At 38.0% G+C, this 285,811-nt stretch overlaps 4 protein-coding genes across 7 annotated transcripts; all 4 read left to right on the forward strand.

The window, feature by feature from the left end:
- Positions 1-51,874: 51,874 nt before the first annotated feature.
- Positions 51,875-204,518, forward strand: LOC124157402 (E3 ubiquitin-protein ligase TRIM9; the record flags this gene model as incomplete). Its single annotated transcript, XM_046532086.1, has 9 exons — positions 51,875-51,979; positions 147,811-148,044; positions 179,873-180,029; positions 183,686-183,718; positions 195,690-195,829; positions 199,643-199,781; positions 201,490-201,717; positions 202,550-202,722; positions 203,667-204,518. Coding segments are annotated over 9 exons (1,329 nt in total), but the record flags the coding sequence as incomplete, so codon positions are not given.
- A 2,743-nt stretch (positions 204,519-207,261) lies between these two features.
- On the forward strand, positions 207,262-213,138 carry LOC124157403 (ubiquitin thioesterase otubain-like). 3 transcript variants are annotated; one of them, XM_046532090.1, is made up of 7 exons: positions 207,262-207,347; positions 207,850-207,956; positions 208,044-208,096; positions 208,185-208,399; positions 208,471-208,555; positions 209,424-209,639; positions 212,256-213,138. In XM_046532090.1, the coding sequence occupies exons 2-7, from the start codon at positions 207,917-207,919 to the stop codon at positions 212,454-212,456; spliced, it is 810 nt and encodes a 269-aa protein (XP_046388046.1). In that variant the 5' UTR covers positions 207,262-207,347; positions 207,850-207,916; the 3' UTR covers positions 212,457-213,138. The 3 variants fall into 3 exon arrangements, with proteins under 3 accessions (XP_046388046.1, XP_046388044.1, XP_046388045.1); XM_046532088.1 differs by lacking the exon at positions 207,262-207,347 and adding an exon at positions 207,354-207,727; XM_046532089.1 differs by lacking the exon at positions 207,262-207,347 and adding an exon at positions 207,354-207,586.
- Positions 213,139-232,964: 19,826 nt separating this feature from the next.
- On the forward strand, positions 232,965-254,596 carry LOC124157404 (neuralized-like protein 4). Its single transcript, XM_046532091.1, has 6 exons — positions 232,965-233,151; positions 239,698-239,950; positions 242,724-242,841; positions 244,130-244,297; positions 252,333-252,420; positions 253,785-254,596. Exons 1-6 carry the CDS (start codon positions 233,050-233,052, stop codon positions 253,947-253,949), a joined length of 894 nt encoding a protein of 297 aa, XP_046388047.1. The 5' UTR covers positions 232,965-233,049; the 3' UTR covers positions 253,950-254,596.
- A 9,591-nt stretch (positions 254,597-264,187) lies between these two features.
- On the forward strand, positions 264,188-282,597 carry LOC124156858 (keratin, type I cytoskeletal 9-like). 2 transcript variants are annotated; one of them, XM_046531348.1, is made up of 4 exons: positions 264,188-264,275; positions 272,187-272,259; positions 274,119-274,298; positions 281,395-282,597. In XM_046531348.1, exons 2-4 carry the CDS (start codon positions 272,193-272,195, stop codon positions 282,255-282,257), a joined length of 1,110 nt encoding a protein of 369 aa, XP_046387304.1. In that variant the 5' UTR covers positions 264,188-264,275; positions 272,187-272,192; the 3' UTR covers positions 282,258-282,597. The 2 variants fall into 2 exon arrangements, with proteins under 2 accessions (XP_046387304.1, XP_046387305.1); XM_046531349.1 differs by having other exon boundaries at positions 264,254-264,335.
- Positions 282,598-285,811: the final 3,214 nt, after the last annotated feature.

The raw sequence follows: 285,811 nt of genomic DNA on the forward strand, positions 1-285,811 counted from the left end.
AATGTCCTATATTTTGTTGAGTGTGTGCAAAATTTTACAAAATTTTAAAATCTTTGTTGCTATATTCCCCGCGCTTTTGACGAAGTCGCGTTTTCCACCATTCCTTATCGTTCTTATATTATCTTCACTCTTCTACTTTCCTTTCACATGCTGCAGTTTCCCCGAACCAGGAAACCGGTCTACTTCCTCCACCTTTTCTTTCTTTCTCGAACCAATCCTTTCTCTCCTCCTACACCAGCAACCCTCGGTTCTTCACCCCCCCCCCCCTCCAAGCATCCTCACCCCCTCTTCCCCTTTTAACCTTCCCCAATGCAGGCTCTGGGCATGGAAATTGCCTTTTATCCCCACGGCGACGTGTCAGGGTTGCTCAAAATCCTCCCAACCCTCTCTCTTTCTCTCTCTCCGCGGTCCGCACTGCGAAAAAATGTATTCATTGCATAAGTGAGCCGGGCCTTCGGCGTTTAATGCGTCGGCGGCGGAGGCAGAGAAAAATGAGTGGGTGGGTTTTTTTTTGGCGGGAATTTTTTCTTTTTTTTTCGCGGGAAGATGGGAAAATTGGGATGGCGTCGAAGTGGGCGGTTTCACCGTTAGGCAATGTGAATGTCATTTTCTCCCTACTTTGTTATGCCTATTAGAATACGTGGCACATGCTCGTTCAATTGTCATGTTAAATAAAAAAAATTGTCGCCGCGTCAATTTAAAAAAATATATCAACTGCATATTAAAATCAATCATGATGCCGTGTTTGAATTCAGAAAATGTGACACCACAATCCACCATCCATCAACTCACCTCAAGTTCTCCTATTGTGGGCAATGAGAAATTCCTTAGGAAAATCCAGCAATATTTTTAAGCATTTGATTCCTGGTGAGTTCTCAGATTCCCTTGAGAAAGGCACCAGCATCGGTCGGGAAACGTTGGGGACACCCAAAAATTGACGCGGCGACATAGCCAAGAAGTTTGTATTTAACATGACGAGTACCCGCGAAAGTTTTAACGAAGTTTTTTCTTGTTACAGGGAGAAACGAATACATATACAAATCCGTTCCGCAAAGTATCGTCGTCTAATTTTTTGTTGTTTCCATAAAACCTGGAAATATTGATTTTGCGGGTCAATGGTGATGTCTCCATGTCGCTCTGAAAGATATCTATTCCTAATTGTTGCATTAATCCAAGTCTAGCATTGAGTATTACCAGCGGCTCCTAAACTAATCCGTGTAAAAAAATGGTGAAATGTTTTGTAACGCACGCAATTCACTCGCATACTTGCACTTGATGTTCAGTTTCTCTCTAATTTTTGGTCTACTTGATCAGTCAATTCTATCATAAATGAAGGTTATAGTGAACGAATTGTCAATTCAGTTTTTATTTTCTTGATGGGGAAAATTATTTCGTGAAATTCGTGGATACTTGTGGGGAAAATAGTTTTGTTTTTCCTTTGTAAGTTCCAGAGGTGACACTTGGCAACTCTACTTGCCTACCCTTGATAATGTGTTTTACTTTAGTTGCTGGTCTATTTAACCCGCTAATTCTCTCATTAATCAAGATCATTATAAACTAATAGTGATTTCACTTTTTATTTCCTTAGTGGGGAAAATTATTTTTGGCTTTTGCCATAATCTTGTGCTAAATCCACTGCAGCGAAAGGCATTGGCAAAAAACAACGAAGGATGAGATAAGACGACTTTAAGAGAAGAGAGGAAAGGAGCCGTTGCAGGAGAGTTTTTATGTGTGCGGGAATCGTTGTTGCTTTGTTTTATTTTTTCTTTTCGTAACTCGGCCTTCCTCCTGAATTTTCGGGTCTCGTGTTTATATTTTTTTTATATCACGACGGAGGATGTTGCTTTTATTTATTTTTTTCATCTCTCTTCCCCTCTTCCATCCTTCCTCCTGAACGCGAATGGAAGGTCTCCCTACGCGACAAGCATCCGGGAGCAGTGGAGGTGGTTCCTAAGTGGTCCTTCTTCCTCGCCCAATTTTTTCTCGATAAATGCCCGGATGGGAGGAAAATTTTTGGGAAGAATTTTCCGCGGGACCTATTAGCGACAGGAAGATTCTTTAGCCACTTAACTGGGGCTTTATTTGATGATTCTAAGAGATCTGTTTTCTTTTTTCTCCTTCCTTTTTTTTCTATCTCCCTCCACTTTGTGTTCCTCTTCTTCTTCTTCTCCGTGTAGGGAAGACGCCGGAAATAATTGGGTTCGTAAGATTAAGAGAGATTCTTGCCGCTTTTTCCTCTCTCGCTGTGTTTTTTTTTGTTATTTCAGCAGGGTGTCTTAAATAGGGTATATTTGCGAATTACCCGGATGGCGGTGTGATTTATAAGTGATTGCCTCGCTCTCGTAGCCAACGTTGCTATACTGATAGTTAGTGTTAATTAAAGGTTTGTGTATATGGATGATATAGTTTGTGTTTGGACACATGGTGGATATTATGCTGATATGTAAGTTGGTCATATATGTTTGCGGATAGTCTCGTCTATTCTTGAAATTATCCTACTGATGTGTGCACTAATGATCGAACTCAATCGCAAAATATTCCTTAAATCATGAGTTCAGTGCCAATTAGTAATATCTAGCGATTTGATCGTTAGATTATTCTTCCTCATTGAATAATCCTCTAAAATCGCTGGCACAGTAATGGTTTTCCAGGTTTTGCTAGTGGTAGGACACGCCCGCCTCTGTGACGGTGCGGGATTCCTCGTCCCTTCCCTTCCTTCCCTATCCTGTCCCAGGAGGCGTCGTCGGGCTCCTATCGCGGCGGCGCCTCCTTCCTTTTTCCTTCCTGTCCTCCCCCTTCTGTGGTGCAGAGGTGATGAGCTTTATTGCTTCAGACTTCGGCCCAGGAGAGTAACCCCGCGAGCCCGCCCTAGGGTTTCGAATCCACTGCTAATTAGTAATCATTGGAAAATTCACGGACACAATTTAGTTTATATTTAAACAATGATCGGTATTTTAAAATTAAAAAAATTTGTACTCCCATTGCGGTGATACTTTATCTCATTATCAATTATTTCTTCTTAGTTTCTATAATATTTCGCGTGTATTTCGGCAAGCAAAAATATCTTTTGCACTCGTCCTAGTTATTGGGTATGCCTTTTGCCAATTATATTCCTACTCTGATATCTTTTTTTCTTATCCGCTCCATTTCTAGTCTACAGCAAAAATTATGAGCAACCAAACTTTAATTTCGTAAGCAATTCAATGTAAAAAAGTTTATTTGCTGCAGTAAGGTGAAATAGGTTAATATTTTGTAAACCTAGAAATTCATATATTTCAGGAATAAATCGTCATATATGCTTTTTGGATGTGCCTTGAAAGACGTCCATTCCCGGCTAAAGTGGGTTTAAATTTTGCCGTAATTATCGCTTATTAATTGTGGCCACTTTTTTTTTAACCCTTACTATCCCTAAGTGAAGCTTCTAAGAGAAATTCAATTTGAAGATTCATTGTTTTAAAATTTTCTGCGTTTTCATCTCAAATTTAGATACGATGTCAGCTATACATATTTTGCTATTAAATTCTATAACACTAAATAAATTGTAGTTCAGATCCATCTTTGTCAAATCTGATCATGCATACTTTTTTATTTGACAATCTTCGATGCTGTTTTAAAATATATAGATGAAGAAACACTGTCTTATAAAGGGTTGAGTTCTTCCTCCCACCAAACAAGCTTCCATGTTCCTGCCAGTTTTTAAAATTCGATTTAGCTGTTACGGAAACGACCAATTCTCAAGACCCCTCTAAAAGATTGCATTATCTCCAAAAATAAATCGTAAGAATCATTCATCGAGTGCCGAAGTGGGAGTTTGTCGTTCGTCCCCGTTAGCACCCTTGGAAAACGTGACGATTTTTATCGCAAGGGAAAAGATAGGCGGGTAGACTTCGAAGGTGGTTGCCAGGTTACACGTGCAGTCCGTCTCCCAACTTCCCCTGAAAGCGTCTATTATTTTTTAAATGTATGAATCTCGTCCCGCATCAAACCCTTCAATTGTTTTTTTTCCATTTCCCGACCCCTCACGTGCTTTCCCATCGCTCTGTCGTGTGTCCATTAGGGCGGATCGGAAAAATCGATTTTTTTCAAATCCATCTGGCCCAATGAAAAAAAGTTGTGGGACCGATCAAAAATAAGGCCTGAAAATTTTGAGACCTCTAGGTGAACCCCTGACCCTCGCTCAAATGCGATTTAGGGGGGGAAGGTCGAAATTCAAAAAATGTAATATTTTATGGTCATTCTCTATAGATTTTGCCGAGTTACTGCCCTTCTAGGGCAAAAATTTCGTGCATTTTGACGTATCTACCACCGTTTAGCCACAAAATGCCTATTTTGAGTCCGCGTCCGCGAAGAAAATATTCCAACGCCCACGCAGCGTCGCGGAAACAAGAGCGGCTGGCCGATCCCTTCCCCTCCCCGCTCGCTTCTCCCCCTCCCACGCCTCGAGTGCAGCAAAATTCATCCCGCGTGTGCTTCTAGCAGGGCGTTCATCTTGGATAATGTAAATCGGAAGATGGTAGAAAGTAAAAAAGGATGCGTCGTGAGACGACTTGTTCCTTATTTGGCGCCTCGTCGGCGTTAAACAAATCGATATTACCAACACTTAGAGAAGTGATGAAATATTTTTAGATCCGAGAACGCAGGAAAGGAGCCTACGGTCTATGAAGAGGCCTCTCGAGTGGCTGTGAAGGTGTGCGAACTTCGGATATATGCTTCTATTCCGGTATTGTCCGACAGCTGTGGCTAAATGGATTTTGGGTGCAGGCCACTCGCGTCCTCTCCCCGCTCGCCTCTACCGCGCCCCAAATGCACCAAAATTCACACCAAGTGCTTCGTTAGTCTAACTAATATTTGATGTTTCGGCTTCGTCTTTGAGGGAACAATCACGATAGAATTACTCAATTATCTGCTTTCCAGTCTATATTTCTTATGTCAGTGTCATTCCTCGACTTTCGCTTTTGTCAACAAAGTTTTGGTGAATTCTTTCACGAATATCTCGTCCGCATGTATAATAAAAAGAATGTTTAACTTCAAATTTGAACATTCATCAATAGACTTTTAAATTTCCACAGCGCTAACGTCACATGTAACCGGAGGTACCGTGAACTATCTCCAATATATCATCAGTGGGTAGTCCTTTACGTCTATATTAAAATCCAGCAATTAACAAAATCTCGGATTGGTCGTCAAACGCATCCTTGCAACAACGAAAATTGGGTCCCTAAATTGCCCTCCCAATGTTAATGTCGCAAATCTAAGTCAACTTAGTGCAAATAGCAAGACCACTGTAAGGAATGAAATATGATTTGATGCTTTCCCGGCGAATAATGTGGGTACACTCTTCTCGGGATTCAACATAATTTATCCCTGAGATTGATTCCCGAGTCGGAGCTTGAAACGTTGCCCATTATGGAAGAATTAACCCGGTGAAAATCCCGAGAAGAGTTTACCCACACTACAAGGGATGTTGGAATTATGCTTGCAGCAGAGGGATGATGCCTCCTTTTTCGGCGGTACTCACTTGGTTCCATCACATTCAAATCATTTTTAATTTTGTTCATCTAGTTTTTACTCGGAAAAGAATCGAGAACCGCAGATTTTATAACTTTTGAATTAGCAATCCTCCTACGGGGGAGGCAGACCCCCAAAAGTGGGTCCCTGTTTCTTCAACTAACACCACACATTTCCCTCTACACTTGCATTGATAATTCTTCTTGCCTTTTTTCATCAGACAAAAGTATAGTCTTTCACCCCATTAAAATGTAGCCCTTTGATGACACCCTTTGATACCTCTCTTTTCGTATTCACAATAATTAGCATCTTTTTCTGTATACGTAAGTAATTCTTGCAAACCACCTTGGATGTATCTTACGAAGTTACTATTTTTGCGTCAGCTAAAGTTGCGAGGACGATCACTGCTGTTGCTTGGTTCTAGCATATACCTCTATCACAGTTGCCCGATGCATTTTCCTCGCAGAAGTTCCAGTTTACGTTTAGTCCTTAATGCTTATGTCATGAGGAACGTAGAGAAACAAATCGGCAGATACCTCGTAAGTTTAATTTTCTTCGGATGAATTGATGAAGATAATTTTTGATACTATTTACCCATACAAGACTTGACAATGTTGACTCAACGCTCTCCGACGATTCCATTTTTTTCCTCAGTTGCCGAGTATCATTAGGATTCAATCCAGCAGCCATAATCTTTCGTTTCGTCCGCTTATCTCTCAAAATACTTCTTCATTAGGGAGGAACCTTTTGCTCCTTCTTGCACTTAAACGCAAAAATATCGCATAATTTCAAATGTTCCTTTAAAAGCGTTTGAGTTTTGTACTTCAATAAAACTCAAATTTTGGCCTATTTGCATTTTCCGTACGTCCGTTCCGTTTTAGTCTTCCTGTGGTACTGCTAAATCCATTTAGTCACACACATAATGGAAGAAAAGCACAGTTCGCACACCTTTATAGCCACTCGAGAGGCCTCTTCATAGACCGTAGGCTCCTTTCCTGCGTTCTCGGATCTAAAAATATTTCATCACTTCTCTAAGTGTTGGTAATATCGATTTGTTTAACGCCGACGAGGCGCCAAATAAGGAACAAGTCGTCTCACGACGCATCCTTTTTTACTTTCTACCATCTTCCGATTTACATTATCCAAGATGAACGCCCTGCTAGAAGCACACGCGGGATGAATTTTGCTGCACTCGAGGCGTGGGAGGGGGAGAAGCGAGCGGGGAGGGGAAGGGATCGGCCAGCCGCTCTTGTTTCCGCGACGCTGCGTGGGCGTTGGAATATTTTCTTCGCGGACGCGGACTCAAAATAGGCATTTTGTGGCTAAACGGTGGTAGATACGTCAAAATGCACGAAATTTTTGCCCTAGAAGGGCAGTAACTCGGCAAAATCTATAGAGAATGACCATAAAATATTACATTTTTTGAATTTCGACCTTCCCCCCCTAAATCGCATTTGAGCGAGGGTCAGGGGTTCACCTAGAGGTCTCAAAATTTTCAGGCCTTATTTTTGATCGGTCCCACAACTTTTTTTCATTGGGCCAGATGGATTTGAAAAAAATCGATTTTTCCGATCCGCCCTAGTGTCCATTCCGTATGCCTCAGACGTATTCTGGTCTCCCCAAAGTGTTGACGAGCGGGCGGCGCTGTTCTTTTATTCCCTCATACTACGCCCTCTCTTCGGCATCCACAAGCTGCACATCACATCCGAATTGTTATTCCATTACGTACGTCGATTCCGTGCCGCACGTCTTTTCCTTTCTACGCTTAAGGGTAGCCCCTCTGATTTACCCCTGTGTTTTCCTCTCCAGACAGAAGGTTGTATGTGTAGTCGGGGCTTAATTCTTCCCTGAAATCACGAATTTGATGATGGCTTACTTATTCAACGGTGCAATGCATGGTTTCCATCATTGGAAAAAACATCGATGTTCCCAATCACAGTGGTGATTTCCAAAACGTTACTCGTCCACTTGGCTGGATTCAAGAGTGAATTTAATTATGTAGAATTCTTCAGCCGTCACATTGTGATCGTCTATGGTACACGGAGATGATGAAACCGTTTGGAGAATAAAACATTTTGGAAAAGTGCAAAGTTTATCTTTTTCAAGTGAACCGTAATCGTATTTGTAGTTTTGGGGCCACTAGACGAATCTAAACCATGACTATTTGCAATATTTTGTAAAAAAATCTATTCATTGAAATAAGTCGAAGTCATAGTATCGTTAGTCATTAATAGACACTGTTAAAGAAATCCTCCTCAAAATTTTGCTGATATATTTACTGGTGCTAATTTGGAATTGATGGCTTCGGTCTCCGATTGATATTCTCGACTTTATCTAAAACGGTTTTATTGTTTATGTGGTCGTTTTCCTCGCCTCGGATTTCTTCGTCTTCGAAAGAGGACAGACGAAGACGCCGATAAAATATATTCTTGCCCTCATTCATAAACTTCGAATTTAAACAATTTCGATCTTTCGCCGTAATTAAATCCAACTGCAGGTAATGTTTGAAAAATTCCCGTGTTTTTTTTATTGATCAGGTTTCGTATAAAAAAACTGCAATGAAGTCCGTTATCTCAAGGAATTGATTCATCATACTATCAGCTATCCTAATTGGACACTTGGCTCCTTATTTTGTGTTTATGTACGACGCACCTTACATACGCATATAAGTGCGACTTAAGCAGTGCATTCTCACTCTTGAGACTATGTGAAAACTTCTGGTCATCAGTGGACAAGTAGTTTTAGACTTCCTTCGAGGCTGCTACCAACAGACTACGAGAAGAGTAGAATACCTTAGCTCTTGTGAAGGGAAAAATGAACCTCACGTAAATAATAGAGATCACCTTCACTCATTTGCGGCCATTAATTTTAGTCCATACCATGCTATTTATAAGGTTTTACTTTATAAAAAAATTCTGGCTTCCATCTAATTCCGACTTTTTCTGCTACTGTAATTCCATAGCTCTCACCAAGTGTGATGGAAAAGGAGAGGCTCGGCATCTCTCATTTTGTGCCAGTAATTTTTGTCAACAGTATACTATTTATATGGTTTCATTTACTGCCCGCTCTAAAATTAAAAACATTATATCATGAAATAAATGTTAAGACTTGCCAAAGACTGGCTTTTCTCAATAGAAATAACTGAACATTTACTCTGATCTTATTTCTTTAAAACACTCATATATTTATCATTTCATTTTCTTTTATTGGCATACATTTTTTTTGTTTGATGGTGGATGACCTTGGAGACCACCTAAAGCTCCTTCTCTATATTGTTTGTTATGACAAGTTATGGTTTTCATCTAATTCCGACTCTCTAATCAAGGGAGATAGACTACAGCTGTTACCCTCTCTGAAAGAAAATTTTAACACCATATCAATTATAAAGTTCGGCTTTTCTCATTTACTGCCAGTTCTTTTAGTCAACACCACGCCATTTGTATGGTTTTATTTTATGACAAATTAAGCTTTCCATCTAATTCGGACTCTCCTTTCGGCAACTCTAATCAATGGTGTCGATTTCTATTCGGATTGTGGTAAAATGACTCGTAAAATGCGTTGCTGAAATCGGATAAACCATGATCCACGGGAATCGGTCGGCAAAAAAAACATCACGCGAATCACGATGAAACAATTCAAACCCTATCGCAACAATCAACTATTTTCGTCTCGCAATACGATTGCGTTACATCCAGGCTCAGTGGCGTGTTGAATATTTTTTTTCGGACGATTTGCATCGTGCCAGCGAGTGTTCGTTTCCGACACCGAAAAAATAATCCTATCCTATTACAGCTTTGTTCTCTCGTTGAAAATTAGCCACTAAAAATATATTCGGCGGACAGAGTTTAAACCGGAATCAACCGTTATCCGCGGCGCCACAATCGCGACCGTAATGGACCGATATGGTGATTCTGTATTTTTTTGGGAAATAGTTGGTTATCTGCGGAATATCTATTTTTCCTTTCGACTATTTTCTTCTTTTGTGCATATATATTTTATCCCGGGTTTTGAGTTTTTCATGTAGTTTTATTTTTTGGCGCAAATTTTGTGGACTATCAACCTCTGATCACCGCTTGGTAGCGGTCGTAGTACAACAATGGCGGTGATTTTTTTTCACCACCCTCTGAAGCGGTAAATTTTACACCGTTTTTGCTGTGATCTGTATTCTTTTTTTACTCTCTATCTGATAGCCTTTCTCGTCCCGGGATTTGAGTGCGTATGAATGCGACAAATTTACTCTTTAAACTACCATCGGATTCCCCGCATGACGTAATTTTTTTGCTATTCATTTTTATCGCTTGACCTTGGGGGTGCGGTGTGACCCACGTAAAAAAATGTTACGGAGAGTTTTTTTTTCAATGAATCAAAGACTCTAAGCGTGTGTAGTTGTGTGACATGGAAATATGATCGTTGCTCTTACGAAAGAAATAACAGCCAATATTTTGGTGGAATAAAATTTTAATATTTTGATGAAATAAAAAATAACGCTTAAATTAAAGCTTTAAGCGTGTCAGTCTAATCCTTCTGTAATAAAAATTATCTGCTCCTCCCTTCTCTCTCTCCGTTGACCGTAATTCCTCCCTTAATATCCGACGCCGAATGTTAATATCATGACACGGTGTCCAGCACGTGTAGGGTGTCGAAAAGGCTTTTGCGATCTTTTTTTCGAATCATCAGGGAAGGGTGACGAAGGAGGGTAAAGAGGGAATTAGTGTAATGAAGTCATTCACGCAGGACCAAAATGCAGTTCATTTTTTAAATTCGCGCAAAGCATTGCATTTGGAATCGGATAACGAGAAAATTTTCCACCGCGTCCGGGATTCGAACCCGGGCCTACAGGAATGGAAACCAAGATTAGAGTTACACCTACCTGCCTATCTACTGAATAATTTTACGAAAGTGTCGACAATCCATCGGTAAACAAATCTTATCCGAATAGGTGAAAACCTTGAAAAAAGTGAACTTGAAATGCTGTCAAAAATTGGATCAAAAGTGTGAAAAATATTGTAGTAAAAAATAAAAATTGTCGATTGTGATACAGGATCATAAATTTTAACCTTTATTTATCCTTTTTATCTGACACATAATACGCCCTTTTTTAATTTTTAGCAAATTTGATGTATATTAAAGCAAATAACAGGCATTTCGAAACTGTACTCAGAAGTCTTTTGAAACTATGTATCGATATCTTTCAAGGCGACACGGAAAATATCATCTTAGAATATCAGTATATTTTTATGTTCGACAGAAACGGTAAAATAATAGATAACCCGAAAGAGTAGGATTAGGAATTCTTTTTTCCTCCGAACAATGAAGGAAGGATGCTGGAATGGACTCAATAGTTAATTTTTTTAAATTTTTTTTAAAGGAAGAGAACCACGTACAGAATATACTAGCCCTTTTATAGTGGCCAGGTAACAATACGTAACAATTTATGCATTGTTACCTGGCCACTATAAAATGGCAAGTATATGCTGTAGTATGTGGTTCTCTTTCTTTAAAATAAAATAAAAAATAAACATCTTCAAATCGCACTTTTTACGTGTAAATTTTATTGCATTCCTGTTTTGATCAACGTCTGATGCCTGTTTATCGGGCCTGCGGGGTAGTACGTATTTAGATTTAGTTGAATGCTGTTCATTCAAAGTTTACTAGAATTTAACCTTGTCGCTCATTTTTATTCCTGTCCCTTCTGTTCCTATCTCTCGAAGGGTACGTTTTGATCTTCCTCTTTCGTGAAATCGTTTCCGTGAGACCCTTTCTGTCGCTATCCAAAAACAAGCTGCCGAATAGTTCACAGTTCATCCCCCATCTTTTCGGCTAGCTATCCTTTCTCATCACGATCGCGGCAGACGCTATCGAGTTAAGAAAAATGGCAGCATCTTATGTCTTCATTCTTGTCTCATCGCTGGGGATGGGGTAGACGGAGGGAGATATTCACCTCGTCTCCCTTCGGAAGCCTTTCTTTATCTTGAAAAGACAGCACCAAATTTTACAAAAAGTTTGCACTTTTGAAATGAAGTTTTATATAAATGAGCAGCTAACGGAATAAATTAAACTTTTCAAAAGAGTTTTGAAATGTCTGAAATTTGTTTTAATATTTATTAAATTTTCTGAAAATTGAATTGAATGTCAGATAAATAAAGGATAAATATTGGTCTTCTTATTTTTTACGCTCTATCGCGATGGACAGTTTTAATTTTTTACCTACAATATTTAAGACACAGGAATAATTATTATTGTAGAATATATATGCTGACGGGATATATTCCTTGAATCAAATTTAGGTGCCATAGGGAAGGATTGTTTCGAGAAACAATTTTTGGGTTTCTCTTTACCCAATTGATGAAAAATAAGAATGACATTGAATCACGCGCTGATGTTTTCCAGATCCTTTTTTTTTAACTTACAGACTTTCCAGATAATTGGATGAAATTTATATGAAAGCCTAGAAAAACTGATTCTGTATTTATTTTGTGGATAAAATTTGGAACACGCTTCGTTCTTTCCAGGTAATAGGAATAATATATTTAAAATATGCAATTGAAATAAAAATGAAATGAAAACAAATAGTATCGTCCAGCCAATCAGATGTAATACGTGGTTTTGGAATTTACCATTACAACGTTGGGCGTTTGCACAAAAGCAGAAAATCGCTATTATTTTTTACATTTTTTTTCCGGAAAACACCCGGACGCACTTTAAGATGAAGGCCCATTGACAGTACCACGGATGCCTTCTTCGCCGCTGCAGTATGCGCGGGAGCACGTGGGCAGAGGTGGATCTGAAAAATTCATCGTCACTTCCTATGGTGCGAGCTTTATCTCACCCGCGTCCCCGGCCAATCGCTGCATTCCGCGCGGGAGAAAAAATGCATTGGGGAACCGCGGCGAGGAGAGAGAGAGAGAAAGAGCGACTCACGCGGGCGGAATACGGATTTGTAGGCTGGGAAACACCGCGTTTTTGGAGGGCGTGGAAGGGCTTCTCTAAGAGGACGCACTGTGTGCCGGATTATTTCCTCGTTCCATCTCTTACATTTCGAATTCCTATTTACGAAAATTGGAGACGTAATTGAATTGAGAATCGTTTTTTTTCTTCTCATAGCCTTTGGTGTTTATCCTAAACTTAGTCATCATGTTTTAAATTGATTTAGGACGGATCTCTCCCTCTATATTGATCTTTTAACGCGATCAAAACTCGTTTAAGAACACACTTTCATCGTAAAGATTTCTCACTGATGATTGCTCACTTAACATGGTTAGATGTGCAAAAAAAAATGAAGTACTCTCCCGAAAAAAAAACTATGACGTTGCGCAGTTGATGATTTGGGGCCTGGATAAGTCTTCATTTCCTAAAATCCAGATGTGAAAGGGTTGCAAGGGTGGGCTAAACATCACAGTCTTCATTTTCCAACTTATACGTCTTCCAGACGTCTCAAATTGATTAAAATTACGCCACCTATTGGGATACTTTTAATAGCACCAGTAGTATAAGGCCCAAGTTTATGCCTGTTTTTTTCTATCATCCATAGAAGACCCTTTTTAACGTTGACCTGTATCTTAAATTTGCAAATTTTACTCCTGTATTTTCTCAGTGCTAAAATTTTCATATTTGAGACTTTTATGAAAATTCATAAAAACATATCCTATAATTCTGATGAAAATTTCATCACAATAAATACCAACTTAGGAAATATATGGCTTGGTGGTGTAACTCTTTAGCATACCTGACCGTCAATTGAGAGGTCCAGGTTCGAATTCCAGCTATGCCAAATACTTTTATAATTTAAAAGTGAGTAATCAGTCAATCTGGACACGTTGTTTAATAGAGGAGATTTCATGTGAGCGTTCTTTTCTCGCTCACTTCTTCTTTCACATTGCTCACTCGGTCGGCTCCATTGATTTTTGTCATTCTTCTGTTGCATCGCGAAATATTTATTCATCTTAAGGAGACGAATGGCATGCTTTGACCGGTTAAAGTGAAGGGTGAGGGATTCAACAAATTATGGTATCGCCCAAATTAGATGTAAACTGCATTCACTCACTATTTCTTTATCGAACGGTAGAGGTAATGGCAGGAACAAAGCGCGAGAAATTCCGAGCACGTCTATCAAATGGTTGTGATCGGATACATTGTAGTCGCAGGAGCCAATTTCATGTAAAGCACGAACGACGACATGTCTAGACAAACGTATGGCGTCTGCAGTGAGAGAAAGTGGATTTGCGAGTCGATCAGAAAGAATGGGAGCATCACTGGGGTAAGATCAGGCTGTTTGGCGCGAGATTCATGGGTTCGATGGAAAGCTATGGGGAGGAGATTTTGTGAAGGAGCTCTGGAGCTAGGCTTCGGACGAGGGCGAATTCAACTGCTGTCATCAATGATTCCTCACTTTAGAAGCTTGTATTAGCAAAAAATGAAGTGCACCTATGGAAAAACACAATAACGTTGCGCAATCGATAATTTGGGGTCTGGAAAAACCTTAAAACGCTGAAATTCCCTAATAAACCTCTTGTCGCGTTTGGAAAGGTAGCACGGGTGGGCTTATTATCACAGATTTTTTTATATTTATGTCGAAAGTAGCCACGGTGATAAATTTTACGGGAGTCACCCTCAATGCGAAAATTGGGCGAGAAATCCACAGAGAAAAAATCATTCGCCGTGACCAGGATACTGGTCAAGATGAACGATGTTTTCTCTGTGAATTTTTCGCACAGTAATTATCACAGCTTTAATAATTGGCAAGGCCTATGCCTTCAATGAATATAAATAAGACTCCCTATCGGGAGGGAGTTTAGTGGCACTAATGGTAAAAGGGTCAAGTTTAATTCAAGTCTTTTTTGTATTTAATTTTTACTGTACCTATCGGAAAGAAAATGAGGATGCTTGAAATTACCAGTACAAGAATTACCTCCGTTACTTAATATTTCTGGAGAAGTTATCGACGTTATGTGGTTTCATATTTATTTTCGCCATATTATTTAAATTGGTAGGGTATTAAACTCAAATTTCTCTTCAACTGTGATGTTATACGAGAAAATACCGCTTTCTTACGGTAGATATCAGGAATCTCTGTGGACGCGCGTATTGATTCACGCCTTTAGTCCATTTAGAAATGAGGACGTATTTACGACTACATGAGTTATTAGTAGAATTGTTAAAAGTATTTTCGGTAGACTGACTTTCAAAAGGACGCGTTTTCCGATTTTTTTACATTAGCAATGTTGTTCAAGTTCCTCTTTGAAAACTCCAAGGCCCCAAGTTTACTAAGTTAAAGTGCTGAGCCTCTGAAACATTCAAGGTATTATTTGTGTTATTTCATTGGGAGGTTATGATTCTCTCGTAAAATTCAAACATATCCGCGGTCGTATGAATTTTTGTGTTTTACGTTTAGTTATAATTGCGAGGACATTTTTCTAACCTGTATATCTCACGTTACAAGTTCGCCGTTATCACTAATAGTAGAGGACAAGGGCGGATCCAGAATTTTTTCTGGGGATGACAGAAAAACGGTATTTTCATACTTGAGATTAAAAACACCATACCACAAATTCTGTACGAAATTGTCTCTTTATTTTAATATGAAAGTTGTAAATAAGATATTAAAAGGTTGAGGCTCTAATACACTAAACATACCGATCGCAAAGGTGCGTCTACAGTGTGTAACATGTTATAGATATAAACAAGTTACATATAACATGTTTTACGAAAAAGTTACAAATCCGTGTAACAAGTTACATGTAACATTGTGTTACAAAACCAAAATTCGTGTTTTATAACAAGTCTTTGGCTTCCCTTACGAAGTGGGAAAATGTGTAACATGTGACAGAAAAGAGGTGAAGCACATGGTGGGGATAGCCAGTTGATGGGTGGGCTAGGACTGAATCTGTAACATGTCACTTGTGCATTTTAGGTTAGACAAACGTACCTTGTGTGAGTTCATGATTATCCGCCATCAATTATAAATTCATTAAGTAATATCAACTCGTGACCTGCTAATAACTTTCAGAATCCAAGCAGCTCCATTTGTAGTCAATTATCCGTAGTCTCCTTCGTGGAGCCACGGGGAAGTAATATTCCAAAATTTCTCCGAATCTGCATGCCCGGAATATCTTTCGAGATGCGGCTAATTTTGTCGATGAGGGAGGTTTGTTTGTGTATGCGCGTGCCTTGGGACTCGATAGCACCTTTTGGAAATTGATTCGAGAATTCCAATATAGTGCGGTATATCCCTTCCCCGCGGTAGCGAACGAATTTGGGATCACATTTTCTCTGAGGTTTGCCGACGCGAATTTAATTCTGAGCATTTATTGCTCAGTGCTCACGCCGAAAAGTCTCTCTACCTAAGTCTCGATCAACTCACAACAATAAAGAGAAGCAGCAGCTTTTGATCATTAATTAGTGTGTATTGGTTATGATGACATTTAAGGATATACTTTAATTACTGTATATATTTTTACGAAAATCTTTGCTTTTGTATCGTCACAGAAAAGTAATTAAACTTCCACCAAAATTCCACTCAGTACATTAATGATTTATCATAGTGAATATGTTTTACTTTTTTGCAGCATAAACAGGACTGACTACAATTACTTAATATATATTTATTCCTGCCGTGTGTTTTCAATATGTCCTGATTATGGCTATGCAGTGACACATGTTGACTAGAATATATTAATAATATATTGAGTGTAATGTTGAAAATCATATTATTTTTCGGTGATAATCGTGTTCCTAAAGTATCAGCCGCTACAATCAGTTTTTTCACTTGCTTCCTATTCCGTTGAATTCGATTTTTGACTTCCGAAACTACCCTCGGATTTGAAGTCGAACTCAAATGAAAATGGAACAAAAATCTGTTGCCATATGTTTTCAATATTAACATTTTTCGCGTGCAATCGCCATCAAAGCAGAAAAAGGATTCAAGGGGAATTAAATTGAATTTGTATCATGCATCTCAAAGCAAGAAATCAAGTGCATTTTGCTCAAGCATCGTAGAGGGCAAGCATAATTCTTCCTCAGGCGGCGAGGAAATACCAAAAAAGCATATTAATTTAGGCTTATGTTTTTTCTTGAAACGTTAACATTGGTACCACATGTTGTGACTACATGTACACAAAACATATTTCACACGAGTGTGGCGCGCTAATTGATATCGACATTCGTTTCGGAAAATGGTAACGTTTTTAATATATTGGATCCTGATCTATCGCCTTAATTCTCGTTCGTGTAATTTGCACAACTTTGATGCCGGTAGGCAATTCCCTGAGTTTTCTTCTGGTGCACTATCTCCTTTTTTCCTATCAGAGCTCGGTATAATCCGCAGGCGGCGCCGGCTAATAATAACTTAATTGGATCTTATCTATTGATAAACTCCTACCCTGGGAAAGAGCGAGGCAAGCATCAATTATTAGCTCAGGACGTCTTTTTTTTTCTTCCTCTTCCTTAGCTCCAGACCGACTACTCATTTTATGCTCCCCATTCTTATTTTTTTTATATATATCGCTCCACGCGAGCAAATTAAGGAGCCCGAAATCCCCCTCCCGATCTTTGGCTCGTAAATTCTCTTCCGTTTTCTGTTATTGCTTCGTTCAGGCCTTTCCGTGCGTTTCGTTTCGCGGCCTTCCTTCGGAGCTTCTTGGATTGGAAGACCCGCGTCTACGGTTCTTGCAAAAGCATACACAGACGCACCGTTAGGGACGATTTTATGGTGCAGAATAAAAATGAACATATGCGATTTACGGCTACTGTGTTTGCGACAAAGATTGAAATTGCCGTTTGGAAATGGCAAGAAGTCTGAGATCACGTGATGGGCCTGATTTACTCATTAGGATGCGTCGTCGTGATTATAAAATTTTTTTCAATGTGTTTCTTCTAACCCCGATAGTTTTATCATCGCCGGGATTTGAACGCGGACCCACTGGAAGAGAAGCCAACCCTTAAGCGACCACACTAACCTAATAACCCAGGTTCTCCAAGTTACACGATATTAGCACGCATAAGTTAATGTGTTAGTTCATAAGTTTTGCGTGTATGGCGTAACTTAAACAACCTGGGTGATCGGGTTAGTTATTAAGTAAGTTTATGTGTTAGTTCATTCACTTATGAACTTATTAGTTCATTCTTTTATGAACTAACACTCTAAGCTATGTGCATTAATATCGCGTAACTTAAAGAACCTGGGTGATCGGATTAGTGCTGGCCTCTCTTCTAGTGAGTCCGCTTTTAATGCCGAGGATGGTATGAATTTATCCGATCCTTGCTTTAGACATTTGTGGTCGCCACTTTAAGTAAAGAACTCCGTCTGTCTGATTGGACGTAAAGCCATGGTCCCCTTGCCGCCTTTCTTTAAAAAGCAGGCTAATGCCGACAACAGGTTTCTCTCCACCCTTCCTTCCTTACCCTTAGTAATGCAAATGACCTCGGGTGTCGGTCCTCCAAATAAAATACAATACAAAACCTAAGGATCTTTGGAAATTCCAACTTGACGTCCATCCCTCATTTTATTCTGTCATTTCAACTTCGGATACGTATATACCTACAGAGTGTTTCAGGAGGGATCTGCAATACTTCGGGTGGTGGTAGAGGAGACAATTTTAAGAATTTTTTTGTCCATAAACATGACGTCACAACTCCTTAGTTACTGAACTATGGCAACGCGAAAATGTTTTTGGATGCACTTTGCAGTTACCATGAAAACGCTTTTTCTTGGGGATAGCGCCTTTTCGACATTTTCTTTAAAACATTGAAATTTTAAGGACATTAAATAATCAAAGTTGGACAAAATTGGGCTATAATAATTTTCGAAAACAATATACCTTTGAGCACAATTAAACGAGAGCAATCGCTCCTTACGGGAATGCGTTCTGATTGGCTGATAAGGGGTTTTAGTGATGGTATCAGCGACGGTAAAAGCGACCAGACGAGTGATGAAAAAAGGGATGGGAATCCTCATCATTGGAATGATCGCGAAAAACAATTGCCGGCGACGATCATTTGCGAGTGATCATGAAGGAAATTAATTTTGTTTTTTATATTTCGGGGGGGGGGAGGGGTCGGGACCCCCCGGACCCTCCCCCTGGCTATGCCACTGCTCCAGGATCACCCTGAGTTATACATCGAATGGTACCCCTTAATATTTGGGATAGACTGAACTCAAGTAGGGATTGGAATCTAAGGGTATGGCAAGAGATTCTCCAACATTTGATTCCGCCCGAGCCTATTTTAATGAAGCGACCGGGGTTTTCGGACGTAACTAGGACAACGCGACCATTTGATACGAGGAAAATCCCCTCGAGTTGGCCGGATCGCTGGAGTCCCTTATTTAATCCTGTGCCGAATCTTTTTACAGGTCCCAATCGGAGTATACAGCTCCTTGCTACGGGACCCGTTGGTCTAAAGGGCAACTCCCCAATCGCCTTTTGAAATCGGTTTCTCGAACTCCCTTTCACCACTCACTCCTTTCTTTCGCTCATACAGGGAGTCTACTACCTCCCAGAAACTCGAAAATGGTCAGGATTTGGAGTCGGGTGATCATCTAGCTTTAACAAGAGCTTATGGTACTCCTTTTTTGTCGGATTTCCGTTTGGATATATTGAGGGATACGCAAAGTGAACAGTCCTCATTCAAATGGTTAAAGATTTTCCGTACATAGTCATCTGAGCGTTTCTTGTGCAGCATCGTATGTCATTTTTCTATTTAAAAGATATCAATTTTTCGTCACCAATATCACTTTCGACCCCTTTGGCTATATAGACGTGATATTGTTTGGATATTAAAATTTGACAATATTGTAAATGACAAAAAAGTTATGTCGGAAAAAAAATCTGTGTATTAAAACTGGAATTCACCGCTATTGATGAAATAGCTGTGCCAGCATAAAATCATCAGGTAATGTAATAGTAATCGGCCAGTCAGCTTATATTTTTAATAGCAGTGTACCGAAGAAGTTTTCATATATTGAAGACGAAATTGTTTCTTTATTATTTATTTATTTATTGAATTATTCAAAAACAGCCAAAATGGCCTTTATATTGAATAGGCAACATAAAATCTGCAGCTTTAACAAATATAAACTATTAAAAAAACTATAAAAAGGTTATAAAAAAGAAAAAAAGGGATTCAGAAGATGGCTTTTCGAAGCTGCCTCTTGAATGATCTGATCGGCATTGAAATATCCAGGGAAGGGTGAGTACTCGAAATGGTATTGAAAGAGGTAGGGAGTCTGTAAAAAAGTGATCTCTGAGAGAGAGAAAGACGGAATTTAGGTTGGTGTAGTTGGTGGTTATTACGGATTATGCTATTTAAGTGATATCTATCTACATAAAAAAGGTACTACCCATGGATACCTAGTTGGTGAATATTACTTCGGTGAAAAAAATGGTGCTAAGAAGATGTCACCTGCGATATATTTTTGACGTAAATTATATCAAAATGATATCACTTTGCTGCTTGGGATTAAGCTAGAAGGCGGAGTACCTATCGTCTTCAAGTGTCTTGTCAGTCACTGTGCTCTGCGTCGAAATGGAATGAATCACTTGCAATGAAATGATTCCCGTCCCTTTGTTCAGTGAGTCCCCTTTAAATGTGAAGAGGATCATTGAAAAGTCTTAATTAGAATTCCTCAGACGTCTTGCGGCGGTATCTCATAATCTAGTGCTTCGTGTTCTCCTCGGGTGGTCTTTAAGTCACCACCGCATTCAGAGATGGTGCTAATCTTTGCGGAGATTAATCATCGTGGGTACAGCTTGAAAAAGCTGTCCTTTGTTTCTCAGGAATTTCACGCCTGGGAATGTATTCTTTTTGGATCTTTGTCATTTAAATCAACGACCTCATTTGGGAATTTCATCAGTCATCTCCATGATAAAAACTACAAATGGTGATTTCCAGGCTTAAATACAAAACTCAACTACAGACCGTGCTTTCGACATTCCAGGTCATTAAATAAATTACATTCCAGGCAATTTTTTTTCTAAATAATGGCCTGGAATGTCGAAACCATGGTCGGCAGATGAGTTTTATATTAAAGTCTGGAAATTAGCATTTGTAGTTTTTAACATGTATGTATCAAATTTCTACCAAGTTAAGCCTGAAACGATTTTACACGTTCCATGGTCATCATCTCTATTATTTTTATGGCCGGTTAATTTGTATATTTAATAATAAACTACCATTCTTCTACCTTCTCTATCGTAATAGCCTTATTTTTTCTTCTGTTATTGATTTAATCACTTAAATCCTGCATTTTTGCGCAAGAAGCTCTTGTATCCGAAGAGGGTACATTGTAGTCATATCTCAGAGCGATAGTGTTTTCGACCTCATCGTCTTCAATAATAGTTTAATGTTTTCGAAAGGGAGGTAAGCCGCGGTTTTTTTTCACCGTAATTATTCAGCTTCTGCTGAAAATTTTGAGGCATCTTAGGTACTTAATTCTTGGCTGAAGTTTTCACAGTATTCTGTGACCTTAATTACCATTCGATCCATTGCCATAACTTAGACTCGTTTTTTTTGATAAGCTAATGAAAGTTGGTGTATTTTTTTCAATTCCACAGATAACACTCCTAAAGAACCGCGCGGCGAGTCTTTTAGACCGACTTGAGCGCCGCCTATCGGAAAAACATTCGCTTCGCCGAGTTTGAAAGCCTGGGGAGCGACCTCTTCAGAATAGAAAAATAACTTTGAAAGCATTTTCCACGTTCTATCACGGGACTTCTTTCTCGAAAGCGGTGTAAAAATATAAAGAACAGCTTTTTTATTATTTTGTCTGTGGGAAAAATGCATAGTCATTTTTTTCGGTTGTGTACAGAGGATATTTCTTATATGTTTTGACCCAGGGGTATGAATCAAAACAGTATTGCTGTTCGAACCAAAGTTTTTTTCGATTGCGATATACGTATACGGTTGCTGTTGATCGTAATATCAGGGTGTAGTTTAGAATTTTTTTTTCGGCTCGTAAAGCGGGTCGTAAAGCACTCATCTTATATGCCAATGGGCATCACTGCTAGGGTTTATATCACACGTGAGCAATGGAGTATATTCGATGAGGGTTATAGAACGTTGTACGGAAAGTGTCTGTCCTAGATGGCCTGGTAAGATCTGCCCTCATTTCGTCCTATGAAAGTATTTGAAACAAATCTATATGCAATGAAACCCACTTCCGACCTCTGACTGATACAAATTCTTGGGGTGAATGGGACAATATACAACGAAAATTTCATGGAATAGACCCCCTCTAAAGTCCTCTGAAATCCTAGGTTAAATTGGCGAAACACTAAATTGTCTTTCTATTACATTGTTGCCGATTGCCTCAATGCCTCTGCTTTTTGGGGGAATTTGGGGGTCAAAAAATCTGGTTAGGAAAAATAACATCTAGAAGCTAGACTAGTCTTGAGAATGATAAAGTGTATCTAAACTAGTTGACGACAGTATAAGTATGTTTGTTGAAAAGTAAAGTTGTTATTTTTCCCAATTTTATAATAGATTTCAACAAAGTTACGGCCTCAACCATTCAGTGGGTCAAAAAATCGATGGTTTTGAGGAATTTAAGCATAGATGAGAGGCTTGTGGCACCAGTCATTATGGAAGCTGTTAAACACACTTCCAACCATTGACTGACTGACCGACTTATCCTCACAAATCTTTGTGCTGAACGAGACGAGATATGGCAAAATATCACTGGATCGACCCCCTATAATATCGTCTGAAATACTTCGAAAAATTGTCGGAACAATAAATTATCCATCTATTACTGCGTTTCCAACTGCCTATATGCCTCTCATTCTGGATAAATTGGGGTTTGGGGACAAAGTTTTTATTTTTCTTAACCTTATAATAGATTTCTACAAAGTTAGGGCTTCAACAATTCAGTGGGTCAAAAAATCGATGGTGATGAGGAATTTGAGCATAGCAAAGAGGCTTGTTAGTGGCACCAAGCCATTGTGGCAGCCATCAGTTAACAAAAGTCAGAAAGCCTGGAAGCTAAGAACTTTTCCTAGGATTCAATTTAAGTAGGTTAACGCCGAATCACCGAAAGAAACGATCCTTAAGGGAAAAATGGCAAAAAGAAATTGTGAGAGTGATCAGAAAATGCCGCAGGCCTTTTGCGGGAGGGTCTGGGGGGACAGAGCCCCCTCCCCCTGCGAGCGATAGCGATTCAATACCTAAAATGTTCTGTTAAAAAAAATTAATTCGGCACTCACTGCTTTTACAATTTGTCCTTACCGTCAAGCGCTCGTTAACACTGCTATCCATCGGGTATTAACAGGATTTTATGAGGTCTGTATAATATTTACTACTGCCTTAATTACTGAAGACAAGCTTTTGGTCAGGGCGTTATTGGTGAATAAATAGCTTGCAGGCTTTCTACCGAATGAGAACCCTAGTATAATATGGAATCTTGAGAAAAAAAACTTATATTAATCTAGCAAAAGAAATTTTTTTTAACGGCTGGAATGTTTTGCCTTCTTTTCATGTTGTCCGCGCAGAAAGCAAAATTTGTGGCTGTAAAAAGCAATCTTCAATGTTTTAGTTTAGCAAAGATTTTCTTTGATCGCTATTAAGACGTAAATGTTTATGCTCTTAAAAGTAGTAATTATATGGTCCAAGGTTTAGTCGCAATAAATAAGTGCTAATAATCAAACATTAAGACGTAAGAATTTTTTAGGTAACTCTTTTATTCGATCTCGAACCTAGAATAAGTCAGTAACATATTCAGCATTCATTTTTTCGCGTTGTGATCGATGAAATCTCGTTATCGAATACGTAATGAAGAAATATTCTAGTTCTTTGCGCCTTTGTTGAATTATCCGCCTCGATAGATATCGTCTTTAATAGGCAAACAATTTTAATGCATGGGCGACAAGTATTTCCTTGAATGTTTATAATACACCTTAATTGAACTTTTGAAGTGTTCAGTCTTCACTTCACATTTCTATATTGCAGTTAAGGTTTTGGAAAATCGCACTCATCCATATCAAATTTATAACTTTTGAATGCTCTTCCTCGCAATAATAAGCAATGTAATGCAAAATATTGGAAAAAATATTGGATCGCATTGCACTCATCACCGCGCCGTGGACATTTTTGAAAACTGATTATAATGAGATCGAAGTGGATAGTGAAATCAGCCCCTGGGTAGTATAAAACTCACCCAGGCGGGAATCAAACCCGCGACCTTTAGCGTTGACGTTAACACCGCTGGAACCGAGGCTGGCATCGATAGCGCATATAGCGCAGTCGCGAAATATCCCACCTTTCAGTGCCTACGTTTCATTGTTCAATAGGGCGAACTCCGTGTAAAATAAAAGGGAGACGGGCCATAATTGGGAACGCAGACATGCTGAACCGTGAATTCAACCCTCGAGATTTATGTGCTATGTGGCGCTGCTCTCAAACGTCCGATGTTCCAATGGAATGGATGTTTCGGGAGACTTCGCTCTCTCGCCATTAATTGCCCCTTGATTCGCGCCCTTTAGGATAATCCGTGCGCATTCGTGGTCTGGGGACTGGAACGGGCCTATCTCGATTGGCTTGGCGTGGCGTGTCAGTTCGTCCCCGACATTTTCGTGGTCTGCAATTATTTCTCAGTGAGTACCTATTTGAAATACTGAAACCAGAAGCCTGAGTGTAGCCGGGCCTATCTACCGATTCGATCGATAGATTTTTCTTCCTCATAGGAAAATCTACTAGAATTGGTAGAAGAATAATTGCGTATGCTTGGTTTCGCTAGGTAGGGCCCCCTTCGCTTCTATAGCGCTGGGGTGTTTTATCCCTATTCCCCTCCCTTCCATTCCTATCCTTTTCCTTAAGAGGGTTCGCCTTGAACCCTCAGAATTCTTCTTGTAGCCGGGCCGTAGGTTTTAATATTAATGTCTCAATATGCGAGCACCAAATCAAATTTCATTATTGGTGAACAGTCATTGGATTGAGAAAGATCAAAATTAATCAAAAATTGAATCATTCATTGTATTGAATTGAAAGTTCCAAAAAATAAATATAAAAATTGAGAAGTAGTGATTAAACCTAATCCTTGGATTGAAACTAAGCAGGGAATGCAAACCGTGAAGTGAAAAAATAGCAGGAAGAAGGAGATAGCAATGTCCCCGTATCAAACGGATATAAAGGCCTGTCTAAGCACAGGAAGCAGAAGGCCTGCGATTCGTTACTGCTCTGAAGACGATGGAAGAGTGAATTCGATTGAAACATTCCATTGAAACTTTAGGCACAAATTTTCTTCCTCGGCTAGTAACCCGATAATTATTTATTAATATAAATCGTCGAGGAAAAACGAATTCTTTTTTAATCCTCGTAAAGGCTTAACTCAGATCTCCTCTTATCAATCCTTTTCGCTCTTACTTGGTTCTTCACATACATCCCCTCGTCCTTCCATTTCATTCGTGGATTTCCTTTGCTTACTGATAAAAACGCAATGAAAAACACTTTGGCAAAAATGGCATACTATATCATGAGAAATATCATTGCTTTTTTATAGAAGTTTTACTTTTCGAGTAATAAAAATCACTAGCCCCTCATCTCCTAGCGGTATTATTGTACATACTAAGTTGTTTATGTAATACAAGGCATATCCATAAAGTAAAGGCCGTTTGGTCACAGGAAAAAAATGTACTCATATGAAACACATTCTATTGGCACTTTAAGTTGGCTACAAACCTACTTCACTTCTGATTCAGGCGATGTGTGGAAAAGTGCTACCATCTTTTATTTAAATACTTCATTTCTCTACATAATAGCCATTTACTTCTTAGCATTTTTCTTATCGCTGCACCTGCTTCTTAAACCCCTCTGCATAGCAACTCGACGCCTGACAGTTGTACCAATTAACCTTGACGCTCCTGAGTTCCTCCTCGGTTTCGAAACGTTGTCCAACGAGCTACTGTTTAAAATTGATTTCACGGCACTATTGTCTAACCTTTCCTTCACTCGTAAGTGTAGGTCCATAAACTAGGCATAAATCCGGATGAATTTCAGCAGCCGACAATCCTTTTCCATACAAGAATCGTTTGACAGAACGCACTTCACAGCTGGCGGGATCAAGGATTGTCGCGGACATTGTTGTTTGCATGGACGGCTGCAGGAGCAAAACTGTGTTCAGAAGCGCCAATATTTAAATATAAGCAAACGGCTCTTGCTTTGTGAAAATGCCTCGTACATTTGAATGAAATCATACGCTACGTAGTTGAGCATTTATTGAAGCCTAATCCAGCCGCTACATTTCTGGTCGCAATAAATAAGTGCTAATAATATAATAGCCCATTTAAAAAATTAAGTTTGCTCGGGTGTTCGATTTCGAACCTCGAATAAATGCCTTACGATATCGTGTTATCTTCTGCCCAAATTTTTTCGTCCCCGCCGCACTCATTCATTGTTCTTTTTTGTGTGCGATGCTTTATCATTTTTTCAAAATCGCCACATTCTTTCCAAAAAAATAATAAAAAATAATGCATTCCAGTCACTTCCCATCCGTCGTTGGTCAGGTTCGCCGACGCGAAATGACAAAAACGAAGTATCAGGCGTCGCTTCGGCGGCTCTGGAGAATTCTGCCCATCGCGTAAAAGCGGAAGCACGCCTACCGAAGCGCTAGGCGGCGGCGGCGCTGAAATCGCGATAATATCCTCTCCTCCTCGATTTGTTTCCCGCGTTTCTGCGACCAGCCAGCGCGCCCTTTTATTCCCGTTCGTGTTCCCGCCGATAGTGATTTCGCGTTTTGGCGGGAATTGCCATCGCAACTGATCCTTGACTCGTCGCGGCTGTTCGCTGTGTCCGGCTCGACCGCGCGAGGGAAATCAAGCAAAGGAAATTTTATTTTTGGTTTCGTTTTGAAGCTCTTTCGTTCACTTTTTTGTAGTTATAAGCCGTGAAAATTACTCTATAAGTGCACTTCTTTGTACGTTAACTTTGAGCAATGCAGATTGTGATTTAATGTGTGATGTGCAGATGTGATTTAATCAAATAAATTTGTTTTTTATATTATTCGCAATCAAAATTTACCTTCACTCAATCCATCGGAGAGAATATTGATGAGCTTCCCCTTTGAAATGATTAATTCTCATTCGCGACATGGTCTTGCATGAATTATTCGTGGAAGATGCGAATTTAGATTAGCTGTGAATGTAAATAGTTGGCATCGGAGATGGAACGGCTCTATCAGGTATGAGGACTAATTATTATTGGTTGTAGGTCGGTGAATACTCGGTGATTACCAAGTTTTTAATAATTTTATCCGCCGCGAACCGAATGCAAGGGTTCACTTCTGTTAATCACTTTTTGCTTCAATTTCTTCGAACTGGTTATGCCATGATGATTTGGGCATAGTCTATTCAGACTCATCATCCACATTAAGGTTGATCATCGAACTTTCTCTCTTTGTTCAGAGATGAGATTTTTTTCTTCAGTTTCGGTATCATGGGGTGAGTTATTTGCTCAGTGGTGCATGAGGCCGCTGAGGCAGCACACAGCTTGCTCTATAGAACGAACGACAAATTGCTGTGAGCTTGTGTATCTCTTCATTTCCTCGCTCTGCTATTATTCCCTTTTTTACCATCCGTTATTTTGAGGTTTCAGGGGTTGAAAGGAAGGAGGAGAGCTCTCTTCCGGACGAAATCGACAAATAAAAAAAATATTTGAAAAGGAAAAAAAAGAACTAGCCCATTACGTTTTGCTTTTCTCCTTTTTTTTAAAACCCGGACTTGCCCACCCGCTAGGGGTAGCGACACTGTGCCGGCAAGCGCATTCGAACGTGTGGCACTCCTGTAAATGTGGATAATTTCCGCCCTAAAGGAAAAGAATGCACGGTGGAAACTCGGACGAGTGGACGTTAGGCTCGGGAATTTATGCCCACACCGCTGCGAAATTTAACCAAACGTGACTGCTGGGCGGTGAACAACTTCCCTTCTTCGGTGAATTTCGATCGCTCTCAAATCGTCATTGAGCACAGTGTCGTAACTAGGAATATGCTTTGGGGGGAGGGAGGGGTTGAGAGGGGATGGCGAAGGGGCCCTCCCACTTACCCCCCCCCCCCCTTTTAGGAAAATTTTGGAAAAATTACATGCCTGCAAATACATTTTACATAATTTTAGCGCTTAAAATTAGGTTTTCGTTAAAAGCTTACGTAAAATTTACTATAAGTCAAAACTAGGCAATAGTTTTGAATATTATTTTTATTTCTCTTAGTCTTTGGGGGGGGGGGATGGGATCTATCCCTCTCATCCCCCCCCCCCCCCCGATAGTTACGCCACTGACTGAGCATTATTCGCGTTTTGCATGTGTTCTCATGGTTTTATTTTTGTCTGGTGCTTTAGAGGATTGCCAACAATACATGTATTATTGGCTTTTGATCAGTTTGAAGGATTTTTATGGGCGCATTGTTTATATTATTGCGCCTCTAAAAGCCTTGTATCAAAAGCATGCGGTTTAGGGAAATAAATCTGTACCCTGCGGGCTCCTGGAGGCTAATCCTGGATGCTGCAGATCAACAGTCGCATTTATGAGGGTACTTCAGTCATTTCTGTGTTATGAAGCCGTCTTTACAAAGCCCATGTATTAAGCAGACGATCCATCTCCATAGTAACCATCTCTGAAGGATACAATTCCATCTCTATTACGGTTTTTCTGTGATGGGAATGGCTACCTTATCTTTGCGAAAAATCACGCTTGAAGTAGGCTTCGAATTATAATCCACAATATATAGCAACTATTATATTAATTCAGTGTCATAGGAAAAGTTCTTTTCATGTCAAATTTCCGTATTTCTAATCCGTCTGCTTCATTCCTCCTCCCAATGCAGTGATATTTATTATGAAATACTTTTAATTTTCCTAGTTCAGTAATTGATGATACCATGCAATATGCTTTTAATATGGTAGGTGAGTTTTTGTGAAATACCACTCTACATATGAATGTCAATATTTTGAAAAAATGGCATTTATGTTAAGGTTTGAATTATTGGTGAGGCATGTTGCTCATTATAGGCTTTCAGAGCTTGTTTTTATTTAGTGTGTGACGATGCAGACTCTGTTATGAAAATCTATCAATTTGCATGAATATTGTCAACTTTTTGACGGCAAATTATCCAATCGCATAAATATAAGCGTTAGAAATGTGTATCAGGGTGGATTTATTGAATTTTAATTGAATTAAATACATAAACTTTTGGAATGATATATTGTTTCATTGTGTCCAGCCAACACCGAAATTCGGAAAAGTCTTATTCGTGAAATTATCTCTAAAAATTAATAAATCACCTCCAGTTCCCCACCATCCGCATCTTATCTTCTCGTCAGGGTTTCTATAATTACTTCTCATCTTTGCCGCTTCACGTTTAAATTAGCTTTGGTGTCTCATTTCAATCCGACACTCAGGGCTGCGCCTCTTATTGCCTAGGAGATCGAAGCTTCGCGGGGTGATGAGCTGCCTCTCTCTTCAAAGTTTGCGAATGCTTATGAAGGGAGAGGGCGTTTTATGCCATGGCGTTGCTTTGTGCCTCCCTCTGTGATTCACCGCTCGCCCGAGTGTGATGTTTGCCGCGGGAATTAACTCCGTGGGCTAATCTGCAAGGAACTTTGCGGAGACGGTGTTCGCTCTCAAGGATATGACGTGATGAAGAGGACGTTTACTCGCTCAAAATACGAATTTCTCAAGACTCTTGCGAATTTGGAGGAATTTACTACCCGAAATCTAGGTAGTTCCAATGCAATAAGTTTGAAATATTTGTCTTTAGCTGTTGAGAGGATCATTTTTCAAACCTATTGCCTTCTATACTTTTTCCATTGGTATGAACGCTTTGAGATTCTACCTTGCCAATAGCCCACTCTAATGTCACTTGTCTTCGCCGTATCATTCTTTGCCTGGCTATATTGTTTCGCTTTATTTCTCGTACGACTTCTTCGTCAAGCTTGCTGTTTCCTTTTTCCCCCAGAAGAACTGAATATCTTTTATTTCTTTTCCTTCCTGTCGAGCATACCCGTCTAAGTATTAATTGTGTGTCTAAATATTTTTACCGTTTATTCTTGTGGTGAGTTTTTTCTTATTTCCTTAATTTGTTAATGTGTACTGTGTCGCTAAATAGAAGGCAGCAACGATAGCAAATAATAAAATAAATAATTATGACGCAGGGTATCATTTTACATCCCCACCATCCAGGTAGTGGGTTGAAAATCAATTACAAGATTCCGTCTATGAAATAGACTAGAAGACGAAGCAAGTTAAGAAAAAGAGCATTTATATCCCAAAAAAGAGGTTTAAATGGTACCGTTGAGTATCGAGTTTTTGAGAGATACCTGATTGTGGACAACTGTAATCAATAGACAACGCGGAACTGAAAATAGTTTTAAATAACATTTTTTATAAAAACTACGTTTAGTTAAATAGAAGAAAATATTTACCTACCCCTTAAATTATTGAAAATTTCAAATATCATTGATGAGAAAGTAAATTAGGTTTTAGAATAATATTTCAGATATCAAAAACGAAAAACGTGGTGCGCATGTGAGATTATAAAATTAATAATTGCAGGTCAATATACATCAGATATATCTCCCAGCGAAAGCAAATGTGATATTATCAGACATGCGCCCCATGTTTTTTCTTTTTTGATACCTGAAATACTCTTCTAAAACTTATTTTACTTTTTCATCAATCATATTTAAAATTATCAATAATATAATGGGCAGTAGGAAGTTATTTTCTTCTCTTTAACAAAACGCGGTTTTTATAAAAACGTTATTTTTATTCTTTAATATTATTTTGAATCATAAAGGTGGTTTTATAAAATATTTCAATGATCATGTTACTTTTATTCTCTCTCCATCCAGCCATGTTTTTTTATTTCTAATAATTCTGGAGACGTATGATTATTTCCCTACATACTATGCCGAAGATTAAGGCGGAGCTACGAAATAAAATCATTTCTCGCCCCAAAACAGATGGAGAGGAAGACAAAAAAATGAAAACATTCACGGTCATGCGATTTTTCATCTCGCGAAAAGAGAAAGCATACGGGGGTGGTCTGAAAGCATTAAGTCGTGAAATTTCAATCCGTCTTCCTTCCCCGCGATCGCAATGAATAAACCGTCACCTCCAAGTGCCACCGTTTTAAACGCCGACCGTTTTGTCACGCCCGTTTGAAGTACCCATTCCCGTGAATTCTTGGCAGAGAGGAAGGAGGTCTCTTTTTAAATTTAAGTGTTGGAAGGAATATGGAGGGGGAGATATGGGCTGGTCTATACGTCTGGTGTAGGTAGGTACCTGCAGCCCTCTCGTTTCGCATCAAGAGATCACCCGCCGAGTTTTCGCCCGCCGTGTCATAAATCCCGAGGCCGATAGCGGCGCTTGTCGTCTCCATCCGCGGCCGCCGCTCCGTCTGCGAGTAGTCGAGGTGCTCAGTGCATGCAAAACGCCCTATCCCTCTCAGCACGCATTAAATATTCCGACCGCCCTGCTATGCCCCGTTTTGAAATATGTCTTTCGCTCCTTTCGACCGGAAACGTTATACTAAGGTTCCTTCATCGTACTTCTTCTTTTTCTCCTCGACCTTAAGGTTGGTGGGTTTCCAAACTTCTTCTGACCATACTTTGCAAAACGTTTTTTGGGAAATATTATGTTACTTTTATGATTTATTGGCACTATAGTTGCATGTGATTTTTTTTTTTGGATTAATACAATATTTAGTTAACATAAAATAGCAGCTGTAAAACATTATTATCACTGACCTCATTGAAAAATTAGCAGTGCCGGAACGCACTTTCCTTAACTTTATTTGCAGGTGAAATATTACTCCTTAAGTTTTTTTATTACAAGTTATTGTTTAAATTTTACAATTTTTTTTTGTTTTGGTTACGAATCTGCATTTTGGAAATTTGGAGGCAACGAAATTGATAGAAGTGTTTTTTTGACTATTGTGTCTTTTGCTAACCAATGCCGGAACGGCGTTCTGGCGCGTCACGGAACAATGACACCACTGATTATTATTGGAAAAATGATATTTAAATCATCGAAAATTATAGTGAAAATGATTTTATGTTTGTTCAAACCTTTTCTTACAGTGCACATTACTCTACGGCCAGTCTCTTTACCATATTATACCTTCAAACTGCTTATTAAGTTACAGAGTTAGATTTTAAAGGAACAGAGCAGAGGAAAATTAAACACAATGCAGCTCAATGATCCACAATTTATGGCAAATATTATAATAATTCAGTTTCATGGAAAAGGTACTTTACATTTCGAATTTCTGCAGTTCTAATCCGTCTGCCTGATTCGTCCTCTCAATGTAGTGATATTTATTTGGAAATACTTTTAATTTTCCTAGCTTAGTAATTGATGATGAAGTGTACTTAGAAAATGGTACTCTGCATAAGGAAACTCTGGTCGGAAAGAATAGAGCATCATGTGGAAACGGAAGTTTAATTCCTTCAACACCTACAATAAATAAATTTCACCAAGTCGCGCCTGCTAATATTACTAATTTATTTATTTATTTCCATTACCACATAAACAGCACATTTATTGTTAATTCCCCCTTTACAATGCCTTTGCCAATTCTGCAATGCCAATTCCTTTAAAATTTGGAATTAAGAATTAACAATGAAGGAGGTTCACACACGCCCATGCCCTGGATACGAGTGACTTACCCAGGCGGGACTCGAACCCGCGACCTTCGGTTTGGCAGGCGAGGACTTTACCCCGCCGCCACCGAGGCCGGCAGTGTTTTTATAGTAATTTATAAATGGTAAATGGCGTTTGCCGATTAATACTCAACCCCTGCCAAACACCTTGAGGTAGCTCGACGGGTAATGCTTAGAGAAAGGTACCTCGTTAGCTTGATCACGAATTGTCCGGAACGCTAGCACGTGGGGCAATGGGGCGTGCTTGAGATAGCACGGGCGGAGGGACCTCTCCTATCCTGTGGCTAGGCTTCAGTCGTAGCGGAATTGGTGTTCCGGAGGGCGGTGCATCCCAGACTAGAAGGGACCGCAAAGGCTCATTAATATCCGCGTGAAAGGAGAGGGGGGTGGTTTCAGGGTTGGTTTCGTAAATCCCTCGAGCATGCGTCATTGGAGAGGGGGGGGGGTGAATCACGCATCCGGGCCTTCCTTGCACGCTGCACCCTATCCATCCTCAACATCTGAGCGCAACTCCCTCTTAATGATTCGGAATCGGTCGCTTAGGGCCATATGCACGCCCAAGCGGATGTACCCTCGAAATGGACCCTGTGTCAGTGCTATCTGCATCTGAAAGAGTACCCAGCTTCCCTATGGTGTGAGTTTCGGGTTACCGTCTATGGAAATACACGAAAATATAATGGAGACAACTTGAATGGAGGGAAACATATGAATTTTAGTGTAGCGGGACTAGCCACTGTGATTACTTACACGGAATCACCCTCGACGGACAAATTTTGGGAAAATTACACAGAAAAAAAATCATTTGCCTAGACCAGACAGCCAGCCAGTTACTGGGCTTTAGCCAGTTAAGCTACCGAGGCATCATCTCCTTCCGTGGAAATATATGTTATAATAAAGTAATAAATATATTATTAGGAAAAATATGTTATCATTCATACAAGGTGAATTTATCAGTTGCATTTTTTAATTAAACGGACTAGTAATGTATCCGTCGGTTCACCTGTTATTCCATTTCTTGTTTAGTTTTCTAGTCGGTTACTACCCTGTTAGTATGCGTAACGTTTTTTGGACCGTGTGGTGTGCATGTGGGAATCCAACTGCTACTGCAAAACACCCTGGAGGTGGCTCGTAGGGTATTATGTGGATGTAGATCTACCCTCTTTGTGCGCTTTGAGCAAAAATACAGTCAACCAAACACCCCCAAAGGTAGATTCCAAGGTATCCTGTAGATTTGCTTTAGCTTGATTATTGATTTCCTTAGAATTTTGTACCGTGGATCTATTAACATGGCATCACCTGAAACCTTGTGTTACACTGCAGAAAATACTAACCTCTTGCCAGGCATCGTAGCGGTGGCCTGCGGGATACCGTTCAGACGTGATTCAATTAGTTTTCCGAGAGTCTTGCTACGGAACGCTTTAGAAACCTCTGTATCATTATTCGAGACCCTTAAATGTTTGTTCCATGTTCCATTTAAAGCTTACGGGTGAGGGTGTAAGGGACTCTCGTGCGGCTACGGGGAGATAAAAAGATTCGTTTGAAAGGGTCTTCTTCCCACCAAGGGTAAGCGGTTGGTGGGGACGCCACCACGGTGGGTGTGTCCCCTTGATATTCTTCTGTAAGGGGCGTTGACGCAACCTTCCGGAAGGCGTTGATTGGCCGCAAGGATATACTTGAATGGAAAAGATATTTCCCCATCGTGATGTCGGATGACAAATGATAAACGACTTGGGCCAAGCGTGTGCCTTGTCGTACCATTCACACATCGGTTTGATGAAGGATGAGGCAGTACGAGAATTGTTCGGTAGCACTTGTACCCCAGAACATACTATCGTTTGGGAGGGATGAGGGAAGAAATAGATTGTGTATTTCGCTATATTCCTCTAGGAAATTCCGGAAATAGAACTTGTTATCGTCTCGTGGTGGTTATGTAACCTAAGGCAAAAAAGGATAGAGATATTAATACGGTGTGCTGCTATATCAACTCCGATTTCTCGAAAATTCCCCGTTAGAATCAAGAGTGATAAATTATAAATCAGAAAGGCGGATGTTTAACGCCATTGATGTTCGTGTCCATATGCTGTACCCCCTGCGGTGAAGTTCTTACTTAGAGTCTGCGATACTAGATGAAGTCCTAGCAGCATAATCCTCCCGAAAGTTCAAAATATGAATTTTTTCTCAATCTTTTAAGTGGAATATTATCCTCGGACTGGTTTCAATTGGATGCCCTCCATTGCAGTCGGTCTTGAATACCTATACTATTATTTGTATAATTTTTTTCCAGTAATTTGACATTTTTCTTGACTTGTTTCTGAATTATGTATCTGCCTTTTTAATAATTTTCCTAGGGGGCAGTTTCGGCGTGATATACGCCTCAACCAAGCTATCTTCCGCTTATTAATTTCTCCCAGCCTTTACCGTTCTTCTGTTATTGTCATGAACACGGCCACTTTCATGTTATTCGTCTAATTTATCGTGAACATTTTTCTCCTCGGCCACATTCCCAAAGTACCGTTTTCCTTTTGTAATTACGTTTAGTCTCACTGCTTTAAGTCTCTGATTTTCATGCAAAACATTCAGCCAATCCCTTACCTCCGTTCTTTTGAAATGCTACATGCTATCACGAATCATCTCATCTTCTCAAGTGCTCTTTCACCAAAAGCTAATACCTTGTCTTACTTTCCGGGTACAGTTTCCATTTTCAATCACTGCAAATCCTAAGCACTGAAATTATTTCACTAGTCCGGTGATATTTCCCTCTAAGAGTATATTTTTGAGTGGTTCATTCCTGAAGATGGTGGTTAACAGTTTTGTCTTTTCAGCATGAATGGTGATGCCAGTTTTTTTGTTTCCTGTTGATGAAAAAGATGTGATTTTATGGCTACTTTTCTTAGACTAATGGGAGAAATTGACTTCTCCCTCCAGCTGATGCCTTGGTGCCAATGACTGTTCTCAATCTTTGCAAGTAATCCTACTGCCTGTAATTAATAGAGCAATGACATGCGAATTAACGTACAAAAATATTAACACCGTTTTCATTTACTCTGTAATTTAGATTTTTTGAGAAATTTTCCCCACGTGGTGACTACCCGCGACACATATGCTAAGGAGACTACTTGCCAAGGGGCACCTGTAGTCTGGCACTCCAATTTGGATGTAGTTACATTTCATTATTTCTGCGAGTAATGAACGATGAATTGAATTTAACTTCTGTCACTATACATACGAAACATACGGCTGATATAATGAAATTTATGGTTTTACTTTGCGTGCAAATTGCCAACAAATATAATTATGTGCAACATTAAAGCTCCCAAGCATCCTCCGAAGCAAAAGTTTTGGCTGTATACCTTATTATGTTGTGATAAAATTTACTTGAATAGAATATTTACAATAAAAAGTAGCCTTTACATTACCTGCGTAGTGCAGAAAAATGAAACCACCCTGTGGGAATGGCCGTATGTCACCAGGGAAATGTTTCATCTTAACACATTTCCCGCCGACTTGAGTAATTGCCCATCTCCTATTCATTTCTTTCGCAGCCAGTAGAAGCGGGAAATGATTCGTCCCTTTCCATTAGTCCCGCGTCCGTCCGCTCCGGCGCCACCCTCGCGCCTTATTGCCGCCAGTCGTCATGGCGTCGGGGGATTATTCTCCCTCGCGGACGCGGAAAATTGCAAGTCCCGGCTACCGCAATGCGTCTCCCATGACGGGTGCATAATGAGGGAAGAATTGCGTAAGAGAACGTGTGAATAATAAAGAAAAAATTAAGGCTAGACACACGTAGACGGAGCAGACGCAGGTAGCGAGTGGAAAGACCGTGTGTTGCAGACTCCACGGGACGAGTTGGGTTTTTAATTTAAAGCGTTCGGATTGCGCGGAATGGGATACAAGTTCTGTTGACAGCAACTCCAGTGCATCTTGTCACGATTAAAGCCCTTCTCATCCATCTACTTGTACTTGCGCACAAATTAAACATTCCTTTTATTATTTATTTTGCTGCTAAATACGCTATTGCACCGACGCACACAATGTCTCCGGAAACAGATGGATTAGTATGAGGAAAAATACGGCTCTAGTTAGCATTACGTTGCCAGGAATTATTTTTTTGTTTTCATCTGCCTTTAGACCTTTGCTTTCTTGGAAACTTGTCGTTGAAGAGGGAAGGAAAAGGAATTTTTGAGTCAAAGAATCGCTTGAGGCAAGAAACGGTTCCTGATGAAAAAATAACATTGTTTTGGTTACAATGAATAAAAATCCATTAAGAGATTGTAATTTTTGTGCGCTGTGCCGTAATTGATGAAAGGTTAGTGACATTAGTGGGGCAGAAAAACTGTTTGTGGCTGTAGTTTTGAACGCTCAAGCAGTTGGAGAAGTTCCGAAGGAGGAAGTGATAGAAGCTGTGGAGTCAACGAAAGACATCGTGGGATGAAACAAGGTTCAGAGTGATCTAATGTTTACAGAAGTGTAAGTTCACACTTACTCAGTCATCCAGTCCGAAAATTTGTGTTCTAGATATTTTCTAACTCTTTTTATATTCTCTCTTTTGCACTACTAGATATAACTGTTTTAACTGGTATTTCGAGGAGGCGATCGACAGCTGAGGTCATTCGCGCCATAAGGGAAGGGTATGAAAGGAAGGGTGGAGAGAATCCTTGCATCAGCATTAGCCTGATCTTAACGAAAGACGCCATGGGGATCATTGTTTTACGTCCCATTCGACGGACGGAGTTTTGCGATTAAAATGCCCTCCACACAACATTCAAGCAGGGGTACGGCAGTCTCTGAAAATATTCTGCTGCCACCGGGATTTGAACCTGAGTCCACCGGGTGGGAAGCGAATACTCTAGCCACCACACCAACCCGATTCCCATTCTTTTTATAGTTAGATATTCTATTCCGTTGACATAATAAAAGGAATGGTCAATGAATACATCGGGAAGAAAGTAAGAGGACATATTTTTTCAAATGCCAATGTTGTTGACTGGTAGTGTAACTTGCATTGCATAGCAATATTTTCAAAAGGTTCCTATTGTTCGAAATAATTATAGTAACTATCCCATCATTATTAACCGGTCATTGGACTGATTTTTTCACGTGAACGTTAAAAGAAAGCTTGAAATATTTGAAGTTCAAATTACGTTTCCTACTTGACTTTTACCTCAAAGTAAAGTCACGTGTGAAAACATTATTATAGGAAACAATGTTGAAGAAAGTTGTAAACAAGCATTTGCTTTGTATTGCTATATAATGTTGAAAACTGCTCTAAGTATTTGGGGTGGAATCGCTCTAGTCCTGAATGGATATTTTCAACTTGGAGAAAGGTAAAAATGGAAAATGTTTTGATTTCGCAATTAGAAGAATTCAAGTAATAAAGTGCCCTGCTCGGGGGTTGAGAAAGGTTATATGTGATAAGTAGAAATAAGTGGTTTTTGTTATCGTAATTTCGCGTAGTCAAAAATTTTACCAACCTTGTCTTAACGCTTAGGATATCAGTTCGACTCAAAAATGTTCTTTCTTGGAAATAATGATCTTTTTTATGATGTATACTTTATTTTATAAGTCTCTTTGAGGTCATTTCAGTTTACTCTAATGGTCTTGGAGTGTTCTGGCCCCTTAAGCATTTTTTATTACATCTGCCGATATCTATACATGCAGCCACTTATTTTTTCATGCATTGCAGAGAGACGCACTCACCGTAAAGTCCAAAATTACGAGAGTTTGCAATCGATAATCATGCAAAATGCTAATTTATATTTATTATGGGTCTTGATTTTCCTTTAATGTTGAAGTTTGCTTACGCTAGGCAATCTTTATTTATTCAATGAAGCAAACTAATTTTTCAGTGTAAGCGGAAACTTTCGTGACCTTCTGATAGGAATTCTAACTGTGAAGGAAGAATAAAAATTCTCTCAGCTCTGTCCATGAAAAATAATCCTGCGAGACGTTATCCTATCAATTAATAATCAGCTTGGCGTGCAGAAGAGATAGTAATTGGGAAAAGGCTTCAATATAGCCCGTGCAATTCAGTGTGATGACGTGTAAATTCCAGTCTCATATGATTCACGCGATAAATTTTTATTTCGTGAGCGCTTTTTTCGTAACAAAATTGCTTGAAAGCCCACATCATAGCAAAGTATTTCTGGGAACTCGACGAAAATGATAATGTCTTTATCCCTTCTGGTCGGTGAAATTGAGCTGCCTGTACCCAAAATGGCCACGTTATCGTTTGCCTCTTGGACTGAATCCTTTGGTAAAATTCCTCCTCGCCTTGAACTGACCCTTGATACCTCTGTCGTGGCCTTCAGGGGATTTTCAATGGAGTAGGAGCAATGGAAACCTCTTTATCTTTCTGACCTTTGCACCCTTTCCTTTTTGAGAACTATTTTTCTTTTCCCTTATCGCGTCACTCCCTTCATCGTGCCCTGTAATGGAGGTATGATCTTTTTACGTTAGGTATTTATTTATTTAGCGGTATAAGCACTGCATGAGGTTCTCATGAGGTTTAAAGGAATTGTTTTTCTGCACGAACGATTGCCAACAGCTGATCATGTTGCTTTCCATGAACCAGGACTTAAAAATTTTTATTTCGCCGAAACGCCGAGAAATGTGCTGGTTTTATAATGCTACCCATGGTAGAGTTAAACTACTAACCACTTTAGCTACCACATGTAGCATTTTTGAGTTTCATACCGTACAAAGATATATTTGAAAAAAAAGAATCATTTTACGCAGATGTACTTTGAGTAATTGTATGAGTAATAATGACCTTTGGTAATGTATTGGGGAATGAAGTAAGATGTTAAAAAATAATGCTACCAGCAACAATACAAACCACTTTTGTGGTATTTTCTCTTTTTCTTGCGTAAGAGCCCAAACAAATCAGTAGGTTGGTGTTAGTGGTCGTTGTACTGTAATCTGATTTCTGGAATGAAATGTTGATGCCACTGTGTAGAGTTAAATCGTAATACCCTGGATTTAAGTTGGTATCATTTATTGGTTGTCGTCGTTGGCTCTATATTTAGAAACTGCTGATTCCTGTTCTTCATTCTGAATAGAAGATGCATTTTTCTAGAGTAAGTTTTTTGTTATTTTCACATACTGAGGGTTTTCAGAATTAGAATTTTCGGAGTAGCCAGGAATTTCGTTCCGGGGGGGATCCAAAACAAGGGGGGGGAAATTTTTGAAAAAAAAGGGTACTACGTAGGGCGTTTTAAACTAATTTTAACTCTTTTAATAATCGAAAAGACTTCATTCGTCAAAGAAATATTTTGCAAAATCATGATTTTTTCAATATTTTGTTTCATTTATTAAGAAAGTAATTGTGCTTTTTGTCCCCGCTAAGTACTCGCTCCAGCCATCCCTTCTGTCTCCTCCGTATCTCATCTAAAAGCTGCCTCTCCTCAGCCACCGTGTCCAGCACTTCGTCGTTCCTCCTCCTCTCTGTCCATTTCACCTTCTCCATTCTTCTCCATGCCCACATCTCGAATGCCTGCAATCTTCTCTCGTACTCCTTTAGTGTCCATTCTTCCGCACCGTAAAGCGCTACACTCCGGATCAAACTCTTCACTAACCTTATTATTAAACTAATGCTTAATGATCCTCTCATAAGCCCCTTCCTGTTCATGAACGCCTCCTTTCCTAATGCAATTCTCTTTCAGATGTCCTTACTGCTATGTACGTTTTACTCTAACGTGCTGCCTAAATAGTTGAATTGCTCTACCTGCTCAAGTTTTTCTCCACCCACCTTTATCTCCAGTCTCATTCCTCGCTCGGGATGCTTTACAAAACCTCATAGACAGCTTCTGATTTATTTTTGTAACCATGTAAAAAGGCCTTTCACGTATAATAACCAATACCGATTAAAAATATCAAAATGAAAACATTACGTAAATATTTAAAGCACTGCACTTCATTGATGTGCGTAGTGTATTCATTGTTGTATGATTTACAATGAGGCGTTGCTGTGGCGTTTTAATCGATTTGGGAACCCTGGGAAAAATTTCCTTAGAGCACCGTCAATTTTCTCCGAATTAAAAACTTCCCCTCCCATCTCCCCGCCGCCAATCCCTTTTCCTGTGAGGAGGAAACAATTCGGAAGAAAGCGGAGAGGCGAATAACTAAGTTTCGACTTTCCTTATATAGCCTGTTTTCCTTTCCCATCCCCCGCCAAACCAACCCCCCCTTCCCTCCGAAAATTTTCTTCCCTTGCCTCCCGATTTGCATTTTTTTTTAATTCCCCTCTTCTTTCTAATGCAATTCCAGGAGAAGATGAGTGGGAAGAGGGGAAGGAAATGTAATTTTTTCTTTTTCCACCACCAAGCCCCATAAAGACTCTCCCTCTTCCAATTCCCATCCCTCCTTGACACCCCCCTCTTTTCTTTTAAATCCCAGTTAACTTCGCCACCTATTTACGGATAATTTTATTTATATACATTTTTTTAAGCCTCTTCCTCCTCATCTTTGTGGTCGTATCTGTTATTTCTGGCTTTTTTTATTTCCACGAGGAAATATTTTCCTTGCCTCAGCCACCTTTTTTTATTGGAATCGAAGAAGCCCAATTACAAATTAATATATACGTACAAGGAAATATGTTAAAATAAATAAACTGAAATTTTAATGGTGTTGATAAAATAATATTATTTGTATAGAATAACGATATGAAAAGCCCAGAAGTAGCAAAACTGAAGGTCTGTGTAAAGAATTCTCGGAATGTAAGTGCTAGGACAGTAATGCAGTTTCTAACTCGGTGGTGATCCCGATAACTCTATAGGTGGTAAATTCGCCAAGGAAACGATAACTCTTTCTTCAAGCTGGAGGTCTGATATCACTGCAAGGAAATATTGCTATAATGTAGATATACTTAATCTTTTTTCTTACTCATATTCATCTCTGTTGCATCTCAACAGAGATGAAAATGTGTAAGTAAAATGAAAAAAGTAACTTTAAGTAAAATGGAGGTGTTCCCATTATGAGGTGATCTCTCCCTCTTTGTTGCCAAATAATTACGCTGCATGATTCGAAGATAAATGGTGTCAGTTAAAAAGTGAACTGAAATGCTGAATTATTTTTATTTACTCTGGAAATACCAAATAGATTGAAACACAGCCTTCCAGTATCAAAAGGTATGCGTTTATATGTGTGTACTTAACCGTTTTGTGTACGTACATACATCGAATTTGTCCGTGGCTTACGATCATTAATTTAATGAATAATACTAGAAAACTCAAAGGAGACCGGAATCGGCTGCGAAGTGAGAAAAAAAATTATGCCGTTCTGTTAAGATAGATATTTTTATTTATTAATTTAGGACTTGAAGATATCACTATTTAGTTTTAACTCTTCCTTTAAACGTTTAGTTTCCAAAAATTAGTTTTAGCTCTTCCTTGAATCGAATTCATGAAACGGATTCCATTTCTATGCATTTTTTCTATCCTTTATTCAAATTTTACTCCCTACTAATAAACTTTCTTCTTTTTAATTTGATTTCAAAATTGTATTCTGCCTCTATCATAATATTGTTTTAAATTTCGCACCCAAATGTTTCCTTTGTGCATTTCTATAACGAATAATTAAATGCGTATCGTAATTTTCAGAAACATTTTCAATATTGCAACGCTTTAACCTGGTGACCTCGTCAAGGTTTTCCACATGCTAGTACGCGATTATTTACCAAGAAAAATATGACCTCATTGCTTGGTCCTCTTAGTGTTCCAGTGTCAGGTGCATGGCGTCTCAGCTCTCTAAGTATTGAATTTTTCTTTTGATAATTGAACCAATTTGCGTAGTCACCGGTTGCATAAATGTAAAAAAATGTGGAATGTTGCAAAGTATATTTATTAAATAATATATCTAGCACCTCTTAACAAGAATAGCTGATTTATAAACTGTGATATTTTTTTCCGTTCTCTCTCGACCTCGCCCTTGCTTTAAGACTCCAATTTTCTCGGAAGTTCTTTAGTTAAAGTACCATTGTTTCTCTCCGTGGAGATTTCGTTTGGGTTACAAGAGGGAACTCATCCCATCTCTGTGTTCAATGACTCCTCTTGCGTTGCGCTCCGGAATACCTCAGCCCGCACTAATGGTAAGACCGTCCTTCTCCCAGAGGGCATTAGGCTCTTGAGAATACTGTGTTCTCCCTTCTGTGCGAAACTGTGTTCACGACCGCTCGACTTTCCACGAATCGGATATCCATTAGGAGACCTCTTGAATTACAGGGAGTCTCTCTGTGCCTTCTTATCCCGCAGAACTCAGTTCATCGCTTTCCTTCGTGCTACTATTGAGAGGAGGCAGTAATCGAAGTGAATGTACCTTCAATCAAGATCTCTTATCAACTCAGATAATATATGAGCTCTATATTTCTGGGGAAAAAAGGTGTTTCCAGATACTAACGGGAATTTTAGTTTCTTGAAAAATGTTAATTTATTCGTATACATAAATGTTGTCATTTTCTAAATAGTCCCCATTTCACTACCAGTTCATAACCAATTATTTCACTTTTTCCATTTTTTCGTCGGTTGATGATGTGCTGGGGCGTTCGCCATCTTCAACGCGTCTTCACGGCCATCTTTGAAAGGATTATAGAACACGTAAACTCTGGTTTTACTCATAGCAGACTCACCATAGGCCTTTGTTAACATTTTACTCACTTCTTTATCTTTTATTTGATAGTCGTACTTTGCTTTGTGATCATTCTTGCATCAATTTCTTTGAACAAACGAAAATCGCCGAGCTCATAAAAACATGTATACCCTTAGCGGCTGCCACGGACAAAGTAAAAAACAAATACAGCTGAAAAATTTATCGTACTTCAGTGTTACGTAGGTACACCAACAAAATTTTAAAAAATGACAGACTCTCCATACCTGAAAATTTGAAAATTCCCATTGTTTTCTGAACACGCTCCGTGTTCAATTGGCATTGATTTATTGAATTCGATTTCAAAATTGTATGGGTGAAAGATATTTTAAATAATATAAGTGTGGTTCTTTATGGAGCGTTGAGATGGCAAACTATACTTTTTGAGTATGTTATGAGTAATTAACGGCTGAATATTGATTGGATTCGCAGTTTGCCGTTCGGGTTCGACCATTCTTGAATCGTCATCCACTTTCCTTCGTAAACTCAATTAATCATCCTGGACATCAAATCTCCAGTGAGTGACCGTGTTCTAGGTCGCTCCTTGACGATAAATTCCGCTCTGGAATCGACTCTCATATCGGATTTTACGAGTCAGCGTCAAGGCCGAGGAGAGTAGCCATAATGGAGACAAGAAAAGATTGTTGGTGACGAAGTGACGAATAGGTTGGTAATTATCAGACCTTGACAATAAGTCTTAATTGTGTTTACCCATTCTAGTTTTTCGGAAGGATATGAAACGAAATGGATTATTTATGTTATTTTAACTAAATCATCTCTTAAATGTAAAATAACCATTCAAATATAAAATGTATTGGATTTAACAGTGATCGGTGCGCATTATTGTCGAATTGCGCTCTACGTGAAGGACTAACTGAGAAACATACTGTTGTTGAAATGGATATATTTTCTGCATCTATATTCAGCGTTTGTCCGTAGCCATATGCCTCCTCTTTAACATCTATTCGATCAGTTATTGGTCTCATCGCACAGCTCCCATATTTAACTTATGTGCGTGCTCACTGTTGCTTTTGAGTTTAGTTTGTAGGCAAGATACATTTGAAATAAATATAAAATATTTAAAAAAAATGGCATCTTTCACACCTTAGGAAGTGCTATAGGAGTTAATTGATTGTTAAAAAAAGTGACAAAAAGTAAAGAAGCTGGGAGTTCATTTAAAGTATTAGCTGACCTATTTTGCCATCTCCGGCTAACTAACAAGTAGACCACCGAGTTGGAATCTGTTTCACTCAGTTCTCGAGAGCTCGGTAAATACGCCATGATTGACCATCGGGAATTTTCAAATACGAGACCCTCGGGCTGAGATAGGAACAGAAACCGTCCGATCGAATCGAGTTCCTCCGGTCCTAACGACTACCTCATCTACTCACTCAGGTGCTTACTTTGTGCTGCAACACAGATCGTCTGAAATACCAAGTAATTCTGTTCTCTCCATCACTTCTGTTAACTTTTCTTGTTAGTGTGGAGAAGCTAATTTTTGTGTCCCGGAGTAGTTGCAAGGATTCAGTCCATCTATTAGTGTCTTATTAGTTTTTGGTGCCATTATTTGAGAAACCTATTGTTTGCATAACTTTACAAAGTAATATTTTTAACGTCTTCAATAGAATCGTTCATTACAGAAACACCAAAACCAACAATTTGTAAATTTTCGGGAAAACAATCACAAATTTACTTACTCCTGTGTTTTAAGGGTTTCTGTACTGAACGAATAATGTGTTGCTCAGTCTGAAGGCTTTAGTTTAGACGTAGTCGTCTAGTTTCTGTACCAAACCATGCATTTAAATTGTGGATTTATAATGCACCAAAAAGTCAAAATCGAAAAATATGTCGGTTATGGGGTTTCTGTAATAAGAGATTCAACTACATATAGAATCAAGCTTTCATGGCTAGATACTCATGAACTCGAGCGTCTACAAATTAAGTTTTTGATAAATTGGAAACACACGTTATCCCACCGGCATGGAGTCCCGCTCCAATTCTTTACCCTAACCCGGAATGTATGGGAAACGAAGGTTAATTTGCTTTCCCAGACACTTGTAAAAGTCGACATAATTTGTTTTCAAGACCCATGTAAGTGCATTGTGGATTGAATTCTGATAATTTTACGCTTTTACAGATTATTTTTTTCATGATAAAATAATAAGAATAAAATTTTCGTGATAAAAACTTTTCATAATAAAATGATTCTTGGAGAATAGGTCATAGGTTATGACCTATACTCCAGGAAGTATTTTATCATTAATTAAATGAGGTAAAATAAGAGGAAAAAGGAAATCCAATTATTTTTTTCTTTTATTAGTCGCTAGAAATTTATAGAAATGCGTCCACGAATGATTTGTAAAATATCCTGCGATTAAACAAGCATCAAACAGGCTTAAAAATTATGCCTCCGAAATGACCAACGATTTTCTTGGCTTCTCGGCAAAGCTCTGGGTTTAAGGCCTGCTAACGTATTTATCCCTCGGCCACCTCGTACTCGAAGGATTTTGGTTGGGGATGTCCAAGGGAATGTCCATTCAGAATTTGATCATCAATCAGCAGTCAAGCGCTCTATCCACTAGGCTACCACGCAACCATGTAAACAGCCCTCATGGTAGATCCCTCGCAGGGGCGGATCCAGGATTTTTTCTGGGGGGTACACGAGGGTCTGGCAGGTCCTCTCATATTAGAGATTAAAAACAAAATACAGCAATTACTGTAGAAAATATTCTTATCTAGCGATTTGATCGTTGGATTATTCTTCCTCCTAGAATAATCCTCTAAAATCGCTGGCACAGAAATGGTTTTCCAGGTTTCGATGATGGTAGGACCCGCCCGCCTTTGTGAAGGTGCGGGATTCCTCGTCCCATCCCTTCCTTCCCTATCCCGTCCCAGGAGGCGTCGCACAGTGGTCCGGATCGCGAAAAAGTTGGACAAAAATCAGATTTTCGTTGGATGTCTTTAAAAATTGCTCCCTACATGTTTTTTGGCGAGCTATTTTCATTTCTGCAGTTATTTTTACGAAAAAACTATTATTTCATGCGATATCGTGGATTTTTAACTTATTAACTGGCTAATTGTAACGCTGACTGCATAGATAAACGGTAATCATGATAAAATATGAAAATAAATGATAATTAGTTGTATAGAATGAGTTAATGATCTTTCAAATTAGTCAATAAACAAAAAATCGGCTAAAAGTAGGGTTTTTGGGTGCATTGACTTACGTTAAAGAGGTGCGATTTCCAGATTTTGTGAGATTCTTCTGTATGGACTAAAAAGTAATTACTAAATAAGTGTCAAAATAGTATTTAAGTGACTCTTTTATTCTCATAAAAGCATGATTAATTCCTCATAAATTTACAATTATGTATTATAATTGTTCAGCATCAGATTCTTCTGAATCCTACCCATCCTCCTCTTCTTATTCACTCGAGGAATTTTGAGACTCTTGCAAGACCAAGATATCACGAACCTCCTGCGGAAGATCTTTAAGGCCCCGGTATTTGCTTAGTTCAGTTCCTAATGTGCTAATAAAAGGATCCGATATTAGGATCAGTCTCCGGAAAATATCCTCATTAGTGTGAAGTCGAGATATTTTTCTCGCGTTATGCTCGCGATATATTCTAATGTCTTTATTGCGAGATTCCTGGGCCTCCTCCGACAGTTCTCCAATAGGAAGAAGAGCCGACTCGATGACATCTGCACCATGTATTAACACTTTGTGCACTGTGGGTGGCATGTAAAACCAACCATAATGTCTCACAAAATTTTCCGCTGTATCCATACAGAACTTTTTAAATTTTACTGAATCAATCAAAAATCCGCAAGACAAAGACCTTAAAATTGTTGAGAAATGAAAGAATAACTCTTCCTCTACTCCTGAAAATTAATTAACTATGTTATTTCATGTGAAAAGTACTGCATAAAGCAATAATAAAAAGATGTTATATTGCAACAATGAATAGAAAGCATTCAAAAATATCGACCCTCGCCAGTAATTTCAGCCGATAGGCGAGAAATTTTGAAGAAGCGCCTAGCTGAGTTTCCATCACTGGATGTGCCATATTTTGGCTTCGGCACATCAACTAAAAGGCCCATTCTCTTTTTAAATTCGTAGGTACCTATTAAAAAATAAGACTACTAGAACAATATCCAAGGGGACCCCATATCACCATTAGAATACAAGGAAAATACGAACCTGAGGTGCTTTGAAGGTTGCGAAATACAACATCAGGGAAATCAACAATTTTGTCCAACCAAGTGCAATTCCTCTTCAAAAAAGAAGAGTTTGATCGCGAACTAGCTCGCCATCTTCTCTCGTTGGAATAAAAAAAATTCATCTTTAAAAAATTATTAAGCTCTAGTTTTGCCTCCTCGTCTTCGTGTAATCTGAAACAACTCTCTAGATATGCATTCAAATTCCTTTTTCGAGCATCCATGGTTTTCTCTTTTTTCTCCATCATTTTTTCGTGCAGTTTACGCCGTGTAAATGCCCATGACATTGCTGACAGTCAACAATAAAAAACACAGGTTTGCAAAAAGCTACACAACAGTATTCTTTCTAAAAAGTTTAAATATCAAATAGAAGGGAAAATATAGACAGAGCGCTGGCTCGTCTCAGACCAATTAAAAAAAACGGAAACAAGAAATGGAAATAAATGAAACATAGTACACCTGCTCCATAATCCTTATTTATGTGGTTATCAGGAACTAATAAATCACTTAATCACAATTTTTTTAGCTATCACAACACTATAACTTCTTTGCGAGATCACTGTAAATCACAAAAACTGTAGCCAAAATAGGACTTCGCAATTAGTGATGGATATGTGTTCACATCGACAGAAAAGTTGAAACTGAAGGGTACCAAAATGTTTCGACCGAAATTTGGATGGGGTTAAAAAGAGGAGTAATCTTTACCAATGGAAATGTGGGTATTCCCCCGGATAACTTGTTGGGGTAGGGTTGGACCCCGTAAAGAAAATGTGATATGTTTGGATTTTGAGCGAAAATACATACTAGCGGCGGACCTGCAATAAAATCCGTCCAAAAGGAAGCGGGTGGAGGGTAAAGACCTCATCTATTAACACGTGCAGCTTCACTTGCAAGCCAGACAACCCCTAGAAAAGCAATAAACTCAAGTTGGGTGGTGCGCCAAGTGGCAAAATAGCAAAATGACAAAAGATGGCAAAATGTCCCGGCTAAAGACCCCTTCCCACTTCCCTGAGGTCCGACACGTGTTCGGATAACGGGTATCTTGCCCGTTCGGATTGAAAGAAAGGGAAGGCGGTTGTTGGTTTTCCCGGTAGCAGTGCATGTAGCCTGTCGTATTTACTTCAATCTATTACCAAATCGCGATTGAAGTCGTTCTGAGAAGCGATCGAAGAAAATATTTTATCTCCTCTCCCAGCGTCCCAACTGCGCTTAACCTAATTCAAATTGTTCCGAAATTATTCTATTGGTCCACACACAGATAAAGTTTGGATGATTACAAAGTATAAAATAGGTTTTAAAATGCAAAAAATTCTTATTTTTGTGATTCTGGCCCATGAAACATTGGGAGACACATTTTACCATGTGCCTACACTGCGCTGATGCTAGCGTGTCGACGCTCACGTCTATCGCGGCTAGGAATATAAATCGTTGTTGTTCGCTAACTCGCACAGATTTGCAGCTGATTTCTTTACTAATATCTTTATAATACTGTACTTTATTGTCACCAATAGCCGAATTTGCGCAAATCGACGTCACTTTTTTTATAACTCAACATTTATGCGAATTTTTCCTAAAAAAATTACTCCCCTTCAAATAATTCTACAGCAATCATCAACATCTCTATAAGGTTGAAATATATATTTTATGACAGTAAAATGTCTATATTACTATAGTGCAAAGTTAGTTTACGAATATAATCGGCGGCGTAAAGCCAAAAATAAATCTAAAATGCGTAATTTTCGAAAAACGGAACAATCAAGTTTCCATTAGAAATAGTGCTACTTTGACGCAATATATCTTAGCAAGCAACTTTTTTTATAAAAAAGTAAGCATGAAAGGTGTTACCCCAGACATATTACTACATAACTTCTATAGTCTAAGTGAGTTTCAAGAAAGTCGAAAAAATGATTTTTGTCCACCTTTTTCCGGATCCGGACCACTGTGCGTCGTCGGGCTCCTATCGCGGCGGCGCCTCCTTCCTTTCTCCTTCCATGTCCTCCCCCTTCTGCGGTGCAGAGGTGAAAAGCTAGCGCTTACAGACCCTGCCCCAGGAGTGTATCCTTGCGAGCCCGCCTTGTAGCCTCGTTCCCACTGTAGAAACTATTCTCTTTATTTAGACATGAAAGTTATCAATATTAAATTAAATGATTGAGGGACATAATACACAAAATAAAACGAATGTAATGATAACGGTATTAAAAACTTGTCTATTTTTTAAGCTTCTGGGGGGGTGGGGGGTCACGTGCCCCTCCCAAAATCCGCCGGGGATCGGGTTGGTGTGGTTGCTAGAGTGTTGGCTTCCCATCCCATGGGCTCGGGTTCAAAACCCGGCAGTGGCAGAGAATTTTCAGAGACTGCCCGATCCCTGCTTGAATGTCGTGTGGAGGACATTTCAAGCGCAACACTCCGTCCGTCGGATGGGACGTTAAGCCGTGGTCCCCTTGGCGCTTTTCGTTAAGAGCAGGCTAATGCCGACACCGGGTTTCTCTCCAGTCTCCACCCTTCCTTACCCATCCTTCCCCAATGGCGCAAATGACCTCAGCTGTCGGTCGCCTCCTCCAAATACCATACCATACCTAAATCCGCCTGTGATCCCCCGCATAATTCGAATATCTCTGCCCGTCTGTGACGCTAGTGGTGATTTTAGTGAACCATTTAATGGCGAGGAGGTTGTCAGCATAATTTTCGGTCTACTTGAGAATCCTCCACTTTAATATTCGTTTTCGAAGAGGATGATTGTTCTCTGCGGGCGGTGCATGTCATCTGTCTCACCTGGAACTAGGTGACACAACTTTACGCACAACCCTTCGTCCTGTCTTCGATAACCTCAACCACCTCCATTATTAGGGGAGCCACGGACGTTCGCTGTCCCCGGAGGGAACGCCCCATCCTTGTAACAGCTCTTATGGGTGACTTGACGCGTGAATGGCTCGTACAGGAGACGAACTTTTTCATTGTGCTTTCCCACATCAGGGATGAGTAAAACTGCCGATCAATATCAAGGATAGATTGACTGAAGGGCAGTTCAGCTCTTACTAATGTCTTAAAGGACCCACCTACCTTCTCTCCTCCCTCAAATCAAAACATTCTCTTTTTAACATCAATTTAAAATCAATCCTTTATTCTATCTATGAATAAAGGATATTTTTGTGTTTGAAAAATGAAGGATGTTTTTTCACTATAGCATAGTTTATTAAAGGCGAGCAAATTTGTTGAAGATAGAATTTCTCCGTAGAAAGAGAAATTCGGAGAGCTAATGATATTTTTTTCCGTCGATGTTGATGCTTTAGAATTGTAATTATTCATGATTCTGGTAGCCTTTTAATTTAAAGAGACATGCACTAACCACTCTAAGGTAGGTTGATGAAGAAGTTGCTTGAAATCTGTCCTAGTATTTACGTATTTTCCGGTGAAACTCCAAACAAATCTTTTGGCATTAAAGGCTACTGTGGTGAATTGTGATAATTGCTCGAGGAAGAACGAAACTTAATAGCTCGTGTTTTGAAAAATATTGTTATGTGATACTTAATTGATACCGTCAAATAATTAAGTCGTATTGTTGGGGTCGACCTGCTTTTGAACAACATTCACGAATTTCGTGCTTTAGGATTTTCACCGAAGCAAAAAAAACGCCATACCATTAACTGTTCGCTTGCACGATGGATGAGTTTTTTCTGTGGATATCTATTCCAATATGTCGTCTGAAATTCCATTTTTTCTTCCCTCGCCTCCCAATTCATATCTTGACCAATGGGGTGAGAAGATATTCTCACAACAGGTGTGTTCGATTAATCACTGATGACGTCTGACGGGCTTAATCGTTTTCTTTTATCGGCCCGAGTACGAATTTTGAGAATTTTCCAAGAAAGTGAGAAGGTTTTCTGTGTTTAATGGGTTTGAAGTGGAGGATGCATGGTGGTTGTTCTTCGTTACTTTTTTTTACGAGCTTAGCCATTTGACGTATGAGCTATTAAAGAATTATATACTTGTTTTCGCTTGTTACCTCTTGCTGTTTTTACTCAACTCTTGCGTATTAGAGAAAGATGGAAATGAATCCCTACAATTTTCGTCATTGATGCAATTTCAAATAAATCGAATACATAGGAGGATGGTTGCAGCCCTTTGCAACCAATCTAAGGATCAAGATTTTAGATCTAGTTAAGGTTTTTGTGAACACCCAACAAAAGTTCAATCGATGTGCAGTGGCCCAGAGAAAATAAAATCACTATTCCCTGGATGTGTGAAAATTACTAGTCTGCGGCTCAGTGTGGTGTGTTGTCTACCCTGGGTTCTCTAAACCAAACTTCGGCTTGAGTGAATTAGTGATTTAATAAGTGGTAATTGACTTATTAAAGTCATTTTAGTCAGTAATCAAAAGCACGGATGCATTACCAGCTGTTTTAAACGGACCCTTGGCTTTTCTCAGATCTCCTCTTTTTCATTAATTAATTAACCTTTTATACAGCTTAAGTGTGCCTTTTTAATTCGCCATAATTTTCTCCATGAATCTTTGCTTGCACCTAAAACTCATCATCATGATGCAGGCATTGTTTCAATGATGCTTGATGTCTTCAAATTAAAGAAAAATTATTCAACTGCAAGATGTTTAATTAAATATTTTTTTGTATTCGAAATGATATAAGCATTAAAAAGTGACTGTTTCTTTTTATTGAAAAAAATTGTTTTTGAATTAATTACCTTTAGACTTCTAGACAAACGAGTTCAAACACTGAATTTAAGGAGCGTTGAAATCTCTTCCGTAATTGCCTTTCAGAAAATGTTACATAATGGTCGGCTATGTCTTAAACTATATATAAGCTATAACTTAAATTATTTTTCACCAACATACAATATTTTCTAATTCATTTTGTTTTATTTTTCAGACGGAATTATCGCAGAATCTACAGCAGCTATCAGAGAAGGCTAAATCGACGACAGAATTCATCCAGAGACTTAAAGGAATGGCAGAAAAAGTGAATGTAAGTTGAAACGTTTTAATTTTTCCCCACTTTCAACCCAACCTGAGTTCAAATAGAATAAAATTAGTCGCGCCAAGTTTTTGTGGATTTCCGGTATATGTTTGAGGAAATAGGGACGTCATTTCCCGTGATAGTCAATTGAAACATTTTCTTGATATATCTTCGACCCCGATTAATATCACCTAGTATCACCAGAAGGAAATCTTTGACAAGAAAATTGTTATATTAGATTTGAACCTTGGACTGTTTTTTATTGAAATTGAAATGCAAGTTTTGTCGGATTTTTGGTTTATTTATCGCTTTATGAAACCATCATCAGGACTTGAAATGAGAATGAAGGTGTTATTTTGGTACATAAACATAACAAAGGGTTACAACATCTTTTTTACAATAATATTATCATAAAAAAGAAACATTCAGTTGTAAATTTAAATATGTAAGATACTAAAATTTTGACATGCCTTTTTTGCTATGTTGATTGTTCGTAACTCGACTGATACAATAGATTTTGTTAAAATTATCTATATCTGATCTTTTATTCCAGCTATTTTTGGATTTGGATATTTTTTATTTATATACAATCTATTTTAATTATATTTTTGTTAAATTATTATCGGTAACTTTTTTTAGTAAACTATATCCATTTTCTCATACTCTTGTTGGTAGCCGGAACCATTGGACAAAAAATTATTGGATGCAAATCGTTATTAAAGAAATATTAAAAGGAGGACGTACCTATCATGATAGGAAGAGATTAAAATTGGAATGGATTGTAATTATGCGAAATGGAATAATCTTGCTATTTTTATAATAAACTCAATCGTCGTGAAAGCTTATGTTTCAATTTTAAGACTTCTCCCCTTGATTCAAATCTAAATTATAAGGTTGAGGTCAGAAGAAGAATGAAGAACTCACTTTAAGAAATGTATTTCTGCGAAAAATCCACAGGGATCCCGGTCAAGGCGAATGATTTTTCCTCTGTGGATTTTTCGTACAATTTGTGCATTGCGGGTGACTCCGTAAAAGTTATCACGGTGACTAGTCTCGGGTTACTTAAATAAATGTATTTCGTAATAAATTGTGAGGAAATTCCTTCCCCGCTTCCCCTTTTTAGGATATTAGATGTAATGGAGATCTCGGGAGTTATCTGAGGTTCTTCCTGAGAGCCATTCCCGCTTTCAGCAAGGCTGAGAATTCCTTCCTCTTTTTTTTTTTGCCAATATGCGCACGCACTCGTGTATATATTTTCCAAGTAAACTCGGATACATTCTGGTCTATCACGATTGGTGTGTTGAGTCGCTTGGACTCCTGGGAGAGGGTGAATATTTCCGATTTGGGAGAGAGATGGTTGTTGATTCGCTCAATCGGTTCAAATCTGGAGAAGCTTTTACTCCAACGGCCGTCAACCTTCCTCGTCCTCCCGCTTCGGGGGAACTCCCAAATGCGCACGGAATCCGGAAGATATTCGGTAATGGCTCCATTCTCCCCGCTTTATCGGATTTTGCTGCGGCGTAAAACCATTTCGCCCTCCAGTCAACGATTTTGCAGTCGAGTCCGCCGCGGCGAGAGGTATTTAAAGGGCTCTCCTCGCTCCCGCTGCTGCGCGCTGCGTGGTCGTCCGTTGTTTTCTTTCCTTCCTTTTGGGGATCGGCCGAGTTTAGGAATGTATGGTTTTCCTCCTGTTTTTGTTTTTCGTATCGGACTTGTTTCTGCTTTCTACTCTTGACTGAGAGGGTGGGAAATGGGATTGAGTGATGCAATGGTTGGCGTAGGATGTGGGATGCAAAATTAGCTTCCCTTGAAATTCCAACAGCGAGGAATGGTGACCGGAAGAAACTGATTTGTCCCTTGTTTTTTGACCTGCATTTACTGCCGAAATATAATAAAATTACTCTCTTTTTCGCAAGTGAAATTTAAATTTGCATGAAATGACCAGTTGAGCGAAACAGCATGGTCTTAAAAAATGTTATTTTGGAAGAATGAACTTGTTTAATCGTCTAAACTTCAACTAGGAGAAATAATGATTTTTCCATTTTTTACAATGATGAACTAGATAGACTCGGATATTTATTTCTTTAAAGAATGGTTTATTGAAGTTGAGAAAATATGGTGAAGACACGATTTTTCTATGAAAAAAGCAATTCGCAAAGGTAATAATAATAATTTTAATAATTAATTTTAAAAAATTAATAATATTTTCGTCGGTGCTGACGCTTTAGAATATTGGTATTGCATTAATCTAATAGCATTTTAGTTCAAAGAGACATGGAATAACCAGTTTAAGCGGACAATATTCCACAAAAACCCTGCAACACATAGCCAAAAATTACTCCGCTGTTAGCAAGGGCGATGTGAGAAAAGGGAATCAATTCTCATACTAGTAAAAAGCGATCAAGTCACCTTAGGAGGTTGTCACCGTCAAAATCAATCGTAGATAATGAGAAAGAAGCGTTTTTTATTTCAAAATTAATCAAGCGTTTTAGGGTTTGTGCCGTGCAGCTGTCGATAGCTGTTGCGGTCTCCTCTCGATTGCAACCCCTTACACACCAATTTATTTTTATTTTTCCTCGCGGAGAGGGCAGACAGGTGGAAAAAGCACCACTTTATGGTTTGCGAGGGAGAGGTGGTAGAGAGGAGGGATATTCACGCATGCATCTTTTTTTCCTCCACTCAAAGAGGCTTTCAGCTCGATACTCTGGGGGACCTCGCCCCTCTCGCGTGCACTCACAATTTCGCACGCACCGCCTTCGTCGTTCGGAACTCCCTCCTTAGCACGCTCGCCGCTTCTCTTTCCATATCCACGCACCCGATGGATTTTTATTAAGGGGGCTACTACTGGAGGATGCCCAATTCCATCCGAAAGGAAGATTGATTCCTATTGCCGCATTGGTCGCTTATAAATCGGTTTTAATGAATGTCTGCAGCGCGACGAAGATTTCGCAGAGCGAGTTCCTTTTGGTCTCAGTATTTACTGTCATTATGCCGTAAGAAATAGAATTGAGAAGTTATGAATTTGATAGATCACATATAGGCATAATATAAATTTCAGTTAGCAGGCGGAAAACACGCTTTACTCGTCAGCGACGCCAATGTCGAATTTTATGTACCTACCAATTGAAATACGCGGAGGGTGACATCTATTGACCGACTGGTCGTGTGCATATCGTCAATTGCTTAATCACCTCATACAGTGACGAAAAGTAATGTGATATTTTTGCGGTTTTTTAAAGCAAGTAAACAAGTAAAATAAATTGTAATGTAAGCTCTGATAATAATTAGTTTTTATTAAAATCGTGATATTCCTCCTTTCGATTGAGCGTTGAATTTGATAAAAGTTACATTTCCAATCGAAACAGAAATGTAAATTATCGCTATCGTTTGATACAGCCAATCGGCGATCTTTCTAGACAACAGTACGTCGGTGATGGAGGATCACATGAACGTGGTAGCCTTAGCAACGTGTGCACAAGGCAAAAATCGTTCCAGTTTCCATAAAGGGCCATATTTCAGAATGTGATTCAACTTGTGATCCCGACTCAAACTCGTCTCACTTGCCACGTTGGTATTACGAGACTTTAATTGAGTCCCAACGCAGATTTAGTCGCCAAGTTCAAAGATAACCACCTCACGTTTTCGAAATAAAAATTCTCTCGTAAAAATACTTCCATGACTGATATTGTGCTCCAGTAATGCTAGATTTTGATGAACATGAGACCGTTAATATAAATAGTTTGTATAAATGAATTGAATTAAAATTTTACCACGGTTAATGTTTTGTAATTATGGTTTATAATTATATTTATGATTGGTAACGATTATTAAAATAAGATATTGTAATATTTCCACTGAGTTTTATTATTACACAACGCGTTTCGTCGTTACAAACAACATTATCACACTTGACAAGTCTTGTTATAAAGAACTTCCACTATATCGTGCCCAACATCATACAATGAGGTACTGTACATTATGTAAGTTTCTAAAATACGTGCTCCAACTCAAACGCAACTTGAGTCTGAGATCTTAGCCACTGAAGTAAAGTGAGGACTCGAAATTGTCAGGTTCTGCAATTCTGCCCTATCTCTTGAGTACGCCACAGCCTTCATTACTCTGCTTTATCTCTTCCTCCCTTATTTTCTCTTTCCCTTCGCTCCGTTTCCCACTTTGACGCCGTCTTTCGAGTGATTCCGGCGGTGGAGGGCGCGCCCCCAGCGGGCATTCATATACACGGGCGGCGGGAGCCTCGCGTGGCCACTAATGGAGTTCACGACACGAGTGATTTTTAGGAGGGTGGAAACCTTCATACCTCTTTCCTCCCTTCCGACCCGAACATAACAAGATGGAGAAAAAGGGGAAAATTTTCGTATATTTCGGGGCCGGTTCTTTGGAAAGAGATTGTATGCGCTGAATCCGACCACAAGCATTTTTCATTTTCGGTTACCACTGCGTCGGTTGTTATGGCAAAGACAGCAGTTTCACTGTAGTAACCCATACGGTTGTGCGTAACCGAAAATGAAAATTTTTATTGCACACTGTTGGAATCTCCGAAGTCACACTATAATCTTTATTATTATTTTTTTCCTCTTCTATTCTTGACCTTGTTTAATACATTTTATAATATTTCTTGGAGTTTAGGTCAATGTAAAACAAGTTATAGCCAACGTTTCGATTTATTGTAAATCATCCTCAGGGCTATGAAGGAAAAAACATGACAAATATAAAATACAAAGATGACAACGATATACAATATTTTTACATAAAAATGTTACGATCGCGTTTTTTATACAGTAATATAATTTAAAGTACACACATATATATATAAGAACAGAATAGAATACACAAAAAATTTTGACATGTATGTCAAAAGCCTCGGTATACCTCTTAACTTTGTACATATTTATTGATGTTATGTTACTAAGGTATTGCCACACCTAGTTACCATTTATCTTTACTCATGGGCAATTCCATTCAAATTCATACAAAAGGCGCGGGGTCCATCTTGGCTATTTAAAAAAATACGTATGTTAGGTCCATATGAATGGTTTAAAAATTGGTCACTTTTTAGTTTTTAGTGTAAACTGTAAGGCATCATAAAATTTACAACCATTAAATGAGCACCAAAAATTATCATTCGGGCGAACAAGGAGAAAATATCCATATTCAAATGTCTATAATTTAGACAATAATGTTAATAGGGTTTTGAAATATCCTTAATCTTGGAGTGACTTCGTGTTTTATCGCTTATTTGTAAGAAAAATATTGTAAGCTGAACGGGTTGCGTAATATCATAGTTGTTGAGAAAAATCAAACTTTTGTTAGCATTGATAATTTTTCATACAGTCATGGAAAGTTCTATAAGAAGAAAATAATTGTATCAGTATATTTTACTGACGTATTTTGCTAAATAATGGCAGAGTATTTGTAACCTATTGACAACAATGAGCTATTGAGCAACAACACATACTTAATGAATCCCACAGAACCAGTATATTTGAGCGGTGATACGAGAACTCAGCCCTGGTTACGAGGATGCATACCTCCTGCTCGAAGGGTATTATGATTTCACTGATTTTAATCACTAAGTAGATGTTTTTTTACTGTGCATTACTTAACTTATTTGGTCGTTGAAAGGGATGGAATATAATTTAAAACACTTTTTTTTATAGCTTATGAGTTAATTGTATAGTTTCCAATAATCATAAATGTTTAGCCTTATGAGGTCGCATGGTGAAAATTTCACGATAATTACTTAGTGTGCTACAGAATGATATTTCAATTTTTTCCTCTTAAATTTAAAAATTTAGCGGCTATATACTCCGTATACGCTGATAGATACACTGTAGAATTTCAGACTTGAAAGTTTCCCATAGTACTGAGACGTGGTTATTAAACTATTTTTTAAAGTGGACTTTGCAAAATATAATTTTTTACGTGATTTAACAGTTCCACCATATCGACCCTGGTAACTTAAGTTATGTGATAGCTATGGTATTAAGTAAATTTAAGCATAAATTAGAATGTCACGCAATAAGGCAAAAAACAATCTAGGAGAGGGAATGATAGGGGCCCTCATAACTTCATTATAGCCTATTTGCGGATTCAATAGACGTGATCAAGAAATCCGAATATGAATTTTCTGTTCGATTGGCTTCGCGTGGAGAATATTGGCTCTTTCGCATGTATTGCTACCTGAATTGCCTTTTCGCTCGGGGTGATGTGACCAGTAAGGTGAAGGATTAGCATATTCATTCGGAGCCTTCGCAATACCAAATGATCCGTCATCCCCGTGCCCACTTTCTTTTTTTATTTCGAGTGGTGGACAGAGGATAAACCACCTTCCTATCGCTCCCTCTGTCATTTCATTGGTGTTACCTCAGTGTTCATTTATTTCCGTATCCGCTCCCTTCAATGTAATTTGCATACTATTGTTTCTCTGCGAAAAAATAACCGACCATCTCGCAGATCAGGTCAGTGAATCAGCGGAGGGAAAGACAGATTCTCTGTTTTGGCCCATTGATTTATTCTCATCTTGTCCCACGAATCTCAATATTGTGTACGAATAATTTACCTTTCGCAGTGGAAGAATTGACGGACCCAACCGCAGTGGGGAAGGGTGTTTCGTCCACCATGAATGAAATATTTTGTAAATGCGAAACAAAGATTACCATTGGCAGAAATCTTCCGCAACCTTCTCCAGATTAACTAGCAGGGCGACAAGAGGTATAAATATGAGATATAAGTGCATATTCATCTAGTCACAAATGAATTCGTACTCAAAAGCGCTTCCTTTCTAAACCTTCTGACCACTACCACATGTTTATACGCCAAGTGATTTAATGATCAGAGGGTATGTGCCAACTTCATCAGCCTGAGCGCTACGTTATTTAGTTAGTAAAGTAAAAGTCTTTTATATAGTGCTCCATGTAAAGATACAATTTGAATAAATTCTCTTCATTCGTAAAAAAATATATTTTCGTTCCTTAAGTTGGCTCGTGGAACAAAATAACTTTCCTAAAATTAAAGAAATTGCGCTCCGGAATTGAGATAACTGTTCCTGTATAATTTCATTTAGTTTTAGGACAGGATTTTTATGGAATTCAATAGAGAGTATTTTTTCGTATTGCGTAATAAAAGTCGATTATTTGAGCCGAGTCTTGAACATCCTTCCTGCGTCCCATTCTTCGAGGCATCTGTCCTCTTTTTTTATGATTCTCTGCAGCCATTTCCCCATGTCCCGTCTTTAAATGGCCCACTTTTCTCCAACGAACCCTCCCTGCATATTTTAATATACGAGACTTTATTTTGGGAATCCGGACTGTATCATTTCATGTCCCATATTGTTTTCTAGTCTTCATACTCCTTCACTTTCTCTCCAAGTCTGCCAGAGGGTTGATAGTCAGTTCTAGAAATGTGATCGGTTGGGTCTGTGGAAGGTCAAAGGTAGATTGAGAAAATGTTCGGAAAAGGAGATTACCTATTTCCAGGGTAAATACCCTAAATTAGGTTGTTTTTATGACATTTTGAATCATGCAAGAGTTTTTTATTAAACGGCACAAAACTTATAAGGTCTTATAAAGCTCATGGGGTGTCTTTTAAAATACTTTCTTTTAATACTTTATTGAATTAAAAATTCCATTCGTGAAATATATCCGCCCTTCTGAAAATCTCTACTGTTTCTACTAGCATTGCTTTATCTTCGCCGGTACGTAAAAATGTATAATCATTCATGAATGAAGAAATGTTCATTATTCTCTAGAATAACTAATAAGAGCAATGAAAAGAAATCATATATCACGTTTTTCTCTGAAAGTGAATATCACTTTTTATAAAATTTTCCATATCAGCGATACAACTACGTAAATTTATTAGCTTTTCAAGAAATTATAGCGAGGCTTCACAAGAAAAAAATGCATTGACTACAACACAACTAAATATTCGTTATCGATATTACATAAATATAAGTTTTAATAAATCGTAACTGACGTTAAGAAGGTTTTGATGACCGCAAAAAAAGGAAAATTTAAAGCTTATATTTCGCATTTTAGTCATTAACAACGGGTATTTATGCATTTTGGTATAATTTAATGCTGGTGGACATGACTTTTATCCTGCTTTATAAATCTGGGGTCTCTTCAGATCACTTTCGCTGCTAAGCTTCTATTCTAATTGGACATCATCAATTTAATGCCGCAATGCTGAAATTTAATATTACGTTATTATGTAATAGATCGATCCCGTTGTTGAAACGCATCCAAATAATGAACAAACAGAAGGCTTAACAATACGCCACTCGGTCGCTATGTGCGAAAGGTTAAATCTCTCTCCTCGTGCGCCGAAATCTATGGCGGAATCGGCGTCTGTTTGCGTACGTGATTCAAATTCAAACATAAATCGTGGGGAGGTGCGGATACAAGGAAGGTGGAGGTATCACAACCGTATCCATTTAATCACACGAAACTGCAATGCATCTGTTTGCTTTGGAACGCGTCGCTGCGTTGCCTTGTTTCCATTTCAATGTCGCTTTCCTCCGCCCTCTGCCATGCGGATACGGATTCAATAGGTAACAGTTTGCAGCAATATGGAGCGACAATGTGTTCTATCACAGCCGTTAAAGGGGCAAAACAATTTTTCTGCTCCAATGAATTAATTGCAAAATTGCACACAGCTGCCGTGCATTCAGTTTAGTGTGGTCAATTCTATTCAAACTACTATATATTCGGTGGAAGTTGTGACGTTGCAGTCAAAGCGGGGAAAATTATTGGATAGTAATAGTAAAATAGTTAATGAAGCCAAATTAAGCCAATTATCTGATAGATTTTTTTGTTATGTTAATTCGTGAGTAATATAGTCTTTCCAAAAAAATTGTATTAATGACAGTAAAAAATCTCTTGATTGATCGTAAAAAGTCTTGCAAAGTAGTGTGCTGTTGTATTGCGCTGAAATACGTTAATTATCGTAAAGTATATACGCTGACACGGTTCTAAAATGTATAAATTCAGTATTTACCATGTAAGGTCGTAGCATTCTGTGGGATAACGCGCCGGATTATGAATTCCAGAGACTTGACTTTTCACCAGCAGCTCTGCTAAATCACTTCGCGCGATGTTTGGATGATCCCTTTCGGCATTTGTGTGTCCCGCCATCGTGGCCGTGGTTTTATACTCCTCTTATCTACCCGCACCATGACTTTTCCGCGGAAGAGTAGACAATTCATTCCATTAATTGTGATTGACTAATGGCTGAAATTCGTTTGTCATATTGCCAAAACGTGAAAAAAGTTCAAGTCACCGTCGCCTTAACAAGAAAGTATTGCATAGGGGACTTCGGCTGTCGAGCATCGTTATCTTTTATATGAGCGCTGCGGTACCCATTTTAGGTCTTAGGGTTTAGGTATGTGGCAATTGGAAAGCTGAAATCTGTTGTATTGTCCGAAATCTCAGGGAAGCGTAGAGTCGCTGTCCGGTGGCAGTGCCTTAACGGTGATAACCGACATGATTCCGATCGAATACGAGTTGCTCAATTTTTTATCCACGGATATCAGTTAGTTTATTTTCATATATTTTCTGTCTTAAAGAATCTTCTGTATGACAGAATCTTCTGAGTCTTACAGAATCATCTGTCTTACTGTGAATTTTCCTGATTTAGCTCTAGGAAATATTTTCAAATTTTATTATAGGATTGAGTGGAAATTTAAGCCCAAACAAATCGTAATTATTAAATAATTTAACTCTCAATGCTGTAAAACAGAAGGAAAATACTTCGTTTTTTGTAAATTCTGAAACTCGTAAATGCACTGCGCAGACAGGTCATTACTCCGCGTGTAAACGCCAGAAAGGTTCATTTTAATCTAGCATGAACTAAGTTCAGTTTCAATTTTTATATCCACCTATTCATATGAACAATTTGTCTAAGCAAATATATGAAGACAAAGTTTACGCTGTTAGTTTTCTCAAGTCTTGTGGGACTTATTCCACCATGAAGGATGGACAAATATTATTCTCTGCTCTTGGGGCACAATTTCACCCTCATGAAGCGACCCCTAAATCCTAAAATAGTAATAATTATAAAATAAATTCGTGTCCGCTTTGCCTCAATTACAATTATTTTCTACTTTAAGCATTTTATTTCATTCCATCGCATACCCGTTCCCATTCCTTTCCCCTGTCTTTTTTATCATTGCCTACTGGGTTTACGATGTCCAATATTCTTTGTCGTGGGGAAAAGGGGTTGCGGTTGTTCGTTCCAAAGGGTTGCTATCGAGCGCGTGGCAGATTAATCTTTTGTCGCGAGGCCGGCTGTTTGGTGAGGGGCATTGGCTTCGCGATTGCACTGCGGTCGTGATCTGCTAGTTGACGCGTGAGGGGGTGAAAAAATATCACTCGACGGAACGCAAGGTACCTACGTAATTTCCATTGTGCGTGGTGTTAGGATCGTCCGTTCTCGCTTTAAAACTGGCTACGAGCACCAAAGGTTCTGCGTAAATTGAACGATTTCTTTTTAAATCGTCTCGTACAAATTTTTTTATTATTATTTTCTATTGCGATAGGGTTTGTCAAATTTAGGAGACCCATATTTTTCCGTTTTTCGATTCTTTGCCTACTTTTCAAGCTATTGAGCTTTGAGGAAGGTATTTGAATTGACTCGATTTGTAAAATAGTAACCTTTCGAATTCACGACATTAAATTGAAAATTTTTATCTTAATTCCAGCTGCAGAATTCGGACTTTTGAAATTTTGACTTTGTGTGTAATAGTTAAATTTAGATTTCAAAGCGCTTTGCTCCTATTTTGGCTAGAGAAATTGATGTAGTGTGCCGTATTCAGGAACAACACAAATACTTTAGTCAAAGAAAAACCGTAGCCCTGAGGCGTTTTATGTTTTGATTTATGTGGAGGTAATCCGATATTTGAAAGGTAATGAATATGGACCCCTTTGGACTCACCTCCAATGCAACAGAAACTTGCCAGATTCAGGGCGCAACATGTAAGGCTACGGAAAGTGAGCGCGTGGGTGGTCCTATGTGCGAATTGAATTTAAATATCTGGTCATCCTGAGATAAACCCTTCCCGGATTTCTAAGTACTAGAACTCCGTAGGGAACTTCTGGTAACCAAAAGACAGGTACGTAAAAAAATTGTCCTCTTTCTCCCCTGCTATAAGTGAGTGGAATTCCCTGGTCGATTGCCTCTATTGTCGGCTAAGTAAACTTTCATGGACTGGCGCAATACTTGGGTGTACTGATAAGTTGGTTATGATCCCCCGGGAAATGCCAGCGCGAAAGGTATTTTTAAATAAGTCATTTTTTTTATTTAAAAACAATTAGAATACTATTAATACTTCCGTTAGCAATTTTCATAATCGCATTCAAAAGGTAAGCCATGAATGAGATAAAATCTTTAAATAAAAATATTATACGGTGTGGAAATTTTGAGTGATTGGTTGTTGAGTCCAATATTGAGGATGGAACAAACGTACTCAAGGCCTTTCAATAGTAGTAGTTTTGCGGAGACTTTCCGATGATAGAATGAATGAGAATGTAAATTTCAGTGGAACTGATGTTCTGTGCATCCTCAATTGCTCTTCAGCATATCAGTCATGGAGTGCATGCATAGCGTGACCAATTTTGAGTTTGCCGAGTTGTTGAGGGTGTATTCTTGGTCGCCAAACTTGTCGTTGTTGGATTTCAGCATTACGTGGTTGTAGTGATAGGTTTAGTGATATCTCCCCCTTAGTATTCTGCAATCCGCTTAAATCTTCTCCGAGGAAGCTATCGATGGCTAAGTTATAACAACACGTATCTCAAAAATAGCAACTTTTCATGAGAGCAAAAAAAAAAACGATTTATTTTTTTATTGTACATAATTATTAATTGAAATTAAAAACCAAAAATACATAGCTCTGAGAAAGAAGCATAAATTTGCAAACAATGAGTTGTTTTTGCTTGAGTTTTATTTTTTATTAACAGTATTAACTCGAACCGGCCAAATTCTGAGGTACGTGTTGTTAGAACTTGGCCATCGATATGTTTAATTACCCACAATGGTGAAATGAATGGTGTGATCATAATGAATAATAACTTTTTTCGATGGTAGAAATAATACGGGCAACCATGTAATAGTCCATCAGTGTGAAGCACATCTAACTATACACTTAAATCTACAAGCTAAAAACTGCATGTTTCAAAAAGCTACAAAATGAACAGACAAAAGAAACTACAAAAGATATTTTTTTCCATTTTGGAAAATAATAGCTGTCGGGCCCACAATTCAGGTTAACCACACACGTAAAGTCACTATATCACTATGCCCCAAAGGCATTCTCTATGAGTAACTGTGCAGAGATATTCATTTGGCAAAAATACGGCGATTAATATGAATGCCAGTGGCGGTTTTATATATTCTCCTCAACGATTCTCCGTGATGTAGGAATTAGAGCTGAAGCGATGCGCGACCAAGTCAGGGTTTTTGCCGGGCGGGCGGGGATAGCCGGGAAGGGTTGGAGACAAAACGAGAAACGAATCCCGCCGATTTCGCCGGAAATCCGTCCGAGAGGCGGTCGACGCCGATAGCGCCGCCGGCCGCGGAATTAGCGCTCCCCGCAAGGGAAACTCTCCGAGTCGGAAATAATTGAAAAAGGCTGGAAAAACCAAGTGGGAATGGGGAGTGGTGGGATCTGCATTTTTGTTCGGAATTAACGCGCCTGGGGTATGCGATTGCGTCGCGGCTTTAATGGTGCGTGCTGTCTCGATTCTTTTTTTGTTTTAAATCTTCTTTTTCCGTCGTTAAAAGTTAATAGATTTCGACCCTCTGGTCGCTCGACGACGTTTATGGCCTCGGGCTCGAATCCTTCGGTCGAAATGGTTTGTGGAGATGTTCAACTTTTTTGAGCTCATCAAAGTCAAACAAATAGTTATGCAAACCAAATAGTTATAAATTCCGTGTAAATTATGGTTTCTGCCTTGAGTTTTATTACTCAACCAAGCAGTTACCTGCTAATGATAAATTACTTGCTAGTTTTATACACAAAGAGCAAGAAATTTTTCGGAATCTTTCGGTATGAGGTATAAAATTAAATTTGATGCAAATTATAGGCACGCCTTAACGCAGTTCGTTATTTTTCATTGTAATCACTACCATCTCTGGCCAAGATTCTTAAGATTGATATGAGGAAAGTATCGACTCAATGAATGTATCGACAACGATCAGCTTATATTATATTTACTCCAATGCCAATTTTACCTGCCGTGCAAATGTTATGCATCGTTTTCAGCTGGTTTTCGCTTCAATTTCCGCATATATGTGGTGTTCCTCTAAGTGGTTGTGAATCTTAAAAAGGCCTATTACTCTTGATATTAAAGACTTGAAACGTTAAAGTGTAATTTTCCCGTATAATATCTATTATGACCAATCGGTATGTTTTCATAAACGGAGAATATTCATCGAATCACCTGCATTTTTCTTCAAAAACTCTGATTAATGCTGATTGAAATTATCTGAAGAGTCAAGGTGCAATTTTCCGTATAATTTCATTAATGATAAATCGGTATGTTTTCATATGCGTGGAATATTTATCGAATTTCGTAAATGTTTCGTCAAAAATTCTGATAGTTGCCACATTGAATGCAGTAGTTTCTTTATTCGATTGTATAAGGCTCAAATATTTGGAAGTTAATGTATGATATTAGGTTTTCCCGGCGTATGAGTTGCAGAAGTTTCTCTGTCGTCCATGTCTCCCGACGTTTCGATCAGCAAGTCGCTGAACGAAACGTAGGGAGACATGGACGACATCAACCGGGGGAAAACCCGAGAAACTTTTCTGCATGTGGAAGTTAATATTCGAAAATGAAAAGTAGACTTCCACTGATTTATTCGTGGTATTTATTAAAATAAATCAGCGGAAATCAACGAAGTCTCCTTTTATTTTCCAGTAGTTTCTTATTAATCAGTGCATTTTATTTTTTGCGTAACAGCGGCCACTCTTGATTACTATGACGACTTGATTCTTGTGGAACGACGTAGCTGAGGTCCCGACGGAGCGATTTCGTCCTCGCATTTGGGGTTGATTGCTGGATGCTGTGTTGCGTTTGGGGGTGAAAGTGAATCGGTCCCTGGGTTGGTTTGATCACCACGCCACAGAGGGAGCGGTGGTGTGAGATGGAAGTTTTGCGTTTCGCCTCGTGGCGCACGTGGGTCGGAATCTTCCAACGGAGTGCGCCTACTCCACCGAACATCTCATCCTGATCGCATACCTTTGCCCTCCCCGAGAAAACCTCATTCTGCAGCGGCGGCGTAGGGTGCGGGGAGTCCGCCCTTAGGAAACGGAATTTTCATTACCCCAAGATTACGCATGGGGACCCGGAGATTGCGGAATGGGCCCGACCACCCACCGATCCCCTCTTTGCTCCCAACTACCAACGTCCATGCTAACCAACCCCCCCGAATTCTCATTCCGATGTGAAGTTCCCATAGCATCGTACCCCATCTGTGTACTTGTTTTCCTAAAAATTTGCCGCTTACCAGCCCTTCGATGGTGGCTAGGTCTCCTTAGAAACCGGTACGGTTCTTAGGTCGCAGTTATGCAATACGAATTGCTGACCTGACAGTAGACAGCTACTGGACCTGGGTATTCGCATGACAGTAGCTCAACTCGCCTCTCTCAGTCACACTAGTGCGAGCTGGTGGCGTGAAAGTAGACAGTTACTACACGTGTGCACACGTATCATTTCAGTGTCGTTTCAAACCCAATTCCATGCGAATGTGTTCAATCGAGGCTTTACGCAAATCTCTTTCTTATAATTGGGATTCAAACTATTCAGTAAGTTGGCTTGGTCCTTGTGTAACTCCACTAAACTTTATTTGTTTAGAAACCCATTTGTCTTCCATGTCTCGTTTTTAACCACTTATTTAAACACAGAAATGCGAAGGAGGCACCTGGCGTGGTCCCGGACTAACGAGCTACCGTCATTTCGCATTACCTTACAAGTTGACGTCCGAGTGATATGCAACCTGCTGCTTGTGGCGTGGTGGGGGAAGGCGAGTAAAAACAAAAAATGTTGTAGTAACTCGAATGCGAGTTACTGACCGACTCGCACGTCACAGTAACTCGTATGATGCGGTCACACGGTGGGAGTAGCTGCGCAGTAGTAACTGACTAGGACAGCTCGGACTAGCTCGCACTGTGTAAACTAGGCCTTTTGTATGGCGCAAACAGCATTTCTTACTAACTTTAACCTAAATGAGGCTCAGATTAGCGGTAACAAATTTCCAAAAATGGGAAAGACGCCTCGGTAGCTTAACTGGCTAAAGTAATCGATCGGAAATCCGGAGATTAGGTTCGAATCTCGTTCAAGGCGAATGATTTTTTTCTCGATGTAATTTTCGCGTGAAAAATTTGCCTGAAAATTCTCTAATCCTAGTTTCTGGCTCTTGTATGTACGTTTGAGTGTGGTCGTCAGGAAAAAATGAATTTAGTATCGTGCCCTACTCTTTGTTTACTTTCGTGCGAACAGATATCCTTTTGCCTTTTTTGCCTATGCTGCCTTTTTCTTCTGCTACTTTTTTATTACTATTTCCAGAATCGTCAACTGAGAAACACTCATGTTCATATCGGTGTAAGAATATTGTTAATTTAAATTAAAAATTGATTCAGCTTGTATATTAGTGAATTGATAATGAGCGTTTACTTTTGATGGCTTTTAGTGTTCATTAATTTTGTGGGAATTATTGTTGTTTATTAAAAGTTGCATGTATTTTAATTCCTGAAGCACATATGTCAGCCATTTAGAAGTAATTTCCCCTGTACTTGTTATAATTTCCCTGTTTCACTGCTTGGGGATGGGTAGTTTGGGTGTTTGCTACCTTCTTACTGCTTTCTCGCTGAAAAAAGTAGAATTTTTAACATATCATGAATTTAAGAACACTTTTAGTCCATGTGGGATTAAAAACTACAATGCAAGATAAATTTCAGGAGTATTATTTTAGCCGTAATGTTCAAAGTAAATGATCGGGAAATGAATTAGTTCCTTTCCGTGGAAATACGATGCATTAAAGAAGATATATTTTGAAACCAGGGTTTTAAGGAATTTCGTCTTTAAATGAAGTGGCAAGCGACTTAGTTTTCTTCGATACAGTCTTCATTTTGTAGCGGTAGTTTTTCGCAGCCTGTTAATTATTTCTCTTCGCTCAGTGAAGGGGGCTTTTATTACTGGTTTCAATTGCACTTGCCTTAAGTAGTCATGCTAATGTTCGTGTTTTCCATCGCTTTTAACGAGCCCTTTCCAGAGTGAAGCTCTGTAATGTCTCTGTGTTGGAATGCCCAAAATTTCCTCCAGCATTTTCCTATAAACCTGGAATCCCATCCATCGAATTTAATAGGCATATTCCACGTACTCGCTGTTTTCCTTCTTAGATATTGCTAGTGGATTCCTTTCATTTTTTCCATATTTATTGCTAATGTTTCATGCTTTATCTCATCTTCAATTTCATCTCCCACTAGAGGGCTATAAATTGCCTGCATTTTTTTTAATGCTTTGCATTTTCATTTAATATTGGATATGGCATTTCAAAGCTTTAGAGTTGAAAATTTCGGTCAAATTCTCCATCTTTTACACCTAATTTTAACTTCCAGTTTACCTGAATTCTGCTGGTTTTTCCGGGTATTCTTCCGCGTTTATCCATTTGTAGGACGATATTTCGCCAACGTTCCAGTTGGCTTCCTCAGGTCCACTGAAGTGTTGATGCAGAATTTGTTCATCTTATATACACCCCGTTTGCCGCCTTTTTTCTCGAGGTGTGCCCTGATTGGTCGACTGAATGTGGTGTTTGACCTCGACAAAGGCAGGGGTGGTTTTGGAGTCTCTGCATCGCTCAAGAAAAGCCAAAGAAGATAAGAGCTTCCCCTTCTTCTTACGAAGTTTCTCGAACCTCCTGCTGTCCCTGGAAATTTCTTCCCCGAAGAATTTCCTAAAGTTTCCAAGTAGGCTTCCGCGGAGATTATGATGAATTCTGCTGGTTTTTCCGGGTATTCTTCCGCGTTTATCCATTTGTAGGACGATATTTCGCCAACGTTCCAGTTGGCTTCCTCAGGTCCACTGAAGTGTTGATGCAGAAATTCATGATGCAGATGCAGATGCAGTGTTCTGCATCAACACTTCAGTGGACCTGAGGAAGCCAACTGGAACGTTGGCGAAATATCGTCCTACAAATGGATAAACGCGGAAGAATACCCGGAAAAACCAGCAGAATTCATCATAATCTCCGCGGAAGCCTACTTGGAAACTTCCAGTTTACCGATTGCGTTTGCCAATTTTTTCCCAACCAAAATGTGCCTTCTTTTCAGTGATCGAGGTTGTAAAGAACTTATTTTTACTCTGTTTAACTTGTTTATGAAGTAGTAAATTCATATTGTAAAGTACATCTCTCTTACAATTTTCCTCAAATACCTAAACGTTCCCTAAATGATTGGATTCTATACTAATTTAAGTATACCGGGACCAGCCACGGTGATAACTTTACGGAGTTACCCGCAATGCACAAATTGTGCGAAAAATCCACGCAAAAAAAAACTTATATCGAGGGATCCGGGTACGAATCCCGGTCAAAGCGAATGATTTTTTTTCTCCGTGGATTCAATGCGTTTTGCATAATTCTACCATAATATGCGACATTTTTGGTGATATCCTACGACAGTACAAAACGTATTGAAATTGGTTGTAACGATAATTAAAGTTTTTTTTGGAAAATCGCCTGCAAGTTTTAATATGAAATATGTTAGAATACCACAAGATTAACTCTGAATCAACACTCTTTTAATCCTTTGGCGTATTTCATGTCAAACATTCTGTTAGAATCGGTGGCCATGATAGCTGTAAATATTTGTAAAGCGCCTCGAATTTTTAAAGTTGTTTAATGTAATTTGTGGAATAGTTAAAACTATTGTTACCTCCAATTAGTCGTAGGTTTACCATTGCACATCTTTATACATCAGCAATCGGTATTTCCATTCCTACTTGGGTTGTTTATTGTAAATTCACCCCTTGTGATAATTGTTTGATAGCAAAGAATGGATAAAAAGTAAGTCGTTCGGCCCTCTGTATCAATCCCTTAGCGTATTTCATGTCAAACATTCAGTGAAAATTGGCTGCCGTGATAGGTGCAAATATTTGTATAGTGCTGTAAATGTTAAAAGTTTTTAAATATAGTTTGTTGAATAGTGCGGATTATTGTTACCTCCAAAAAGTCGCATTTTTTAATGGTAAAAAAAACATATTGTGCTGCCCACTAATTTTATTTTAACAGCTTACAACACGTCTTTCGATTGTTACAAAATTATCATCAGGTACTTCATTACAAATTCGTCATCATCGTGTAGCAAGCTGCTAGATAAAATTAGTGGGATGTATCTTTTGTTATCATTCGATATGTTGCTCCACTATATCTCTCCGCAAAAAGGTGACTTTAGTCGCGTTTTTACACATTAAACATCGTTGCACTTCACCAATCTGTATTTCCATTCCGCTTTGAGTTGTTTTTTTCATCCCTTGAGATTTTTTAGCAAAGATTGAGTTACAAGAATGGCATTCGGCAAGTCTTTGAATAAATAAAAGTAAAGACAGACTAAAGAGCCTCAGGCAAGACTGGTGTGGGTGAGTTTGCAAAGTTCTTGAATGTAATTTGTGGAATACTTCCTTCTATTGTTACCTCCAAATGGTCACAAGTTTACTCATTACTCATCTTTGCACCTTGTCAATCGGTATTTCCAATGTTCCTTGAGTTCTTTATTTAGCTCTCGGGTTTTTTTTGTTAACAAAGAATGAATAAAAAGGAAGGCATTCGACAAAGCTTTGGATAAATAAGTGCAGAAATACGCGAAAGAGCATCTGGCAAGGCGGGTGCGTGGGAGTTATCAAAGTTCTTGTGTGTAAATTATGGAATAGCTCCCAACTACCACCAACCATGGTAACCAACCCCCCCGAATTCTCACTCTGATGTGAACTCTTCATATCATCGGTTTTGGACCCCCCCCCTGAACAAAATTCCTGGCTACGCCGCTGCATTGCGTTCAGCATAATATTGTTCCTTTGTGGCAATTTTGAAGAAATGACAATGATTTTAAATTTTTAGCTGCCTCTTTAAGATATCATAACTTTTAGAAGTATCTTGAGACTTATGATCCTAGATAAATGTTACTGAAGGTCATCTATTGTAGTCATTTGATGAAAATTTGATATATTTTGTCTTTTCTCCTCCCTAAGGTACCCAAGGACTTACTTATCGTACCCCATCTTCTGAAACAATTACCACTTACCAGTCCTTCCATGGGGACTTGATCTCCTTAGAAACCGGTACACTTCTTATGTATAGCGCAAACAGCATTTCTTACAAAATTTGAACGCCTACTAAAGTTACTTAAATCACCTATAGTAGCCTGCTCTACTTACCCAGATAGCCGCATGATTATTCATTACACATCTTTCACCTTAGCAATAAGTATTGCCATTCCTACTTAAGTTTTTTTCAGCTGTTATTTTTTTGTTAGCGAAGAATGAATAAAAACAAAGGTATTCGGCAAGGCTTTGAATAAATAAATATGAAGAGAGACACGAAAGAGCCTCTGGCAAGACTGGTGTGGACATGCTTGGGTGGAATGGGGTGGTGGTACGGCGAAGCGGGGGTTGGTGGAGCGATCGGAAGTTTCGCTCGTGGTTGGAAAGCGAAACTCAAGTTGGCTCTCGGCAGAGACCCTCCCTCGACCCCGGTCCGCATACCCTTGTTTCGAAACCCCTAGACCCCTGCGCGAGGGAAAAATTTCCCATTCCATCCCACGCAAAAAAACTCTCCGGGAACCCACTCCCCGATTCCTCCCTTCTTCCTTGGCCTGCCTATTTTCGAATTTAGGGGGTGTCATGGTCAGCATAAAGAAAGCTTGTTGCCGTCTAAGGTTTTTTGTGTTTTTTCTTCCCCTCTCTCCTCTTTTTCTGGAGCTGGGAGGTGGGTGATTGAGAGTGTGCTGGAGATTCCCCTTGTGGCCTCCGGGGGCGGTCGGGGGGATTTTGTGTGGGGGTGTGTGTGTGTCGGAAACGGATCGGTGGAGGCAGGGGGTGAGTTAGTGAAGGAGAATGCAGCTGGCAAAGGGTTTGGGAAAGGAAGAGAAGCGGAATCAGATGTTGAATGGAGTAGAAAAGATTGTGAAAAGGAGGTGATTGATAAATAAATTTATGTGAAAGGTTAAAAAGAGAGGATGTGATTTTAATGAATTGGTTAAAGGAAAACTGTAATAGATGTCGCGAGTAAAAAGTTAATAAATGCATGCGAATGGCTAAAAGAAAGGATGTCATTTGAATGAATTGGTCATGCTGTGCGGAGAAACATTGTGTCACGAAATTTAGCGAAAATAGCTGATTTCATTGGGAACCAAAATTACTGATCTACATGTACATCTATGCATAATACCCCGCAAGCCGCCTAAAAGGCGTGTGGCAGAAGGTTTTAGGACACCAGCCGTTTACAAATAAAAAGGAAGTGCTCTAAGGAAATTGCGACTAGCATTTATTAAAATCCTTTAAGGTTCGGGTGAAAAGCGAATTCATGCGACATTAACGAATGATGATGTTTATATCGCAAACGCACCATTTTCAAACTACGGAAACATTGAGCCAAGCGCTCCGATTGGCCGCGAGTTTGCTCTGTTCCCGGATACTCTAAGAAACTCATGACTTCGAATTTTTGGCCTGCCGGAAATCGCGACGCATCAAAGGTATACAACAAAGGGCAAATTCATGTCCAATCGAAGCGCTTGGATCAAAGTTTCTTTAATTTAAAAATGGTGCGTTTTCGAAGTGAAAATCATCAGCAATTTTAATTCTTTTTGGCTTCAGCTGTCTAAGGTTAGAATTTCGTGACAAAATTTTTCTTCATGCTGTATAACTTGGATAGATGTCGTATGGGGGAGTAACAATGGAAAGAATGAATAGATAAATTCGGTAGTTACTATGAGAGGTTAGTAGGATATAGGACCTTAATGATCTTTGCATTTTTTCGGGTTCTCTTCCTTGTCAATCGGCTGGTAGACAACGGTTTTTTAAGGGTGTAAAAGAGAAGAAATACGTGTCTATGAAAAAGCTAGCTTATATGAAATTAGAATGGCGAGCTGAGTCAAAGCAATCCTAGCATTGTTGGTTTTCTCGTGTGATGGTGTCGATGAATGCTGATGGAGGAGAAACGGATTGTTGATAATAAATTGTCTTCTTGAAAGAATATAGTAATAAGAATCAAATAAACAGTTATTGTAAATAAATCAAAAAGTATGTAAAAGAGAATTACACGAGAGATAGAGAATGATTTGGAGTTGGTGACGAAAAAAGAATACAGAACTTTCACATGGTGATGGGAGTGGTTTTGCGATCGGTATTTGGTGGGAATTTTTTTTATTTCGAATCCGAATTGGGGGTTTAATTGAGGGATTGGTTTTTCTTGAAAAAGGAATCAAAGGAAATACAAGGATAGGCATGCGTGGAGGATTAAATGTGGATGGAAGTGTTGGCTCGTAACTACTAAAAATGGCATTAGTCAACTTAGGATAGTCATAATTAGAGAAAATATTTTATTGAAATCAATCAGTAGCAAGGAAGTTTTTTTCCATCTATATCATTTAAACGATCGTTAATAACTTAAAATCCATTTCACGATTGATGCCTTGTTTGTGTTGTGATTAAAGGAATATGTGTTCCATCGATTTCATGTTATGGTATTTTAAATTGTTGTGAACGAGATTCTCCTAGAGTGATACCGATTCAGGATAAAAGATTCTATAATAGGGTATTTCATTGGGTTTGATATGGGTTGGTGTTTGAATTGGATAGACGTACAAGTAGACTATAAAATACTCCAGAGAGGAAAGATGGTTTCAGTATAGTGGAATGTGAGGATATAAAATCCCTGAGGAATGGATGAATTTCATCGTGGACCGTTATGTCTCTCTTTAGATTTTAAGGCGCCGGCGCGTGTCTCCCTCTTCCCTTGTATGCACACATATCCATTTCCGCTGGCTTTGACTTCCGCCCGCATTTTACATCCCATCTAGAGTTTCACATCCAGGCATTTCCCCAGTGGCCTCTTCGGTTCTCGCGAAACTTTTCCAACTTCGCACCGTTTTCTTGGGGGCGTCGAGGAATTTATGTCGCACGTCAAACGTATCTTTTATATCCCTCCTGTTGTAAATTAGCTTAGTTTTCGCGAGGAGAGGGGATATTTTGTTTGTGAGACGGAGAAGCAGAGGTGTTGAACGGCGACGTTCTCCGTATGGAGGAAGGGAATTTGACACTTGCTTCCGTTTTTTCTCGCTCCTTGAAGGATGGAAATGCCAGCGAGAGGAATCAATTGCGTTAAAGGGGAGAGAGACAATATTATCTCCGTAGATGGCTAATTCTTCCAGTACATGTTTAATAGAGCAGCTGCCTAACTGAATACTTTTCAACTTCAAATACAAGGTGTAGTATATTTCGGTAATAGGTGTTGGATGTAGAGGATTAAAGATGGATGGAAGTGTTGGATGTAGAGGATTATAGATGGATGGAAGTGTTGGCTCTAAGTTACTTAAAATGGAATTACTCTACTTAGGATAGTTATTAGTTGAGAAAATCTTTTATTGACATTACTAGCAGGCAAGTTCTTTTTCTATCTAAAACATTTAAGCGATTGTAAATAACTTAATACCTAATACACAATTCATGCCTAGTATTTGTTGTGGTTTAAGTGGATGATGGATTAAGCTTACAACTATTTTATGATTTCATCGTCTGCTTTTGGGATATTTAGAGTTTTTCAATTGTTTTTTGCGTCAACCATGTAATAATTTTCTGGTTCGATACCCTTTAATTCATATCCTGTGACTTTTCCATTTTTAAAGCTGACGATGGTAAATAATTTTTCCGAAATAGCAATAATATTCATAAATTAATAAACAGTTACGTACCAAACTTCCACGAGGATGCTCTACGAATTTTTTACCTTGAGGTGGTTAAATATGATAGCGTAACGGTGATAAAGATTACTATTTCTCAAATTATATGTACAATGGCATGTTGGTTTCGTCATTTAGATAGGGTTAAAACGGACCAAGAATATCTACATGATATCCATATTATCCATGATAATAGGTTTGTGGTGGCAGATGTTAGGACAACAGTCCTTAGCAAGTATCATTAATTTAATGTAAATTTGAAAAGAATTGTACGAAGGATATAGGTTTTCCCACGAAGTCCCTGCTACCGATTATAAAAATTCTTTAATTGATCGAGGGAAAAACTAATTACCGTACCTATCCGTTCGGCATATATCTCATTTATTTCAATCGTTTTTGTTCGTCTTAGAAACATGGTAACCCCTCTTTTTGTCTTACCTTTAGCTACAAATGAAGCTTGCGAAAGTGTGGAAATATTCCAAATATCTTTTCATTTTGAGTGGGCTCACTAATTTTCACCATCGAATTTCGCTTGCATAAGGGCCAAACTGCAGAAGGCCGAAAAAAATTAAAGTTGCGAAAGGCGTTTCGGAAATCAGAAGGCTTACATGTATAGAAGTTAAGACTGACAAGAGAGAGGAAGCGGGTGGAGAACACGGAAGATGAAAATGCTTTCCCGCTGACAGGTTATGTAACGAAGATAAGTCGGGTGGGATCTTTTGAAGGGTGGGGGAGAGAAGGTGGGTGGCAGAGGGTGAGGACAATGCCAAAGGTGGATGAGGAGTGATGGAGAAACTTGGAGAATTCCCTCCTCACATGAATTCCTTTTAAAAGCATGGAAGATCAGGAAGAGAGAAGACACGTGGAGAATGTATTGCCATCGAGATTTTGAACAAAAAAATTATGCAAAGTGGAACTGTCTCTGGTCCAGCCAATGGGAGCAGGGGGCCATTTGTCAACCTACCGACAGTCCCCATGGCCTGTCAACGATAGAGGAAAATGCGATTGCTTCTGTGTCCTCCAGAAACGTATTGCGTTAATGATGTTTAGATTTGACCGGCAGATCATTCAGCAACATCGAGTGATAGCATTTAATATTATATATTGAAAACAGCGTTTTCACTGACTTTTTCAGTGAGATCGGAAAACCTACGTACACGTCGTATATAAAGAGGGAGCTATAAACCTAAGTTGACGTTTCACCTCCGAAGTTCCTCTCAGTCTAAAAGTTCCCAAACTAAACAGAATTTAAGTGCTTGTTCTCCGATTAATTTTCATGAAAATGAATCACAATTGAAGATGGAGTTTCATGAGTTTTAGTAATGTTATTTTGGTTTTAAATCGAGAAATCACTCTGTAGTACGGTGAGAATGCGATTTAGGTAGGGAGTTTATATGAGGTAACCCTGGATATTTATCTCTCATGATCACTAAAATTATAATGGAGAAAATGTATTAATAATATGCATAGTTTCATTAAAGCTCTATTGTTAAAATTCATAGTCTTGTTAAACTTAAACTGCTTAAAAACTTTCTTAAAATTTACGCCAACTTTATATCGTACTGTACACTAATTTTAGTTTACAGTTCACAACGCGTTTTTCGATTGCCTTACAATCATCTTCAGGTACTGCATGCATTAAAATTAGTGGGCAGTATCTTTTTTTCATAAAATTGGAGAACTTTAACCAAATTAAATCAATTTGATAATTCATATTAGAATCTCTATGTGCTTGGAGAAACAGTGCCTTCGTTAGAGAACTAAATCTTTATTCAAAAAACCCAAACTGAAAGTCTTGGAACTGTATTCTTCTAAAGACGTATAGGAACGTGAAATCCAACAGCATGAAACGCATGGCTCCATCTCCCTTTAGTCCTTCCTGGTGAACCACCTCGCGAGCGATGCGTGGGCATACACGAGTATTCCTTTCTCGTTTCTCCCCTCTTTTATTTTTCTTCTGATCTCCTGTCTCAGAATCTTTTGCGCAAAATCAACTCCCTGAGCTCATGCATCAACCCTGTCCATTTTCGGTCGAAACTCTAAATATTTCCCATTCATTCTCATCCCATCGCATTCTTCCGAAAAATATCCCCCCCCCCCCAAATAAACTCGCCCTCTTTCCCTTATTTCTGTCACTCTTCCCGAATGTGATACGGTTTTGTTCCTCCTTCCAAGAAATCATTCCAAAGATGTCCCATCTTTGTTTTCTACTTAACTTATTTCAGCATAATATTTCAAAAAACTTTCCATCTACCATAAGCTACATTAGGTCTCCAGAGGATTTTTTCCTCAATTTTATTTTCAGTGAACATCTACTGGACACCGGACACCATGCATACCAATTTCTTAAATTGTTCCGTGGGGAATGTCGTTCAAATGGGGTAAAAATAGATCATACACTGCAGCTACTCGCTTTTGCAGATTACAGAGAGATACAATTCCGTTTAAATTCGGGGACTTTACTGTTAATTCTTAAGCGAGGATAGTTTTCACACCATGCATGGTTGCAAATCTTTCATTCCTTTACATTGGTAACTAACAAGCTATTTCAAAACGATGGGATGGTAATTGGAAGTTTTCATCAGAGTGGGTCATTACCAGTGACGTCAGAGCAGAATTAGCAGTGCCGGAACGCACTTACCGTAACTTTCTTTTGAAGTGAAGTATTAATATGCGTGTTATTTTTGTTACCAGGCATGATTTACATTTTATTACTAATTTTTTGTTTTGGTTACGAATGTATAAATTAGAAATTTTGAGGCAACAAAATTGATAGAAATGTTATTTGACTATTGTGTCTTTTGTTAATTAGTGCCGGAACGCCGCGGCGTTCCGGCGCGTTCTGGAACCGTGACACCACTGACAGTGACACCGTGACAGTATTAAAGCTACGATAAACTTATTTATGTAAAATATTCGTTTATTGAAATCAATTATGGAACATTTTCATCGATTGTTTCATAACTCTGTCCATCTTCGATCGCCACTCAAGATAATTCCAGTTCATTCCCATATTTTCATATTCAATAGAAAAAATTTGCCCCATCCAAACTCATTCGAAACCCATTATATCCTTGGAGTCATTCTTTTGTGATAAAATTTTATTTTGCTTCTATTCCAATAAATTATTCCAACGAAATACCATCTCTATCTCCCTCAAAACTTATTTCATGCTAATATTCCGAAAGGCCTTTCGTCCACCGTAAGCGAAATTAGGTCATCCGAGGCATTATTTTCCTCAACATTCTTTTCAATGCCGGGAATATAATGAAATTTTGGGAAATAATATACTGTCAGACTCTCAGAAGTGACATAGGTATTTGGTGCACATATTTTATATGCACGAGATATCACGTAAGAATTACGACGTAACAATACGAAGTGGATGTCTGAAAATTTTGGCTAACGAATACTGTTTCATCGCGGGTTGTGTATTTCAAATACTCCCTCTGGCACTTGCTTATTGGAAGAACTAATTGAAAATAATTGAATAATCTCATAACTGTGCCATAATCTTTGTGAAAAAGTCAATTATAAAAATCAAATTCATTCGATATTTACCTCAGTGAAACTAGCTGCTCCCAAAGCAATGTTCTAATGATTTTTCTTTCGTCTTTCATTTATTCTGTGGAGAAAAATTGTAAATATTTTTATTCAACTTTCTGGTTGTGCAATCTCTGCATTTTCTTTTTCGCTCTTGCCAGGATGTATAGGAATCAATTTTTTTTGCTCAAACTTGATGGTTAGGGTAAACTTGTCCCTCACCAAAACAGCTTCTGAACGTGTCTGCGACGCCAGAAATGTAGCTTTTCTGAGATAAGCAACCGATAAATATTTTTTTCTGATTATTAGCTATGTGGCTGATTTTTTAAATCTCTCTGCTAAATGTCAAATGTTGGAACTTGATTAGTATCATGTAGGTGTAGGTGCAATCGATGTTTTTTTATCGAGGCATCCTCGAAAATAGGGCCCTAATCGAATAAGAACCCTCGATCCCCAGTTCTCTCTCCGGTTTGTTTTCCTCCTCGGCTGCCCGGAAGCATCGGGAAACTCGCTCCCATAACCGTCCCTTCCCCCAACCGTCTGTTAGTCTCCCCGCTCTGAGGTTCTGCAACCTCCGACCCCCGTCCGCGTCCTTCCACCCGTTTCTCTCCAGCCTCTCGGCACACCTGTTACCTTATCCTCCTTCTTTCGCCCCCTCCCTCCCACGACTTACTCGTTAACTCCTTTCCGTGGCCCACTCCTCCGTAAATTATTCCAGAAAACGGCCCCCTCTCCATTGGTCTTCTTCATTTATCCCGGATACATCTCCCGTGCCTTTTTTTCCTTTGCGGAATGTGGAGCAAGTATAGTTGGTTTGTTTTTCTTCCCTTGCGATACTCAACCTACCCTTGGTCTCTGAGAGGGACAAAAAGTATATAAGTTTTCTCGTCCGATTTTTCTTTGTGCCCCAGCTGAGTCGAGTTGAGTAGGTGGGGTTGAAATGGGTGAAATGGGCCGAGAACGTGTACATTCTACCCAGCAATCAATAGTGTGTGGCGGGAGGTGTTAGGGCACCAAATGTATATTATAAAAATTAACGTAATTAAAAAGAAGTGAGCATTGGAGATATTTGACCACTGAGTCCCTGGTTTTTATTTAAAAATTTAGTAATTTATAACAAGTAGCATTTATAAAAATTATTTTATCGATCGGATGAATAACTAATTTCTGTGTCTGTCCGTTCGGCATAATATATGTTTTGTTTTATCATTTCCGTCATACCTAGAAATATAATAACCTCTCTTCATTGGTCTTCTTCATTTATCCCGGATATATCTCCTCGTTCTAAGGCGTCATTTTTTCTTTCACAATGTGGAGCAAGCGGTTCGTTTGTTTTTCTCCCCTGGCTTCCCATCTTTCGCACCCTTTATTCCTTGGTATCTGAGAGGAAAAAGGATAAAACTTTCCTCTTCCTAATTTTCGTTGTTCCCCAGCTGAGCCGAAACTTCGGTGATCCAGTGGGGTTGAAGCATTTCGAGAAAAATTTAGTCATACCACGGCACCTCTCAATGCGTTAGCCGAAAGCGACAAAAAATGCGTCCTAGGTTGGCGTTTTCGTGCGTTGATTCGAATTTTCATCAGCAATTTAAGAGAAATGTAAGGGTTTTGAAGACAAATCAGAATGTAATTTTCTTAGAGGAAGGCTCTCTACGTCCATACCAATATCACTATATTCGATTTTAGTTGTATTAAATGAAATTGTTTCAATAGAACCACTTCGAACTTCTACAGCAGCATCATGGATATCTATATCATTATTCTTTAACTTCAGAAGTTTACTTTTTGAAACTTCCTCAAAGGACACCATTTGAATTCAGAATAACTTTTTTTCCTTCTTTTTGACCATCAGAGTAGACTAGAATTAGCAGTTCCAACGATAGTGATTGATTGTAATGGCATGTTTTTGAGGTCATTCACATTTTATTATACAATCGTGCAGAGTGAAGGCATGACGTGTGACTAGCTTCAATCAGACCTCGGTTGCGTCATCACTATCACTGGCCAATAACTCTAAGATTTGTTTCAAAACAGCTCTCCACTCAATTCTCTTATCGGCTAATCCTTTCATACCCAGTGCATTTCTTCTATTTAACATCATTATTTACCTGTTCCAAATATTTATCTTGTTCAAGGTCTTACTTTTCCGTTCTTGCCATCCACTTGTCCCTCGACGATTGTCTTCATCAGGCCATCATGTCTCAAGATATGGCGTATAAGGTTGCTTCGTCTTCTTATCAAGGTTTTCATGAGGCTTCTCTTCTCTCCTACTCTTCTTAGGACTTACTCATTACTAACTCAGTCGATCCATTTGATCCCCATGAACTCATAATTCAATTTAATTTCAATCAGTGTAGCTTTCAATTCTACATTCTTCTGGGAAATCAAGAACAAATTCCTGAGGTGAAAATTACAGTTTAGTTCTTCCCTATCAATCTCCCGTTGTCACTACTTGCGAAACTGTAGCGTTATTTGCTATTCAAGTTTGTTAGTTTAGACTGCAGTTCACCGAATAATCTTTTAACGAATCTCCAAGTAAAGTGAACTTGTAATTTTTTCCCTGGTCGGTTGCCTCCTCCAAATATCAAACAATAAAACCATTCTCGAGGTAGTTTTAAATAAAATCATATTAGAATACCACTGACTAATAAGCAAGTCTACAAAAAATAAAATCATTCTGCTCATCATTTTGTTTAATATTAACGTAATTTCTAACCACGTCTGTGCTTGATAATCAACATCCTTTTATTTCATCCCGGTACCGTAGCTTCAAAAGTCCTCTCCGAATTCTTTTCCGGGCTTGCGAGAAAGCATTTTTGACAAGGGTGAAAACAGCTCGAAAAGGATACAAGGGAGGATTTTCGAGTGGGGATGGAAAAATTAAAGCGATGCCTGAGGATACTACTTTTCCTGCTAATCAACTTGAGTACCTGCCCGGAAACAATCGCTGTCGCTCCCGTTGGTTGACAATCGTCTTTAGAAATTTTTAATGCCTTTGTTTCAACAAAACTGTCTCTCTCCTGTGTTTTTTTTCTCTTCGCTTAATTAAATCGCCTCGCCTGTTCGTCCGACATGCTTGTTAAAATTTTCAGTGTCTCTTTTCTTCTTCCTTTTTTCACTTGTTCCTTCATACCAAGCCCGCCCGTGTTGCGTTCATGAAGATTCGCGTACATTTATTCCGCGTGTTTATTTTTGGATTCTTTGTCGTTTCGTTTACTGCCCCTGCCCCTGAAATTCCTCTTTCTCTGACTTCGTAGCTCTTCCCTTTTTCACGTCACAAACAATCCTCGGGGTATGTACTACATGTTGCTTTTTTCCAAAGGGATTGCATATTGGAGGCTCAATTCCATTCAATAGAGGGCTGATTTCTGTTGCCACTTCCGTCGCGTTATTATCGTTTTTTTTTTAATGTCCGCGGTGCGGTGGTGAGTGCAATTCGATCCTCTTTTTTTCCAATATTTTGCAGTGTTGTCATTGAAAATGCGAGGAATAGCATTGAAGAGTTATGAATTTTTATAAATTAAATCATCATGAATGTAAGTTCCGGTTTGATACCCCTATTTATACCTAGTTTTCCCGTGAAACTCGGATAAATTTGTCCGTCAGCGACGCGAGTGGCGACTTTTGTAAACCCATTTAAATGCCCGGTGGTTGACAACACATTTAGAGGCCGACTTGAAGATCCTCTTTCGTAATATTTGTGCTTTTTTTCTTTATTCCCGTGTTGAATTCACGTGTCATTTGTTCTCGGGTGTGTGGGCAGGTGGGGAAAGATTTTGGTACATTTTTTACCAGCATCGGAGGTTGGTTATGGATGAGAATGTGCAATCATTTCTGAAGACGTGGAGAGATGGAAGAGATGAAGATTGCGTGGGGAAATTGAACGAGAAAAAAATTCGTTCTTGCGCGAAATATGAGGTATGCCTTTTTTGTACGTGTTATAGGACAGCTTTTGCTACCCATTTCTGTCCTTCATTATGAAATATTTCCATCTCAACAGAGTAAACAATACTTTTGTTTGCTATCTGGCTTTTTGTTATCTTTCTAAGAATCATTTTTTTGCGATGAAGCGTCCACATTGCGATGCATATGTGATTCCGGAAATTCTCTTGCTGCCAGGTGTACGCAGTGCTCCCATTCTGTTGTAATCAAATTTTCCAAGAATTTCTTTATGCATTGTATCAATGTTGCGTACCGTCATGCCTTTTTATTGAAAATAAATGACAAAGTGTTTTTAAATAAATGGAACAAGGTGCGTTGATTAAAAAAAAACATGCCTCTCTCTTTGTTGTCCCATAGAATTTTCTTGATTTTATCTAAAATATGAGATGGAAGAACGTAATTTTGACCTTAGTATAGTTTTAAGGGTTTCACTCATAATACTTTCATTATTTCGCCAATGGACATCTTTCAAAATATTCAGGACTCGTCTTCTTACTACCTCTCAATTATCCTGGAGAAGAAGCAATTAGATCATGACTTTGAGGAGATGTATGTTTTAAATATGTGAAGTACTTTATTTTTCATTTATTGGGGACGATGATTCAATATTATTGTATAGAAATCGATTCATTCAACAGCAGCCATAATATTGTTTGTATTTGCATCACTCACCCCATGAATGCTTTTATGGTGTCGCAATTTTTTCAGGTATTCTTTTAAGGTATTTTCATAAATATTTCCTCTATAAATACATAATCAAATTTACAAAGTATAGAGTGCAGCTCTGAGGGAAATCAAGTCATGATAGTTTGCCATGAACTATAGTAATAGTTAACCATGGCTGTTTAGATGGTAAAACATTCTTAACAAAATGCCATTAATGAGTTAAAACTGTGGATTTCATTGTGCAAGCTCTTGCGTTCCTGTTCCGAGGAATTGTAGCTCTTGTGGGCACTGTTAAGAAAGACGGATTCATTTCCCTCACTAAAGATACCCCTAATTTGGAAAGTATTATACTTGAATGGGAGATAAAATTGAGTAATTTCCAGTCCTTCGGTTTCTGTTTTTAATTAGCATACGATGAGTAATGACACACTTGCTTCCTGCTCAAAAGTTAACCGGCCAACTTTGGCGTAACAGCGGCGCACGGATTTATCGGGAAGACTCGCCCATTATTACCCTGAGGAGGAGAAGCTTAGCCGATATCCCGGAGTAGGTGCATTATTCATGGTAAATGTTCATCTGCAAATCTGGCTTATCCCTCACTTAAGTACCAAGCTCTCGTGCTGGGAGAAGATTGTTATCCTCAGGAGGAAAGGGCATAAATTTAATTGATGATCATCTCCAGTGCTAATGGGAGAGATGTCTTTAAAAAAAAAGTGTTTAACGCTCCAAAATCCTGGGTAGTATCCCGTAACCCCCACTGGCAATGCACTCGGCTGGCGAATTGACCGATGGCCCAAGTAGGTACCCTTAAAGGAGAAGACTACTGCCGGGAGTCTCGAAGTATAATGGGGAGCGAGGCGAGGGTAATTCCATCTCGGGAGCTGGAGATGTGGATTACGTACTGCTCTGGAAAGTACGACGGCAGGCAATGACTCGTCGAGTGCGGAGCTCGAGCACTTAATCTTTCCCTCGCGTTCCTTGAGATCCTTACTCACCACCACGGCAGTGTAACTGCCCAAGAACTCGCGAATTGAACATAAGAATATATAATTAAAACTATCAGGAAGATTAGAATCTTTAGTTCCCTTTCAAAACAGCTAAAATTAATATTTTTATAAGAATATTTTCAATTTTTTATAATAAATTCGCCAATTTTTTTTTACCCCGTGATTTTGTTGGTGCATGTATCATCGTATTTTGATGTTATTCGCTGGTATTTTTGTATTTATTTTATCTCTAACTCAGTTTAAAAACAGCTGTTTAATGATCCAGAATTTTTGTATGTTTGTTCCCAATGTATGTTGAAATTATTCATTGGAAAATTATGGCAGTTTTATGTCAAACTCCGTTGAAAAACGTTCATCCAGTTGCTTCCTATAGTTTATTAATGCATGCTGAAATTATCGGTTTGTTTTTGTGTCATAGCCCATTGAAAAGATCTGATTTTAGGCATGATGTTTCTGTTTATTCCTGGTGTATCCTTGGCGGGATGGATAACTACAAAGTGAGTTGGCTAAGACGGCCATTAATGATGACGGATCATCATTAATGGCCGTCTGTGTTGAAGCATAAGCTTCGAAACGTTTGGAGCTCCTCCGATTTCGATTTTCTGATTGAAAATTAAAAGAAATGCAGAGGTCGTTAGCAACGAGCGTTTCTTATAACTCAATAATAGTCCGGTCAAATTAGCCCAAGAAATAGGTGTACCCTTTCATTAATTCCCTACAACCTGAAAATTAACAGGAACTTTATGAATGCCACTCTTATGAAATCCTGAAAATTCCCCATCGATCCCTTGCGTCAAAAATATTATATTCAAGGTCAAAGGTCACAAAATAGTTTTTTTTGCATTTTTTGGCCTAACGGTTAGTTTTACGATAAAAAGTTTTCCGACTAAAAGTTTAGATCAGGAAATTAACTACAATATTGTTTTTTTTTTCTCTCTAAGATTTACCATTCCTGAGAAAAAGCCATTAGAAAGTTAGCTGGAGCTTTATTCTCCGTAATGTGCATGGCTATATTGTTGCGCTTTCCGAGTATTATTGGACAGCTCCAACTTTCGAATGGCTTTTTCTCTGAAATGGTAAATCGTAGAGAAAAAAGTATCGTGACAATTTTTTAGATGATTTCCTGATATACAATGTTGGTCCGTGCAGTTTTTATCGTAAAACTAACAGTTAGGCCAAAAATTAAAAAAAAAAACATTTTTGCGACCTTTGATCGTGAATAAAAATTTTTGCACACTCGGGATCGATAGGAACTTTTCAGGATTTCAATAGAGTGGTATTCCTGGCATTCATGCAAATTTTCAGCTTTTTGGGAATTTATGCGACGGTCAATGTTTGTTTTGACTGGGCTGTAAATGAGTTTCATGGTTTACACTTTATTTCTAACGTTTCCATGGCTCTCACGCTTCAAATTTTTGAATTTCTGTTCTTACTGACTTCGGAAAAAATCTGTGTCCAACGAACATCAATAATCGAAGGATAAAAAATTATATTTGCCCATTTCTCCATTTTAGTCGAAGCGACTTTCAGCCTGACAGTCGCGGATACCGCCTATTCCATGGTGGAAGCGGAGGAGGGTATGCGTTTGCTCGACGGGGTAGTTGAGAGAGTGTAAACTAGTGGTCTCTGCCTTCCCATGACCTAATTTGACCCGCCTCCCGCATCGCGTCGCTTCCGTTCGTGGGTTGAGACAAATTGCAGCGCGGTGGGCGAGAGTTCTCCCAAAAACCGTCTCCGAATCCTTCCATCCGGACCCAGAGGTGCATTATCCCGTCCATCCTTCCCTTGCACCAATTACGCAGTCGCTAGATACCCCCCGCACGGCTCGTAAATTTAGCGGAAAATCCTCTGTTCGCCTATAAACGCACCTCTGAGCGGCCGCTGAAAATCCTTAGCGTTGGCGGGGAGATATCGCCGAACATTCTTTTTTTGCCGTAACAATTGTATTTTTTTTACGTGTGCGTTACCATGGCTCCGGTGCGGAGGGCACTTCGTCACCCAAATCCTCCGCGTCTTGAAAGCGCGCCGAAATTCATCTCACCAACTTCCTTTTTAGTCCATCGTCGCCCTATTCCCCCCTTTCGCGAGAGGTTGAATTAACGGAGCGGGTTCGAGTCATTAGGCAGGGACCGCGTTTAGTACCGCTGGCTCCGAGGGAGTCTTTAGTCGGATAAAGCCGCGATTTCTATGCTAAGGGAATCTGAGGAATTTCGCTCCCAATTTGTTGAAAGTAGGGTCTTTATTTAGTCGAAAATCCATTCGGCTGTCATCGCTCCATATTTCCTACACATTAGTCATTACAAGAAGGGAACCATGCTCGATTCTAGTTTCAATTGCTCTACTTCAAATTACTGAAAAAGTAGCTGATTATATTATTTTTATATTAAGTAGTCGTCTTAGAAATTTAAACAGATAATGCTTTTCGGATCATTGGTTTTCTTGTGATCCTGGTGCAATATCAACGCCATGCATTGCTCGTCCTTATCGACGATGTTATTTTGTGGATCGTAGTAGATATCGATAGTCTAGCTTCAAATCCGTCTTCCATCTTAGCCCTCTGTCTTAGAATCTAAATGGATGTGGATTATAGTTTTCCTTTTCCCGTGGATCCACCAGCATTTTTCCTGGAAACAATAAACCCTTGGCGTGGAGTAAAAAAGAATATTTATCTTACGTCAGATTTTTTGTACGTTGAAGGGTTTCATTTATTCGACACTCTATCCAATTTTGTGGTAAAAATTTAACCGTCTGTATTTAATCTATGAGCATTGTCGTGTATTTATTTAGCAAATAAATTGATGATCATAGGATCAAGTATTCTCTAACAGCAAAAAATCCGCTATCGTATTCTTTCTATTCATCTCTTTTCACCATTTTCTCCCAACGTTCACCATTTCTAATATTTCGATGTATCAAATTATTTTTGCCATCTTTTTTAACATTTTAATTGGTTCCCCGTTCATGCTGTAACTTACGCCCAATGGTGTCATAAGAATGAGTGGAAATAATTATTTCGAAGCCGTAGTACACATGCAGTTTACTTCTATTTTTAATATCTATTGCTGGCTTTCACCTAAACTTTGCAGTTTTAAATATCTCATCTTTCGGTCAGCATTAAATGGAAGTGCACGCTTAAACGCCAATTTTTGTTGGAGTTTAAGGGTTAGAAGTATGATATGCCTAGAAATAATTGTTGTAAAGTTTATGATTGCTAGAAGAGCAGTTAGATGCGAGAGAATTTTTTTGTCTTTAACGTTAAATCAGCATATCACCTATGTTTTTCTCTAAGCTGAATGAAGAAGTTTTCATCCAATCAAAAGCCAAGCTAGCTGTACGCTTGTCTCTCTTGCCATATCATGTTTATTTTCCTACCGCACATAGCTCAATTCTCTTATTTCCTGCTCATATTTATAATATCATTTCAGAATGTTCATTTCGATATGTGTTATCATTTTTACACTTCACCCTCTGCGTCTGTTTGTTTTCGGCATATTCCTTTGTCCCTCGGGCGGTGGAGGTGCCTTTTTTATGTTATAATTGAATTTTTGAATTTTTCAGCGCACTCACCATTTCTCTGCTCCAAATTTATATTCCTCCCCCCCCATTTTATCCTCTCCCCATTTCCCAGAGCAAAATATATAAAAAACTGTCTCCCGCATCGACGATGTTATTTTTCCATTTCTTTCGTAAGTAATTGGATGCTTGCCTAGGTATTTTTGTTTTTAGAATAATTTGAAACGAGAGGTAAATGATGATGTGTGATGGTTGCACATTCTGTTGTTTGAAAGGTGGAGGTAAAGTAATATGGAAGAGTTTGGGGAAGTAATAATTTTATTGTGATGAAATGTGTAGAAATGGTAGGTGCAATGTGTAGGAATGGAAATTTTTCTGGGATTTTGCGAAATGAATAAACTAATAATGAAAAATAGTAGATTACACAAAATCTTGGTGCGGCGGACTAACTAATTGCAATTACAAAGACAAAGGTGATGCATTCTATTTTCAATCGTCAATCAGTGCCCAGGTTTGTCGCCATGGTGATTATTGTCTAGAATAGGGTTATGTGTACTTACAATTAGTAGGAAATTTTTATGCATGATTTGACTCTTTCCTGGCAAGTAATATTTATGAATTTTTCTCGGGTAAGGAAATTGAAGTCAGCCCACAATGCGGAATCCGACTAATCGCCCATTCACAAAGCTCGACATTTTTGAGCCAGGAAATTAATGTAAGAAATTAAAAGTCTCATCCTGGGATATTAGATCAGCGGTCATGCATTGACGGGCTCTGTCGTCTGTACGCCTTTATGTCCTTCCTCTTGGTGACTTTAAATATTACTCTTACAGTTACATGTACCAGTGATCTAATATTTTTGATTTAAAGGAATGAATATATTACCTATCTAAATATCTTTTATTTAAAATTATTGTGTACATGCTCTAAAAGTACCCTCTCCTAGTTAACCCATGAAGCTTAAATATTTAATGTCATAGGAATGTGTTTATTTTTCAGGGTAACAGTAAGACTGCAATGAGTTCATATAAAATCTGATTTTATTCTCCATCTCACGGGGAAAGCAAACCTTATTCCGTTGTTGGCTAAACGAGAACCACCCTAAAACTCTTATTTATATCTCACGGCCCCCATTGATATATCGTATCACATCGTTTTGAATAGGTGAATTGCTCTTTTTTGCGATGTGTTTCATGTCATTGAAAATTCATTTACTTGAAACTTCATAGGTAACTAAATGAAAAATAGCTTTTCGCCATTATTTTGGAAATGATCTGTGCACAATTAAGTCTTTACCTTAAATATATCGTAAAATTTCTTCTCTAAAATCTTCCCTGAAGCCAAATCTTGGAAGAATGCTTGCAGCTCCTATGTTTCGGACACCTTAATAAGCCATATTTCCTTTCCCGTTTGAATAACATTTTTTCGCTTTGATCCTTTTGTGTCTCATTTTTAAGCCGATTATTTTCCTTTTTCGTATTTATGTTTGCCACAGCTGAGTCTTGGTTCCAGTCTTTGACGAAGATAATGGTTTCTATTAAGGTGTGGGGAATTTAATTTGAGCAATTCTTTCTCATCGAGGCCTCAAACGAAAGGGAAGAAAAAGTCAATATTCCCGCCGACGAGACGACGCTTTTGACTGCTGAGTCCCTCTGTTGCATTTTATGGCTTTGTAGAAAGATATATTGTTTTAGATTCCTCAATGTTGACGGGTATGAATAGAGTATAAAGTCAATGGTTTGCAAGGCTACTTTATGGAATCTTGACACGATAGATTACAAAGTTAGTAATCAAAGTTAATAAAAATTAGTTTAAAAACTAAAAATTTTACTTTTTAATCTATCATTTACAGAGTGTTTCACCTTAAATTTAGTATATTTTTCTTTTATTTGAGCTCATATTTTTCCTATTGGTCTCTTCATGTGCATCGACTTTACAACTTCATAAAAAATTGTTGTCGTTGTTGGTCTGTAAGCTAATCAAATTATTTAATTACTTATTTGAAAAATAAATAAAAACAAAAGTAAAATTTTCAAATTTAAAATTCGGGCAAATGTTGTTAGCGGTGTTTTTCATATTCCCTGATAATTTCAAGATGTTTGCATAAGTTTGGCATCTAGGGCACATATCTTTGAGCTCCCGAATTTCACCTGATAAGTGATTTGCGCCATCTTAAAGCGAACTTGAACCGCTGTATTTCAGAAAACCATTTTATTTGGTGTATAAAAGTAACCTAGTCTACTTTCCTCCGGTTACGCCGCCACGGTCTTTTTAAATTCTTTCGCCTTTAACTTCTTCACTGAACTCTTCTCCTCCTCACATATTCTGCGCATACCTTAATGTTTTACCTGATGATCGATTTTGTCAGCATTTACTACTCCAAATAACTTTGTGTAGTTGATGGTCTGTAAGTTAATCAAATTTTAAAAATATACATATGAGAAAATAATGAAAAACGAAGGTAAAATAATCAAATATCAAATACGGGCATATTTTTATAACGGTCTATTTTATGCACACTAATAATTTCAAGAAGATTGCGTTAGTAGGCACGTTTCATTTTTCTCCCAAATGTTTCCTCGTACGTTATTTGCATCATCTAAAATAAAATTTGAACAGCTTTTTTTCAGAACACCATTTTCCTTAGTGCATAAAATTAACCCTACCTATTTTCTTTCGGTTACGCCGCCTCGGCCTTTTTAAATTCTTTCGCCTTTAACCTCTGCACTAAACTCTTCGCCTCGTCACACATTCTTCGTACGTTCTTTCCCCCTTCTTTTATCTCCCTTATTCTTTCATCCTCCCCTCCTTCCTTCCGCTTCCTAACTTCCATTCTTCTTCCTTCACATTCTCCTCTCCTTCTCTTTCTTTCTCTCTCTCTCTCTCTCCCTCTCTCTCTCTCACTTTATCTCAATCTTACCTTCCGCTCCCTGTCCCAAATTCAATTCTACCTCCCGCACCTCCAACCGTCGCAATATTTCACCCCATGGAACCCTACCGTAGTCTCCACCCCATATCCCTCCTCCCCCCACTTACCTTCCGAAAACAGGAAACTGTTTTTCTCCCTATCTCTCTCTCTCACTCCTACATCCCATTCTACCACAGATTCTCGTTCTTTTTACCTCTTCTTATGTTCCTCAGATACACTTGCTTGGGTGTCAGGTTGGTGTGGTAGCTAGAGTGTTGGGATCACACCAGTGGCGGTTTGCCCATAAGGACTCTCGGACGCCGCCCCTCCCAAATATTTGAAAAAGTAAAAATAATAATTATCCATTAATTTATAATTATACATTGATTAATGAAAGTGTTTTTCAGTCCCATGCATCGAAAGTGTTGGAAAAACACGAAAAGAAATAGCGCGAAAAGTTCGTATTTGTAGCCGTGGGGCGCTGGCCAGAACGTCCCAATCCATCCCCATGCAGTTATATGGAGAGTAGTAGTGGTGGGGGCTGCTGGTGCTATGACGCGTCTAACATGCTGCCTTACGGAAGCCTTGGGACGTCGTCCGAGATTGCGCAGAGCGACGAGTGAGTTGACATCGCTGCGCAGGCCGGCGGGCGTATAATCTGGCGTCTTCTTGGTGCTGCCACTGAAAAGGGACCTACGGAATCAGAACGGTCACTGTACTGGGTGTAGTTATACGATTTTAATTTTTAATTGCTGGTAGGTATTGCTACAGTAAATAAATTATCCCATTATGATTGCGTTTTTTGGTGTTTGAATTCCGGAACACATAAAATCCAACCAGTTAAAGGCCGTATTGACGAAGAAAAACTATTCTCGATTATTTGCCACATTACGAATTTCAAGAACCTTGGGGAAACTAATATTATAATATTTAGGCCTTAACAATGCATTAATATCTTCCCGATGATTAGAAATGCGGTACCTATTTTTCAGATAAATTTATCAAAAGACCTGCAGTATTAGGAAAAATCAGTTAACATTCCCCACTGATTTATAATTTAAGAAATAGGTGCGAGCGTGATAGGGTGAATGATTAAACATGATTCAAACCGTAAAACGTGACTTTAAATAGAGTCATCCAATGAATGTCAAGAAGTGCCGCGTACAATGCACCTTTTGTGTGTAGGTTCATCATTTTTCTAGCCGTCCTTGTTGTATTAGTTCATGTTCACCTAATTCATCAGCGGCAGAGCGGTAGCTGTCTGACGGAAAATGTCCACTTGGGTCTGATTTAAGTGGCTCCGAAGAGTTCATATCAGTGCGGAGATCCTTACAGCTCCCATCTGTGGCTCACAGTCGTCTTCTTTTACGATCTAGAATTTATATATTATTATATCATGGCAATGATTTCGAAGTCATGGTTATTCCAAATGCGACCCGTTGGCGTCTCGTGTGTTTACCACTTATGAATCTTAGACTCAAGGAGATGGTTCGTGACGTCCTTTGTTTGCTTGAATGCCTTTGCTGACCTTAAATTCGTCCCTCAGCTGAATCAGCATTAGTGGACCACGACTTCTATCTCCCTTCAGTCGTCCTTATAGTAACGGCAAGACTCTCGAAAAGAACGGAGTGAAATGAGTTCAGACATCATTTTCGAGGATTTAACTGTGCGTAAATGCCGATTAAGAAGTTTCTTAGTGCTGTGTGTACATTCAAGAAGACAATTTTGAATTGATCAACAGTGCTCGTTTTCTTTTAGGGAAATATAGGGAAAAATTGTCCCAATTCTGTGTCCAGGCACCTTGTTCTTTTTGGTGGTATTTTTCGTCGGCCTATTTTGTGTCGTCCCTTGTTTATTTATAGACTAGTGCCCTTGCCATGTGTTCAATCGAAAAGAAATTGTTGTCCGGCGCTCATTTCAACGAACGTGTAATTGATCACTTTGCTGGACAAAAGGAAAGAAGGATGGACTTCTGCAATACAACTAAAGGCCTGTGAGTATTTCAGATTTTGTTAAAAATGTGTGAGAAATGTTTAATTATTGATTTTAAATCATACTGTATTCAAGAATCATCGCGAACACCGCCATCAAAATTTACATCTGCAATAGGAAAGCGCGCGCATTCTAGTAGTGTTTGTTGCCTAGTGGAAGTCAGTGACACTCCCCTCCCTCCTCAAGTGTCATTGCTACCTAAATCATTGCAAATGTTGTATAGATTTGACAAATAACGTATTATGATTGCAAAACGAACAACAGAAGTGTATTGCGGGCATATCCGCACGAAGAATGTATGCGATAAAACCTAAGTTACGTATTTTCGTTTGTATTTGCAAAATATCGCAGCAAATATATTTTTATTCTTCAAGATCATTGATCAGTATAATTGAGAGTCCGGAATGAGCCGATCCGTATGACCGAGAGTCTATGGCATTTGGTATTTATTAATCAAGCTTTATTAGGAAAACTAGGTATTTTTGTTGAAAAAAACGGAACATATGGCATCACAAAATTTAATTCCTAGATTGCCGTAAAACTTAATAAAATACACGAAATATTAAAAACTTATGACCCCCCGGTGGAGTGCGCCCCCCCTAGCATTTGACTCACGAGCCGCCACTGGATCACACCTCGTAGAGCCGGGTTCAAATTCCGGCGGTGGCAGAGATTTCTCGGAGAATTCGCTTTCAATTATCCATATATGTTGCGGAAGTGGATCGTTATTCTATTTGTATTGGATTTATCTCGGTGATTTGGTATGTAATTTGGTATTCGCCGGCCTCGGTGGCGGCGGGGTAACGTTCTCGCCTGCCAAACAAGAGGTCGCGGGTTCGAGTCCCGCCTGGGTAGGTTTCCCCAGTCCAGGGCATGGTCGTTTGTGTACGTTTACTTGTTACATTTGTTGAACGCCCCGGTGTAAAATGGCCAACAAGAGCTGTATCCGGTGGTTTGGGAATAAAATAAAAAAATAAAATAAAATAAAATGTAAATATTAACGCTTTTTTGTCCTATAGTCGTAAACAGAAGGCTTAACTGTTAAGGTTAGTTTGGTGACTTTAGTTTTTCAAGGCAGCTCTTGATAATAACGTTTTCTTTTAAGCTGAAACCAGTTAAGATGTATAAATGAGTGTGGAAAATTATTATGGCTGTTTCTAACTTGTTACCATCTCGTAAACTCATTTCGACAATCGTTCGGATTCTTAAAACTATGCCATAGCTTCGAAATCATTATTTCGCGCCCCCTCTTCCAACAAAAATACAGACCGACATATTTTCATTTACGTAATTTGCGATTGTTTCACCCCTCTCCGCGTTCTAATTCCTCGTTGACTTTAAGGTTGGCTATTCTTCAATGAGAATTTTTCAAGGAAGTTAAGAAAAATATAAAGAGAACCTTGAATGTTTCCATTCCTCTCCTAACCCTCTCTTTATTGCTTCGTGTGCTTGCCCGCTGGGCCCTGAAGAGCTGCCTGTGGCAATAATGGCAAACACTGTGGCTCTCCATTCATCCCTAGTTCCCCTGTTTTTATTTTTTTCAATTTTTCTCCTCGCTTGCCCGCTCGTTTCGCTCAAGGGTATCAGAACACAAGCTCCATATCTCGAGGCACCGTACCCCAGGCATGCACGCGTTAATGCTTCAATGGGTCTGGGAGAGGGTAGAGGGGAGAGAGAGGTCTTGGATGGAATAATGGAGGTATTTTAGCCCGTAAGCGCGCCCGCGAAGGAGATATGTGAGGCCTTCTGGGCCGTATTTAAGCCTTTAAAGGGCACGCATCATATTATCCCCCTTTCAACCGGTCTGTTTTTTTTCGCGCTGAATCACTCGTTTAACGCTTGCAATATCGTCTTGAAAACTTCGGGGAGTATAATTTTAATAATATATCAACTTTATTTAATCAATTTCTGTAATGGTGTTGTTCAGACAGTCAATTGTCCTGATTTCATTTTTCTTTTTTGTTTTTGTATTAATGTATAAATTTCAATTTGTTAATTAAGGGAGACCGTTCTCGTCCCGAGCTTTTGTAGGTTTCGTTAAGCCATTGTTAACCCAATGTTGTTGTTTAACGCTACACGGTTATTGGCGAAGACGGAAGAATATCATCCGCGTCTTATGCGTGAATCCGTCGAGATAGCGAAAAGGCCAAACAATTCAATAGGGAGGATGGATATAACCTCAGCCGCATATGGAGAGGGTTCCTGGCCCAATATAAAGACCAACGGCTATCGCCTTCCGTGAAAATTCAAAATCGGGTCAACAATGGGTTAACGAAACCTATATAAGCTCGGGACAAGAACGGTTTCCCTCCCATTCTCTTGATAAAGCTCCCAGTAGGAGTGAAACGTCGTGCATATAATGTTACCTTCGCAGCAATTCCCGAAAACAACCACCAACATTGATTATACAGTGGAACTTGGTTATAACGGCATCGGCTGTAACGTCAACTCGGGTTTAACGTCACATTTTATGCAGACCAGCAAAAATTGAACATTTTATATTGCACGAAAACCCGTTTATATCGTCGACAAATATTGCGATTTTAGGTTGCAAAAGTGCTTCACTGCTGCACTGCTTCAACACTCAGCGCGCTTCAAGACGTTCGAGAATTTATATTTCTGAAGGGACCGTTCAAAAGAAGATTACAGATTTTTTCGACAGTGAAGTAAGATTTTTTAGGCCCTAAAATATTTAATTGAGAATATCATTTTTTTATTAACGTTTTTTTATTATACATATTCCAATGCACGAGTAGATTTCAATAAACTGTGTTGTATATAGCAGAACATTTGCGTTTTTACTTTGTCCTTTCATTCAGATTTAAGGCTGCTTTTTTTATAACGTCACTCGGATGTAACTTTAAAAATCTTCTGGTCCCTGTGATGACGTTATAACCAAGTTCCACTGTATTAACTATCCAATATTTTAGTTTTCAGTGATATTCCTCGCGATTGTAAATACTATATTGAAATTACATTGAGAGTATATGGATATATAAATTGAGATTAAATGGATCAATCTGCAATCATTGCTACGCTACAGATATTTTTGAAAATATATCGATGGCTATGTTCTGACAACACGTATCTCAATAATAGCAACGTTTCATGAGAGCGAAAGAAACGATTTATATGTTAATTGTACACTGAAATTAAAAGCCAAAAATTCATAAAACTGAAAAAGAAGCATGCATTTGCAAACAAAGAGTAGTTTTTTGCTCGAATTTTATTTTTTTTATGTCATTACACTTTGTTTAAGACGCCTGTCTCAAACCGGCCAAATTTTGAGATACGTGTTGTTAGTACTTATCCATCGATATGTCGTTCCTCCTTGAAAATTACCATTTCCGTACGAGCAGAATGACGCACTTCTGTATCGTTATCTTTAATCCGTTCGCAACGTTTGGAGTCGCCCACTCACGCGCCGATCGACCCACGCGCGAAGCACTGCAAACGTTTGCGAAAACAATGATTAATTGATAAAAATAATCTTCATCCTCCCACTTCTCCACTCCTACGCATGAAAAATATTCTGCGAACCAGAGTTTATAGTTGATATCCTCCTCTTTACTCAGAATCCTTGCTTCCGCGCCAGAGAAATTTGCTTAATGAAATACTCCAACGACCGTAACTTGGAGTAAAAATGTCATATGCGAAAAATCCCCAGAGAATATTCGCCTTGACCAGGATGGTCCTTGGACCTTGATTCCGGTCAAGGCGAATGAACATTTCTCTGGGGTTTTTTCGCACAATTTTTGCACTGCGGGTGACTCCCGTAAAGTTATTACCGTGGCTTGTCCCTGAATTCTTAAATTTAAAAACGTCATGATAAATTTGATAACACTTTATATTTTCCATGGATTTTTATTCAAGAAAGACCCCCTTTTAAACGATTGCGTGTCATAGGCAAGGTTCAGGAGCTTATGAACGTTAAGCCATTTTCTGTTTCCATTTCATGTACATGAGTTTGAGATCAATGACTATAACACTCAGTCGTTGACACCGCGGTCGTAGTTGAGTAAACAAATTTGTGGAATATACAAAGGGTATTTATCGATATAATATGCTATATACCCGAGTCTTTCCTAGTGCCTCAACTGTTATAACGGGGTCGGATTACAGTCAACTGATTCTACCGAAATCAGGCTAGCGCTTAAATAATCAAGAGTGTTTACATACGGGTTATTTTGTTAAAGTCTTCCACCGATTTTGGTAGGTTTCAATGTATTCTTAAAAAGCATTCTGATAGCCTCCTTGTACTTCATGTACTTCCCTTTTCAACTCATAATCACCCACTCCACTTCATTCTATCTAATAGAAATCCTATTCTCTCTCTTCCTCGCTTACCCAAAATTCTACCCTCTAACACTGTTTTCAATGGTTATTTGATAAAAATTAATATACATTTTTGACATTCAAGTGTAGCAATAATAGAAAAAATTTATTAATCTTATTCGTAATGAATGTGCCAAGTAAAGTTTTCAAACTCTCAAAAATTAGCTATAAACGATGTCTCCAAGACGAATTTATTTTAAGGGACTCTTAGGAGCTTGTGTTGAACACCCATTTCGTTCGCTTACTCTTGCTTTTCATCATCAAGTATCCCAAGAGCCAGGTAATTTATTGCCATTGGTTAAAATTCTTTTCGGATACCGCTGAAATTGTATATCGTCATTTAACATACTTCAAGAGTACAATTTCGTCAATAAAAATAGAGAAATTTCAAATACGAGGAGTTTGATTATTAATAGTACGTTTTTGACAAATATGTGTAATAATGCTCTGGAATCCTAAAAACGTGTTTTAAAAATTTCATAGAGGATTCATGCCAAAATCACCTTTTGTATATCGGTGGAGAACATTGTACAGTTCTGAATACGTGATTATTATATTTTTTAATTGTTGGTCGTTACAGTGTATTGATTAACGTATTATTTGGATAGATTTATCGAAAATTTCTGTGCATCATTTCAGTTTCTCTGCTCAAAAATTTGAATTTGGCCAGTTTTCTTCGATTTCAGCCGACAGCCAGTCGGCGATGGGTAGATGTCAATTATATCCGGGCATTCTCCCAGGACTTTCTTATTTTCTGGCATGTCTGTTCCTCTTGTTGACGGTTTCCGCCTTCAGAAAGCCGATGGAAAAATATATACACGCCTCTTGATTCGCTCTTGTTTTTGATACGAGAAAGCCTGCGCTCGCCCTCCGCTTTGACGGGAAGAGTCGACGTTTTGGCTTTTATGGCCGAAATTGAATTTTCCCTCCTCACTGGGAGATAATAGACGGAGGCGTGCTGTGTAACCAATACGCAGCACGCGCTGAATCTTGTGAATAGTGAAGGGAGGCGTTGGAATCTCTCAAGAGTAACATCACGTTCATCATAAGGCTGGTCATACACTGGAAGCGTATTCAGACGGCTTCGTGCTCACGCGTCCAAGCGAGGCAAGAAGCGGCAACAAGATGAGCAGCCACAAGCGTAGGTGTCGTTCATTGCAAGCGTAGTTGCGCTGTCAGTGGACATTGGGCTCTGTAACGTCGTGTCCATGATGTTTGGCGTGATTGATTATGCGTTGATGATTGAATTGTATTTCTATTTGTATGCGTATTTTTGTTTATATTGGTGTTTTGGAGTTGAGGGCGCTATGGTGATGGGGGAGTAAACAGGGGATTGTAAGTAAGAGAACCATTTTGGATGGAGGAGAGGAAATAAAACTCTAAAGATTATAAATGGTTATTATTGTCTAGAAGAGAAAAAGGTTGCGACATCACAGCTATTCGTTACAAACATGCGTGAGTTTTGCCATGCTTGAAAAACTACGTTATCAGTATTAAATCAACGTGAAAATCATAATGTATCATTATTTGATGGAAGCCTTATCAGAAGAATTACTAACCATTAGCAAGTTTTTTTATGAATAAGCATGTTTATTTTGCTAGTATACGTAATCTTTCTATGACTATACGGTGTGCATGTGGCGGTCCTCTTGCATGCTGCATGTTGGTGATTGGTCGCCCATTGCCAAACACCCTAGAGGTGGCTCGCTGGGTATTATGTAGATGTAGAAGCCTTAAACAGTTCTCATTCAAGGCTAACTAAAATTACTTTACATTTGAAACTGAAATGCTAATTTGTTGTAAGGAGAAATGGAATTTATTGTTATTTACGTTTGCATTGGCGAATGATGATTTAACAATTGCAGATCCCGGATTTATTTTTCTACTTATATACCAAAAACGCGCCTAAAATAAAAGAAAATCCTCATTAATTGTGAATTCTCTGTTTTTGTTGATGAATTTGCGCTCCTAAGTATATTAAATGATGATTTCCTGTGTAGTTGCGGATCGGAGTGATCCTTGATTCCACTTCGTTCGAATCCATATAAACAACAAATAAGACGCTGGAGTAAGTTCATTTCTCTTAGCCTAACCGACGACAGGTTAAAATACGTTCTCCTCCTTGAGTCACAAAAACAGTGCGAAAACCGTGGGTCACGAAACAGTGGGTTTCGTTGATGTTTTTCTTTAAAACCAGTGACGTATGGCAAAATTAGCAGTGCCAGAACGCACTCGCCTTAACTTTCTTTAGAAGTGAAACATTGCTCTGTGTGCCATTATTTACATTTTATGGCTAAATGTTTTGTTTTGGTTCAAGTACAAAATAGGCGACACTCGGATGGGTATCTCTGTCAGACCGCAGATTGAAAAATAGACTAAACCTTCTAGATAAATTCAAGAACAGTGTCTTCTCTAACGAAGTTAGCCATATCTTACGGACGCCAACATACTACGGAAGATGAGATCATATAAATAAAATAAGAGAGATAGATTGTAGAACAGACAGATTCAGAATGTCTCAGAGGTTATTTACCAGCGATCATGAGTATATATTACAAATTTCGAGACAACAAAATTTATAAAATTTGTGTAATGTTATATGACTATAATATGTTTTTTAACGGCGTTCCGGCACCATGATACCACTTCTTATAACTTTAATTAGCATTTGGATTCTTATCGCCGTGCATTACTTACCTTGAAGTTTTTCTGGAATCGTTGAAAAAACGATTGTCAACGTTTGCCTGCATCTTAAATGAACGAGAAATAACAAATGAGAAAATACTGAATGACATTTTTAATTTTCAGTCAGTTTTATAATGCTGCTGTAGCAGCGAAACACGTCGTGCTGAAATAAATTCAGTTGAAATATTGTTATGTGTTATTTAAGTAACAATAACTTACACCACTTTGTGTCAATTATCATACAAGATTTTCTTTTTTATTTGGAGGTTGGAAAATATCGCAAAGGACATACTTGTACGAGCCATTAAATTATCAAGTTGATAGAATAGTATGTAAGCGAGTCCTACTTCACGAAGGAAAACAGTTCGAGCTAGGACGATGCGTCTTCTCAACTTCATACGCGACGTGACAGTTAGCGAGCATAATAATTCTGGCCATCGTGCTGAGGTATTACATCAGCCAACCTCATTTCCTCTCGAAAAAATGTGTGCCGTCATTTTTTCTCTCTCGCCCGTCGAAAATCGCTCGCAATTTCTCCTTCTCGCATGTCTGATTCCTGCATCTCTCGGCCTCATTCCTTGCTCACAGATTAAGGCGTTTCGTTCCCGGCTTAATTCGGGCGTGCAAGCGGCGAGATATGCTGAGATCGCGTTTAGTGTCCCTCTTGTTATTTTTTTTCACCTGGAGTTTCGCTCTCCGCTTCGACGTAATAAATCGCCGAGTTCTCGCGCTAATCCCATCCGCGAAAATGAAACGGCAGGGGAAACGGGACACAAACCCTATTGTCTTTATCTCTCATTTTTCTTTGTACACTTTCCTTACATTTTCGGTCACAGGGAACGCGCGAAATAATTCTCATTTCTCTTCCCATCGCTAATGCACTTGGGGGCGGTATCCATTGCTTTACTGATGGCATACTTTTCGCAAAACTTGTCTATAAAATCCATATGGGATTGATTCCAATATTTTTTGCATATTTTTCCTGTGCATTAGCTGCAGTTTTATTTTATTTTTATGGAAGCATTGAATTAAATAAGCAATGTTCACGAAGTTCATTATGTTTATTTTTCAGATGAATTAGGCTGGTAATCGTAAATATCCAGGTCGAATTGTGTAAAGTGAAAAAGTAAATAAGAGGTGGGTGATAATATACAAACTTCTTGAATTGTCACAGATTTTTATTTCGACGACTTTGGCGTCTAAACGCGTCATACCTTCTGTGATAATTTACAAAGGTCGTAAACTTCATTCAAGGTGAATGTTCACCAAATTAAAGCGGAATTGATCGATTTTGTAAAGGTGGGTACTTTTGAAACTTGATGGAAGGGAAGGAAAAAAATATATTTGCAGTTAATTAATCCATTTCCATTCAGCTTCTACTAAAAATATGAAGTGAAAAAGTCTAATTATGTTTGACGGAAATTAGAGAATTACTTAAAGCACTTTTTTCTTTTTTTGTCGTACTTAGTCTATACGCTGTCCCCTAGGTTGAGTGCTTCAAGTGCGTGGCAACCTTATTGTTATTAATAAAGGAAACCATTTTTCGTTTAAGATCACTCTATATGTTGGGAAGCACTTTTGACCCATAGCACGAAACATATTTTGTAGCGCTACCAAGCAACAACGAGTTGCGCGCGCTGTAGAAGTCTTATATTTATAAGTTTCCCCACCCTCACCACTTCCTCTTATCTTGTCCTCGCGACCCACTCTAATGGAAGTGGAGCGTGCCCTTAGGCGCGACCCTTGCGGGTGATTCCAGGGAACTGTGAGATGCGTGGGGCGACTCTTTCTAAAGATTCCCGCTCCTCCGAGATGACTGAGGGGCGGTCTTTTCCTTTCCAAATCGGCCGCGAAGGAGATCTCTCGGCGAGCACGGTGACCCAAAATGGTTAAGAGCGGGATATAAATAGTGTCAAGGACTGGATCGCATTATATTTGGCATCAAAGGCGGCATTTTTACTTTTAAAATATACCATGTTTTGCCCCATAAATATTACACGTTAATTTTTATGCAATAATGTTCGGTATACCTATATTCATTTAGACCAAGTTAAAATCTTAAAATTTATGAAGATGATCGATTTTTGTCAGTGGCGATTAAATATTGATGTAGATATTTAAATAATAAGTTTCCTCAGTTAAGGAGTAATTGGTGAATGAGTAAGTTAATCGATTCCATTTAAAAAATTAAGAAATATTTCTTCATAATAATTGAGAATAAGTGTATAGATAGGTGTCAAATGGTTATTTTATCTATTTATTCCATTTAAGTTCAATTATTTTTTCCTTGAAAAAAAAAATCTGCTTAAAATGAATTATCTGCCTTCGATAAACTTCCTTTGACCATGAAGTCATGTTTATTGTTTTTTCTATGAATCTTTGTTCTTTTTCAATTGCTTCTCCCAGCTATATCCAACATTAAATTGACAACTAAATTTGTCTGTTGAGGTTGTCCTTCCGTTTAGGTCCTAAGCTTAAACGTCCTCCTAAGTTTTCTATATTCAAATTGAGGTATTTTGTGAGTATACATCCTCTTAGCGACAGATTCATTCACAATAAACATTAAACATCTCTTTTTTCACATATTTTACTGGTGATTTTCGCTTTTCCTACGTCTTTCCTTTTCCGTTAAAAATAATTGGATTTTAATGGTATCAATTGATAAAATAACCATTTGACCATCTATAAACTTATTCTCAATTATTATGAAGAAAACTTTCTTAATTTATTTTAATGGAATCGATAAATTACTCATTCACCAATTACTCTTTAACTGAGGAAACTTAATTTTGAGGTATTTTGTGAGTATGCATCCTCTTAGCGACGGATTCATTCACAATAAACATTAAACATCCTCTTTTTCCACACATTTTACTGGTAATTTTCGCCTCGCACTGCTTTCCGTAACGTACTGCGAAGGAAGAAATGAAAAATCGTCCGCTATCATGAGTGGCTCCACTCCATTTGCATGGGATACTATTTGGACCCGTGAAGTAATATCTAATGCTTTCCCGGCGAAAATATTCGAAAAAGGCTATTCGGGCTTCCACCCGCGTGGTCTCTCTCCATTATGCCTTTGAGAATGGAGAGTGGCCACCCGTCCCATATCCTTTTTCAAGTATTTGGACCCGTAGTACCATCAATCGGGGGAATGTTGGCACCCCTAAAGGGCGACGTTCGCGGAAAAGAAAGACCTTTCTTTCCTTTCTGCTTGCTTATCCTTTCCTTCTCTCACTCTTTCTTTCCCAAGAGTTCTCTGGAGGCATATTTTTTTAAATAAAAGCGCTAAGCTCTCGGCCCCTTCGGCGGTGTGGATCCGAATGGCGGTATAAGCGCCACTTTCGCCGAAATGAGTTCCACCGGGCTAATGCTCCCGTGGGAAGGAAACCTCTGTCATTTTCCCATCCCTTGAAGGTGGGGAAGGCCATCCGGGAATCGTAACTTCCTAAAGCAGCAGTCATTTCTCCGGATGGAGAAAGCACTAAAATTCGTTAAGGGTGATGGGAAGATCACGTCTTCCGAAAGACTACATTGTTATTGAATGCTTTAAAAAAAAAAGTACTAATCAGTGCCAGCGTGATTTTTTCAGTTTACAGCATTCATTTAATGTAATGCATTGGGGTCGTTTACTCTTACCCTACATCGCAATTTACCAAAGGAATTTCGGTAGAAGCAAGGAAAATATAAATTACAACGAAAAATTATCTTTTCAATTCCATTCTCTCGCAAATTAAATATAAAAAACTGAGGAAGTTGTCGGAGCCCTTTTTTATGAGTTGGTTGCGTCATCGGTTACTTCATGAGCTTTGGCTTATTTACTCGTTAAGAGGGACACATTTCGCGACAGAAAGAATTTTTGTCTTTGGAGTGGATTACTACGAACCATATGAGATGAATGCGTGGGGTCTAGGAGCAGGGGAGGAGCGGTGAGCAGCTCGGCAAGAGTCAGTGACGTCATCACATTATCTGCGAAAGAGTTAAATCCGTCTATTATTCGCCATAGCCACACGGATACGAGTATTTACTCATTTTTCAGACTCAATAACATTCCACAATAATATTAAATTGGCGCAGGAGCGCATACTAATAATTGTTTATTGCTGCCCGCTCAATTCCTATGGAAAGGATATCATATTTTACGGTTGTTCTTTTTTCCTTTTGCCTTTCCATAATCTTCCCCACGTACTCTTTTTTTCTATTGGTCTTCCGCGTGAGAATTTTTTATCAATTTTTCTCTCCATTTCCACTTAGTTAACTTACGAAATGCCCCATCCACCGTGTCATTAGTTTTCTTCCTTACCCTATCCTTAAGTGGTTTTGGAAGGAACGGAATCAAGGGTCCTTTTTGCTACTAACGGTATTTCGCTCATTGCTCCCTAGACTTCAAATGCTCTGTCCCCAGTCTGTCTCAGCACAAGCGATGAGTGAAATATCGCCTTGCCTCTTCCTCTGTCAAATTTTAAGTTTCAGTACGTCAGGTGTAGACAAAACTAAAATTATTTATATTGGAAATTTTAACTGTGGTAGGATAGTTTCATTGGCTGGTGTAGTCTTTGCATGTCATACCTTTAGTATGACATGCAAAGAATCCAGATTGAGCAATTCCTTTGAAAAAGCGTTCAATGCAATGATGGGAATCAGATTCCCTTGAAAAAGCGACCAGCATCGGTCGGAAAACGTTTGGGCCACCCGAAAATTTACGCGGCGACATAAACCAAAAGGTTCTAACTAACATGACCAGTACCCGCGAAAGTTTTAACGAAGAATGCCGATACCATTCAGTTTATAGGGTGAATCGACGGCTAAGGTAATTTTGCACCACTTGCTGCCTGGCAAAGAAATACTAATACTTATAAGACCAATACAAAGTCCGACCTTATGCTTGGGAAGCTCATTCCCATCATTGCATTGAACAGATTACGTTGAAAACGCGACCAGCATCGGTCGCTTTTTCAACCCTGGGGCCAACCGAAAATTGACGCGGCGACATAACCCAAAATCTTTTAGCAAGCATAGTATTGCTATTAATATTTTCCGGGGTTGAGCTTACTTTTCCCATCCACCATGCTGAGATCCCCTCCTTACGTCGCCGTATCTTCTATCACAATTCCCCCCTGCCCATCCCCATCTCCTACGGGTGGTCGTGGAGTCCTTCACCCCGAATTGAGCGATTATCATCCGGCCATCTCACTCTTGTTCTTCCCATTGTAAGTGTACTGCCGGAAAGGGGAGTTTTGAAGACAGACCCGCGGAAGGAAGCCCAAGGAAAGAGTGTGCTCTTCATTTATGCACGAGTCGCGCGACCTGACTTTTTTTTATACCTCAATCGGATGCATCTTCACTCGTGAGGAGATTGTTATCATTATTCTCCTGTCTTCCTCTGCGTGCCCCCAGAATTATGCTCTGCGGCAGATGGTTTTTTTTTAACCTTCTTTTTTCTCGTTCAGAAGGTCGTAACCTCTACCGCATCTCGTGTCCAGAAATAGATGGTGTGACTCCGCTTTCGGAGGTTCATTCGCGTACCGGAAAGAGTTCGTATTTTTTTAAATTTTTTTAATGGGTTCGACGACTCGAAGTTTCATTGGATCAATGCGAGTTCTTGGTTTCATTTAATTTTCGGCTTCATTTTTACTCGATCTGTATGCAGGAAGTTGTAGATAATTTTTTACGAATTTTTGTGGGTTTTTTTTTACAAAAAAATGATTTTATTTAAGTAAATTATGCTAAAAAAATACGGGCCTGTGAAATAAAAACGTTTTATTTGTTGGTGAAATTCTTTCAGTATTGTCATTGTTGGTTAGATAGTGTCATAAATTCTCTTTCAAAATTAGCGACCTTCATTCGACCGTCTGTATTGTCAAGGGAGGAGTTGTGTTGTTTCTACGAATTGATATTTTTTTCTTTTTCCGCAATATTTCTTGTTTGTTGAACCTCTAATGAAATATTTCTCTCAATTTCCAGTATTGAAAACGCCATATCGAGTGTTTTCTTGGATCCTGAATAGTATAATATTATTCCTTCTCTGTATCTTTATGTATGCATATCACTAGCCTTCACTCTTAGCGCTTTCACTTCTTCATTGAAATTGGGGTCTTTATGTTTTGACGCTCGGTTTTCAAGCCGTTTTTCTCCGGTGTCTCCTGAAGAAATGTTGATTCTACATTGTCGAACAACTTTCTCACCTCTTGAGAAATCCTTCAGACCTCCTTCTCGAACACCTCACTCAGATGTCGCGAGGAAGGTGACGTGAGATTTAAAGGAAAAGAATTGTCGTTGGCAGATTCTCGAATGATTTTTCTCTCAATATCGTGTGTTGAAAGCGCCAATTTGTTTCTTTTTTGGAGCCTCATTGTGTTTTATATTTATACTCTGTATCCTTATATTAGGTCCTTATATTTTGACATAAGATGTGCTAACCGTCTGTATTTATTTATTGATTTTATTCTTACACTCGTATACGGAGAGTCACCCCTTTACAAACGTTTTGCAGTACAAATAGCACGCTGTATAAAGGGAAATATTTCTTTACATAATTAAATATGCAGATCAAATGAAGTTGTGAAAAAGATAACATGCAATACCTTGTGACACCAAAACTATGCATATGCAAGGGAGGATCCAGGATTTTTTCTGGGGGGGGGGGGCAAGGGTCTGACACGCAAACGGTCCTCTCATATTTGAGATTAAAAACAACATACAACAATTACTGTAAGAAATATTCTCTTTATTTTAGTATGAAAGTTATAAATATGAAATTAAATGACTGAGGCTTCCCGATGCACAAAATAGAACTAACGTAATGATAATCGTATTAAAAATCTTGTCTATTTTTTAAGCGTCTTGGGGGGGGGGGGGCACGTACCTATGTACTACATGTGAATGTATAAGTGATACATTTAATGTTAAAACATTAATTTTAAATGAAGAGGAATAAGTTGGCTAGTGTCTTGGTTCCTATCAGCCAAATGCATCTCGTGATACATTGGATTACTATATTTATTAATATTTTTACTATTATTATTATTTTATCTGCCAAATGGTAAATCAAACAGAATTGCATATGTGAGAAAAATGGATTTGACAAATAATCTGAGTAATCTCTATAATTTACTAAAATTTTGTGATATTTAAGGTGTAATAGCTTCTTCTTGAGTATCTCCAAAAAGAATGTAGATTCTACTTCGTATAGCAAAGATCTCACCTTTTGAGAATTCCTTCAATGTTCCTTCGCAAACCTCTCACTCAGGTGTCGCGAGAAAAGCGACGTGAGCTTTAAGAGGAAAAAAATTGACGCCTCCTTCGGCGAAGAGAGTTGAAGATCCGTCGGGTTTATATATATTAGTGTGGGTATATTTTTCCGCTACCTCTCTCTCCTGGCCTTCTCCTCTCGGCATCGAGCGAGGAAAGTCTCGGAAACGGAGGTTGGTAGGAAAAAAAGTAAGTTGGGGATGTATTTATACATTTTATATCCCCCTGTCCAACGTGATTGAGATAATCCCATTCACCGTTCCTGCTATCCTTTCCTGAGGTTCTGGGATATCATGCTGTGGAGAGGGAGAGAGTTTTCTCCTCACGTTGAAAGCACCCAATCCGGGGAGATGTGATCTTTCCTTTTCATCGTCTCGTCCTCGCAGGGGTATACCTTCTTCTTCTTCTTCTGCTCTTCATCCGTATCGCTCTCCTCCCAGAAAGTTTCAAAATGACGAGTTTTTGAGTAATATTTCGAGGCCTACCGGTGGTGAAATATGCATGCATCGCCATGAGTAAATATTCTCTTGGACCGGGAATCGAACCATGGACCTCTAGATTTCCGGTTCGCAGTACCTGAATTCTCATGGCGGTTTTACCGACCATGAGTATTACAAAATAGGATCCTCAAGTCGGTCTCTGAATGTGTTGTCAACCACCACGCATTAACATGGGTTTACAAAAGTCGCCACTCGCGGACAAATTGATCCGAGTTTCAATGGTAAATGAGGTATAATTAAGGAATTTAATCGAACTTTATGTACATTTTGATGTAATCTATCAAATTGATGAAAGCTCAAATCATTTCTCGCAATTACAAGCATTACACTGCAAAATATTGGGAAGAAGTGGATAGCATTGCACTCATCACCGCGCCGCGGACATTTCTGAAAATCGATTAAAATGCGATCGAAGTGGCAACAAAAATGGCATGTAGTTGGGTCTCCTCTATGCAGTCCCCTATGTACTGAGGCTCATGGTACGATGTTAGATCCTCGCAGTACGATGTTAGATCAAGGCGGCAACTCGATGAAGAAAGCACTTCAATGAAGCCACAACCAGTTTAGAGCCTCAAACATGCTCTAAAGCCGTGCATAGCGTTGTGTCTAATATTTCGAAGGGTTTTGATGTGCTTCCTACATTTTTTAACAGCTTTTGTTGCTATTACTGTGAGTTTTGAAATCCTAGGCATTTCTAAACGCAATGTCTGCGTTTTCATCTCGTGCCGCAATTTTCATCGCAGGCAATGATACTTGTCATAGAAGGTTTATCTGGTACGTGAAATCTGACGCTCTCCCGGTGTGTTTCATCATGGATGTATTTTCAGGCATAATCGGTATAATAATCTCCAAATTTCCGACATTTTAGAGCATTTGTTGAGTTCCATCCTTGAGTTATCTTGAATGATTGAGAGACTTATTGGTTTAATAGAATTAGTAAAAAGCAGGGAATCCAAATTAAATCCAAAGTTCTCAAATCCTAAGGATTTCGACACATATGGCCTGCGTTTTACTCGACTTTATGTTCATCGCTATTAATGCTGATTGTCATGGAAGGTTTACAAAGAACGTTAAATGGCATGGCCATGTTTTCTCAGAAGACTCTGTCAGTGAATGGAAACGAATGACTGTCACAAAAAACCTCTTCCCAATTGGCAACATAGCTTACTTACGCACAAGGCGTGCATTGGGGATGCCTAAAAGCGACTGAATTTCCCGGTGGCTAGGCTCCGCCCATCGCATTTTGGTTGGTTTTCAGGAGGTCACTTGCCCTCCGCTCTCACCCCCACCAAAAAAGTGGGCCTGCCCCACAGTCGCAAAGATATGTGAAATGAACTCTAACAGTGAAAAATGGATACTTTATTGGCGTTTTAAAAATAATCCTCCGAAAAAGTTTTTCGTGTCCTCTATGGTCGGGCATTGGGAAGTTTAAAAGGAGGAAGAAGAAGCACGACGTCGCCGTATTTTCCTCTCTTCCCCTCACCACGACAGGAGACGTGTTATTTTTTTACTTTATCCCGCCCATCTCTTTCGCGTCTTCGGTTTTGTTTCCCTAAATATCCTGTCTGTTGGAGTTCTTTTTGGCGGAAGTAGGCGGTGGGTGGGGAAAGGGAAGGGGAGGAGTGTGAGGAAGCTGTAAGAAGGGGGACTCTGGAGAAAGCAGGAGAAGGTTACCGACTTCTCCGAAGGACTCCGAAACTCGACTCGGTTGCCATGCTGATATTACGGGTCCTCACCTGTAACTCAAAACTTGCTCAGACTATACTCCACAGTCCTTAACCCTTCCCTGACTGTGACTAGAAAACTTTACGCGAACGACTGTGTGTGATGTCTCAGGCACCCCATTTATAATTTATAAGTTTAAAGTTGTATTTTAGTATTTCCTGTGATTCAACACCATCGATCAGTGGCGCCGACTCCATGGGGACTGAGGGGGCCCGAGCCCCTCAAAAATTCGTTATGGGTGTGAGGAAAAAATGTCTCAGGCTTGTCGATTTTCCCCCGGAGTGCCCAGATATCAAGATTCGAGTTATCAGGGTTCTAATGTTGATCAGATGACTCTTTTAAAATGTTTAAAAAAACTTAAAACTCACTACTTATAAAATTTCCCGTGGCAAGATCCCCGGTTTGGGCCCCCCCAATATTTTTTTGTAAGTCGGCATCCCTGCCATCGATCCTTTTTTATTGATATAATACCTTGTTTTGTAAAATTTATAAATTCATTCAGGTTTTCTCGTCGATTTGGTGCGAAATGGTATGAATCTTTCATACTGTATTATTGTAACTATTCAATGACTAACGTACTAAAACCTAGGTACAAAAGGTGCCATCATGTAGAATATTGTCGTTATTGAGGTTAAAATATAACAAAATTTATTGCGTCCAACTTTCATCCATGCACTCATGTAACAAACAAGTTCTTTTCCTTCCCGCCAACGGCTGTGCGGAGTAACTCAGTTACCTCACCAGGAAAATGTTAAGTTTTCAAAAACAATTTCAATGTTTAAAAAAACCATTCGTCGCCTAATTAACGACAAAACGGTTGGGCTCAAATACAAAAAAAACTAAGGGACAAAGTTAAAAAATTACGCACCATTAACGTATTTGGGGTAATTGAGTTACACCGCAGAGTCACGGAAGGGTCAATACGTCTCGATATCTGTATCGTTTCGCTTTCAAAACGATCTCTATTTCAGATTCGTATTGACGCGAGGTAATTAAGAAATTCTAGCGTCCCAAAAACATTTACCTTTTCTTGTACTTGCTTATGTCTTTAAGTATCAAACCCATGTGTCTTTCAAACCTACTTAGAGCAGCCATCTAGGACATAACCCAGCTTTACATTGTACTATTCACATATGTATACCCTATATCCCTTTTAACAAATAAAAAATAAGAAAAACAATCTATAATTAAATTATTTTACTTTGCACCAGCCCAGGGTTATTATTTTACAGGTCGGAGAAAACTTTTTTCACGAAATTTTAACTCAGAATAGCTGATTCCAATAAAAACAGTTTTAATCTTCTTGTTTACTTTAAACTTTGAGAGTATACAATTAATTATTCATGACTTTACTAATGTTTTAAACTCCATTTATTCACAGCGGAACTCACCACACCATTACACAGGTTAACACACCTGCTCTGACCACCTTCCGGTCAGGGGTACCAACCTTATATTTATTTCAGTCACCAATCTACTACAGGAACCAAAATACTAATGATTTTTAGATCAAAAACGCACCATTTTTCAACTCTAGAAACTTTGAGCCATGCGCTCCGATGGGCCGCTAGTTCGCTCTGTTGCCGCATGCCTTGGATACTTCGCGATGTCCGACATGCGAATCATTCGAAGGCATTTGTTGTCCAGAGCATCCGGCAACATGGCAAACGCAATTGGAGCGCATTGCTCAAAGTTTGTGTTATTTAAAATTGGTACGTTTTCAACATAAGTATCATGTAATTTTTGGTTCCTACTGGCAACAGCTATCCAAGGTTGAAATTTCGTGACACTTATATTATCCAATATGTAAAGACCGGGTTACACGGTACATTGACACGTAAAATTTAATGCACGTTTGCGTGAATGATTTTGGTGGACCGGAACGGAACATGTACGGATGCATGAACCAAATTAGTACAGGTTCTAATTTCCGTTCATGCATTCGCACAAGTTGGGTGGTTACACGGTGCATTTTGGCGTTCATTCTCGCGTTCATACATTTAGAAATTAACCCGTGACGTGTTAATGTATCGTGTAAACAGGCCTTAAGCATAGAAGTCAACGACGACTAGTTGACCCAGCTTTATCCTTTCCTTCTCTCCTTCCTATCTTCCCTCCATCTCGGAGGTATTCGTTCTTCTTCTGTTTCCTCTCAAATTCTTCCGCCTCCTCCCTTCACTCTTTCCTGTCAGTGTCTCTTTCCGTCTCTTCCGCTGACGTCCTTTATTTTTTCCTCTCTCCTTTTATTCTTCCTCCCACGGGAATTTTGAGTGCTTTTGAAGGTCTGGGTGGACCGGGATTGCATCAAGTCGCCTTAAATCACACAGATGTTGCGGAAGTGGATCCTTTTTTTACTTCGCATCCTCGGATCTTTTTCGGCGATTTGACTTCTCTAATACATATATTCCTGGAAACACGCACACTCCTGTACTTGTTCATTTTCAAAAGTGAAATTCTTTGTGTTTTTTGTTTAAAAGTAACGCTATTTTATTTGTGGGTTATTTTTATGCATTAAAAAAATAAATGTTAGCCCTGCACCCTAAGCAGTGTTTAAACTCGCTTTCTCTTCTGGATCTTTTCCATTTCTTTGTTATGTTTTATATTATTTATTATCTCAAAACATATTGAAGTTTACGATTTACTTACGATCGCATTTTATTACATGTTTGTATATTGTAAAAAATACTTTTACCCCTTTGTAAATATTAAGGTAAGTATAAGTATTTTTTAAATTGGTTTATCGTTATTCATTTATCAGCATTTAAGATATTTCTGACAGTCGAAATCAAGGGTTTGGGGGGCTTTTGATCACAAAATGTCTCGAATTTGATCTAAAAAATATCGCCATAAATTTGGGGAAAAAATTTGACCACACGAAAAAATCACACCGATTTTTTAATTTCATAGGTTTCAGTCAGCGGTAGACGTACGGCTCTCAAATTTGTTGATTGCTTTCGAACCACAACACTCGAGACTCCCTCATAGCACTCCTCCACGAATATCGACGTGTCGTGAAATGCCTTTGTATCCCCGCGGTGGCATGTTTATCGAGGTTATGCATTATTTTTTCACGATATATCAAGCTCGAGTGTATCCATGTTTTTTTCTCGGCACCTTCCATCCCAGTGGGATCGCAGCAAAAAAATGGATCCTTTTTTTATTCTTCTCGAGTATCCTTGACCGCTCTCTCCCTCTGTACCCTTTCTTCGGTATCCACCCTTACCACCTTTAACCCGTCCCCAAACCCTGAAACCCCCCTGTCCTCTCTTTCGTGGACTCCGGTTGCATCGTAAATTCATCCTCGACCGGCTTTTATATCCTCCTCGAATAAATCCATGTCGTCGTATTTACCCTTATTTTTTTCCTTTCTATCCAGGATACCCGAGTCGTGCAAAAGGAGTTGGGTTTTTGTGTTTTTTTTAATTTTTCCAGCTTCACTATCTTTAATCCTTGTCTCTTTTCCTCAACCGTCGAGTTTGTTTCGTATCGCTCTTGTTTTCTCTCTTTTTTTTTTCATTGTTTCCTTCGTCCGTTTTATTGTTTCGTCGGGGGTTGAGAATTGTTATGGCCGACTTATCTCGCACACGTTACCCGCATTATTTCGATAAATAGGTGATGAAATAGGAAATAGTATTTTTTTCTTTAACGTTTAATGTTTCTAAAAGTTCTTCCCTGGTGGTTTCCTGGGAACTCTAATGATGTGTGTGACTTGTTCGCTTTTACAACTTCATAAGCATTTATATTCGAAGAGAGTGTTTCTATAATCATTTTCAGTGGATAGATTGTTATTTGTGATATAAAAATTAGTTAAATATTCTTAAAACAGAGCGCTTTATTTGTTAGAAAGCTTTAAAAACATATGATTCAATAGTGTCAGGTGAAACATGATGATACCTTGATGATGATACATTGTGTCGAAACCGGTCATAAATAATTCTGGAACCTACCATTGCATTTCCTTTCTGCAATTAAAAAAAATATTATTTTAGTATTCTACCGGTTGAGGTAGATTTCGATGGAGTGCTAAAAAAAGTAAGCTGGAAGCCTCCCTTTCCTTCCAGCACTGCTGTCTTCAATTCACTGTAAGACCTTCTCCCTTTCAATCTATCTAAAAATCCTATTCTCTTCCACTCCCTCCCTCGTTTACCTAATATTCTACCCCATAACACCGTTTTCAACATCCAATCCGCCCTAAGTACTCGATACATCCATATTCATGATAATATATATACATACTATTGCGTTTCATGTTTGGCGCCCATTCTAATCGTTTACGAGTCAATATAGTTTTGATTGAATTTTTAATTCAAATATTTCCCAATTCACATATTTTAATTCTATCATAATCGCAAAATTTATTTATTTTATTTTTTCTGTATCATTTTCATTCCTTTTTCTTAAGATCGTATTGAATGTTGGGATATGTTTGGGATTGAATAGTGTCTTAAAATTCGCCAATTTCCCGTGGCATTGTGTGAAAATTATGGAGACGATGTTTAAATTATGAGGAATCTGTAGGGATGTTTATAGTTTTCTAGTTAACATTTACGCAGTTCATCTGTTTTATTTCAGCCTAATCATTTGGATAATATTCAAATTTATATTATTTTTATGAGAGCTAAAGTGTTTCTTTGGTCGTAAACACGTTTGTAGGCTGATGAAATCTCGCCGTAGTAGAGGTGTTTTTGAGGTTTTATGTAGCAGTATCCACCTCCTGTATTCAAAAAGAAATTCCTCCACCATTCGATGAAATTTCATATCGAAGTGCCGTTGAACCTAGTAAGTAACCTAAGTAAAAATAGAGAAAAAACAGCTAACTCTTTCTCGGAGCGTTCGATCCTAGTCCTTAATTATTTTTAATCCCATGTAAAGCCCGGAGCAAGGATAACCTGGGAACGCCTGGAAACTTTTTGATTGCTGAGAAAGGTTTGCACAGGCTTTTTTTATAATATATTTGTTGAACGCTAGCATTAATTAGATCCTCGTGTTTTATTTGTTTTTCACGATTTCACGTATTTCACGATTAAAAAAATTGAATATACTATAAAAGGTACGAGTTTGAAAGTTAATGTCCTAGAGTGATTCATTATCATTCATTAACAAAATATAGCTATAAAACTGTCATTAAGTCAATAATTTGAAAATTTATTTATTCTTCTCGACCTTCAGTTGGAGTTATCCAAGATGAGATATTATTATTATTTTGTTTATTCCAGGTCAAAACGCCCTAGCTTTGAAACTCTTTGGAGCATAGCATTTGGAACTTTGCATTTGTTCGGCATGCGTTGGTTATGCTCAAATTTACTATCCAGATTTTATTCCACAAAAAAATGATGAAAGAATAGTCTTTTTAAAAAGTGACTTAAGTTAAAAAAGTTAAGGCTGCAATTTTGACGTGATTTGTACTTATTTTTGCTTGTCATTTTTTTTATTGAAAAACAATTCACTAACAAATTATATCAAGAGGAATATTAAATATTGTGCAACAACTTGTTCAAGTTGCATCGCACTCGATATTTATCTTTATTTGGATCAGAATATTTAACATGCCGTAATTAGTAAACATTTTTATCGTAAACCAAAATATAATAAACATCTCTCTTGGCAACTAAGATATTGTAAGTTGTACCGATATCCCAATAAAAAAGATATTGTAAAATTGCACAGATTTGCTTGGCTGTTTCTGCAAAAGGCTGAACAGAATGAGTTCATAATCTGGTTATATTTTTGTCATAAATATGATGTTAAACAGAACACTATAGGTGGCTGCGCCGTTGGCAAAGCTGAGGAGAACATTGAGATCTTCTCCACATTTTGAACAAAGTTTTGAAAGAAGTAAAATTTCCAAAGTGTTTTATTCGTCAGGCAGAGTAAGGGCAGGAATTTACTTGGTGGGTGATACTGAATGAATAGAATTTCGCTTCCCATCACGGCGTACCTAGAAGCGCCATCCTCACCCCATCCTTCTTTCTTCGATGAAAATCTCAAAAGGTGTTTCAGTGAGGTAAACAAACCCCTTTTCCATGAACCCTTTTTCCTCATCGTGATCGTAATCTGCTCCCGTTCCTCGTTCAAATCGCGCTTTAAGTCTCCAGAGAGCAGGATTAAGCCGGACTCGTTCCGTGACGCTGCGTCGGGGAAGATTACGCGAGGAAAATTTTACGGCCGCGTCTTTTTGGCCGTAAAAGGGGTACGAGTTCTCTGACATACATGTATATATAATACATACTTGCATAAAGTTTTAGAGGTATCAGATCGACTGGTGTCCTCGTAGAGAGATAATAATGTCGAGTTTTTGCAGGTTCCAGGTGTCTATATACATAGTCTGGTAATTTTTTTGTCATAAATACGATAAAAACCTCTACGAACCACTTGCATAGTGAGTGTTGCCCATCTACAGCACCTCTCTCTTAAGGCCACGTAATATTCGTAGTGGTCATCTCAATATGGGTTAGATTGCACAATCGGGTTGTTGATACTCACTCGAAGTTCGTTTTAATGAAGCTTGAATGTTTCAGACAATTAAAATCGTAAATTTTCTTCCAACATTAATTATTTAATATCCTTAAAAATCTAGATCCTATTTCTATTATTATTATAAATATTATTATAAATTCGAGGAAAGCGCTCTGAGCAAACAAATAAATAATTTACTGATTTCGAAATTTGGATAAGCAGTTTATTTAGTTTAAACGTATAATTCTCAAAATGGGGGAAATTGCGCAATCTTGCGGTTGATACACGATCAAATTTCTTTGTTTAACTAAGCTCAAGAATTACTCGTTTCAGACATTAATAATCGCACATTATCGTCCAACTTCAATTTTTTAATATCCTTAAAAATCCAGAGCATTAAATAAAATGTCGGAAATGCTGGATACCCAATAAAAACAGTTTCCATGGTAACTACAAGCTGCATCATAAAAGTTTGCGTTGCTATAGCTAACAAAGGAGTTGCAACCACATGATTATAGAACATACTTAAGCATTTAAAATTATCTCCCCTACCACCTCCTGAGGTATTGATGATTTCCTCGGTCGTTTATGCAGCAGTCGAAAATCCTCTTGTTTAGATTTTCTCTAGGTGATAAACTCTAACTTTGTGGTGGTTATGGCCCTAAAATTCATATTGTCTATGCCGAAGAGTTGCTTTACCTGGCTTTTAGCAGAGAATATTTTTTTCTGCTTGAGCCTTTCGCTGCACAGGATTGCATTTCTCTCCATTGCTTTTCGGGTAATCTGCGTCGAAGTTGAGTTCTGACGACGTTTCGTGGCCTATGCTGGTCACATCTTCAGATCAGATCCGAGTGCCGGTAGATGGAAATGGCCCGCTAATCTTCAGGGTATCCTACCGGTGGCTCGACCAATCACCGTCGAGGACCTCGATTTTTGGCGTTCTGTTTTGCGTATAAGTCTTTTCCAGGTAGTATGTAATGTGATTCCACCATCTCTAATGAATTTTTCTGTTGATTTTTCAATTTCATAGCCTCACGAATGATGCGAGGAAAACAAAACTCAGACCTGATCTGAAGATGTGTAATATTCGTAGGCCACGAAACGTCATCAGAACTCAACTTCGAAGCAGCTAACCCGAAAAGCAATGGATAAATGAGAATATTTTTTGTTTAATTTTATCTTTGTTTAATGTGTGCCATCTAAGTTCTCTAAAGGACTGAAAATAGAAAAAATTCGTTGTTACGTTTTTTATATAGGACATCGGAGTTTGAAAAATAAAATATCATCCCTTCAATTCTCCTCTATTCTGATCGGATGAACTTACTATGAGTGTCTTCCCTTTTGGTGACTGAGCCTAGTTTTTCCGTCGCGAATTCTAGTTTTGCTGAGTGAACATATAGAGCTCTTGTTTGATTTCATTCGGAGTCCGTCGTCTCTATCGCGAAGTGAGCGAGATTAAGAGTGTCGAATGGCTTCCATCAGCTGGACTTGAAAACTCTTAACCGTAATCCTCGCTCGCCAACAACAAAAGCTCTCAGATCTTTGGGAAGAGTGCCATAGACCACTCCACATTTTTTTCTCTCTGAGGCAAAGCTCTTCGTTCCGATGGGATACTTGTGAATAGAATCAGCGGATAATGGAAGAGATGGCTTCGCCACGGCGGGCTCACATGTTCCCGATCCCCCCACCAAAAGAGCTCAAGGAGGCGCTTCGATTGCGGATCTATCTAGCATTTAAAATCGTTTTCTGTATAAGAATGGCATCCGAAAGCCACTGGCTCTAAGGACCAGGGCTCTTTCGTATTTGGGGGTAGATAAAAATCCTCTTTTGATTAGCGTCTCGGAGTATATGTCTAAGTGTGATATGCAAAATTATTTGCCAATGTTTCGATACATTTTTTTATATCTTCTTTAGGGCTGCGAATGGATATTATTGCATTAAATTGATGGATGAATGAATGAAAGATTATTGCAATGTTTTTTACAGTAATGAAACGAAGAAACAAAAAAAATTCAATTGTAGATAAATTATAAAGTAGAGACAAGAATTTTGGCGTACCTTTTTTTTAAAAGATTTTTTTACTGATTGCAGCAAAGCTAGTACAATATCGTAGTTACTATCAATTTATATTGATTATATAAAATATATTCTTCTTAGATTTTCAATGTCTGATCTTTTACTGCAGCTGCTTTTGTTTTTAGAGACATTCACTTACAATTACATGCATTCATTCATTTACATAATCTATTTTTAAAAGTTTTAACTACCTAAAATTTCAGTACTATCGAATTCAAAGGAGTGCTTAAAAGTGAATTTAAGTCTTCGGTCAACTTTGGCAATCTCTTTTCTTCACAACGAATTCATTCTCGATACACATTTTAGACACACAGGCGATTTTGTTCCCCGTCCGCTGCGATTTCAATGTGATGATGGCTTTGAGCTTTTGGTTATACTATGGTTTACAAGGGCACATAGTGTAATTCTTTTCTATATATGTGAGATATGTTGCGAAATCCTGTTGTTTAGATACCGCGAAGTCCGTCCTATATAGCAACTATTACAATGGAATGCCTGCATGCATTATATAGAATGGAGGCGTGGAAATTTATGCATTTAAACATTGAGGTCAAGAAAAATAAAGAAGAATTCGATTTTTAAAAACCTTTAGCGTAAAAAGGTTTTAGAACAATGTCTAAATGACTTTAGATCGAGAAAAACATCACAACTCTTTTTACTAATCATTTAAAAATAACCTTGTTGCCAAATAAATGTAGTGAGAGAATGAAATAGGTCGATTTTAGTTGTGACATTTAATTGCCCACCTAGCTTCCCTTCCGATAAAAATCACATCATCCCAATCCCTTCAATCCTTTAAAGAAAGATTATACTGTTGTTTGAAGACCTACATTATTTAAGTTTGTTTACTATTTTTCTTTTTTGTGTTGTCAAATCATTCTATTCTTACGATCTTCGTTGGAGTTTCTTTATTACCTAAAACTTATATGTGCATTTTTTGCAATCACTCTAGACGCCATGATTTTTTATATTTTGCATTTTTATTTTCGTTTAGTCCCGTTAGTTCCTCACCCAGTGTTACATCCCATGCTGTTGCTAAATGAAAAAAATGTATTTATTCTCGTCTACGTGCCTTTGTAGAAGTTCATTTCGTCCTCATAGCTGTAGATTTTAGCCTTTTTAGTGCCAGGCGTTGCTGCGCTCTCTTTACTGCGTTTAAGGTAAAACGGAAATTAAAATTACATTAGCCATTATGTTCAATGAACTTCGGTTTTCGGTTATGGCCTTTCAGTCTTTATTGTGCCTATCCGTACAAAGACGATTCTATTCTGCGGTAAAGGCCCTTTGATACTTCACTGCGATGACAGCTTTGGGCAAAGATACGAAGGCTTTCCAGTTCAGTTCGCGTTTCATACCAGTTAAATTGAATCTTTGTGAACGGTCTATAAGCATTTAAGCCGTGTCGAAAGCCTATCTTCGCGTTATCTTTACTTTCAAATTCACCGGCCACGATGGGGTTTTGTGAATAGAGTTAGTTAACATGCTGAGGAGTGAATTTGAGTCTTCGATCAACGTTCGCTATCTCTCTTCTTCACTACGAATTCATTCACGATATACATTTTAGACATACAGACGATTTTATTCCCCGTCCGCTGCGAATTCAATGTGATGATCGCTTTGAGAAAAGAAATGGACACTCTCCATTGAGTTAACGTTTCGTGCCAGGGAAATTCAAACTCTATGGACGCGATGTAATCAAATATACCTTTTCATAATCCTATTTTCACCCTATATTTGCTTTTAAGTTCACGGCAACGATGGAATTTTGCTAATTAAATTAGTCAATATTGTTATTGAATTTGGGTATTCAGTCATATCTCCCAGGGTTTTTACTTTAATGCTCTCTACTGAGAATCAAAAGTAGCTGACTCTTGAGTAAAAACAAATATGATCATACTTGGGAACATAGGCGGATCTAGGGGGGGCACGGGGGCACGTGACCCTTAAAACTATGCAAGCTTTTTAATATGGCCCCATTATCATTGCGTTCGTTTTGTATTACGAGGTATCTTTGTGCCCCCCCAGAACAAAATCCTGGATACGGCCTTGCTTGTGCCCTCCCCCCCCAGAAAGAAATCCTGGATCCGCCCCTGCTTGGGAATTATCATCCCTATAAATGGACACCGCTGCAAATTATTTTCATCTTCTCGGACTATTCATTCTCTAAGTATCCTCTCTTACCATTTCAAATTCACTATATGTGCAAACGGAATCCATAACAAGGCCACGAATTAATAACCAAGCTATACACAGGCGAATCAATGGTGCGGTTTAAGGTCCTTATTAGCTATTTCAATGTGACGACGGCTTTGAACACAGAGATCAAGACTTTGAAATTGAATATGTGTTTCGTACGAGGCGAATTCAATCACAAATAACCTCAAAAAAAAACCTAGGTAAATTCAATCGCTTCGAACGCTCTATAAACATCTAGGTCTTTTCAAATCCTATCGCATCTCTACCTGTGCTTTCAAATTACCTTTGCTTTCAAATTCGGCGTTAATAATGGATTTTTTTAAATGTGGAAATGACAAAAGGTTGTTATATTATTCACGATATTCAAATATCTTACTGAACTGAATGAGACATTTACAAAGGATTTTGTGAATTAAATAAGTCATTATACTCCATGAAAATGGATTTAAAGGTGATATCGGTAGCGGCGGTGTAAAGTCATCGCCAGTCAACCAAGAGATCGTGGGTTCTACTTCCACCTGGGTAGGTTGCCCTTACCCAGATAATAGTTGTTCGAGTTAACTTGTGAAAAAACTCCGATATGAAAGACTGATGTACTGTATTCAGTGGAATAGAAATAAAAATATTGCTAACAGATTCTCTACCTCGCTTACGGAATACTCAGGCTATCCTATTTTGCAGTAAATGTGCTTTCCGTTTTCAATGTGATTACATCTTTTTGCGAAGGAGTGCACCACGTTACATGCTTGGTAAATTCAATCGCAAGTAACCGCTATGTCTATGTCTATAAACATCTGCGCCTTTTGTCGAAATCCTATCTTCGCTTTCAAGTTCACCGGCTATAACTGTGTAATTTTCTCTTGAATCCTTATACCAATGCTTGACACCAAGGTGAACTCGCCAGCCGCTATTGATTTCGTTTTGAACTGGAGCTATACAGAAATATAATTTGATTCCGCAAACGGTGCGCGATATCGTTTCCTAAAAACCTCCTAGTCCTCTCATTCGTGAAATGATACGCCGCGTGAGCTTTGTCGAAGCGCAGCTGGTGTTTCATCCCGTAATTGGCCTCGGAATGGAACGTCTCTTTGATTCTCGGGGCTGTCGATAACCACGAATCGGGCAATTCCTACCCGGCACGAGAAGTAGCGCACACAGAGGCGTTTGGTCCACCGGCAGTGAGGTGGCGAGGGGTAGTTTCCGAAGGGTCCAGACCCACGCCCACCCCAAAAAATATGAAAACACAAGTACTTTGCTTCATCGTAAAAGAAAACAAAATATTGTAAAGTCATGGACTGAAAAATATTTCTTTGAAAAATGGAAGTTTTCGAATCGAATTACGTATATGAAGATGAAACTTTTTCCATTGAAGACATGTTTATTTTACGCAGCAGCTAATTGGTGATTTTTTAAAGTCATTAAAATGAAGTTGCAATGAATTAATTCAAGGTACCTGTAATGAACTACACTAATGAGCCTACTTTTGGGATAATCTGTCAACTTCTTCCACGGTGAAATGATTGGGTAAATACTTGTGCAGTCTTTTCATAGGCGGTAACAGCGCATAGCCGCAAATGAAATATTTTAATTTTCATTTTTCTTGCGTAGTTTAGAAAGTCTTGAACAAATTTTTTTTATTTCTGCGAAAACTGAAGACTGTGGACCGTGGAAGTTTTTTTTAAGGCCCTATCTTCTCAATGCTTATCTTTTTATGCATAAAAAAACATCATTTTACCTTATAAAAAAAGAAATTCTTTCGATTACGAAAAAAGTTAAAACAAGTTTTAATCCCGCTACTTAGTTCACTGTTTTTCAAATATCTTCTCCCTGGTTTTGAACACACCCCCCGAACAAAAATCCTCGTTACCACACTGGGCGCTGTCCCCTTTTTCATCTCTTAGCATCTAGACACCCTACCTATAACTTCTTCTTTTCAGGACACAATGGTTTTCCATTTGTCCCCTGCAAATTTTCCTCTGATTCTCCCAACCTCCTTCCCCCCCCCCTCCAATATCTCCAAAACTTTGTTTCCCGTCGAGGGCATTTAAATGACATGTTTCCAGAAAATGTCACCTGACTGTAATATGAAACACATTGAAACCGGTAATTTGAATAAAAATTTTTGTTGAATATTACTGGTAAGTTTGAATTCACAATATTTTAAATGAACTTTTTTCGATTACGAAAATTGTTAAAATTATTTTTAATCCCTCTACTTAGTACACTGTTTTTCAAAACTTTTCTCCCTGGTTTTGGACGCCCTTCATAAAATTCCTGGCCTCGACACTGTCCATCGGAGTTGGATTACGAGAAAGAGAGAAAACATTTGCTATCGCATCCTCAATCGCAATAGACCTGTTTCGGTAGGTATCAATCGATTTTCGATCTTTAGGGCGAGATTGGGAAATGGGTTTCTTGCGCCTTTAGGTAAAGCGATGCCAAAAAAAAAGATAACAAACAGGATAAAGAAAGGAGATACAATCTGGGAAGGAAAACGAAATTGCCGATCGAGTAGTTGATTAAATAAATAAAAAAATATACATGGCTCAAGATTGAATCGGTTTTCTCCTATTTTCGTTTTCCTCGGCACGCTTGACGTCACATTTTAAACGTGCGACGCCGCTTTCCAATAGCTTATCCGCCCTGGCGGATTGCCGTGGTATCGGCATGTTACGTATCCATCTCATGTTACGCGCTGTCAATAAAGCCAATGCGATTCGGGAATCGATGAGTTTACAATCTTCGTTCCGATTAACTCCAGGCCCATCGATCCCACACGCGTTTTTCCTTCTATGGGAGGAAGTTACGCGACGGAGACTGGATAAGAGGTTTTGGAATATGTATGTAAAGAAACCCGGGTCGCACTCTTTAAAAAAGAAGTGGTATAAGTAATTGTGTGATATCCAGGAAAACTGATTATGGAATACCACAATGTTAAACAAGAGTTAGTGAATTTTGTAAGTAAAGAAAATTTTTGGCCGAAGAAAAGAAGCTAGTATTGGAGGAAAGTGATGACAAAGGAACGAGAGATTTTCTCCGACTTCAGTCGTTCATGAATGATCCGGTGCTTTCCCAGCGTATCGGGTGGGTAAAATTTTCTCGGGTCTTCCGCCGAGTGAGTGATGCATCATCTGGCGACGTTTCGACAACCTACTGGTTGATCTTAATCATGACATCTGCATTCAGTCTCTTAATTCAGAGGAAAGTGATGACAAAGGAACGAGAGATTTTCTCCGACTTAATTCGTTAATGAATGATTGGGTGCTTTCCCAACGTATCTAGGTAAAAAAATTTCGGGTCTTCCACCGTATGAGAGACTCGTCATCTGGCGACTTTTCGACTACCTACTCGTTGATCGTAATCATGATATCTGTATTCAGTCTCTTAATTATTTTAAAGCTCTGAAGAGTACAAGGTGTGATAAAAAAAACAAGACCAGACTGATTTTATTTTGCGCAAACCGTTCAACGGATCGAAACGAAACAAAGTGCGCCATCTTGCGACATATCTGAGGACTAAAACGAGAGGTTTTGAGTTTTTTTACGTCAAGTCGTTACTTATCAGAAGCGGTACGTGCCTTAAACCGTTTGTCGCCGCGTACAACGTCGGCAATGAAAGAGCTAGAGGGATAGCGTGTGCGCATGAAATTTTGTTTCAAACTTGGCAAAAGTGCTACTGAGGCGTTTGGAATGATTCACTAATCCTTTTTTAATGAAGGCATGAGTTGAAGCCAGTGTTTTGAGAGGTATAGTCGTTTTAAATCGGACGGAACCTCTACAGATAAAGATTCGCGTGCGGAACGGCCTTCCTCGTCGACAGACCCCAGCCATGTGAAATTGGTGAACGATTTGGTGCGTAAAAATCGCCGTTTAATTGTACTACCCAGACAGTGATCGAAACGTCGAGAGAAATGGAGTCACCCGGTGAAGGACTTGAGGAAATTTCACTCCACTAATACTTATGAAAGCCCGCTTTGGTCGCTTTAAGCGAAAAATATCAGGTGGACGAAAAAGTGGGAAGCCGTTCATCTTCCTCATCATCTGCAGAAAAGTTTCTCGGGTTTTCCACCGGTTGATGTCGTCCATGTCTCCCGACGTTTCGATCCGCGACTTGCTGATCGAAACATCGGGAGACATGGACGACATCAACCGGTGGAAAACCCGAGAAACTTTTCTGCAACTGATGCGCCGGGAAAACCTAAGATCATACATTCCTCATTATCACCTGCAAAGGTATATCATGGTGTCCAAACCTAAGAAAAATGATCCATTTTAATTTTCAATCGGGGAGAACCAAATACTAATTTTATACCAATTTTTTCTAAGAAATTCTACATGAGTAAGTACTGTAAAAAAATTTATATTAATTAATTACACTTTAGCAGTGATTGATAATGAATTACTCTTGGTAAGTGTAACGCTATTAATTATCTGGACTTAGTTCGTGCTGAAGAATTCGCTCTGATCGACCAATCATCAATTCTTCGCAAAATCGAAAGCCCGTACTCTATTGCGTGATCAAAGGGGAACCCCCCCCCTCACAATTTTCCGTAGAAGCATAGTCCATCCTCCCCATGGGGAGCTTACTTTATTCTTAAACATCCCTTTAACCAAAATTCATCAACCTATGACTGTTTTGTGTGCAACAGCGAAAGGAGGAAATAATTTTTGCGCTCGGCGCAGACTTTGGGAAAGGCAAGAACAATTTGTACTCCGAATCAGATAAAACTATTCACATATATAGTGACATTAGAAGCTAGTTTAAACCGAGATGTTTTACGAACATGGCATTAGAAGCCTTGCTTTCAAGGTATTACGAACATGATATTTCTCCTGCTGTAATGGATTCTTTCATACTTTTTTGTCTTATCGCCTTCCCTATATTTAAGGTCATAATTCCTCGTCCACCTTCTTTCCTTGAAAAAGAGCAATATTTGGTAACTGATCCCCAGGTTGTAATCAAATATCTTTTGTCTTATTACTTCTCTTTCCCTAGGGTATTACCTGTATGCAAACTGTTCCGTATTCTCCCTTTGGGAGGGACCAAATCACCGCATATATTTCTATTTCGGTGGGAAGTCCCTTTAATGTTTTCATCCTATCCCGGTTTTTTTCCTTCCCCGGTGATTGCATGCACCCTTTTTGAAGCGAGGGAAATTTCTTTGTAGTCTAAATCGTCTTTTTTTATCATATCCTTACATTTTTTCTTTAAAGAGACGTTCATTGTAATTATCATTCTTTTTTAATACACTGCCCCGTGTTCTCGTTTCCTTCTCCCCTCTTTAGCCGTTTCCATGGTTACCTCTCGCATCTCCCTGTTGTTTATTCGTCCCTCTTATCCCCGTAAGCCTGTATTCCTTACTGTTCTCCTTTGTCTCCATTCTCATAATCTCCCTCCTCTCCGTTTACTTTCTCCTTCCTCCTCTGTGTTACCTTCATCCATGGCTCTCTCCTCTTAAGTTTTCTTTAATTAAATCCATGCATGACTGGATAGTACGGGTTCAATTTTTAAAGAGTTTTCTTTTTCGTTCTCGTCATTTTCTTCCTACCTGACTTCCGTCCGTACGAGGATCATCCTAGTGGGTAGGTTGTAAGATGAAGTTGTTTATAAAGTGGATTTCTGCATGGTGACACCGAGGAATAGGTCAAGCCAGGGGTAAAATTGCGGCAATTTTTCTGCAGAATCGCTTGTATCATTGGTAATCTTTGTAATCTTTCCTTGAAACCTTTTTTTAACGTACGGTAAGTTATGTGCTTCTGGGCTCTGAGGCGATTTATTATAGGCTTCTCGTGACTCTAGGAATATATTTTTCTTTTTTACTCTCATGTTGCGTCTCTGAATCCGTAACGTCGTGTGCCACAAATCTCCGCGAAACTATTTAAACTGACCAGGCTTCCAAATCTCTTGCGGCTGCAACCTGTTTCCATTAACGGTGAACGTTAGAGGTGACTCTTATCTTCTCTTGTTATTCCAAATAATATACTTGTGAATGCACAAGACACCATAGAATAACCTTTTAAGGGGATGATTACCTACCAGGTAAGAGACGCCCTATGGCTAACTGCATCTGATACCTTCACTCGTATAGATAATGACGGTTTCCGTCTTCCAATTAGTTGAGAATTTAACATGAAAGGAAATTTAGGAGAGAAGAGAAGGCAATCGGTTGGAGGGAAGTCGCATGAATATAATAGTCCTCGAATTGAGTTAGCATCTCTACACTCACGTATTTCCCACTAAATTCGTTTGGGTTTTGATGATTGTTTGAATCCACGATGGTTGTTAGAACCCTACAAAACCCTACAAAAGCATGGAAAAAAATCTTACTTTCCGCATCTGCGTCTTTAAAACTACAATATAAAATATTTGCCAACCTCACTTTGTAGTTTTCCATGATGGCGGAATTAATATACTTTGTAATAATTCTTTCAATATTTATGCTCAACAACTTTTTGGTTTCGTTCTATAGGGACTAACGAATTTTCAATTCAGGGAGGAGTCTTAGATAGTGCACCATAATAAGAAAGCGGATAAAGCAATGTGACGATATGGGCTAAGTTGGCTAAAAAAATCCATAAGCGTCAAAATTATGTGCAATAATTGGTAAACATTATTGTAAAATATTATGTGAATAATGTCGCGTTAGTTCAATGAGAATGAGTCCAAGGTCCTGACATTGTTTGGGCGAAAGTAAGATTGCAAGACAATCAAAATGAATGTTTTGTGTCATTCCTCAATACTGGTATATGGTGAAACAATTCCTCACCTTAACAAATGCAGAACCCTTCAAATATATGTTCTTCAACCTACGGTAAATTCTCAGGCTCTCGTAACATAAAATTACTGGGATCGAAAGTTTGCCTGACGTTCACTTAACATGCAGTTGTGTGAAGGCGTGATAAACGTGTACAAGGCCAAAATGAGGAGGGGCTAGTTATGATTGAATAGAGGAGGAAACTTTAGAAGAGATAGGAAGATAAAGCAGTCGGTTGGAGGAAGGTTGTATGAATGTAGGAGAGGTATATTAAGGGAAAGGTCGTGAAGTATTGAGCCTGAAATGTATGATGTTTGGCAAATGACGCAGGGGAATTAAGGGATGTTGCTAAATAGATAATCTGGAAACCTGTTGGTGGGTCTTGCATGAACTTGAGACAAAATTGAATTCTAGAGTTGTGTTTTGTTTTGAGAATGCTTGGCAAATGAGAAAGGTAAAGGATGAGAGGTTTCTTTATGCTTAACATGGAGACGTATTGGTAGATTCCACGTTGAAGTTGAGGCAAAAGATGATTTCAAGAGTGATTAAGCTGTAAATACGTTTCTGTGATAGCTGGCCCTAATGTGAGCAGGACTTAATGAGTAATTAATTACTTGAATTGAGCTTCCACCTCTATACTCACGTCTTTGACACTAAATTTTGTAGTAGTAACCCGTTGAAATTTTGCGGAGAAAGGTGACACTTTTATAGTTTCGTTTAAGCTTAGAAAAGTTAAGAACACACGCGCGAAGTTTATTTTTTTAATCGATTCAAAAAGATACTGCTTGAATGGTGGTAATATTACCCATCTTTCCTGTCATCCATCCGTTCGTACAATTTTTCCAACAATTCTAACGTTGTATTTGTGCTGAAAGTCAGTGTATATTGAAATAATTATGTACAGTTTGTAACAATTTAATTGCACAACTGCTGCGATTGAATGATTGGTGCAAGGTTGTATGAAACATAGCATAAATATTGTATTTTGCATGTGTTATATTTAGCGTGAAAAGAAATCTTCCTAAGATGCATTAGTTCAGAATGTATGAAACTCAGTTTGGGTCACTTAATCATTTTCCGTTAAAATATTCAACCATTATTAATGAAACACACATTACTACTAATTAATATAAAATAGGACTTGCTCTGAATCCGAATTTCATCCAATTCGTTTAATATTTAGATGACAGTTCCTTATAACTTTCATTAATTTATGGTGTGAACGTGTTATTTTTCTTATATTTTGTAGCATATAATTTCTTTTAATTTAAAATATAGCATCATACTTTCGTTTATATATGTGAACTCTCTAGCATTTATTTCACTTAATACTTTTACCTTACGGGTTCTAACTAATGGACTTTAGTTTTGGATGCATGAAACTCAGTTTGGGTCACTAAATCATTTTCTTTTAAAAATTAAACCATTATTAATCACACTTGCCTCAGTTTGGGTCTCTTCATTATTTTCCTTTTAAATTTATTATTAATTGAACCATTATTAATTGGTAGTAGTACGCAATTAACATTTGCGTACTACTACCAATTAATATAGAATAGGTCTAGCTCTGAATCCGAATTTCATCGAAACGGTTTCATATTTAGATGAGGATGCGCTCACATAGAGTATCTTAACTCTTTTCGATACCCGGGTGTCATCGTACTCTGTGTAGTTTAGGCGGAACCTAAAGGATCGAGATGACTGAACCAGGTGCCGTGAACATTTTAGGCAAGAAGTTTCATGTCCGAGATCGTGGAGCCAACGTCCAAGGGTTAACGCCAAACTTCAAGCACTTACTTCGGTCCTTCGCTTTCAACGCGTTCATGTAAATGCAAGAATGGCCGCAGAGTGATATCATCCACCTAAACCACCGGCGTTCTATGAGATAGGTGCAATCTAACTTTAGTACGAAGAGTCGCATTGTGCTTGCTTTGCCTCTCATTCAATTCCTTAATAGGAGGAAACTTCGCCGGTTAGAACCCTAGACACAGTAGCAGTAAATTCAACTCGATTGCTCATCGACATGGTTGTTAGTTTTACTATTAAATCTTCCCTTTTATTTGGCTTTAAAGTATTTCGGTCGCTAAATTCACTGCTTTCTCCGTGAATACCGAGTCATTAATTACTGCAAAATTAAGGATTTGCGGTACAAAAAAATTAATATTAGCGGTCTTTTTTTACTTATTTATAAAGAAGGTATTTTTCAGTTCTTGCAGGTGTTAACAAACGTATATGAGCTATGATAAGGAAGCATTTTGAAGCGAATAATTTTTCATGTGCATATATCTATGATCGATTTGATTGTAACTCAATTTCTTATTTGTTTGTGAAACATGTCACTTTTTTTGAAGCTTCAATAGTTTAGGGATATATTTCCCCTAAATGAGATGGAGGATGGAGGAAAGGAAATTATTGCTGTCACTGGCATTTCTGTCGGCTGAAGGGAATTAATAATATGGGGATGAAATATTTTCTAGCTCTCAAATAAGTTATTTCTTCGTTACAATTCTGACTCTTTTTTGCGGCTAGCGGAATTTATCTGTTTTAATCGTATCTACCAATGGCGGCGATAAAATAAGCAATTGTCACGAAACTTTTAGCGTCATCCTCTAGTCATTCAGCATTCGTTTGGAGTGTTAATTTTCATTGCTCCATTATCCCACATTAATTCATTATCCCAGGGGCTTTTCCTCTAATTTTACAGATGATAATGAAGCACGTCGTAAATTATACGGTGTAATAAAGGCACTAATATTCTCCTAAAAAGGTTTCATAGCTCCATCTCATTTAGGGGGAAATATATCACTTAATGCTTCATAATTATAGTGTGAGGTGACTCCGGAAAAATCGTTGCTTGTAATTTGTTTTCCTCTAAATTTAGAAAGCATTCATTTTTTTTCCTTAACATAACCTTTATTATTTTCGAATCAACGTATAGAAAGATGAATCTTTCCCGTTTTTTCATTAGAAAGTGGTTTATTTGCGAAAGAGCTTTTCAGCAATAATTAATGGTGATTTTCATGAAGTTTAAATTAATTCAAAGACCTTGGCGTGACCTAAAACTAACGCACCCATATTCGGAATAAATCAGTCAACTTCTTTTACGTTGAATTGATTAAGTTAACATGTATGCTGTCGCTTCGTAATAGTAATAGCGCATACCAGTGAATTAAAACTTTTCTTAGCTCTCTTTTTCTTCTGCAGTTTAGAAAGTTTAGAAGAAAGAGGTTTGTTTGTTTCCACTGGCCCTAAAGACTTTTCTTTAGAAGGTCTCATCATTCCAATGTTTATCTTTTTATGTGAAATACAAACTTAATTCTACTATAATTTTTTTAAATATCGTACGTAGCTCAATAATAGAAATGGTAAGTGAGGATATATTCTTTAGGGCTGCGGTTTCGGTTTTAAATTTTCTCTTGGGTGCACTCACCCTTGCATTGTATAATCACAGCCAATATTGCTCATTTTCATCTAGAATAAATATCGGGATTCTGCATCCGCATCAGGATTCTGTGCACCGAATTCCATGTGGCACGAATTATAACGTGAAAATGGTTTACCTGTATTATAGGAGTGACGATTCCAATTTAAATTATAGTTAAGGTGAACGGTGTAAAATACAGTGTACAAGTAAACTATGTGTGGCAACCAACCCTCGTAGCCCGGCGTAGACGACTCGGCCTAACCTAAGTAAGTGCTTCTTTAAAATACTGACGAAATTTTACGAAATTCCTGGCAAAATATTTATTCCAGAATGATATCAATCGGTGGAATAAACAAGAATCATTTTAAGAATTTTCACTCATTATCACTTATTATTTTAAAGAATTTTGATCATAGGACTCAAATTCAGAAATCTCCGCAACTTTTAATATTTAATGCATTATTTTAAAACGTAGTTCAGAAACAAAAATATCGCAAAAGGTAAATGAATGAGGATTTCAAGGGATGCTGTAATGTTGTCCATCAAATTGAAGTAAAAACGGAATTTTGTAGTTCTATAAGTTCCGCCGATTGTATTTGGATTCATATTGTTTTGAATTAAGCATATTTTTCGAATGAAATGCCATTACTCTCATTTTCGATGGTAAACTTATATACCAGTGTCCGTCGTAAATTGTATTCGAGATCGTTTCTCGTTCTGTAATTCAGTGCACAAAATGTAACTGATTAATTAAGAAATGAAAAATATTTCCCGGAATTACTGCCACCAATATTTATACTGAATTCATATCTCACGTATAAATTAATAAAACTTATTTATTAAAATACCTTTCACGTAGTATATTACAGAATTTGGATAATCGAGCCCTAATTCCGACATTTTCGCAACTTTAAATCGTAACCACGTAGGTATAAACGTAGTTCAGGTACATAAATTCAAACATTGGGAAAAGGACTCAGTCTCTTTTTTTATATGAAATGCGAACTATAGCGAACATTTTACCTCACGTTACAGTTATCTCTTGGTGTTTTAATCAAGTGACAAATTAATTTGAAAATCATCCGGCGGGATATGGAATAAATAGAGTTGAAAGATCTTTTCTGCGTTTTAGCTAATTAATTTCCTTTTTTGAAAATATATATATTGTTCCCGAGAACTCTACTGAAAGAGCCATAGAGAGAATAAATTTGTATCCCCCTAGCGACTCGTTGAGAGGCCTAGTGAAAGTCGGAGAGGACAGCGCAAATACTGCCGTTTCCTTCCCTAGAATTTACGAGTTTTCTTACAGTCTCAATTGTCGCGGTAAATGCTTCCACCGAGCAAGGATCCGTATACGGAGCTGGAGTCTTGAGGGGAATTGTTGGTCTCCAGGGAGGACTAGGTGCCAAATCTCTTGGCTAATATATATATCTCTCTCGTTCCCGAAAACCCAATCTCCCTCGCAGGCCGCAATGGCGAATAGAGTCGGAGAATCTCACCCGGTGGTCATTATCCGCAATGTACGCGGGCCCCTATGTACACCCTCTCTTCCATCCCCTTCTCCCTTCCGGACAGACCTCGCACTTCCCCGTTAAGGTGGCTCCATTGAGACTACTTGAGTCAGAACAAATGTTCCGCTCCGCCTTATCTCAATTATCGCGGAAAAAATACTGCGTTTTTTAACGTCATTTTTTCTTTCCCTCACCCCTCCTGTTTCATTCTAACCTGCTTGAGGAACAAAGCTTGCTGAAAGCAAATTGAATTGTATCTGCACGCGAATTTATTGAAGGATGTTTCAAAAATTCAGCATTACTTATCAATGAAAGACACTTTGTTGTTTCCACATTATATTTAAAAAATTCCGACCGGTTTTGGCTGTTACCTCATTATCAAGTACAAAAATTTTATATGAAGAAATAATTTTTGTACTTGATAATGGTTTAAGAGCCGAAACCGGTCGGTATTTCTTAAATATATTGTGGAAGTAACAAAGTGTCTTTTATTGATAATATGGAGCCCTTACACCACGCACAAGCTTCAAATTTTGGATTTAATTTCAGCATCAGTTACAGTCCTACCATAGTTGTGTAATATTATAATTCTCTGGTTTATAGTGTTTAACTTTAAAATACAAATGTTCTGCTCCGCCTAATCTCAAATATCGCGGAAAAAATACTGCGTTTTTTTAACGTCAAATGTTTACTTTCCCGCACTGCTCGGTTCCACGGTAACCTTCTTGAGCAGGGAAGCAGTGAATTTAATCAGCATTATAATTCGTAGACGTGTATTTTAGCATATAAACGTTCGTTTTATTTTGCGAAAAAATACTGCGCTTTTAACGTCAAATTTTTTTTCCTATCATTTGCGGTTTCATTTTAACCTGCCTGAGGAACAAATCTGTCAAACGATCAGAATACGAATTCGTGGAAGGATAGGTCGACATTTCAGCATCAGTTTTACTCCTGCCGTAGCAGTAGAATATCATTATTCTGTGGTTTACTGCGTTTTACTTTAAAATATGGAGCCCATAAGTTGAAGATATGTATTCTCCCGTAACTGTGCATTGCATAAGCTAGCAAATTAGTAGAAGGGTATTTTAAAATTTCATCGTCCGTTTCATTCCAATCATAGGGGTGTAATATCACAATTCTCTGGTTTTATTGCGTTTTACTTTAAAATATGCTGCCTATTTGGAGAAGGAAGAAAATTGGAGAGGTGTATTCTGTCGTTCAATTCCTATGTACTTTATTTGATTTTAATTTATTACTTTTATATTAAATGTAAGTTAACAGTGGTTTCACTTAATTTTAAGATGAACATGTCAGCTTTCTTAATGCCCCACCTAATTTTCCTCGTCACTTTCGTGCAACTTCAAGCTCATTTTAGAGAATTTAATTAGAAAATGTGACATTTACCAGTGCTAAATTTATGCTCCAGATATTCTGTGATGTATGACCCATTTTACGGTGTATTTCTCAGCTCTGGTGCAATAGGGTAGTTTCCTTCATCAAAGAAAACGAAAGGCATTGATTGCGATTCGTTACCCACCATTAGTGTATTCATAATACAATAATTATTTGGTTTTTGAAATACCGGTTTAGACGAATGGCTAGGGTCAAATTTTATCCTCATTTGAAAAAGGCCAGATTGGCGCCCATGCGATTCCACTCCGCATGACGTCACAGGGACCTAGTTTCTACACGAGAGGATAGGAGTTATACATCGTCTGAGGTTACCAATGCATGCATGAGGCACAGAGCTCAGGGAAACATGTCTTAATAATCACCTATTAAAACTGGCTAAGGTCGGAAAGTTTTCTTCGTTTGATAAGGTATTAATAAACCTTTTTTAAGCCAAGCGCTACCAGCCAGCAAGGTACTCAGCTACCCGCTAGCATCCTGCGTCCTATCAGCGCTCAGAGCCTCGATCAAGGTCACCTCACAAGGCGGGAGGGGGAACCAGAAATGCGTCGCGCGGTCTTTTTTCCATCATTCCTACTTACGCGTCGCGTTTTCGCGCGCTTGAAATTTTTTACTTTTCATTTAATCGCGAAAAATAGATATCGTCATTTAAAAATCTAAAAGCTTGAAATACGTACTCCAGGAGTAATAATCTTTCGATTTAGGCAATAAAAAAATAATAGGAAACCACCCTATTATGCGAACAGTCTCTTAGCGCAAAATATTTCTCCTTCTTTTTGTGTTTATCACTTTCCTCCGTTTGAACTTCCAGGCGTCCCGGGAGTATATAGGATGTTATACTAACGTCGACTCTTGGGGACCTTTCTGGAATAAAAAGCCTTTTCCTTTCCAAGTTAAGCGTGTGCTTTTATCTACCTTCCTAGTGCAGTCTAGGTCTGTTTTTTAAGAAACCAAGGATTCTGTTCTGTTTCCTACCCTTTTCCTGCGTTTCTTATTCCGTAACCGTGTCCGTAGGTTCTGCTGCATTAGAGGAAGAACACAGCAGAATTAATTTCGTCTTTTTGTGTAGAAAATAGGTGCAGAATACTTAAACTGCCCACTATTTGTAGCCTCAATGGTAATTTCTGACAGCAGAGTAAAAAAAAGTTGCTCTGAAATTTCACTTAGCATAAAAAACGATTATTTACCTGAATGAAATACATTTGAGTTTATGAGGACCAGATAAAACACACAAGAAGCAGAAGTTTTCGCTAGGCTTGATGTGATATAGAAGGTAAACAGAAGTTTCATTTACGTAACCATGTAAAGTTTAATATTGTATCATCGTATGGTTAGCACTAACCAGACATTATAAAACCTAATATAAAAATCACTTGCCATTCTCAGACAATTGCTTTCGACCCACCCTCCGGCCTCTACTGCTTCATCCTGTTAGTCGGTGGAAAAGAAGGATTAGGAGGCGAAGAATATCGTTTACATAACCATCTTCGCGTTTTCCAAGGCTGGGGTCATATCTTTTAATGTACATGCTTGCGATATTTGGCAATTTTTTTCCTTTTAATAGAATCAAAAATAAACTGTCCTGTTACCTCATGATAGTGACCTGAAAAGGTCGGAACCGGTGGAGTGTTTTCATAAATACTGTGTGGAGTAATATAAAGTTTCTTTTTTATTCATTAATGTCGCTATTCCACGAAGTGAACTCGGGAACCATTGATTTGATGGTGCGTTTTAATTGACACATCGCCGAACAGATGGACAATCGGTTCTAATAGCTTACAAAAGAACCTCGCGAATTAAATTGTTAGTTTCTCAGCGTTACGCAGTTTTTTCGGCCTTAGCTCTCCGGGAAACTAGAGGGTTACTCTTTTTCAATCTCCGTCTTTCTCTCATTCTCCCTTAATACGCGTTTAACCTCGTCGTATCGTCCGCCACGGTCTCCCCACATTAACCCGTCTGGCCTTCCCTTCCTGCGTTCACCGACTCTCCGCCGTCGGCCGTCTCAGTAGTTATAGCTCCGCATCTGCGTCCCCCACCGTCGCCGCTGTAACACTAAATTTCCTCGCCCTCCTGAAAGACGATTGCATGCAAGCTACCCTCCAGACCTCCTCCGCCTCACTCTATTAGTCGGTAAGGAGAATAAAAGAATGCCTAAGGACGGGAAAAACATCGTGTTCATAAGCATTACTCCGTATGGCGAGGTGGAGCTCATATCTTTTCATGTCCTACCTCGTGCATGACGAGAAAAAAGGCACAGGCAATGGTACCGTCATTTGCGAAATCTTACGCTCTCAAAGTGCGCAGAATAGGGTAGGATAAGTATGTTGGAAGGGCCAAGGCACGTATGCTACAATAGAGGGTTGTCCAGTTGGCTACTAGATTTGTTTTCTACTAAGTTGAAGAAATGATATGAATTTGATTTTTTTAATTCACAGAATGAAAACACCTCGAATTTATATAGGTATAGTAAATTATGGATAAAAATGGATGAATCGGTAACGAGGACTGTTAACTGAACTTTATATTGACGACGAATTTATCAATCGAATTCATAGCATTTCAATGTTTGATAAAATTGAAACAACAATTGTTAATTTCCACACTGTTATATACAACTCCTAATTACTTTTTATCAATTATCTTTCTTAGTAAATTTTGTATTAAACCAGGTAGACAGACGATAGAGAAACGATAAATCCCTGATGTCCTTATCATTTCATGTTGGCTTCCTACAAAGAATTCGTTGCACTTTATTTATGGCTCTATTTCAGCGTTTTTTCGATCAAATATCGAGGTGGAACTCGCACAGTTACAGGGACGGTCATTCGTGCAGAGGGTTGATTGCGATCTCCCAAAAGTATCGGAAAATTACCGCTTTGCTGCACTCTGTGCGTGTGTAACATCACCATATTTTTAGATACGCAGCGACGTTTCTCCAGATCTCATTTCCCTCGGCTGCTGGCGCAGAGGGGGGATATTTGGCGGATATTTCGCGGTGGAATGAACGAACGAATTTGGCCGAAAATTTCCAGCCATCGCCATTCCCTTTGGAATGAGATCCGCTGCCGCTATGGGAATGAAAGGATGCAACTCTGAGAGCTGCAACGCGTGGGGTTAATCGAGTAAATATTTTTTTGTGTCTGATATTTTCTTCGCCCGAAAATGACGTTAGATTGGTATTGCGTGCCAGAAATTGCATGCAAGTTTTGATGATCTGGTCAAAAGGAGTAATTTTTGACGAATGTGCTACGCAATTTTACCGCTATATGTGATCACTCCAATATGCTTTCATTTGTCCCTTCACACGTGCACCGATGCGTGCTGATGCGTCGTGACCTTTGGTTGGTTTGAAACCCAGTAAAGTCTCCGTGAATGGTCATCATCAGTTGCATGATCGGTATTTTTTTATATTGGAGGGGTTCCTCATGCATCAGAAAGCTGTAAAAAGAGGACAGTGAGATTTTTCATTGATGGTTTCATGATGATCAAAAATGCAATCACCATTCGAGGGAAATTCTTGTACACGTGGCCTCTAATTACAAATTCTACGTTTAATCTACGAAAATCTGCATTTCTACGGGCACACGGAAAGCATTACACAGATGTTAAACGAATTAGGCTGGGAACCGCTAGAGGCTTGGAGTCTGTGTGCAAGGCATAGATTGCTTGAGCAGCTAAGAATCTCTGAGAGCGACGCGGAGAAGATCATATTAGAAATCCACTATCTCCTCCATTTCCAGGACCGATACAAAGAGAGATATTTTTCCGAGAGTATAGGTATATATAATATATTGGCACTAAAATATTAAATTCATTCTCTTTTTTATATATAACTGCAGTTTTATTATTTAGTTTAATAACGATGATAACAAACCTTAGGCATTTTTATGAAAGTTCGATATAAAAACAACACTTCGTGACGTATAGAAATTATAAACAGCATAGAAAGAAGCTAAAAAATAGTGGCCTAATGAAGTCTTCTCGGGAACTCGGCAATATTTGCCAGGAAAGCACTAAGTCCTTCACGCAATGACCTAATTTAGAGGGTAATTATTGAACAAATAAAAAGTAATACATTTAACCAACGAAATCAGCAGTAGAACAAAATATTTCTTATATTATCTTAGCGGTCATAAATTAAATTCATTGCATATTTAATGGCGACAAAATAATATGTTTTAAAACGCAGTACAAAGGTTATCGACCAGTCTGTAAGCGTTACATCAAGATTTCGTTTCTTCATAGACGTTCAATTTTTCTGAATATAGCTAACTTTGTCCTCGCACAGTGGTTTCGTTCATAGTTATATTGACAAAACTGTTATACCATCTTAATTAACACTTCTTTTTCTTCCATTTGGGGGATTTTCAAATATTTTGTTTCAGCAGATGGAAGAAAAAGAAGTGTTAATTAAGATGGTATAACATTTTGGAGGATCTCAAAACAAATATTTTGTTTCATTAGGAACAAAATATTTAAAATATTAAGAAATAAAAAGAAATAATATTAATAGAATTAAAAATATTAATATAGAAAAATCGAGGGTGGTCGTTTTTCGCTAAATTTGTTCAACTTTGACCTCAAATATATTGTTAACGTTAAGACTTAGGAAAGAAATAATTTTTCAAGTTATGTACAGTTCATTTTAAAATATTTATGCGAAGTTTCAATCTCCTAGCTCAAAAAAATCGTTTTGGAGGTTTTGGCCAGCTTTTTTCGATTCTAGCCCACTGTGCATCGGTGCCAAAGTTATTTCAAACGTTGGAAAATCTTGGAATCATGAAATAGTACGCATTGTAAAATTATGCTTATGCACTCGTAATAATTGGGTGTCTCCTAAACTCTGGTTCAGTATATATTTCGGCATCCTCCACGTGGGTTCCCCGCTCGTCCTACCCTTCGGACATCCACTTTATCACCCTGCGTCCTATTACCCCTTCCCCCTTCACACCTTGGCGGCCCTTTATACCAACCCTTGCCGTCCGCAAACCCTCTTCATCCAATCCCAACCCCATCTCATACGGGCTCGGGACAATTTTCCGAGCGAAAAGAGACACGATTGGACCCCGGTGCACTTCGCGTGGCGTAAAGGATGACGCGAAAGGGTTTTGGGAAACAGGGAATGTAATGGAGCAATGGGCCGCAACCCTCCTTTCATATTAAATAACACGTATGATTATGACACGTTTGCTACAATAGAGGATTTTACTCTAGGCTACTAGACACATAGTCTCGTAAGTACACAATTAATTTGATTTTTTAAATTACAGAACGAAAAAAACGCGCATTAAAGTAGGTATACAAAAGTCGCGATGCAAAATGTATGAAGCGATTCGAATTTTACGGGTAAACAAGCGATAACGAGGGCTGATAACTGAAATTTATATTCAAAACGAATTTAGTCAATCGAATTCATAACATTTCATTACTTGATAAAATTTTGACAATAGTTAATTTCCTCACTTAAATATCTAACTCCTAAACTTTTACCAATTATCTTTCTTAATAAATTATGCGCATTGGCGCTTATTAAATAATTGTGTGTTGTAAAACGCTCTTCGCAAGTGCGTAAATCCATTTTAGGCGTTTAAAGTCAATTTGGGTTGTTTTAATCAGGCTTTAAACGCTAGATCACTGCTAGTAATGACATATTCGTGTTGGGAGTTAAATTCATTTCTTTAACGCCCCACACGTCTTCTGCATTCCATCCCTTTCCACCTCTAATATTATTCGCATCCTCTGCTGAGGGGGAGTAGTTTTCAGGGGGGATGAAGGGGATGCGTGTACCCAGTGAAGTTTGAAAGCGGCAGGGTAGAAAGGGAATTCTTGAGGGGCTGTTGTGCTTCGTTTCACTTGGGGGATGAGATTTGAGGGATTATTTTGTACTGCCAGCGCTGTTATGATTGCTCTCTATTCCTGCTGCACTTTTTTGTGTTTTGCATGCAATTCATCTACAACTACACGCTACCCCGCGAGCCGCCTAAAAAGGCGTGTGGCAGGGATTGTTATGACACCAGCCGTTGATATATAAAAAGCAAAAAGAAGCTCAAACGTAATTACGACTTTAAGTCCTTTGTTGTTCCGGAGAAAAACGAATTACGTATACGATCATGTAAATATCTCTCTTAATTAAGTGGGTTAGAAGCCATGGGGTGGAAGCGATTTCGTTTCACTATACACAAGTACATAAATTAAGTATAGAAATCAAACGAGATCAATTAGATATGAAGTAGTGCATTTGATTTTCAACTCGATGTCAGCACAGAACAGAGACTCACTCGTATCCCTTGGCAACCAAGTTTTTGTGTATTTCTCCTAGCAATTAACTTTACCTATCTCTGTTGGGAAAAAAATCTCTTGTACCCCTTGGCTTCTCACTATCTCAATTTATAGCTTCTGTCGATTGTGCTATCTTTGTTGACGCTTACTTGGCGTCGGTATATCCGATTCATCAATTCATGTTATTACAATCCTAAGATTGGACAATCTTTCTTTGGCCTATGGTTTTCCTCAGTTTTCTTTCTTGTCCGCTTCTGGAATAAGAATTTCTTCAGTTGAAATAAGAATTTGGCAATTTGAGATATGGTGCTAACAACGTTGCTGAAGATCAAATGGACGATCGTTGATAAATTATGAGATGCATTGAAGAATAGGACAAGAAAGAAAACTATGGAAAACCATAGGCAAAAGAAAGATTATCCAACCTTAGGATTGTATTAACATGAACGGATGAATCGGATATATCGACGCCAAGTAAGTGTCAACAAAGAGAGCACAATCCACAGAAGCGATAAATTAAGAGAGATATTTTGCCGAACGGGTAAGTATGAGAATTCGTTTTTCCCCCGAATCATAAAGTACTTTAATAAATACTTGTAAATACGTTTGAGCTTTTTTTTGCTTTTTATATGTAAACGGCTGGTGTCATAACAATCCCTGCCACACGCCCTTTTAGGTAGCTCGCGGGGTAGCGTGTAGTTATTGATGAATTGCGTGCGAAACACAAAAAAAAGCATCAGGAATAGAGAGCAATCATAACAGCGCTGGCAGTACAAAATAATCCCTCAAATCTCATCCCCCAAGTGAAACGAAGCAGAACACCCCTTTCGCAGAGCACTCGCTTCCTTTTCCGATAATCACGGGAAACCCGTAGCTCTAGGAGTAATGCATGCTATAAAATTACCATTTCCATTTGTTGCTGCATACACTAATCACCAGAGTTTTGTATTTCTCCTTGATGAAAGCATTTGAATATACCGGGATCCGAGTGTGAACCTGCCAAATACCTACCTATCATGCTATTAGTTACACTATGACGTTCCATTTTTCGGACCTACCTCTACGTGGTTAATGTATAACTCTACGTTTCGTTCCTCCTGCTGGGAACGTCGACAGAAGACAAAAATTAATAAACTAAATTAAAGAAAAGAGAGCACAGTCGACAGAAGCTATTAATTACCCGTCAGGAGGAACGAAACGTCGAGTTAAATATTAAGCACGCAGACGTACATCCGAAAAATGGAATGTAATTGTGCATGTAATCACTGCGGAAACCTAAAAACCAAAAAATGATATTAGTTACTTTATTGAATACTGGTCCACTGTCAAGTAAGTCACTTGCTACTTACGTCATAAGTTATCTGTTATTGGCTTGGTGATGGTATGGGTGCCGAAAATTACGAAACAGTAGTTTAAATTCCATATAAGTGAATTTTTTGTTCTTTATGAACTTTTATAAATATATACTGAACGAAATGACACACGGACAGACAATGGCATCTTTTTAACCATTTTTTCTGTTCCCAGAATCTTGGAAATTACTCTCAATCTTTTCCTTTCCGAAATCCTACTCTTTATATTTTCCGTATCCATCTGGACCGTCTTGTTAATTTTAAAAGATGCTATCTCATTCTCTTCTTTTGTAATTTACTAAATGAGGCAATTAGACTCGGGGACTTATCGCGTCTTTCTCATTTCCCTCCGCGTGGCGCGTTTCGGGAGAAATATACTTTTCTCGCATGGGGACGACCCGCTCCGTGTCCTCCCTCCAGTCATTGAACTTCCACGAGTAATAACCGTCCCCATCCCACCCCACCCCAACTTCATTTTTATCTCCGTGCTGCTACTGCTCCCCTCTCGTGATATTCTTTTGAACTGCTACCACCCCACCACTACTATATGTCTTTTCTTCATTCATCCCATCTTGCATGTGATTGCTACCTTCTCTTTGAAATGGGGGTATTTTTCATACATTTTTCAACCTTATCTGAGCAATTTAACCAAAAGAACAAGGACTATTAGAAGCAAAAATAAGTTAATAATACCGTATCACTGGACCACCAAGTATCAAAATTCCTTTTATGTAAAATCATGTAATCTATGGAATTCCATTCCTCAACATCTGAAAGAAATCATGACTGTAGATCATTTTAAATAAGATTATTCTAATTTTATTTAAATTAAATTTGGTTTTCATGTTAAAATATTTGAAGTTATCATATTTTCTATGCGTGAAATACTGTATTTTGTCTATTTATTAAGTACTTTGCTCTAATGACTGTATTTTTCTCTATTTAAATGAAATTTGATGACTATGTAAATATATTGAAAGTGGATCTGTACTGAAAGTGTAATAATTCTCCAGTTGGTCATGTTTATATTTTCTTATCAACAATTGCTAGCAATGTTCAATTTCCCATTAAAATTCCGTAAGATTTTCTCAAACATATGTGTGTATGTACTTATGCTTCAAAGGACAATCCTAAAGCAAGTAAAATATCTATCCATCAACAGAACTTGTCGATTGAGGCGTATTGTTGGTATTTTAATTATTTGGTGTATCGAGAACTTCTAATTAACATGAAAAAGAGTGATTGTCGACCACTGCGCATCTAACCAAGACTGTTGTAAACTGAAATATTCTAATGAATCTGATTGACAGACTAAGACGTCAGTCAATGTAGTTAATTTTTTATATAGTGTTCATGCAATTCATTTTGATTGGAAATTTGGTCTGTATTAATTTTAATTATCGCGAAGGGGTTTCAGAATTTTAATGATATCTATTTAGAAGTATGTCTTAGGCTACGTTTTCTTCGATTTCCAAGAGTGAATTTGGGGTTAGAGTTTTGGCCTATAATTTGATTATTGGAAAACCTCCTTAAGTTCTCTTGCTTGTGTTTAGTCTGTGAATAAAATTGCATATTTTATGAACCGTATTTTTTTAACTGAGAGAATACATTTTTATAGCAGGTTAAATATACCGAATCCGCTTCGAATTTTAGTTTTATAAACGCCTTCGATAAGTTTAATCCGTCAAAAAAATAATAATAAAGATTTTCATTACATTCCGTCAAAAGCCATCCCTCTAAGTTGCAGTGGGTGGACTTTAAAAAAAAATTGAATGGATTTCAAAATTGAATGAGAAGAAGGTTCGAGGATTACGAGGACACATCACCCATGCTGAAACGATCTCTTTTAGAGCATTGCTTGATTCAAACGCATGGGATCATCGTGAAATTTTCAGGGCACATAGAGAACCCCTTTTCAACATTCATAGCCTCAAACAGCACAAATCTAAATTTTGAAAATAAGTTTCTCAGATGCAAAGTTTATGTATTTGTGTTGTAGGGAAAGTTCATGAAAGGGATATTCTACGTAAATAAAGGTAAAGGTCTCTTTCAAGATGATGTTGTTAGTATTATGGGAGTAATACGTCATTAAAAATGGCGAAATACGACCTGTCTAGTGGGATTTGTGCGACCTCTTAACGTGTTTTGAGGAATTTCGTATCGTTGATGGGATTCATTGTGCTCGCGTCAGATTAATTGCTCAAATTATTGACTCTCCGCTTATCTAATTCAAGATGCATATCCGTAAATTAGGCAATTTGTCGTAGGACGATGACCCTCCTGCACTTCACATTATATACATATGCCCACGCCGTGTTTGTTACCAGTCCCATTACTCGCAACTTCCCTTCCGCGCCAAGTACTCGCTTCCCCTTGCCTTCATTCCGCCGCTATGGAGGAGAACTAATTAGTTTCAAACCCTCCCCCCGTCCACATCATCCCCAACCTCACGCATCTTCCACCCCCCATTCGAATTTTCCCCCATTTCTCTTAAGGAGTGGAGTAGAGGGGGATGAATGCAGAGGGTCATGTGCAGGGATGTGTTTGGGGGAGGAGGAGATGATAAATAGATGCAAATTTGATCGTTACGTCGAGTAGAAGAAGCTTCGGGGACTGATTGCGTATGGGGGTTACGTGAGTTTGGGGAGGTAAGAGTGAGCATGATGTTGAGAGCGGGTGGATTGATTTGCTTGGGATTCGCTCTTTGCTTTACTCTTTCGAGTGTCCAATCGCTCATGGAAAAGTCAGGGATACAAATTACTTAAATTTTGATATGCCCTGGAATTCCTTTACGGCAACTTCCTTTCCAACGGTCGTATTTTGGGGTTGGTGCGGTGGTTAGAGAGTTGGCATCACATTTCGTGGGCCCGGGTTTATATTCCGGCGGTGGCACAGATTCATCCGATCCCTTTCGGAGAAATATGTTTAGGCCATTTCAGGTACAACACTCAATCCGTTCGATGGAACGTTCAGCGTCAGCAGTAAATGACTTCGATCATGGATGGAAACAGTTATTTTATGTGAGGAATAACGACATTCCATCCTTCAATCCTACGTATTTTACTGCTTAAAATTTATAGTATTCAATATTCTCTGGTTTAAAGTTCTCTCCGCACAATTTGTATTCATTTGTACAGATGGCCTCTTTGAAATGATATCGTCTGTTATCGATTAATTATTGATGAATCTTTAATGATCAGAAGGCTATGTAATTGCTGACGCTTCTTTTGATTCTTTATGGTAAATTTTAACTGTGCTGACAGTTGAAATTATTTCCAACCCGGCTTATTTTCAGTGGCGTCATGCATTCATTTGACGCTAAGACACTGCCACAGTCTTGAATCGTAATTCTGCAACAGCCAAATGAATATCATCCTTGTAGTTCTACTGTCCACAGCACAGTTAAGTGATGCGTGAAGCTTCTTGTAAGTTGCTCACTTCATATATACTTCGTATTGATAGTGCCGTCGTGAGGGCTATTTATTCCTGCGATATACAGAAAATACCAGCAAGTAATTTTTTTAGTAGAAATTGAAAAAATCTAAACTTCGCTTCGTGTCAATGACTTTACTTTTCAGTTACTGAATAAATACTTGTAAGGAATAAAGACATATCCTCTTCCACTCCTACGTTTTTTTATTGCTTCAAAGTAACAGAATCCAATATTCTTTTGTTCTATATTGATTTCTATGAAATGATATCTTCTCTATCAAATGAATTTTCTTAGGCTAAACGCAAAATTGAAATGATTCTAGCTTTATCAGTCCTTTAGTTAACTGAAAGATAAAGCTTTTTTCTAATAAAACTTCTTTTTTTTTAACACTAAGGCGTGCAGAGATTTTTAGTTTCTCGTCACGTCTGAGACATTGGAAAGAAACTGCTTAGGAAGTTGTAACCTTTGGACATTCTCTCACCTCTTCTTGTACGTACGTCCTTCTTTCTTACGAGTGCTTTTTGGCGCTGGCGCTTAGGCGCAGTTTAAATTGGGCTTTTTCTCTCATAATCTATCTCCGAATTTTACTCCTATCGAGATTTTTATAATGTGCAAAAAGCTTCAAAATGCGTTGTAAGGCTTTCTTTAAAAATCTTTCCCTAGTTGAAATCCCCTAATTGTAATTCCTGTTCCATTATCCCGCGAAAATGACCTTCAACCGTATCCACGAATTTTCCTCGATTTTTTAAAAAAAAGAGCTGAATACCGCTTATCGTCATGGGATGAATGGGAAATTATTTTTATTATCCTGAACTTTTCTTCCAGGCAATATTTTCCTTAACCCGAGGCTCGTTAAATCTGCACGCTTAGTAATTTATAAGATCGCTATCGTAAATATTCTCCGAAATTACTACAGAATGCGTGGAGACTTGCTCGCACGGAGATATCGCACTTTTGGTGTAGTTTCTGCGCATAGATAAAAATTTAATGGCCATGTCTAGGGTCCCTGTGCTTCCCTCCCGTTTTCATGTCTTGGAATTTAGGGGCAATTTCTGCAAGATGGCACTTCCAGTGTTATATAACCTCGCCATCCAATGAATATTTAACGTTTTAGGTATTCATAAAAAAGCGGAAAAGAGGTACTCTGGGATGTTTTGATTGCGTTGATGGTATCAACGTTGTTTGAAGAATGGGTCTTCATTCTTTTCGAGGGTTCCGTTTCCTGGAAACGAAGCTATGGAGAATTTACAATAAAAATGAAAGATAAGGTTCTTAGTTAAATGCTCAAACGATTCACGAAACATAATTGTGATCTATTTAGTTTTTGGTTAGTTGTATCCCGTTACTATTAAACCTATTCCTTTGACTGTTTCATCTCTCCCGCTTATCTGTTATTTTCGTGAGGTATTAGAACGTAACTTATGCCATTATCTTTAAATTTTCAGGTTTTATACAGTTTTATTATGTAAGAATGTTTTGATTTTGAACATGGTTTCAATGAAAGCAGAATTACTTACAGTTTACGTTCTTCTTTATTTTTCGAATTTGTCATCTCAATTTGTCGTAATTTTTTTCATAATTATTAAATTTCAGTACTCAGTAATTATCAATCAAATATAATTATCAATTGAATTGCAGTGATTGGTCGCTCGAAAATTGCCAAACGATACTCAACTTATGACCAAATATTATTTCATATTTCTTCGTCAATGGTTGTCATTGCTTCATTAGTCCTGTTTATAAGATGGTTTAGCTCGCGAAGTATTTGTCTATAAACAACTCTCTTTATGTGCATACATATAAAATTAAAATTTGTGAGATTCCAACTTTCAAATTTATAAAAACTTAATTAAGATTTGGACTATTTAACGATCACTCTCCAGGTTTTTGCTCCTAAGTTATCGAAAATTTTTCCAAGTGTTAATCTCTTCCATGTTATCGTGGTTCATTTCCGCTTGAGATTTCCCCTGAGTTAACTTTTTTTATTCCATTCGCTTCTTCAGCGACTAGTCTTCTCTGAAAAGAGACTGGTAAGAGTGCGGTGCACCCTTTTGAATACTCCTCCCAATGTAAAGATTTGTTCTTTTTTTCCGTTCGCAAATTTTTTCTACCGAAGCCTCTTTCAAAAAGGCCGAGGAATCAATGGAGCCAGTTGGTTCTAGCCCAAGATTTTTGTACGGGCAAGCTGCAAGGGAAAGCACGGATTGAGAATAGGGCTACTTGTCTGCGGTATAATTGATAGAGTTGCGGGATTTTGAAGATAATGCGAATTGGAAGCAACCGCCACATCCGGGAATCTAATATTGATTGGTTCCTTTTTTACTTCGTTTTAAGTGAGCGGACGAAATTAATGATCAGGGACTCGAGCGAGATTGACAAATGAGTTTCTTGACCGTACCCCGTACCCCTTGACCGTACACAAGCCTTAGCTCTCTTCGTTTACTTTGAGGAAAGGAAGGGTTTGACAGTGATTCACCCGTATTATTAAAACTACTCATCCGTCCTCTCTGGGCGTTTCTTTTTAAAATTGCGGAGAACCTCATCAATGCGATATTGTTTTTGTAAAATAACCAAGGTGTCGTCGTCCGTAGAAAGGTTGGTAATGTGTGAAAATTTTATACGGCTGGAAATCTATTAAAGCTTTACCAAAATTATTCTTCGGGAAAAATAACACATTTTTTTCGTAGAAATTTACTATCCAAAATTTAGTAAAAACTATTATATTTTTCTAAAAACAGTACTAAATGTACTTAAAAATTAAAAAAATTAAAAAGATAGCTTTTCACCACTCCAAGAATATAGCATGGGTGCTGACAAGGCTAAGATATTAATGTTGCGAGCCAATCCTCGCTGACACTTCCACTCTCATTTCAAATGAACCTAATCAGCACTCACGCTTTTTTCTCCGACAGATGAAAAGCTTTTTTTTTTACTTTACACTGCATTTTATTTATACTTATTTTTTGGAGAGGGCGGGTTTTTTATCTTTTTATTTTAATAATTTAAAAATATAGGTACCAGCCACGGTGATATCTTTACAGAGTCACCATCAATGCACTAATTGTGCGAAAAATCCGCAGTGAAAAAAACCATTCGCATTGACCAAGATTCGAACCCGGTTCCCCCGATTTTCTGTCGAGTGCTTTAGCCAGTTACGCTTCGAGGCGTCATTCTCCCCTGTGGAAATTTGAGGACTGTACCGGACAAGGTGGTATGGACTGCCGAGTATATGATGCCACAAGCAGTACAAATCGTGCGCATAGCGCCACAACGGGAGAGCCTCAATTAAACTCAAAAGTAGAACCCATCCGTTGAAATTGATGAAACGGATCACAAACTTGCCGATATAATATGTAATAATAACTTTCACATGTATGGCCTTGTCCAAATCGTGCGCACAGCGCCACAGCCGGAGAGCAATGCCCGAACTTTGACCTCATAAAAGTGGTCGCTCTTGACTAATTTAAGAATACCGGGATTTTTTATTTTATTTAAATTTATTCAAGTTAGTTTATTGTCTTAAAGTAAATTAATTGTAAGTTTATTTTTATTATAAATAAAATAGAAAAAATTTTCAAACACGCTCTTTCCAAAAACAGTATAAAATGCACGAAAAAGTAAAAAAAAATATATAAGCTTTTCGTCGATGCGAAAAAAAGTGTGTGGTGATTGGGTGTATTAGAAACGAGTTTAAAAGAGCCTTGTTATTTTTAAGTAATTAGTTGTCGATTTTGATTGTTTTAATGATGAAGAAACTCCCTACTACACCGTTTTTCGAATCATCGCCTACCTCTCGAGCGGTGAGGAAACACTAATCCTTTTGAACCGCAGATGAGATGATGGCCGAATGGGTCACAACTTCTCAGCTGCTCCATGTAGTTATATGTTATTGATGCATGTGTGTTTGTTTTATTTTTTATAGGAGAACTGTACGGAGTTCGAGACGACGCTGATCGCTCAGTGCGACGCCCTCGTGGCCGCAGTGGAGAACAGAAAGCGTCAATTGTTGGAGTTCCTTCGGACAGAGCGGGAGGCCAAGCAGAGGACCTTGAGGGACCAGGTGTCGACGGTCACCTGTCGCCTCCAGCACACCACGGGACTCATCCAGTTCTGCATTGAAGCACTTAAAGAGACTGACTCCGCCGCTTTTCTACAGGTCAGTAAGGACGGAAAGAGATTGAATAGGCTCATGGATAGGGAACAGATGGATCTTTAAATAAGGACGCTGGCCTACATGCAGGGGCGCCGACTTATAAAAAATATTGGGGGGGCCCATATCGGAGGTCTTGCCCCAGGAAGAGGTTAAATTGAAAGTGTGTCGCAGCACCGAAACACTACCATGATTCACACCACTTGATTCAGTTAACCTGCTTAACCTTATAATTATTTGTTTCAACACTCATTGTTGAATTTATTTTAAAAGGTAACTATCGTCAAGCATGGGAAATAAAAATCACCGATATATTTTTGTGATTTCACAAAGCATAATATAACTTAATTATTTTCTTGAATTATTGAGAGGGCTCCGCCCCCCCAAGCGAATCTTTGAGGGGATTCAGGCCCCCTCAGGCCCCATGGAGTCGGCGCCACTGCCTACATGTTTTATTTCTCTTCACCATTTAAAAATTACAGCTAAGAATACGGTACAGATACAGAAAACAGCTCATTTGAGGCCTTAACAATAGGGTAATTTAACATACAACAACGTTGAACCATCATGCTGTGGTTAAGGGAGGGACTCGAACCCATGACCTTCGGTTTGCCAGGCGAGAACTTTACCCCACCGCCAGTGCCGGCGACATAATGCCAATTTTTTAATTCTTAACCAATTTATTTTTAATTTACTTGAAATACATATTTTTCACAAAAAGCAGTAGCGCCAATTTAGAATGAAACGCTTAAAAAGGTATGAAAGAGGTCAATCTCGGAAAGAAGTTTTAATGCTAACATTGTAAAATGTATCTTCCCATTTCGTGATGACTACTGCTGACCAAAAAAATTGTTTTTTTTTATATTATAGAATTTTTATTTTCTTAAAGGTCTCTTTCGTGATCACACTTAGAAGCTTCCTTTTTTTCTTTCGCATTGGGTGGAAAACAAGTGGAATGCATTTTTTTATCTCCGGGAAAAGTTTTTTTTTTAGACAATTTAGGGTATTTTGGAAATAACTTTGAAGCAAGTGTGTTTCAGAAGCCGCACAAAAGAATGCTGGTGTGCCCATAGCCGCATGAAATCATGATTGCTCTCACTTTGCGTATTTATCAATGAACACGTAATCTATTTTTGTTCATTAATGAAACAATCATCATGGATTAAATATAATAATCTGTGATTTATTGAATACCTATCGTGATTATCAGCTATAAAAAGTTTTAAATAAATGTTAGTGTGCGGCCTGAAACAATCTCTCTGTGGTGATTGGAGGAAAACAATGGAGTTGAATATTAATGGACAACAATGGGGAACATGCATGAAATTTTTTCATCATGCTAATAAGTCTTATTGAATAGACAATTTTCTCACGAGTCCAAATATATAAGCCAAAACTCTCCTAGCACTAGACAAACGTCATTGAATGCTTATTAAAAGTGATAGAATATCGCTTGATGTCACATGTCCTGAAACGCCTTCTGACGTCATCGCACGGCACACCATTCTCTTTGCTAAGAGAGGAAAGGGGCAGACACTTGATTGCAATATATCGAAGTAAAAATCCTCAATGAGCTTTGTAGTAGTTCCTCAAAGGACAAGTTGACTTAATAGGGATTTAAGAAAGCACAATACGACAGTTTAATTTTTGTCGACTTCCATATGGCGGCTGATTTTCTGAAAAATAGTGATTGCTTCCAAATCTCACTAAACAATCCCCTTCATTTGTTTCAATAACGCCTTGGCAACCCAACATATTCACAATCTGCTGTTTGACGTTAAAACAGCAATTATTTTCGCCATATTTGCGTTTAAGCCCCCGCATAGACCGATTTTCTATCCACTTCCTCAGTCTGTCTTCAGTGGATTCCGTGCCGTGACGTCACGCTCCGATGACGTCGTAGTTTTCAAGCAGCCGATGAAGATTAATTTTCAAAGACTCATAACTCAGCTAAAAAACGTTATTCATGAGCGAAATTTTCGGTGAGTACATTTGAGATGGGGACCTTCTTATTATAGTACTTTGAAAAAATTGTGCATGTTCCCCATTCTTGTTGACGATGCGGAACAAAAAATACGGGAGCATTGTAATTAAAAAAGTGGCATTGGGGTGTACACGTCGTCGATCCCGATGTTTTCACCGGAAGAACTTATTAAATTTATCTGCAATTTGTATTATCTAGATTTGTAAAGTTACGGAGGATAATAAGAATAAAGGAAGCGCTGTAGGCTCATAAAATATTATGCAACCTAGTATTGAGTATTTTCCCTGGCCGCAGTTAAATGATCCCCTTCATGAATTCCATATTCATTTGGTTAGGGCATCTATAAATGCCTTGCTCACTTCATTATTTCCCCTATTGCCCCGCTCTGTCTCCGTTTGCGCAGAATAGAAGAAGGGAATTAATATTTTTTTAATCAAGATTACTCTCACTTTGCATAATTATTTATGAATAAAGAGTTTTTGGGAAACGTAAATATTACCCGTCGTGATCATCAATGAATTAATGATTATGACTTAAATCCCTCATCGAAATAATTTGTGGTTTATTGAATGCCTTTTATGATTCTCAACAAAAACACGTTTTAAATAAATGCTATACTTAGTTATCTGTTCATAAAGTATTATGTAACCTCGTTTTGTGCATTTTCCCTGGCCGCAGTTAACCCTCTAATTTAGAGTTGCTTCCGGGAGAAATTAAATTTCAAGACATCTCATTATAAAAAATGTGAAATTTTCTACTCTATCGTAATCATTGTGGCAGCTACATATTTCACCATTAAAATTTACAGCACAAGAGAACACGTAGTTTTAATCTCTCCAAAATGGATCTGAAAATATATACATTTTGATGCAACTTTGAGGCAACATTGGGTTATGATGTTTCAAATTTCCCTTCATGAATTCCATATTCAGTTGGTGAGGGCATCTATAAATGCCGGGCTCACCTCATTACATCCCCTATTGCCCCACTCTGTCTCCGTTTGTGCGGAAAGAAGAAGGGAATTAATATTTTTAAATCAAGATTTCTGTCACTTTGCATAATTATTTATGAATAAAGAGTTTTTGGCAAAACGTAGGTATTACCTGTCGCGATCATCAAAGAAATAATGATTACGGCTTAAATCTAATAAATAATGTTTAAAATAAATTTTAGTGAGTTGTACGGCCCACAAAGTATTATGTAGCCTCGTTTTGAGCATTTTTCGTGACCGCAGTAAACCCTTTCTAATCTAAAGTTGCTTCTGGGAGAAAATAAATTTCAAAACATCACATTATAATAAATGTAAAATTTTCTACTCTATGGTAATTATTGTGGTAGCTACATATTTATCTCCTAAATAGATCTTAAATATTATACATTTTGATGTAACTTTGAAGCAACATTGGGTTGTGATGTTTTAAATTCCCCTTCATGAATTCCATATTCATTTGGTGAGGGCATCTATAAATGCCGGGCTCACTTCATTACTCCCAACTCTCCCCGCTCTGTTTCCGTTCGCGCAGAAAAGAAGAAGAAGAAGTGAATTAATGTTTGTTTTCCATTGCTCCGTGACATAAACTCGCTCTCACCTCCCGGATTAATTGCTCGCGAAATTGACTCAAACTCTGACCTCAATTACGGAGTGATCGATGGCGCCCGGATGGCACGCTTGATTGCTTCGGGTCACGAGGGGTCGGGACGTAGAGGGGCGGGCGTAATTGAAATAAAAGCGAAGCGATAATAGAGACACGCTCTTCCGGCAAGCGATGCACTTTTCCGATCTTCCGCTCGCCTTTCATTCACGTCCTTCAATATTTTTTTTATTTTTTTTACCCTCTCATTGATTTAATCCGCAGGATGGGGAAAAATTATGTCACGTAATGTTATCTCTGGATAGTTGGTGCTAGTACGAACCAATATTACTGATGATGTTTAGGTCGAGATGGCGCCATTTTTAAAACCACGGAAACTTTGAGCCAAGCGCTCCGATTGGCCGCGAGTATTCACTGTTGCCGGATTCCTTGGATACAACGCGATCTCCGACAGGTAAATCATTCGAATTAATCAATTGCCCAGAGCATCCGGCAACAGGGCAAACCCGCGGCCAATCGGAGCGCTTGGCTTACAGTTTTTTTAGTTTAAAAATAATGATTCTCGCTGGAGCAGGTATCAGCCGGACACAGCCGTCTGGCAGGGACAGACGAAAGCATGTGTATGACTGTAACTAGACACTGAAATTCTAATCATTGAACACTTGACAATATGTAACATCAAATTAGAACCCTTTTATATTTGTAGCTACTGAACTAAAAAAATAAACAAGCGAATGCCAAATATTGCCAACAGCTATTTCGTCGATTAAAATAATTAAATACGCATTAAGGATATCTCTAGTGGACGCTAGATTTTAAACTTTGCATCTTTTGGCTTCTTACGACTTTTTAACGCAGTTTCCCAAAAGTCAGCAAATACCGGGTGTTTCTAAACGAATAGCGGGGTTTTGACGCTTTCTTGTATTCATTTCACAAAATTTACAGCAATACGTCACGCATCAAATGATAGAGAAACTCAAACAGTTTTACTTAAATGTTCACTTTGAGGACCATTTGTCACACGTCTGTACGATGTGCAAGCGATATTCCCGCACGTTAATTAGTGTCTCTCGAGTAATTATTGCAACAGCAGCTTCAATCCTGTTTCTTAATTCGGAAAAGTCAGCTGTTAGTGGAGGCACGGATGATATTATCACCTGGAGGATCTCAAGCGAACTTGATACGGAACCCACGTTGCACATTAACGACAGATTCCGCCTTTGCAAACATTTGAACAAAAAATCCTCTCTCTCTTACCTAGTCGCCATCTTTGTTACGAGCGCTTTGTAACGGATCCTGGCTGAAACATTGGGTGCACATTCGCTTTTTTCCAACAAGGAAAACTGTTTGAATTGCTCTTTCACTTTTTGTATAGTATATAGCTTTGAGTTTAGTGTAATCAATATTATAAAGCGTTTAAACCCAGCTATTCATTTTGAAAAACCTCTCATTTTGAAAAAGAAATTGCTTCATACGTCAACACGCGTACCGGCACAGTTTTTGGTGCAAATAAAATTCCATTTTCTTAATCGATTTTCTTCTCGCCGCATAGTTAGTAAGGTGCTAGTCAGCTAGTCGCTTATGGGCCACGATTCTCGCTCCTGAACTGTGAAATTTATATTGAAATGAATCATTATTTGTATGTGAAATTGCATTGTATATTTGGATATTGCATATCCCTAGATAAGCCTGATGTTGGATAAATGCTCTAATATTATAACTGCAGCTTTAATGCGAACCCAGTCCCTAATAAAGTGGTAGGAAAGTGATATTTTCACGATACCTTTCTAGAATTATTACCCCTCCCCCCCCCCCCTGTGGGTGCTGGAAAATTAAAACCAATTAAATTCTTAATCCTCAATTTAACGTAGTAGTAGAACCCTACTTCGTCTCACCCTTTTTTTCCTCGCAAACGTCTCAGGGCATTCAGAAGGGAAGTCCGTAGTTCGGAAACAAATTAACCCTTCGCCGGAGAGGGAGTTTTATTGTTTTTTTTACGCGACCCAGTCGCTCCATCCCGCGGGTTCTTTCGTAATTAAAAAGGGAGGGAGTTCGGATTCCGGTGCATCAGGTTCTCATTACTCCCTTTAATTTGTGAATAAAAGGGGGGATGAGAGTGCGAATAATGGAGTGGCCCCTTGACAATAAGAGGGGGAAGTAATTTCCTCCTCACATACCGCCTTTTCCCTCGAGAAGGTGTAAATCCATGTGGATTTCGTTCCGAGTCAACCGTCTTACTGATTCCTCTTGGGCAACTTTTCTTGGCAACCCGCTGTCACTGAAACATTTTTTGTAGCTCGTATATCTATATAAAGGTATGTATTATTTCGTGAAAAGTACAAAAATCCTAAAGTATACGACATGATTTCGTAGTCATTAAACTTTTTACTTTCTTTGTTTGTAATATGGGGTGTTAAATTACATGCGGCAACACGTGTACAGAGGCACATTTTGGTGCTAATATAATTCCGTTTTTTTGATCGATTTTTCTCCTCGCCGTATTATTAGTTAAGGGCTAGTCAGCTAGTAGCTTATGGGCCATGATTTTCATTCCTTGAATGTGAAATTTATATTGAAATAAATCATTATTTGTATGTGAGATTGTTTTGTATAGTTGGATATTGCATATCCGTAGATAAGCCTAATGTTATACAAAATGGACCGTAGAACCGAGAACTTAGGAATGCTAACTGTGCTTACGTAAGCGCTGCGTGACCAATTCCACGGGGTTATACATTTAATCGCATTGATGTTTTGCTATATTTTTGTGCAATTCTTGTTATAGTTGGCACACGATGCAAGAATTGACCTACTATCAATGAGATACTTTTTTCTCTACGATTTACCATTTCTGAGGAAAAGCCATTCGAAAGTTAGCTTTGAGCTCTATTTTCCGTAATATGCATGACTTTTTTGTTGTGCTCTCCGAACATTATTGGACTGCTCCGGCCTACTTTCGAAACTCAGAAACGGTAAATATCAGATAAACAAGTACGGTGACGATTTTGTGGATAACTTCCTGATTTTCAATTTTGGCCTGAACGCTTTTTATGGTAAAACTAAACGTTTGGCCAAAATATGAAAAAAAAACTATTTTTGTGACCCTTGACCTTCAATAAAATTTTTTGCACACGGGATCGATGGGGACTTTTCAGGATTTCATTAGAGTGGTATTCCTAGCGTTCTTGTATATTTTCAGCTCGTTGGGAATTTATGTAAGGGTAACCTATTTTTGTCTATTTTGACCGGGCTATATCGGGATGTTGTGGTTTCAGATATTCATAGGAATAAAGTAGGAAAATTTCAAGATGTTTGTTTCATGTGAGGGTAGGTACATCAAAAGCGCTGTTCAAAGAGAAAGAAGGACTTAAAAACTTCTTTTAGGTATGAAGGGGAAACAAGGAGCAGAAAGGTAGGTGAGAGGGGAAAATGTGGTAGTAAGCAAGTTCTGCCGCGGAAACCGAACTCAGGGAAGCGAATAAAATTTGCGTGTAGTGGGGGCGCAGTGGTTTCAGAGAAGAGGGAGGAAATAGGAAGTAGTGGTATAGAAAGTAAGGAGAACTGCGTAAGGAATTGGTGCAATCAGCAGCAGGGGAATCGTTCGAGGAAGGGGTGGCCCAGAGTTCCACTTTTCAGGGGGGTTGTGCAGCTGCACTTGACTGTCCCTCCTTCACTTCGGGGGAGGGGGGGTAGTTGCTTAGGGAGAGGGTGAAATCGGGAAATGTTGGGCACAGGTGATGGAGAGGGGAAACGTAAGGGAAAAGGGGAACTTGAATGCTTAAATGTTCCGAAAATATAAGAAATATATGAATATGGGAGAAAGACATTGGAAAATAAAATACTAACAAATAGATAGATTTGTTTAAATTTAATGTCTTATCTTTTTTCGTGAATATTAAACACGATAAAAATTAGTATTTGGAGTTTACTCGGTAAGTGCCACGGAGGTTTACATCTCGGTTTCCATCCGAGTCCATCTCATTTCTTGCATCGTGTACCAACTAGAACAAGGATTGTACAAAAAACTAATCCCTAGAATATCCCGATTTTCAAATTGAAAAAAATCACCATGTGCAGTCGTCAAGAGATTGTTTACAAGTGATATGGGGTATATATAAACAGTATGTAATTCTGTTTTCATGTAAAAAATGTTCAAAACAGCAACATTCCCTTGTGATAACCCTGTACATGCAGGAGTTTGCAAGATTGCCGCACAGGCACATTGAAATCTCGTGACTAAAAAAAGAATTTAAGGGGTCTTATATATTTTAGGTGTTATTGTTTATTTTGGTACTATTCATTATATATCCTTGTAATCAAATTAATTATTTATTATTCCCTGATTTGGAGAAAAAAATTTATCTTGTGTTGTTGTTAAGCAGTTGTTTAAAAGTGATATATCGTATTGCTAGAGAGTTTTTGGAGTTCAGACCAACAAATGGGAGAGCTGTCTAATTTTTTGAAATGTGAAATATTCAAATTCAAAAATTTCAAAAAATATTTTTTTTATCATTTTTAATGTCTGCTTTCTCAGTTATCTTCGCATCCCGATTTTTAGCTCAGTGAGAAGCTAGTTGTTTGCTCAAGACGTTTAATTTATTCAGAATCATGAATTTATTCAACTCTTATTAAAACTTAATAGGGATGACAACGTCACAAATTCCAAAGTGCATTCAATATTGCCCAGTGGAAAATAGTTCTTAGTAAGAGTAATCAGTGATACTAGTCACCCCTCATCAAATTTTGCCAAGTCCAGAAAAATCAGAGCCTCTCACCTGCCTGTTATGAGGCCCTCGGTACCCGAGTTGCAGCCCACCCTTACTGTGTGTCGCGATTTCGTCGCTGTGGATGAGTTGTTTTGGAAGGGTAGGACTAGCTGAATATTTCGTTTTACTCCTCACCTCAAAACCAGAACCAATTCCCTGTGATAGTTCCCACTGTCCTTATTTCTTTGTTCAACATCGCCTCAGGGGGGGGCTATTGAGGGGGAAATAGGGGTTGAACCCCTATTTTCCTATTTCTATCCTGCCATCCTCATCCGATTCATTTCGCCCGCAAAGACCCACCGCTCCTGTCACCCCTCTCATCCTAAATCCTGCTGTCCTGAACAGTGGAATCGCCACGGGGGTGAGTTTTCCGGGTTAAAACACCCCTCTCCCTTGAGACGTTATTACTTTATTTTACATATATTACTAGCTGACCCGGAAAACGTTGTTTTTGCCATATAAAATATTTCTAGTGAACATGTTGGTAGTAAAATAAAAAATAACTCTTTTATTGTAAGTGTGTGGGGATGTGGTATATATGACTGAAAGAGGATGGCATGTTGTGAAGGATGACGAACAAAAAAAAATAACAACACACCAAGCATTTATTTTTATAATTCATTGTGTTTTATTATCTTAAAGAATCAATTTCAACTTATATTTCTATCATTTCAATTTTTAAATCACTAATCGCGTGCCAAAGAGATGTCAAGTAACATAAACAATACTTGGTCGTCAAGGGAACAGTAAGCCAAAAAGGTTAAGAATTTAGCATTTATGAATGTTTTTGGAAAACGAAATTCGAAGATAAGAATGTGTATTTATGTTTCTTTCCAATGGTATATGTTTCACCTATATGTGACCATTATCATTACTAAATAAAAAATACTAATTAAAATATGCGTTTAAAAATACGCATGAGCAATTTTATTACTCTTAATTAATGTTTGCAACTCATTGTGGAAGATGAATGCTGTAGACGTAGTAGTTTTCCCTAGGTTGAGTTACAAAGTTCATGAAGTTGGCAAAATGGCTAATTTTACGGTGCGCGGAGTCATTTATTGCCCTCGCGTGTTTACATTTTTGAATTGTTCATAAAAAAAAACGAAATCGGAATCGAGAATAAAATTTCCTTTAAAATGATGAATAATTCATTATTGTGGCATGCACTGAAGTCCAGATATAAATTTGCTAAGTACAGCGGCACATCATTTTGATGCCGACAGTAATTTTCATATGCAAAAGAAAATAGAGGTCTGCAGGCATTGATAAAGAATTCTGCGTGTATTTCTTATGGAAATTATTCAGGGCCCAAGCCAGGGCCTCTAGGTCCCCGTGGAATAATGAAAAATAGTTTAGATCCTATTCTCATACCTACTGAATGCACGCACAAAATTTCATGGGAATCGGTCTTGCCGTTTTGGAGGAGTATGTCTACAAAAACTGTGACACAAGAATTTTATATATTAGAGATTAGATGTAGATATACTTTATTTTTAAAAATATGTACTCCTACAAAATTACTTTTTTTGAGTCCTAAAAATCACATTTTCATCATCAAAAATCCCAAAAATTCCCACCGGATCCTCCCCTGCCCTGTGATATTAGCCATATACCCCGGAAGGGCTATGAAACCTCAGGAAAACCCCCCCCTCATTTCAAAATCCTGGCTACGCTACTGGTCCTGATCAGCTCTTCCACCATTTCATATCTCATTCCCTTTACACTCTTGTCAGCCATTTCCCTTTCCGAATGGTATGTTGTATAATTTTACACCGCTAGAATATGGGCTTTCAAATGACTTAACTGATGTCTCAGTCTGCTTATTGATAGAGGAGGTACCGATTCGTCCTGACGAAGCTTAATTTTTGTTGCCGCTTTAGATGTTCCGTTTTCAGAAATCTCCGCAGCGTAGCGATGAGATAGGTACTGATTCATTTATCCTCATTATGCTGTGTAATAATTGCAGTCGTGAGGGAAAGGATTAATAATTTATATCTTTTCAATTCAATCATCCAGAACATAAATTTAGGTTAACAGCCCCGCAGCGAAATTCTCCTTGAAATTCGCATGGCTCTTCCCGTCATGAAACAGGTGATATCCGAGATCACATGTTTCGTCTGTTGGATCTGATGGGATGACTCCGTTGTTAGTGTTCGTTTATATGTGTTTTATTGCGAGTGGAAACTTTATTTCCGTGTAAATAAGTACTTTCGAAGAATTTATGTTTCAGGTTTTGAATAAAATTTATTTATTAGTATTTTATTCGCTTTCAACATTTCGAATAGTAATACAGAAGTTAGGGTTTCAACATTGACTTTCAATTTCGGTTTCCGTGTAGCCAACTTAAGCTAGCTTCTTTATATTCATTGTTCAGACTGTAGCTTTCCTGATTCTCCATGCTTTAATTAAGACAAGTTCCTCTTAGATGCCACCACCTCACTTGACGCTTGAGGTCACATTTAAAATCTTAGCACGGAGTCTGCTAGACTCGCTGGGTGTCTTTCTCATCATTAAGGCACATTATTCAAAACTACTCAAAATCATTTGAGGAGCAACACCGAGTCCAGTCCTGTATGCATCAATTTTCTCAGCTCAAAACGGCTCAATTCCGCTTAATTTTCGAGTTTTGATCTGTGGAAGAGAGTCAACTACTCCACGAGATTTTTCTTTTTTCGGGGACGGTTATTTAATTTTAGTGACAATCGAAATATGTCATGTGTTTTAACTGAGAGAAATTCGCAGTAAAGAAAAATAACTGATAAGAACATATAGTTTAACTCATGACCCTAATGAGGTAAATTCCAAAACTCAAGTTTCAAGCTTCGCAAACCTTTTACTAATAATTTAAAAACCACCCATTAATTCATCTAAGGGCTCCAAATTTGCTCTCAGCAATATTGAAAAAAAATATAGACTGGGCATGATTTATTTTTTTCATCAGATAAATTTTTTTTGCCTAAAATTGGTTCCCACGCAGGTGCTAGATTTTTCAACCGTACTTTATGTTTTAAATCAAAGAATTCCTCGTACCTTATCCATGTTTTCGCGTCAGCCGGCAGATATAACTGCAACACCCCTTCTGCCATTCCCAGCCCATTAAGCTAGCCATTACCCCTGCCTTATGGTCTCTATTCCGGGAACGTGAAACATCCATTCCCGGGTCTTAAAAAATGCTATAAACCATACGCAATTAGTAGCGAAATCGTAAAAACCAATACTACTACGGTTATCCTAGGCCTATATACAGCAATCTTTTCGCGGGTAAACGTCTGTTTACTGCGCAAGCAGTCTCTATGAACACACCTCTATACGCGGTGCTATTGGATATTGGTGATGAAGAATATAACGTTCGTAGAGAGGAAAGAGAAAAAAATATCTCTGTGACGTAGTTCACCTTGTGTTTCAGCAATTTTTGCATTGCGAGGCAGCTCTCAAAAGGATTGAGAACTTCATCACTATTTTATTATATCAGGAGAATGGCATAGTCGGAATGCAGACTGATGGGGAAAAATTGCTGGAATATAGGTCGTATCATGGATTCGATCTTTTTTGAGTGCTAGAGGTAATGGAGGTGTTCGAATTCTATTGCTTCGTGTTAGCGTGCAGTTAAAAAGGCATGCCCAATATAACAAGAATGAGTTTCTATAGTCACCTATTGTTCTTGCAAAATGTCCAAAAACCATGTTTACTGTGATTTATATCGGTTAGTACAGTAATTTTTATAATGAAATAGAGCGGTAATAACTAGCTATATCTGTAATATATATCATTAATATCACCCATGAATTAAACATTGTTTTAAGGCTTTGGTTGAAGTAAAATACAGTTTAAGAACTTTGAAAAAAGTACATGATATAGTAAAAGATATTATAATGAATTTTTGTTTTAAATGAAAGAGAAGTGGCCCTTAAAATTAACCGTGCAAATATTGTTGTTAAATTTTCTGGAACTGTGCCATACGGATACTGTAGGAAGCGATAAAATTAATGCTTTCCCGGGTACATATTTTTAATGTAGTCAAATTGGCGCAAAAAATTAGGCGTACGGCACAATATATGGTAAACTTTATTGAACTCTCCCGTAAGAATATCAATGGAAGCGCACGGCCCGCGCTTAGCGTAGGCCGTCTTAAATATAGGTGGGGGAGACAGTGATACGGCGTGTACATCTTGGGGACTGCGCCTCAGAGCCCCACATTTTTCTAAGGAGACCGGACCGAGAGGGTCTTCAAGGGCGATGGAAAGGGGGGTTGTACCCCTTTTTCGGGTCTCACGGGTTCTTTTTCCACCCCCCCACCCCTATAGAGACCCTTTGGATTTTTTTCCCTTCTCGCTGCTACTACACCCCCGTCCCCAAACCCTCGTATCATTATTTTTTTTCCTTCTTTTCTTTGCTCGTCTCTCTCTTAATGAAATTCCGTGAGGCCATTTCTCCCGCTTTCATTTTTATTCCGCGTTATTGCTTGCGACCGGAGTATTCCTGGAGGAAATAGTAGGAGGGTGGGAGTGGGCGAATGAACTAAGGAAAAGAAAAGGGGCGGAGGTGGGGGAAGAATAATATTTATTATTTCTCCGGAAACATGCCGTTTTCAGTAATGGGCAATAAGAAAAAAGAGAGTTAATTTAAGTTAATGGCATTTCACCTTAAAGTACGTCTTTTTTGCCGTCAACTTTGATAAGAATTTGAAAACGAAAGACCCTTAAGCGTATTTCTCCGATACGGAAAAAAATTTGTGACAACTCAGCGGAAAAAAACGTGTAATATTCTACTTTTTAATCCGCCGCTTACTCCTCGATCAATTCTGTCGAGAATCAATGGCCTTGGCCCTTTCTCAGATAAGTTGATTGGGAGATTAAGAGATGACGTCATTTGGAACGAGTGACGTCATCAACTAAATATTCGTCTTGAAAACAGAGAATAATATGGATACAGGTATCGGCATATAGGTACGAGTTTCCTCTCAAAAAGACTTTTTCCCTAAATGTATTTTACAAAGTAGTATCATCGATTTTTGAGAGATGGTGGAAGAAGAGTAATATTTATTATTTCTACGGAAACATGTCGCTTTCAGTAATGCGCAATAGCAAAAAAGAGAGTTAATTTTAAGGCAATAGCATTTCATCTTAAAGTAGGTGCCCTCACCTATTTTCCGTCAGTTGTGATAGATTTTGAAAACGAAAGGCCCTTTAGCGTGTTTTTCGGAAAATTGAAAATTTTTCACGAAAACTCTCCTGAAAAAACGCGTGTTTTTCACGATTTCGATCGTCTCCTACTTCTCGAGAAATTCAGGCGAAAAATCGTGAGCCTTGACCCTTTCGCAGATAAGTTGATGACGTAGCGCGTTCCTAGCGGGTCACCCATGACCACGTATGCCTCTGGAAACTGGGAGTTATCGGTACATAGGTATTAGTGTAAAGGTGCTATTTTTGTCTGACAATAATTAATAATTAATTAATAATTAATAATTACAGCCAAACTAAGGCCCATTCAATGGAACCACTACCAGTTCAGGTATGTGTTCGCCATTCCGAATGCCATAAAAAATACGGCATTGAAAAAGGCGGAGCAAGTTTCGTGGTCTCCCCTTGTGAGACAGATTTTTCCCCTGAGTGTCATTGTGAAAAGTGCTGGGCTAGAACATGTATGATATCGAATTAATGCATCCTAAATGTTTTTGCATATGACTATGAAGTACCAAACTGGTGTTGGACTTGCTAAACAATTCTTTTGCCTGAAATTTAGACAGTTCTTCAAACGGCTCTTATCATTTAATTACAATCAAAATATGTATGTATTTATATCTCGATTATAATTTGTATTTTTAACCCGTTTTTTAGGCTTGTTTTTCTCACGAGCTACTATTGTCACATATGTCCGACATAATTTGCCTTCGCAACTTGATTTTGAAAATTACTGCCTTGTAGATTTGTGTGTTTGATGCTGATAGTAAAGTGAAAAGTCTTCTGCCAGATAGTAGATAAGTATGTATGAAATATATGTTGTATTTTTAACCCGTTTTTAGGCTTGTTTTTCTCAAGAGCTACTAATGTCACATATCCGGCATACTTCGCCTCCGTAACTTGATATTGAATATTACCTCGTAGATTTGTGTGTTCGAAGCTCACGGCGAAGTACTCACCAAGGTACCTCACATGACAAGTGTGAGCTTCCCGTTAGAAATTCTTCTTCTTATAGGACCGGTAGTACGCTTTGAAAGAACTAATACTATACTAACCATGATTTTATGATTCCTTATATCTGAAATATATATTGTATTTCAACCCATTTTTTTTGGCTTTTTTTTACCTCACATGACAACTGCAACTTTCCCGTTAGAAATTCCTGTATAATTATAATATATTTATATCTCAAATTTATTTTTTAATCCATCTTTTAGGCCTTTTTTATACCTCTTCCTCTTTAAATCCCTCTTTCTTTATCCGCCCTACCCAAATAACAAATGAGCGGATGAGGCGTTCATAGAAGTGAAGTATTACGTGATATCTGAGTGTATTTAATCGTGTTTTTGTCGTTGTTTCTTGTTACACTTTGTTATTTAACCATTTGTTTAGAAATGTAATGTAAAAGGTCTCATGTAATGTTTTTGGGTTTATTGCAAATGAATAAATAAAATACCTCACATGACAACTGCAACTTTCCCGTTAGAAATTCCTATATAATTATAGTATATTTATATCTAGCATATATTTTGTATTTTAAACCCATTTTTTTGGGCATTTTTTATGCCTCACGTGACAACTGCAAGTTTCCCGTTAGAAATACTCCCCCGTCCTTTGAAAATCTCTTCCTTTAGCACACACACAAACACAGCCTCCCTGTTTTCCTTCGTCTGAAATTTCACCCTCCTGCCTTTCGAACAGAGTCGGAAATGCAATCGGGAGTTGTCCTTCGCTCCCGTTTTCATATTTGGAGAGAGGGGGGAGACTTTGGGGTACTAGCGGATGAAGATCGGAAAGCCAGACTCGTTTGGCCTTTTAATGTTTTTCTTCAGTCAAAAATATATTTTCTCTCTCCTCGTTTAGGATTATGTGATCTCGACTCCGCCATAAATGACAATCATACCTCTACCCCCGGTCTCATCTTATTTCTCCTTTTCCCTCCGTATATTTTGTTTTAAATCCCTGACTCAGTATGATTTATTTTCCATGATGATGGTCGTGGCGTGCTTGCAGAAATTCGGATTTCATGTAATTGAATTCGTTTGTCCGTAGGAACCAGAGATAACTATACTAATGAAGAAAATCCACTTAAATCTAGTTATAACTGGATTTACTTCTAGTTACAATTTTATCTAGTATATGAAATATTACTATCTAATGTATGAAACGTATAGTTTTAGAATTTTAGTTGTTGAGGTACCATAAATATCCATTATTTTCGTGGAATATTTTTGTTTACATTTTTTCCTATTGTTCGACATAAAGTATTTTTTTGGGTGTCCCGCCTCTATTCCAATAGTATTCAGAGTGGTACAAAAAAACTTATTCCAATGCGGCATAAAAGATGTCATTTTGACGCTGTAATCGCTAATGTCTGAGACTAGGGACAAAATAAGGATTATGTATTTTCGTACTGATTGGCATAGGAATTCGCATAATATTTTTTAAAAATACCGTCATTTTTCGAGAAAAATAATCAATCGGACACTGAATAACCTTCACATGTAATTAGCGTATATAATTATCATTTTCGCTTTCATATTTCAGGTCGTTTAATATGCTATCCCAATGCGGTGAAGTTTAAGTTTGCTGATTAGATGTCTACATTAAGAACTGGTTTGAATCGTGCGTATGTAACAAGGCCTTAAGGTAGTATTGAGAGCACGTTCTGTCTGCTGAATGATATGAGGATAGGAGTCAGTAGTAGGCTGTCGAAGAGTCTATCCGCTATTCAAGTCATGAACTGTGTTTGGGTTACTGAGCGATGGTGTAGATACTTTATGTGAAGTTATTTCTTGAGTGACAGGGGAGTCGGAGCTGGTCGCGTTTTAACTCGGCGTAATTATAGCAACAAGCATATCACCGAGGGTTCATTCCAGGTTACCATCACTTAAGCTCGTTAGCAACGTGGACTGTCTGTATTCCAGAACATTACTTCCTTCACCCTTATTGGAACTGATCAAGTTTCTGCGAAGCATCCATCGATTGTAGGTGCATCATTTTTTTAATCGTTAAATTCATTTATCTGTCTACTGCTGAAATGTACTACCTTGGTCATACTTTTCAGGCTGTTCTTTTATTTAACAGTGCGAATCAATGGAAAAAATATCTAGCTGTGGTAAAAAATTAATTAGGGCTATTGTCGCTAAATATTAATGAAAATTATTGGCTTACGGGTACAAATGAAACTTGATAATTGTATCACATATAATATGTACGGCCAATTAAAAACATAAAATCGAATTCTTTTTTTTTAATTTCATCGATTTGTTTTCACCAGGGGAGTGAATTTAATTTATGTTTTTTAATTCTGTAACCGGTATTCCTGTAAAATTCCTCAAAATTTAATATACCTTTGCTCGACGGTGTTGATTTTTCTTGACGTTTTGCGCTGAAAATTACCTTAACCAAGGTTCTGTTTGCAAGGCAGTTAACAGAATGTTTCCTAAAATATATCTTTTTAAGGAGAAAACTGTTATTATCGGTAATTATTTTCAAAACCAGCCATGTAACCAATATCGCACAGAGAAAAATTGTATCAACTTTGATTTGGCTTCTAACAAGGACCCTCTGCTATCGCGCTGAGTGCCTTAACTCAAGAACTTTCATGAGCTCATTTACGTCTTTGAAACTCTGCATTCGTTGTTGCATCTGGTGTAAAAGTGTCTGATAGGCATTTTATTTACTAATTATATGACTTTTAAGTGTCGTTAAATCTTGAAGTGCACTGTATGAGGTAATGATGAACTCATAGACGATGAAATACTTTTTTTCTTATCATTTTTCATGTAAAAAAATAAGAGAAGATACATTTTCCCGCTGGAAAATAACCCTACCTCTTAATCCTCAAATAACCCATGTATCAGAATTACAAGTTGTTTTCAGTAGTTACTCCTCAAGTTCGTTTTATATCTCCTCCGTTTAAAATTTTTTGGCATAATTAAAATTTTTTCCATGAAAATAAAGATTAAGGGGCACTGGAAAAGCCAGGAATCGCGAAGAAATCGCTTATAGAAATATTATATTAGAAAAAGGATGAACTCCAGTGGATTAATTTTACATACTCGATTGCTATAGGCCTGTGCTTTCAGAGTAGCTGAGAGCAATATTTTTGTTCATAAAACTAACCAAATTAAGTGAACTATTCTTTGCACCTAAGGGTGGTTTTATTTGTATGCCATAAGGTCTCTTGAGGAAACTATTTATAGTGAAGTATTGATTAAAAACAACCTTGAGTACAATCGACGTTTTGGTTTTGGAAAGGGAAGAATCCGAACATTTTTGCCTTTAAAGATAACATTTAGTGCTAGTTGAAGCAGAACCGAATGTCAAAGAGCCTAAATCTAATTATAGTTTTCAGCCACAGTCACCTTCACTTTCTTGCCTGACCTTTCCTTCAAACTATTTCGAACGATCAGCTTCTTCTCGCAGCGTTGGTAATTCGTATTCCACTTTTTCTTTTTACATATTCTCTATATACGGTACTATTTGTACACTTAAAATTGTGTTATCATTTTAACCCTTCCGTGACTGTGCGGGATAACTCAGTTACCCCAAATTATGTTAATGTTGCGTAATTTTTTTATTTTGTCCCTTTAATATTTTTCATATTTGAGCTCAACCACTTTACCGTTATTCAGGCGACGAATAATTTTTTCCTACATTTTAATTGTTTTTGAAAACTTCAATTTTTATTGGTGGGGTAAATGGGTTACCCCGAACAGCTGTTGGCGGGAGAGAAAAAAAAACGCTTGGTTGATATATGAGTACAGGGATGAAAATTGAATTCCATTAATTTTAATGTATTATAACTTCAATAACGCCGATATTATACATGATGGCACATTTTGTGTACTTGTTTCTTCATAGCATGTTAGTCAATGTACAGTTACAGCAACAAAATATCAAAGATCCCAGCCATTTCGCACAAAATCAATGTAAAAACATAAATGTAGCCTACAATTTATTTACAAATTATACAAAACAAGGTATTACATCATAAGAAAGAGCCATCATGTTGAAAAACAGGAAACACAAAAATACAACATATGATTCATAAATTATAAATGAGGTACCTAAGACACCCCACACAGTTGTTCGTGTAAGTTTTCTAGGCACAGTCACGGAAGGGTTCAGGTGATCATCAAGTTCTTCACTATATCCATTCGGCATTCATACATTATCGATCCATATCCATTACATATAATCTTTTCCGTCCCTCATTCGGTGTCATCAAGCAGAGAAAATTTTAATGGCTCGGGCAAAATGAATGCAAGGTTCCACAATTTTATTATTGATTGCAATTATAATATATAATTATTATGTATTCCACCGCTTAATTATTATTGTAAGGCAAAATCAATTATGAAAGCTTAATTGCAAGTCCCCTTGTAATTATTTGAAGGGTAAATTATTCAATATCCTGTATAATAATAACAATAATGGCCGACAATATTGCGGCGTGGTTTCATATTCCCTCCATGATTTATACTCATTTCCATTGATTTTTCGATGACTTTTCGAAGTTTCCAGCGAGATTTATCGTAAATCATGTCTTCGTTCGTACAAATTGATTGATATCATTCATTTCGATAGATTTTTCTTAAGCAAACATGCATGAATTAAGGGAAAAATATTAGTGAATATAATATAATACTTTTCTGGGTTAAATTGATTAAGAGTTAGAGGCTGGATTTGCATAAATAATTTTTTTCTAAATAGCTCGCTGTCTCGATGTATTATTGGATAGTAAACATTATTGTCATCATACAGTTCCTTATGCTATTTATGTTCTACAATCTAACTTCTACAATTATTTCTAATAAACATAATCAGCACTCACGCTTTATTTTTCGACTGCTAAAAAGCTAATTCTTTTACTTTTTAGTGAATGTAAGATGGAAAGAGCCTTTTTTCTCCTTTTTTTACTTTAATTTTATCCCTAAGACCCAAAATTTCGGGACTGCAAATCCTAAAAGCGCCCCAGATTCATGGCCTTACCATGTACACGTCGAGGTATAGTACTCGTTCTTATGGGAAACGTGTCGGTAATATTCAGGGGTTTCAGACCCTTAGCTCTCCCCTTAGGGTTGAAATATATAAAATATTGAAATGATTTTAATCCCCTTTTCGCATCTCCCACTTTCTGCAAATAGTGCTTAAGTCGTTTGTTTCGCCGATATCCTTATATGATTAAAATTAGACCCATCTACGTCATCTCCAGGTTTTTTTCGGGAGATCCGTCCAGGATTTAATGTACATATAGTATAAATCTCCACTTCCAACCCCCTCAGGGGCATCCCAAAATGTCCAGCATCCCCTTAACCTCTGGCCTATGAATTCTTCACGATAATTCCAAGCCGTTCTCTAAGCTTAACGACCCTTGAACCTGGTTGTGTAATAATGCTGACAAAGCATAAGCGGAATCTTTCATGTCATTCACCAAGGCACTGATGCTTATTCGTCCTTGTCATCTGGGAATAAACCTTTTTCCACGTTCCTTCAGTGTCGTACCGGCGTTTTTTCTTTTTAATTTTAATGAGGTTCTAAGATTCAAGCGAGATAGAGTGGATTTTTTCCACATTGACATATATACATACCCTTAACCTCAGGCCTTTGAATTTTTTACGATTATAATCGTGGAAAATTGCAAGAATTTATTTCAATAACGAGTTTTCTGTTAAAATGAGGAACAGCCATTGAGAAAAGTTTGGCCTACTCTCTTCCATACTTGAATGTTGCGTTTTGATGTTGATAGTTATTTTTTTTGCCGCTGGCTAGCTTGAAGCTCCTTGAATATTTTTTTTGCATGAATCATTCGCAATGGGAAAAAGATTCATTGCTCACATATCTTGTTCGTGGGTGCCACTAGAGTTCTGACACAGATAGCTTCCTGGTCTTCAGTTGTCTAAATTTTCCCTTTGTGATCGTCACATACTTAAGTATATGGTTGTGTTCCCTCGACTCTTCTCTATACCCCTCAAAAACCTCTTATGAAGACCCTTAACCCCCTCCGCACCGCTGCTTTTTGCCAAAACCCTTATCCCCCTCTCTAGTAACCCTGCAACCATTACCTCCACCCTCACAAACAACCATCTCAATCCTCGAAACGGCGCAAAAGGAATATTTAATAACTGAACGCCGGCATCATCAACATCTTCTTCTAGAACTCTTCAACAGCCCCCCTCTTCCCGTGCAAGTAGTGGCGGTTCCCTTTGAAAATGCCATCAAGGGGGGACGGGGATATTTTGGGGGGAGAAAAGAGTGTTTCACCCCACCTCCCGTACCCTTTCTTCCACTCGGGGTGAAGCTGTCCCTAAATCATCTTGATCCCTGGCTGTTCGCCCTCCGACCCTGTCCACTGCCTTTCCTGCTCAAACCCTCTTCGAAATCTCCGCCCTATGCTTCCCTTCCATACCCTTAATGTCGCCCAAAATCCCTCATCCCCTGTACCCTTCCCTTTACGTATTTTCCCCCGGGGGGGAGGATGTGTAAGAAGGGACCAATTTCTCCCCTTAACCCCTGGTATAGCCTCCGTCCGTATCACCCTTATTCATCGAAACGGAAGTTTCTTCCGCAAACCGAAGTAAATGTCATTTTCCATCCCAATCGGCCCAACCAACAAACAGGAGGTCTTCCAATAACCATGTAAAAAAGTTGATACCTTTCCTCCATCACTGCTACATATGACCCATAATGAAAGTCTGTCTCGAAAGTTTTTCAGTAGTTTCGTGAGAAACTGGGAGGAGAAATATTCAATAGAACTTTAGGTATTTTCATGTACAGATTATGTAAGCATCATTTATTTGTTTAAAGTTAATTGTCGAACTCAAAGAGTAAATTCTTGGAGGATAAATAAAAAATTTCATCATTCATAGCTATCGATTGCCTACGCCATCTTTCCTAAAATTTTTCTCCACCAAAGTAAACATAACCAGTCAAACCAATGATCTCCTAATTAATTGATTCGGATTCAAACGAATCCTTTACTCAATTATTTTTACACACGAATCATTAGGTTAGTCCCAAAGGGCCTCATAATTGTGAGGAATTTGGTTGTAAACCGGATGATGGTATATTTATTAGAAGTTGAAGCGTATAATTATGAGTATTGAGGACCTTATTTCAGTGCTTAAAGCTTTTTTAGATTACTTTTTTGGCGGATGACTAAAGTAAATACACACGTATTGCTATCGATATCGAGCTTCGCATCCTTTATAAGTTTATGCCCAAGAAGAAATCATTTTATTGTGAGACACGGTCTCCGGCGTTAATTTGTGGAACTGTTTCATGTTAAAAATAAATATAAATACTTTGTTATCAGGATGATAGCATGATATGCAGAAACCCGGGTCATACCATCTGAAATAAAGTGTGGAATATAGCAAAGTGTTTTAATTTCTTTTTAACAATCATGTCATTCGTAATTAGAGTAAAGAATAATAGAAACATATGGTGATAATAGTGTAATGTAACCGAGATATAGCTTAATAAAGCGTAACCAGTCATAGAAACAATTCCGTCAAGAAGTTGGATACCTATCCTCAATTTTATACCCAATTCATGTCCTAACAATATTTCCGTCCCTCTTCATTGAGATTGAGTCGGTGACAAACTTTGTGAATATTTATAAGACGCTGCATAGTACTTACTCGGATTCTATGGTTCTTATTTTCATGGTCTGCCTCTACTCTATTCATTCGTTGGTAATCTAGCCACAATCACTAACTTTTGGAGGATGGATAAAGAAAAATTATTATGCGTAGCTATGGTTTGCCAACTTCACATCTCGTAGAAGTTTCTGTTGATGGCACTTAAAAAAGTTTCCTCTCCGCTTGAGCATTGGAAAGTTTTTTGAGCTAGTAAAAAAAACTTTTTCGCGGGAATCACATCGCCGCCCGAAAGACTCTCTTCTATTTGCTATTTCTTGGCTTGCTTGACGATTTATTTCTGAAATTTTCCTCTCCGAAAAATTTTACTTTATACCCCGCCACCATCACGAATGTCATTTTTTTGAATTTTTTTATTGAACTTGCCCAATTTTCGGCCGAGGAGAATTTTATCGAATATATTTTCTCCGTTAAAGATCCTAGTTGTACCCATATTTTGTATCCATATGGTCGGGACAGGTCAGAACTTGCCTCGAGGATTATTCTGCCTCCGTCGTATTGGATAATCCGAAGAATTTATGCGGGTAAATTTTCCTGGTTCTTCCAAAAACCCTGGAAGAGAGCCCTTTAGCCAATCGAATAAATCCCTCTGCGCATTTCATAATCTTTCTTTCGCATATGTAACGTACCTTATCCTCGTCTCTCCTCCTATAACGTCCGATGTTTGTTCTCTATTAATTCTTAATTAACTTTAAATACTCAAACAAATTATTTTTTTAAACTAATTAGAGGAAATAATTACAATTTTAATTAATTTCTCTATTTAGTTTAGTTCTTTATACCGTGATTATTCTAGGAAAGAGTGTGCAACTATCAAAAAGAGTGTGTGATATTCCCCCGTGGTATAGAAAAAACGTCATACTCCTGTTCATAATACGCACGAAAATAATTCTGATTTGGATTTATTGAAAAAATATGTCCTCGAATGAAGAAAGTGTCAGTAATAAAATATCACACGTCTTAATTTTCCGCGTTAAGATCACAAGATAAGTTATAAATCGACACAATAGTTTTAAAATCCGTGTAATTGAAGAATTATTCTGGCCACCTACTTGAATCTTAACCATCATCTAACTTGAATACAGATCAATAAAAAGAATTTGTGATCACATCATAGGGTAATCCATAGCGCCAAGTGTTTTCCGTATAAATCATGACGTAATGACGTGTATGAAAGATTGTTTGAGTTTTACGGACAAGTTTTTGTCAATATATCTCACTATCCCATCACTATAACGGTCCATTGTTAATTTTAGATCGGAACAAATTTAAGTGGAGATATGTGGGCTATCCCTTTATATTTACTATATCTTTGAAGTCATCAGAAAAACTGAAAACCTTGTCGAGGGAGGTGACTATTCCTAGCCTCAGCAAAGCCCTGCAGGAGACCAAATGCAAAATAGATTTTTTCACTTCTTGTTTTTTGGATGTGTAGGTACATTATTTCACCAAGTCCACGCGTGTGATTTCTGCAGTCGTTCCTTCGTTTGTACGGCATAGTTATCTACCAAATATATATTACAGTTATAAGAAGCAAAAAATAAAAAAGTTATAAATATTAAAAAATTAGTATAATAAAAATAAAAGTTATTAATATTACAGATACGAAAAGTATCAAGTTTTGCCAATGCAGTCGAAACACGTCTAGGTTGCTATAAAAAATTTGGAGGTACAATTTTAAGAATATCGGTAAACCGCCACATTTTTTACAAAACATCTTTCGGTCAATCGGTAAATTTTAGAAGTGTCCGATACCACTTCGTGTACACACTATCCCGCCATCCGCTTCAACAGGCATGTGGAGGTAGGTGCCTTATTCCTATATACCTATGCGCCTTAAGGAGTGGGTTAGAAAAGTGACTTGATCACTGCGTCAAAGTTGTTTGAATACTTTATTGTTCGAAGGAAAAACATCCGTTCAGAATAATATCTCTCTTTTTTATCGTCAATTATTCCAACACTTAGAATTCAATACTTATTATTCGGCTTACTTGCACACAATACGCATCCGTACTATTTTTGTCTTCAATATCAGCATTTTAAATACGAATCAGGAATCTTATTTTCATTAAAAGATTTATTTTTTTCCAAACGGCCATCTTGCCATTGCTGGGGATGCGGAGTGCGTGAGAAAAATAAAATAAAGAGGAGAGAGTGGTTATTTGCGTTTAAAAGGAAGGGCCGGTTGTAGGGATTCGGCAGATCGTGCGGAAGAAATTGGCCGGTGAAAGGAGTTTTCAAAATGAACCACCCACGGAAAAGTAACATAAATCACCGTTCCCGAGGAAGACTCGGAGAATCCCCCTCGTGGAATCTTGAAAGAGACCGCAACCGGAAGAAAAATAAAATGATAAACAAGTGAACGAAAGAAAAAAAATGAACGAGCAGAAGTAGTCCTTCGAAAACTCCGACCCAGAGACCCCTTATAAAAGCTCCCTCCGACCCATCTTGCCAAGTTATTCTTATTTCTTTGAGAGGGTAGATTCGTGACAGTGCCGACAGGTACTTTTCGCATTTATTGTTATTTTTTTAATTGCCGCTACAGACGAAATAAAAGACTTGTACATTGAAGTTATAATGCTCATGTTATGAGATAATAAGCAGTGTACACAGACTTTGGATAAATGCTTTCCTTATATTCAGAGTTATGGAGTAACTGAGTAAAAAAAGAGATCAGAGAATGATTGCAAAGCAAATAATTTTCGACAAATCAAGTGTAGCAAAGTGTGTGTAACGTTAAAAAGAGCTTGCTATGATTAAAACAATTATTTACGAGTGGCATAAGCGTTTCCAAGATGACCGTAAAGACGTTGGCGACGTCGATGATGTCGTAGCATGATGAATAAAACCGATGAAAACATGGAAATAGTGAAATATATTATTAAATTGTAATCGAATTAGTACCCAGTGGGACTACTTCGAGGTTGAAAACATTATTGAAGATGAATCGATAAATATTTTATTTTCAAAAACTTGACCTATGGCTAATGAAACTCTATTTTCGATTTTAATAGAAATCAGTTATTCCATCACACATACCAACCTGTTTAAACACAAGTATGCGTCTTCGATTCGAGTAAACTGGAGAGGCCTCCCCGTGTTTCAAAGGTGGAAAGGCCAGGGAAAGGAACTTAATCCCTACCTTACTACCGACAAACCTCAATGTGGCAACTTTTACCACCTCTTTAAAAATCCCTCCATGCATTACCCCTGCCCCATCTCCACTCTTCGTCCGTCCTTCGCTCCGAACCCTCAACCAATCCCGAGCCTTTTTCCCTTTTTTTCGCCCTTCCGATTCGCCTTTTTCGGGGGAAAAAAAGGTGAAAAAAATATATCAAATCCATCCGACGTACTTCCTGCGGGTTGGGTCTGCCACTTAACCTGGCGGCAGGGAATGATTTAATGTCTCGGTGGAAAATCTAATAAAGTGCGTTCGGTGGGTTATGGATTCTCTCCCTTTAATTATGTCGGGTTGAGTTCGGGATTCCCGGTAGCTCCACGACGCTTTAACGGAGCGAGAGTGAGGGTAATCCCAGTGCCAGGATGTCTTCAAGCCATCCGCATCACCTTGGTGACATTTTGATGAAAAAAAAACAAATCGTCTTCAGAATATTATTTTCTGTACTTGCACGCTGTAGCGTGAAGTAAAAGCTCTCTAAACTGTTCCTAAATATGAATAAATTGGGGTGAAATGACTTTTATAGTACTTACAACTGTTGAGCTCCAATATGACTGATAAAATAATTATTATTGAAGTTATTCGTGAAAATAATTAGCATTTACTAATTAAATTCCGTTGTAAATTAGCAATTACACGTCAGCTCAGGACGGTGAAGTAAAATTTTCAACGCAACGAAATATAGTAACATTATGAAAGTAAAGTTTCGAAGCTCGCTGATTTATTTCGTGATCCCAGTAATTAAGAGAATGATACAAATAAAATACAAATAAAGAGAATGATACAAATATGAGTTTTACAATAATCACAAAGACAGTCGTAGGACACCAAGGCTGGAAAATATTGAGAAGTTCAAGCGTATCATTTTCATTTTCATCGTAAGAAAATCTTGGATGAATCGATGAAGTATCCGGCAGAAGACTTCGACTGTCATACACTTGTCCCTGAGGGCAGTCGGACGATAACTTAACGTCTACGAAAAGAATAATAAAAACTTCGACTGTCATATGATATTCTAAACTCAGCAAAATTTACGGTAGACTTCTTTCCGACCTGTAATTTCTTTATCCTCTTGTAAATCTTCAGAAAGGGAAAATTATGTTGAATAAAGAAAAGAGAAAAATGACTAAATAAATATATAGTCAAGTTCGGGGAACAAAACATGTTTGAAGAAGAAAACCCTTGTTGACAACTTCCAGTGTAGTCGGTTAGGAATCTACTACTACACGGAAATTGGAGAATTGAAACGACTTCTTAAGTTGTTATTGCTCGACTAAGTATATTTTTAAATTTGGTGCGCTTTAGGGCTGGACAGGTTAAGAAAATCGTCTGGCTTCTTTCAGGGACAAGTTTATTTTTCCCGGCGAAAAAGAAATATTCTGCAATGGTTGAACTTGAGCGGATGAAATATGTACAGCATTTTCCACGTACCGTTGGAATATAGATCGCTAATGATTAACACTATTGTATATGGAATTTAATAAAAATCAACTATTTTTGTGTCAATCTCGTGGCTATTTTCGTCTCAACGCTCTTATTAATCGTAATAAAAAAGCTCATTATATTCCTAAGTTGACCTTAGCCTTAACCTGAGACTTCATTACGTTTTCATCCAATGCATTTGTGCTGCCTTTTTTTTTCTGACAAGTTGCTATGAAATTTAAGCTTGGATAGTAAGTTGTACTTTTCACTGAATGAATGTATCAGATTGCTTTCTTTTTTATTATAAAGGTGTGTAGTGGGTTTTCATTTTGGGAATTCAACACATGCTTAAATAAATCAATTTGGCAATATTTGAGCCTGCCGTTAATGATAGATTTTCATTTCTGTACATTTTCTAGTATAACAATATACGTATCCATATTTCAGATTCCATGCCATATTTATGTTTATTTTCTGTACACGGACCTGTGACATTGTGGAAGGTGTGATGAAAGTTATGAAATCAATCTAACGAACTGACATTTCTGTTAAAAAAATTCTGCCCATTAAATAAATTTCCACCTGGTCAAAATCATAAAGATCTGGATTCTTCTTTTTCCCATGTTTCTGCCGATTCTGCTTGCTGATGTACTTTTATTTATGTAAAAATTACAGTGTATTGCACTTGTAAAAATTAAAATTAGCTACTTCCCTTAAAGCTGTCAAATAATAGTCTTTATCTCGAAAACTTAAACATCTGTCTTTCATTTAGTCTTACTTTCGCATTTCCCATAGATATCTTCATTATTCAATGTGCACTTTAACGAGTTATTATCACTATTTACCCATCATTTCCAGGCTAAAATAAACTCATTCAGAGTACAGCAATCAACCCAATCTTTGGTTTCGTTTGGTGTACATAAAACTCGTCATTGTTTCTGTGGTGCTACACCTAAGAAACCAATCAAGCTGAATGAAATGCAAATTTGTAAATTTAGAGATTCAAAGATATACTCCTCATAAGAACACATTACCGAGTTCTTGAATGGGAAAAATACGACAATTCGAAAAAATTCGTTTCCCCTTCTTTCATCAACCTTCCTAAATGAGTGCTATTACCTCCCTCTTACAAAATAAGTTCCGTGAAAAACATCAAAGGCCAAATTTATTTTATTAAAGCGAAAGCAGTGCAAGATTTTTGAATTGGGTCGGTTAATTGCCTTCCACGTCAACGAAATGAGGAATGACGGAAATGAAAACGGTTAAAACGAAAATCGTGTTAATTAGAACATTTATAACTCGAGAACGGCTGTACCGATTTTAATGTTATTTCGATTTTTGGATTCTTCCCAGCCCCAGATAACAGAATAAGCATTAAAAATGGTAAAAATCCACGAAAAAATTACTCTTGATCTTAGGGGTATAATTTTAGGAGTTATTAACACTGCAAAAGCTGCCAAGACGGTCAACAGTAGATGTTTTGTTTTTACCAATTTAGTGACTGAACCACGTTAAAAAAATTAAAGCCAATTTAATTGTTAAAACATGTTAAAAATATTAAAATAATATTCAAATCTTTCAAGTCGAGCCAAGCTCCAAGTTGAATCGTCAACCAACACGTCACTACCGTGTGTCTAAACAAATATCCAAGCTAGTGTTGACTATCGGTACTATCGTGTTCGTGTCGACGAATCGAGCAGATTGATTTCAATTCCTCGAATTTTTTGCAATTTCGTTTCATCGAAAGATGAGCTCATCGACGAAGTGTGCCCGGAGTTAGCCTAAAAAATAATAGTTTGTTATATTTTTTCTTCTATGTTACGACTTCATTTTTCTTTGTGCGTTAATTTCAATAAATGTTTTGGAGCTTTAAACTCTCATACTCAGCTGAGAGAACGAAAGTTCTTCCTAGGGTTTTTATTTTTGGTATTACTTGATTTCATCTGATAGTCTTTATCTCATTTGGAAATTTTTAGGGTATTTTGAGTACACTTCTTTCAACGTGTACATTTACTTCAAATATAGAAATTACACCTTATTTTTTCTGTTGTCCAACTTTCACTGTTTTGATGCTGGAAAATGTTCTCAAGTACTATATCGTATCCGCTTTAACGGTACGGTAACGGCTTTTTTTTTGGATAAGTGTCAATGGGTTACTTCATCGCTATCATGTACACAACGAAAGCACATCGTATGATTATATTCTTTTAAGACTCTAGTGTCGGCTGGTTTCTTCCTTTCGCAGTTCGAGAACTGGAAAATTCATGAAGACGAAGAAAATGTTCTTACTCGTCAATTTCAAAATATTTATTGTAATGAACCTGATTGGTTTCTTATTTCCAGCACCATTATACAATGACCATCGCCATTACAAAATTATGGGGTCTCCAGGTAGTAAGTTAATCTAATAATTAATCCCTGAAATTTTTCGTATAGTTGTGCACTTTTCATACGACCTTTATGTCTCAAAAAGGCAAAACACGACCGACTGATGAAAAGTGAAGGAAATATTTCTAGATCGATTCTAAATGATTTAAAATGCATTTCCAGGCATGTTATTTTTCAACAATTTTCCTGTACTCCCCGTTGCCGTTCTTAAGGTTGTAGTTACCACACCCCGCGTCCTTTTTCGTGGGGTTCTTGTCATGTTTTTCGTTCCCTGTCATCCTTAACACCTGCGTTGTCATAACGAAACGTGTCGAGAGGATTGGTTGAGCATTATTCTAACGAGCTTACACTGATTGGAATCCGTACCGATGTCCAGTTCGACGGAGTATCCCTCACCTTCGCGTTTCATCTGATGAGTTGGGGACCTTGTTGTTCGCTTAGGACAACAGAGGCGTGTTGCTTTCCGCCCAGCTGCCCTCGAAGCCATCGGAGGGAGAGGGAAGCGTTGGTAGTATGGACGCGAGTGGACCGGATTCAGGCGTCGCGACGCATCGTAGCGTCGCTTAGAGCGTGAAATTTCGCTTTTGTTGTTGTTGTCCTTGACCCTTACGGCGCGGCGGGCCGAACCCTTTGACCCTGCATTCCAATAGGTAGAGAGACCCCTGTTGATTGGTGTCCTCAGTTAATTCCCATTCTGGAGGATTGGTGGCGTTGGCAATCCCTCTTTCCGTTTGTTTACTTTTCTTGGTCCAGGTGACGCCACGTTCTCGTTTGCGTGTCCGTATGCCTGCAGGAATCAGGTCGAAAAAACTCTAGCGCGAATTTAGATTTGGAATTTTTGAAAGGGCTGTGTAGATAGGCACGTATCTAGAAATTTTCTTCGGGGGCTGTTGGGGAGGTTTGCGGGTTTTCTATACTGTTGCTTTGTTGCCAATTTGCACCTATCGGAAAACCATAAATTAGTATATTTCGTTTTGTAACGCTTAAATTTATATTAATTGTTTTTAATAGAGATATCATTACAGAAATTCACTACAGTATAAACCATTTTTCGGCGTTTGGGTGTAATTAAAATTTATTTTTAAAAATAAAAAATATTTTTCTTTCGTAGCATCATGCGTCTGCAATATTTTCTTGGACGAGAGAAGTCGCACACTATAGGAGCAATCAGGCTTTTGGTAAAATTTGCAAACTTTTTACATCTTCTAGTTTTGTGGCTGAATTTTAGAGCAGAGCTGATAACTTGCTGTATACTAGTTGCACACAATAGCCGATTGATATTTACGTGTTTGAGAAAGACTTTATTATATTTCCGTATGAATAAGACCATGAAAAATTCTTAAATACAAAAATCAGTTAGCGAATATCATATTTTTTTCATTTTTATTTCTGTTTATCATACCAAACCTGATTGATATTAACATGCTTGAGAAAGCTTTTATTATATTTCTGTATTAATAAGACCATGAAAAATTCTTAAAAACATATCAATTAGCGAGTGTCACACTTTTTCTATTTCCATTTTTATTTTCTGAATTTCCTACAGTTTTTTGCCATTTTATAAATATATGTTTGTACATAAGGTAATTGTAGTTACAATTATTATGTATAATTACTGTGCCGTACATTTTATTTGGAATGTCTTATATAATCAAGCATCGCGTCGGCCCCAGTCGCATAATTAAATGATGATAACCAAGAAATCACGATAATGCACTATTTTTACTCGCTTTTTCTTAACATGCTTCTTCTATTTATGTGTTTCATCGATGGAGTGTTGGAATTGATTTTTATAACAACTTCCCATTAGAGGATCGGCTTGAAAGTCTGCACAATTGCTTGCTTCTGATGACAAGTGGCGTAACTATGGGGGAATGAGGGGATAGATCCCCCCCAAAGCATCAGAGAAATATTAAAAAAATATTTAAAACTATTGTCTTGGTTTGACATATAATAACTGCATCTGCTTAAAGTAAAATTTTAAGAGCCAAAATGATGTAAAATGCATTTCCAGGCAGGAATTTTTTTTTCAAAATTTTCCTGTACTCCCAGTTGCCTGGGGTGAGAGCGAACCCCCTTTTCCGCCCCACAAAGCATATTCGTAGTTACGCCACTGCAGATGACAATACAAAATTCATTAAGCAAACATCACAATTTAGTTCCAATGTGCTGTAAATTATCAACTTAATTTCTATGTGGAAAGATAGTACGAAATTTTCTCAATAAATGGCGTTAGTTATAATTTTTTGGCAGAAATTTCTCAAACAGCTCTGGTTTAATCGATTACATGATGCAGCTCTAAAAAGTAGAGAGTAAAAATAAAATTTTAAAAATATTTTTAAAAACACCCTCTCTCCAAAAACAGTACAAAATTCGATAAAAAGTCAAAAGAATAAGCTTTTATTCACTGTCAGAATTAAGCGTTCGTGGTGATTAGGTTGAGGTATTAATATCGCGTGCCAATCCTTACTTACCTATCAGTGTCTCTTGCACACTTATTTGTAATAAACTTAATGAGCACCGACGTATTATTCTCCGTGTAATGAAAGGCTTGTTTTTTTTACTCTGTAGTGCATTTGATACTATTGTTATTTTCTGCTTCGATGATTTTTGTCCGTGTTCTCATCGTTTCGCCTGTCTTTTTTTCTTCAGATTGGCTCCATGTTGATCAACCGGGTGGCGAACGTGGATATCACGTGGCACAAGGAAATGGCGACCACTCCACGAGCATCCCACGAGTTCGACCTCACCCTCGACGATAAGTCCGTCCTGCGAGCCATCGAGCAGCTCAACTTCATCCAGATGAAACGTAAGCATCCGTCGCCTAGCAACGACACTGTTTATCCCTCCGACGCGAGGGCGACATAGATACGTGGATAATTGATTCCATTTAATTTCATTGGAAAAAAAATTCACATTATACAAGGTTATCATAAAAGAATGGTGCCGTATTGAACATGGTTTAAAGGAAAAAGGAATAACTAACAGTCTATGTTTATTTAGTTATCAAATTTTTCGTCTCTAACAGTTTTTTTTACATAACCAATAAATGTCTATGTATTCTCCCTTAGTTGCTCGAAAAATGTCCAAAAGATTCTCAAATTCTGTCTAAACATTCTAATTTATAAAAAATACTTCGTTAATAATTGTCATTGCTTCATTGATGGTGTTCAATAAGTGGTTTGGGTCGTGAATTTTTTGTCTATGAATAACGTTTTTGATGTACCCCCACAAGAAAAAAAATGAAAGGTGTGTGACATCTAGTATCATCCGATGAATTACTGAAAGCGCACCATTATTTTGTAATAGTCCTTTAAATTCCACTTAAATTCTTTATTCGTGAACATGGTTTTGGCAATACTATCAAGTCGTTATCAAAGTCTATTTCAAGAATCATACCAGTATTGTGGAAACGATAGCCGGTAACCGGACTTTAGATTATGACAAGACTTTTCGATATTCTCAACTCTCATATTTCTTAATTTTTTTTATTTTAATTATAGTTTGGTGAGTATTCTGCTCGTAATATTGTTTTAACTAATGGCTAAAGGAAAGGCAATTTCGGAGTTTCAATGAGGAAAATAATGGGACATAATTTCTGTGACAGTCTCCTTTCTTTGCCATTACTTCCTTTTCCATTGGCCATTTTATTTAGACTCAATAATTTACTTGCAATATTTTTTCGTGATTTAAATATTTGTTTTGAGAAAAGGGATCATCATGATGATGTTTCATTGATTTAATCTAATTTCCATACGTGAAGGAGAATATAAATTTCTCCAGAGAAAACCTTCTCTTCAAATGAGATTCTTTCGCCTTGTATGCATTCATCGTACTCTTATCAAACGTAATATCCCGTCTTATGATAAATAGGCTTTTTTTTTTAATAAGCCATAAATAATAAGATTCGTTTAAGGTTATATGCAATACCTTTATACCTTTAAAGCGTTACCAGTTATCGTATAAGGTGGTGGTGGAAATATTTCTCTTAAATCTTTCTCTGCTGCTTCCGTGCGTAATGGTGTTGGCTCCTAAATGGTATTTTCAAAACGCTACGTAAGCTTCGAACTAGTTTTCAACATATATACGTTTAATATAATATTTGTGGTGTAATTTAGGGTGTTACTTTGTTGTATTTTGCATTTTTATTTCATTATATTTTTTATTTCGCTGAAATTTAGTGCTAATCTTTTTCGCTTCATTTATGCCGGTTTGCGTAGACATATAGCCGTAAAAACTGATCGGTATGGGGTGAAGGTTTTTTCTATTTTTTTCATGACAGAAAAATGAGGCGCATGACTCTGCGTATACATTTATAAAGGGTTTTATGAGACTTGTTTTTAAACAGCTTGTTGTGTCAACTTCGGAGAATAAGTTACTGAGTATCGAAATTTAATATTAAATTGAGATGTTTTTTTTAATTAAAAAAAAGTTATATCGTTCTGAATAAATTGATATTCTGAGCAGTTTTTCTGTCACTCATGTTCATTTGCAAGTATAGGGTCATTTATTAGTGTGATTCCGGGGATACTTAATGGAGAAATATGTATTTTTTTAATTTTTGTGTTTGAAATTAAGGCCGCTTTTGACTCATTGATTTTATTTTTTATTTTACTATCCGAAGAAGAAAGTAGTATTCATTTTTACCTTTACCGTTTACTGTCGTAATTTTCAATCGATTCAATGAAGTTTAAGGTTTGTTTTATTTCGCTGTCAGATTAATTCTTTTTTTTATTTCTTTCATTGTTCACCCAGGTTTTTTCTCCGTGTGGCGGACAAAAAAATCAATTATTAATTAAAGTGTTACTGTAATTTTTTCTTCGGTACAGTTTTGGTTACTTGATTGTTTCATGGGAATCTTGGTTATATTTTTGTGTCGATTCACGTAAACCACCTTTGGTAACTCTGTACTCTTTGGAATTCTCCGATATTGAATTTATCGTGAATAATTAACCGTTAAAAATCGATGTGGCAATTTCTTACTGCCTTAAATCAATTTGTTGTTCTTAGGAAACTACGATTTTTTAAAGTGTTTACGTTGCATATAATTTTCTGTTTCTTTCTATTCTTGAAATGTTTCTTTGATTATTTTGCAGCCGTTTTACGTTTTATTCCTTGTTCTTTCTTTCCAATATTTTTTTGTAATTTAGAGGTCTTCACTATTGAAGCAGTAATCTATTGTTGTATGTAAAAAACGCATTCACACTCACACACTCATGCCTGTTTACTTTGGGAAATTTTCCTCTTGACTCACCTCTGAAGTTGATTTCCCGTAATTGGTTCCGAAATCTTTCACGTATTGGCTGAATTGAACGCCACTCATGCCTCTGTCGCGTCGATCTAGCTCAATTTGTGGGAGAAATATCCATGAAAACTGCCGATCCAATTAATTTCCTGCTTATTTCTTCCCACGCATATCTGATTCCGCAGCGTCTCGTGAGAGTATTCGGCAGTGGATCAAACATTATTATTTACTTTGTATTAGTTGTAAACGGTGTCTCCAACGACGATTCTAGATCTTCTTGTTAGTTACAATAAATACAACAATAATTTTATTTTGGGAATAGTTTTAGTATATTTTTTTTAAATTTGCATAACTTTTGTACCTACATGTAAATGTAATTACTATATACCAGGTTATTAGATGAGAATTATTTTATATCGTTTAGGTTTGATTCATAAGATTTTGTATCTATTTCATATTAAAAAATCTAATTTGTAGATGTGTTCCAAATGCTGTCTTAACTTACTCCTTGCGCTTTTTACAATACATTCATTAAATAATTAAATCCGCCAAAAGTTTAAATCTATGCTGTAATTTTTGATAATAATTTGGCATTCATTACACATTAACAAATCAGCGTTTTCAAGCTTACAGTCCATTTTTGATTGTTTATTATTGATTGTCGTAGCAAAAAATATCACAGAGCTCCTAACGGCGAACACGTCAACCACGCTTTGTGAAATGCTTGTTAAAATATAGGAAAGGAATTGTTTTTATGGTGGCGTACTTTTTGGTTTTTTTAAATCATCTGGAATTTGAGAGATTTTGAAATGGATTATATTAATGCAATATTTTCATACCCTTGTAAACTCATTCAAAAATTTAATACCTATGTAACTAATCATCCACTCGCTTGAACTTACCTGAAGAGTGTGTTTTTGTGTGTATGCGCGTTTTGAGCTGTTTATTCCATGCCCTAAGATTATAGACCTGTAGTTGTGTAAAGGTGGTAAAACATTTTGTGTGCACTGCAAGTGTTCTTTTGATTGGCACCTTAATGAGCTAGAGTATATACATATGACGTTTACATGTTGTGAATAGTTTTTTTGTGTGGGCTTCACCGATTTCTTTTTCTCTTTCTCCCTTCCCTTTCCTTTTCCTTCCAATTCTTTCCTCTCTCCTTTCCTTCCCATATCGCCATTCCAACTTTTCCACGCTACCCTTAACCTTCCGAAACAAAGCTGCCAAAGATGGCGAGGAAAGGTTACCAGCAGGTAGGTTGTCTCTCCGCTTTTCAAAACCCCAAGCGTGCTTTTTGATCCTTTTCGTTTGTTGTTATTTCCATTGTTGTTTTTCTATGTGTGCTTTTGTGTGTTCTTGTGTTTTCTCAACATTTTTTTAACTTCATTTTTGGCTTGTTCGGAAGCGCAAATAGTCTAGTAAGCTTGGTTTAGATATCACTTGACGACGCAGGACAATTAACGAACTACCTCCTAAGAAAGAGACATCTAACGATTGTCGCAACATTTATTGCTTATGTAGCTTTGTGTAGGTACTGTTGAAATTTTTGATCATTCTCATTTTTTTAATCTTCGATGACCGCTTGATGTCCCCTCCGTTGGAATTTCGTGGATTGGCATAAGAGGTCGCTGTCTTTCGTCATGAAGTGAATTCTAAATCAAGTTAACTCTGTTATTAACGCTTTCGAACATTCCTAAGCATCCTTGTGTGACTTTTAATACTACATACATCTCATAACTTTCCTATTTGCGTGTCTTCGTTTCTTTTCCACCACATTATTTCGTTCGATTTCGGAAAATTTTCGTATCATTCACTGCCGTGCTTTGTCTTGTTCGTCGTGATCGTTTATTTATTTCAACTGTTATTATTCAGAAAGTAATGCCTTTTATTCTATTCAGTTTTCAACTTTACTACGTCACCTAATGCGTGTCTGTTACCTTTATTGCTAGTATTTTTCCCCCAGGGCCAAAGTTTTCACAAGTACACGATTAGTAGTTTTTCAATAACTCGACGTGTTTTTGTTATGTGAACTGGCTGGGAAATTGAAAAAGACCAGTCACATTTCGAAGCATTTACCATTTACTGACGGAAACTAACCTTAAAGTAATGGATTTAGCCAGTTAATGGTATAATTTGACCTGTTACAGATGGATTTTCAAACCAGTCATTGATCTTATAAGTAGGCCTGCCCAGGAAGTTCCGCTACCCGAAGCAAACCTTTTATTCCCTCCATACCAGGTTCAAATCACTAGTCCGCTCCAAAATTTGTGGACTACTATCGGCGCAAATAAGGTAGAACGCTGAACTTTAAGCATTTGTATAAAAATCCTGCCGAAGCTCCATAGGGTCGTGTCATAGATCATTTTACTCATTTTTTATTCGACTACAACAATGAATCATTAAACAATGTTTAATCGTAAACGTTCGAAATGTTTGAATAAGAAAACGCGAAAAACTATGAGAACGGCGAAACGGTCGTCTTCTTCATTTCGTCACGGAAAATATTTTATTGGTGGATTTCATTGTATTTTTTATAGACAGAACGTCATATCTGCATTACAAATAGCTTTTTAAAATTAAATTTTACCCATTCTTTGATTTTTTAAATGGCCGAAAGATAGATTTCAATTTCCGAGATGTAGAGAGGAAATTGAATGTCGCAGTTACGTTTGCTATGTGTAAAAAACATTCTAAACTTTTTATGTAAGGAATTTTTTATATTGTTCCACTTACTTAAAATAAACCAAAAAAGAAGAAAATCGTAGAGTGCAATGCCGCTATCTATTGTTTTATTAAGCTCAAAGATTACTTGTTTCAGACATTTATAATCGCACATTTTTGTCCAATATTAATCATTTAATGTCCTCAAAAATCCTGAGTATTAATTAAAATGTCAAAACGGCTGGATACCCAATAAAAACAGTTTTAATGGTAACTGCAAAATGCATCAAAAAATGTTTGCGTTGCCATATCTCGGTAACTAAGGAGTGGTGACTTCGTGTTTATGGACAAAAAATGCTTGAAATTCTCTCACCACGTCCCGAATTATTGCAGATTATACCAGGGTCGTTAAATAAGTTAAATCCCTAATTTTTTTCTCAAAACATATTCATTGTAAATTTCGTGACAATATGCATTTACATGACTTGTCTATGCCCTATTTTTCTATATAGTACCCATTACGTTCTAAGGCCTAGCACCAACATTTTGGGGGAGCATGTATTCTGTGGTGGTAAAAGCTCTTGTCTTGTAGGCGTTGATATGCCGAGCGTGTCTGATCATGGAGCTCTGTTTCTGCATCTTGTGAGGCTCTAACTTTGTATTACCCATCACCCAACTTCACTCCTACCAACTACAGCGTTGTCATTCACTGCACACAAACGTTTATGGATGTTCACCACGGTTTCTTTTTCTGTACACAAAAATTCAATAACATCACGCTAATTTTAACGTGAGTCGTATGTAGACGCCATTTTGACTCTACTACGGTTCTGCTATCTGCTAGAACGGTGTCAAACTTCATCAGTGCAGAGAACAAACATCAATTGTGAAGCACCGACAAGGACATTGATCTATGTACATCAATGGCTTTTTAAAAAATTGGGGCATTACTCATTGAACGACCCTCGTATTTGCCTATAATTCCTTGGAGCGTTGCCTGCGGTGGACTGGTGAATATGGCATGTATGCTCCAGTTGTGAAGTACATGCTTGCATCAAGGGTATTACTGTTTTTTTTCGTTTTGATCCGTCCGACTCGTTATCTCCTTTGATTAAGTAAGCTCCATGGAGGGTATTCTCTCACAGAAATGGGCTTCTTTCGGCGAAAAAAATTAGGGAAACTCCAGAGAGGGATGAGAAATTATGGCAACTGTCCCAAGCCGGTCACTTCGTCCGTCTTTGACGTCAATCTAAAATGAAAAATGACCACAGTTGGGAGATTTTTTCGGGTCTTGATTATCAATCATGTTGCTTATATGGACGCCTCCTTCAGGATTACGATGGTGTGAAATGAGTGGGATGACCAATTTTGGTGGAATTATGAGAGGGTCTTCATCCATATGGTGACTCCTATTCCTGTTTTTTTTCTTAATTGCCATTTCTTTATATAATTTCTTAATAATCTTTAATAGCTGAATTTATATTTATTAGGGATGGTCGGATCGGATACCTCGGATCCAAGTATCCGCGGATATTGCCCTCCATCGGATACATCGGATCCAAAGTCGCCGAAGACATCGGATCTGGATTCGAAATTTTTAATAATAGCTTCAGCGAATGCAACGCGCAATTAGGGTGTAAAGAGTTCCGATTCTATCTTCGAATGCGCCGTCGCATGCGATTCTTCTCCTACTCATGAACCGTTTTGTTTGAAAGCTCTCGCAGAGGTTACGTAGGAGAATTTCAGCCGTTGAAAAGAAAAGTAGCAAAATCTGGCACATTTTGTGACTCTTCCCAAGAGATTGAACAATCATCGGGGGAATGTCAGCGACAGGAATTTTAAAATGCATCGGATCCGAAAATATCCGATCCGAAAGATCGGGCTCCGAAAATCAAGGATCCCATCCGAATCTGATAAAAATCCTGGATCCGTCCATCCCTAATATTTATTGCCAAATTTTTTTTTAGAGACCTGCCTTAACTTCTTGTTGGGAAACTGTGTTTGTTCCCTCCGATTCAATGACTCGTCTGATAAAGCTCGGCAGAATGCTCCGTGTAAACCTATCTTAGCGGGTGGAATACTTTAACTAACCCTAGTTTATATGAATAAAACGTCCGCTGACCTCTCGTAGCCTGGTTGTTGCCTTCGTCCGCCTCCCAGAGGGCGTTTAAGTGCGTCGTCTCACTTTCGCCTCGCCCCGTGAGCTGATGAGTCTCAAGGAGAGCGGCCGGGTGAGTGCGACTCGCGCTCATTAGTTAAACTCCCTCCCCACCCCCTCCGAGCGGAGAGAAAATGGGATAGAGCTCTTGAACTCCGAGACGAACTTCACTCGGGTTCATTGACTGACTGACCGTGGCTAAAAGACGATTTGTCGATACAATTAGCAGTAAATTATCCGTAGGTAGCAGTTAACATGATATTGCAGCATCCGTAAGTGAATGATAATAATAATGATAAGCATTTATTAACGTGGACTTCTGAGACCTTTATTTATTGATGGATGTACATCCTAAATAATATATATGCATAGACAGTATACGAATAAAGCACAATGGAGAAAAATATAAATGCAACTAAAAATCCTGAATTATGTGTACACATTGATTAAATGGAAAATTAGAATGAACAAAAATTGCTAGAATGAGTGATAACAATAGCAAAAATATAATAATGATATAATAAAACAGTACAACACGGACAACGATAAGTGGAGTTAATAAGAGAAAACAGTACATTGAATACAAAAATAAATCTCTATTTTCATTTCATCATATTGGAGTTCATTAAATTGAAATTTTTTCTCTTACAGCTTGCCAAGGATTTACAAGTTTTCAACTCATCCCAACTTAAGTGTAGTTTTTCAACTCAATGGCAGCGTTCGTAGAAAAAAATTAGTATCACTAAGTAACTCACGAAAAATTTGTCAATGGTCAACCTACCAATGAGAATCACCGTGTAACTCACTAATTGTAAGAGTTACATGGTGATGCATACCGTTGGGTTGCCTCATGCTGGCAATGCTTTGATATAAATGGCGCTGTCATTTGCTTTGTTACGTTTTTTGTGGTTTAATGTGAGCCTGAGAGCGGTATAATTCGTACCAACTAATTATTCTGGTTCAGAATTTGCGCTGCGCGCTTGTGATTGTGTTTCATATTCATAACCTGAAAAGTGTACATAAACTCAGGGTTGTGGTGATATGATCGTATTAGATAGCTGACGTACTTAATTTTTACCAATAAACGATTAAACTCGCCGCGTAGAGTATCTCTTGCGGGCTACTGCGTATGTTGACAAGTGTCCTAGCGACTGGAACGCCACTATTAACGGTGACGTGCGGGAATCAATGGATTCACGGGAATGGAGAATCCTGTATTTAATATTTATGCTTGAAACTTTGGAACGTGCGGTGCTGTATTAATTTTTTTAATGCTCTTTACAGCCGTGTTTTGTTAGCCCTAACCGCAAATCTAGGAAGAAGACATCTTGGAGTGAAAATACGTGAATTAAATATTTAATTGAGCAAAATTACTCCGGAAAAGCATCGATACGGCTAAGAAAGGTCCCATCTCAATTGAATACCCTGTGTGCTGAATTTTGCTGTTACCTGTAAAGAATTGATAAAGCTGCTTCTAATTGTGAAGGCTTACTTTCAAAGGATGATATTTAAAAAAAAGGCTTTCATTGCCTTTTTTTATGTACGCGCGTAATATTCGCCATATCTATACTCTACGAGTGTATATTTTTTTTTAAATCAGAAATATTAAATACCCAGAAATGTAAAAATATGAAAAACCAATTTCTAAGCGATATATTTTTATCATCAAATGAAATAATATTGCCATGGATGTCTTGAAGATTATTTTTCTCCGAAATTATCAATCAAATGTCCACTTTATTTCCTAACGAAATATTCATATTATAATTGATTTTACAAAGAGATAGAAGGTAATTGATGAAAAGCTTTGATGACTGCGTGAAATGATTATTTGATGCATATTTTTTCAATTATAATTCAGTTTGATCGAAGTAATTAAGGGACAGGTGTGTGCCATTAGCTACGTGTCTCTTAGTTGGAATAACATTTCCGTAGGTATCAGGTATCAATTCAATGCGCTGTAATTATCATAGAGAGCAATTAGTATAAGCAAATTCCAGGAATTGACGTAATTATTGGACAGGTGTGTGCCCTTAGCTATCTATCTCTAAGCTGGAATTTGATTTCCATCGCCATCTGTAATCAGTGCGCTGTAATTATCGTAGAAAACAGTAAGTATGAGCAAATTCCAGGGCCTGCGTCGAGGTGCTAATCGGAAATTGCCGAATTGAGAAAAAGAATTTCCGAAAACTTTCGTTCGCCATATAATAAGCACTTTTTTGCTATTCTAATTTTTTAAATAAATATCAGTAGCCACTAATCAAGGTGCAACCGGCATATTTGCATGGTTCACTTGACTTTAACGGGCGCCCTTCAATTGAAATTAACACGAGGTAGTTTCGCGAAATTTCGATTCGTGTTATGTGGGTCGGATGGTCAAACTAAAGCCTGAATCACACGATCATTTTTTTTCGTCGCGAAAGTAATCACTATCGCGATCACTAGGCGAAATGATCGTCGCCTGCAATTGTTTTTCGCGTTCGCGATCGCGATGAGGATTCCCATCGCTATTTTTCATCACTAGTCCGGTCGCTTTTTCCGTCGCTAAAACCGTCCCTAAAACCCCATATCAGCCAATCGGAACGCATGCCCGTATGGAGCTATTGCAGCGCAACGTTTGACAATTGTGGGAACGACATAGATAAACAAACACGCTATATATTTACGTGATGCGGGTCCTATGACAACGAGCTGTGATATCGGAAATGATGCGAAAAGCGACGGAGGGAGTGACCGTGTGATTCAGAAAAATGATCACTAGAGCGATCGCTTTTCGAGATGGGAAAAGTGATCGCGATAGTGATTACTTTCACGACGAAAAAAAAATGATCGTGTGATTCAGGCTTAAGGAAATAGAATGGAGGGTGGAGGGGAGGGGGGGGGTTTGGACCCCGTACTTGTGGTTTCTCCGTAACTTAATCCTCTAGTCTCGAGGTTTATCCCCGTCCCCCGTCCTTTGCGTTAATCACTAATACGGGAGTTAGGTACCTAGGTGGAAACTTTATGCCCGGCACTAAACCAGCCCATTCTCGAGCTTATCCGCCTTATCCCAATTTAATCCACTGCTCCGAACGCTCACCGGCCCTACCTTCCACGTTCACCTTACCAAAGTTACTTCGCCGTGCACAGTTACCTCGGTTCACCCTCAAAGTATTACGTGTACCCATGTCAAAGCGTACATGTTCTACCTCAGTCTATCGACCCATTTTATTTATCATGCAACAATTTCACCGCACGAGCTACTAACATTCTGTCAGCTAATTTAATATTTTGCTCTCTCCTCTGATTTCTTCATTGCATGTTTTTATGTTGTTATTTTATTCTGTCCTATTTCCCGTAGTTCATGTTTCTGTTTAACGTTTCACGGTAAATTGGCACTGCTGAAGACTAGTACTTTAAATAGTGTGATTTTTACTCAAGGAAATAGGTCTTTTCAATAAAATAGGTTTTTTCGCTGTCGTTGAGTATTTTGCTTCATTTCTCGTGGTCTCCGTGAAGTGAAGCTAATTTATCGTCAAGCGCTAACTTTAAATTTATCCGTAATTTTTTCTATTAAGTGGCCTTTACCCTTCCACACCTATTTAGATATATACTCCATCCAGCAGTGGCGGATCCAGGATTTTTTTTCTGGCGGGGGCACAAGGGTCGGACAGATCTTCTCATATTTGAAGATATATAGAAGACAAGTAATCATATTTGAGATTAAAAATAAAATACAACAATTACTGTACGAAATATTCTCTTCACTTTAATATGAAAGTTATCAATATTAAATTAAATGATTGATGCTCCGTAATACACAAAAAACGAACCAAAAAAACGAAAAAGACCAAGGAGGTTGTAAATATACTGGAGGGGGCACCACTGGTTTCGAGCGTTGAGCGCAGTGTGGCTGGAATGGGGGTGCTTGGGTAGGATAGCCACGCCTAATTTGATCAAAACATTGATGATCCCATAAGAGTCAATGCTAACTATTTGGTGAAATATTCGGTCATGATCGTTGTTACGTTAAAATTAACTATCGCAAACGAACACATTAAACCTTTTTTCTATCATTATGGGAAGGCTTCGTAAAAATATGCCTCGAATATCTTTTCCCAAGGAAAAGTTATAGCCAATCACCACAGTTAGGCTGTGCCACTAGCTTAGCCGAAAATAACATTTTACAAGTGTAAAATATCTATTCCCCTGCACTTCTACTGGTAATTAATAAGATTAGAGCCAATAATAATCTTACGGTACGAAAGTATGTTCACGACGATATGACTATACAGACAGTTTAATATACACAGTAATATGACGAAAGATCGGAAAATTCCAACGACAATCAACGGTAATCGTTGCATTTTAATTTAATCAATCGGAGGCCATATAAGGAATAGAATACTTGATTATATACGAACACCGTTTGAGACTAAGTCCGAAAATTGTCAAACCAAGATGGCGGAATTCTGACCTCGCTTAAAACTCGAATACAGCGCCTCCAGATATTCACAACCTCCTCGCTGACAACTGACAATTGAAGCTGATGCGACAAGGACAGCTTGGCCCTCCTCCGCCAGGAACAATCGAAGGGAGGAAGTAGTAATTACACGGCTAAGGATAGGGCACTACCCTTTGACTCGTGCCTTTCTCTTCACGGAAGAGAGGCAAACTCCTCAGTGTGATGAGTGAAGGTGCCCTTTAAGTTTCCGACGTATCCTGACAGTATGTGACAAATACCGTGACACGCGTAAACGGTTCAATATAGGGGGACCCTTGAAACCCTCCTGCGAGACCACCCTAGTAATTTAAATAGTATGATTTTTTCTCTAGGAAATAGGTCTTTTCAATAAAATTTAAAAGTTCCGGTTTTTTTTATGTAAATAAATTTTGCAGTGACGATCCTTTTAATGTACGACTTAAATCAAATGACTGAGTGGTCGTGCAGAATGACCTAGCCGTCGACGCACCCTAACGCTAAATTCTACTTCTACTGAAGACAGTTTGAATATGAATTTTTTAATTATAAATATATCTTTTGTATAATTTATTAATTCATTGTAGACTACATTTAGGTTTTTACATTGATTTTGTGCGCAATGACAGGAATCTTTCATATTTTGCTATTGTAAATGTACATTGACTAACATGCTATTAAAAAATAAGTAAAAAAGGTACCATCATGTATAATATTGGCGTCATTGAAGTTATAATATAATAAAATTTATAGAATTCAACTTTTATCCCCGCACTCATCATATAGCAAACAAGTTTTTTTTTTCCTCCCGCCAGCAGCTGTGTGGGGTAACTCAGTTACCCCACCAATAAAAAATGAAGTTTCCAAAATCTATTTAAATGTTTAAAAAAAATAATTCGTTGCTTAAATAACGACGAAGTGGTTGAGCTCAAATGCAAAAAATATCAAAGGGACAAAGTAAAAAATAAAAAAAATTATGAAAAATTAACATAATTTGGGGTAATAACTGAGTAACCCCGCACAGTCACGGAAGGGTTTAAATAGATAAATGTATTTACGATTGGTCAAAAAAGTTTTCCTTGGAAATAAACTGGCGCCTCAGTCGCTGTCGTTGAGTATTTAGCTTCATTTCTCGTGGTCTCCGTGAAGTGAAGCTAATTTATCGTCAAGTGCTAACTTTAAATTTATCCGTGATTTTTTATATTAAGTGGCCTTTACCCTTCCACACCTATTTAGATATACTCCTTCCAGTAGGGGTGGATCCAGGATTTTTTTCTGGCGGGGGCACAAGGCTACCCTTGTGCCCCCGCCAGAAAAAAATCCTGGATCTTCACAGATCTGGACAGATCCTCTCATATTTGAAGATATATAGAAGAAGACAATTAATCATATTGGAGATTAAAAACAAAATACAACAATTACTGTACGAAATATTCTCTTCACTTTAATATGAAAGTTATCAACATTAAATTGAATGATTAAGGCTCCGTAGTACACAAAAAACGAACGTAATGATAACCGTATTAAAAATATTTTCTATCTTTAAGGGAGGGGGGCACGTGCCTCGTGTCCCGCCCCCCTCTCCCTTAATCCACCTATGCCTTTCAGAGAAGTGTTGTATAATTAGATGAACTTGGTGTACCAACGCGCTATTTCTTCCTTGTCTTCTGAGATAATGAAGATCTAGCGCCATTTGGCGCTTTGACGAGCTGGCCGTAACTGTGCAAGAATTCACTTAGTATTATTGTCTTATTTCGCATGCCTGCTTTCTTCGTACTTATCCCCGGATGTGTAAAATTATATATTTTACGTTTTCGCATGCTCCATAGTGTCTGTGGCTTATTGTACGTCTAACAAAGTGTGAGTGCTGATTTATTGATTATTTTGAATTTCTCTCTCTTTTTGAAATTTAGGCAAAGTCTATTCGCTCAGTAAGATATAAATTAGTTTAACTTTTGTGGTGGCAATGATTGATTTATTATTCCTTGTCAAATAAGCGATGCATATCAGATTTGATGGTTATTTCCTAATTTATAAGATGTGATTTTTTAAGCAAGATATCTTCAATTTGTAGTTTTAAGTGTATTTTTTCATAGATCTTATATATCCTCGTTATTTCTGTCGAAAACTTCTTCTTTCCTGTGTTTTAGTTATAAGATATAACCCTCATACCTCTTATATAAAAGGATCGAAATGATCATAGGGTGAGTGTTCAATAAAAGCTCAATGCTCATATGGTGACTCACCCTTCCTCATATGAAATTCCTTAAGCTGGCCAGATTACTTCCTGTGATATGGTTGAGTTATTCATGATAATTTATCTTTAGTGCACCATATCCATATTTAATTTTCATTAACCGATATTTTAGATCGAATCGATTATTTCCATTTAGTCGATATCGAATTTTAAAAAAAACAGTGATTAAAATCAAATCTTTGATAATACCCTGGTGGCTATCTGCATTTGATTTAATGGCTTCTTAAAAAATTAAACTTACCAAGAAAACTCAATTCTCGTTTAATGTCTTATTTTTGAGTCGGTAGGTGGGACTCTACGATATGCTCTACTCATATATATGAACTTTGTCGTAGCTGTGATTTTGAACTGTTAATATTGATGCTACAAGGCAACTTTTCCAACCTATTTCGTTACAGATACTATTTTTATTTTATTCGATACCCTCTAACATGCAACAAAACCAGCCATTTATATTTTCATTGCTGGAGTTATGTTAGAATTAAAACAAAACTGTGATTAAATTCAGTTATTACTGCCATTTTGCCTATCTATATGGTTGCTCGTACGGTTGATGGTGTAATCAAGAGGTTTTTTTTTCCTTTTCATAGAAATAAATATTTCGTTTCTTAAAATGAGTAGGATTGGTTGAGTTTCTGTGGACTTCGAATAAGGCTATTTTTATTGATTCAAGTGCATGGAACGAATTTCAACTTTTTATCCTCTAAATGATCCTGAAAAATGTGGAATAAAGGGATATATTAGTTTTTAAAAATATTTTTCCGCTATGCTATGGCCTTACTTCGCTCTTCAGAACGAATATTTTTAATTACCTTTTAAATTCCAGTCGTGACTCATAATTTCATTTAATCCACGTACTAATTGTATGATTCTCTTTATTGTACTGCTGAAATATCCGGGTAAAATTTTTCCACTTCCTTCTCCTTGCTAAAAATGTTAAAAGCTATAAAAATTTACAATTTTTGTGTGAATTGCATTTAGAGATAAATTATTCGTGCTGGAATAAGGCTCATGGTTGGTAATTAATTCTTCCACAAAATTGGAAACTCTTTATTTGCATTTCCTTCTAATTCCATTTAAGTTGCACACCGGCGTTGAGCACCGGACTGAGGAAACTCTAATTGGAAGGGTTTTTTTTTCTGGCGGCGTAATAAAATTATGAGAAAACTGCGTGATGAGTTTTTACTTTTAATTCAGGGTCACTTGCTAAATTTCTCTTTGATATCTTCCTTGACTTTGTCTTTTCATTTTGAATAAATTTAAATCAGTTTGTTCTACATCTGTCACTGTAGACATTGTTTTAGATAGAGTTCTTGCATGTATCTTTCCTTTTCTTTGAAATGACAGCTATGACTCCGTTTTAAAAGCTGTCTTGAATTAATTTGAAATTTACATTATGTGTCACGGCACTTGTTTGAGCATATCTTCTGATCTTTCTCCTGAATATGAATCAATTCTTGAAGTTTTGGTCAAGTTCGTTATTATAATCTTAAAAAGATCTTCTACTGCGTAGGTATATTCAAAACACAATTTTTGAATATGATTAAAGCAACCAAAACTCCCGAGATTTGATTTTTCCTGAATTTTTTCGTATTTGAATATCCGACGTTTCGGCAGATGCCTGAACTGCCCCCTGCAGGTATATTCCATTCAAATAAGTTGTATTAATTGCATTGTCGTCACGCGCAGCGCCAGCAGCCCCGACCATTATCCCGGAGGAGTGCAGCGCGGAGAACAACAGCGTGACAATCGCCTGGCAGCCCCCGCCCACCTCCTTCGTGGAAGGATACCTGCTCGAGATGGACGACGGAAGCGGAGGAGAGTTCCGGGTGAGCCTTGCTTATTTTATAACTTACAATAACTCTAGCTTATTTGTGCAGAGCACGCAACTGCGTACAAATTCCCTTGTTTCGTACATAGCTTTGTAATTCGTCGTCGCCGACTGGCAACCAAAGTCCCATGTTCACTATGTAACAATGTAATAAAACAATTTTAATAAACAATCGTATATATCAAAGTAATATAACATTTTCAGGCTTCCAAAATAGATAGCAACAAACTTATAAAAAATTGTTATGTAACTTCTTTTGGTCTTTACCGACACTGGATGGGTAACCTGTAACACTATTTATATAACACATTTTCGAAGCTATATAACAAAGCCATATAACTTTTTTCGGTTGCCAAAGTGCATTCCTTTAAAATTTATCAGATTGTTGTATATCTTCTATGTACAGATATAAAAGATGATGTCTGTTTGTCTGTCCGCTATGCATTTCCATATGGCTGGACGGATTGCAACCAAAGTTAGTACGTAGGTGTATCTCATGCTCCCAAAGCCCGTAATGCTACTTCGGGATGTGTCCGACGAGTCTTTTGCATCGTTTTCTCATTACCGTTTGTTACGCCACGTCACACCATCTCTGTGATTGGACATCCTGCAGGGTAGGCACACCTCTTTACACAATCAAAGGTAAAATCTAAAAATCCAATTTGATCATGAAATCCAAGTTCCAAGTTTCCAAGGGCGGTCTGCTAGTTTGGCATAAAACGTCGTGGTTTGAACAGCCAAACTCAAGTGACCCAGAATCTTATATTTCAGAAAGGGGATTTTTTACAATTTTTGTTTTTGTGTATTCCCGTAAATTTACTAGGGGTTTTATATGCATAATAAGTCTTTAAAATTTTTACCCTCAACTGCTTCATCGTATAGAATTTTTGGGCAATTATTGTCCTCTTTGTAATTTTCGATTTTTTGTCTTTTATCCCTTAACGCATTTTCATCTACCGAAAGAGTTTGTCTTTATTTGTCCTTCCTTACTGTATGCGTATGCGTGTAATAATTCAATTAGATGAAATTTAAACTCTCATTTTCAATGTTTAGGTTAGTTTTTTGGTCATCAATTCCCCAGAAAATTGGACTAAACTGTACCACTAAATACTGCTAATTTCTTCTCTTTAATTAACGGAATACCGCTGACTAAAAACTAAAATTCACTAAACAAAAAACACATTAACATCATATCGCATCCACGTGTGCTGCTTGCGAAACTTTTGCTGCCACGTGTGGCGAAAATCGTACCGACTAGCGTTCACACGAGGCGCTTTTGCGAATGAAGTCTCTTCTACTGCTACTTTGGACTATCTACCACTTGAAGTTGTTATTTTTTTCTTTTCCCCATTTTCAGCGTGGCAATTACGAGAAAATTATTACTATGTCATTATTTCTTTACTGAGTTTGCCGTGAGTGAGCAAAATATCGTAGTTTTAAAAAATTGGTGCGCTATTGAAGTTCGTATTCCCGTCGTCATCATAAGTGCTTTCACATTGTTCTCATCTCTGAGTGGTTTTGCGTGCTCTCAAAGCGCTGCATATTTTGATATCTCAGTGAAGCCAAGTTTAACGCTAGAAATTTTTTCTCTGCAATTTCGTCCATCCATTTCGCATCGTGAATCGTTAAGTGCTCAGCTGTGTTTTTATTTCGCGTATTTTTTACGTTTATTTTGCAGTTTTAGTTGCTAATCGTGCTATTTAGCGGGTGGAAAAAGTTTTCTGTGTTCAGTTAACGTCTGCAAAATTTTGATTCCTATTTGTTGCGCGCCAGTGTGATGGAAATGATGAAGTAATTTGTCCTTGCCGTCTTGATATTACTCCATCACCAATGTCTAAGTTTGGTATTTCCCGTGGTAATGATTCATTAAAACGTTTAGTTTCAGAAGTGGTGTGTTATTCCCTGGATTATATTTTTTCTCTGGTAGCCAGATACGCGGAGGTAGTCATGATCAGCTTTACCTAAAACTCGCGTTGAAAACAGCAGTATTTTTTATTGATTCGTGAAAATAGAAATTATCCCTATTTTCCCTTGTTTTATTACGATTTTGACTTTCACAAACCTCATTCAATTCTGCGAAATTCATTTTATAAAATTATTTTGTCTACTTTTGATTGTAGCCTTAAAAAAAATTCCCTAACCTATTTTACATATTTGGTATTATTCCATCTCATAAAGTTGACGTTTTTCGGGAATTAATGACCTAATTTTCTTCTGGCCTTTATTTTCTTCGACGCGAGATCTAGAATCAAAAGGAATAAGAAATGGTATAGGAAAACAAGATAGCACTTTTTGTGCAAATTTTACTTTGATACCACGTGTTTCAATCGCTATGTCATCATTACAAGGTACATACGGTTGAAACGCGTAGTGCCCTAGTAAAACTTGTGGAAAATGCTATCTAGTTTTCTTGTACAAATAAGTATTATTTCCACCATATCTCGCCTGCCTCAGATAATTTTATTTGCAATATAAGAAGCTGAAAGGAATGGAACGAGCCAGAGGTGATTTCCTTTCCTTTTGATTCCTACTTGTTATCTGTCAAGGTGCCCGTTATGCTATTCATACGGTGAAAATGGGACATTAATAACCCCATGAAATCCTCATAGTTTGTTCCTTCCGTCACGTGACGGATGAGGAGGGTGCCCTTCCTCATTCGTGCGCGCCTTTTGCGATATACAGGCAGGAAGATGTCCGCTAATAAATGAGGAAATTTTCCCCTCGTTAACTGTCCTAACTAAAGCAATGTTCTGAGCAAGGAGATTTCGTGCAAGAGGACCGTTGAAGATCATTTTATTTTGCCAACATATTACTGACAATTGCCCCCATAATTGCGCATTTTAATGAGTTTCCCTAAATGTCCGCGGCCCGGCGATGAATTCAGAGCGCTTGAATATTACAGTGGAGCATAAATACTCTACACGTAGATACTCCACACATCTCTATAGTATCATATATCTCTATATAAACTCTATGCAGTAGAGGTTCGTGTTGTCCTCCACCTCTAAATATTTTGTCATCCACCGCGCATTTAAATGAGTTTACAAAAGTCGCCACACGCGTCTCTGACGGACGAATTGACCACGGGTAAATAGGGTTTAATTAGCGGTTTTAATCGTAATTTATACACATTGTGATGTGATCTATCGAATTCATAGCTTTTAGATGCTTTTCCTCGCAGTGACAAACACAATACTGCAAAATATTGGAAATCAGTGGATCGCATTGCACTCATCACCGCGCCGCGGACATTTTTGACAAGAACCAAAGAAAGGGTTTTTAAATGATTTCAAAATAATTATCAAATAATTTCAAAATTATGCTAAAATGATTTTAAACTTATATGAAAACGAATTAAAAATTATGTTAAAATGATTTCAAAATAATTATCTAAGTATTTAAAAATTGATTTTAAAATGTACAAAATACAATTTTGAAATTGATTTGAAATAATATTCACATATTATTTTTCTGTGAAATTAAAAAAAAAACTTTATGTGAAAAAATAAGCCATTACTTAGTACCTATTCAATATGTATGTTATCAACAAAATGAGATCACTTGGTACTAGACTTTAAAAGAGCAACACTTAATACATTATTTTGAAATTATTTTAAAATCTTGAAAAAGTCATGAGTTTAGCCATCTTATGTTATTTTGATTTTAAAATCATTTTTCAATATTCTTTTGCTATTTGGGCACCTGTTCATATTTTGACAATTGTCTCAAAAGTTGATAACCACCTACGACTTGGAATTGTTTATTTTGGATACAATAATATTTTTCTCTGCTTTTTATTTATCCTTCACAGGAGGTATATTGCGGCAAGGAGACAATATGCACAGTTGACGGCCTCCATTTTAATTCCGTTTACAATGCCCGTGTAAAAGCATTCAACAGCACAGGAGAAGGAGAATACAGTGAATGCATTGGGCTACAGACTGCTGAAGGTTAGTTTAATTTGCTGTATAATTACACAGTGTAGATCTTTCATACTTCACTGTCGCTCCACCTCAGGTCAAAAAATGACTGGCCCTTGACCCTTAGGGTCAAATTGACCCTTTTTCTCTCAGATTTGGAAAAATATCTGAATGTTTGTATACTCATCTCAAACTCAATAACCGAGAACTGCATTGGAAAAAGAATGTTTTCAAGGGAATCGTGAGCATTTTAATTTCTCATTTAATTGCCACGAAAACATGTCTTTCATCCTATTACATATTCCTATCAGCCATGATTTTTGGCTCATTCCCAGAACTTACACTTTGTTTAAGACAAATGAAATAACTCAATTTGATTTAATTCTATTTCTTATTATTGCCCTTTTAAAATATTTTTGGTTTACTTTCATGAAATACCTACTCCATCTCATAATCGGCTACAACTATAATTGGTCATTGGTCTTCTAATATTCCTAAAAATTAGGATAAAACATAGAAAAATCGCTTTGAGACTAATAATTTCCTGAGTGGAGAGAAAGAGAAAAGAAATTACATATAAAATAAGAAACTGTACTCATTAGTTCTCAATATAGTTCAAGTCTCGAGATCACAGCTTATTTTGTGTAAATTTTAATGAAAAAATGGATACTGCATGGCAAAGAAATTTTTCTGTTTCCCCATTTAAAGATGTTGAAATTTTTCTGTAATATAAAAGTCCTTCTTTAAGATTTTTGAGTTTTATCCCTACTCATCAGCTTTAAATTAACACCCTCAGACAATATTAAACTTCCAAGGCCTTGCCAAGTTGGTCATCTTGTGCGTCAATTGCTAATTTTACCTTCCTAGATAAAATCAGTCTATCTGATGACTTGATATACTGACTCAGCCACGTTTGGTAAATGAAGTTGTCAAACCAAACCAGGCTGAAAGGGGCCAAGCGTGCTCACTTTCAAAACCAATCTGAAATCTTGTCTCTGCCTAAGGCCAGTCCGAGTGGTAAACAGATCTCAGTTGAGCATAGGATTCATCTTGGTCATCCAATGACCACCAGCCATTTGCAAAGGTACTGTTCTTTTGTGCAGAATCATGCAAGGCACACGTTTTTGGTTCCATAATGAGGCAAAAATGTTCAAAGGTAGCTTTTCTCATTTGAAAATTACTTACCAAATCAATGCAATGATTATTAACCATAACTTACCACCTTTGAGCACTCTTGACTTTGCTATGAACTCTAATCCTGTGCTACACCAAGAAGCACATAAGGAATCTTCTGTTTTGTACATTTTGATAAAATTTGAGGGAGAAATATCTATAGCAACGGCAAATAATCTCTGCTGGTGTGCCCTCCACCTTTGATTTACTGGTACCTGATATCTGTTTTAATTTGCCACTAACAGTTAGTAGCGTTACCAGCTATGATGATGAAACATTTATGATATCATCTTTAATTTCATATTGAGAAACTTGATTTAACTACACTTGATAGAGAAAAATGCTACAAAATATAAGCAACCGGAAGGAAGGGATAGCAGAATTTATGTGTAGGTGAAGAACAATATGTTATATCCATATTGTTATACACAACTATCCAAGTGAGCCTAATTTCTCTTTTCAGATCAGACTGATCCAAGTTCGGTTTGGTAAACATAGATAAAGAGTCTGTTGGTGATTGTTTCATAATTTTGTATTTATTAAATAATGTGACTTTTTGTTGCAGTTGCCTGGTTTTCATTTGACCCCTGCCTATGCCCACCAGAACTTCGTTTTTCTGGCGACGACAGTGCCACTGTAACATGTGATGGCTACGAGCACAGGGTAGCCCTTGCCGCCGTTGGTTTCTCTCGAGGTGTTCATTATTGGGAGTTTTCAGTGGACCGCTATGATGCAGATGCAGATCCTAGTTTTGGTATAGCTCGCCTAGATGTTAACAAGGAGCAGATGCTTGGTGAGTCTGTCTTGAGTAACATCTTCTGTAAAATTCCTTCCAATTTGCTGAATGCTACTTGCTTGGGAGAGAGTATATGAGTAGTTGCCCGAATTTGAGTGTGTGGAAAATTTAATAGTGAAAATTTGTTTTTAAAACAGTGATAACAATTCTTATTGTAACTTTGCTTGTAGTTGTCAGGTTTTCCTTTGATCTCTACCCTGAGCATTTCAAAATCTAGCCACCAGTCATTTAGTTATAGATGCTATAATTTTTTTGCTTACCCTTCTGTTATCATGCATAATACATTTTTTAAGATAAAAACCTCTTGCAGTTTTGTGATCATGGAGGAAAAACTTAAAACTTGAAGAAAACTTTGAAAGTAATTTTCTTGCCAAGCCAAGGCACTGTTTTCTCCATGTGCACCGTGCATATACTTGTATATTGTGTGGCTGAGATGTTAATCAGTTACAGAAATCAATTTTCATTTGAACCTTGATCTACTGACTGCATTTTTCTTGAAGAACCATTCCACACATAAATTTTTCTAAATGCGATACCCCTTGCCGTCATCTGTTCAAAAAGTAGGATTTGCAAGATATGCATATGTTTTTTTTGTACCTTTTTAAATACTAAAAGAAATCTATCTCTAAGTAAGTGAAGTGGTATTCACGACTGTTCTATGAGACAGAAAGATCAACTGCATGTCTGATAAATATACACTCTAGCAATGCTTGGTTTCTTTGACGTGATATGTCCTACATCAGTTAAACTTTTAACTACTCTATCGCTGGGCAAGTAAAACTTATAATTTATATTATTACTGAATGAATATTTCTATACTTGTTTTCAGGCAAGGATGACAAAGGCTGGTGCATGTACATTGATCGACAAAGGTCATGGTTCATGCATGGGAACGTTCATGAGCAGAGGACTGAAGGAGGAATTACTGTGGGCTCAACTGTTGGTGTCCTACTTGATCTTGATCGCCACACCCTCTCCTTCTATGTCAATGAAGAACCACAGGTAAGTTGCATCTTGCTATGGCTTAGATAATTGCTTGAAGAACCATTGGATTCATTCATTCACATTCACATTCAGTCATTCCATTCACAAAGAAAGGACTGATAATTAGGCCTCCTTAATTTTCATGCAGAGAACTGTCTGTGGTTTCGTATTCTTTGTATTATTATTTGATATCTAGTATTAGTGGCATTATTTACGATTGTTTTCTGAGATATTGGTTGGTGTTTGTATTTTACTACCATTGTCAAAAATACATGAAGTAATGAAATCTTGAAAACTTGAAAATCAAAGAGCACTCCTGCAGTATAATAAACAAAATTATTTTAGAAGGTACATATTTATCATGATTGTAAGCTAAATCATTGTTAATATGTTTTTTTTAGGAAAGCAGGATAGAACCAAATTTTACTTAAAGTTTCCACCCATGGCATTGCGTTTAAATTTCGTAGAAAAAAATTATTCCAAAGTGTGGTTAAGTACTTTGTATGAATATGTAATGAATCTGCCAAAATTGGAAATTTTACTTATTCAATCATGAATTTACATTATTTCTACCATATTTTTTATGAAGAAACAATTTCATTGAATTCCAGATAATTTTGTGAAATAATTTCATTGCTCAAATTCTTCAAAACAAATATTATTTAAATTGTGTTTCTGTCGCCACTGCTGACTGGGACTAATTTTTTAGGCTTGGATTTTGACTAAAGAGAGGATTATGTCCACAGTACTTCGAAATGTAGTAAAAGTCATTTCATATTCATCTGAAATTATTTTTCCACCTGCTATGAACCAATAATGCATGGGATTGAGAGCCATTCTGGAAATATCTATGACAATGCAATAGCAGTCATTGTTTCATATATTTATGTGTTTCCTCTCCATGTTTCTCTAAATTTTGGTGGTATGCTATGGCGTATTGATGAATTCCCCATTTCTTTCAGGGTCCAATCGCATTTAGGGATCTTTATGGTGTCTTCTACCCAGCTGTCAGCCTGAATCGAGGCGTATCTGTAACATTGCACACAGCTCTGGATCCTCCCTCGGATAGCGACGAGAGCTGAATGTTAAAGAAAGAGCTGAAACCAGCTGCAGATGATAGTAGATCCAAAGGAGAAGAGGAAACTTCTTCTACGCATTGAAAGTTTCTCCCGCAAGAAGGATGAAAAAATTTGCTCGATTCGATAGAAATTTAAGGAGGAGCGAGGGAACCCATTTGTACATATCCTTTTTCCATTTAATGTATAACTCGGAAAAAATTGCATACATTTTTATCAAAAAATCTTGGAAGCATATGACTATGTGAAAGTTCCCCTTGTAATCACTTATGAGCTTATTTAGAAATTTCAGTAACTCACTGCGAAGAAATAAATATCATTCTTATCAAAATGACATTTTATGTATATACATAATACACTAAAGATACATGTTTTGTTGTACAACCTCTAAATGTAAAAAAAACTATCCACGCTGGGATTGAATTGTAATGGTGTGTCATAATGTTTTTAGTTGAGCGGCCTAAGGTCTAATTGATGTAATTTTGGTCTCATATAACTTGCTCTTTTTGAAGGACCATTTTAGAAAGTTGTTAGTTAGGACGATTGTGTGCCCTTCCTTTATTTCAATGTGCCTCCTTCCTGAACTCCTAATTCCAGCTACAAAATGATTTATATTTTCCTTTTTGAATGAAAACATGTTTCAGAAAAGTGTGCTCCTCGGAGTAATTTTTTTCAATACATCATTTTCTTATTGTAAATTTGTATATTTGATTCAATAATTAATAAATAATCATTGGAGAAATCCAGGAATCATAATTTATGGAAGATTGAGTTTCACCGCATGGATCAGATGAGATGATCGAGGTGTATGACTAAGTCTTACGGTTGGGAAATATGTATATATTTACTAATATGCCATGGAGAGGAGGGAGAATTGTGGAATATAAGTGAAGTCTTCTTCAACATGCCGGAGCTGACTCGACCAGTTCCTTTGAAATTTATGGCATACCTCATCTTTGACTTTACTTATCTTTCTTGTGAAGGTGGTAAGTGGTTTTTGATCTGTGATCATGTTTTATAGGCTTCCTGTATTTTTTTCAGTCTGAGGGCAGCAGTTTTTCTGGAATTCCTCCCATTATCTTCAGGTCAGACCTCATCTGACTTCTGGAACACCTTATAAGGAACACCTTATATTTTTACACCGTATTTCCACCAAAAAAACACGAGTAAATAACTTCTCGTTGCTGTCTGGGTAGTCCTGAAGATATTGACAGGATTGCTGGAAAAACTGTCATCGTCAGCATAAAAAAATTAATTGAAAACCTAAAAAACATGTTTGCATTATATATTTTTGTCTCCGTGAAAGGGAGAGGGAAATTATCCCTGAAGTCTAATGGTAGTTAGGTATTATCCCCACTGTAAATGGAAGTTTAAACCCCCCCCCCCCACCTCCCCCAGTCTAGACGTACTCACATTTTACAAATCTGATAACAGCCCTCTCTCTGAAAAGTTTCATGTTTGAAAATTACCTCACTATTGGTAGCAAAGATTGTTACAATCATGCAGTCAACTTTGGTTGCAATGGAATGATTTATTTCTGAGTTATGAGTGCAAAATATAAAAATCACTGACTTATATAAGCAGTCATAGACATGGCCAGAATATTTCACCTGGGGATGTGTACCTTAACCCAGGAGAGGGCGTGCGGCAAAATGTAACGTTAGAAGGCACATGAGCTGTCATCGACACCCCAAAGAAAATACTTTTTTTCTGTTTACTTGGAATGGTAGTTATGTTGTGTTCTTTATTAAATAGGTCCACCAAATTAGATTGTTACTAAATATTTGCTTTTACACTATTGCCATAAAATTGCAGATAATGGGAAAAATATATTCAACTGAAGTTTTCTATGCTATTTAACGTATTTGATGTTAACTTTACAACTTTGGGTTTCAAGGCATGAAATATCTTGTTAAACATGCTGAATAATAATGTTCTACGTGTTAAAAGAGAAAAAATAATTAGCTCCCATGAAGGGAAAAAGCTCCGGGGAAGTCCTATGGCTCGGAAGAAGAACGTGGAAGAGTACGTGGGGACACTTTAACTCGTTCCAATCCCGAAGAGGAATGAAAATTATGGCATACTGGTAGTCTTTTGTCAAAATGATGACTTGAAGGTATAAGAATTACCAACACTGTAGATATCACGATGTATGTACATTGGGTCAAAGAAGAACCATGGGGTGCCTGCCCTTTCCCATGTTATGACAAAGAATTAAACTTTGTCATAAGGCAAACTTAATTAATATTAATACAAAGAACAGAACTTTGTCTCTAAGAGAAAGATGAGTTTCATTGATTCACTTTTTCAACCCATGTAAGAGGTGCACCAGTGTAAGAAGTGCACCTAAGTTGTAGGTATAGGTGTTGCGGAAAAAATGTTTTTGGGCTCTTTTCTTTTGTATGGTTCTGGCCTTTCTTCACCCTATCTGCTTGTACCTCATGATTTATACTGTCATGTTTCATGCAAGGGCGTACCCAGGATCAAAACTAGAGGGGGGCAAGCCGTGGTTGTTCAATTTGTAGCACAGAAAAAGTTAAGAAGACTAAAATTTCAAGAAAATTATGATAACGCTTTATTAGTTTAAAAAAATGTTTGCTCAAAAAATTATTTTAATATCACGTTTCATACTAATATGGCTTTTCTTGGATTTAAATAAATTTTGTTCAAAACTTTCTTTTTGAACAACATTTACTTTTGCTTCTGGGGGGGCAGCTGCCCCCCTCCCCCTGCAGGGTACACCCATGGTTTCATGGGATCTTAGAGGTGAGTATATTGACAAGATACACTGGGTTCTCTGAGATGTTGCTGCTCGTTTGGAGTATGCTTAGGTATATCGAGGTAATTCATAAAATTTTGTATGTAATTTCAAGGAAAAAATTGCGCCTCTTGCATAGGTTATATTATGATATGGGGATTTGAGATTTTTTATCAGGTTGGTTACTTCCTAAAATTCTTACATATTGATCTTGGGGCCCAGACTTAAGGCGAAGTATAGACAAATATTTTACTCATAGAGATTATGATATTAAGTGTCAACATATATGGTTTCTAGGAATAATGAATGGATCTGAGGAAGGATATTGGATTCAGGCTGCATGAATCGCAGATATGAAAGTAGGTATGTATTGGGAAAAATTAGGAAGGTACGATGATGATGAGAGAGAAGAGCAAAAAAGAAAGTGTTTAGTAAGTTCATTGAGATAGCTTTTCTAAAAATTAAAAATAGAACCTATCGCAGAGTTTTTCACCCAAAGAAGCTTCAAAACTGGATGTCGCACTCATCAGAGGTTGTAGAACCACACTTTGATGTGTTTTTTGCACCATGACAATAATTTTTATTATAAAAATTTTACCAGGAAAAATGATCAATATTATTGACCTCTGTTAATACCATAGAAGAGCATAAATTTCATTTATTCAACACAAAGGAAGCCAATACCATGCGACAAAATCCTGGGACTCCTTTGAAACAGCCGCGAAAATTTCTGTACGCATGCCGAACGTACTTTCTTGATACTACGTTGCATTGTGGGAACGTGTGCGCATTCGAAATATGCTGTGTTTGTAAGTTATTGATACTTTATTGACCCTATTTCGCTGTTGTAATTCATTTTTAATTGAGATAAGAAGTATAGTTCACTTAAAAGGATAATTCCAATTAATGTTTACTCCTGTTTCTTCACGAAATACCGCCGGCATACTGGTATTATTTCCCGAATTCCTTTCACTTTGAAATGGCGACCGTGTGATAAGGGTGCTCCGTCATTATTGTTGTGATATTTTAAATCAGGACGTCGTGCAACGTATGTGGTTGAAATGTGTACAACTCAATTATCTAAGAAATGATATTTTAGAGTATTGTTTGCGAAGTATTCACGCTTCATTTGGTGGACTATATCATCATTGAAACACCAATGTTTTGTTGTTGCTCCCCTTTACTTCAGGTCAAAATATTTTCATTGATCCGCAGTCTTTGTGTGTTTATATTTTACCATAGTCAATAAGTGAATTATGTATTTTATTAATTGGCATGTGTCCTGAAGTATTTACTTCCTTAATTATGCAGATGACATCGGAGCAGTGACTATTTAGGTATTATTATCATCGGCTATTCTTCCTCCACCGTTCAGAAAATGGAGGAAAGCAAAACTCCTGCGACCAAATTTGATCCTAGTAAGTAGAGTGGCTTATTCAAAAGTTGATGGAAGGTGAGTTTTATCGGTTTATGTATCAATCTCATGGTTCTTAATCACTCGTTAGGTGTCAACCAGGATGAGTTAATAATGAAGCAGCAGAGGCAAATAGAGAAGGAAGTGAGTATCAATTTCTTGGTTTGTACTGTTTATGTCTTAGGTGTTTTTATCAATAATTTATTGTGCTAAATTCGTTGATTTTCCGTAGATATCCGACTCAATCCCTCTGGTTGGGGATAAAGAGGACTTATCTTCTCTTGAAGGAGAATACACTGGAGATGATATTTATAAACAGAAAGTGCTAAACCTGGCAAAAAATTACCGGAATGTAAGGAGGACGAGACCTGATGGAAATTGTTTTTTCAGAGCTTTCAGCTATGCTTATCTGGAACAACTTCTTGACAATAGGGAAGAATATAACAGGTCAGTGGAGGCTTTGTGAAACGTGTAAGTTTGCAATGATTTCAGATAGTATATTTCATCATATATTTCAGGTTCAGGGAATTGGCTGCCAAGAGCAAGGAAAATTTAGTTGCACTTGGTTTCCCTCAATTCACTGTGGAAGACTTCCATGATACGGTAAGAATTACATTTTTTTTCTTCTTAGCTTCAGTCACGGTCATACCTGAACTATTAAATTGCATGTGTACGTGGAGAATTTAAGTTCTCTGCTTTTCTACTGGGGGAATGAAATTGTTCTTTACGAGGAAAGAAGTATCATTGCACTATCGAAGTGAGTACCCATGGTGTAAAATTTATGTGAATAATTTTTAATGTGAAATGGTAGTGAAATTTACTTTGATTGCTCTTGGAGAAAATTCTATAGACCTGGAATCGAGCTGTGGACCTGAGGCTCACCAGGGAAAACTGCATATTTTTTTTAGGAGAATAAAAAGAATTTATAGCTGTTGGAACATTTTCTCCAGTGTTAACTGATTTCACTTCAGATTATGCAAAAGATGACTGAACAGAAGTTATTAATTCTTATGAGCATCTAATTAATTAGCTAGGTAGCATGGAGGCAATCATTCAAGGACAACAATCTCTTCACCTCAAAGTTGTTACATAAGATATCTGCAGTACTCATCCTACATATTAATACTGTTTTAAGTAATTGAATCTATCTATTTTGAAGAACTGAATGCTTTTAGTATTTCTATGCCTCTGTTTTTAAGATATTTGGTGCAGACTAGAATAATTATTAAAATTATATGGCACTTAATAAATTATTGATGCATCAAAATATTATTTGGCATGAAGTTCATGTAACGACTTTTGAGCAAAAAAGCAAACTAGCTTTTGTCACTTTTTCATAGACCATCAAATTTCCATTCAAAGCCTACCAAAAAATAAAAAGAATAATTTTGATTCGATTTTTGTTTTCATTGTCTCGAATTGCCGGGTGATAATTTTTGCAATGTTTTAATCCTCTTGTGCTTGATTTTAGTTCATGGAGGTGATCGATCAGGTGGGGAAGCATCATTCTGATCTGTCGCCCAGTTGTCCTGACGATGAGCTGCACAGGGTTTTCAATGATCAAGGAAACTCCGATTATGTCGTGGTCTACTTAAGGCTGATCACCTCTGGGCAGCTGCAGCGAGATTCTTCGTTTTATCAACATTTCATTGAAGGTGCTCGCTCAGTAGCTGACTTCTGTCATCAGGTAGGTTATATATCGAATATTCACTTCAGTATTTGATATTAAGTGTACTTTGCAGTGTGATATTTCTGCTGTCTTTCTCCAAATCCTGCCAAAAAGCATTTTTTTGTGACTTATGTCTTTGGTACCTGTAATTTAGGGCTGAATGATGAATAAAACTACTTCCATTGTTCTCTTCACCATGTTGAGATGTTATTATTTTTTTAAGCGATCAATATCCATTAATAATGTGGCTAGTACCAGTAATCTTAACAGCCAACTCCCTGGAAAACAAAGCAAAAAAACTCTCTCTCCTGGAAAATCTGGAAATGTTAGGAAATTCTTTTACAATATAGTAATAATTCTCTAATAATATTTGAATTGAGTTTGACTAGTAAAGAGACATTTTTACAGTTGGACCTGCCTCGGAACATCCAATCTGTTTTCCATGGTGGTAGATCATGTTGCCTCAATAACAACACAGAATTCCTCCATTCCTCTTCCTTTTCCTCCCCCTCTTTAGGTGCAGGTTGCACTTTTGGACTTGTTTAATGGACTTTTGACTAAGTTGGTGTAATTACTCAAAACTTGATTTATCACTGTTATCTTACTGTTACTTTATAGTTGAATGAAAGAGTTTTTTTTTGCTCCCCTTATTATGTGTAGTAGAGTGCTCCCCTTATTATGAGTAGTTCACCATTTTTTTAATAATCTAATAATATTTTAATTGAGTTTGAACAGTAAAGAGGCATTTTTTCATTCAGTTGCCTACTTCTCCAGCTGTTTGTGGGGAGAAATCATTGGCCTTGGTCTTTTGCAGATTAGTGGATGATATCACCAGCTCATGTCAAATGTGTCCCAGCTACTCTTCAATCTCCTGCATGGCCCTTTCGTAGATCATAATTGTTTATGCTGTTTTGAGCTATTCCTTTTCTCAAAGAAATTATTTCATCATCATTAATTTATGAAAAGCGAGAGCTTTCACATTTTCCTATTTTAGCCTCACAGAACAATTATGCATCATCAAATTACTCCAACAATCGAGGTAGGATTACTTATCATTATGTAGATCACAGTGGCCCGTCTCCCTTTCCAAGCTTGACTTGCCTCTTCAATCCATGATAAGGCTCACTCCCTTTTATTCTTTCTACAAATCCTATTCTCTTCCTTACTATCCCTCGCTTTCAAACATTTTTCCTTATAATACTGTTTTCAGCATTCCCTACCCACTCAGTACCACTAAATCCAAAGCTTCCGTCTCCTCCAATTCTCTTCTAGAAGCTGCCTCTCCTCACCCAGGATATGCTGCTCCTTGTTTTGAATGGAGAAAATGTTTTTGTCATAATTTATCTTTTCCTCCAATTAGCCAAATTCTTTCAATTAAGTAATTAATTACAATTTGGTGTTTGAGTAAACTATGAGTTAAGCTCTGATTTCCTAGAACTGCTGTGTGATGGGATGATTGCATACCAGTTCCCATTGCGGTAACTGTTTTCCTGTTACTGTTTTCCAAGCATTGCAGATGAAGCGGGAACAGGATTTCCCTGAGTGATTATTGAGCTGGCAACTTGTGTGCAATGTGACATTGTGGCAACGTGTCTGACAATGAAGTTTCCAACATTGTACAGTGGCTCACACATCCTAGGTAACCACTTTCCTCTATCCAAAATCATTCCACTGGACATCATGTAGCTACAGAGCTATTCCTTTGTGAGATTCTTGGAAATCAGGACTTAAGAGCATGCACCTTGCTACCATGGATGTGTAGTGAGCAATGTGTAGCAACATGATCAAGTAATTTTCAAGGATGCATCAAACCAGTGTGTGTCGTTGGCAGCTGAAATGTCAGGGAACAGACCTTACAGCCTCATTGCTCAGAAGTTGCGTGAGAAGTATCTCTGCAGAAAGTGGTTTCATGATCGCGCAATGAGATAACTCCTTCTTATCGTCCTCAATGCTTTTGTGAAGCCACATCACATTGAGTAAGGATCTCCTGCATAGGCAACTACCACACAAACAAGCTGTCCCACAACACACATGTGGTTCTTGGAAATCTCATGGAGATAAACTTCTTAACATTGAGAGTTCTTGATACAGCTGTTGGAAATCAATTCTGTATAAAATAAATTACCTTACCCTGAAATTTTCTTCACCTCTACCTGTTCATCACCGTTATATGGATCTAATCTTATGGAATGGCTACTTACTCCATGTACATACATATCAATGGCTAAGTTCTAACAACACGTATCTCAAATTCGGCCGGTTTGAGACAGGTATCTTAAAAAAAAGTGTAATGACATTTTAAAAAATAAAATACATGCAAAAAATCTTTGTTTGCAAATGAATGCTTATTTTTCAGTTTTATGAACTTTTGGTTGTTAATTTCACTGTACAAGTAGAAAAAATTAATCGTTTTTTTTGCTCTCCTGAAAAGCTGCTATTTCTGAGATACATGTTGTTAAAACTTAGCCATTAATATACTCCATGTGTCATTTATTATAATATTCTTCGTCATAAGCATCTGATCTCATGGAATTACTCCTTACTTCATTCATACTCCATGTGTCATTTATTGTAGTATTCCTTTGATGAGAATACCATTCTTATTTTTTTTTCTATTTGTTTTCACTCTTCAAGGAGGTGGAGCCAATGTACAAAGAGAGCGATCACATCCACATCATCGCATTGAGTACAGCCCTTGGTGTGGGAGTGCGTGTGAGGTACATGGATCGTGGAGATTCAGCCGAAGTAATTGCTCACGACTTCCCGGAGGGGACGTTACCTCAAGTGCATCTTCTGTACCGCCCTGGTCACTACGATATCCTTTACCCATGCTGACATTTTTTATCCTCATCAAAGTTGTGTTTCTCTCCTAAGTTTACGTATTATTCAATATGTGACTCATTGAAAAAGTATGGTGAAGTACTCATGTAGTTGTTCAAAATAAAGTGAGAGGTGTATTAGTGTATACAGCTGTGGCAGTTGGCGTGTCGACTATTCCTTCAGGAGAAAAATTCATTGTTTTCTAATTCATGGATGAAATGTTCATCCACACTTGTGCAACAAAAGTTAGTGTCCACTAGAATGAAATTACGACCCCCTTCATTTTACATACAAATTAGAGATTTGATGGAATAAGAAGTATCTACCCTTAGGCTAGGTGCGTAAAAACGAAGATGATCTCTTAGTTTCTTTAAGTACTTCGCTCTCTTATCTATCAAGTGCGTGTGGAATAATTTGTATTTATTTTTCTCTTCTCCTCGCAGCATGTGTCAATTGAGTGGTTGATTTGAGTAATTTTTTTACGATGGTGTAACAACCTTATGTGGTGAAGTTTTTTTAAAAAATTAATTATATGCAGTTTAATAATTTCGCTCATGTTGTTTCTATTCTTGTGCTAGAGGATGTTGTGATGATTCTAGCTTTGAATATTTTTTCTTTGTATTTCATGTTTATACAAATTATTGAGACAGCTGTTTGAAATCATTCATGTAGAAAATAAACTTCCTCTACCATGAAATTGTCTCGTACTCATTTTTAACCTCCATCTGCATCATCCACTTCTCTGCCTCGTCCATTAATTACGTGACGCGTCTAGGGATGGAGGGGTTCAAGCTGATTCTCACCCAATCTATGTGGGGGATAGGGGTGGTCCTGGCAAGTACCTATCATGTGATCTTTTCCCCCAGAAACAGTGAGAAATTGCAAGAAAACTGGGTGGAATTGACCAACATCATATAAAAATAATTAAACAGGGTTCCCACTCAACCGTGAATAAGCCGTGAATTTTGTTGACCGCGAAAAAAATTGGAAATAGCTGTGAATTTCATCATAAAACCTTAGAAATCTCTCGAACTTGATTGTAGAACTACGATAAACAGGTCAAAAGAAAAATCATTCTTTCTATCATGTTTAAAGGCCGAGTCACGTGCTGATATTGTCCACACACTTATCTGCAAACGTGTATTCAAAGCGCAATTATTAATTGGTCCGTGAGCCATGACAGCACATTGACCTTAAGCCTTCGATTGGAAGACATCAACCCTGACAAAAAATCAGGCTCTTCTTCACTTCCCTGCCACCCTGCTCTCTCCATTTTCCCACTCACGCCCTTTAACCGGACATGAATTTTGCTAACGATAGGTGACGTCATGAGAGATAGTACTTTCATTGCTGCGTTTGCATTCTCGGCGTCTGTCGCGGTTGATAAATTTTTAGTTAACCTGCAGCTGATGATTGTTACGTGATCGATATTTCTGCCTAAAATGCCTTATCTACAAACCGTGAATTTGATGACATTTAGACCGTGAAAACCTGAAAAAAACCGTGAATTTTATAATGTAGTAAAGAGTAGGAACTCTGATAAAGGAATGGCTTTTTTTTAAAGAACCCAATACAATGAATCGTAGATTAATGTATTTATGATGAAAAGACATACATATTTTGAACAATCTCACATATATCTCACGGTACCTATCTCACTAACGAGGGATAGGGGTCCAAAAGTCGCCAAAATCACCCCACGTAATTAATGGACACCCCCTTACCTGTAGTCACATTATAAGTTTTCTTGAAATGACTATGAAATTTATTTTGCTGCCATTAACCCCCTTGCGCTGGCATCGAAAGTACATGACAAGCTAGACTCGTAATGAACTTTTGATGCCAAACTGCACAATGACAAGTGTATCTCATCATTGGATTTTCATCATTTTAGCACTAGTTAGAGGAACAATACAACTATTCTGAAAGCTCAACGATGTTAAAACATACTCTGTATACATTAATAAGGCATATTTCATGAGGCATTGGATGAATTAAAATGATTTTAATCAAGTAGCTGAAGCTGTGTTCTCCATGTTTAATAATCACATTTTATTTCTCGGTTTTATGTTGATTAGTAATTACAAAATGTCATTTCATTACCTACCATTTAAAAGAGAACCACAGAAAAAGTTAATAGAGAATAGGAGCACGATATTCAGAGAATTAATCAAAGTGGAAGGGATTAAGATAGCTGATTGAACAGAAAAGAATATTTAGTAATGTTACCTACTCCAAACGTTCTCCATGTGCCATTTTTATTGTAATGTTCCTTTGGAGATAGTATAACTTTTTAAGTGATGTCAGCAGCATGTGCCTTAGGGTGGGGCAAAAAATCAATGTTTCTGGTATTGAAGTTGACAAGGCATCTTACCATGCTGATAATTGGAATAATAATTTGAAATGTTTCGTAATAGACCTTTGGGTTATGGAAAAACTTTTAAAATTTACTAAATGATTTTTATTTCCCTGCAAAAATCCAGATAGCATTTTATTGTTGCTAACAATTTCCTAGTACATATTTTATTTTACCTGTCTGTTGAAAGAATAATTATAATAAAAAATATTATTTACAGTTGTGATGTTCGATCAAACTTCTTACATTATTGTAAAAAAATACTACTTTACAGTTTTAAAAATGTGTAAACCTTTATAGTTTATAAATTTTACGAGAGTGGATACCAAAGTGAGTTATTTTGAGTATACAATTATGGATTGTAGATAGGATTGAATTAAGTTGAGCGTATATCAACAATATGATCCATGAATTACACGGGAGAGATTCATATATGCTAAGTATGTATCCTTACAAAATATTTATCCTCAGCATGCCTTCTAGAATGAATTTGTTTGAGTGTGTTCCACTATTCATCCTGGATCTAGTGTAATGTGCAGCCTCTTATAACATGACATCTTTCCATGTTGATAATTGGAATAATAATTTGAAATGTTTTGTAATAGATCTTTGGGTTATGGAAAAACTTAAAGTTTACCAAATGATTTTTATTTTTTACATGATTTACGATTTTTCACAGCAGTTCAAGTCCATTGCATGCCAAACGAGTGGGTACTAAAGTGAGTTATTTTGAGCATGCAATTATGGAACACAGTTTCAAGCTTGGAGAATAGGAGATGAGCGTTTATGCTCCGGACACTGCCAGCTGAGCGGATTCGTATGGATGGGCTACTAGATGAGCAGATTTAATTCGGTGGGCAATGTTGAGCATTTTTGCAGTGGAGGTATCGACAGATAGAATTGAATGTAGCTGAGCATCTTTCAACAATGTGATCCATAAAATACACGAGAGAGATTCATATATTTTGAATTTCGTATCACTTTTAATACATTTAGCTGTGGCATGACCTATGTAATATTTGATCAAACTTCTTGAATATCAACTAAAATAAAAAGTTAATTTAAAAAAATTGATACTAAATATTATTGGCTCTTGACCATGCGTACATGGGTAAGTTTTTTTCACAGCAATCTGCACTCCTAACATGCACATTTATGGTTGTTATCCACTAATGAACAAAAAAATGATAGAAATCAGAGCCTTGATTCAGTTTAACAAGCGACATAGTCCCCCATCTCCTGTGGAAGAATTCCCTCCACGAGAGATAGAAGGGATGGAATATCAAGGGAAATGATTGATTGAAACACATGGTTTACTGAGCACTATAATAGAAAATTTTATTAGGTTGCAAATTAAACTTACACAGCTGTCTATATTTTATCTCAATAATAACATCTTGCCATTGCCTCTAAGCAAGGAAATTAAGAACTTTGGTTTGCAATTTTTTCAAACTGCATCGAATTAATTGAAATTTCGACAGTAGGTAAGTAGAATAGACCAAGGATCGAAATCTACATCATGTCAACTAGCTCCATTACCCAAGGGATGGTTGCCAACCCATCACATGGACATTTTTTATTGCATTTTGGCCATAAAAATCGACAGAAAAACTACTGTATTTATCATAATATAGTCCCGCCTTATTTATCCAACAATGCCTGTGGTAAAACTTTTACCGTAAATGTGAAGGTGGGGCCTATATTCAAATGCATTTTTAAAATTTTTCCAGACACCTAGGCCTCAAAATTATGGGGGAGGGGACTGTATTCGGAAAGATATGATAATTCTAAGCAAAAATCGCTCTACATTTTTTTCTTAAAATTAATATTTTTCAAGTTATTCTTGGTTGAGAGTAACAGTTTTTCAACAAAAAAATCAAAGTTTGGTATTTCCTTAACACGTTGCGTACGGATGACGAGAATTCTCGTCATTTTTTTCCCGAACGTTCCGAACGGATGACGAAGATTCTCGTCATATAGGCGCGTCAACCTAAAGAATTTTAAAGCGTACAATAAGCATTCGCTTGCGATACGCTTTAAAATTGTTTAGGTTGATGCGCCTAAATGACGAGAATCTTCGTCATCCGTCCGGAACGTTTGGGAAAAAAATGACGAGAATTCTCGCCATCCGTACGCAACGTGTTAATAACTTGAAAAATATGCATTTTATCAAAAAACTGCAAGTTGTAGTATGTAGAAATGTAAAAGAAAATTTTTTTTATCTTTCCTGTAAAACCAAGACGGACTGAGCTACGGCTTTTAATTTATTTTTTATGAAAAAATCAGCAATAATAACCCTGTAATTACCACCTTCATGAAAATTTATCATTATCCTTCGGCAGTTCTCTTAATTTAGACACTATCAATGGATCCTAGAAGTTTGACCAATTTTAAATCTTTAATTTTGAAAATATTGGAGCTAAAAGTGAAAAAGAATTATGTACTTATCTAGAATTTTGTAAAAAATACCCTGTTTTCAAAATAAATAACTGCAAAAATACTGGAGATACGAAACAAATTCTTGAGTTTCAAATTGTAGCTTTTTTAAATTTCAAAGATTTTGCTTTGTGCAAATTTTCTATGCAATAAATATTAGGTGAGATATGGCTGTTTAAAACATCTATATGCCTCTAATGAGCACCACCTAATTATCTTTGTTTCGAAAGGGGGTGAATTTAAAGGGCACTCAAAAAGCCTTATAGAAAGACTCTTAAAAAGACTCATAGCCTTTCGAATGCTTAAATATTTTTTAAATGAAATATCATCAAAAATGAGCAAGCTATGTTTGAAAAACCAATAAATTCTTTTTTTGAAAATCAGAATTTAGAGCATAATTATCTAAATGGTGTACATTTGACATTGACTAATACTCACAAATTGGCTTCAAAATAAACATAACTAACTATATGTTGAGTACATACACATGTTTGTATGTGTGCGCTCACACGTGTGTGACAAATGTGCATGTTTGTGATGAAAAACTGGAAGCCATACAGCCACCGTAGATAGTGTTAAATGTAATGTATACATAAATATAGATTTAGCTGTTTACTTTATCATAACGAAGTTTGTTATGTTTTACTCATCATCCTATTATTGTATCTTTCTGTACCAGCTTAACAACATTAGAGAATAAAATTAAATATGGAATACAATTAGTAAGGGTTGATACTTGCTGTTAATATCACAACAGATAGAATGAAGAGGAAGGTACACTCTGCGCATTTTTTGAACACCACGTCAACCATTTGATGACTTCAACCACCACAATGATTACATAAATGAAGATGATTTGCTTTTTGCACCTAAAGTACTGGTGATAAATTACTTGCGATAAATAATTTATTTGAGAGTAATATTTTTGAGGGTAAATAATTTTTTTAAATAACCTCTTATTAGGGATGATTGCTGAGGGTAGATAAGGATTGTTGAAGGTAGTACTTACAAAATATACTTTAGAACATAATTCCAAAATTACGCTTTTTTGTTTGTTATATTTTGTAAGTTTTGTTCTTAGAGGTAGTTTTCACCCCTAAAAAATAAAAGCACCCATTGGCATAATAAATTTATAAGCATAATTTTAGTGTGGCGGGCCAACATATCGGCTCTTACGTGGTACGTACTACGTAATGTAATGTATTATTTAATTTGCTATTACTTATTACATCGATATATTTTATTTTGGTAAACGTAAAAATACTTTGCCAATACTAACCATTTTAACCTCAATAATTAAAAAAAACCCGCTTATGGATATGTATTAAAATAGCTTGGTATTTTATTTTTCCTAGTGGCTACATTTTATGAAAATACCCTCCACATTTCTTATCAGTACCCCAGGAAGAAGGTGCCACAGGGGCTATCCACAGCACTAAGAGGGTTAAAAAAATTATTTTTGTAGTGTTTTATTTTTGTCTATGCATGTAAATATGCAGTGTATTTATGTGTAGATAATGTTGATATAATTTTACTTTTTTCCCATTTATGCCTATTAAAGTATTTTATAAGCATAGCAAAGTTATACGGGTTGGTTTTAGCAAAGTTATATGGTTAGGGTTGAAAAGTTGAAAAATGAAATTACAACATGTTTTAAGCAGCAAAATTCTTAAATGTAAACACTGTGATAAATAATTTATTTGAGAGTAATATTTCTGAGGGTAAATAATTTTTTTGAATAACCTCTTATTAGGGATGATTGTTAAGGGTAGAAATATTCCAAAATTATGTTCTAAAGCATATTTTGTAAGTTTTGGTGCTCAGAGGTAGTTTAGCCTAAAAAATAAAAAAGCCCCTGCCATGCATCCCTAAAAAGCACCCCTAAAAAATAAAAGCGTCCATCGGCATAATAAAGATTTTCAAGTAGATGGTAAGATGTAATCCCAAATTTTTTTATGAAATTCAACTCAGTTTGAAAAATTGCAAGTTTTTACACTTTTTTGAGCTTCATTTTTGGACTACTTGCGCATTTAATGCTTATTAGTTAATTAATATTTATACTTCAAAGTTTTGAAATTTGAAGTTAACAGTTCACCATTGGCTATTAATGATAATTTCTCCTCAACAAGTTGTACTCCAGTTGAAAGGATGGTTAGCATATCTTTACTATCCCTTATTATTTTTATTTTTATTTTAAAGAAATATAACCACATACAGCATATACTTGCCATTTTATAGTGGCCAGGTAACAATACATAAATTAGAGGACGAAGACGCAATATAACGTGTAGAAAACAATAATTACATTTACAAAAACAAAAGGACAACAAGAAACTGCAGTGACAGACTACTTCGGTGACAGATAGGATAGGGAAAGGCTTATGAAGGATTTCAATGGAAGTGCAAAGGGGTCGATGTGTGGAGGGAGTGAGTTCAACACAGAAGTAATGCGGTAGAAAAACGAACGTTTAGTGAGTGAAAGTCATGTGGATTAGGGGATGAGAACGGGTAGGGCGGGGTGGAACTTTAAAATTGATAAAAGAGAGCAATGCTGGGCAGTCGATGGTGGAATTGAGAATCTTATAAATAAGTTTTAAATCAGCTGTGAGCCTTGGGTAGTGAGATTAGGGATGAAGAGGGAGGAGAGAATAGCATTAGTGGACATGTTGCGTAAATGTAGTATTATATTTTTTACTATATTGGCAAAGAAATTGCTGACACAGTCCAGGGATGAGAAGTTGGTTTGTGAAGAGATAGGCCAGATGGGACAAGAGTAGGTAAGAATCGGAAGAATGATAGATGAAAAAAAAATTCGAAGAGCTTGGGGGTCTTTAATTTCAGTGAAACGGAACAGGAGTCCTAAAAGGGACATAGCTTTAGACTTGATGGATTGTATGTGCGGAGAAAAATTTAATTTATCGTCAGTGATAATGCCTAGCTCCATAGATGTTGATATACGTTTCAGTGAGTGATTAAAAATACTGTAGTCAAATTGATGAGTTATCTTCTTTAGGGAAATGGACATCACACTACATTTATCTGGGTTTAATGCAAGATTCCAGACATTACACCAATTCGATGTCTGGCGTAAGGCATCTTGTAGGTCTTGGCAATCAGATGGTTTTTGAATTTCCTTGAACAATTTACAATCGTCAGCATAAAGGAGAGTTTGAGCTTGGGAAGAAGGTAGCAAAGAGGCAAGATCATCAATATACAAGTTATAGTATAATTCTTGATTCATTACGTGGAATTATAATAATGGAAATCAATATAGAATAAAAATTTCAAATAGCAATAGTTATACAGTTCAAACTCTCTTCCTACCTTGTTAGAAATTGGCAGAAGCAGTGTTGTCTTGGTGCTGGAATGTGCTGTAATGCCATTCCGCACTGGTTACCAAAAGACATAATATTTAAATAACATATTTTATCAAATTTGGTGCCTAAAAATTTCTAAACTATACATTTGTAATCAAAATAAAAAATAATTGTAATAAAATGAAAATAATAACTATTCATGTAGTAATTAAAAAACACACGCTTATAAAAAATGTCAAGGAAAGTGCCATGCCAAATTTTGCCATGACGTCATTGGACAGAAGAATTGGCTAAGGAGTAAGACAGAAAATTGGCTAATGCTTACAGAAATGCTTTCAAAATCACTAAATTTCACCTACACAAATGTTCTTGCAGCATTTTTCCAATCTAACAGGACATCTTGGGTGGGCCAGGGAGAGCCTCAACTTAAATGTTAATATATCAAAAAAAAAAAAAGGTGCAAAATCTCCAAGAAATGACATTCAGTTTATTTCTATAGCTGCAAGAGGAATTGCTGGATTGCACATGCCAGAATCTCTTAGCAGCCTAAAATTAATCAATAAATTTATAAAATCTCTCTTACTACAATAATGGATGGAGAGGTATATTTTTCATTACCATATTTTATCTTACAAGGTTACTTCAGTCTGCTTGAGAATAAGTATGTATGTAGGTAAGAAGAATAGCAGAAGAAAATGATGCTGCTGCTATGATGGAAGATGTGAAAATCACAAGAATCATGATAACAAAGCATTCTAAACAGTAAACCCTTTTCATACTCATGGTGCTTGAATATCAAATTGCAAATAATAAATACATAACTTAATACACATGCTCCATCATATTTTTGTCCTCAAAGTTAAGTGTAGCCCAATATTGCAGCTATATTGTTAGAAAATAATGATTATTACCCTTGCTAAAATGTATTTATATTTCTAAGATCCATTACAAGTTCAGCATCCATTGATTGTTTAAATTCAAAGTGTGATCAGCCAAAATTTAACATTCAACAAATTTAATTAGATATGTAAAATGATATAGTTTATAATATAGGTGGGTGGAGTTTTGGCAAGGCCAGGGAGAGCCTTAACTTGAATGTTAATTTTTCCAAAAAAAATGCATGGAACCTGCAAGTAAAATTAAAAAAACATCACAAGTTTCAATAAATTTTAGATTAGATAGTGCTCAACATGCTGTTTTCAGGAGCTAACGGAAACGAACTTTTCATGGGAAAGACCCATAGACTCCCCCGTCTCACTGGGGGTATTCCACAACCCCTAGACCCTGATTGCTGGCTTCCACAACATGAAGCTCTTAAACTCTACCCATGATATTGGCTTTTCTAAATTAAGTGAATGCGTGTCGGTAAAAATGTCTTAAGAATGTTTTACATCTCCACCTGAAACAAGTTAGGATAATTGCAGTTTTACTTTCATTCTCCAAGTTATTGATCTCATGAAGTGAAGTTTTCTCGAGTTTCGCACCGGGTCAGGTCCTCCATTTCTCCTTACAATGTTTCGATGGACAACTCGCCCATCGTCTTCAGGAATCCAGGAAGTTTGGATTCCTGAATCCCTGAAGACGATGGGCGAGTTGTCCATTGAAACGTTGGAAAATTCATTTCCATTAGCCCCTGCCAACAGCATTTTCAGTGTTATCTAATACTAACATTTATTGAAATTTAACCTGCTCCAGTCTCTCAAAAAGGAAGGTGCTACAGTGGAACCTCGTTAAAGCGAGTACGGGCTATAGCGACACCCCCGCTATTACGAGAGATAGCCGATGCACCGTCAATTGACCCTATAATAAGAGTGTTAAAAAATTCGTTTTTACGATACCCTTTTGGTGTTGGCTCTCGCCATAGCGAGGGTTTCACCGCCGGAAGACTTTCATCAAGACTCCTTAACCTCTGTAATTGCTAGCGATCTGTTAGAAAAGAAGTTAATGGAGTGCTCAGTCTCAAATTTATGTGGTAAACTGTCGTTCGATAAATATAATGATGACGAAACAATGCTTTGCATGATTTTTATTCAGTGCGGCGCTTATAAATTGTTTGAATAGTTAGTCGTTATTTGGGTAAGGAAATTTAGTGATGCAAAAAAACATCGCCTTTCGTCTGGATTTATACTTACGTTTATCGGATAGATGTTTATCTGTCGCCGCACCACTCCTGTTCCTGTATATCTGTTCGCAACAGGTATATTGGCTATTATTTGCTCCACCTCCGGTAAAGCGACAATTCACTATAGCGAGTGTTTATTAGTGCACCGTGGGGTGTCGTTATATCGAGGTTTCACTGTATATTGTGAAGGCAAAGTTTTCCATAGCAGGCACGTCTTCACAAAGAATATAACAACTAGCATCACAGTTATATTTTTGGGCAAAATCATGAATAAAATTTGAACAAATCTGAATTACAGAAACAATTTTGAGTCAGGCAAAAGGATTCTGGTCAGTCTTCCTGGGTCAGGATTCTAAATCTCAATCTAGTTCTAGACTATGTCTAGGAATCTGGCTTGGTGGTGTTTCTGATCATTCCTGAATGGTTGATGGTAGCATTTTCCGATTATCCTAACATTGAAACATAAGCCTAACATAAGAAAAATTGCATCATATTATTGATGTACATGTGCATCTTTGATGCTAAATCTATCCTCTCAAGTTAGATTTCTCCTCTACTTAGGAATGATCAAATCAAATAATATTGTTTAGACATGAATAGATTACATTCCTCGAAGTTTTCAAATTTTTTTCTGTGCTTAGTTCATACATATTAATTTTTATTTCTTCACTTTCTTCAAGTAATGTTAATGTCTCATTTGGATTTTTAACATTCACCTATGTTTTTTGCATGCACATATTTTATTAACTCATTAAATGTCTAATGTGTTCAATAATACACTGTTTCCATTTAATGTCTACCTACCATTATGGTTTGTAAAATAATGTAATTGATGAGTTATGAAATGAAATTTAATTTACTTAGATCTCTGTTGGCATTTCATTCATGAAACAAAACACTTATTGACTGTGGTATTTGCTTAGAAACATTACATCTTCATACAGAAACATCAATAAAGGAAGTTAAATACATGTGTATTAATGATGCCATCTAACAACCTTTTTCCTAGAAGTTTTTCCTCTTTGCTCGAAGAGAAACAATCCACCTGTGTTGCCGAGAAATTATTTTTTTAATAACAGTTTTTTTTCCTGTTTGCGCCACTGATTTTCTTTCATTCAACTGACCACTCTCATATCCTTGTTGAAATCTCTTGACTAAAAACTCGTTAGCTACCCACCAAATTTCCATCATCTAGGAGAAAATTTTAGAGGGTGTCGATTCTATGGATTTTTGTCGTATCTCATCTTGTTTACCCTAAAAATATCTTTAAACAACCACTTAGGAAGCTAACAGCTAATAATTAAAAATTCTAATGTTTCTAAATCTCAATTATCATCATGAGCCGTCATTCCTGTAAGATTGGTATTCGCTTTCGCTTACTGTAAAGGCACTTACCACCCAAGCCACCCTGGAAAAGGCCTGCAGCCTTTTTCGGTCACTCCGCCAGTTCTTTCAATTTAGTCTGCCCTTTGTTCCATAATGATCGTTTTTTCGGTGATATCTAACCTACTTAATTTGAATCCTTCGAATATGAAATACTTCTTGACTTCAAGGCTTTCTGACTCCTATAAGGTGTGACGGACTAAAGGCTGCCACAATGTCTTTGTTGTCCTTAAAAAGCTACAGCGGGATGCTCAAATTCCTCATTAACATTGATATTTCGACCTTCAGATGCCTCCAAAAAGTAGAGGCAGTTGGGAGCACTTAAATAGATAGAAAATTAAATGTTTCGAGAACTTTTCCTAGGGTTTCAGTTAATTTTAGGGGGGGGTAGATGCCATGGTTTTTTGTTGTATCTCGTCTTATTTACTCCAAAAATTTGTACGACTCTGTCAGTTAGAGGTTGGAAGTGGGTTTGGTGGTAAATACTTCGGTGACATTGCTCTCCATTCAATTCCCCTATCGGCTTATCTTTTGACATGCCAAAATTATTTTGCTACAAGTCCCTCATCTCCTGCTCTTTTGTATCTCATCCGAGGTTGCCTTTTAACCATTCTTCCCTTTCTCGTTGCTCTGCAATAATTTTCGTCAAATATTAATAATTCTCAAAGAAAACTAACAAATAATTTTGAAATAAATAATTACGCATTGAATGACGACGTTTAATAAACGATAGTTTGGGATGGCAGTGAATTCTCTTACTTTCAAAACCACGATGTTACGTACCCTAACGTCAGCTTTTACGGGATATTTGTGTGCCTCAGCCTGGCTCCCTCCCTAAATTTTCCCCTGGTGATGACCAGTGGTGCAGCGAGGGGGGGTTTTGGGGGATAAAACCCCCCAGAGCTCAGAGAAATTTTTAAGTTTAAACCATGTTACTTAATTTGATTGATTTACTAATTGAACATTGTAAGGATTAATAAAATATCCCTCAGAAAGCCGTAAAACTCACTATTTTTGAATCATTTATCGTAAAATTCCGGAATTTATTTATCTTGCACCTACCGCTTATCCTAGTGGGTATTCCATACCCCCACACACCCCGGTATTAGTTGCACCCTAAACCCCAGCCTTAATACCTAGCTACGCTCCTGGTGGCGATATAATTATTTTGTTAAAACAGCACACATGTGTTTTCCATTTCCTCCTTAGACCCTGTAAGACCTGAATCTCACTGATTTTTTTCTTTATTCAATTTATTGTCAGCAAGAAGTCGCAAACTAACTGGTAAGTGTTCCCACAGAACAATGCAAAACACACTAGCATGTTACATTATGTTTATGAACGCTCTCTGCTGCTTAGACAGGATGTTCTCAAATGTATGTAAACACTCCGAAATGCTCGAGATGTCACTCACACTAAATGACAAAACGGATGTACTAGTACTTCCATGCTTGCACCAAATACACACTGGCACCAGAACGGAGATTTAGTTTTTGTTTTGCTACTTTAATTTCAGTTTTAAGACAGCAGTGCATGTCAACAACTGCATACAGGATTTTGCTCAATCAAGAAGAATATACTCAGGGTGTTCAGTGATTGGGAATCTGGAAATATGCATGATTTTTGGTCCCTCGAATTATCCATGAATTTTTGCTCCTGCTTGGAATTTCATATCTTTTATTTCAAACTCGTTTCTCATAAAATTTGCCAGTGCAAGGCCAATTTGCAGGCCTATTTTATATACTTACATGTATGCTTCAAAATGCATTGATTGCATTTTAAATTGCTCTTTATGAGTGCAAACACTGATTAGATAACTTTTTCAATGATGACAAATTTGTTGATATTCCAAGTGTAGCATTCATAAAATAAGTGAATAATTTCTTTTAAAAAAGTAAGAACTTTAATTAGGATAATACATAATTTTAGTATTAATTAAAAGTATTAAGTAAACGTAGAGTTGTACAATTCGTTTACATAGATAGCTGTTATCTCGTAAGATTGACCTGGAATTTCGTAAAATTTCCCTGGAAAACCTGGAGTTCTGCAGGAATTTTTCTGCTTTCATACATATATACGTCTTGTATACTGTATACGTATACTGTATATGCATGGTAGGAGGACATTTGCTGCGTTATATACAATTGGTAGATGGTGGAGAGAAGGTTTTTATACGTATACAGTATACGTGTATCTTCTACTGTGTACGCATGTTATACACTACTTATACGTATATTTAATGTATACAGTAGCATGTGTGCTGTCTGGGGACTACTCGCCATACATCCGTTGACGAGACTTCATGGAAGGAGAAGTGACAGGATTCTTACGAAATCATGAAACGATAAAGAAAGGTTTAAAATACATATTCTTTTCAGTCTCTTCCAAAAAAAACTTCAACCTGCTCCAGTCTCTCAAAAAGGAAGGTGATATAACGTGAAGGTGAAGTTATCCATGGCAGACACTTAATCACAAAAATTCCGAGAGAATATGCAAAAATTGTTAGGATTTCTAAGGAAAAAAGCGACTTTTAGGTTTTTGCGGACAATGCCGTCTTTCAGCCCTTTTGAGTACTATTACGTCCGGCGTTGATTTTCGTTTATTGCCTTGTTGCGTTTAGTTTCCTTCTTGAACTCACAAAAAAGGGATAACAATAGTTGATTAAACGACATCCTTGATATCGTGACATTATTCTACTGATGACGAGAAAATATGGCAGTATAACTTTTATGATTCCACGAAAATATCACAACCAATTGGAAAATCGACTATTAGAAACGCTTCAGTAGAGAGGGAATTTACATTAAAATTAATAGTTTGCAATAAAAAATTAAGTTGTTTTAAATAAAATTTAATTATTTCAATAAAAATTTTTATATTAAATACTTAAAATCATTCATTAAATATTATTAATGACATAGTTAATTAACGGTTGAGAATTGAGTCAACATTTTTTCTGAAAGAACACAAATAAGAAATCACCTCGCAAACATTTCATATTTTGAAAATGTGCGATGGTGATTGGCGTAACATGGTGAAACTCTTTCATGATGCACAAAGGTTAAGAAAACACTTAGCTGTTTCACAAAATAAAATATATTGCGACCGGTTTCGATACAGCGTATCATCATCTGGCTGGCAGATGATGATACGCTGTATCGAAACCGGTCGCAATATATTTTATTTTGTGAAACAGCTAAGTGTTTTCTTAACCTTTGTGCATTTTGAAAATGTAATTGAAAACATGAAACATGAAATTATGTACGAACATTAACATAAGTTTTAACCACAAGAAAAAATAGAGAATAAATTCACGATTCCTCCATTAGTTTTCATCGGATTCCCAATCGTTACTGTCCTCATCTGAGCTCCTCCTAAGTTGGCTCCTCCAACACAAGTAATAGAGTGGTTTCCTATTATTTTTTTATTGCCTAAATCGAAAGATTATTACTCCTGGAGTACGTATTTCACGCTTTTAGATTTTTAAATGACGATATCTATTTTTCGCGATTAAATGAAAAGTGAAAATTTTCAAGCGCGCGAAAACACGACGCGTAAGTATGAATGCCGGGAAATCTTTCCGTGTGGCGTATTTCTGGTTCCCGCTGCCGCCCTGTGAGGTGACCTTGAGCGAGTTGAGCGCTGATACGACGCAGGCTGCTAGCGGGTAGCTGAGTACCCTGCTGGCTGGTAGCGCTTGGCTTGAATAAGGATTATTAATACCTTATCAAATGAAGAAAACTTTCCGACCTTAGCCAGTTTTAATAAGTGATTATTAAGACATGTTTCCCTGAGCTCTGCGCCTCATGCATGCATTGGTAACCTCAGACGATGTGTAACTCCTATCCTCTCGTATAGAAACTAGGTCCCAGTGACGTCACGTGAAGTGGCATCGCATGGGCGCCAATCTGGCCCTTTTCAAATGAGGATAAAAATGGACCATAGCCATGGACCAAATGGTGGGTAACGAATCGCAATCAATGCCTTTCGTTTTCTTTGATGAAGGAAACTACCCTATTTTCGTATTCCCTTTGAAACGTTTCTTTTAACATTTTTGCATACAAAACTGTTACATCTGAGCAGGGCTGAATCAAATCACTTGGAAGAGATTTAATTTTTTTATTTAAATGGGGACTTTCATATTCATAATTGTTCTTATTTGCATTTCAATTCACTTTTAGTTCTGGTGATACCTCATATATTTATGAAATAAAACGTTCAATGTGGTATTTGTTCTGCTCGCTGGGAAAAAAGTTAGCTAAAATCGAAATAAACAGGCCAAAAATCATACCTAATATATTTTTATAAGTAGCGCGATTAAAATCTTTCCAATTATTTTTGTTTAGGCTATATTAAGTGAATCTAATGACATTTTGCCGAGAAACTGATCCGGGTAGTGTTTTGAAACAAAGTCGCGGAGAATAAAAATTGTCTAAAAATCGACTATCCGAACCGCTTCAGTAATAAGGGAACGGTTTATTGAAAGTAATAGTTTGCAATAAGAAATGAAGTTGTTTAACATAAAATTTTATTATTTTAATAAAAATACTCATACAAAATACAAAATAATTTTTTAAACATTCCAAAAGAATCGAAAAAATTAGAAGAAATATTTTTTTTAATAACCAAATATTTTCTACTTACCTTCCATTTTTATACGCTCAAGCGACAAGAAACTCGCAGCAGTAAAAAAGTATAGCAGTGGAATGGAGACAGCCCAAAAGAGCCCTTCGATTCATCAACCTGCATTTATTTGCGGTTTACTTTCATGCGCTCCATTTTTTCATCATTTGAAATATCAACAATCTGAATCATCGGAGAATAAATCGAAATTAGAATAAAATTCCTCGCGTAATACAGACGCAATCAGCGGGATGTCTGGGATGACGCAACACCTTATCTTTCGGGGAAATCCACCACTAGTGGTAGTTCGGCCGCTGAAATTTCACGCTCTAAGGAAAATAAACTTTGGTTTTTCGCGTCCAAAGCATAAGCTCTGAGATCTTTTTGCATTCAGGAGGAAAAGATGACTAACTTGCTCGGTAAAATTGTGAAAGAGAATATTTTTCAATCGATTGGAAAGAAACATTTGTGGAAAATTCAGTGCGAGCTACTTCGTAGCAATCGTCCGCGCAGATGCCGAAGGGATGCGATCGTCAAAAGTGCCGGAACCCCGTATTGACAACGAAATATCAGTCCAGACAAACCCCACACCACTCAAGATCCCCTCGAAGCAAATTACCAGTCACGTGCCAGCTCCGAAGACTCTTAATCGTTGTAAGTCTTCATACTGTGAGACACTGGATCTTATCAAAAGGATACGCTCATATAAACATTTTTATGGGTTTTCGTCGAGTCTTTGAGGTCAATGGTGAAACATGATGATGCCTCGGGGAAAACACAAAATGCTAAACTGTTAAGGCAAATACTTAAGGTTAAGGCATGTGACGGCGCGACTCTTTAATCACTTCTCCGGGTGAATTGAGTGCGTTAAAAAGCTTTTTACCAGTTTTTTTTTGCACGGATTAGTTAAGGAGCCGCTGGATACTCGATGCTCGATACTAGACTTGGATGAATTGAGCAATTTTGAGCAATGAGATATCTAATATATAAGAATAATAGACTCCTCAAGGCCTCGAGGGCTTGTCTAAACATTTATTTTTTTTGAATTTGATTTTCATGTTTTTTTTGCTTTGGCCTTCGTATATTATTGTGTAGAAATGGATTTTAAGGGCTATGTAAATGTCGACATATTTTGTTTTGTGCTGATTTGTACATGGGGATATGTATTGTGTAAAAAATGGTTTTTTGAGGGCTTTTTAAAAATTTTTTTGTACTCAGTATTTTGTTTTGTATTTTGGTTTTTGTATATTTTTGTGTATGATGTAACCTATCAACCAAGCTGATATTTTGCGTATTATATTTTATTCTTAATGTATTCCTGATTTTATGTTACCACCCGACTTCATGGTCAACTTGTAACCATTTATGTAATAATAATATTAATAATAAAATTTTTCTCTTAACAAAAATGACGCTGTTTTTTTTAGTACAAAGATTCACAAAGGTTCGGTGAGTTCTTCTGTTGTTTTTCACACATATCTTCCCTATTTTTAACAATATTAACCATGTATTACAATAGACCAGATATTTTATTGATCCACAAATTCGAGCAAAAAGTAAATGTAGTCGATGTACGATATCACAACGTTTAGTCCATGGAAAGAGGAAATCCAAAAATATCAAAATTTGGCCGGTGAAATTAAAAAAAAATTGAAAGAAATCAGTATTCACCCTCTAATAAATAATCTCTGCGGATGGAGTGTAATCAAAAAGGTTCAAATAATGAATTTAAAGAATTAGTCACTCCAATACGCCTGATTAACCTCGGGTAAAAAGCTGGTGAAAATCAGCTGAGAAAGTTCAAAAAGTCGAAAAAATAATAATATGCAAAACTTGCTGCAGATATTAAAGCCACGAGGAAAATACAGTCAGTATGCCCAATAAGGTTTCCTATTATTTTTTATTAAATAAATCGAAATATTATTATTCCTGGAGTAAGTATTTCACGCTTTTAGATTTTTGAATGACGATATCTATTTTTCGCGATTAAATGAATCTAATTTTGGTCTATGCAGTTCTATCTCACAGTTAAGTTGATGGAAACGTAGATACAACCTTGCCCTGGACAAAACTCCACAACACGAGACAAAATCCACCTGGGCGGGATTCGAACACGCGACAGCTGGATTAGCAGGCGTGGATGTGATGTCGAATTTTGCCATTTCCGTCTTGGTCGCGGTAGCCGAAAATTGATCTTGCGTATATTCACTCAGAGCCATTAACGAGGTGATCGAGAAGAGGGAGGCCAACGTTGGAAGCTGTGGGTTTTTGTGCATGAATTCAGTAAGCTACTCCGCTTCCGAAATCTTAGCAGAAGGGCAGCCAGGTAAACAAAAGCAATATTCCCCACTACGATCTTCGAATTCAATGAAAAAAATGCGAATACAACGTTCAACCTAATCTTCCCGTACGGTTAGGTAATGAGCCATCTCTATTAAATATTGTATTGCTAATGTTAGGTTTTTAATATTTTTAATTTTTGCCATTGAAGAGATTAAAGATTTTCGTCACTTAGGAAGGGCAGGGTTTTCTCCAAAAAGACAAATCTTCTCATAGCTGAGAATACAAGCATTGAAGAAGGGAAACAATCCAAAGATTCTATTTATGGAGCATGTTTCTCTACGGGTATGAGGTATGGATGTTGACAGCTGCAGAGAAGTCAAGAGTGGAAGCATTCGAAATGTGGTGCTACCGAAGAATGATAAAGGTAATGTGGACTTTGCCAAGTAAGTAATTAAAAAATATGAGGAAGTGCTAAGAAAAGTGGAGACCAATCTTAGGATTGTTGAATTGTGATGATGACGACCAGAATCTGATTCCATTGTTTCTTTAGAATTTGATACAGATAGACAGCGTTCGCCGAAGCAAGTCTTCTTATTTTCGATGATAGTTCTCAGAGAGAATAAAAGAGAACTAATCTAATCGTTACTCGTACTTTAATTCGGCCACTCCTCAGTCCTCATGCTTAATATTTTTTTGCAAACGAGTAAAACTGAACGTTAATTCCATTCCTTAACAAGGACATCAAATGAATTAGATCTCGGTTGTAATTAAGGTTTTAAACTTCCATGTCTCATCAACATTGATTGCATAGTAAATTTAGGGAAATAAAATCTTTGAAATTAAAAAAAGCTTCAATTCTTTACTCTAGAATTCTTTTCGTATCTCAAGTATTTCTGGAGTTATTTTGAGCAAAGGGGATTTTTTACGAAATTCTTTAAAATTGTTTTTAACTTTAAGTTATAAGTCTTTCAAAGTTATGAATCTTAAAATGATCAAACTTCGAGGATCTATTGATAATTACTAAATAAAGAGAACTGCCGAAAGGTAACGATCCATTTAAGTTAGGGTGATAATTAGGGAGTTGTTTTCAATGATTTTATTCGTGGAAAAAAGTAGGAATTGACTTCATTTTTATCATAACTCACTCAAATTTCATGCAACAGACTTATTTTGAGAAATGTGTTTTTTAATGCTTTAAAAAATATTCTATGAGTTTCTAAAACGTTTATAATGCATATTTTTCCCGCTATTTGACATTAAATATATCAAATTTAGCGTTTGACAAACACTAGCTAACCATTAAAAATCCGTAGCTCGGTCCGTATTGCTTGTGATATAAATAAAAAAAGGATTGTCTTAGTTTTATTATAAGTTGCAATTTTGTGTCAAACACTTTTTTTTATAAAATCACATCTTTTTTTAAGTTATTTGCGAAACACTGATTAAGAACTTCGATTTTTTCGCCGAAAAACTATTTCTTTCAATCAAGAATAACTTGAAAAATGTTAATTTTACGAAAAAATGTAAGGAACATTTTTTTTTAGAATCAGTATTTCCATTGCATTCAAAATGTAATTAAAAATTTCCACCCCCCATAGACGGGGTGGAAACCATCCCCAGGATAAAAGCGCCCGTCTACATGATATAGATTTTGATCCTTGGTCTAATTCCCTACCTACCGTCAAAATTTCAAGTAATTCGATGTATGTTTGAAAAAAATTTGCAAGCCAAAATGCATCATTTCCTGAACCACAAGCGTTATTAGACTTTTTACTCTTAAATGATAATTCGATGTGTTCCGAGAACACGATGATATATAGATTATGAAAATAACTACAGCGTTAGCGGAATCGCTTCTCCATTTTCCTCACGATCATTCTTCGAAGGAGGAGGGAAAAAAGAAATCGATGACTTTCCAGCCATTCACTCGCTAAGACATCGCGTCACCGGGAGCGTAGGGGAGGGGTAGGATATTTTTGATATTAAGGAGGAGAGGAGCGTGAGTAAAAAATCTTCTGCGGACGATAACGCCTCATTCAAGCTTCGGCACCACTGATCATCGTCCGCAGTCTGACGGAGAAGGCGAAAATGTTCGCGAAGTGCCTTTTCTTGCTCTCGACGGTGGTAGCCGTGGTTTTCGGCTTGACACTTAGACCAGTGGATCATGTGGACCACGACTTTGATCAACAGGTAAGTGTGTGCCAAATGTACTTAAGTGAGGCAGTTTTCACACGCACTTGCCAATAATAATAATAATAATAAAAGATTTTTATTTATCCTGGCGAGGTCGAGAACTTTCTCTGCCTGGCAGAATTTTTAAATTATATTTTCAATATTGGAACCAATGCAGAAACTAAGGGCCGTTTTACACGGGGCACATACTTGAACAATCTGACGTGTCCACGAAGGCGCAGTCAAAATTGCGTCGTGTAAAGCGTTGAATTGCTAGAACGCATGCGAGAATGCGTGGACGTGAGATGGCAAAATAGCTCGTTTTCTAATTTCGTTCATAAATTCGCGCAATTCCACGCGATTTTAGAAATTAATGCAATTCCAACCAGCGCAATTCCGTGCCCCGTGTAAAACGGCCTTAATTCTAAGCAGACTAAAAGTCCCTCTTCCACCTAACCCCTCGCTAGCCTCTCATCATCATCATCAACACTGGTCCTAAGATCGGTTTCTAATCGGTTGCTAATCCTAAGGTTGGTTTGACGCAGCTCTCCATTCAATTCTCCAATCAGACAATCTTTTCACACCCACGTACTTCCTCTCTTTCACATCTTCCTTATCTGTTGCATATATTTTGTTCGGGGCCTTCTTTTTCCGTTCTTTGCATCCACTTGTCCCTCGACGATCGTCCTCATCAGGCCATCATGTCTCAAGATGCGGCCTGTAAGGTTGTTCGTCTTCGTTTTCTTATTAAAGTTTTCGTGAGACTTATCTTCTCTCCTACTCTTCGTAGGACTTCCGCATTACTAACTGGGTCGATCCATTTGATCTGTAGCACCACATTTCGAAGGTTTTCTTTCTTTCTTTATTCGCCGCTATTATTAATCCTTGCTCTATTCGCCGCTGTCATTGCCCAATGCCCATGCCTTACTTCCATATTTAAGTTTCCCGCTGTTAGTAGGTCTTTCTTTTGGTGGAATGCTCTCTTCGCTTGGACTATTCTGCTGTTGATTTCTTTCTCGCTTCTCCCGTTGCTAGTGTTCCTGCTTCCCAAATAACGGAATTCATCAACCTCTACCAGTGTGTGCTTCCCAAATTTTAATGCTGTCTTGGCTTCTTCTCCTCTGCTGCATACTATTATTTTGTTTTTTTTTGTGTGTTTATTTTCAGTTGATATTTACCCATTACCCTACCCATATTAACTAGAATATTTTTCAAATCCTTCCCTGTCACTGCTATATTATCGGAAAACCTTATCATGCTAATTTTTTCTCCATGGATATTCACTTCCGAAGCCTTTTCTTTGATTTCATAAATTGCTTTCTCGATGTATGCGTTGAAAATTACGGGTGACAATACACAGCCTTGTCTTACTCCTTTCCTAATTTTTGCTTCTTCACAGCTGGGCCCTGATTTTATCACCGCTACTTGGTTTTTGCATAAACTGTGGATGATTCTTCTGTCAGTGTAGAAAACTCTAATTTCTATTAGGATTACAAGCATTGTGTTCCAATCTAGATTGTCAAATGCCTTCTCTAAGTCCACGAACGCAACGAAATTTTGCTTGTTTTTTCCCATTCTCTTCTCTTTGAGCGGCCTTAGAGCCAATATTGCTCCTCTAGTGCCTCTGCTTTTTCTGAATACAAATTGGTCCTCATCCAGATACTCTTCTGCTCTTCTTTCTATTCTTCTATAGATGATCCTTGTCAGTATCTTCGACGCATGTGTAGTCAGACTTATGGTCCTAAAATCTTTGTAGTTCTCCGCTCTTGTTCTTAGGAATTGAGATTATTATGTTCCTCTTGAAGTCCTTTGGTATCTCACCTGTCGAATACATTTCACTAATGATTCTGTGCAGCTGGTTCAACGTCTTTTCTCCTGCATTTTTAATTAGCTCTGCGGGAATATCATCAATTCCAAATGCTTTATTTATCCGAAGGTCTCTTACAGCCGCATCAAATTCTGATCTTAAAATTGAAGCTCCCATGTCATCGTCATCCACTTCCTTCTCGTTTTTGATAGCATTCGTTCTTAGGCTGCTTCCTTTGTACAAATATACCATATAATCCTTCTATCTCTTCCCTTTGATTTCCTTTTCGATCATTAGTTCTCCGTTTTTGTCCCTAAAGGTATTACATCCTACGCACCTTTCCTTAAAGTGGTTCCTCACTAACCTATAGGCGATCTCTACTTTTCAATTCCCAAGATTGTTTTGCACGTCTTCACAAATATTTTTCCTGACTTTGCGACATATTTCGTTCCTTATTCTCTTGCAACAATTCTGCCCTCCCTCTATTTTCTCAGCCTTGAATTTCCTTCTTTCTTCGATGAGATCCAATACTTCCTGCGTGATCCATGGTTTTTTCATAACGACTTTTCTTTAACCAATAACTTCCTCAGCTGCTGTCTGCAGACCACTTCTAATGGTTTTCCAACTATCTTCCACTGATTTATTTGTCACCTATTCTCTTTTCTACTGCTTCTTACAAAGCCAGTTGATGATGCACCTCTTTCAACTTCTCAACCTGGCATATGTTTTTAACGGCTTTCTTCATTTTTTTAAATTTTAGGTGGCATTTCATCATAACTAAGTTATGGTCACTATCGATATCAGCCCCTGGGTAGCTTTTGGAGTCCTTCATCTGGGTCCTGAATTCTTGTTTCTCTAGAATTTAGTCGATTTGGTATCTTCTAAGGTCTCCTGGCATCTTCCACGAGTATCTTCTTCGCAGTGGATTTTTGAATAAAGTGTTGTCAACCACTGTGTTCAGTGCAGAGTTCAAGTAGCCTTTCTCCTCTTTCATTTCGGTTTCCTAATCCATATTTCCCAGTTACCGTACCGTCTTGACCTTTGCCGACGACGGTGTTTCAGTCTCTTAAAGTAATAAGATTTCTTCCCCTCTTACCTGCTTGATGGTGTGTTTCACAGCTTTCTAAGGGATAATTTATTAATACTTAAACTAGTCTATAAGTAATATTAATCCAATTAAGTAAAATGGATTAAAATTAAAGTATTTCATAATAATAATACACAGACATTTTAAAGATCTTTGAAGTAAAATTGTAGTATAGTATAAAATTACCTCAGGTAATATTTATTCAAGATCGAATAATTTTATTTTTTAAATTTCTCTGAGCTCTGAGGGGGTTTTATCCTTCAAACCTCCCCCCTCGCTGCGCCACTGCACTTATAAATAAATATAAGCGATTGAAAATATTGCCTTCCAAAATCAAATAAAACAACATGAAAGTTATTGCTTGTAACCAGCATAGAGTTAACAAAAAATGGAAAATTATAATGTCTCATACTTCATAGATTTTACTTTTTAATATTTTCGATTGCTAATGTTACGTTTCTTTGGTTTTGTAATAGATTTCATGGGTTTTTAAACTTTTTTTAAATTTTAGAATAAAAAATGCGTAGTGTCGATTTACCTCGATTCGGTAATCGACATGGAGAAAATCGAAACTTTTAAGTCAAATTAAAGGGTAGTTAGTGAAATTTGAGATTGTATTTTTCGTGAGAAGTTGGTGATTCAACGTTTTAAAGGATACCTCATTTATCACTGTAGATGCAGTATTAACGGAGCAAATACGGAATGACTGACAAAGACCTTTCTGTAATATATATATGATACTCTGAATTCAAAGCATGAGATACACATACGTATTAACTTTGGCTGCAATCCGTGGAGTTGAATGGAAACGTATTGCGGACAGACAAACAGACATCCTCTTTATACAATTTTGTAGTATAAAATTACCTCAGTACAATTACCGAATACATGGGGCATACTCATAAAGTAAGGGCCGTTTATCTTGTATGATGTTAGGCACGATGTGGTGGAAGTTCGTAATACTGTTGAAATGACACATTGCAATATTTCCACTTATAGATTTATTTTACACTGCGCGTTTCGTCGTTACAGCGACATTTTCAAGTGTGAAAAAAGTCTTAAATATTTTCCTTGTATATCATGGTGCTTGAAGGGAGGGGGGGAGTAAGATGGAGAATGGGGTTTGGGTGACGAGAAGTGAGCATATTGAAGGCTGTGGGGGGGGGGGGGGTTGGAGGGTCGTTTTTAGGGTCTCGAACTGAGGCAGGGTGAGGGGGAAGGAAAGAAAGGTTCTAGGATGGGTGAGGGTACCCTGCACTCATTCACTGTCTTCTTTCGGGTTGTGGTTGTCCGGATAGCGTCCTCGCCCAGATGGTCTTCTCCTCCTGGGTAGTTGACCTCGTGTCCTTCTTCTACTGTTCTTCTGCGGTGTGAAAGTGGGGGTGAAGTGTGGAAAGGGTTTGTACAAAATTTTTTTTTTTTTTTTTAACCCCCCCCCCCCCACAGCCTTCAATATGCTCACTTCTCGTCACCCAAACCCCATTCTCCATCTTACTCCCCCCCTCCCTTCAAGCACCATGATATATAAGGAAAATATTTAAGACTTTTTTCACACTTGAAAATGTCGCTGTAACGACGAAACGCGTAGTGTAAAATAAATCTATAAGTGGAAATATTGCAATGTGTCATTTCAACAATAAGGGCCGTTTGATCACAGAAAACATATACTCATATGAAACACATTTTATTGGCACTTTTAGTACAAACCTACTTCACTTCTCTACGTAATCACTGTTCACTAGTAAGCATTTTTCTTATCGCTGCACCAGGTTCTTCAACCTCTCTGCATAGAAGCTCGCCGCCTGAGATTTGTACCAATTGACAAACGTCGTTGAGTTCCTCTTCGGTTTCGAAATGTTGTCCTCCGAGCCACTGTTTCAAGTGCAAGAAGAGGAAATAGTCGCTAGTAGCAAAGACTGTTCGTTGGGTGTCAGAGAGTTCCCAACGGAAATCTTGAATTTTCTTATTGAAGCTCGCCGCCTGAGAGTTGAACCAATTGGAGTAAGCCATAGGCTCACACTGCTGTCAAAATCAATTGGGAAATTCAAGATTTTCGTTGGGAACTCTTTGACACCCAATCTTGAATTTTCTCATTGAAGCCCGCCGCCTGAAAGTTGAACCAATTGGAATAAGCCACAGGCTCACAATGCTTTCAAAATCAACTAATAAATTCAAGATTTTCGTTGGGAACTCTTTGACACCCGGCAAACAATCTTTGCAGCTAGCGACTATTTCCTCTTCTTGCACTTGAAACAGTGGCTCGGTGGACAACATTTCGAAGCTGAAGAGGAACTCAAGAACGGAATGGTCAATGGATTCAACTCTCAGGCGGCGAGCTTCTAAGCAGATGGGTTAGATAAGATGGTGCAGTGGTTCGAAAAATGATTAGAAATGAACGGCGATTATTCATAGAAGTGAAGTAGGTTAGTAGCTACCTAAAAGTGCGAATAAAATGTCTTTGATATGAGTATATTTTTTTCTGTGATCAAACGCCCCTTACTTAATGAATGTGCCTCGTAAATAGAAGACGTAGAATGTCATATTCACTGTCGGCAGTGGAATTTTATATTAGCCCTCCGTCAGTCGCGTCAAATTTTGGAATGCTTTTAGCCGCGCGGTGTCTCACAGACAACATTTTGGAATGGTTAAACAAAATGTATAAGTAGAAATTACTGCTTTAGATAAAATAAATCATTCATTAAATACTATATTCTACGAATGGATAGCAAATTTATTCATAATAATGGCGGAGATATTTGTATTCGTAAAAGACTGAATATTACTTATTTTGACGTTTCTTAGAGTTTTTCATTCATCGAAGTTATATCAACATGTTTAATTTGGACAGTAAAGGAAAGCATATTTTTCTCAGTTTCGCAGAACGGATTTTGTTAATAACGTAACAAATATATTTTAATATCGGAGTAATTATTGATTTTGGAGGTATTTTATGTTGATAGCACGTTCAGTTGAACTTGAACCAAAACATCTCCTATCAGATTGGAAATTTATTATTCGATGCAACCACAAAAATGTTATGTTTATGTTTACGGTTAATGTTATGCAATTACATCAATGTAATAAGTCACTATTAACGTATGTAGAAGAGGGGAAATGGTGTATTATACGCCAGAGTTCACAAAGTATGTGAGAACCAAGGTAAATTATTCGCAATAATACAATTTTATTCAGGTGTTAAATTGATCACAATAAAAAAATTCGTAGCAACAAGTCGCATATCCAAAATTTAATGCTTCAAATAGTTGTTAGTTTAAAATATAAACTAACTAATATATTTAAAAACTTTGCGATGAATATCACGAAGCTATTTGTATGTAGCATATTGTAACTCAAGTTGTTGCGTGGCGTCTACCAAAATCTAAAAGTAACAAAACATCAACATTTATTCTATAAATGTAACAAAACATAAAATCATATTGTTGACTATTTCATAATCATAAAATAATAGTATAGGAGTTTCCTAACTATGAAAATACGATGTAGGCGAATAAAAGAATAATTCCTGGCGTCTGGTAGAAGTCACGTGACCGCAGGAGGGTTAAAGGGTGAAAATGTTATGTTTATGTTTACGGTTAATGTTAATGTTTAATGAAGTTTTAATTACGTGGGGAATCCCAAAATTTTGATGCGGTTGGTAATTTTTGATCAGGTGCAAGAGCCCTTCGATGAGACCGACGTCCCCTTGAGGGGTGTCACTCCTGACTGTGATCCCGACGAGTGCGAAAAGAGGACCTGGAACCTCACTCTCCACCGCTATCAGAACCGGACCGGAAACTGGGTCGATCTGGCCCTAACCGGAGACGACTGGGGAAGGTCCTCAGCGGATAGCAACATGGGCGTCAAGGCGACCGTGTTCGACTGCAAGGGGAGGAAGATGATACGTATCCACGCCACTATCAAAGGTAAATAACAAGCTAAAGCGCAAATGTTAAGGGGAAATGAACTGGAAAAGTAATCACAGGAGCCGTTCAAGTCGAAAGGCCGTTTTACACGGGGCACGTACTTGCACAATCTGACGTGTGTACGAAGGCGCAGTCAAAATTGCATCGTGTAAAGCGCTGAATTGCTAGAACACATGCGAGAATGCGTAGACGTGAGATGGCAAAATAGCCCCTGTTCTAATTTCGTTCATGCATTCGCGCAATTCCACGTCATTTTAGAAATTAATGCAGCTCTAACCTGCGCAATTCCGTGCCTCATGTAAAACGGCCTTAACTTTAGGCACTACATACTATTTTCAACTCCGCCCTCTGCATTATATAAGCAGTGGCGGCTCGTGAGTCAAATGCTGGGAGGGGCACACTCCTCCGGGGGGTCAAAATTTTTTAACATTTTGTGTATTTTAGTGAGTTTTAAGGCAATAAAGAGACCATTGTGACTCACTAATACACAAAACAATAACTAACTCTATTTACTGAACTACAACTAGGCTTATTTACATTAAAACATTTACACATGATAAGTCAACTGGTCATCAAAACAAGGTATTCTGAAACACTGCAACACCAAGATTATACGGCCACCGGCCGGCGCGGCGATGTCAACTCACTATGTATGTCGCTCTGCGCATGCTCGGGCGGCGTCCCAAGACTTCCATAAAGCACAAGCATAGCATATCACGCGTCATAGCACCAGCAGCCCCCACCACTACCACTCTTCATATAACTGCATGGTGATGGATTGGGACATTCTGGCCAGTTTTTTCGTGTTTTTCCCACATTTTCGATGCATGCGATTGAAAAAATACTTTGGTTTATCTGATCTATAATTATAATTGCATGGGTATTTAAATTTTTTCCCTTTTTCAAATCTTTGGGAGGGGCGGCGTCCGAGAGTCCTTATGGGCAAGCCGCCACTGTATATAAAGCAGTGCAAGATACTCCCTCTTAAGTATTTTAACGTCATCTATGCTTTTAAAGCGACGACCCTGTAAAATTAACCTAATTTTTTGGAAATAAGAAAAAGTAACACGAAGCAATACTTTGGCCAAAAAATCACGAATAAGAAATGCAGTTTTCACTTTGCTTTCGGGGAATAATTTCTTGATTGTAATCGTTATAGTTAAAAATAAATGCCACTCTCACTTGCATTATATTAGTCATTGATAAGACTCTTTACTTCCTTTTAAGCGTTTTAACGTCGTATGTATTCTTTTAAAACGACGACCCTTTAAGATTCTCTTTATTTTTGGAAATGGGAAAAAGTCACACGAAGCCTTTAGGAAATGATTTAAGGAAATTAGATTTTAATAGTAACTAAATACTTATTACTTTTCATCACTCCACCAGCAATATACCAATTGTTTTAACGGGATGCCTGACTGGAATAACAGATTGATTCCTTCAGTTTCGTCACCACTGTAAGGTTTAAAATCAAAAATATGTTCAGCATTCACTCCACATAATGCTCAGCTTTTAAGGTGATAGTTTTTTCATTTTCTAAAAACATAGATTTTCAATCATAATTAGCATACGACGCTCACACCCTGTTAACCAGAATTTTTGGGAAACAAACTTTTTTGAAATATGGGGGAGTGTTACCTTATGAATAACCTCAATAAAATTAATACGATGAATTCATTGAGAAAATCAGTCGGTAGTTTTTTAAAAATAAATTAGCAATGGAATAATACAAATTACATATATTTTCTCTTGTCTTTTTATGATGTTTCATGGAGTTTATGTCAATTGAAACCAAGTTATAGCCAACGCGTTCGAATTTTCAGCAACGTGAAGCAGTTCTTTCCACCCTAATACATCGTGCGAGAACAATTTCCGACGCGGAGAGTCTTCCTTCGGAATTGGACTATCTTAAGAATACCTTCCGCCAGAATGGTTGCAACGTTTCGATTTATGTTAAATCATCCTCAGGGTGTGAAAGTGAAAACATGAACAATATAAAATACAAAGATGACAATGATATACAATAGTTTTACATAAAAATGCTACGATCGCGTTTTTTTTACAGTAATATAATTTAAAGTATACACATATATATATCGTATGAGAACAGAATAGAATACACTAAAAATTTTGGCATACCTCTTAACTTTGTACATATTTATTGATGTTGTGTTACTAAGGTATTGCCACACCTAGTTTCCATTAATTTTGATTGATTAAATAAAAATAAATTTTACTGAGGTTATCAATGTCTGTTTTTTTATTGCAACTGTTTTTTGTTTTAGATATGTAAACCATTTCTTTGAAAAGTCTTTTTTTCAATATAATCTCATTATCTAAAATTTCGGCGTTGTCAAAATCAAAAACATGGCCATTGCTTATGCTGTGGCTAGCAAGAGCACACAGTGTTATACCACCTTTTACTGTTAATTTATGTTGTGAAATCCTATTTTTTAAATATTGTGATGTTTATCCTATATAGCAAGTGTTACAATCGAGACATGAAATTTTATATATTATATTACTTTTCAGATTTTTAGGGGTTTCAGATTTTAATTTTGTGTGTAGGAGCTTGTTTAGAGTATTCTGATTCTTGTGTGCAGTTTTTATCTTGTCTTCACATCACTTTATATTCAGAGTACATTTATCGATGAGGTGTTGACCTTCTGCCAATTGTAGAGTACCCATGTGCTCTGTCTTTTTCATTGTGACCGGTTGATAATGCTTTGTTTTTTCTTTAATCTTAATATAGCTCAAAATATATTTTTTCCAGATCCAATATTCTTCCCGCACCAAACCGAGGTAGTAGTGGATGACCGGCTTAGGTTCAATGTAATAGCTGGAGAAAATATTGCTCTCGGAAACGATGGATTTACAGCAATGAAAAAAGAGTAAGTAAAGACAGTATGGTTTATTTTTTACGGAGCTTTGGTTGATTTTCTGCAGTCTAAACTACAAAAATGCACTTAAAACTGATATGACAGTTTCACACAATCTAAGGGGACAGATATGGATTATTTTGACCTTCCAAGTTATTATTTTAAGTTTTCTTCGTGCAAACTTATACCATCAAGAAAAACCTTTTTTTGCATAGTTAAGTAATTCAAAATGATCGAGGCCATGATTGAGAGTAAACAGCTTCAAATTATCAATAAATTCTCAGAAAAATGGAGTATGTATAATGGAATATTTATGGTTGGAGTCAAAGAAATAGGAGCACGTCCGTTATTTAAATAACGGATTAGGCAACCCGCAAATCAGAACAAGGTTCTTTGTCGAAAAATAACACTGAAATGGAATGAAAAGGTTCCGAACATTCCTGTAAATATATTCTGATGTGTTTCTACATATGTATATAAAATATATCTGGGCAGCAGTCGTAAATAAAGATAAAACTCAATTAGGACAGAGGGAGGCCTAAAGTTTCCCAATATTTTGTTCCCATAAAATATAATTTAGAGCTTTTATGACAGTTCTTTCTTTCGCAATTCTGTCGTTGAATTTGTTGTTACCTTTTACTCTCGCTTTTAACCAATATCACTCCTCAGTACTTTTCTGTGGTTACTCCCTTTACGCACTCTTTTTCTATAGGTAGATCTGGTATTTCAATACATCCAATCCAAGGATTATGCTCGTGAAAACCACCAATTGTGTCCGGACTTATGCGAAGGGCATCTTCGCCTACTAGCTTAAGCGTAGATATTTGGAATGCCGTATATTCTATCGAGAAATACTGAACATTGTTGTCACTTCAACATCATTGAAAATGCTGCGTAGTACTTAATGTAGCATAGATATTTGGAACGAAGTATATTCGATTAGAAATGTTTAAAATTGTAGTGGCTAAAACAAAATTGAAAATCTTGCATAGTTTTTAATGTAGCATGGATATTTGTAACGCAGTATATTCCATTGAGAAATATTGAAAATTGTTGTTACTATAACAACATTGTAAAATTTTCATAGTACTTAATTTAGCATAGATAAATGGAACGCGGCATTTTCTATTGAGAAATGTTGAAAATTGTTGTTACTACAACTATTGAAACTGTTATTGTTGTTGTTTCACTTTGAAAATGATCATTAATTTACCTTTCTGAATGGAATTTCCTCAAGATCTGCAACTGCAAAATTAGAAAAAAAATCCAGCCCTGACGTAATCTCTTGTCCTTTTTTCAGCACATTGAAACATGATGTTGCATTCACCAGCAGACACCTGAAACCGGATGAGATGTTTCAAGTCAGGATTGACCAAATACTAGTCTCAAAGAAATACGCAAATGCAATTGGTGTGACCACTTACATTCCGTTGGAGGGTAAGGTGCCCCACCACATGAACTCCATAAAGTGAGTATCTATTTCAATCAGTTGGGTCATTTTATCTTAAACATAATTAAATATAAAGATAAGGGGCGTTAATGCCATGTCGGGTGGTCGACGATCGCGGAGGGCCTCATAGCTTAGAGGGCCCCCACAGCACTCGCGTCTATCGTAAAGTGTATATGAAAGGCGTAATTAAAAAAGATTCAGATTAGATTAGCTTTTCTTTGCAATTATAAAATTCTACGTTTACATTAATTTTCTTTTATATAAAACAAACTCAGAGTAAAAAGATTATATTAAAAAAGTAAAATTAGAAAAACAAACAATTAGAAGAACTCTAAAAAACAAAACGAGAAATGAAACTTCAACAAAATTTTATAAAGTGATGGCAGTCCCTATACTGTACTCCACGGATCAGAATGTTGGGTACCAAAAAAGAATGAATTAAGGCAGATAGAATCATCGGAAATGAAATTTTTAACATCAGTGAAAGGCTGCACAAGATTGTATGAATTAGAAACACTCAAATAAGAGATGAACTGGGTGTCCAGGCAGTCACTGATAAACTACAAGACTACAAACAAAGATGGATGGAGCATATACTTAGAATGCCAAATGGAAGACATCCAAAACAAGCAATGGAATATCAAATACATTGGAACTTGGTAATAACGGCATCGGCTGTAACGTCAATTCTGGTTTAACGTCACATTTTATACAGACCAGCCAAAATTGAACATTATACATATGTTGTACGAAAACCCGTTTATATCGTCAACAAATATTGCGATGCTTGGGTATAGCGTCAAAAATTTTGCGATTCTTAGGTTGCAAAACTGGTAGTGTGATTGTATTATTTCCCAAAGTTTATATAAACCATGTGTAGAAACATCAAAAGCAAAAACAGATCACAAGCTGGACGTTGAGCTGGTGACGGGATGCAATTCTTTTGTTTAATTGGTGTCTGGACATATTCCAATGTACGAGTAGATTTCAATAAACAGTGTTGTGTATGGCAGAACATTTGCGTTTTTACTTTGTCCTTTCACTCAGATTAAAGGCTGCTTTTTTTATAACGTCACTCGGATATAACGTGAAAAATCTTCTGGCCCCTTTGATGACGTTATAACCAAGTTCCACTGTATTTGGCGAGAGGCATAGAAAGATAAAGAAAAAGATGGTAATATGGAGCCGGAACAGGCTTGGTAGCCTAATCCTGGAAGGAAGAAGAAGAAATGAAATAAAGGTGCCTAAAGTTTTAAAAGGGTTATTCAAAAAGGATGTTTTAGAAGTTTGTTTTTCAGATTTCAGTGCAGTTTCAAGGAAAACATTCAACAAATTGAAGCATAATAAATTATTAAATTTTATATGCTATGAAATTCTCACTTTGCAAATAATTTCATCTCACGCGAAGTCGTTATTTTTTAAAATTTTATCTTGTTTTAAGAGCCAGAATGGCGTCAAAATCCAGTTCCGGGCATTCAATCTCCTTATATTTTCCGGGGGTAGACCCCCGAATCCTACGGTAAGGACCCCGGCCAAAGGCCCCCAATTGCCCCAGACCACCCCTGATAATGATTTATTTATTTATGTAATTCAGTCCAAAACAGCACGAGGCCAATAACAGAGGACTCACAATAACAAGAGAATAATTTAATAATATTATGAAAAACGTAACTAACAACGAACAAAATAATATTCAACAGTATTTAAAAATAAATAACAAAGAATGGTAGAGTTCATCGGGTGGTGCGAGGAGTAGGGGGATGGATGAGGGATGAAGAAAAGGATCAAGACTGGGAACGCATTTAGAATAGGAGTTAATGGAAGAAGGCAGTCTGAATAGAAAAGAGCGTTTAGAGACAGAAAGGCGGGGGGCTAAACAATGAAATAAGTCACTCGACCTCGTCGTGCCCGAAGGAACACGAAGCAGGAAAAGAGAAAGGTCAGTTGATCTGTATTTGCCGCTAATAATATTTGGGAAAAGTCTCCGGTCATTGAGGATACGGCGATCGGCTAAAGTTGAGATACTAAGGGAGGATCTAATCTTACTGAGGGAGAGGTTTCGATTACGACAAAACATGTTCACGCCCATACGCCACTCTTTGAGAGAGAAATGATTTTCTTTTCAACCGGTGTAAGCAGAGGTGCCGGAACGCCATTCCGTCACTGGTTAGCAAAAGTCATAATAATCAAATCTGTCAATTTTTGTGCCTAAAAATTTCCAATATACCAAATTTAAAAAATCGTGATGAATTGTAAATAATAACTTGTAGAAAAAACACACACCTACTTCTGAAAAGAGTTAGGGAAAATTCGTTCTGTCACTGCTAATGTTGCCATGACGTCACTGGATGTAAGTCTAATATTCTTTAGGAAAATATTGTTTGAAGATGGAATTGTTTCAGAATAAGATGTGTTTGAAGGACTTACCTTCCTTTCGAATTTCGAGGACCATCAATCTATTGAATAGCCAAGTGAGACAAAATTTCTATCTTCCATCGATCTTTGTCTCTCGATGATTAAAGTTCATAGTTGGAATTGAAGAAAAATGGAAAATGAAATTTTTTTTATGGCTAATGAAAGTTGTCAAAGAGAAGGTTTCAAATGGTGTTTTAAATCGATAAAATTGTGAATAGCTCAGTTTTAGTCATTTTAGAAGAAATTTTCACTGTCTTACCACACGAGAATTTACGGTAATACCATGTGGAGATTACACGGCAATATAACGGAGATGTTCCGACTCGCAACGGCGCACCGCGCGCCCTCTGCGGACGTCTATGGAACTCCCCGGAAAACAACAGCGAAGCGATGCGCGCAAGTTCCCGAGGGAGTTGCTCGTGAAGGAGTTGTGCAGGCAGTCAGTCTGGCCCAGTCATCGAAGTCGCTTGTTACGCCCGTCGGTGCTACAACGAAACGCTGGTCTTATTTGAACAGTTTAACCGACCAAATAAAATATAGTAAATCGTGCCTGTGTGTTACTATCACCTCCGCGAGCGTACGAAAGTACTATCCTACAAAGTGGTGACCCCGACGTGATCGGCGAAGAGTGTGATTCCGCAGACCACGTGTGCACGAGTCGGACATCTTGAAGCGGCCATGACGACGGACGCAGTTTCGATGGCTGGAAACCGCATCGCCATGCGCGTAACGGCGTTCTGGCCCGATAAACCGGCCCTATGGTTCGCGCAGCTCGACGGGCTCTTTAGAACGAACGGAATTGCGGACGACGAAAGCAAGTTTTGGCACGTCGTCAGTAATTTGGACAACGCGCACGCGGCCGAGGTGGAAGACGTCATTACTAACCCTCCTGCGGAAGGGAAGTACCTGCGCTTAAAGGAGGAACTTATTAAGCGACTCTCCGCGTCGCGGGAGCAGAGGATCCGGCAGCTCATAGAAAGAGAAGAAATGAGGGACCGGAAGCCCGCGCAGTTCCTCCGGCATCTAAGGAGCCTCGCCGGAACGTCCGTCCCGAACGAATTCCTCCGTACGCTGTGGATCGCCCGACTGCCCGCCCACCTTCCGCCAATATTGACCACCCAAGAAGGTATGCCCCTTGATAAGTTGGCGGAATTGGCTGACAGGGTATTTGAAGTTACCCCGCGTCCTCAGGTCGCGACCGCTTCAGCCAGCGACCCCCTGATGGCCACATTACTCCAGCGAGTGGAGGACCTGACCCGGCAAGTCGCCGCCCTCTCCGCAGCCTGTGACGCACGCTCACGTTCCCGAGGAAGGTCCCGCAGCAGCAGCCGGAGGAGCTCCCGCAACAGTTCCCCGCACTCAACCGACGATCGCCTGTGCTGGTACCATCGCCGTTTCGGTGCCAGGGCGAGCAAGTGCAGGGAGCCTTGCTCGTACAGGCCATCACCGCAGGAAAACCCTTAGGGCGTTCGGTCGATGCGGCCGCCGAATTCTGCCCCCAAACCTGCCGCCTGTTTATAACCGACCGGTCATCTCACCAGTGTTTCCTTGTGGACACCGGGTCCGACCTATGTGTATTCCCCCGGAGACTAGTGAAGGGCCCCCGCGTACGAACGACTTATGAATTGTGCGCTGCCAACAACTCCACCATACATACGTATGGCTGGGTCTCTTTGACCCTGAAAATAGGACTCCGCCGCGACTTTACATGGCGATTCGTCGTCGCCGACGTGTCTCAACCAATAATTGGCGCCGATTTTTTAAAGCATTACGGGTTGTTGGTTGATGTGCGGAACAAGTGTTTGGTGGATCCCCTTACGACGCTATCCGCCCATGGTCGCGTGATGGCATCTTTTGGCGAAAGTGTGAAAGCAATCAGTGGTGACGGCCCGTATTACGCTCTCCTACGTGAGCACCCCGAAATAACACGACCCGCAGGATACCCCAAGCCCAGTGTTCATCACGTGGTACACTTTCTACACACCACCCCTGGTCCACCATGTAAGCCTCGGCGGCTCGCCCCGGACAAGTTGGTCGCCGCCAAGCGCGAGTTCGACGAAATGTTAAGACTGGGGATAGTGCGGCCATCCAAAAGTGCTTGGTCTTCTCCACTTCACCTCGTGACGAAGAAAACCGGTGAGTGGCGACCATGCGGGGATTATCGTGCCCTCAATGCACGTACTACCAGTGACCGCTACCCCGTCCCGCATATCCAGGACTTCTCGCAGGCTTTGCAGGGTAAGAAGATCTTCTCTACAATCGATCTAGTACGTGCATATCATCAAATCCCTATCAATCCCCCCGACGTCCCGAAAACAGCTGTGACAACACCTTTCGGGTTGTTTGAGTTCCCCCAGATGTCGTTTGGGCTCAAAAACGCCGCTCAGACTTTTCAGCGGTTCATGGACGAGGTAGTGAGGGGTCTGGATTTTTGTTATGTATACATTGACGATGTGCTAGTGGCATCTGCGACCGAGGAAGAACACGTCACACATCTCCGTGAGCTTTTCACTCGATGCGAGAAGTACGGCATACTTATCAACTCTTCGAAATGTGTCTTAGGTGTCCCTGAAGTGCAATTTTTAGGCCACTTAGTCACGGAAAATGGAATCCGCCCGTTGGAAGATAAGGTATCAGCTATCCATAGTTTCCCCGAACCATACTCAGTGAAGGAGCTTCGACGATTCTTAGGCATGGTAAATTTCTATCGCAGGTTTATACCCAACGCGGCCACCTTGCAAGCTCCCCTCCATAGCGCGCTCACGGACAAAGTGAAAGGTAAACACCCCGTCGAGTGGAACCCCGAGAGGCGGAAGGCGTTCACCGACTGCAAGGAGAGCCTTTCACAAGCAGCTGTTTTAGCTTTCCCGGAACCCACTGCACCCCTCGCCATTGTATCTGACGCCTCCGACGTCGCCATCGGCGCCGTCCTTCAACAACGCCTTGGTGGTGGGTGGCAGCCATTGGGATTCTTCTCATCTAAGCTTTCCTCCGCTGAAAAAAAATACAGCACTTACGACCGTGAGTTAATGGCTATTTACAGAGCTATCCGCCACTTTCGGCATATGGTCGAGGGCAGACCATTTACAGTGTTGACGGACCATAAACCATTAGTTTATGCCTTCCGTCAAAAGAGTGACAAGTGCACCCCCAGGCAGTTCCGCTATTTAGACTTTATCTCTCAGTTCACGACGGACATTCGTCATGTGGCCGGGGCTGAAAACGTCGTCGCGGACGCATTGTCGCGGGTGGAGGAAGTCTCCGCCGCGGTGCCCCATTCTACCCTCGCTTCTGCTCAGGAGGATGATCCCGAGTTGAAAGCCCTCATAGACGACAATAACTCCTTCCTTGTGTTTCGGAAAATATCTCTCCCCGATACCGGAATGGAAGTGTATTGCGACATTTCAACCTCTATTGCACGCCCGTTCGTGCCGAGTGCTTTGCGGAGACAGGTGTTTGAATCACTCCACTCCCTCAGCCATCCCGGCATTAAGGCATCGGCCAAGCTCGTATCGGAACGTTTTGTGTGGCCATCGCTAAAAAAAGACTGCCGAAATTGGGCGCGTGAGTGTGTTGCATGCCAGCGTTCAAAGGTGACGCGTCACGTGACGTCACCAGTCGGAAAATTCAGTGTTCCTGGGTCCCGTTTTGAACATATACACCTGGACATTGTGGGCCCCCTCCCCTTTTCCCGAGGTTATAAATTCTGCCTAACAGTAATCGACCGCTTTACGCGGTGGCCGGAGGCCTTTCCACTGCAGGACATCACCGCCGAAACTGTGGCCAGAGCCTTCTTCCTGGGGTGGATCGCCCGCTACGGAACTCCGTCCCGCATAACTACGGACCAGGGGCGGCAGTTTGAGAGCCGGTTGTTTAATCAGCTGTCGCGCTTGTGCGGCGCCACCCATTTCCGTACTGCAGCGTACAACCCGGCGGCCAACGGAATGGTGGAACGCTTTCACAGGCAATTGAAGGCAGCCATCCGTTGCCACAGCACCCTCAGCTGGGTCGACGTTCTACCCGGCATCCTCCTCGGAATCCGCGCCAGTTGGAAGGACGACATCGCCTGCACTGCAGCCGAAATGGTCTTCGGCGAGCCGCTGAGACTCCCTGGGGAGTTTCTGTGCCCGTCCCCACACACTACCATGAAGGATCAGACGGAATTTTTGGTTCAGCTTCGAGCCCACATCCGGAGGATCAGTCCAACGCCAGCCACGCAGCACGGGAACAAGAAAATATTTATTTTTAAAGATCTCCCTTTCTCTCCTAGCGTCTTCGTGAGGAGCGACGGCGCGCACAAGTCGCTGCTTCCTCCCTATGACGGTCCTTTTCAGGTTTTGCAACGTCGGGAGAAAGACTACCTTGTCCGCATGAGGGGGCGCGACGTTTGGGTGGCCATCAATCGCCTCAAGCCGGCGTTCGTTGTCATCAACAAGGATGCGGAAAGCGGAGCCGACGCGACGATCGAGGACAGCGATCTCTTCGTTCTTCCAGAGCCTGCCGTCGGACGACCCGAGTCAACAGAGGACCGCATGATTCTGCCCAGGCCCGCCCCTGTACGACGCGATGCCGCGGACCAGCCACCACCGCCTCCCGCGCCGAGGACCACCAGATCTGGACGGCGCGTGCGTTTTCCAGCGCACCTGGCGGATTACATAACATAATTTTTTCGATTTTTTTTCTTCTTTCGTTTATTTATCTACGCAGGTTTGAATGCTGGAAGGGGGATGATGTGGAGATTACACGGCAATATAACGGAGATGTTCCGACTCGCAACGGCGCACCGCGCGCCCTCTGTGGACGTCTATGGAACTCCCCGGAAAACAACAGCGAAGCGATGCGCGCAAGTTCCCGAGGGAGTTGCTCGTGAAGGAGTTGTGCAGGCAGTCAGTCTGGCCCAGTCATCGAAGTCGCTTGTTACGCCCGTCGGTGCTACATCGAAACGCTGGTCTTATTTGTACAGTTTAACCGACCAATTAAAATATAGTAAATCGTGCCTGTGTGTTACTATCACCTCCGCGAGCGTACGAAAGTACTATCCTACATACCACAAGAGAATCTCAAAAGACATTTTAACAGATTTCTGTATATTAACATCGTAAATAATAATTGAAAGTTAATAGATAATAGCATTCATAATAATTATATAATTGTGTATTCCCTGCACCCTCATCCCCTTCCCTCCTTATTTGTACCTGAATAAGTGAGAAACGTCATTCCTCTGTCAATGTAAGTGAGATACCTCTGTCAGCGAGAAAAAATTCCTGTCCCTAGAACTCTCAGTTATCTAGGTTCGACTGTATTTTATTTCGATTAGCACTACTTGCAATATTTTTAGAGATTTTGACGTTTGAATTTTAAAAAATGAATTATTTTATGACAACCCCCAACCAAATCTTTCAGTCATCTGTCAACTGAGAAAATTTCAAATGAGAGTTCATGAACATCTTTATACTTTTTGGAAGAAGCATTTGAGATATTCTAGTACACCAGTCCTAACGACTGCAAATGTATGTTTTTTGGCAATTGAGAAAAAGGACATTCATGGCATAAAATTTTGAAAGAAACATTTGAGATATTCTTACACCAATCCGAGCGACTGCAAATTTATGTTTTTATTTCATTTTTTGTTCTTCAGGACTGGCACTTGGATGATGTACAATTCAAAAATATGGCGGAATGGCTCTACGCTGAAAAGGATGAAGATTAGTCTTGATAAACTCAAGGTCAGAATAAACTTTTCTATTTTATATTTTATGAGATTAAAAAAAATATTTGTTAATATATCATAAAACGAGCTGAGTTTGACGTCGCTCTCCATTTCACTCTCATATCCACTAACCTTTTCATAGAGACGAATTTATTCTCTTTTATATCCTTTATAACCTGTCCTACGTAACTCATTCGGGGCCGTCCCTTGACCTTCTTCCCTTCCACGATTGTTCTCATCAGGTTTTTCAACCATATTGTCTTTATCGATTTGAAAAACAAATCAGACCCATGCTATCGATATGTATGACAGATTATGCCCGAAACTAAATTTCACTGCGAGAAAGAACTAAGTGTAGGTCTGTGTAGCATCAATGTTAGGAGTGATAACTGTTGATTAAACGATTAATCGATTTAAACGATAAGTCGAAAGAATAATGGAGTGGAGGCCTGCATCAAACCAATTTTAGGATTGATGACTTTATGTAATCAATGTATGTTAGGGATGCTGATGTTACTGGAATGCTTCCAATGGGGACAATAGTTCATATTTACTGTAATTTCATGAGGTGAAAAATATGCATTAATGTGATGTTACTGTTTTTTATAGCTTTCTATACTTAAAAAGGGGAGAGCACGGACCACTCCCGAAATGTAAAAACACAATTACTTTAATTCATAAAAGAAAGTAATATATTGAAAAATCATGAATTTACAAAATATTTCTTTGACAAATGAAGTTTTTTCGATCATAAAAAGTGCTAACATTAGTTTAAAACCCTCTACTTACAATTAGTGTCCTGTTTATCAAAAATTTCCCCCCTGATTTTGGACCCCTCGAACGAAATTCCTGGCTACAACACTGTATTTTTTGAATGAAAAGTGTTAAAATTAGTTTAAAACCCACTACTTAGCACCCTGTTTTTCGAACAAACTCCCCTTGATTTTGTACCCCCCCCCCCCCCACTCCGAACGATATCACTGGCTACCCCACTGGCTCGAAGGGAACAGCTAAGAAAGTGATGGGTGGATGGTGACGAATTTCAAGAAAGTACCTGAAGCAGATGGTTCACACTCTTTGGAAAGATGTAGCCTCATACATCATTCGGCGGCCTCTTAGGACGGCTGTGGAAAAATTGATGATCCACATGAAATCTTCAAAATTAAGAAAGAAAAACTACATAGTGGAAAAAGCCATAACCAGCTAAAATGCACATTTTTGGAAAGATTCAGAGTTTTAGTTGAAATAGCCTAAATTAACATTGTCAAGTGACAATGTGAAAGAGAAAAAGACAAATCCTCTATGATTCATATTGAGGTGTAGTTTGTATATATTCTTAAGTACCAAATTTTTAACCGACTGAATTCTTTTTACATCAAGGTGGGAGACCTATTGGGAGTCAAGAGAACAGCAGGAGGTGCCTTACATTTCTACATCAATGGTGATGATCTAGGAGAGGTAGCCACCGGAATTCCAGAAAATGTGTACGGCGTCTTTGAATTCTATGGAGATACCACACAAGTCACAATAGTCAACCCTCAATGAACAAAGTGACGTCTACCGGCCATCTACTGGACATCAACTGGCCGTCTTGAAAAAAGTGACGTCTACTGCTGGCTGTTGAAGTTCATCGCATGTGTGCAGCAGTGATGTGGTGACGAGGGGGCTATAGCCCTCTTTCTCCAGAGTATTATGGATATTTACATGAACGAGAAAAAATTGACCTGGTCCGGGAATCGAACCACGAACCTTTGTATTCCGCGTAGTCTTTGCCTCTAATCTCCCTCACATTTCCATCTCAGATGGCCCACGAGGCCTAAAGGTGAGTTTACGCTGTGCAGCATGTTACATAAAACAAGTTACGAATAGAACGTAGGTTTTCGTAGCGAGAGGCATCGTTTCGGGAACAGCTGCGTGTTGCGCTTTGTCGTACGAGCTTTCCCGTCCATTGCAGGCCGCATCATCAGGCGGTGAATGAAAAATCGGAAAAAGGTTGTCAATAAATATACTCGTCCGATTTTTCTTTATATATATTATATTATGTATATTACGACGAATATATTAATTGACAACCTTTTTCCGATTTTTCATTCACCGCCTGATGATGCGCCCTGTAATGGACGTGAAAGCTCGCACGGCAAAGCCCAACTCGCAGCTGCTCCCGAAAGCCTTTGACAAAGTTACATATAACCCGTTTTACGAAAAAATTGCAAATCCGTGTAAAATTGTGTTATAAAACAAAATATAGGGTTATACAACAAGTTTTTGGTTTCCCGCTTCGTGTGTTGTCCGATCGTTCGTCATACTACTGTGCATATTAAACTGTCCATATGTTCATATCGTGGTGATGATATAGCGCCGTGAACATACTTTCGACCGACAATTGCGACAGAAAGATTATCATTGGCTCTAATCTTAATAATTACCAGTAGAAGTGCAGGGGAATGTATCCATAGCCTTAGCCGAAAATAACATTTTACACTAGTAAAATGTTATTTTCGGCTAAGCTAGTCGCACAGCGGAACCGTCGCGATTGACAATAATTTTTCCTTGGGAAAAGATATTCGAGGTATATTTTCACGAAGCCTTCCCATAATGATAGAAAAAAAGGTTTACTGTGTTCGTTTGCGATAGTTAATTTTAATGTACCAACGATCATGACCGAATATTTCATTAAATAGGCTGACTCATATGGGATTATCAATGTTATGGTCAAACTAGGCGTGGCTATCCTACCCAAGCACCCCCATTCCTGCCACACTGCGCTCAACGCTCGGAACCAGTGGTGCCCCCTCCAGTATATTTACAACCTCCTTAACCTTACCCCGTCTTAAGGCGGCCACGACATCTCATACTTATAGAGGCTTTCAAGGGTAAAAATGAAGGGACCTGGCAATCATTCTCACTTATTCAGGTTTCTCACTTCTCCAGTTCTGCTTTCGAGTTTTGACTCGTACCATTGGTCTCGGTACAATTACCATTAGAAACAAATATCCTGGATATCGCAATTGTCTACCCGCTGACCCGGAAAGGTTAAGTAAGGTCCCCGACTCGATTTCATGTCCAGGGGAATTTTTACTCACGGCAAATTATGTAGATTTCACCGCTGTTGATGCGGCAGGATTGAAATATTACAAACAGATGGTACTACTAGATGAGATACCTCCGGGGATATTCGTGTTATTAAGGATGTCAAGACTGACATGAGTGTGGTAAATTTTTCATTCATTCTATAATTTCTAAGACTTCATTCATTTGAATTTTCAGCACTTAAAACCCCAGTTATTCCGTATCCCTTTGGGAAAAAGAATCCATCTACACCTTCTTACAGATATGTCTTTTTGTGATACTAAGAATCCGCTGTTGAGTAATGAGCTTCATGGAGTAGGCATTATTTTTTTATTATAGGCATAAAAGGTTTAGTAGAAGATTTTCGTGCTGTTAATAATGTACCATCTGGCTCATCAATTATTGGGGAAATAGACACTCGTGATAACCAATTAAAAACATCCCTGATAAATGAGGTAAAAACTAGGGATGAACAGTTAAAAGCGTCTCTTATAAATGAAATAAGAAAGCGCAACATGGTTGAACCAGGGTTATTACCTTTCTTATTTGGTGTACTTGGCAGAAAAAATAATTATTTTGGCCACGGAACTTTTACGACAGAGCTTGGAAAGTGGAGTAGTGATATAACAAAAACTGACTATATGTTACAACTACTAGCAGGTAGCCATACGTACAATACAGATTAGGTTAGTTTTTATCGGCCAAGACAACTAAGTTTTATAGAGGGAAGTAAAGGAACATTTATTTACGGAGAGTTATGCACAAAAAGTTTTTCGGGTAGTTATGATGAGATATACTATTACCCCTATGCTGCACTTGGAGTAGTATTTGTAAAAAATACAACCAATGTGAGCATAAATAAGATAATGGAATTTGTTGGATCATCGTATTCGAGTACGGAGTATGGGGGAGCAGGAACGATGATGACAGTGAGTGTAAATTACATCAGTAGAGTTTGAAAGTCATTCATTGATACCGACCCAGTTTTTGACTGGTCTTCTGCCTATAAGTCTTGTGCATGTGATTCTCTCAATTTTTCAAAAACTTCGCTTAGTTCATTCATTTTCACTGCAGTGAACTTACTACGACGAATGTATCATTATCTGGGTTGTCAACTATCCACCCTGTAGAAAGTTTTGTAAATAATTCAACGGTGGCATTGTATAATAAATATGAAATTAAAATGTCTGAAATTAAAATGCAATATTGTGCGCAATAATTTCCGCACCCACAATTCTTGGATGTTATAGTGCTAAGTCGGTATGTGACATATTTTCCATTATGTGTGTATTGAATGCCAATTTTATGACAGCCATTATGTGCAATTTGGTAATCTGCGCATAACCATGCATTCATGAGAATGGATAGCGAGAGTGTGTATGCATGAAATATGATTTTGTCCTTTCCTAGCGTATGATACTAGAGATATCTTCTCGGGAAGCAACTCACCCGGCGGAATACCCGTGAGGATTTCACCATGTGGGTATATATGTTATACAGTAATTAGTTTTAACTCTTTTTTTACTGTAACAATGTAATTTTTCATTAAAAAACACAATAAACTTCTACAAATTTCTGTACAGTCATTTTGCTTTTTCTTTAAGAAATTACCTTTTTATTACACGCTTTTATTTAACTCACTCTGTCTGTTTGTTTGTATGTTTAGTTCAAATCTTGCAATCGAAAATTCGAGCACTTTCCGACTTCCAATCAATCTGAAACTTTACAGGAAGTCGTATTCCCGGTGACAATACAATATTTTACCACTTTCGAACATCTAAAGTGTGTATTTTGATCATTATAAACATATTAATTTTAAATATGGAATTTTCAACATGGCAGATTTTTTCGAAAAAAATACGTTATCCAATGTCAATCATGTATTTTGGTAAATCTTTGGAATAGTTTAAAACCATTCCAAAAAGATGTTTAGTTGCTTTATTTCAGTAAATATACAATTATGAAAGTTAATTACTGATGATTATAAATGATTCTAACACATGTCAAAAGAGCATAACAAGGTAGTTTTTTCAGGAATATCCTTTATTGAACTAGAAAATTCCGTTATTTTGAAAAAGTAAACAAAGCGTGAAAGCGCAATAATTTCTAATAATTTTAGATTCATAGTGAAAACAAACTAATGGCTGACGTTTTGGATATTTATAATGTGAAGACTTTGTAGAAGATGATAACGATAGTGAGGAACAATAATTTATAATACTATTTTCATATTTAATGTTTGCAAAAATTTTTACAGAAGGTATTTCGAGATTGAAAGAAAAAAACAATTACAGTTAAACAAAACTTATGAAAGTGGTCAAGTATACGATTGCAAGATGTGAAGACTGAAAAGTAGAAAATAAATACTTCTTTAAAAAAAAACTTTTTAAAAAACACGCTTTTATTTCGCTTGGAACAAGTAATAAAAAAATATTTTAAAAAAATGGACTAAAAAGCAAAAAATAAATTTTTATATGATTAGTTCAAAGAACCTGGGTAATCCATAATATTTTCACTAATAAATTTTTGAAATGATAATTCAAAGAACCTGGGTAATCTATAATGTTTTCCCTAAAAATAAAAGCGTGGGGGCCTCACCATATGGTGTCATCAGGTGTGTTCTAGATATAAAATGTAATAGAAATTTAAAGGAGTAGTATTTTTATGTAATGGAGTAATATGTTATGGTGAGGCCCCCACGCTTTTGTTTTTAGTGAAAACATTATAGATTACCCAGGTTCTTTGAATTATCATTTCAAAAATTTATCAGTGAAAATATTATGGATTACCCAGATTCTTTGAACTATTCATATAAAAATTTATTTTTTACTTTTTAGTCCAATTTTTTGAAATATTTTTTTATTACTTGTTCCAAGCGAAATAAAAGCGTGTTTTTTTTTAAGTTTTTTTTAAAAGAAGTATTTTCCCAATATTATCATATTTCTGGTAAAGATGGAAATGTTTGATTAACTTGATTCCGTCTGGTCCAAATTAATCAGATAGTTGGATGCATTCAGCTCATTGTGCTATAAATTAAAAGAAAAATCGCATTTTCTAATTAGCCAATTTTCAACTTCCTCGATCATCACGAATAATTATCTAGCATTTTTAAAGGCCGTTTTACACGGGGCACGTAATTGCGCAGATTAGAGCTACATTAATTAGAGCTGCAGTTAGAACTGCATTATAGAATATACAACGAAATGATAGTGGCCTGAATACGCCCTTCTTTCACATTTAATGGTGTCCAAAATTTTCTATGAAAATCATAGTAATTGCATCCGTACCTAAACAAATTGTACGAATGCACGAAAGAAACAGGGGCTATTTTGCAATCTCACGTCGATGTATTCTCGCATGCGCTCTGGCAATTTGCCGCATTAAAAGACGCAATTTTGACTGCACTTTCGTACACATGTCAGATTGTGCAATTACGTTCCACGTTGAGAAGGCCTTAATATCTGCATCCCCAGTTTCCATCGCTTGCACCAAAAAAATTAAAAATTTCATGATATTGATCTTGCTCTTAATTTTTCAAGATGGTAAAAAATGTATCCTCTCGAAAATTTTTCTCATGCATTCTTGATTCTTCCTGTTCTACTACATCACTTCACCGGGAGCCATTGACAGCCAAGCACAGGTGCAGCAGAGGTGGGATCTTTGTGGGCTGAGATTAAAGACATACATAATAGGATATAAGTTGACGTTCAAAAATAAATCAACTACATCTGCAGATTCTGGATAACGGAAAGATCACGCCTTCTATTATCGAGAATATTTTTTGAAATTAAATAAGCGGGCAAGCAAGTGTCTATGGATATTGAAATATATCGAAATATTAATGGTCGCCGCCGCGATCAAGAGAATTGAAAATACAACATAATGATAGTGACTTGAATACGCCTTTTTTTACCACTGATGGTGCTCGAAATATTCTATGAAAATTAAAATAACTGCATCTGTAAAGAAACCAAAAAAATACATCAACAAAGGATGAAGGTGTAGTATCAGACAATTTTTCCTTCCAAAACCTTTTTATTTCTTTTCAAATACAATTTTTTTCCTCCTCTTCTTCCTTCAAAATCCTCTCTTAATGGCTTCTCTCCCAACAATCCTCTTCTCCTCCCAGAAAAATCCCTTGGCAACCTTCCTCCCCTCTTCATTACACGTAAACATCAAACTCAAATCAATAACAGAATTAATTTAATTGAAAATAAATACAAAAAGTCACAAAGGTAACAGTGGCGCCGACTCCATGGGGCTTGAGGGGGCCCGAGCCCCCTCAATAATTCGTTATAGGTGTGAGGAAAACAGTGTCAGGCTTGTCGATTTCCCCCGGAGTGTCCAGATATCGAGATTAGAGTTCTCAGAGTTCCAATGTTGATCATATGACTCTTCTAAAATGCTTAAAAAACTTAAAACTCTCTACTTATAAAATTTCCCGCGGAAAGATCCCCGGTTTGGGCCCCCCCAATATTTTTTGTAAGTCGGCGTCCCTGAAAGGTAATATGCACGTTGAGGCCTAAACAATGAGGGAATACATTTTATAACTTGGCGAACAGATGAATATTTTAAAGCGGACAGATATGCGATAGAAATATGCATGGGGAATAGATAGGCCAGTCTCGTTTGAATATCAGGGAAATGAAATCAGGCATCGAGTTAAATAATAATTCAGTGTGCCCGTCGAACGGGCTACCTAAGTGCTCTTCTATCGTTCGTTCAGGAAAGGGGCATTTAAAAATAAACTGGTTCATTTTTTCCGGTCAATTTCCCTCGCCTCACACCCTTTCCCTAATCTCTACTTATTTATCATGCATATGGAAAGGTCTCCAAATTTCGTAAACAAGGTTGGCTGGACATTGAGAGTCACTGACACGGAGCTTAACGTATAATGCGCAGATGGATTCTTTACATTCCAGCCAACTATCGTGACGAATATAAGGAGGAGCTATAAAATCGGGCGCCATAATTGACTGTGTGAAGTCACAAATATATAAGATTTAAGATATTTTATATCAATTAATTTCACGCAATAGTATTCGTAATAAAATTAATATCCATAATCCAAGTGACGAATAGATATGCTCTGCCACAAAACAGAGGTTGCTTCGGCTCGATGTTAATGACTTCCTTTCATAATTGACGCTTACATCCCTCTCAGTCCACGATTGTCAATAGTTTGTCATGGATAACTTCTCCTGGAAAACTTCTGCAGTATATTAATCATCATCGAATAGTTTCTTATTTTGATTATTATCATAAGCGAAAACATAAATATTTTACATTGGGTCAGTTTTAGTCTAGGTAACTTTTACATGACAATTATTTTCCTATTGTAAAAACAGTTGAGGCCAAGAAAACGGTCTTATTGGAAGAAAACATTCGAAATCAGAAAGAAAAACATTGAATCCAACCCGTAAGTGGTGGCGTAGGGTCTGAATAATCCAAAAAAGGCTTTTTAAATGAGTGAAAATTGCATTCATTTAAATAGTTTAGCAATACGCCTCCCATAAAATCTCTTAGCGTACTATTCTATAGCTTTCCATGCCATTTTTGTGTCCGGATATATGCATTATATGTCATTACTTAAAGCAGTGGCGTAACTATGGGGGGATGAGGAAATAGATCCCTCCCCCCCTCCTCCCCCAAAGCCTCAGAGCAATAAAAAAGCTATTGTCTAGTTTTGAAATTTAATAACTGCATCTGCTTAAAGTTAAATTTTTAGTGCCAAAAATTGTGCAAAATGTATTTCTAGGCGATTTCGTTTTTTTTTTAATTTCCCGTAAAATAAAAAAACCCAAAAGGGTTCCTAGCTACGCCAATGATTTAACGTTTTGACCCCACGCGAGTGTTCTCGTCTTGAAAAATGCCATTCTACGATTCGGCATTTGATATTTAAGGGCAGTGCCTGTACTTTTTCCATAAAATTGGACCAGCCCATATCTATTTCCAATCATGTGGCTATTTTTATTTTGAAAGTTTAAATTCTGGATAAAATGACCCGACGCCAGAAGTTACGCAACATTATCCCATGTGGTTACTAAAGGGTTAATTGAAATATCTAGTGAATGAAAATTCTAAAATGTTAAAACACAGCCTAACATTTTCAACATTAAATCTTGATAAGTCAAGCCTTCACTTTTTCATATCATCTAAATCGTTCGCAGTTCCCCAGAAACAGAAGCATGCAACATGTTCTCGAGGTGAATTTATTGACGTCAAGATTGAAAAATCAAATTAAAATTTTTCTGCCTGGTTTTGACCAGAAATCTTGTCTTAAGTAGATCGTAAATTTGAAATTTCCAAGACTTGATATACATTTTTTTTCATATTTTAATTTTTCATATAAATAATTTCATACAAAATGCCAACAAAAAGCATAAACCATTCGACCAGTAATGGGAATAGTATGCGTTTTAAAGTATTAACACTTAAAATTCCAGAGGCCAAATAAAACTTTTTGCAGCTGAAAGTTTGAGAAGTGAAAAACAAATATTTGTGTTGTAATGATTTAATGTATGAAATATAAGAAATGTCATTTCTATTCCTCTTGATCGCAACTATAGTATTGTTATTATTGATAGTAAATGTATCGTAATCTCATGATCGTCGCACTGCGGGCATCTTTGAAACCCAAATGAAATGCATTCAAATTGTCGACAACAATCGATCTTAAACGACATGGACTAGTGCCTCCCCTAAGCAGCCCCCTTGACTGAGACATCAGTAAAGTCATCAACCGTTCGAAAGCCCATATTATAACCGCGTACAATTTTGTACCATAATATGGGTAGGGTAATGGGTAGATATCAACTGAAAATAAGCACGAAGAAAGCCAAGATCTTAGTATGCAGCAGAAGAGAAGAAGTCAAGACTAACATTAAAATAGGGAAGCAAAAACTGATAGAGGTGAATGAATTCGGTTATTTGGGAAGCAAGATAACTAGTGACGGGAGAAGTAAGAAAGAAATTAACAGCAGAATAGCCCAGGCGAAGAGAGCATTCCACCAAAAGAGAGACCTGCTTACAGCGGGAAACTTAATTATGGAAGTAAAGAAACAATTTATAAGAACCTACATTTGGAGTATGCTCCTATACGGAAGTGAGGCATGGACAATGACCGCAGCGGAGAAAGCAAGGATAGAGGCCTTCGAAATGTGGTGCTACAGAAGAATGATGAAAATCAAATGAATCGACCGAGTTAGTAACGAGGAAGTCCTAAGAAGAGTGGGAGAGAAGAGAAGCCTCATGAAAACCTTATCAAGAAGACGGAACAACCTTATAGGCCACATGTTGAGACATGATGGCCTAATGAAGACCATCGTCGAAGGACAAGTGGAAGGCAAGAACGGAAAAGGAAGACCTCGAACAAAATATATGGAACAAGTGAAGAAAGATGTGAAAGAGAAGAAATACGTAGGCGTGAAAAGATTAGCTGATAGGAGAACTGAGTGGAGAGCTGCGTCAAACCAATCCTAGGATTGTTGATCAGTGATGATGACTCTCCGGATAGTGGAATAGCTAAAAAGGGTGTACAGGGAATGAGATATGAAATGGAGGAAGAGCTGCTCAGGACAACAGGATTACCATCACCATTTTCATCACCATGAGCAGTGAAAGCTTTGGTCAAGAAACGGGATTTAGGATATGAGGTGCTACCGAAGAATGATGAAGATAAAATGGATTGACCGTGTGAGTAACCAGGAAGTGCTAAGGAGAGTGGGAGAAAAGAGAAGCCTCCTAAAAACATTAAGCAGAAGAAGGGACAACTTACTTGGCCACATTTTGAGGCACGATGGTCTGATGAAGACAATCGTTGAAGGACAAGTGGAAGGGAAAAAGGGCAAGGTACGGCCCCGAATGAGTTATATAGGACAGGTTATAAAGGATGTAAAAGAGAATAAATATGTAGCTATGAAGAGATTAGCGGATAGGAGAGAGAAATGGAGAGCTGCGTCAAACCAATCTTAGGATTGTTGACTAATGATGATAATGGGCCATCCCGGGGCGATCTTGAACAAAGGAATGAGCACAGTGGGAACCAATGCAGTAAATTGGTGCTAGTTATGAGATGAAGAGTAATACTAAATATTCAGCAAGTCCCTTCCAAAAAAAACCATCCACTGCTTCGAAACCGGGACAGACAGTAGTTGGACTACAGTCAGGGATATTGACTCAAAGCCCCTTAATAGGAAAATGAAGAGCTCGAAATTTGAGACCTTGGTTAATTTTCTATGAGGGGTGATTTGATCAAATTGTACCTGAGAACTATTTACCAATTAACAATATGAAATGAACATTTGCATTAGTCACGTTGTCATTCTTAATAAGTTTGATATAAGATATTTTAATGAACTGGTGCCACCTCTATGAAGTCCCTTTCGGTAAACCATGAATATCACCGGAAATGCGAGCCAACAATGGGCGATATTAATTCTCGCGCATTCTCATATCATACGACCTTGGCTACCGACGCAAGCGACCATAGTTTGCTCTGGCAAAAAAAACCTCACGCCTAGCTTTTACTGCCCTCAACGTGAATGTAATCGAGAATTATATGACGATTTGAAATCAACATATGATGCCATATTGTGTTATTAGCATTAATGAGTGACCAATTTACGGGAGAGTTGGTCATTCACCAATTTCCGTGTCGTGTCCATTGCTTAAGTATCTCACCGCTATCCTGCTCTCACTGACGTCTCTGCCTACGAGGATACGGCCTTATAATGGTTTAAATAGCATATCTAGGTGGAAGGTAGAACAGAAGTTCATCTGCTGGATCAGCCCATTTTTCAGGTAAGACGGAGAGGTCATCGTGACTAAACGTATCATCCAGACTGTGAAAGTGCTGTGCAAGTAAGTAGGGGAGAGTTTTGTTCCACGGAACACTTTTTTTATGTAAGGCAAATATATATTTACTTAATATTCAGTCTAATGGTAAAAATTCAATCCATCAGGGTTAATCAATAAAAGTTTAAATTTTTAGACTTGCAGCTTTTCTATTAATGGATCTAATCAAAACTTCTAAAAGTGTTTAGAATTGTTCCTAGGATCATCAGCTTCATGTAGACAAGAAAACAACCTATTGTACCAGGGAACACAAGTTAGTTTGGTGGGAACAGTAATTAAATTGTGATAAATGGAAATGTATATATATGATTTGTTTATTAAATTTGAAAATACATTGACGTGTCTTGTAAAGAAAATTAACGTAGCTTAGGTAAAAACTTAATTTTAAAATGTAACTCCTTTCAAGTAAAAATAATCTTAGGTTAAACCCTCCTAAATTAAGAACATTCAAGTCCAATTATATAATGAATTTAACACAAAAAATAAATTTCTATAATATTAGACCATAAATTACGGCCGACTAAAAAAAGCACAAGCACAGTAAAATGTTCCTAGGTACACCATGTGCTTGTGCCCCTCGGTAAAAGAGGTAGCCATTTTTAATGTCGGCTGAATTTACTGTTTGATATTACGTCTAAAATACCAATAAATGAAGAGCATTCTTTGAAGTCCAATTATATAATGAATTTCACACAAGAAAGCAAATTAAAGAATATTAGACCATAAATTACGGCTGACTACAAAAAACACAAACACAGTAACATGTTCTTAGGTACATCTTGTGCTTGTGTCTCTTGGTACAAGAGGTAGAGGTACTTTAATGTCGGCTGAATTTATTGTTTAATATTACGTCTAAAATACCAATTGAGAAGCTAATACTAATAACCATTATATGTCGATTTCACCATAGAGTTTATACTATGGATTTCACCTATGCCACGATAGCCACGGTTGGAGTGATCGTTTTTGGTAAAAGACTTCGATATGCAACCAAAAACTTTTACTTTTCCGCGTCAAAAACTTCAAACTAGCGTCTTCTATGTAAACGTAATCCAAATGAACTCAAATTGACCTATGCTACACTTTAGTGCTTCTTTCACGTAATAGCTTACTTCAAAGCCCCACTCGGTCGCAGCACTCAGCGATAGTTTCAAGTGTTCCTTTGTACTCTATGCTCTAGGTACACCATCCTCCTCTACATTCAAGAAAGCAGTGGAGGATCAATTGGAGGGAATCTAATGGGATAATTTCTCCCGCTTTGGAGTCGTATACTGAGGTACGAAAACTCACTACACAAAAGACTGATTTTTGAGTGCTCCCAGGGGTATTCTTATATAACCTAAGTGATGGCAGCATAGAGCGAGTCAGCCATTGTCAAGAAATACTCGCTTTGTATATTTATGTACCTAGATATACCCAAAGCTCTGTTTTCATGAGTTGTTAACATCATTAGAGCCCAGTTTTTTCCTCAAGTTCCACAAATAGTACTCCTAACAACGTCCTATGGATTGAAAATTCTGAATTCAATACCAAATGCTTTCAAGCCAAAATTTACAACTGGCATTTGATACAAACCCGGTGTGAAACCCCAGAAATTTTCGCAGCCGCAGTTTCGTCGGGAAACAAATCAAGCATTGAACTAGATGATGAATTCGCCTACCCTCCCATTGACAGCCGCAGGATTGTTGGAGATGTTTTTTCGGGTTAGACCCTGTGTACTTGTTCCTTTTGCTGCGCTACATTCCGTGGCATATTACAGGTCACTTTTTCTTAGGAAATAAGGATAGTTTTTAGGAAAAGAAGAAAAATCCCAGCGAAAGATTCAACGAAGGAAGCAATAGGATTTCTTCAACCCCTCTTCCTGGCATGCAGCGTTTCTTCTTCAAATGAAACTATCGATAAACAAATATCTACAGAACGGGTGTCATTCACAAAGACTTGAAATCGCTTTTCAGAAAAAGAATAAGTTAAATGGAAGCACTGGCGTAACTATGGGAGGGGATGAGGGGATAGATCCCCCCAAAACCTCAGAGAAACAAAAAAAATATTTTAAACCATTGACCACTTTTGACGTATAATAACAGCATCTGCTGAAAGTTAAATTTTAAGTACCAAAATGATTTAAAAAGTATTTCCAGGCATGTCATATTTTTTTTTACTTTCCCGAACCCCCTGTTTCCTGGGGGGACGCCACCTAAGGCCATCTGATCCCCCCTCCCAAAGCATATTCCTAGTTACGCCACTGAATGGAAGGGAAAAATAACTAACGGCCAAAAAATCTTCCTCGTTTAGCCGTCATCTCATAAGTCTAAAATTAAAAAAATAATTATGTTGCGGCCCAATTTTCATGAGTTTTTCACTCCATTGGAGTCGATTTTTTAAATTTTTTTTATGTAACCCAGTTTTGTCCGCAAGTAGTACCCCAACAGATGTCCACAGGATCGAAGATTCTGAATTCAACACCTTTTAGACCAGATCAGGCCAAAGTATATAGCACATTTGAGATATCCAAGACTTAATTTAAAAATAATTGAATAAAAAACCCCCCCGCTAAGCAGGATCCACTCGTCCACTATTCGGAGTAAAATGCGTTTTTAAGTCTGTTAACACCAAAATTACAGTGATTAAAATATAATTGAATTGTTTATACTTGAAAATGAGTAATAAAATAATAGAACTCACACCATAAATATAGCATTAATCGTATCAATACGACGTCAATACCAACTCGAAGTCTTTCGACTTGATGGTTTTCAGGCCAAAAACTTTACTACCAGTATTCCTATCAATTGCACAAATAACTAAGTCTCGCACACTCTAATTCCCATCCATTTCAGTCATCTTATTGTGACATAAAAATCAAGCCTAGCCAATCATTGCGATTCTCCTAGGTTAAAAATAGAGAGCAAACTTATTGCGATACCGTTTCGTTAAATTGCAATATACTATGCATGCCATGGGCGTACGCAATTCAGGATAGGAAAAAGGGGCGTATGAATGGTAAGTCAAGTATACATTATTCATGCAATAGATAATTTGACATGAAATGCCCAGATGAAAAACTTTGACGAGAGTATTTTTCCTCAGTGACCGTATTAGTTCACTGAATTTCTTGGGTTGAATTCAATATTTAGGATACAAAAGATGTAAATACCGACTTTTACACTCATATGGAAAACAGATGTGATATCAGATTTTTTTTCAATATTATCAATAGATTTTTCCCGCGTTTATACAACAATCTCTAATAAATTTTAAGGTTGTCAACGCCCCAAACAACAAGCTTTATCCATATTCTGGCCACTCAGCTAACTACCCTAACCCCTCCTAAAATCCTACCTGAGAGAGTCAAGTTGGCGTTGTTTAATCAAAATTTCTCATGATTTTGATAAATAATAAGTTTCAATATTGGTGTATAATTGATACCGACGTGAGGTGTTTCGTTTAACACGTTCCATTTCGTTTACGGTGTTAGAAGATTGAAAACGGTAAATAAAAATATAGAAATCATATCATCAAGATTGTATGAATCGTATCAATGTGACGACGAAAGTAAAATAGATCATCTCTCAGAACTAAATCTTTTTAGCCTTTTGCAGAATAAAATAATTCAGATGATTGTACAATAAATGTTGTCTTTCATAAATTCATGCAGGGGAGAGAAGTTGAATCAATGGAATGCAAACGCGAAACGAAGAAGCATTGCTTTTTGAAAAAAAAGAATCAAAACTTTTCCGAGGATCCACCGTTATATAATCAGCATTTTTTTAAGGATTTTTCGAGATTTATCGAACAATTTGATCCCATCAAATCAATCACTGGTCTAAATCCATCAAAACTTATGCGTCAACATTAAATTCGAAATTTCTGCACTAGAAAACTCATTTACTTAAAATGATTTTTCGCAAAAAAAAGGTTCACTTGCGGATAACATCGTAAAGCCACGCCGATGGTTGGACAGCGGTTTTTTTCTTGAATGATTCCGGCGGAATTGTTTTGAAAAAGTCCCAAAATAAAACATTTCGTAATTTTTCCTACTCACAGGTATATCTTTTCCTAACCTAATCAAAGCCATAATCGTCCTTCAAGGTCCTTCTTCCTTCAATCGTCCAATACTTGAGGCTAAGTTGCTGAAGTTCATCCGAAGATGTTAAAAACAAATCTAAAGTCAATAGCAATAATATTTAACCTTACCTGCAAAATAACTTTTATCACTTCCCATTTCTCTGTGCTAACCAACGTTTTACTGATCTTAAGGGAGAATTAAAAACTATCATAGCGGCGTTATGTTCGGAATTCTGTACACAAAAATGAGATACACAAATGTCCTCCATTGAAAGAAAACTATAAATATTGGCTCGCGAACTTTCCTTCGACGAAAATGCTAACAAATGGAGGCAAGTAAACTTGGCCATTTGCACATAAAGATAAGCGTATTATTTAAATATGTAATGTATGTGATTGAGAATAAACGTGACTGATTATCGAGGCAATAACTGTCACGGGGAACACACGGAGGAAATGTTGATTTGCGCATCAGTTGTTTTCTTCCATTCTGTAGTCGCCTACTTTCGCGACGATTAGCACGATAAGGACGAGTTTGAGAGGCCTTCGTATCCCAGCTTTTAAGAGAGAGACAATAATTATGCATGTCCCCCGCCCAAATTCACCCTCTAAAATGAATTTCTGAGAATTCGCTTCAATCTGACTTTATCAAAACAGCTTATAGCAGCGCCAGCGCGTGGAACGTGGCGTCAGAAGGAACTATGGGTATATAAGCACGGTCGAACGATTTCAGAGTCAGACATTGGCCCTTTCACTACTGTTGGACGTTCGCATTGGTGAGTCAGTGTTTTCAGGAGGATTCAGTGTGCACTACTCGGTAATGTAACTGTAAATTGTAATCTTTTACCATAAAGTTCCAGCATAACATCTTATTATGCCATAACGCACCTTAATTTTTTGCGGGAAAAGGCTTTTCTCATTCCCGAATCATCCTCACTTGCTCCTGTGCCTCAGTAAATACAGTACTATTACACAAAATCATCATTGATGACATCCATTGGTGTTAAAAGGCAAAATAACGTACAGAAAATTTCAATGTTTCAATCCTTACACTTTTAGTTCACCCTTAATCCGGCAATTTGAGCCAATACAGCCCCATTTTCATACAGATAACAAGATTTTACTTCAAGTTACGCCATTAATTGACTAGTAACTCATAAAGCAGTTCGATGACCAGCCTACGTCCTGTTTTGATTGAGATTTTCAAAATATGAAGAGCATCATATCAGTTTTGTTTGTTTAAACGGCATTTATTTCTGGTTTTAATTAATATTGGAGTATTCATGTTTGCTCTTTTTATAGACCTGCAAACTCCGAAGTTGATATTATGTACCTATTAGAAAATCAAATATCCGCATTTACTCAGAGATACAGTAAAAGTGTAATTGTAATCGGGGGAGATTTTAATCTTCCATCCATAAACTGGGATACTTACACTGTAAAACCGAATTCTAGGAATAGAGAAATCAGCGAGATATTACTCAACGTACTTGCAAATCACTCTCTCGCCCAAGTAGTTGACAAGCCTACGAGAGGAAATAAGATATTAGACCTTTTAGCAGTAAGCCATCCTAAGTTGGTAAAACAAGTCGATATCATTGACGGTATAAGCAATTACACAATAATCTTTGCAACGTTAAAAATTAATGTAGTGTCACCTGTAAATCCAAAACGCAATATTTACCTATTTGATAAATGCAACTTCACTAAATTTGGCGAGATGCTTAATGACTCCTACATAAAATTTGTAGCTACATCAAAGGACCAAAGCACAGATGTAACATGGAAACACTTCTTCGAAATTTTGCGCCAAGGAATTAACGAACATATTCCGCAAAAACTGAAATGTGATAATAAGGAACCTCGCTGGTACAACAACGATGTCAGAAGGGAACTTAGGAAACAGAGAAAACTATACAACGTGTACAGAAAGTCATGTAATAAATCGAAGTAACTTGAAGCTAAAGAAAGTTACGCTGCCCAACGCTCAATAACCATGAAAGCAATGCGAACTGCAATACGAAAGTTTAAGAAAAAGTACTCGGTGAATTACTCGAAGAATATCCGAAATCCTTTTGGTCGTACCTACGCGAGAGAGCTTCATGGAAAACATTCAACCGTAGATTCGTTATTTGATAAAGATGTAAATACCACCGAAAATATTGACAAAGCTAACACTTTAAATTCCCACTTCGAAAGTGTATACACTACTGACGATACTCAATTTAATTTAGACATCCCATATACTGAGGAATCGATGGAAGAAATATCTATACAACGTGATGGGATAACTAAACAACTACAATCGATTAAGAATGGTAAATCTCCGGGTCCGGAGGGAATACCCGCGCGTGTCCTCAAGGAGTAAGCTCCACAGATCGCACATTACTTAGAGATCATATTCAAGAAGTCACTCTCCGAAGGGAAGTTACCGCAAGACTGGAAAATTGCAAGCGTTACACTTATATTCAAAAAGGGAAACAGGCATGACCCAGGCAACTACCGATTTCATTAACATCGATTATAGGCAAGATACTTGAGCATATCGTCGTTAGCAATATCATGACTTTCTTGGACAGACGTAACTTCCTCCATGACTGTCAGCACGGATTCCGAAAAAATAGATCCTGCGAAACACAGCTCGCACTCTTTCTTCACCACGTTATAAAATCTGGTGAATCGAAAAGACAAGTTGACGCACTGTTTCTAGATTTTTAGAAAGCTTTCGACACTGTACCTCACAACAAACTTTTATACAAATTACAGTCAAGCGGATTAAACGAGACAGTTGTAAATTGGATACGCGACTTTCTCAGAGATCGTAAAGAAAAAGTAGTTCTTGACGGAATTAGCCCTGATGTTGTAAAAGTTACATCAGGTGTTCCACAAGGAATCGTAATCGGCCCCCTGTTGTTCATTATATAAATTAATGATCTCTGCTCCCACATTAGCAGTAAAATAAGTTTATTTGCTGACGACGCTGTCATCTATCGCGAAATTAGTGATCACTCTGACTGTGAAATTCTATCATCTGAATCAAACAACGTTCATTTGTGGAACCGAGCTTACGCAATTAATGTTCTAACAATCTTGGAGGACCCTTCTATGAGGAAGAATGATCCAACGATCAAATCGTTAGGTATTCATAACATACAAATTATTTGGTTTTAGAATTCCCAGTTTAGACGAATGTCAATGGTCAATTTTAACTGCATTTGAAAAAGGCCAGATTGGGGCCATGCCACATATATTTGTTTGCACTCCACGTGACGTCACAGGGACACAGTTACTATACGATTAGATAGGAGTTTTACATTGTCTGAGATTACCAATGCATGCATGAGGCACAGACTTCAGGGAAACATCTCTTAATAATCACCTATTAAAACTGCCTAAGGTCGGAAAGTTTCTTTCGTTTGATAAGGTATTTATAATCCTTATTTAAGCCAAGCGCTGCCTGATACCATCGCAGCGGTGCACAATATCCTCGCCCCAAGGTCACCTCACTCGGCGACAGCAAGAACCAGAATGACGTCACACGGGGTTTTCCCAGCATTCATACTTAGCCGTCGCGTTTTCGCGCGCTTGAAATTTTTCCCTTTTCATTTAATCGCGAAAAATCTAAAAGCGTGAAATGCGTACTCCAGGAGTAATAATCTTTCGATTTAGGCATTAAAAAAATAATAGGAAACCACCCTATTGTGGTCGCGCGCCCCCTTTATCTTCCAATATTCTCCCCCGATTTCACCTTTTTTTTAAACATAAAGTAACTCACTTCTCATTTGTTTACAGCTCACCATGAAGGGTTACCTGTTCCTGAGTCTGCTTGTGGTGGGAGTTACGATGTCGGAAGGAGGGATCCTAGGTAAGTTTTGCTTTTTGTTGCACGATAAAATCTTTTTAAGTCACCAAAAAGCTAAGAACAATAGACCGTTCCTCTACTTGACAAAAATGAAACATATGATAAGGTTTCTTACAAAATGCGACACGGGTAAAAGAAACTAGTGGTATAAGTAAAAGTTATATATATTAAACAAACCTTATAATGGAATGCCTCAAAATGAAGAATGAGTCAGTGAATTTTTAAACATACGATGTCAATGACAATGCCCATAGTAGTTTTACGTATAGCAATGGCGAGAGTCATTAAATCTGCAAATAGATTATATTGATCTTCTTGATAAACTTCAATGAAAATACTTCTCAGCCCTCTGTTTCACTTGACAAGGTAATAAAAATAATATAAAAACACTTGAAGTTTTGCCAATATAAAATAGTGCATTCATACAATACAAGCATTTACCCGTGATCGAACGAGCTCAAAATGTTTTAAGCGTGAACGAGGCATTAAAATGAAGTGGTTTCATTTTAATGCCTCGTTCACGCTTTCATCGGAAAATCCAAATTGAACCAGGACAACATACTCAAGTATTCTACAGATTTGAACATAGATTTTCCATAGTGTGGAGACTGTTTGGGACATTATATGGGCCTCATATCTGTAATACCCTACGAAAACTTATGATGACAATCTTGATTTTTATTTCATATAGGAACATACCTATCTCTAAACAAACTATTGAATGGAATGGATGGCAGATAAATGAAAATTTGCTTAATTAAACACGAGGCTATATATATTTTCATAAAGAATACCCTTATTGGGTATTGTTTAAGTTGTCAACTGAGGGTAGATACTTTAGATTCTTTTAAAACCATAGTATTTTATTTCAAACTTTTTCTGATCTATTTTGCAGAGGATGCTTCAAATCAATAAGCAAATACGGAGCATTACATCAATATGAATTTATCAAAACTGCATATTTATTCCGGATTTATCAATATTTAACGTATATTTAGACCGGTATTCCGTTTAATGGGTCCACCGGTTACTTCAGGCAGCCGCTTTATTGGGGCAGATCTTGAAGAACAGATTCCAATAGAGGAATATCCACGAGTATTCTCTGCTTAATTGGGACAGTATGCCGCTTTATTGGGCCATGAGTCGGCGACATAGAGTCTATACTAGCGACGAAATTAAATTGTTTTGTTTTCAGAATACAATTTTTTTTATTTTCCTCCTTTGATTTACTCTTATTTTTCACAAATATTCCTATTATTGCCCTATTTTGAATGCTCTTGTTGTTATACTATCCGCAAGAGGATAGGACTTTTCTTTAATAGGACTCAGTAAAAGACAATCATTCAGCGTCGCCCGAGGCTGTGAAAAATATTTTTTAACTAAATTGTTATAATTTTTAAAAATTATCATAAATTAACTAAACTCGCTGATTTATTAATCAAATCAATAGTTTAATAAACTTATGTTGCATTATAAACATTCTTTAGTCTTCTTTCTACCATTTCAAAGTTTTTTATGCCCATATACGAGAGAGTTCGCCTAATTGGGGCAGCCGCTTAATTGGGGCAAAGTGCACCAGTCCCGATATGTCCCAGTAAACCGGAATCTACTGTAATTCTATTAGATGTGCTAGTTGCTTTAGTCGGGGGGAGGAAAGGGACGGGCAAACGGACCCGCCCGCTACCTGTGTCGGTCCCACACTGTTTTTTTTGTCGGTCCTTTCCTCCCATCCTTTGCTCGCGGCTCAGGTACTTCCAGGGGCCCGCGCGTCAACTTACGGTATACACACTATGAATGCAATGCTCCGTATTTATCTGCACAACTTTGAGTTACTGAATGCTCAAATTTCTTCGATCCAACAGATTTTTTATTGCTGTTCAGTGGTGATTCCGACAAGCCCCAGGGAGACAAGGCCGCGCCCATGCCAGTGGTACCCACGATGAACAACGACGCTAGGATGGAAAACGCAGACACCGACCCCACAGACATGGAAGGACTCAAGGAAATCAGCCCTGACCCAGTTCCAGTGAACGAAATGATCGGTAAAATCACAGTTTTATTATTATTATTATTATTATTATTACTATTATTTTTAAATACATTTTCACAGCATTTTTGCTGGTTTTAGGCGAGGTACGGGTATCACCAAGTACTCTCGTCTCTTTACTCTGTGTTGAAAAATTTTCCGACAATCCGGCAAGTATTTAAAATTGCTGCTTTTTATACTGTAATAAGCAATTTTTTCGGCACTCCAATAGTTTGAAGACCTTGATGGAGTGAATGAGGCACTACTCCTGTGGCAGAGATAACGATTGGTATTATGTGTACTCTTATTTCATTTTTAAGTTCTTCATACTTTTCCATTTTGTTGGTGTAGGCTGTAGTGATATTATGCGAATTAGGTACGGCAATGTCTACCGAGTACGTTTCATTGTGAGTTTTATCTTGTACTACTAGATCAGGTCTATTGCTATGGACTGTTTTATCGGTAATATTTGAACGGTCATAATAAATCTTACAGTGGTCGTTTTCAAGGATGGTTTTAGGCGTGTACTTATAATAAGGAACTCCATTTTCTATGAGTTTATACTTTAAAGCTAATTTCTGGTGGATGATGTTGCATATTTGATTGTAACGGTGCAGATAGTCTTTTTGTGATAAGTTAGTGCATCCACTTGTGATGTGCTGTATCGTCTAAGATGCATTATCACATTTTCAGCATCTGTCATACAATAAATTTGGGTTTTTAATTATTATTAATATTACTATGATAATGATTATTATTATTCAAGCATTCTACCGCTTTAGTTAGGTTTGCAATGATTATTCAAGTAGTATTCTACCAGTCTCCCCCAGTATAGGACACAGAAAAAACTCAAGGGGGGGCGCAAAAGATACCTTGAATTACCTTTAATTTGATCGTAATAAAAATAATCAAGTCACATTCAAAGTTTAAGAGATTTTTAATTAAAGTTATTATGTAAAAATACTAGACAATGCCATCTTATTATATAAAAAAAGTTAAAATTGTGGTTCTGCAATGTTTAGCAATACGGGCGGGCCCACAAGGGGGGGCGCACCTCCTGCGCCCCCCATCTGTATCCGCCACTGGTCTCTCCTTCCTTCTAGGTCGTCTCTCCTTTTCATTTCATAATAAGGTCTGCCCCCTTTCATTCTATCTAAACTCTTTTTCTCTTCCTTCCTCTCCCCCATTTACCCAACATTCTACCCTCTAACAGTGTCTTCAACATCCCATCCCCTCTAAGTACCCCATCCATCCCCACCTTCTGTCTCCCCCTTATCTCATTAAAAAGCTGCCTCTCTTCACTCACCATATCCAGCACTTCGTCGTTTCTCTTCCAGCCTGGGTGGCGCCGGGGTAAAGTCCCCGACTGCTAACCTAAAGGTCGCGGGTTCGAGTCCCGTCTGGGTGGTTTGACCACCATCCAGGGCATGGACGAATGTGATTGTCAGGCAAGTTAATTGTAAGAGAGGAAAAAAATTGTCCTTAATTCGCTTGATAAAATAAAGAAGACATTATAATCGGGTGTTTTCCCGGCGTAGGTGTTGGATGAAAAGTTCTCGGGCTTTCCACCGGGTAATAAAATCCTTCTCCGCCGACGTTTCGATGTCCATCAGGGGCATCATCCTCAGGGCAACTGAGTTTAGACCTAAAGAAGACATTATTATTATTCCTTTCCGTCAAGTTCATCTTCTCCATCTCTTCGCCACAACCACATCTCGAATGCCTCCAGTCTTCTCTCGTCTTCCTTCCTAAAGGCTGGGACACAATCAACGCTAACATGAGACGGTATACGGGATCCGGGAGAACGTGAGACGAGGAACGCTAAGTGTCCACGCTTCCGCACCGTAAAGCGCTACACCCCAGAGCAGACGCGTCACTAACCTTTCCTTTAAACTCTTACATAACGACCCTCTCACAAGCTCCTTCCCGTTCATGAACGCCTCCTTTGCTGACACAATTCTCTCCTGATTCCCTTACAGCTGTGTGGGTTTTCCTCTTATGTGCTGCCCAAATAGATAAAGTGCTGTACCTGATGAAGTTTTTCCTTACCAACTTTTACGTCGAGTCCCACATTCCTAGCTCGCGATGATTAGCAAAACACCATAACCTTGGTCTTTCTGGGATCAATCCTCAAGCAATACTCCTCGCAGCGCTTGTCCAAAGTATCCACTAGAGCCTGAGGCCCCCTCGGAGACTGACTGATCATCGTCAGATCATCCACGAACCTCACTGATTTAAACATCACATCCCCTCTTTTACCCCAGCTTCCAATGCATCCCACGCCTCTCTTATCATCTCCACTATCTAGAATAATTTAAGGAGACAGGCTCGCGACAGCGTTATTCAAAACAACTACTATATGTGTTACAGTATTACTACGAAGGGCGCGAGTGAAATAATTAAGCTGAGATGTTAATAGGGTAGTTTCCTTCATCAAAGAAAACGAAAGGCATTGATTGTGATTCGTTACCCACCATTACTGTATTAATAATATACAAATTATTTGGTGTTAGAAATCCCAGTTTAGGCGAATGGCAACGGTCAATTTTAACCTCATTTGAAAAAGGCCAGATTTGCGCCCATGCGATTCCACTCCACGTGACGTCACAGGGACCTAGTTTCAATACGAGTAGATAGGAGTTTTACATTGTCTGAGATTAATAATGCATGCATGAGGCACAGAGCTCAGGGAAACATGTCTTAATAATCACACATTTAAATTACCTAAGTTCGGAAAGTTTCCTTCGTTTGCTTGGGGACTAATAATCCTTATTTAAGCCAAGCGCTACCTGCTAGCAGCCTGCGTCGTATCAGCGCTCAAGCCTTGCCCCAAGGTCACCTCACATGCCAACAACTGGAACCAGAAATACGTCTTAAGGACTTCTCCCATCATTCCTACTTCGCCGTCGCGTTTTCACGCGCTTGAAAATTTTCACTTTTCGTTTACTCACGAAAAATAGATATCGTCATTCGAAAATCTGAGAGCGTGAAATGCGCACTCCAGGAGTAATAATCTTCCGATTTAGGCAATAAAAAATAATAGGAAACCACCCTATTGGCAATAGAGAAAATTTCCTAAGACAGGAAATTCAATGTCAATGAAAGCTAGGATGAAATATACATCCGAAACAGGTTAATCGAGTGTCACTAGCACTCTTTAGTGGGGGCTTACACTGCTTTAGCTATGACAACGAAATCTCATAATTAATACCGGCACAGAAATGTTCCAAGATAGCTAGTGCGTCTCGTGATGGCAGATGCAGATAAACAAAAGAATTGACAAATGCGAAGGAGAAATTATTTCATCTCCTATTTTTTATGAGAAAATTGAAATTACTTTTGACTTACCATATATCCCTTACAACAAATAAATTGAAAAAAGCAATAACTAATCATATACTTTGCCTGCGTAGTAAAATCAACATTTCTCGATGTGTGTGTTTATGCTATATGTGTTTTAATTTTAGGTAATATTGAAATATGTTTTAAAATTGCCAGTAACTCATAAGTAATAACCTACTGAAACACAGTTTAAATTTCATGGAAATGTACATGCGAATATTCTTGGACTGCAATCCTTTCGACTTATTCCACGTATGTGACTGAAGTCCTCAATGGCCAATATTTTCCATTAGTTATATTTTCCGCGCACTAAAATTTCACTTCCGTATTATACTTAGGCAAATAATAAAGTGACCTAAACAAGAACGATTCCAGGACGAGAAAAAGTTAGAAAAGAAAAGATTCGAAACTTGCAATAACCGAGGGAATTGCGGTCATGCGTTCAAATTTGAACTGCAAGATCTTCGCTGATTGATCGAATCAAGCGAACCTCAATCGATCAAAAGCAAGACCACGGACAGGATTAATAAGTTCTCCCCTTTTTTAAACATTATCCTTTATTTTATGATAAATATTCCTGTCATCCTTTATTTTATTTGAAAATCCAGTGCATAAATTGGAGTTAATAATCAATATATTTTGTTCAGCCCATGAGCATTTACTCTTGACTCTGGTTCGTCGGAATTTTACTGGAGCTAATAATCATTCCCAATATTTACCTCAATAATCCCGCACTGCCTCACGAAAGATCATGTTTTAATTTTTGGTGATAATGATGTACAAAATATTTAACATCACATACATATTAAATAACATTGGGCCTATATCACTTCCTTGTGGAACTTCCAATGTGATATCAACTTCATCACGTGCAACGCCATCTAATAATTCCAAGACAAATAAGACCAAGGACTCGGCCTTTAGTGATGTTCCCCCCCTTTTTAAAAAAGGTTGTCATTTATTTTATTTAAGCATTCATTGTATCAATTTAATTTCATAATCAAGATAATTTGTTCTGATGATGAGCATTTGTGCTTTACTCTGGTCCTGGGGAACTTTTTGGCTCTTAATCATTCCCAAAATTTCCTCCATAAACTCCGGACTGACTAACAAAAGATCATGTTTTAAATTGCGGTAAATTATTTTATACTTATTCACTAGTCTAATGAAGAATAAAATGCTGACCTCTTGGTTATCGCATTTATTACCCTGATTTTGCATTCATCGTCCTCACTGGTCAACAATCATAATCACTGGTCAACAATCCTAATATTGGTTTAACGCAGCTCTCCCCTCAATTCCCCTATCAGCTATATTTTCATTCGACGTTTTCCTTTTCCGTTCAGCCTAACTACTTGTCTTTCGAGATTGACTTCATCTGGCCATCATGTCTCAAGATGGGTGCTTTCCATTCATGCGACTCACGAGTCGACTTGTGTCGACTCGCGGTAACTGTTTATAACTCTCCTATTCCTGTGCGTTACCGTTTGTTGACTTGTGTCACAACAGTCGGCGACACACACAGAATGGAACACGAAAACCGCGGCGCAAGTCGACTTGTGTCGACGTGTGTCAATGAATGGAAAGCACCCTATATGGCCTATAAGGTGGCCCAGTCTTCTTCTCAAGGTTTCCATGAGGCTTCTCTAACCCCCGACTCTTCATAGGACTTTGTCATTACTTACACTGTCGATCCATTTGATCGTCTTCATTATTCTGTAGAAACTCATTACGGAAGTCTCCACACTATATTCCTCCGCTGCGGTCATTGTCTATTCCCCCTTTTGATTGCCTATTCCCCGGGCGAGCCTTTTCATATGAAGGTTTATGCTTTTCGAATAGTCAGCAAATTCCAGGAATCACTTGTGTTAGTTCGATCCTTCGATCCGTCCAAATGGCTTCCTTCTAGCAACTATCCTAACACTGGAATCTTCGTCAGCGAGGAAAACGGGCTTCATTTCTCTCGTAAGGCCTCATTTGGAGTACGCTGCCAGAGTTTAGAATCTTTAAGAGGTAGGCTCAAAATTTAGAGGGCATGAAGCGAAGATCACCCAGGAACGTCAAAGGCCGCTGTGATATTTTAATTAGCGTTACGATTTCACGGCAACATAAGAATGGTTACCATTTCAACATGACTTCTTCGAGCTCTCCTCCTGCACGCACTTATTTTTAGTGCTGTTTCTACGATCCAATGATTTGATCGATGGAATTTTCTTATTTATAGGAACATCTACCTAAATCGTTGGCACATTAATGGCTGATGCCGGTTTCGCTATTTGGTGGGCCCTCTGTGCTTCTATAGCGGTTAGGTGTTTACCCCGTCCCTCCCTTCCAACCCTATGCCTATCCCAGAGGCGTCGTCGGGCTCCTTATCGTGGTGGCGGCTCTTTCCTTGTTCCTTCACACCCAAACCCCCCTAAGCAGGAGCGCGGGCGTTTAAGTCTCCGACTAGGTTCCCGGCCCCGGCGCGTTGTAACCCTCAGAGGTCCTGATTCTCTGCTATTTCTGTGGTATTTCCTATTTATCTCAGTATCCATGCCTAACCGCGCGTTTATATCACCGCTAGCCAAGTCTACTATAATTGAAACACCACCAGGATCTTTCTTTCAATGATGGTGACCCAAGGAGGATCGGGTTGGTGTCGTGGCTAATGTGTTGCTTCCAACCTCGTGGGCTCGGGTTCAAGTCCCAGCGGTGGCAGAGATTTTTTGGATTGCCCGATCCTTGCTTAAATGTTGTGCGGAGGACATTTAAAGCGCAACACTTCGTCCGTCGGATGGGACGTTAAGCCGTGGTCACCTTGGCATATTTCGTTAAGATTAGGCTAATGCCGACGCCGGGTTTCTCTCCACCCTTCCTACCATATCCTTCCCTCATGGCGCAAATGACCTTAGCTACCGGTCACCTTCTCCAAATACCATACCATGTTTACCCCGTATTACAGGTGTGCGCCATCGCATCATAGGAAACTATATAGTTGAATATATATACTGGCTGAGTACCAGGGGTGGTCTGGCCAGGTCGGCCGGGCGGCGATCGCCGAGGGCCCCTAGCTTGGGGAGGGCCCACAACACTCCCGTCTATCGTAAAGCGCATATGAAAGGTGTAATAAAAATGACGCAAATTACTCGGACCAAATTTTTTTTTGCAATTATATAATTCTGCGTTTCTATTAGTTGCTTACTAGCAACATACTCACTCTAACAAGTTCATATAAAAATGAATAAAATTAAGGTGTCAAAGGAATTAAGAGAACCTTATGTTTTTTTTTACAGGGTTTTCGAAAAGGATATCTAAGAGGATTTTTTTTAGATTTCATTGCAGTTTCAATGACAAAATTCACCAAATAGATAATTGAACCTTAATACATCATTAATTTTTATAAGTTTTGAAATTTTCTCACTGTTTATAATATTTTTCTTCAAAAATTGCTACTTTTCACTAACTTTTATCTGCTTTTAAGAGCCATAATAATTTCAAAATCCATTTACGGGAATCCAGTTTCCTAATATTCCCCCCGCTTCCCCGTATCCCCCAGTTAGTAGGGCCCCATTATGAGCCCCAGCCGAGGGCCCCCAATCACCCTATACCGCCCCTGAGAGTACCAATATCAGTGCTAGGACCAACAGTGACGATGATTTACATGGGCTTGGTCGATTCAATGAAATTTACAGTGGAGACGTACAGATCGTTTTCGTGAAAATGCTAGTCACACATTTCCACAACTTATTGACTGATCATTTCCCCTGAAATTTCGTTGATCCCGACAGAGAGAAGGAGGCGGCAAGCGGAGAAGGAAGAAAGAAAGCCAGTCGATGAAAAAAAGGGGACGACTGGTGACGCAAAGGCGATCGAGGGCGACGCTAAGGCGCCGTCTAATGACGTGAAGGAGCCCACCGCCGAGGCAGACGTACCTCGTCATGACCGAGACGGTAGCTCCGACGGTAGCAGTTCATCCGACGAGGGAAGCCAGTCCGGGCAAGCGAACAGCAGCGGCGGAAGCAGCGGTGGGAGCAGCGGGGGAAGCAGCGGTGGGAGCAGCGGGGGAAGCAGCAGCGGGAACAGCGGCGGGAGCAGCGGCAGTGGTAACAGTGACTCATCGGAAAGCGGAAACGGGAGCGGAGGACCGAACAGCAGTGGTGACCAGAACAGTTCAGGAGGCAGTAGCGACTCTTCGGACGGGAACAACTCTTCTCGCGGGAGACCCAACAGCAGTGGTGGAAACAGTTCGGGAGGCAGTAGCGACTCTTCGGACGGGAACAACTCTTCTCGCGGGAGACCCAACAGCAGTGGTGGAAACAGTTCGGGAGGCAGTAGCGACTCTTCGGACGGGAACAACTCCTCTCACGGGAGACCGAACAGTAGCAGCAGGAGTCGTCGTAGCTCCGAGGAGAACAACTCCTCCCGAGGAAGACCTAACGGAAGCAGTAGAAGCCGAAGCAGTTCTGAAGAGAACAACTCATCGCGAGGCAGACCGAACAGTTCCGGTGGGAGCGACTCTTGTAATGACAGCAGATCTGGGAGGCGCCCGGCAAACTCTGGATCATCAAGCAGTTCGAGTGAGAGCAACTCTTCGGAGAACCAAAGTCGGGAGAATGATCGGGCACAGACAACGGTCCAACCCAGCGATTAATAAAAGCGTCAGGCGGCAAGGTGTCTACCCAAACACAAGACACTCCCCTCGGCTGAAGCAGCCAAGAAGCCAATCTTACGATAGCCATTGGCTTCGGTATTGCTCTCCATGGGAGGGGCAGACCGAATGAAACCATCGTATTTGCCTTCTAGGACGTCTTCAGGCGCATTTCATGACATACATGTCATATTTTCTTCAGGATATATTCCTTCACATTTTTTCTGCAAGTCGGATACAAATATTCAGGCATAGCCTCCTGTGCCACGATATCATTATATCCCACATAGATCTGTACCTCTTTCCGTCCAACCCTTGCTATTAAAGTTGCAATTTACAAAAATATAGTGCAGTTTCATTTCAATGTATAATCTTGTAGAAATAATACAACATTGGTTGGCCTTTTCTGAACCTGAGCCAGGCCTTTGACTGTGCATTAGGCCGGCCCTTATTTTTCAGAATTGAGAAAATTTATGTTTTCCTAGTCTCAAAATGATCCAAATGAGGTTCATATTCATGTGTTAAAATTTGGTTACTTTAAAATAACGGCAACACGTGCCCCAAGGGCCCTAAGTACTGAGGACCCTCAATTGAGATTTTTGGGGCCTAAAAAGTGCTACTTCTATGTAAAACGTAAAAGTAAAGCTCTTTAGGACCGATTTTTTGTTTGTTTTGACCTATCTCTAAGCGTTTACGAGATATTGTCCGTCGTTATGCAATCCACCCCCAAGGGCGCTACCCCGCACCGCGGCGCCGCTGAGGTACGGCCCGCACCACTTACTAGAGACTTCCCCTCCACCCCCTCCCCTCCCTTGGCAAAGACTTTGCTCCTGATGGCAAGATGTAGTCTTTGAAGAAATGTGCTTACGTTAAAAAGAATTTAATTGCCATGACAATGCTTCCAATCAAAGTGGTCAATTTACTCGTATTTTCACTTGTCCATGAATTTCAGTACATATTAACCAAAACAAAATACATTTTCGTATTTCTAATCTAAAACAGTGTACATTCTAAGAAAAATCGCTATAAGCTATTCCATGAGTTATTATCACTTCACATTTTTAAAGGAAAGTGTTTTTTGCCTATATTATTAAAATATTCTACCGATTAAGGCAGGTTTTCATGAAGTACTTAAGATGCATTCTGGTAGCCTCCCCTTCCTTGGAGTCCTTACCTCTTCAATTAACAATAAGACCACCTACTCCCCTTAATTCTATCTAAAAATCCTATTCTCTCCCTTCCTCTTCCTCCTTTACCCAACATTCTACCCTCTAACACTGTTTTCCACATCTCTCCCCTCCCCGCTCCATCCATACCTTGTCTCCTTTGTATCTCATCTAAAAGCTGCCTCTCCTCAACCCCCATGTCCAGCTTTTCGCCTTCTCTCCTCCTTCCCGTCCACTTTTTAGCTATAAGGACCAAAGTGTATCATAGACTTGCATTCAGTAGAGAATAAAAAATTAAGTTTTTCTCTCTCAAGTTTTGAGGCTAAAAATAATTTAAAAAAATAATATTAAAAAATCTTCCCGTGCAAAACAAAACAGGTGTTAGGGATTGCACATCAGGTTGAAGCAGAGAAAAGACGAATTTACCGACTGGAATAAGTTAATTAGTATGCAACGCAAGAGTTACGGAATAAGCAGAAAAGAGTCTGACATATGGTATAATAATAACTCAGACATTTAGGGGAAAATTAACATAATCCTAGAGATTGAGACGAGACTACGGAGCAGAAGAAATCCAATGAGATGTATAACAGCGGAAAGAAGCTGGGAAATAATGGGTATGGTAGGTTATAAGAATATATTATTAGTTGGTATGGAGTAAAGGGTATGGCTAAATTGTGTGTGGAATGGAAAATGGACGCTGATGACTTTGGTAGAAATAAGGATATTAAGAGGGCATATACTTACCACTATACTGGTCTCTATTCGACACCTCCACTGCAAAAGCGCTCAACAATCGCCCACCGAAACAAATCCGCTCATCTAGATGCCCCACAGTATGAATACGCTCGCAATAACGGGAGCAGAAACGCTCACCTCCAATTCTCCAAGCTTCAGAGGTGAGCGTTTATGCTCCGGCTATTGCCAGCTGAGCATATGCGTACTGTTAGGCTCCTAGATTGGCGGATTTATTTTACGGTGGGCGATAGTTGAGCGCTTGAACAGTGGAGGTATCGTATTGATGACGACGTTTCGCGGGAGATTGGAAGTATTCAGGGTAACTGAGAAGAAACTGTGCATGAAACTGAGTCTATACTGTTCAATATTTGCGTGTCTCATGAAAAACTACATTGGAGAAAACAATTTAAAGGTCATCATCATTGGCAGCACCGGATTTAGGATGCGGGTGGCCCCGGGCCCATTTTGGTGGAAGGCCCACGGTTTTAAGGTGCTGCAATTTGAAAAGTAATAACAGGAAATGGCAATAACACAATTTTCCATTTTTTAATTTCAATGTTAATGACTACATGTTCATCATCATCACTGGTCAGCAATCTTAGGATTGGTTTGACGCAGCTCTCCACTCATTTCTCCTATCAGCTAATCTTTTCACACCCACGTATTACTTATCTTTCACATCCTTCTTTACTTGTTCCATATATTTTGTGTTGAGGTCTTCCTTTTCCGTTCTTGCCATCCACTAGTCCCTCGACGATTGTCGTCATCAGACCATGACATCTCAAGACATATTTTATAATGCTCTCTTCGCCTGAGCTATTCTATTGATAATTTCGTATAACGACGAAGGCTTTGTACGAACTATTAATGCATTAAAAGGAGCCGCAAAATTTAGCGTGTCCTTACTGCGATGTAAATACTCAATTCGAGGCTTTGTTCAATGGCATGCCGCCGTTCTTTATCTTTAATTATTATTTCGAGGTTTCTGCCATAGGTTTTCATTCGTCAACGTCAACATTATAAATTGTTGCCCGATGAAAACTGATTGGAAATCTGACGAATATTTTGCTTGATTTTAAAGTGATTTTTAAGTGGCAAGAAAATATGACGACTCGACGTCAATTTCATGTAGGTAAGCAACCATCGCTGAATTAAGTTTCGTTTGAATGAAACCAATATTTGCGTCCAAAACTTAAAAATTAATCTCAGTGAACTTATACACCACCTCAGAGATGACATCAGTAATTGTTGGTATCATGGTGACCTACAAGGTGATTTTAAAGTTTACAGCTAGTAATCCGCCACCAAAATTACCGACACAGGTGGTATGCGTCCTCTCATCCAAACAGAAAAGCAGAAAAAGAACTCAGTTTTTTAAGTGGCAAGAAAATATGACGACTAAACTATTTATAGGTTTTCGTGAGTCTTTCCTTCTCTCATACTCTTCTTTGTTCTTTTTTATCACTCGGTTGATCCATTTGATCCTTATCATTACTAAGTAGCAACACATTCCGAAAGTGATTTGATTTCTCCGCGGCTTTCATTGTCCATGACTCACCTCCGTAGGGAAGAATATTGCAAATGTATGTTGTGATAAATCGTTTCCTTACTTCTACGTTTGAATCTCCCGCCGTAAGAATAACTTTCTTTCGT

Source organism: Ischnura elegans, chromosome 4 (genome assembly GCF_921293095.1).
Source record: "Ischnura elegans chromosome 4, ioIscEleg1.1, whole genome shotgun sequence".
NCBI lineage: Eukaryota > Metazoa > Arthropoda > Insecta > Odonata > Coenagrionidae > Ischnura > Ischnura elegans.

Excerpts from the sequence above, each read along its gene's own strand:
- LOC124156858 (XM_046531348.1), top strand. The coding sequence starts at position 272,193 with ATGAAGGGTTACCTGTTCCTGAGTCTGCTTGTGGTGGGAGTTACGATG. Across the intron at positions 272,260-274,118 it reads GTCGGAAGGAGGGATCCTAG|ATTTTTTATTGCTGTTCAGT; the intron begins GTAAGTTTTGCT and ends TCGATCCAACAG. Across the intron at positions 274,299-281,394 it reads TCCAGTGAACGAAATGATCG|AGAGAAGGAGGCGGCAAGCG; the intron begins GTAAAATCACAG and ends TGATCCCGACAG.
- LOC124157404 (XM_046532091.1), top strand. The coding sequence starts at position 233,050 with ATGTTCGCGAAGTGCCTTTTCTTGCTCTCGACGGTGGTAGCCGTGGTT. Across the intron at positions 233,152-239,697 it reads ACCACGACTTTGATCAACAG|GTGCAAGAGCCCTTCGATGA; the intron begins GTAAGTGTGTGC and ends ATTTTTGATCAG. Across the intron at positions 239,951-242,723 it reads TATCCACGCCACTATCAAAG|ATCCAATATTCTTCCCGCAC; the intron begins GTAAATAACAAG and ends TATTTTTTCCAG.
- LOC124157403 (XM_046532090.1), top strand. The coding sequence starts at position 207,917 with ATGGAGGAAAGCAAAACTCCTGCGACCAAATTTGATCCTA. Across the intron at positions 207,957-208,043 it reads TGCGACCAAATTTGATCCTA|GTGTCAACCAGGATGAGTTA; the intron begins GTAAGTAGAGTG and ends ATCACTCGTTAG. Across the intron at positions 209,640-212,255 it reads TAGCTGACTTCTGTCATCAG|GAGGTGGAGCCAATGTACAA; the intron begins GTAGGTTATATA and ends TCACTCTTCAAG.